Raw genomic sequence first — 288,358 nt, forward strand, 5'->3', positions numbered from 1 at the left:
TCCGGAGATCTTTGAAGTGAAGTAGAGGCTGGCAGATATGGTTGGTTTCATTATGAACACAAGTAGAGGGAAACACATTTTCTCTATTAGACATGAAAAAGGATGGGTGGACAGAGGGATGGAAGCATGGATGTAAAGGCAATATGTTTCTACATGGGCATGGAGGAATGATTATACACTTTATAGATCTACCTCCTGAGTAAATTAGGGATCATTTATTCAGAAAGAGAGGAAAAGCAATGAGTTAAAGGAATTGAGTAACTGAAGAAGTTTTGAAATGAAAATAATTGTAGATTAAATTTATTGGGAAAACACAACAACTGTCTGATAACTCTAAAGGACCAGGGGGGCTGGAAACTGGAAATTTCTGGTATTAAAAATCTATTGTGAAATCTTTCTCTGGTCAGGTGCAGCTGCCTTGGTAAAGGGGTAAAAATAGCATACATTATGGTTATCTGGACTGACAGTTATGCATATTGCAGTTGTGGGTATAGACAGAGGCTTGGCTGAAGTAATCCACATGAAGGATAGTTTAAGAAAATCAGAATATATGATAAGGTTTACAATATTGAGAGAAAGGACTAGAGTTAGAAAGTGTTTGAAAAGGTTAAAGAACATCTGCAGAGTGAATAATTGAGGAGAAGAATTGAAGGAACAGTATTATTATCAGATATTAATTTTAAGATTTCCAAATGAAATATTCACTCAAAAATATTTATAGAGCATCTCCTATATGAGAAATTATCCTTAACATTGTAGCAATTAAGATGGGGCAAATTTGCTGCTTTTATGAAACTCAGATTATAGCCAGGTGGATAATAAAATAATAAACAAATAACTTGGTTTACTAGTGTCTATTGCAGAGGTGGCCCAGAGTGAAAGAAAACACTTTTGAGCTCCCTCAGATAGGGAAGCTGTTCACAGTGCCACACAGACGGTGTCATGCCATTCATGTACTGTCCAATTGGGAAAGTCATTCATCAGCTTATAACACAGGAAGGTACTTTTATAGTTGCACAGAATGAGAGTTAATCCCTACCATCACCACAGCACTGGCAGGACACAGTATCCTGACCCTGGGCACAGAACTAAAGATTAGAAAGCTGCAGGGTCACAAAGATAGAAAGAAAAGCGCCTCTAAAGCTAACTGATAATATGTGGTTGGCTATTTCCCAGAACATGTTTTAGGCAGTCAACTTGTTGCAATTTGATTGATTAAAACTACCTTTGTAGTGAATTTTGAGGGTGTTTATTAATAAATATGAGACTATGGGTTTTATACAAGGGAGGAATATTTCTGTATACATTTGCATATGGCCAAAAAATCAAGGAATGGACGAAAGGGAAGGAATAAAACTTAGAAAAGATCTGAATATAAACAAAAGAAAGAAATTTTCTTTTGCCACACCAAATTAAGAATTTTTGCTAAGCCCTTATTAAGGAGGGGCAAAATGGAAGAGGTGAAACCTAGAAGCTGAAATCATATGATGGCTACTGATTCACTTACAAATCCAGTGGTTTTTGCTGGCTCTTGGCCAGAGGCCCCGTTTCTCTGTTTACCTGTTTACATGCTGTCTTTGGGCTTTCTCACAGCATGGTGGTTAGTTTCTGGTGGCAAATGTCCTAGGAGAGAAAAGGGGGGGAGGGGAGAGAAGAAGGAAAGCCATATCACCATTTATGACCCAGATTAGTAAATAAGAAAACACCATTTCTACATATTCATTAAGACACAAAGTTCTTTCCAGATTCAAAGAGAAGAAATAGGGCAGATACTGACTCATTTTTGGAAGGTCATTAGACTGAAAATATTTCTGTGGCCATTTTTGAAATATATATGCTGCCCCAGCAGGTAATATTAGGCAATACTCCTTAAAGACAGTTGTTTTAAAAATATTTATTTCTTTTAGATTTTGCCACTGGTTTATTCATGTTCTGCGTTCTGAGAACACAGTGTGGAAATGCATTAATTCTGTCTAATGGTACTGAATGATGTTTTATAGGGCAGGTAATAGTGGAATGGGCTATTTAAGGGAAACTTGGAGTTTATCAGGTAAAGAAAATGAATTCGTTCTATCATTGTGTGTATGAGAAAGTACATGACCTTTTCAGGGAAGGATGATTGTTCATTGTGGAGGAAGATGAGGTTGGGAAGGTCAAATACAAGGACATTCAATCACTATTCAAAAGAACAATTTATAACTTGTTCTTCTTGTTGTTTATAACTTTATTCCAGGCTTCTTGTATGCATTATTTTTTCAAAACTATTTCTTTGGAAGGTAAAGGTTATATTGAGTCAGTACTATTTGCTTTAAACAAGAGTTAATAAATGGAAAATTTTCAGGGAAGTGTAGGCCATGGAATCTTTCATAAGCATGTGAGGATTTTCTTTTTAGAAAGAGATAGTTGTTGCAAGCCAAATTTCTTTAGGACATTTATTTAATTAAGCATTGATAAAAATTCTCATGTAAAAAAGAAAAAAACAAACAGTGACCGTTTTACTGTCTTGAATGTTCCCCTGGATTTGAGTAAAAGTGTGAATAAAGAAGCACAGTAAATAAAATAAATGAAATAAAACATTTATATGTGAATCAAGCACATATGCAGATACACAGTAACCTTTCCTTCTAATTATTTTTTTTAAAATAATTTTTTATATTTAGTTTATTTTCTTTTTGTTCATTTTCTTAGCTCTGATTTTTTACTTATCAGCATAAAGCATATTTATTTATAATTAATACTTCAAATAGAATGATAGTGAACAAACTTTTGATAATTCCTGAAGACTCTGACAAATTTAATATTTTTAAAATAACATTTAATAATTTGCCTGTATATGATAAATCTTTTGGTGTGCCTTCAATGAAATATCCAGGCTTCAAATTTCTTGAAATTAATAGATCAGAGTGCTAAGCACCAGACTGCATTGACAGACTGTGAATCCTAGGTTAAAAATCTTTGTTCTAGTTCTTAGTCCAAGTTAATGATCTTTATTATTTTAGTCTTTAAAATTATAATATAATTATTAATCTCTCTAAAGGTAAAGGATACTATGTGGTATTTCCCAAATTATTTATGTAATAACAGCATTTTTGTGGAACACTAATGTTATTTAGGCTTAAGTAGGAAGTTCTATATATTGTTTCTTTCAACTATAATATTTTATGATTTCAACAACAATTTTATTAGGAAAAAGTTTGGATTAAAGACAATTTAAATTAAATTTAAACAAAAGTATTTTTTTAGAGTTATCTAAGTTTATTTTTTTTTCTGGTAATGTTATATTGATGTGATATATTGTAGAGAACTGAGAAAACATATACATGTTTTCAAAGTTAAGTAAAATTCACTCCAAAATTCCACAATGTAGAGATATATACTGTTAAAATTTTTCTCTACTTCAATATGTTTAATATTCCCATCCAATCTTTTATAAAATAGATATCATATTATAAACACATTTTATATCCTAATTTTTTAAAAAAACGTATCAATAGCATTTTTGTTTTTCTAAAAGATTGATGTTAAATACTTCATAATATTCCATCACATAATTATTTAATAAGCACCAGTTATTTTTAACATTTTCCTAGGCAGAAAAATGAGAGACGCAGAAATCACTGAGTATCATTTAAGCTAGTATTAAAATTTGCTCTTCAAAGATCCAAAGTGATCTGAGGAGTCTCTATAGGTTATGGGAATTGAGAAAAGCTGGGGTGTTAGGACTGCCCCAAAAGCTTTTACCAGATCATAGTAGATTTCATCTATTTTATGTTGGGTTTCGTGTGGCATTTTACTTGAATAAAGAATTCTAGGGCACAATTTACCAAAAAAAAAAAGGGAAAACAAATCAGTGATCTACATATGTAGGTTCATAATAAAAATTTAGTATAATATTGTTATTTTTCTTGCTGTTTATTTTTTCTATGTCTTATCCAGAATAGTATGTATTGTATAAATTGCTTAGTCATAGCTATATTTTTATATAACAGATAGTAAATTTCATAAGCCATAAACTTTATATGATGGCAGGTATATAAACTTTTATTTTTTAAAGATAACTATGTGAACAGAAGTCCACTCTAATTATTTTTTCTAAATCAGTACTTTTTATTTAAAAATGATAAATATGATTACACATAACTGTGAAGAAAATGTTGAGCTGGCCTTACAAAGATAAATATTAACTAAAGTTAAATTCTTAGCCACAACAGTAAAAACAAAGCTAAATATGTACCCAGAGGTAAGATAAAGAGGTCCACTTATTCACTATCATGACTATATTGTTGCTCTCTTTCAGAAACATTGATTCTGGAAACAAATAGAAAATTCAATTCACCAAAAACTGCAAACAAGGAACTAGTTGCCATTCCTTCTCAATCTTTCTCTCACATACCTAGAGCAGAAAATCAGAGAGGATGAATTTAAGATGAGAGAGTTCTCCAGTCTTCTATGTCACAGTTTTGAAGCCACAATCTTATATTGCTCTGCAGGACAGGGAGTAGCTTTGTAACTCTAAAACTAGACTTATGTCAATAAACTTGCTTCCCGTTGGGAAACAAAGTTGACATAACACAACTGAGGACTTTTATTAGAAAAAGACAAAAATGTAAGAAAACAAACAAATAACAAAAACAACAAACAAAAACCTCATCCAAGTTGAAGTTTAATGAGTTATGGCCTCCAAAGCCCTAGGTGATTGTATTCCTATCTACTTCTCCAAACTGATCTTGGCATCTTCTCCATCATGCTCAATCTTTTCCTTCTATATTTTTAAAATTTGTTTTTATAAATTTTTGCTTTTATATTTTTCCAAACTTATAGAAAAGTTGCAAGAATAGTACAAGAAGTTCCAATATTTCTCTGATTTCATACGTGATTTTCATTTTGCACCATTTAGTTTTCATTCTCTCTATTCGTTTCTCTATTTTTCTCTGTCCCTCTAAATATGCACAGACCCCAATATTGTAGGGGTTTTTTGTAATCACTTTAAAGAATTCTATACATCTTATGCACTGCTGACAACACCCTATCCATGACATTTTAGGGTTGAGAACTCTAAAATAATCCATTTTCCGTCAACATACATAAAGGAAAAGTCAATTCCCTTGAGTTTTTCCTTTCTATTCCTTCCCTCTTCTACTACACACTGAGGCTAATACTTCTCAGTTCATGTTAGAAAAATCTTAGAAAAAGCACAGGGCTGGAGACAAGACTGTCATTTTAAATCCCAAATGGCCCTACCTATGGCTCTATTTGCTAATTTATTTTGGTTGACAGATTGATTGATCTGAAATAGGAGTCAAAAATGTAGGAATTAGAGAGACTGGCTAATGGAATAGATTTAATGGAATATAGTGATGGTTTAGTGTGTCTGGAATTGTGATTGGTACATCTTATTAGAAATGTTAGTCAGAAGTACAATTTATTCAGATAATGTGTATAGTCCAAAAGGAGTCAAGACAGGCCAGTTAGCCCCAGATGGAATATTTGCGATGTAGCATCAAGCGACATTACTCATGAGTATACTTCTTTGAAAAGATTGTGATTAAAATTGCCTCCTTTTATTGCTTCACTTCAGATCTTCAACACTTGAAATCTTTAAGAATTGGGAGTCCTGGAAACCAGGCATGTCTTTATCCAAAAATGGCTGATATTTTTTTTGATAGATTTGGGTTCATATAGAGCTCTCACGTAGGCAATGAGAAAATGGAATCTATATTGGATAGATCTTTGGTAGGCAGAATACCAAATTATTTTTTGAATTTTTCAACTGGCATGCTTGCAGTCACTTGGAAAATAAAGTACATCTCTACAGCCCTTGTGTGAATTCTAGATCCTATAGCACAAGTACACAACTCTCATCCTATTTTAGCTAACCTACCAATCTATAATTCTAGAAACAATATCACCAATATGTTACTCATTTTTACAACATATTACTGGACCAAAAAGGATGGAATAAATGAGAGAGAGAGAGAGAAAGGAAAAGATTTAAACCAGTTTACTACTCATACAGGATATACAAGCACTGATAAGAATGAAGTTGGTCAACTATTTTTACTGATTAACATTGGATGATACCTCAGAGTATTGTCAGGAATGGGGTTGGTGGAAATAATACTAAGCATTGAATGAAGTAGTAACAACTATTATAAATATAGTAAAAATGACAAAAATACAAGGTACTTGAAGTCAAAATAATAATAAACTCCATGGAGGAGAGGGTGATAGATTTCCTAGACCATTATATGGGTAGGGGAAAAAAAGGAAGAAAAAATTGGAGACATCTGAAATGAACTACTTTTTTTTTCAAATCTGTTAGCAGTGAGAAAAGAAAACTATACCACAAGTTTTCTACTACTTCTAGTGAAGGCAATGGGATTAGCTAAATTTCTTCCTTCCTATCTCTCTCTTTTAAATTCTTGTGCATTTTGAAGGCTAGCAGCTCAGTGGAAGGTGGAGATTAAACATACTTTAAAGAGGGAACAAACCTACCAGTACTGAAAGTTGGATATTGTCTTGTGCCTTAATGCCTGCTAATTTCTGCTTCTAGTTTACTATTATGAAAGAAAAGGATTAGCGAATAATCAACAGAGATATTAAATAAGCACTGCTGTTGGCTTCATATATAGATAATGCTATTGTCCCAGAAAACTGATTTATAGTTGTTATAAAATTTTAAAGGGAGATCAATAACATCATTCCAATATTAAACTGATTTTAAGTATGTATGACAACTGATTTTCTGCAACAGCTGTGACAGTAGAGGCTCCTTTTTTTTTAGAGTGAACATTGATACAGATCCAAACAAATTAATATTCCCATATCATCAAATTTATTTTATGGGAACATGCATCTTTTAAGCTAATAATAATAATGCAAAAATATGAGAGCTAGATTAAATATAAAATAGGACAGAAAACATTTATCAGCATATGAAAAAACAAATTCATACTTTACTCTCCAAAATGACATTTCTAAAAGTTTGAAAACTGAAGTTCTGAGAATTTGAGTTTTACATAGGATACTTGAAAATATATTGTTTGTGATTATAATATATACTTAAATATAAGCAAAGTATCCCAGTGAAATTTAAACCTCTTTGGTTTTATCGTATTTACAATGTACTTGGAATATAGTAGCTTTTAATTCTTTTTCCTCTCTGTATTTTAAATTATATAATTCAGGTATTATATACCATGTCTATTTTCTTTACTTTGGTTTTGCTCTTTCATAACTCTTCCAAAATAATGGAGCACTAGAAGCTGGGACTTCTCCTGCTGTGAATAGATTGTGCTCTCTTACACACACAAATGAATGAGTAAAATGGCTGAAAGGATTCCAAGTTGGTTTTTCATTTAATCTTCTGTGTGCTTTAGCCATAAAATACAGTTCATTTAAAGGCCTCTTTGTTGTTTCACTTCATTTATTTGGCATAATAGCAATAAATGTTCTATTCCATGTGTTTTGCAATAGTGAAACAGCTCCCAGCTTTACAATAAAACTGGAGGGGTTTATTATATAAAAGTTGCTTAATGTGCCACTGAAACAAGCACTAAAGGTGGCATTGATTAATATATTAGATTTAGATAATATCAGATTACCATTTCCTACCAGCTGGAAATATTCTATAAGCTCACAATAGAGGCTTCAAGTAGTACTGTGTGTGTGTGTGTATATATATATGTGTATGTGTGTGTGTGTGTATGTATGTATTTGGTGATTTGATTTCATAACTCAACTCCTTATAATTTTCCCAGAGGTTTTGGCACTTAATTATATTATGGTTATATGTATATATTTATACAAATATTGTGAAATAGTAGCAATTTATCATTTTCAGGATTATATACCATAATATGAATAAAACACTTAGTACTGCCTGACATATACTTAGGTTCCACTTTTCTTCACCTCCTTTGTGTTTTACAATTTTATGCTTTACATATTTCATTTTTACCAATAATAATCAGGGAAATTGATGGAACAGTGGTTTATGTTCCAGTTTATAAGGATATTTAAAACATTTATTACAAAAAAGTTTTATAACATAGTAAATACTATGAAGAAAGGTATTTCCTAGTGACCAATATAATGATACATTTGCCCCATTATCTCTGTATTGTACCAATTTATTATTATTATTTTTTTACTGTTGGTCATTTAATACCTACCTGCAGTTGAGATGCATCCCAGATTTTGATAACTTTTTTAATAAAAAATGAGAATTTGAAAATATTTTATAAGTAGCTCAACTTTGAATCATCTTTGATATTCCTTTTTACATTGATTATAATAACTAGTCCACTGGTTTATAACAAAATACTTAATGACCTTTCATCATCATTAATTAGGGCCTTATATATTTCCTTTTTACCTAAATCTTTGACCTGATTCCCTGCTTGACATCTTGTGGCTCTTGACCTGTATAACTTTTCAGAGGATGAAGTTTTCTACATGTGCTCAGGTTCTATAACTGATTGCTAACTTTTTGTTATTAAAAATACAAGTGCTCACTTTTACCTACCAAACACAGTGCCATATGCATATTTAGAAAGATTAAAATTCTTCAAAAGTTTTCTCACCACTCTTCCTTTAATTTGGGCATCTTCTTTGAACATTCACCAGAATTTTTTATATTGTCTCTCCTACACTTGTAGGTGTAAAGAGTCAATGATCAGATAGACTTTCTTAGTCTACTCTATAAAAAAAACCAAGATAAAGCTATTGCATCTAATGTTGGTATTGGAGGGATTATCTTATGTTATTAAAATGTTGATAATAGTGGTTTGTGTTTAATATTAATACTCCAAATTTAAATTTAGCAATTAAAGAAATCTTTTAAACATAAACTAGATACTCTATTTTCTCACAAAGAAAAATAAAATCATTTGAATAGCTTAACTCTTATAAAGGAATAAGAGGCATCATTTGGAATATTATGGCTTTAGGAAAATAAGTGATGAGGAAACATTTGAAAAACTGGAAAAGTGAAAATCCACAGAGTATAGTGGCAAAACATTTGGTGAAACCATTATCTGGAAAATGGAAGTCACAGAGTTTGCCTTCTGGACCTAGAGCTATAGGAAGAGTTCACACACTAGAATGTAGGTAATATTGTCATTATTGGCTACATTTGGAAAGGTATTAGCAAATAAAAGTTGAGGAAAGCAATGGTAGGTTTGAAAGAAGAAATGAAATGTTAAGCCTTTCATCCCCCCACCCCCTGCCAAAAAAAAAAAAAAGATTGAGAATATATTTGAGAGACAAATGCTCAGTAAAATTTTCAACAGATAATGTTGAACTAGGACTAATATCAGGCTAAAAGTGTGATGTCTGTTAAATCTTTTAATTGAATAAAATATCTCAGGGCAAAGGTTTGATTAAGCCTTTCTCATGGAATCCCAACAGCTTAAAGTAGTCCTGTTTAAATTGAAAGAATAAAATTGCAGCAAGAAAACAAGAGAAATACAACACCCAGAGGAAATAAGACTTAAAAGGAACCGTGAATGTAGTTCCTGACAAATGAAGATATCAGGAATCAAACAGATACAAGTTGTACTATGTTTGTATGAGAGTTGCACTTCCAAGAAACTACAAGCTATTTATGGTTCTGGTAGTTAAAGACTTAGAACTTTGGACCTCCAACCTCCTTTGAGCAGAAAAGATCTTAAAAATATACAGTCTACTTAAGGAGTATATATTCCCAATGTCTCCTTCATCCTACATTTTAGAAAGTTAACTTTAAAAAAGGAACTCTCCCAGAGGAACCAAGAACAATGAACAAATAGTGCAAAGAGCAGAACTTGGGTGGAATTAAAGGTCATTCTTCTTCCACAAGGTGGTGGTCTTCACAGTATTTTTCCATAGCAGAATTTCAGAACTTCCTTATATTCTATAAATTGGAGTGTTTTTGTGTTTATCATATGGCTGTCTATTACCTTCATATAGGTTTGTAGGGTTTGGGGGCAGATTGCTCATAGGTTGCTAAACAAAGAAGACTCATATCTGGATCTGATGTAGAAATTATAGCAACATAAAAATCTCCTATTATTAAAGTTGAAAAATTCATCACATGACACTGTCCTTTTGGCTTACAACAGTAGATCATTTGATAAATTGAAAATGCTTTACCACATCATAAGTTCTATGTCTCTTTCTCCTTTCTCAATCTTACCAAAACTTTTACTACCATATTTTTCTCCAACTGAAAGAGTAAATATGGAATATTATATGTATATGAAATGTTATATGTTATATTGGTGAATATGTTCAATGGACAATTAAACTAAGATTTCTTTTTTAGATCAGAGGAAGATTTAAAATTCTGAGTAATTAGATTTTCATAGAAAACACATAGCCAAATAAAAATATTAAAATTTCAGTAGTAACAATCAGTACCCAGAATCTATAGGTTACAAATGAGATTTTAATAAGAGTTTTATTAAAACGTTTTGACTAATTAAAAGAGTGAGAAAAAATGGGGGAGAAAGTGAAATTGCCCAAGTATTACTAGAATGTTTTCCTGCTAACCTTGCTCATCTATCACTTCTTACCATAATCCTGTAAATTATGAGTTGCTGGAAGTCCTAGAAACAATTCAGAATTAAATGGACTGAAAATAGCTCTCACCAAAATCATTCTTAGATTTCTATTGTCCATGAGTAAAGGCTATTAATGACACTGTTATCCTAGAACATTGCATGCTGATATTTTAATTTTCTATATAATATTATATTTATGTAGAGTATGGAAAACCAGATAAATGAATGATTGGAGGAAAATACAAATATGTAGAGAAGAATGTTAGGAAAATACATGCTTTAAAGAAGCATGCTAAAAATTATACTGTATATTTGAAAAAGGTTTCAAATTATTCAGCTATGCATTGACAAATACTTAACGTCATTTGGTGGGTGGCTCTAAAGTAAGAGAAAAAACTTGTCTATCTCTCCAGGAATAATCTGTCTATGAGAAAAATACTCCAGGACAAGAGTAGAAGTATAACAAAAGATATATGACACAATTAATTACAGCAGCATTTCAGAAGAAAAATTTAGAATTATTATTAATGTATTTAAAAGAACACAAGATATAGAAATTATCACAGAAAAATAGGATAAAAATAGGAATGATAAAATGACTTGCTAATATGGTAATGCTATATTTAGTTTTGTAAGAAATTCCAAAATGGCTTCCAAATTGAATATATCATTTTGCATTCCCATTAGCAATGGATGAGAGTTCCTGTTGCTGGGCACCCTTGCAGCAATTGGTATTGCCAATGTTTTGAGTTTTGGCAATTTAATAGATGTGAAGAGGTATCTCATTGTTTTAATCTGTGTTTCTCTAATGACAAGTAAATAATTTTGAGCATATTTTCATAAACCTCTTTGCATTCAGTATATCTTTTTTGGTGAAGTATCTCTTCAGGTGTTTTGCCAAATTTAAATTGGGTTGGTTGTTTATTTATAGTTCAATTGTAAGTGTTCTTTAGGCCAGTGGCAGTGCTTCAGCCTGTACTCCTAGCACTCTGGGAGGCCAAGGTGGGAGGATTGCTTGAGCTCAGGAGTTTGAGACCAGCCTGACCAAGAGAGATCCTGTCTCTACAAAAAATAGAAAACTAGCCAGGCATGGTGTTGTGCACCTATAGTCCCAGCTACCAGGGAGGCTGAGGCAGGAGAATTGCTTGAGCCCAAGAGGTTGAGATTGCAATGAGTTATGATGAGGCCAGTGCACTCTAACCTCAGGTGACAGAGTGAGACCGTGACTCAAAAAAAAAAAAAAATAGTTCTTTGTATATTTTTGTCACAAGTCTTTTATCAGAAATGTATTTTGCAAATATTTTCTTGTTTTTTTTTTTTATTTTCTTACTGGTTTATTTTACAAATCATACTTTAAATAAATTCTAACTTGTATATTTGTTCTTTCATGAATTTTCCTTTTGGTATTTTGTCTACAAACAACACCAAAGCCAAATTTCTTCAGGAAATTTGCTTTTCTTTTTCATTTCTTTTAAAAAACATTTATTAAGGAAGTTTCATATACTAAAGCAGAGAGATGATAATATAATGAACTCTATTGGGCTCTAGTGTCTATCACTCAGCTTTAACAATTATCAACATTTGACATTTTACTTCCTCTACTTATTTACCCCCCTGCCAGTTTTTCCTTTCTTTTTTCTTTGTTGGGGGGGCGGGAGTGGATTGATGAAAAGGTAAGGAACTTAAATAATTTAAACCAAGAACTAGGCATCATATCTATGCATACATAAATAATTTAGTATATACTAGCTCTAACAGATAAAGCCTTTTTAAAAACATAGCAATGCCATTTTAAACATATAGCTAAAAGTTTTAACAGTAACTCTTTAATTTTTCCAATATCCTGTCTTTGTACAATTATTTTTATTTCAAGAATGGCTTTCTAGAGTTGGATTTTTGAAATTCAGAATCCAAACAAGGTAATGTATGCATTTCTCTTAGGAAAGATGTCATTGGTTTGTTGAAAAAACCTGCATATTTGTCCTGCAGAATGCCCCATATTCAGGATTTGGTGATCATTTCTTTATGGTGTAATTTAAGATATTCCATCCTTAAATTTCCAATCAAGATAGTTAGAGCTGGGAGTCAAGTTAAATGGATTCAGGTATGATTTTGTCATTTTTTTTTTCAGGAATAGCATATAATACTATATACTTACTGTTGCATCACACAATAGATAAATAATGTCCAGTTGTCTCTCTTTGTAATAATATATCAGGATTGTGTTTTCATGTTATTTAATATTCTTCTGCATCATGAATAACCACTATTCTATTCTTTGTTTCTATGTGTTTGAACTTTTTAAAAAAAAATTCTATGTATAAGAGAAATTATTAAGTATCTATCTTTCTGTGTCTGGCTTATTTCATTCAACATAATGTCCTCCAGTTTCATCTATATTGTTACAAATGGCAAGATTTTCTTCTTTTTTAATGTTAATACATTTCCATTGTAAATATACATTTTCTTTATCTTTTCATCTATTGACAGATATTTGGATTGTTTCCATATCTGGACTATTTAGAATAATGCTGGAATAAATGTGGGAGTGCAGATATCTCTCAGAAATACTGATTTTATTTCCCTTGCATATATACCCAGAGGGAAGACTGCTAGATTATAAGGTAGTTCTATTTTTAATTTTGTGAGGAAACTCCATACTGTTTTCCATTTTGCACTTCACATTAAAGTCCATGATCCATATTGAATTAATTTTTTCTGTGTGAGTAAGGTGTAAGTTATGGGTTCTCCATCTGAGTAATTTTCATTTCTGAATATGTACTTTGAATCCAAAATCCATCTGTTGAAAAATTTTTCATTCTCCATTCAATCGCCTTTGCATCTCTGCCAAAAATCAAGTAATGATTTGTGTCTATTTCTGTGCCCTTTATTTGATTATATTGATTGATGTGTCTATTCTTTTACTATTCCATGCTGTACTGATACACTATGGCTTAATAAATACTGAAATCAGATAGTGTCAGTCCTCTACCTTTGTTCTTCTTCAGTATTGTGTTGGCTATTCTGGGTTTTTTGCCTTTCCATATAAACTTTGAATCCATGTGTCAGAATCTACAAGATAGCCAGCTGGGATTTTGACTTGGAAAAATTGTCCCTTTTAAAACTATGTTCCTTTTGTTGGCAGATTGCTGGCTCCTTCATATATGAAAAGTTATGAAGGTTAATCCTTTAAATCATCTTCCCATGTTTTATGGTTTTATCTTCTTTATATATTGCTGTTATTCTAGGACAACACTGTTGGAAGTTTCTATTAAGGTCTATTTATAAGAATATAAATGTCAATATAAACTTTTGGTCTTATAATTATGTAGAAAATGTGCCATAGTAGTTAGGAATTAGGTACCAATTCATGACCCCCTTCACTCAAAGTCAGAATAGAGAAATTATACCCTTTGAAATGGAATGGAACTTCAGGAGACGTGATTTAGAGTAACTAAAAACGTCCTCCTTCAATTTGGTTTAATCAGAACAGGCTGTCTATGTTTCTTTGGATATTCCAATACAAAACAAATTATTGTAATTATGCTTGAAGTGTTCGTGAGCCAAACTAAGAAATATTAGCATAAAAACAGCAAATTGAGAATGCTACAAATAGGAATGTATGAAAAAATGTTTTGAAACATCAAGTCAGATGAAGATATTTTTGCTTCTAATTTTAAAGTATTTATTTTGAAATTTTGACATAGGACATAGTTTTTAATATCAATAACAAAATAAAGTCAAATGGATGCTTTCTATTAATTTAAATGCATTTGTTACAATTAATTGTAAATATAAATGTGAACATATGTGAATTGTTACTTATTTTGGACAGGTAATACTATTTACTTAAAGAAAATATTTGTAACTCAAGATTTAACACACTTAAAAATAATAATTTCTTAATTATCATCAAAAAATTAATTAAGGAAAAACCTCAGGTATTAGAATTGCAAATTTATACATGCTAAATATTTCAGTTGCAACTATTTAACTAAGCAATGCAGCTACCCTTAATTTTTAAAAATGGTTGTTAATTAGAATTATCAAGTCATTTGTTATAGTAGTATTTACATATTAATTTACTCCAAAAATTTTTTGAAACCACTTGCTCTCCTTTATATTTTTCCTACATTATCTGTTTATTGTTCAGTTTTATTTTTATTTCCTAGAAGTGGTAATAAATCTCTTCTAATAAAACTGCAGGCTAAAATTTCATGATATTGCCAGTGACTATCTGTTGTAGCAATTTAGAGGAAAACAGTAACAATTCAATATTGCATCTGATATTATCATTAAAACATTTGACATTTTAAACATATAAACTGTGTTAGCATCAACTTAAATATCATGATCCAGATCATTTCCATAATATTAATAAGCTAATATCTAATGTCTGGCTTATATATTTTAGATCTCTGTCATTCACGAGCTACTATACTCTATTGCCAAGCTAACTTAAAATTGTATATTAAATTCCGTCTTAGTCAATCTATTTTATGCAGTCATATTTGAAAATTCTACAATAAAATTATAAAGCAAATATCACACTGGAATGTTTTCAGGCTCAACACATGATATATCCTTGGAAAAGCATTCAGAAACTGCTGAGAGATAATGAATTTTATAGAAAGTAACTATAAAATTGGTAATAGCAGAGGTTAGAGACCATTTGGCAATCATCCTAAAAGAAAAAAGGTCAGACATTAAGCTGCATCAGGCTAGAAAATTTCACCAATAAATATTTTAAATTATATGAAGTATTTTTTAAATTTTAATTATTTTGGGTAAATAATAGTTGTATATATTTATAGGGTACATGTGATATTTTGATGCAGGCATACAACATGAATTAATCAAATCAGGGTAATTGGTGTATCCATCATCTAAGGCATTTATCATTTCTTTGTGGTAGGAATATTTCAATTCCACTCTTACAGTTATTATAAAGTATACCCTAAATTATTGTTGATTACAGTCACTTTGTTGTACTATCAAATATTGCTCATTCTATTTAACTATCTAACTGTATTTTTGCGCCCATTAACCGTCCCACTTTCATACGAAAATTCAAATCAACTCCAACTACTGCAATGGCTGAATATTCCAGTTCATATGAAATAAAAGCCCAATATAAATATCATGGACAGAATTGTGGCCCCTCAAAATTTGGACATCGAAACTCTAACCACCAATGTGACTGTATTTGGAGCCAGGGTCTTTAGAAGGTAATTAAGATTAAATGAGTTCATGGTGGTGGGAACCCAATAAAATAGAATTGGTGGCTTTAAAAGAGCACAAAAAGGGAGACATCACTCTGTACTCACACACAAAAAGGTCATGTGAACACACCATGAGAAAGTGACCACCTACAAGCCAAGAGAACAGACCTCAGAATGAAACTGACTTTGCTGGTACTTTGACCTTGTACTACTTCCCAGCTCCAGAACTGTAAGAAATAAATTTCTTTTGTATAAGCCGCCTAGTCTATAGTATTTTGTTGTGTCAGCCCAAGCAAACTAATACAATAAATTATATACTAAAACTAAGTTATATAATAAAAGTGAATAGATTACTGTATAATTTTTATTCAAAAACCCTGATTTCTGACCAGGATAAATATCCTCAGAATTTTTGTGCTACTCACTCTAAAATATTAAAGAAATGTTGCTCAATTTGTTGCATGCACTCTGAAAAATGTTTCAAATAATTGTTGCTGTTTTCATTAAAAATACAGTGTTACACCTTTTAACTATATTCAGTGGACACTCTGGAGTCATGAATCTCAACAAATAGTCAGGAATTTTTTCTCAATACAAGAAAAATGACAACAAGGTGAAGGAGCAAGAAACAAAGAAGGATTTTAGAGTTGTAGAAAAAAACTGAAAAGCATTTGTCTTAGAAATCCAGAGTGTGAGCTGAATGACATTATGAAAGAAAAAGTAAGAAGAAATAAAAACTGGTCATAAGAAAGTGCCAAATATATTTGACCCCAGTATTAAGAACTCTTTGTCTTCTGGTCACTTCTCAATTAACTGTGAATATAATAAAATTTCTGGGGTAATTATATCTTGGTATTTTCAATTTTTGTAAGTACTCTGAAGACCACATATCCTTGTAATCTTCCTATAAGCTAAGATGAGAATGTTTACAATGTTTTGAAAACCACTCAGTAACATAAGTTTCTTTGGATTTCTTGTGTATGAACTAAAGTAAAATGAGATAACTCAAAACAGTAGATGAGGCCGGGCTCACGCCTGTAATCCTAGGACTCTGGGAGGCCGAGGCAGGCAGATTGTTTGAGCTTAGGAGTTTGAGACCAGCCTGAGCAAGAGCGAGACCCCGTCTCTACTAAAAATAGAAAGAAATTATATGGACAGCTAAAATTTATATAGAAAAATTAGCCGGGCATGGTGGCACATGCCTGCAGTCCCAGCTACTTGGGAGGCTGAGGCAGAAGGATCGCTTGACCCCAGGAGTTTGAGGTTGCTGTGAGCTAGGCTGATGCCACAGCACTCTAGCCTGGGCAACAACAGAGTGAGACTCTGTCTCAAAAAAAAAAAAAAACAGTGGATGAAATCCAGAAAGAGTTATATTTTGACATTGTTTAAGCAGACAAGTAAAATGTTTTGCTCCCAAATGAATATATGGTAGCTTCAAATTAGATATTGAGTAAAGATTATAGTGCATCTTTAAAATATTTGAGAAGATAATGTTCAGAAAATATAAATAATAAAAATCATACCTAAAGAATCATGGGAGGGAGAGATATACAAAGTGATCTCAAAGTGTCCAAATTCTATAATATCCAGTCCAGAAAATGTGGGTTAATAATTTTCCTAAGACAAATTTGATGAACAATAGACATAATCCAGATTTATTACTGCTATGCTTGGCTTTAGAAGCACTAATAAATTAAAATACTATTGGTTATATCATGAACATGTTCTCAACATATCTATTCTTAAAACACATTTAATAATATATAATTCACATGGCATACATTCATGCATTTGAAGTAAAAAATTTACTATTGTATTGCTGTTGTTGTTGTTTGATGTTCATAGAGTTGTGGAACCATAAGTATAATCTAACTTGAGAATATTTTTATCACCCTCCAAAAAAATCCCAGAGTCAATTCTGCTTTCAGATTGCCATGTGAAGTGTTTTAAAGTAATCAGTCTTATCCTTAGCACAAGAAAAACCAAACAGACTGAAAATCAATGACTTTTTCTTGAACTCGTCAGATAACTAAGGTTACAGGACAAGCCACTCAGAAATTGAGAGTGGCAGACAAATCCAGAGAGGCATAACTAAGATCTACTTATCTGGATGACAAACTGCTAAAGCCATAAACTGGTAGGAATATGTAAATGGCAACTTTAATGAATTACTAGAGATAATGTGGCCCTAATATGAGAGTGAGAAGGTCTTGGGGGCCACAATCGTAGAGGGCCCTACTGCTTATGGGGGTTATACTGCCAAGAGTTCCCACCAGGTTTGTACCTGATGAAGCTCTTAGAAAGATACTTTTGTGGCTCTTGTAAGACAGTGGAGCAGAATAATCACTGTAAAATAAAAATACTGACTCTCCAGGGGAAAATACTTTGTAAAAGGTTTTTCCACATAAAGGAAGAGATTTCCTCCCATACCAGCCCCCTCTAGATTTACTATCCTCCCTACGGAAGATAGGGGAAGCTGTAACACTAGAAACACACTTGTGAAGATCACAGCGCAGAGACACAGGCCCACCAAAAGAGTGAGATTTAATCATAAGATTATACAATGATTCACATCACCTACACCTACACAGGAAGTACTGCAGTCTTACTTGAAGATAGACTTAGATAAATTAAAAAGGCAAATTACAAACTCTTTGGAAACTACTTAAATGTTTTAAAAGAAGTTTTATAGATATGCTAAATGGGCAGATATGATGAAATCACATAAAATGTTTAAGTAAAACAACAGTAGGCAAAAAAGAGAGAAAAGGACTAAAGAAAAAGGCAATGAACAGAAGTCAGTTAAAATTATGGTAGATACTAAGCTAAATATATAAAAAGTCATTTTGTGTGTCTCACAATTTTTGTTGCAAACAGAACGTTTTAAATATTGCATTGTAGCCACTCTGTATACTGACCTTCCTGGGGGTTTGTTATCATTGCTGTTTGCTTATTTACTGTTTTAATGACTTGGCTGGGATATTGTACTAAAGTCCCTTTACCCTGCCTTGTGCAGCCTCTAAAATCAATTCTCAGAAGGCACAATTTTGGTCTCTCTGACGCCTCACTTCAGCTTCCACGGACGACTGTGATTTTAACTGGATTCTTCGAGTGCCTGTTTCCCAAATCTCTCTGTAAGACTTTGGATGGTCTGGCTTTATTGGTATCATGCTCAGATGTTAGCATTCACTAATAGGTAGTTGATTGCTCTATTGTTTCACATTACGGTGGGGCATCAATTGCTCCACAAGCTGATCTAATTAAAGATAGCACTCTTTTACAGGAATGGTTTTGAGGTCAATCATTGAGACATAGAACAATTCAAGGAGGGCTCTTACGTTTCTCACTGTTTTGTTCACTCTGCTAAACTTTTTAGCCTCTTTACCATTTTACTTATTGTTATCATGGAGTGACCTCTTAATTCCTCACCATCAATATCTCTGTGGTTTTGATAAAGACTTTAGGCTTGAACTTCCTAAAGCTTTTTAAAATAATTTCATTTACCTAAGAGAATGACAGAACTCTTTGTTCCTGCAGCTTGCCTCGCCCCCGGGGCAGAATCTCTATACTACTGATTATCAGAACTGGGGTGGGAACAGTGGTCTGCTTCTCTTGGGGTGATACCTCTGTTCTACTAGTGAGGCACTGAGTGGGGGTGGTAGTCCTTACTCTTCTCAGCTTGCCTCTCCTGACATGGAACTCCCACCCCAAGTATCAGTTGGGGTGAGAACAATCAAAGCCCAATGTCCTTGGCCTGCAATGTCTAGAGTAGAGCTTCCACCCGACCCAGTGGAGGCTGGGTGGAGAAAGGAAACCCCATCTATCTCACTTGTATTTTCCTAAAATAAAGCTTCTGTAACATGGGGCTGGGGGATGTAAGAAATTCTGGTCACTTGGTCCTCCTACAAGAACCATCCCCCTAGACTAGGAGCTATGGGGAGTGGAGGCGTCATCTTCTTGGCCAGATCTGCCTGGGTAAAGCCCCATCATACTTAGCTGAGAATAGTTTAAATCAAGGGAGAAGCATGTTATATAAAATTAAGGCAGGGAAAATTAAAGTTTATTTTCACACATGAGAAAAAACCAGTATGTCTGGAGCTATGGCATCAGAGGAAAATGCACTCAAACAAATTCAGATGAGGTAGTCAGACCTGGTAGTTCAGAGAAGTGCAGATCCTGTTAAAATGTTTGGACAAAGATATAACTGATGAATTTCTGGGTACTTTTCTACCAGAAATTTATTAATAATAATAAAATTTAAAATAAATGAATATTACTATAGTGGGAGAATTATAGTTTGCTAATAGCAACTAGCAAATTATTTGAGTGAAAGAAGGGCCTTTGACCATACTAAATTAAACCACAGAGAAAATTTCTCATTGCCTAAAATTCTTGTCTAGTTTTTTTATGTAGTTAAATATAATTACCAGTTCTGTGGGTAGGAGAGAGAGATCCAGAAAAAGTTGAAGTTAAATTTTGAATCAACAGATCCAAATGGGGATTTGGATTCAGAGTATATTTTGTCTAATAGAAACTATACAGATTTATGTGTTTGGCATATATCTTGCCTCAGCATTTGATGACTGAGATACATACCACCACCTACTACTGCTACTACTACACTACCTGGCAGCCTAACTATATTGATCTTCAGAGAAAATTAATTACTTACATTTGTTCTTTGTTAATCAACTCCCTTATTTACTTTCTAATATGATACTCATTCAATAAACCTGAAAGTGTTACATAAAAATATTAGATTTCAGCCTAGTTAAAAAGAAATTCATAAATGACATATTCAGAAAATCTCATACAGATCCAATTTTAGGAGCATTGCCTGGGTACAATTACATGTCTGAAAACAGTAAATACTTTCTAAGACATTCAGAGACAGAGAAAATTAGTTAACTTGTGATGCTTTGTGCTAACAAAAATGGACATGAGTCTCTATATTTGCATTTTTATCATGTCCTTTTCACCTCAATATCATCTTGAGATAAATTAGGCATGCCACACATGTGCAAGTGTTAAGAATTATAATAAAGGTGATATAGGACAGCTAGTTTCCTTTGTAACTATGAGGTGGTGAATGTAGACCTTCAGTTGTTATGGTAACCTTCAATTAATGAAAGTATCACCAAAGTCATCTCTCTACAATATTTAATAAGTTATTTCCATTAAATATGATTGAATGTTCCTTTCTGAATTCAATGACAGAGCTGAAGCTAAAAGCCATATTAGAAAAAATGAAAATAGATATATTCTCTATTGTTTAATGGAGAAAAATCTATCAGAACCTTTTCTTACAATTAAATTTTTTGAAGACAGATGCAACTATGTTGCTAATAAAATATTAATAGCTTCTACGTAGTTAGGCCTTCATGTAGATTTATGAATCATTATGGATTTTCCCTTAGGCTTGTAGGAAAGATATGGTGATGATGATGGTGATGATGGTGATGACTGACAAAAATTTATGCTAATATTAAAAGTCTAATTGACAAATAAATACTAACATGTAATTTTTTTTCATCAAAATTATTCTCTCCAAACTCTCTTACAGATTTATGAATATAAACAAAATTTGAAAAGCCAAAGATTATTATGTCATTGGTTGTGGCTTTGAGAAGTAAAACCTGAATTTAAAATAGCTGCTACTTATAGAATGACAGTTCATGTAATACCTCTAATCCTCAACACATGAAAGTATATTTTTATTAGCCCATTTTATGGATTGGGAAAATAAGACACCAAGAGCTCAAATTAAAGTAACATTTTAAGAATAACACAATTAGTACGCTGTGAGAGAGTAAAGATTTGTGCCAAGTCTATGTAGGCCAAAGTCTGTCTTTGGTCCATCAGACCATGATCTTGCCTTTGAATTATTTTGAGGTTACAACCTAAAAATAATATAAAATTTATAAGTCTACAAACTACTTTCATAAAGTTCTAGTGTCATTTTAACTACTTATAGCATGATAAAAATGAATATCTGAGTTTATTAGCTATAAGCTAATAATGCTTCAAGTTTAATGTTCAATTCCTGAAATATCTTTGGAGCACAACTTAGGATAATGTAAAAAGTAACTGGAGAGTGATTAGAAAAGAAAATATTCTGTGATCCAGTGGCCAGAAATGTGAACCTTGGGAAGGAAGAAAGCTAAAAGCTACAACTTGGAATAATAGGATTGTTTAGTGACAAAGATGTTAATAGAGACTAAAAGGAAAGTATCTTAGATATGTGAACCCTTTTTATTTTTATTTTTTATATCCAAAGAAGCTAGCCTAAAACAAAATTGAGGCAATCTTTTCTTATAACCAAAAACAGGAGGGTTGAATCTGTTTTAATCTTTAACACTGACAGAATTGGAATTCTGAATAAATGTTCTTTCTTGTGGCAGCAGGAGTGAATGCATTAAATCAGAGACCTGAGTTGAAACCCTGGTTTCTCCAAATTTTAATTAAATTCCTTAAATTATGATACTATTTTAAAAATTAGCGTACTAATATAGCACTTACTACGTGCCAGACACACTGGCTAGATATGTTTTACCTGTGAAATTGTTACTTTTCCTGCTCCAAACTCAGTCTTAAGAAGTCCCTGTGTTCCTGTGCCTCAAGTAGGGCTTTTCCAGAACTTCTTGTTGTTCCCAGTAAATGACAACGTTTACCTCCTACTTAGCTGTGGTGGGTGAATTTCTAACATGACTCCCAATGACTTTTGATTCTTGCCTATTCCTCATCCCTTTAGTGTGAGCAGTACCTATGAATATGATGAGATATCATTCCCATGATTATGTTACCTTAAATATAGCAAAGGGAATTTTCAGATGTACTTGAGATCCCAAACTACTTGACTTTAAGATATCCTTGGTGCGCCTGATCTAAGTTTGAGAGTGCATAAATGAATAGGGCTTTTCTTGACTTGAGAAATTTCAGGCAGGAGAAGTCAGTTCAATGCACAGTCTCCCTAGGTGCCTTTGAAAATGGAGGGGGCCATGTAGAAAAAATGTGGACAGATTCTAGAAGCTGAGAGTACCCCTCCCCCATGGCTGGTAGCCAGCAGAAATCCTAGGACCTCAGTCCTACAATTGCAAGGGAATTCATTCTGCCAAAAGCAATGATCTTGGGAAAGAATCCCAAACTTCAGATGAGAACTGCAGCCCTAGCTAACATCTTAACATTAGCTCAATGAGATACTGAGAAGAAAATCCAGTCACAGTGTACTCAAACTTCTGACCTACAGAAACTGTGAAATAATAAATCTTTGCTGTTTTAAGTTGCTAAATTTGTGATTTGTTACATAATGACAGAAAGTTGAGACATTAGTGCAGTTTATAGACGGGATTTCTCCTTCTTCCCATCGTGGCAGACAAACTCCATTCCTTTTATTTGTGAGGGTCTTGGAAATGAGCAGTATACCTTCCTTTCCTAAAGTGGTATTAGAACTCTGCTTTAAATCAATGCATACTTCTTGTCAGGAGTGTTTCTTGCCTCTTTCTAGTGGTAGATGGTTTCTAACTTGCGACAGCACCGGGTGGGGGAGCAGGTTTTCTGACCCTCCAATTGCACCATCTCAACATTTCCTTGTATCAGAGCAGAAATTGCAGGCAGGGGGGTATCTTGACCTTTACCTCAGATGCAGATAGATTTGGCCTCAAGGAAGAACAGGAGCCAGTCTGAAACAAGGGTGAATTTCTTGCTTTTCGTTAAGCAGAAGGCGGCTTTCTTTCATGTCAGAGAGGCGTCTGGGCTGCAGGAGGGAAACAACTGCTGATTACCAGCTTGTCTTCACGCAGGGCCCAGAGCACTAATGGGTTTCGTCAAGTACTTCTGTTCCACCATCAAGTCCTGGCAGGCTCTGGCCATCAGCAGCACTGAGGAGAGCATTCTCAAATATGCTTCTCTGCTCACAATATTTCTCATGACTGCCTGGTGAAGGTCCAGTGAGAGCAACTGATGGCAAGTGGGGCAGACTCCTCTTTTGTCTGGCACTCCCAGAGATTCTAAGTATGGCATCAGTCCCCACTCAGCTGTTAAGAATTTTCTAAATTTTGTTATTTTCTTCTTAACCACTTTATGATAGCTGCTTCTTCTTCTTCTGATCTTTCCAAAGTGAAGCAATCTGTATGTCTCTTCTTTCCTCAGAGGGGCTTGTCATAATTTGGAATTCAACTCTCGCCTGGTGAATTTGTGACATCAGCTCTCTGATGCGCTTAAAGAATTATGATTTTGAGAGTTTTCTAGCTTTTTTATTAATTTTAGGATAAGAGTTATCTTCATTTTTAGCATTTTGAAACCTAAGCAAAAGCAAAACTATCTTCTAATGTAGTTATTTTATTATCAAGTCTCTTTGATGGAAATTAATTGTCACACATGAACTAAGGAACTACTAAAATCTACATTGTCACACTACATTTTAAGCATTTATGTTAAAGAGTATCAATCAAGAATTATTGTATCAAATAGTGGGAAAAATAATGGTTTCATCAGAGAAAACCTCAGGAAATTAGGTTTTAAGTGGATTTTTAACTTTTAGCTTATAATAAGTATGCTAAATTAGATTCCAATATCCTACCATGTAAAGATGTCAGCATGTACAGATATATTCAGTCAAAAATTAAGTGATATTTGTTGAATATTTCCTATGTGAAAGGAGCTTTTCTAACAATACTGTATGCTTTATTCTTTTTAATTTTTACTACAAATATATTATTTAGGTAATGTTATATAATACTTCTATAGATATAATAACTGAAGCATTAATAATTTAAATAATTCTACAAAACACCTAGTTAGAAAGTTGTGAAGCTATGAAAGTTGTGAAGACTTAATAGTTGAAAGTTGTGAAAGTTGTAGATGTATATGTCTATTATATATCAAATATATAGTCCCATATATCACACAGATATGATTCATATCATATATCAATATTTCTATATTATATATAATATATATCCATTAAATAATCTAGAAAGATTAATTTAAAAATTTAACACTATAAAATTCTGGTTTGTGGTATGGCTTTATTACTTTTATAATAGTAATTATTTCTCCCTATACCAATATCCTATTTTTCTGATCACAGTCTCTTATTGTTCTAACTCTCCCAATCTCTCATTTTTATTATTTCCATTCTCCATGTTCATCATTATTTCCTTTTATTTGTGTTGGGGGTAATATTTTTCTGACCCTCTAATGTGCCTAGCTTCAGTTGTATCTTAAGCATGGAATTAATCTTACCTCACTTTAACACTTTTTTTTCAGCCCCTTGCATCCCCATGGTTTTGCAAAGGTATAAAAGATTTAAGGAAGAAACAAAAGGGGAGGTAGGAACAGATAAATATGAAAAATTAAGAAAGCAAAGCTTTATCAATTTTTTAAACAATTCTATGTTTTCAAAGAAAATAATTTACTTTTGCTAGCTGTAACATTTTATTCTACAAGACATGTAGATCACTCAACTAGTTCAAGTCAGAAAGAGAATGGTTACCATAGGATTTATGTAGAACAATAATTGAAACAATCTCAGGCTAATTCAATGAGATCTTCAGTAAGCCCCAAAGTATGAGATTGAAGGGTCTTTTCTAGAATCTGAAGCAATCCTGTGACTGCAGTAATTAGGGTTTGCTGATCTTCATTCCAGCAAAACTGTTTTTAATATGATTCAGACTGTCTTTAAATCTCTCTCTACCATGTTCTTCCTGCTTCTCCTTCTGCAAGCATGTGATTTTACCTCTCTCTACTCTGTGTTTGTTTTTTATGTGATATAACTTATTCAAAAATTTTCTTAATTATGAGCTCAGTTAACGTGTGATTCTTCAGAGTCCCATAGGCCTCTTTCTCCTTTTCAAATTCAGCTCTGCTCCTACCATTAAATGTCCCATTCTTTAGGCATCTTCTGAGAATCTGATCAGCTCAATTCATTTTTACAGACTATTTCCCATCACGTCATTGATCAGCCACTTTCCATAGATTATTGGCCTTTATGAAAATGAACTATGCCCCACAGTGGAGATTCTCACATATCACAACTTCCCATATATGTGAGTTTGCTTGGGCTGCTGTAAAAAAACCACCAAAAGTTGTGGGGCTTAAGAGAACATAAATTTATTGTTTCATAGTTCTAGAGGCTGGAAGTCTGAAATCGAGGTGTCCACAGGGCCATTCTTTCTCTGAAATCTGTAGAGAAATTCTTTATTGCCTCTTCCTACCTTCTAGTGTTTTGCTGTCAATTTTGGACATTTTTTGGCCTGCAGCTCCATAACTCCACTCTCACCATTTGTCATTACGTAGCATTCTCTCTGTGTGTCTCTCTTTTTACATAGTCTTTTTCTTTTAAGAACACAGGGCATATTGGATTGGGGTCCACTCTACTCCAGCATTAACTTATCTTAATTTAATTACATCTGCAATGACCATATTTCCAAATAAGATCACTTTCCAAAATACTGGAGTTAAGGACTTCAACATATCTTATTAGGGGGCCACAATTCAACCTATAATAATGCCATAGGAGGCTGTACATTATGGCTCCCATAGAATGAACCATGGTATTGGTAGGATCAAAAAGTGAAGCATGTTTACAGTACATTATTCATAACATAAGGAAATACTGTAGATTACTGCAATATAATCTGACTTCCCATAGGCAGAAACCTTAATTTACGTAATAATCAAGTGTATTCTAAAAAGTTAATTCTGTGATTTTTACAGTTGTTTACTGATGTGGGGAATTTAATTTAATTTAATTTGCATTCTGTTGATGGATATGGGCTAAATTTTTATATACATAAATTTATCTTATCATTAAAATGAAACTAGACCTATATAGTGTTATCTTTATTTTGATATATCTGCCTGCTAAATAATTGGTAAAACATCACAATGCTGACAATGGGGCAAAATTTATACCACGTTTTTATGCTTCTATTATTCTAATATTCATGACTCCTTTTGCTGGATGAATTCTTACTTATCTTTTAAAACAAATTGTTGTGTTTTTTTTCTTTTTAATGGAGTTATTACATATATCCTATTTTCTCCCTATTTTCTAACTGTTTTTTCTAGCATAATATAATTTTTAAACAACACCAGAAAACTACACAAACATTAAAATATAATATATGCACATACACATGTACTCTCATATGTATTTGAGTACAGATACAATGGGAAAGCTACATGGAGCAGTTTATCACAGGGAGGTAGGAACAGCTAAAAATAGTAAAATATTTTTATTCAATCATTAACCAAACAGAGAGAGAGAGAAAGGGAAAAGGAGAAAGATATGAGAGAGAAAAGTGATAGTGAAGGAAGAAAAAAGGAGAGAGAGAGGGAGGGAAAGAAAGAGTAGTATAGCAAATTACTATACAGTGACAAAGAATATGGTATCCTACTTTCCTAGGTTAGACTATCCCCCTTCTAAAAGCCTAATTTTATTACTGTTAACTTGAGAAAATTAGTGCCTTTTAGTTTTAGTTTCCTGAGCTTTAAACAGAGATAATGTTACATCTATGTATTTATTATGCTGCAATGATTAAGTGAGCAAAATCATATAAAGGTCATTCCACGGTACTGTATAGATAGCAAGTATTCAAAAATATTAACACTTCTTATAATAATGTATTTTTGTTGTAGTCTGCATTTATTATTGTATATATGAGATATATGCATTATACAAATTAATCATACATCTATGATTGAAAGCAGGATTTTTAAGCAAGATGTATTATATTTGATTGATTAGACAAGCAAATTTTTAGAGTGCTTCAAAGTAAATATGAAATATTACAGACATAAAGACTATCAGAAATTTGGTTAGAGGTTACATAGTTATTGATATTTGACAAAGACTTAATTAAGTATATCCTAACCTAGCAGAAATTGCAGGTTATAGCCTGTATTCTTTTGTTAAAAATATGGCACTGGAAATATTAATAGTTCTTTATGTTATGTTTGGATAAAATTATATATATATATAGAAATTGACTTGATGTTGCATTTGATATCAATAGGATCTGTCTGAATCAGTGGCATTTAAACTTAATAAAGAATACAGTATATTTTATGAAATCAATTTATATTTCATTGATACCCTGTAATAGTGTAAGCAGATATGTTTAAGATATGTTGGACTGATCCTTAGTGGTTCTCAGCAAAATATTTCAAATATTTGCTGGTCAGGCATAAGAACATGGATTTCCTTTTGAATTGGTGGATAGGTGAGACAGCATAATGCTACCAGATGGGAGACCAGATGTGAGACCAGATGTTCAGTTTTTCTATACAAACATTCACCATTTAAATAATTTTCTTTTAGTCATAAAAAAAGCAGAACTTAATCAAGATGGCGGACGAGAAAACCCACTAGCCAGAGTGTCTCTGCAAGAATGACAGATTTTAGAAGAAAGTAAAAAAAATAAACAGGCAAACACAGATCAGGTGAGGTTCGGAAGGAAGGGTGCCTGAAACTATAGTAGACTCCATGGGAAGAAGTTATGGAGGAGAACTGGAAGGAGAAAGGCCCCCGAGAGGCATGAAGACCAGCAACAAGGGTAGGAGGAGCAGTTAACTTTCCCCTCCCTTGCATCTCAGACTGCTGGTAGGCTCCTGAGCTGTTGGAGAGACCTGTCAACAACACCAGCCCAGAGATGGCTGCCACCAGTGAGCACTGAGCCTCTTGTGGACAGGACACCAGGCTCCCAGCTCCCTTTGGGCACTTTGCAACATACAGATCCAAGCCCATCCATAGGTGCCATATTGCTTCATTCTCCCCTTCCCCTCCCCTACCCATGGCTGACTGCGGAGAGACACAATTTAGCCACCACCTAGAGGCATCTGCAGGGAACAGGACCTTTCCTTTTGGGGCCCTTCAGCAGACTGAGGGGTACTCAGACTGTGAGTTCCCTACCCACTGATGCTCCCACCCCGTGGGTGACTTGGGACCAGCACTTCTCTCCCTGGCATGGTCAGGGATTGGTCTCCAGGGCCCAGGGGACAGGCCTGCAGACAAGATCTCGTTCACCTAGGTCTCAATAGCATTGCCCTGGGGCACAGAAGGGATATTTGTGAGTGAGCCTACTGAGGTGTGTGTGCCTTCAGGGGCAGATCAGCATGCTTGAGGGGCAACCCTCCTTCTACAGGAGGGCCATACACTCAAGCTGTGATCCTGGGCAGGGACCGTCCTGGCTGGCATCACAGCCAGGGGAGATCTATTTGCTTGAGGTCCTGCCTGCTGGCAGAGGCCCGGGAGAAACCATGGAATAGGGGAGGGTGGAAAGGAGCGAGGCCTGCTCCAGACTGCAGGTCTCAGATAGCCCCACCGCCCACATGCAGATGTTTTGGCTGCATGGGGCCATTTTAGCCTCTCCCTGGCAGCTTTGCCCAGGAGCAGAGAACGGACCTTTGATCCCTGCTAAGAGCATTTGTGGAGCTTGAGGGCAGATTTTCCCAATCCAGTTCCTCCACCCAGCCTCACTCCCCCACCTGCCCCTACTGAGGTGGAGAATAGGACACACCTGGAAGTCCAAGGGCCCCACCCACCACCTCAGGCACTAGGGTGCCTCTCCAGAGGAACAAGAGCTGGTTAAAAACAACATTGCAGCTTGCTCCTCACAGCAAGCGCCACCCACTGACAGGGAGGTAATTTGCACATACTTACTGCATTTACTGACTCATTACACTAGGTGTGGTTGAATCTCACCCACATATGCCACCTACTGACTCAGAGACTAAATTGGGCATGTAATTATCTAAACAAAATCTAAAGTAAGAAGCAACACCTGATCCAGATGGGAAGGAATCAGCAAAAGAACTCTGGAAGTATGAAAAATCAAAAGGAAAGCACACCCCAAAGAACAGCAGCTCTCTAGGAATGGACATCAACCAAATTCAGAACACTAAAATAACAGAAGAAGAATTTTGAACATGGATTGTAAGAAAACTCAATGGTATGCAAGAAAAAATGAATAACCAACACAAAGAAACCACACACACACACACACACACACACACACACACACACAAAATCCAGGATTCAGAAGAAAAATCTACTAAAGAAATTGAAATATTAAAGAAAAATCAAACCAAACTTTTGGAAATGAAGAATTTATTCAAGGAATTACAAAACACAGTGCAAATCCTCAAGAACGGGGTAGATCAAACAGAAGAAAGAATCTCAGGGACTGAAGATAACACCTTTCAATTAAATAAGCCAGTCACAGAGACAGAACAGAGAAATAAGAGAAACGAGCAAAGTGTAAAAGAAATGTGGGATTATGTGAAGAGGCCTAACATGAGAATCATAGGCATCCCTGAGGGTGAAGAAGAAAATGCACAAGGGCTAGAGAAACTATTTGAGGATATAATAGAGGAAAATTTCCCAGGCCTTGCTAAAAGTCTAGATATCCAGGTACAATAAGCTCAAATAACTCCTGGGAGATTCATTGCAAACAGGAAGACACCACAACACACAGTCATCAGACTGACCAAAATAACCACCAAAGAGACCCTCCTATGATCTGTAAGGAGAAAGAGACAGGAAACCTACAAAGGAAAACCCATCAGAATAACATCAGACTTCTCAACTGAGACCTTACAAGCAAGAAGAGACTGGGGCCTCACTTTTACTCTTCTCAGAGAGAATTATGCCCAACCTAGAATCTTGTACCCCGCAAAATTAAGTTTTGTATAAGAAGGAGAAATAAAGACCTTGTCAGACAAGCAAATGCCTAAAGTGTTGTAGCTGGTTTGTTCTCTGCACGGTAACAATATATTCACTTTTAAACAACAAATGCTTTGGCCACTATTTTGATTTTCATAGGGAGTCTCCATCAATATTCTCAGAGGAAAATCTCTTCTACAACCCATGACACTGAAACCAGTAGTCTGCTACTTGATTGAACTAAACAAGTCATTATCCTCCTCTTGCATCTACCCTCAAATTATGCCTGGATTCTTCATAGCTACTGCTTGTTTATAAAATCCTCCAGAACCATTTTATCTTCTTGCCACTGGCGGGATTCAATACTTTTGTGAGTGTCTGTCTGTTGCCTGGGATCACTGGTGCAGTTGGTCTTGAATTCCACAGAAGCCAAAAAAGCTGTTCAAGAGTCGTCCCTATGTTTAATTCCTATTCTTCCTCTTCTATCCACATTTTCTTTTACTTATTTCTAGAGCAATGTTTATCAGCCTTTTTAAAATTACAGCCACCTCCCTCAGGAGCCTTTTTAAACACTGTTTTCTGAACCTTCCCTGAAAATTTAAAACTGCATGTATACTATATATCTGTTTATGTACTATGGCCTCATGGAAAAATAAGATATTATAATATAAAAATATTTTCAATTCCAAGACCTCCCAGAATCCCCTTAGGGATGTTACTGCCCTTATAGGGAATATGTATTCTACAGAATCTACTCTCAGCATAGAGACGCAGTAAATCCTTGGGTAATATGATTTAATCTGGTCCAAAATGTGATAAAGCTAAAAGAAATTCCTGACATAAACAAGGTACTCTTCCTTAGCTTTCATCCTCATACTTTCTCTTTACCTTTTCCCCTTCACATTTTATTGATGAGGTCAATAGAAATGAGATGAGTATCAAATACCTATTATGAAAATCTAAATGTTTTGTAGGTTTATCATCTTTGTTAGTGTGTGCTGAACTAGACTGATAGTATTCTCACTAAAATGAGAAATAAAAGATGTGACTTCTAGTGCACATTTAGTGGATTGTTAAATATCACATTTAAAATGTGGTAATGATTTGAAATAAATATATTTTAACATGGAAATATTTGTCTTCATTTTTTTCCTTTCTTTTAACAGAAATATGTTATATTTTTGAAATATCTTTTCAATGTTTACTATAATTTTCATATTGTCTTAAATTACTTGCTAAGTTAACATAGGATAATATAATAATACATTCATTACATAGTCTTGCATTAATTCTAAAATGTGTATTTTTAGCATAATTAAGTTTCAATTATTAGGATATATCTGATGTAGACTTTAATAGAAAACAGTAATTTATTTATTTTTTCCTTGCTCTCATAATTAATAATGTTATTAAATCAATTTTGTATCTTACAAACAATAGTTTAGTTGAATGAAGGACAGTGTTATAAAATCAGGCTTGCATTCCTTGCTTGGAAGTAATGTATTTATCCATTCAATTAATGTCTTAGCACTTTAAAAATTAGATAAGTATGGTAACTATATATTCTGTTTTTCTCAGGGCAAGCTGAATTTTATACCTATTGTTCTATCATAATCATCAATGGCACATCATTTTACTCTCAAATGTGTCACAGTTTGGTTGATAAGTTATGTGTTTACTCTATACATAAGTGAGATTAATCTTTAGCCTTTATTTAGTATTACCATAGTCAGGTGGTATCATAAACATACTTTGAACTGGTTTGGTTTCAGTTTATAGAAGATGACAAATATATTTTATTAAATATAAAACTTCCCACTCTTTTTACAATGCAGCCTGAATTATAAGATCATTATTTCTTCTGTCAAAGAAGATTAAGCTTGTCACGAATAACATTATGACAAATTTGAAAATACCACATGAAATTGGTACTTAAAATACAATCCTGGAAAGAACATTTTAGAGTACAGTCTCTTGTTAAAAAAAAAAAAAACAAACAAAAAACAACCTGTGACAAATCAGTAATTTTGAAAAGATACACTAAGCTATAACTATGTCAGAGTAATTTATTTGGACATATGTCCAAACTAGAGGATGATTTGTCTAAGAACATGACTAGTGAAGCTCTTCCTTATAAATGCATATAATCTAAAACAACAAACATGTAAATGTAGATTCACAAAGAACAGAACTCATGCACCTTTTCTAAATGTAGATTCACAAAGACAGAACTCATGTCCCTTTTCTAAGTTTTTCTCTAAAATGGATAGATTATTGCGTAGACTAAACTTTTGTGAAGTAAGAGAAACATGTCAAAGTCTTATTAGAGAAGGTGTCAAGTAGAGAAGAGTAGGGGAATGAAAAATGTAGCATTACTCAACATGCTTATTTCGGAACTCAAAAACTGCAATTAAGGCATGCCACCAGGAGGCAGATTTTTGCATCAGCACCTAAGACCTTTGGGGAAAATGGTGACGAGTGCACATGGGAGTAACACTTTGCAGAGTGGGAGGAGATAATTAATTTGTCTCTTAGGAGGGTAGCATAGAAAGAACTACCCTGAATAGGAAGCAGCCCAAACTCACATGACTCATGTTGAAATATTATTTAAGAACAAATGAGGAATGTGTGGGATAGTACATATGGATAGGCACCCTGACTGTCAGATGTCCTAGTGAAAATATTCTAGAGATATATAGTATTTTAGGGAAAATTTTCCCAGTATCCTGATAGACAAGGCTTTAAATTGAAAAGCAAGAGTACTTTCTAAAACCAAGTCTTGCTTGCTTACTGATCTGTAATCATGGAGGAAACACAATTCAGATTTGGTTACAACACCTGTAATCATTGGAGTGAAGAGCTTTCCTCAGATTCTAAGGATACTCCTGCTAGGACAGTAAGGAGTGGCAAGAAACATAGTTATGCTAGCAGAGGAAGCAAAGTTATATATCTTTATTGGCACCAATTCTGTTGTCTTCAGAAGGCAGATCAGCAGCAGTAAAGAGTCAGTGTTAGGTAGGACTCACTGTGAAGAGAGATTAGCAGGACTGGCAGGAGTAGTAGAATATTAGGGACCCAATAGGTGTAGACTTGGGATTTGATCACAAGTAATATTTTACTGGTATTTATGTGGTTGACAGGGTTCCCTATGACTAGATTATTTCATTGGTTTTGGACTATAAACTACACCTATATTAGTACTTTCAGCATTCTAAGAATTAGCCTAATTTCAAAGTTCTAATGCCTACTAATTTGAGTACTCCAATAAGATTTAAACATAGATACCAGGTAATTCATTAGCATTTTAATTTACCCACATGGAATATTTTTAAATCCAATTTTTCTTACTAATTTTTCTAACTTTAACAACTTACCCTTTAATGCACAATAGGACTATTTTAAATTTCTTTTAAATTTACCAATGTATTTTTTTTACTCTGCAATTATGTCTTAGATACTAAATTCACCTCAATTATTGCTTCTTTGAATTTTACAGACTGCTAAATTAGGATACTTAGATCTTCCAGTGAGTTATATTAATATGTCATATACTATTATCTGTCACTGTTTTTGCAGTTTTCATTTGACACTATAATGCTAATAATAGTTTTAATATTTTAATTTTAAGTAAAAATATTTTAGATTTTTAGATTATGTAGTAAAGGAAATATGTGAAATAGCTTGCCAGGAATGTGTCATATTTAATGAAATATATTTGTAATTCAACAAAATATCAATGCACATACCTATAATTAGATGTTAATTAAATTTCTAAGTTCTAATTTAGCAATTCATAAACTGAGTTTATAGGAAAGTTTATTTACATAAACAGGTAGATTTATTATTAGAAATGTCCATATGCCCAATAGGAAGCCCTTGAACAATCTGAGTTAAGTCTGATGGAACCAAGTGGTCTAAGGCACAGTAGTGTGAGCTGTAGAAGTAATACAGTTTCCCAAATCAGTGTGATGCCTCCTGCTGTCTTTTCCACTGCCACTGTTTCAGACTACACTCTTGTCTTTGAAACCATATTCAGGCTACAGTGATGTGCCTACTCTAAGACCAGATTCTTGTTTCCTTCCCTTTCTTTACCTCTTTTCCTTACATTTATCCATCTGTCAAGTTAGATGAAGGGCATGAGAAAAGTAATACTGTTACTGGTCCTTTTCCCCTCTAGCACTGTGTTTGGCACTGTCTTTGTGGGCATATTATATAGGTTTCAGAGAAAGTGAAATTGTTTTTAAAATATTTTGTATGTCTACTTCTCTTGAAGTTCTCAATGGTGATATTTAGAGTACAATATTGAATTAGTTATGAAATGCACACACAGGTACTATCTATTCACATAATGAGGAAATCTTTATTCTGATGATTCTCCCTCACCATCGAGACACACCAGCTCTCAAATGTCTGCTATTAAATAATTTTTTTCACACAAGAGTTTGGGGATTAGTTTCTTAATGAGGGCAATGTTTGATTTTTTATCAACTCATTACTTTAAATCTGTTCATCCAAATGTCCATATGTGTGTGATAGGATACAAGAGAAATCATGTAAAAAGTAGATGGGTCTTGGTTATTTAAAAAGAAAAATACAAAAAAAAAAATCTTTTTTTTCCCATTATTACAGGGGTACAAATGTTTTGGTTACATGGGTTGCTTTTGTACTTCTTGAGTCAAAGTTAATAAGTGTGTCCATTACCCAGATAGTATACATTGTACCCGTTAGGTATGATTTAACCCATCCCTCTCAACCTGCATGATTTCCCTTGAGTTTTACTTCCATCTGTATACATGAGTGCTGATAAGTTAGTTCCAATTTAATAAGGAGTAGATGTAGTGTTTGTTTTTGCATTTGTGCAATACTTCACATAGGAGGATGGTATCCAGTTCCATCAAGATTGTTGCAAATGACAAAAACAATTTTTATAAAAACTTTCAAAATATACAACCTGGAAATGTGGTACCACTGCTGAGAATTTTGCATGTAATAGAAAGTATTGTTGTATATTGTTAAGTACCTTTTAATCTAATTCTATTTCCTCTCTAACATCTTCTATATTTCTTTGATTAGTTTTTCTTTTTCCCATTCAATTTATAATTCAGCAGGTGCTTTAGAATTTTTATTTTACCTATAGATATTCTTAGAGTGATTTCATCTACTCTTTATGGCTATGGGTTAATAAGTATTTTTTACTCTTTCTTTTCTTTATCATAAAATTTGTTAAGAAATAATTTATGTTCATTGCTTCCATTTCATCCCAATTAGCATTAGTAGCTTTGTTCATGGGCCTCCTGCTAAAATTTCTCTTTTAAGTGAAACAATTACCTTTAAATTATATAATCTAATTTTTAATTGTCATTTTTCTTGAGATCCTATAGTTTTTAATATGTTGAATATTTCTTTTTCCCTTAAAACTTTTCTTAGCTTTTTCACAGTATATTAGGCTATCCCTTTCTTTTCTAATTGATGATAGCTTAATATTTTTTCCCTTGGCACCAAGTATAACTTGTTTTATTTTTTTTCCTTCCTTTCTTTTAAGGGGAAAAGTTTCTCCAGGTTCTTGACCAAGGTTTCAATCGCAACCACTGTGTGAAAATAGCCAATCTCTCTGAACTTAAGACTCACTCTTTCTGATAACTGTTTTATATTTCTGACTTCATTCTCAATCAGTGGTTAAGCTTTTTAACATGTGTAGGCTCAGGCTCAGTCTCTTTATTTCTGAGAATCAGTTATTGGCTTTTCTCTTCCTCTCTGCTTTCAGCACTTACCCTCCACACTGTTAGTTCTTAATTGGTGGTCTTGCTTTAGTTGCTCTATACTTCGTTTCTGCACAATGTTGCACTATACTTCAGTTCTATACTCTTTCTTCACTGTGATGCGAAATTACTTTTTATAGACACTAAGAATAGTAAGATTATATAATATTACAGGTCCAAAGCACATCAAAGAGAATATTGGTCAATACTGTTACTTTTTATGGAAGAAATAAAGATAACAATGAATAACTATTATAATATAAATACACATTAGTGGCCTGGCCAGTTTTAGAAGTCAGATATCATTGTTGTAAGCTACTATATTTCCACTAGTCTAAGGTAGCAAATCTATATTTCTAAAGTAATTAAGTTAAAAATTCTAAACACTGCATTATAGAGCTAAACTTCCTGAAAGGTTGACTACTAACTACACTTGGCTGCTGTGCCAGATGAAAGGTATATAAACTGAATTGAGATACACTATAAGTATAAAATCACACCTTAATTAAAATACTCAGTACAAACAAAAGGAATGTAAGATGCCTTTAACAGTTAAAAACCATCAGTTACCCATTTAAATAATAATATTTGAATATAAATATAGGTCGAATACAATATATTATTTCTTTAAATTCTGCTTATTTTGACTTTTTGAAATGATTTAAAATTTTATATTTAGCTCACATTTGTGGCTCACTATATATTTCCTTTGGATTAGAGATGTTCTTAAAAAATACATGAATTAATACTAATCTTAAAGCCCTCTCAAAAGATGTTTTTACCTTGAGCATACTATCTCAACTCTTTAACATGTAATAGCTCATGTTATTGTCATGTCTTTGCTGCTTCTGTTTCTGTCATCTGGAATATCCCTTTGGATACATTTTCTTCCATCCCTGTATACATGTATTTCTTCGATGAAACTTTGCTATTCTTCTTATCAAGAAGTGGAATCCATTTCTCCATTCTCTTGAATTAGGGTTTGTGACTTTCTTTGACCAACAAAATACAGAGGAAGTGAAGTTGTGGTAGTACTAAGTGTAGACTTTTGGAAGTCTTACAGATGCTAGTTTTACTTTCTTGGACTACTACCCAAGTCTGTCTGGGAAGATGCCCAGTCTAGCTTACTAGAGGGTGAGAAATTAAGTGATTAAGCACAGCAGAGACAAATCAGCCCAGCTGACCTCCACATATCAATTATCTGAAAGCAAGCCCCAACCATCAGACATGAGATGAAGGGCATCATAGACAATGTTATCTTTACTCAAGCCTCCAGCTGTCTTCAACCACATGAGTGACTCTGGTTGATATCAGCAGAAGAACCATCCAGCTGAACTTAACCCAAATTCCTAACTCACAGAATCATGAACAAATTAAATGATTGTTTTCCTTTAGCATGGGACTGTTTTGTTATTTAGTAACAAACATCTGGTACTGCTTTGTTTCCCTTAATATTACAAACTTAGCACTTCATTTGAAGAAACTTCAACTGATGACTTTCATGTACTTTTCAAATTACCATAGACCTCTGAATGTTTTCACTTTATTAAAGTGACATGATCTTTTGAATATGTAGTTTTTTATAACTATAATTTTAGAATTATTTCAAAAATATAATCCTTGCCTTCATAACTATGTATTTTAGCTCTTCCCTGACAGAGAATGTGACATTTGGAACATAGTGCTAGAGTTCACAGTTATGGCAGACGTTGTAGCTATGGTTTCTGTCACTTGTCAGCATTACTATATGTCAAGACATATTTTAACTCTCATAACTCTATGTCATAAAATAATTATTATACTCAAGAGGAATTAAGACATAAAGAGGTTTATAACTTATAGAAGGTCACACTGTGAGAGTCAGTAGGGCCACGGTTTGACACTAGACCAATTATCTGATGCCAGAAATCATGCTCTTAACAACTTTAGGCTAATGACCTACATAAAACTACTAGATAGCAAAGATTTTACCTAAGGGAAACAATCTATTCTAAAGAAAATAGTTGACATATTCTAACTTCCTAATCAAATTTTTTCAGTGTTTTCCCCTATTATTCTTTGTCATCTCACTGGATACTGGAAATCAAGATTCATATCTAACCCCCCCAATTTTCTTAATATTAGATTTCTAGGGGAGCTCATAATTATAGCCTTAATTTTAAACATTTGTCAAATGTATATCTTCTAATAAAGCTTCTCTCTGTCCTATCATCTTGCCAAGTAAACATTCTCAAACCCATGTCAATTTTCATTACAATCAATGAAGTAAAAGTGATCACCCTAGACCTGACTGCCTTGTCTAAAACCAACCCCTTTAATCTCTTGTCAATGCTGAACAGAGATATGTCCTTTAAAAAATATAAATATCTGATCGTGACATCATGGCACTTACCTGCTAAAACCCTTCGAAATATGTTGGAGTCTCTGCAAGTCCTGCATAGACTGGCCATTGTGTATTCCTCCAACGTCAGCTCTTCCATTTTATCCATTCTCTCTCCTCTTCTGCTCAACATCCACATTGGACTTTTGTTTCCTCAAATAAGCCATGTTCCCCACCATAGAATGACTTCAAGCAAGTTGATGGTTTTTCATTACATAAATTACCATAAAATAGATTAATAATAGAAGGCCAAAATAAAAGTGTACCTATTTTGCCTATTTACCCTTATTCTAGCTGCAAAGAGAATAGAAAGGTGACTGAAAGGTAATAGGTAAATTTGAGGAATGAACGGATTGTTCTGGGCAAGAGCAAAAACATATTATTGTACCCGCTATTGTTGAGTACTTTAAAACACAAAGACTTTCCCAAAGGGACAACAGTTGAGAGAAGGCTGTAATAAGTGTGCATGGGCTCCATCCCCTGATCTGGTCTCCCTCAGCTATACAGAAGTGAAACACTGGATAAAGATCAACAGCTCATGGTCTTCAAACTGGTGTTTAGAAGGATTTGAACAAATAATATGTTATGGTTGTAAAAGCAAGAAAGAGACTGCACCAATGATATATCTGGGGGTAAAATAAAATGGAATTAGATTAAAACATATAAATACTCTTTAAAAAATAAAAATTCTGCACAGAAATGCTGCAAAATTAAAAAGTAATATAAAGTATACAAAAAACAATCTCTCTCTCTATCCATCTATCTATTTCTTTATATATCTTTTATTTCCTCTATGTTTTGGTTACATGAGTCATTTTTTCATGTTGATGGATATCATGTGATTTAACATTCATGTTTCATCTAAAGACTGACACAGGATCCGTACTTTTCACCGTTCCTTTCAGAATCATTTGATTCATCAGCTAGGAATGGCGATTCCTCCTCCACACGAATGGAAGGCTAGGCCAAAGTAACTCCATCTTTCCAAGAGGTGTGTGGCACAACTTTTGAAATAACCGCTAGGTTGGGAACTATTTGGTATTTTTCCGTAGCACTTTTCACCATAATTGTCATAAGGTTGGTCTCTGCATCCTTAAGCATACGATAGTTTTCAGAGACAAAAGCATGCTGAGGCCCAGTAAACTTGGCATTTCCAATAGTTGGAACTAGAGACTATAAAGACAGTGTTCTTTTAAGTATTATTCCACTGTGGTTTCACCATTATTTTCAGAACAAGAGCAGGTTTCATGCATTAGCATAAGAATCCTTCCTCATAGTTGAGATTTCTGTGTGGGGTGTAAGTGCAGGGCTTCTGTCAGCCCTGTGTTTGATTTGTTTACCTCCAGAGTTGGTAAGTGCATATTTGCATGAGATGGGAACAGTGTGGAGCGTGCTTCAGATTTCATCCTGACACTTTTGAAATAACCAGTATGTTGGTAATTATTTGCCATTTCCATAGCGTTTTGCACCATAATAGTGATAAGGTTGGTCTCTGCATCCTTAAGCCTATGATGCTTTAAGCAGAGAAAACTCTACTGAGGCCCAGGTAACTTGGCATTTCCCATACCTGACACCAGAGCCTTTGAAGATACGATTGTTTTCAGTATTATTTCACCATCCTTTCACCACTGTTTAAAGAACGGGAGCCCTTTTCAACCATTAGCGTAAGAATCCTTCTTTGGAGATGGGATATTTTTCTGGGGTGGCAAGTGCAGGGCCTCTGTCAGTCCTGGGTTTGTTGGACTAGCGCCAGACATGAGAAGTGCGCCTTTGTGTGACAGGTGAATAGTGCGGATCCTTTTTCAGTATAAAGAGTGAAACAGGATCCGCACTTTTCACCGTTCCTTTCAGAATCATTTGATTCATCAGCTAGGAATGGCGATTCCTTCTCCAGACCAATGGAAGGCTAGGCCAAAGTAACTCGATCTTTCTAAGAGGTGTCTGGCACAAGATTTGAAATAACCGCTAGGTTCAGAACTATTTGGTATTTTTCCATAGCACTTGTCACCATAATTGTCCTAAGGTTGCTCTCTGCATCCTTAAGCATACGATAGCTTTCGCAGACAAAAGCATGCTGAGGCCCAGTAAACTTGGCATTTCCAATAGTTGGTACTAGAGACTATAAAGAATGTGTTCTTTTTAGTACTATTCCACTGTGGTTTCACCATTATTTTCAGAACCAGAGCAGGTTTTACGCATTAGCATAAGAATCCTTCCTCATAGTTGAGATTTCTGTGTGGGGTGTAAGTGTGGGGCTTCTGTCAGCCCTGTGTTTGATTTGTTTACCTCCAGAGTTGGTAAGTGCATATTTGCGTGAAATGGGAAAAGTGTGCATCGTGCTTCAGATTTCATCCTGACACTTTTGAAATCACCAGTATGTTGGTAATTATTTGCCATTTCCAAAGCGTTTTGCACCATAATAGTGATAAGGTTGGTCTCTGCATCCTTAAGCATATGATACTTTTCGCAGACAACACTCTAGCGAGGCCCAGGTAACTTGGTATTTCCCATACCTGGCACGCCAGCCTTTGAAGATACGATTGTTTTCAGTATTATTTCACCATCCTTTCACCACTGTTTCAAGAACGGGAGCACTTTTCAACGGTTAGCGTAAGAATCCTTCTTTGAAGATGAGATATTTTTCTGGGGTGGCAAGTGCAGGGCCTCTGTCAGTCCTGGGTTTGTTGGACTAGCGCCAGACATGAGAAGTGCGCCTTTGTGTGAGAGGTGAATAGTGCGGATCCTGTTTCAGTCTAAAGACTGAAACAGGATCTGCACTTTTCACCGTTCCTTTCAGAATCTTTTGGTTCATCAGCTTGGAATGGCGATTCCTTCTCCAGACCAATGGAAGGCTAGGCCAAAGTAAGTCGATCTTTCCAAGAGGTGTGTGGCACAAGTTTTGAAATAACCGCCAGGTTGGGAACTATTTGGTATTTTTCCATAGCAGTTTTCACCATAATTGTCCTAAGGTTGTTCCTTGCATCCTTAAGCATATGACAGTTTTCACAGACAAAAGCATGCTGAGGCCCAGTAAACTTGGCATTTCCAATAGTTGGTACTAGAAACTATAAAGACAGTGTTCTTTTAAGTATTATTCCACTGTGGTTTCATCATTATTTTCAGAACCAGAGCAGGTTTCACGCATTAGCATAAGAATCCTTCCTCTTAGTTGAGATTTCTGTGTGGGGTGTAAGTGTGGGGCTTCGGTCAGCCCTGTGTTTGATTTGTTTACCTCCAGAGTTGGTAAGTGCAAATTTTCGTGAGATGGGAAAAGTGTGGATTGTGCTTCAGATTTCATCCTGACAGTTTTGAAATAACCAGTATGTTGGTAATTATTTGCCATTTCCATAGCGTTTTGCACCGTAATAGTGATAAGGTTGGTCTCTGCATCCTTAAGCCTATGATGTTTTCACAGAGAAAACTCTACTGAGGCCCAGGTAACTTGGTATTTCCCATACCTGGCACGCCAGCCTTTGAAGATACAAGTGTTTTCAGTATTATTTCACCATCTTTTCACCACTGTTTCAAGAAAGGGAGCACTTTTCAACCTTTAGCGTAAGAATCCTTCTGTGGAGATGAGATATTTTTCTTGGGTGGCAAGTGCAGGGCCTCTGTCAGTCCTGGGTTCACGAATTCAGGTTCACATCTATTCTTCCTTGTTTTGTTTAGTATTTCTTTATTTTTAAGTTCTATGATAGTTTTATTTCAGTTTCACTATTCTTCAATTTGGGTCTTAATGTATTATATCTTTTTTATATCACGTTCCATAGGCCTCATATTATCTGATATTTGTTCTATTTTTTTTTTACAAAGAATATGGAATATTTATGATGAAAAGTCATGTCTCTTTCTGTAAAATGGAGAGAGAAATCAGAACCGAAGTAGAGGCAAGCTTTTTACTTATGTTTTTGTCTCTCTCTCTTTCTCACTTTCTTTCTTTCTGATAATGATGATGATGGGAGAAAGAAATCTGTTCATAGAAAGGAAATACAATATTTCAGGAGAAAAGCACACAGAAAATCAGCAATATCTCGTGAAGTTATAGAACTTTGAAATATTGAGAAAGAATAAATACAAGAAGGCAAGTAAAAGCATGAAGATGACATCAATAAATAAAACAGATTGATCTCAGACTTGTTTACAATTACATTTGAAGCTAAGAAATAGTAGAGCCCTGCCTATATATTTTTGAAAGGTGAAAGGTGTGCCCTAAGAAATTGATATTTAACTACCTTGTAATTCATAGGTAAATATTCTAAAACATTTAGGGCCTCAGGTAAAATAGTTAGAATTCTTAAAGATTTCTTAAAAAAAAGACTAAAAGCCTTAATAAAGATACAGCATTACATTGATTGTTTTACTAATGAAAATGATATTTTAAGATTCTAGGTGTTAGAGTTTCAGTTTGTTTGTTATGTTTTAAACAGGCCATTTGCTTTATCCTAAGTAACATTAAGATATTATCAGCACTGCTTTCAGCCTGCTATCAAATGAGAGCTTTCTGTATATCGTTGACCCCTAAACTATTAGAGCTAATTTTATTAAATGGTTTGGCAAAGGTACGTTTACCTGTAATTGATAAACAAACTCAGATGATAAGGCTGGGAACCTGATTTAAATTGAACAGTGTTTTGAGCCATTTTTATCATATATCTTGAGACAGAAACTATAGTCTCTAATATAACATACTTCTATTAATATTTGGGATGGATTTATTTGTGACATCTTATCACAACCTGGCTATCTCATTTACAAAAGTAAATGGAATGTCCTTCTCTTTCTACTTAAATATATTTATACACACATATTCATAAGAAAACGTTTGAACCAGAATTTTGACATTATCGTCATTATTTCCATTGTAGCAATGTTTGGAAGAAAGACTCATTTGTGTATTTTACTTAATATTCATAGTTTATTAATCCCATATTTTCCCAAGAAACAAAAGTAAAAATTTTTATTTGAATTGCAAGTTGTAAGGGATTTACAGGGCCATAAAGAGAAATTTGTCTGGCCAACTCTAGTAATGCTTGCAAATTCTAAGCCTAGACTGTTTTCTGAGCTCCATCCATAGATATCCAACCGCCTACTCAAAATCTCCACTTACATATCACAAAGATGCCTCAAATTGAACATGTCAAGCTGGAGTTATTATCTTATTCTAAATCTTCCTCACATCTAATGTTCAGTTTAAATAAACAGCACCATCATTTACCCGGTTGCTCAAGCTTGAAACTTCTGTGTCATCCATGATTTCTCCCACTCCATCAGCTTCAAATCTCACAAATCTGTCTACCACACTCTACTTTTATTGCCATGATAATGGTCCAGGTTCCCATCATTCTCAATTTATTTTTGTAATCTTCCAAGATCCAATTGCTACCCTGCTTTCTTTGACCCAGTGTCCACAATGCAGACAAAATAAACTTCTAAAAAAATTTGATAATGCCACTTCTCTACCAAAAACTAGGTGGCGGACTCTCATTGTCCCTAGAAAAAAAGACAATGTGTTTCATATGGCTTAGAGACCTTGCCTAAACAGAGCCCACCTTTCTTTCCAGCAGCACCTTGTGCTACTTTGTCAATGTCATCTTCATTCTAATGCTAGGATTTTACAATCCTTATATGTTTACTATTTCAATTTTGTATCTTAGCTAAAGCTATTATCTGTTCAGAATGCTCTTTTATTCTGCCTTATAGCTATTCTATTCATCTTCATGTCTCAGCTCAAACATTTCTTTCTCTTCATAAAATAGATTCTGCCTCCCATGGAGGTACACTCATTTTGAGTTCTCTGGTACCTCAAACTATTTGGTAATATTTTGGAAAATTGAACATTTTTAATCATATAAATTTTAAAAATACTTAACTTGCACCAAAGTGTAATACCTATGATAGCACAGAGTGTGACTATTTTTCAATACCACTGAATTCCTACCTCAAAACATTGAGATTTACATGATTATATTGAATTTGATTGAAAAATTTCAGTGTCTAAACATTTTTGCCTGGCCATTATATAAAAAATTATGTATTTCCTTAATTTCTAAGTCAAGACTTCACAATCTACTGGTCTCATAACACCATTTACAAAATTCATATAATACCAAATTCATAAAATATTACATGTCCTGATTATTGTATAAATTATTGACAGGCAAAACTATTTTCTGTTTTTAAAACAGTAATAATTAAATTTAAATTTAAAACAAGCAAGTTTTTAAAACAATAACAATTATTCTATTTTTCTAATGCTTATGGTAAAGAATTATCAGAGGCAGAAATGTGCACGGGGGAGCTAGAGAAAAGACCTATTGTATATGTTTCCATCTCTTAGAAATAAATACTGTTAACATTTTGCTTTACATATACTAATCACAGATTTTGTGGGTATATAAGTGCCTGTGCATTTGGATTATGCCTTTGAGTGGGAGATGATATTTTATAACCTTCTTAAAAATTGTTGTTGTTGTTTTTCATGATTATAACATAAGCATTTCCCAAGGCCATTTAGTAGTCCCCTCTAAAATACAGATACTCATGGCTGCATGGTATATTGTATGGATAAATTGTATTTAATCATTCTGCTACCATTGGATATTTAGCTTATTTTCAGTTTTCCATTGAATATATTAATATATAAGTCTTGTATTTTTTAGGCCCTTAGGATAAGATTCTAAGAATTAAATACGTGGATCAAATAGTATGATTTGATTTTTTAATGCAGCAATTAATTTATAAATAAATTTATTCTCAATAATTTCAAAGTTATTCTACACAAAGATTAAGCATTCTTAAGGAACTTTAAACACATATAGTAATACAATTTTCTACAAAAATAATATTGGTAATTCTGTGACTATATGAAGAAAAAACATTAATCATCACTATATTACTTTAATTACAGATAAGATTTTGCTTATAATTTTAATATCTCATCTGAAGGAGATATACAGTCCTTGTGGGTAAATCTTCAATAACACACATAAAGATGTGGCATTTAATTTTTATTCTGTAAAGTATCTGTGATTATCACTGTTGTCTACAATGTATAATTGCAAGTGTGACATATGATGGCAGTGCTCCAATGATTTTTGAAATGTTTTCTATATTGCATCAGTGATCTAGAGTGTATGTTTAAAATGAATCTTTTCTAAATGGGTAAGTATAAAACATGCAAATGTATGAATTTTCAAAGGAAGCAAAACGATCTCTCTTCCAATTCTTGAAATATATCCGTTGGTTTTTGCTCCAGCAACTGCAAAGTCAGGCATCTGTTACTATTTGGTGTGGTGTTAAATTTCATGGTTTGTTAATTTTGCATTTCTGTCTACAAAGCTAATAAAAGGAAAATGGACAAGCCTTTTATACTGCAAAATTTAGAATATCCCTTGGGTAATTTTTTCTTCATGGAATTCATTTCACATTTCTCTTTTAAGTGAATAAGTTTTCTGATTTTGTAAGTTATCAAAAAATTATTATGGGTTACTCAAACTTTAGACCTGTTGAAAATAATAAAACTATGGCTCCACACCATTAATTTTGAAATATTGTTACTATATACAGTGTAGGGTAATATAAAATTTTACATGAAACACATCTTTATACTTTCCTAGCCCATGTGGTTACTGACATAATATCCTTTTTATCATTTTCTAAATGTATAGCATAGTATCTGGATGAAAATAAGTTCACCTAATACTATGAACATTTAACTAATCATTTACTAGATACTGAACATTTGCTGGTACTAGGCAGAAGTTCTGCAGTACTAGGGATTGTAGATACAAAGTTAAAGGTCTCAGTATTTAAAAATTGTGACCCTGGTTAAAATAGCTCTATTTATTTTTCAAAACCCTTGTAAGCATTTGCAGGAAGTTTTATTCAAGTATACAGGAGGGATGGAAAGCACAATAGAAGCCTAAGAATGTATCCGAAGTGGTCTTTACATAGTCTGACAACTTCTAGAGTTAGACATTGTATTAGACAGGGTTCAGCCAGGAGGAGCAGAAGGTACTATATGTATTCCAAGTATACAAGGTTGTATATAAGGAGTATGAACCTTACTTACCTGTTGTAAGGATTGAGTAAAGGAATAACCAGGGAAGCCAGAAGCCATTGCCAAAAAAACCTCATTCTGTTACAAATCAAGTAGTTTTACAAGAGGTCTTTCATGGCAGCAGTTCTGAATATTAAGAACCTACTGGGAGCTCCCCCATTACCACAAGAAGCAAAAATTCTGAGGGAGCCCCTGCCGGCTATCTGAGCAGCCACAGCACTGAAGCAATTGCTTTATAGAAGCACTTCCCTGGAGCTGCTTTGAACATTCTTTAGGTCTAAAACTGCCTATGGAAAATAATGTTCTCCCCTTTTCTTCCTCCTTGTGAATATCCCACTAGTGTCTCTCATTAGGAGACTCTATCTAGGAATCACACAAGAAAGAGGTTTAGGGGGATTGTAGTTACTGAAAGCAGATGGTATTCATACTAAATTGATAACTGAAATCCACACAGATATTAATGTTCTTGGATTTGGTATTTGTTAGGATTATATATGCAATAACAAAGTTTTAATTATGTTTTCTTAGCTAAGTAGTGTGAGCAATGTAGAATCTTAATAAATGTGAGTTAAATTAATTTAAGTGAAAAAGTGTTGAGTAAAGCAATACTTGGAGCCTATGTTCAACTAAACTTCTATATGTTCAAATAAAACCAAACAAGTTAAACAAAGGTGATTGATATTTTTAATTATTTCATTTGCTCTTGACAATGAAAGCCATATTTTCATGTTCTTTTGGAGTCCCTAGGATATGCATGGGTGAGGTTTCTTCTAAATATATTTTGGTTATGCCTATTTCTCTTCCTTGTGACTATCCTAGTCTGGACTACAATCGTCTGGTCTATAGAGAACTGAATTAACCTCCTATCTGGTCTTCCCGCAACCACTTGTTCCCACCACTCTCTTTCAATTTGTTCTCCACATCAAAGCTACAGTGATATTTTCAAATTGCTAATCTGATGATGTTATATCCAGATATAGCAACTATATTCTTAAGAAGATACACATATTAGAAAAACACAGTTCAGTATTTTTATAAACATTCCTCTGACATTGTTTTAAGCTGCAGTTGCCAAATTTCTCTGAGCTTTTAACTGTACTTCTTAAAAAAAGTTACTGTCTCAAAGGTAGTAGTGAGGTTTAAAGGGTATGAGCTCTAATACACTGCCTGGCAGATATTTGTTCAATAATTGTAATATTCTTTTTAATATCTCTTCTATATGCTAAAGCATCTCTTTAAATAGTTGATGATTAATGGATACCATAAGCTGAAATAACAATACGAAGGGGTTTTTTGTCCTTGTGAAATTTTAAAATTTTTATAGCTTTAATGATGTATAACTGATGTAATAGGTTGGTGCAAAAGTAATTGCAGTTTTAGCATTGTTGACATTTGCTGTTTGATATTGGAATACATTCTTAAATAAATGTAGTTATGCTATACATTATTTTAATGCACATTTCTTGCTTTATTTTTTTGCTAATGACTTATTGCTTGCTGCTTATTTTATATTTATTTTAGACTATGGACATGATGTTAGACAAAAAGCAAATTCAAGTGATTTTCTTATTCAAGTTCAAAATGGGTCGTAAAGTAGCAGAGACAACTCACAACATCCACAACACATTTGGCCCAGGAACTGCTAATGAACATGCAGTGCAGTGGCAGTTCAAGAAATTTTGCAAAGGAGATGAGAGCCTTGAAGATGAGGAGTGCAGTGGCTGGCCATGGGAAGTTGACAACGACTGATTGAGAGCAATCATTGAAGCTGATCCTCTTACAACTACACCAGAAGTTGCTGAAGAACGCAACATCTTTAGTACTTGAAGCAAATTGGAAAGGTGAAAAAGCTCGATAAGTGGGTGCCTCATGAGCTGACCCAAAATTTAAAAAATCGTCATTTTGAAGTGTCCTCTTCCCTTCTTGTACACATCAATGAACCATTTCTCTATCAGATTGTGACGTTCAATGAAAAGTGAATTTTATGCGAAAACCAGTGATGATCAGCTCAGTGGTTGGACCGAGAAGAAACTCCAAAGTACTTCTCAAAGCCAAACTAGCACCAAAAGGTCATGGTCACTGTTTGGTGGTCCGCTGCTGTTATGACCCACTACAGCTTTCTGAATCCCAGCGAAACCATTACATCTAAGAAGTAGGCTCAGCAAATCAATGAGATACAACAAAAACTGCAACACCTGCAGCCAGCATTGCTCAACAGAAAGGGCCCAATTCTTCTCCACAACAATGCCTGACCACACATCACACAACCAATGCTTCAAAACTTGAATGAATTGGGCTACGAAGTTTTGCCTAATCTGCTGTATTCACCTGACTCTCACCAACCGACTACCACTTCTTCAAGCATCTAGACAGCTTTTTGCAGGGAAAACGCTTCCAGAAACAGCAAGATGCAGAAAATGCTTTACAAGAGTTTGTGAAATCCAGAAGCACAGGTTTTTATGCTACAGGAATAAACAAGCCTATTTCTCGTTGGCGAAAATGTGTTGATTGTAATGGTTCCTATTTTGATTAATAAAGATGTGTTTGAGCCTAGTTATGATTTAAAATTCATGGTCTGAAACTGCAATTACTTTCGCCCCAACCTAATACAACAAACTGTACATATTTAAACAATTTGATAAGCTTTAACATATGTCCCAAGAAACTGTTACCAAAATAAAAATAGCAAAAATTTCAATAATCCCCTAAGGATGCAACTTTCCCTATTTCCCTGTTGCTTTATGAAGCAATCTTTGATCTGTTTTCTGGCACTATACATTTTTAGTTTGCAATTTCTAAAATTTTATATAAATGAAGTCAGCACCACTTACTGAAAATCCTACCCCTTTCTGTTGTTATGCCTTTCCCCTATTGTCAAAACCACCTGACCCTGTTTGTGTGGGTGTATTTCTGGATTCTCTATTCTCTTGTATTAATCCTTGTGTCTATACTTTGATAATATCACACTATCTTGATTATTGTAGCATTATAGTTTATTTGATATTGATTTATGAGGGGCCACACAATTATGTTTTCTTTCTCAAAATGTTTTAGTGATTTTAGTTCCTATGCCTTTCCACAAAAATTTGAAATTAGCTTGCCAATAAATTAAAAGGAAATCTTTAGGTGATTTTTATTGTGGTTGAATTTTATTTATAGAATAAAATGCATTGAATTTATCTACTTATTTGGGGATAACTTACTTCTTCAATATATTTAGTATTCCAATCTATGTACATGATATATTTTTCTATTTATTTGGGTCTTTGATTTCTTGTTTTCAGCCCACAGTTCCTGCACATGTTTTGCTAGATTTATATCTCAACATTTTGATTTTTGACCTACTGTTGATAACATCTTTAAAATGTTTGGTTTCCAACCTTTCAATGTTAATATATAGAAATAAGATATTTTTATACATTTTTATATTGTGTACTATGACCTTACTAAACTCTTTTATTATTAATAATTCCAGGAACTTATTTTGGTAGATTATTTGGGATTTTCTAGGTAGTTATCTTGTCATCTGTGAATGAAGGCAATTTTATTTCTTTCTTTCCAATCTGCTTGCATTTATTATTTTTTTCTTTCCTTAATGCACTGCTAAAACATTCAACAAAATGTTATATATAGGTTGTGAGAGTGAACATTCTATCCTTGTAACTGATCTTAGGGTAAAACATTTAATCTATTACAACAAGGTATGATTTTGATTGTGGGTATTTTTTTGGATAACTTTTATCAGAATAAAAAAATTTCATTCTATTCCCAATTTACTGAGAATATTTAACTTGAATATATGTTGAATATTGTCAACATCCAAATTTTTTTGCATTAAATGGTATTATTATGATCATGTGGATTTTTAAAATCTTTTAAAATGTCAACTCATATTGATTAAATTTTTAAACAAACTTTTAATTTTAGAATAGTTTTAGATTTATAAAAAAGTTGCAAAGATAGTGTAGAGAGTTCCCAGATGCTCCACACTCATTTTCCGTTATCATTAACATTTTTCATTAGTACACTAAATTTGTTACTGCTGATGAATCAATACCAATACATCATTATTAATTAAAGTCCATACTTTTTCAAATGACCTTAATTCTCATCTGAGGTCCTTTTTCTGTCTCAGGATCCTATCTAGAATATCACATTACATTTAGTCATCGTGTCCCTTTGCCTGCTTTTGGCTGTAACAGTTGCTCAGACTTTTTTTGTTTTTGATGACCTTCATAGTTTTGAAGACTACTTGTCAGGTATTTTGCACAATGTCCTTCAATTAGTATTTTTATGATGTTTTCTTATGATTAAATGGGGTATGGGACTTTGGAGGGCAGGCCACAGAGATAAACTGCCATTCTCAACATGTCATATCAAGGATACATGCTATCAACATGACTTTTGATGATTGCTATTTCCCTTGATCCACTGGCTGAATGAGTATGTGTCACATTTTTCCACTGTAAAATTACTCTATCCCTTTTCCCTTTTCATATTGTAGTCTTTGGAAGGAAGTCACAATACACCATCCATATTTACACTGGGGAAAAGAATCCTCATTCAATAAATGGTGCTGGGAAAATTGGAAAGCAATTTGTAGAAGACTGAAACAGGATCCATACCTCTCACCTCTCACAAAAATCAATTTGTGTTGGATAACAGACTTAAACCTAAGGTATGAAACCATAAGAATTGTAGAAGAAAATGTTGGAAAAACCCTTATAGACATTGGCCTAGGCAAAGAATTTATAAAGTCTCCAAAAGCAATCACAATGTGACAAAAATAAATAAATGGGACCTGATCAAATTAAAAAACTTCTACACAACCAAGAAAACAATCATTAGAACAAATAGACAACCTACAGAATGTGAGAAAATATTTGTATGCTATATATCCGATAAAGGGCTGGTAACTAAAATCTATATATATGACTCAGGAAAATCAGCAAGAAAAAAATCAAATAACCCTATTAAAAAGTGGGCAAAAGACATGAACAGAAATTTTCAGAAGAAAACAGACTGATGGCCAACCAACATATGAAAAAAATGCTCAACATCTCTAATCATAAGGGAAATGCAAATCAAAACCACAATGAGATATCACTTAACTCCAGTAAGAAAGGCTTTTATCAGAAAGTCCCAAAACAACAAATGTTGGCATGGATGCGGAGAGATACGAACACACGTATACTGCTGGTGGGACTGTAAGCTAGTACAACCTCTGTGGAAAGTAATATGGAGATACCTCAAAGAGCTAAAAGTAGTAATACCATTTGATCCAGCAATCCCATTACTGGGCATCTACCTGAAGGAAAAGAACATTCTATAAAGAAGACGTCTACACATGAATGCTTGTAGCAGAAAAAATCACAATTGCAAAGATGTGGAAACAACCCAAGTGCCCATCAAATACATGAGAGGATTAATAAAATGTGGTACATGTATACCATGGAGTACTACTCAGCCACAAAAAACAATGGTGAACTAGCACCTCTTGTATTACCCTGGATGAAACTGGAGCCCATTCTACTAAGTGAAATATCACAAGAATGGAAAAACAAGTACCACATATACCCACCATCAAATTGGCACTAATTGATCAACACCTATGGGCACATATGGTAGTAACATTCATCAGGTGTCAGGCAGGTGGGAGGGGGAAGGAAAGGATGAGTATATTCACACCTAATGGGTGCGGTGCACACTGGGGATGGGCACACTTGTACCTCTGATCTGGATGGGGCAAAGGCAAAACAGGTAACCTTAACATTTGTACTCTGTAATATTCTGAAATAAAAAAATTAAAATTAAAATAAATAAAATAGTTTTTAAATGAAATAATAAAAAGGCAATGGGCCCAGACTGGTAAGACTGTATGTAGCTGGAAAAAGCACTTCAAGGATACCTCTTCTCATTGAACTTAATTGAACTTCAGATTCAATAAATAAATGAGGCTCTTATATCATCAGTGTAAATAATTCTCTGGAGCTTATAAAATCCTCAAAAAAAAAAAAAAAAAAAGAGTGGGAGATTTTGCTCCACTTCCTGGAGTGGGAGTATCTACACATATTACTTGGAATTTTTCTGCATCAATTTGTCTTTCTACATTTTATGTGTTATGTGGTCATTTTTATATCAATATGAGCTAATGGATGTTTCTTTTATAGTAATATAGTAATGTAAAGTAGTGCCATCCAATACCACATTACTTATATTACTGTTCAAATTGTTCCAGATCTGGCCATTAGTATCTCTTTCACTTGGCCCCTGTGTCCCTTTTGTGTTCCATACTCCAGCGCTAAAATAACCAATTTGTCCAAGGAGCCCTGCTTTCTTTAATTGGAGAATGGTATTAAAAACCAAAATCTTGTACTGGTTGTACTTGTCACCACCAATTAATTTTTTTAATGTTCCACCAAACCTGCATCTTTGGTATGCTCCCTATTTAAGTGTTAGGTTTTACTATATATTGCTAGATTTGATGGAGTAACTTTTTTTTTTTTTTTTATTTCAGCTCATCATGGGGGTACATAAGTTTAGGTCATATACATTGTCCATGTCCCGCCCATCCCCCCGAGTCAGAGTCCCAAGCGCGTCCATTCTCATTCTCCAGACAGTGTGCCTGGCACTCATCATGTAGTCATACCTCCATCCCCTCCCCCCCCCCCACCTCCCCGGGTCTGCACCTTCAAGCATGACCATTCCCCAGAGGGTGTGCAACGCACTCGTCATGTAGGCATACACCCATCCCCTCCCCCCAGGAGTAACTTTTTTTTTGAGAATTGTTAGTTTATGCTCATGATGGCTATTGGCCTATGTTTTTCTAATTTATTTTTTTTCTTTACTTTGAATTTGGTGTCAAGGTAATGTTGGCCTCATAAAATGAGATAGGAAATATTCCTTCGTTTCTATTTTCTGCTGAAGCTTGTATAGATTAGGTATTATATCTATGTTTAAGTGCTTTGTGTAAGTCACCAGTGAAAAATCTGGGCCTAAGCATTTTGAGGGGAAGGAAAGGATATTAACTGTGAATTAAATTTCCGCAACGATATAGGGCTTGTCAGGTTGTGAATTTCTCCTTCAGTAATTTTTTTTCTGTAATTTGTGTCTTTTAAGGGATTTGTTCATTTCATCTATATTATTAAATTTATGGGCATAAAGTTGGTTGTAGTAGTCTCTTCTTATCCTTTTAATGTCTATGCAATCAGTGGTAATGACCACTTTTTCATTACTAATATTGGTCATTTGTGTCTTTTCTCTTTTTTTCTTGTTTAGCCTGGCTAGAGGTTTATATTAATTTTATTGATCTATTGATCTTTTCAAAGAATGAGCTTTCTCTGCCTCCCTCTTCTATCCTGCTGCCTTCTGTACTTCTCATGGACAAAGATTTTAAAGTCTTAAACAAAAATCACACTTGCTGAGATTCAACACCAATTTATTTCAGTACATGTGACTTCTTGAGAAAATTACATGGCTTTTTTCCTTTGCTTATAAAATGTTACATCATGCAGACATCTGAGAAATAATCTATTGATCATAATGGATTATTCTTTTCACATGTTATATTTTTTCATAAATCACCCTTTATATATTATTTAATTTTGTTTAGGACTTTTCTATATTTACCCATGAGAGGTATAGATGTTTAATTTTGTCTTTCTTGTTGTGTCTTTGTCAGATTTTCATTTCAAGGTTATGCTGGATCATAAATAGCTTGGAAGTATCCCTTATTTTTTTTTATTACTTGGAAGTTTTGAGATAAGATTGTGTTACTTATTCCTTAAATGGTTAAGATAATTCAATGGCAAATTCACCTTGTTGGAAATTCTGTTTAAGGATAAATTTTAAGAATGGATTCAATCAACAGTGTAATAAGCAGATTTTCAATTTTTTTTTCTGTAATTTTTGCAACATTGTATTGTCATGTCATTTTTCATTTTAACTTTTTGGAGAAATTTATTGTAAAAACAGGTTCCTAATATTATCTAAGTAATTTTTACTATCTTCAGACTGTGTTATGGCTTTCTAGTATGTTCTTTATACTAAAATTATTTTTTAAATTGCTTTTATTCTAGAGTTATCTATGTAGGAATTTATCAATTTTATTAATATTTTGAAAACACAACTCATGGTTTTGTTGATAGTCTATGTCTAAATATGTAATTCTGTTTCATTAAATTATGGTTATATTTTCTTTTTTATTTTACTGTTTCTATAGTATTTCTTATTTTTCTGCTTTATCTGGTGTTTCACTAATCAATCAAGATTTATAAAAAATTGTTAGCTTTTCTTTTTTCTTGTACGTATACTTAAACCTGCATTTTAATAAATAAATATATAGTATAAAAACTCAGAAAAGTGGTACACTTGCTGAAAACAAACATATCTATCTATCTATATATCTATCAATCTATCACTCTATCTGTTTAGGTACATAGTAATTATATTTAAATTAATTAAAATTAAAATTAATTCAAGAATAGTCAATGTTATTTTTTAGAAAAAATGGATGAGGTTGGCAAGTTTTTGAAGAGAATTGTCTCTATTTTTTTTATCTTTTATATTGTCATTATGTTTCAAGGTTAATAGTACTTGACCTCCATATTATGTCTGGTCTCTGAGAACATGTCCAAGGAATTAAAAAATAAATTTTATAGTTTAGGAAGCTCATGTGTCTAAACCATACCACTGTCATATGATATATTAGAGCTCTCTGGTGATAGATAAAAAGAATTATGCCATCTGTGACCTAATGTTTTTCTATACTAATGCTAAAATCTTTATAAAAGTAGTAATCTTTTGGGCCATTTTTTTAAAGAAAACTCCAGATGTTATAGCAGGTATGACCATCAGCAGTTTGAGTATAAAAGAGTTGTATGATAAGATACTATTGAAAAAAATAATATTTCTGTGAACAAAATTTGTATACACAATTGTGCAGTATCTATCTTTACAATATCATTATTTTAGATTCTAGATAGTCTATCACACACACACAGTGTGTACATATATGTATATATATAAATATCTGTGTGTATAGATTCTTGCAATATTCTTTTACTTAAAATTAATATATGATAATTTTTCATGAGTTTTCAGATCCACTCAATTTATGCCTCTTCCTTATATATATTTTTTTTTGTAATTGACAGGAAAGATAAAGACATAGAAAATTTTACTCAGCAAAGATTCATTCATATATAGCATCTTTACATGGACTTTAGACACCAGTGTTTTTATTAAAGCTTTATAGTATTTTTAACATTTTACTATGATTTGTCTTAGATTTATTCCGTTAATAATGTATACATATTACTTCTTATTAATTACAGTATGACATGACTGTACTCACCCATCTCAACATTTTACTTTCTGTGGTAATTTAATTGTCAAACAGCAGCAAGGATTTCTATATTTACATCTAAAAAGAAGGAGGGGCATGTGCATGTGCATGCATATATAACATGTACACAGGTTTATATATTCAATTCTCAGTTAGTGAATACTTCTGTAGTGGATATCCTCTCCACACTCTACTTTTGTTCTATTTTCAACACAAGTCCAAGTATACTTGAAAATATTTTTGTTTCCAGAAACAAAAAAATTTGTGAGATTCATTTTGATTTTGACCTGTTTATGATGTCATGCCAGCATTCAATCAGAAGCTCCAATTTCAGTCAGGATGTAAAAGTGAGATGATCAAAGTGTGGGTGCTTATGGATACATTAAAATGATTGCATGGATCCCCAGTAAATATTTTCTTATGTTACTAATGGAGCATTAGCACAAGAACATTAGAATAACTAGATCATTGTTATGCTTTGATTGACATACAATGTCGTTACACACACATATGATATACTCTACAAAATTCTATATTTTGCACTATATACTATGGTAAACAATGTAATTAAATTACAACATAGAGGCCTCAAACTATTTGATTTCAAGAAATTATTATAAAGCTTTCCTAACCAAAATGGTGTGGTTTTGGCAACAGAATGGATATCAATGAGTGAAAATTCAGTCCAGAAGTAGAGACCCTGTGTAATTCATTTTATAAGGGCTGCCAAAGTAATTCAATAAAGAAAAGATGGTCTCAGTAAAGGAAAATGGCACTGGAAAAATTTGGCATCCATAGATAGAAAAATATTTCACAGTATATAAAATTTAATTCAAATATAAACTATAAAACTGTAATATTTCTAGAAGAAAACAGACAAAGGTTTCATAATAAAAAGTAAAGATTGCAAATATAGTTATATTAATTTGGAAAAAGTCTTGAAAATAGGAACATATATTTTTTTACTTTATTAAAAGGTACCTACAAAGCTTCTACAGCAAAAACTTGATAATGAAACACTAGAAGTACTACCTTTAAGATCAGGAATAAATCAAGTGTGCCCACCATTATTTCTACCGAGCAACCTGATGGTTAGGAAACTACCAAAATCATATGAAATATGAGGATTAGATATTTAAAAAATTGATAATGCAAAGGTATTCTTTACTGAACCTAAACAATTTCACAGAACACCAACATCACACAGGGTCCCTGTTTGCCCATGAGGGAGTGAATCAATAATATAATCACTCAATAATAATGTCTATGCACAGAAAAAATAAAAATACTATACAAAACACAAAAATGACCAAATCTTTCCCACTCCCAGAAAAGTGACAACTGCTTTTATTTTTAAACCAATTTCAGCATATCCACATTGCTTTCTTCCAGGAACCAAGATAAAAATTATATATTATAGGATATTTGTTCCTAGAATTACACCCATGTAATGACACTTACCAATATAGATTGAAACTACACTCCTATAAAGCCTTCTCAAAATCTTTTAATACAAACTTAGATTCTATAACAATATCTTCCTAATATCCAAATGGTTCCTTATCATGTGCAGTTTCCCTTGATGCAACATGTACCAATAAATAAAAACTTGTTCAAATACAGGTGTATTCTTGGTCATTGTCTCTTGGGTATTGATGAAAGAAAGAAAACTATCTTAATTACATATGAGACAATTGTCAACATAGAGAACCCAAAATAATCTAACAAGTGGAATTAATGAAAGTTTCATAACATACACTACTATAATCAAGCAATAAAAAGAGACAAAATATAAATCAAAAACAGTGCCACTTCTAATTTTATAGCAAATATAAATAAAAAATCCAATAAAAATGTATGAGATACTAATAAAAGATCATCAAAACAAAAAAATCTAAAAAATAGGCATAATGGTCATAAATGAGAATTTTTAATATTATAAAAGGCAGAGATTTCTAAAAAAAAAATCCTATAAATTCAATGAAATTCCAATCAAATTCCTAACAGTTTCTAACTCACATTTTCTAGATGGAACTTGATAAGCTATATCTAAAGTTTATATTGAAGAGCAAATGTTTAAGGAACAGTAAAGTTTCATTTTAGGTCACAAAATTTGGTGACTAGTTCTATCATATGACATTATAAATGTATAATATATAAAAGGGCATCTATTGTGCAAATGAGCAAATAAATATAATATCAAGCCCAGGGAAAAATACATACATATGGGCATTTGCTATGTTACAGAGGGTGTTGGAGACTTTTAAATAAGTGATGGCTAGCCATGTGGAAGCATAAAGTAAAAAAGAGGCCCTACCTCCCACATTCACAGCAAATACATTTTCTGAATATTAAATGACTAATAACTAAATATAAAAAATATACAAAAGTTTAGGAGACAATTTCTTTATCATCTTACTGTATGAAATGATTTTGTAAATAAGATAAAAAAGTGAAAGTCATATAGAAAGTATTTATTGGTTTGACAATATTAAATTAAGAAAATTTGTTAATCAAAAGTTAGTGAAAATACAAATTCAATCTGAAAAAATATTTGTAATACAAATAACTAACAAATGATTAATATCTATAATGTATAAAAATTTAAAAAAGGATCAAGAAAAATATTATTCAGGTTCACATTATCACATATAGTTGGATATCCTTTATTTAAGGCTGTTATTGCATTGTGTATGTATATATTTTGAGATATCTATATCTATATAGATATAGATATAGATATCTTATCTCAAAATTTCTTTGTCCAGTAAACTGTCAACAGACATCTAGGTTGTTTTGATATCTTGGCTATTGTGAATAATTTTACAATGACCATCAAAGTGCAGATATCTCTTGAAGAACATGATTTCAATTATTGTAGGTATATTCCCAGAAGGGATTTCTGGATCATATGGTAGTACCATTTTTAATATTCCAAGGAACCTCCCTATTGTTTTCCATAACAGTTATACCATTTTGTTACATTTCCCCAATAGTGTCCAAGTGTTTCTATTTTTCCACATCCTAAACAGCACTTGTTAACTTATGAGGGTTTTTTTGATAATAGCCATCCTCACAAATGTGAAGTGATATTGAATTGTGTGGTTTTGATTTATATTTCCCTGATGATTAGTGACACTGAGCATCTTTTCAATTACCTGTTGGCTATTTGTGTATTCGGTTATTAAGTATGAAATGTCCTATTTCCTTAAGTACTAAGTATGACAGTTGATATCTCTGACATTTCAATTCGACATGACTTGTTTTATTTTTATTGTTAAAGTACATACTCATTCTTTCAAATGCATGGTTTGGCTTGTGATATTTTTTTTTATTTCAGCATATTATGGGGGTACAAATGTTTAGGTTACATATATTGCCTTTGTCCCACTCGAGTCAGAGCTTCAAGCATGTCCATCCCCCAGAGGGTGTGCTGTGCATTCTTCCCCTCCACCCCCTCCCACCTGCCTGACACCCAGTGAATGTTACTACTATATGTGCACTTAAGTGTTGGTCAGCTAAATCGGTTAATACCAATTTGATGGAGAGTACATATGGTGCTTGTTTTTTCATTCTTGTGACACTTCACTTAGTAGAATGGGCTCCAGCTCTATCCAGGATAATACAAGAGGTGCTAGATCACCATTGTTTTTTGTGGCTGGGTAGAACTCCATGGTATACATATACCACATTTTATTAGCGATTATCTTTCAAAAACATTTTTATAGCAATTTTTGTAAAACCATGGATAAGTCCAAAATTCAAGTTATTTTAGAATATGAGTTCCGTCATGGAACAAATGCAGGACAGACAGCTCAAAATATCAACAAAGTATTTGGGAAGGATGTGACTAATGAACACACAGTATGTTGATAGTTTGAGAAGTTCTGTTCTGGTGATTTTAATTTTGAAAATGAGCTACCTGGGCGACCTGAGACCAAGGTGCATAATTATGAACTGAAAGCTGCAGTGGAAGCGAATCCATCTCAACCTACACATGAATTAGCAGCAAGGTTTGTCTTTACTAATTCAACAATATTGGACCATTTGAAACAAATGGGCAAAGTAAACAAGCTGGATAGATAGGTTCTGCATAAATTAAACAAGTGTCAGAAGAGGAGTGATCTGAAAGCTCGCCTTTCCTTGCTGTCAGCACATAAAGGCAAACCATTTCTACACCGTATCAATATGTATGATGAAAAATGGATTCTTTTTGACATTTGCAAGCATTTGGCACAACGGTTGGATAAAGATGAAATACTGAAACACAGTCCAAACCTGAATATTCATCAAAAAAAGCTAATGGTGTCTGTTTGGTGGTCCAGCGCTGGTATTATCTACTACATCTTCATGAAACCTGGTCAATTGGTTACAGCAGGTGTCTACTGCAATTGGATGAAATGATGAGGATGCTTGCAATTAAGCAGCTGAGATTGATCAATAGAGACAGGCCAATCCACTTGCAAGACAACACTCTACCACATGTTACACAAATAATGCAGCTCAAACTACAGAGGCTGAACTTGGAAACTCTGTCATCCACAGTATTCACCAGACCTTGCACCAACTGACTACCACTACTTCCAGACTTTGGATCACTTCTTGCAAGGAAAAATATTCACTTCTCAACAAGCTATGGAAATCACCTTTGGTGATTTCATTGCCACTCGTTCTCCAGGCTTCCTCGCTGCTGGCATAAACAAGCTACCATTAAGGTGGCAAAACTGTGTTGATAGTTTTGGTGCATACTTTGATTAATTGTACTGCTTCTTGCTTAACATATAATAGATTACACTTTTGATTCAAAATTGAACATTTCATATTTAATTACCTAATATCTTCTAAGTGAAATTACCCCTTACAGAAAGACAAACACTGCATAATTCCACTTTATTAGGTACCTCACAATAATGGTAGTCAAACTCACAAAAATGGACAGTAAAGCGATGGCTGTCGAAGCCTAGGAGAAAGGAAAAATAAGTTGCTGTACAACCTATATATAAAGGTTCAATAACACAAAATAAATAAGTGCTGACTCTGTTAATTTTTCATCTGTGCAGTAAACCCTTCATATTTTCTTGTCACGGCAGGTGCACTGTCTGTACATACACTCACTAAATTTACCAAATTCAGTCCACCTTCATGTCATTTATCTTGAAATTTGTTGAAAATATCTATTCCCTGTGTTTTGTTCACAAGAATGCCCAAAGTGAGTAACTCTTCATAGCAAAGAAAATCTTCTGTTATGACCCGAATGAAGTATAAATCCTGTGCCAAGTCAGTAGTATCTGTTGATTCATCCAAAGCAATTGAATAACATATATTTTCTTTTTGAAGTAGTGCATGAAGTTGTTCTCTTAAGTTGAAGCCTAATTCATGCTGCCAATCAGTTATAGTTTTCCTTGAAAGAAGCAGTTGTTTGTACTTTGAAACATTATTGAGTTCTAAGCATCATACTAAATCATACTAAAAGAATACTAGCAATTATTTTTCTAAAGACACAATATGTGTGAATAATAATGTATTTAGTTATATTAATATTCACAAAATTCACCTTACACATACACATTGTTATTTTCAGACATTTTGAGTATGTATTCAAAGTCCTTTAGATAAAGACAAAGTTAAAATCTTTGATTTGTTTTCCAACAGCTCTTCAATTTTTTTGCATGTAATAACGTAACATTCTGTAGTAATAGTACTGTCACCCTGAAATAAAACATAAATTTATTTATATAAAGCAATGCCTTCCCCTCCCACATACTCACTCACATACAAAAATATGCATTCAAAATCACCAAATGTAAAATCAGGTTATTTTGATTGAGATATTTAGGTAAGAAAATCCCAGAGGTAAAAAATATATTTTTTGTTGTTAAAAATGCTTTCCACTATTTTCCCCTTTTATTTTAAATTTAAAATAATGCTAATAAACCTCTTAAAATTATTTATTTGAGGCTATTTTTAAAAAGGGGAGACAGTTGTCTAGTCTGCTGTTCTTTATACCTTGTGCCATAGTGTTACATTCTAAAGAGATGTAAAAGTGTTTACCTAAATAGTAAAAAATATCTGTTCTATGTTTACCATTTCTAGCTGTTTGATTTCCAGCTCTACAGATCAATAAATTCTGCTTTTAAAATGAAAAAAAAAAAGTATCCTTTCCTATAAGGCAGGGATATTACTCTTGAAATATAAAACCAACAATAAAAATAACAATACTAACTGCAGCAGCAGCAGCAAATCTCAAAAGTCAAGAAATCATGTGTGAAATGCAAAATGGAATTATCACAAAAGGAAAAATCATGATATATAAGAAAATAAATTAAGTATACTTAATATTAAAACTTTGATATAATTATTTAAAGTCAATTTTCTACAGTAAAATAATCTTCTGATTATAATAATTATATTAGTGTGTGTAAATTTTTACTGTTGAAACCATAGCTCCATTTTAGCCCAGGGAGGAAACTGAGAAATTACAAATGTATACAAACATAGCTGAGAAAAGCATTCAGATTCTAAGCAGGAGACACATAAACCAAGCACATGCACAAAAACTCATAATTTTAACAATGGGATTTTCTGTTTCCAATTAAACAGTGCCAATCATTCATCTAGAGATGACTTCCCTGAATTACAATTATATTTTTAATTCTTCAATCTCTTAATACTAGATTTTATGAAGAAAATTACAGATTATTTTCAAAGTTAGGACTTATCTAAGATAAACATATTTTTCCCTCAAGGCAAAAAATAAAATAAAATGAATTGCACATAGTGTCAAGCAGATTTCTTTAGAATCAAGAAAAAATTATATATTTCTTGCAGCTAGTGCAGGTATCATGTTAGAGCAATTTTTTGTCTTTTTTTGCTCATGTGTTTTCTTCTTTTCCTTATTTATTTATTTATTTTTGGCTAACTCCACCAGAAAGGTCAGTGAATCATTCCCTTCTCTAATACACTTCCCTCTCTTTTGCCCTTGATCTTTTTGATCCAGGATTGGCAGATGTGAGGCCCTGAGGCAAAGTCATTGACTTGGAGAATCCAACAGAGCTTAAGACTCATACATTCTATTTTTGGAATGTTACTTTCACCAACTAGAGCAATTACTTTGTGACTGAGACCAGGGGCACAAAGAGGTTTTCTGGCATAATGTGAAAGAGATTTTCTATTCGATTTTCAAGGAGTCCTGATTGTCCTGCTTGGGGGTTGGCTTTTCTCTGTTTACTTGAAACACTCAGTACCTGCTGTAACCACTTTCTAGGAACCACAAGTACTTTGCTTTTTTCTGTGTCTGGAATAGTATCTATCTATTACAAAATTTTCTGAGTTCATTTTCATCAGTAGTTTCTTATACCAGTATGATTTGTTTTTAAGTGAAATGTATGATCCCTAATGGGTGTATTCTTTGCCTAAACATACCTAAACAGACCTTCCTTTCAGAGAACTCTCTCACTATTTCCCCCCAAGTCTCCCTAATTGCCTACATATTTTTCTCCAGTGGGGGAAGTATATTATTTATTCTGGTCATCTCCATTTTAGTCCTTACTTCTTGTCCTCATTTCTGTAAATTTTAATTTTTCAAATAACTATGCCATAAGCAAGGCTAACTCATTTAGCAGTCTCAGGCCACTTCACATTGGTTTTCTCGCTCTCTATATTCTGACATTTTCTCTGGGAAAAATTCCTTTCTACCATGTGTAAGTTTTCTTCTTAGTTATTACTGACAAAGTAATAGATATAGAATATATTTTAGAGAAAGTCTATTGTGCATTAATGATTTGCTGCAAAAGTAATATTCTCCAGAATGATGTCAAAGAAACACAGTTACTCACAGCTCAAAAAAATATATAGTATATATTTTTCAAGGTTCAGTTGAATTCCTCAAATTCCTGCTCACAGAAACAAAATATTAGATGCTCTTTTCACTATTTCTGTGTTAATTTCTGCTCAATCAGTTTCAATCACACACCATTTTTGCTCAATGCAACCACCTAGAGCAGCTTAAGTTTGGATCACAGCACACACCTCTGAGGATCACACTAACAAGCCTCATAAACCTTCAAGTATTGCCAAGTTCCTAGTATTCTTTATTTCCATACATCCTTAGCCAGCTCACTCCAAAAACCTAAAAGACTATACCAATATTCTGTATCCTCCAAATATTAAATACAGAAAGTCTACTTAAATATTCTTCTTGACTTTATCTGTATGACAGGGACTTGGATCCATCCCATCTAGGGTATAATCTTCCAGGCATATTAGCTCGAGAACTGGAAACTTGTTTTAAAACTCATGTTTTATTTTATTATCTTTTTTTCTGAGATGCTCCCTCCAAAAGGTTATTATAAACCAATCCTCCCTTTCTGTACTTTACTATTAGGCGGTTGTGGCATGATGTGAGACAGACATATAACTTATGGAGGTTTAGACCATGATGCAGTTACTCAAAGTTAAGGACTATCTGCTTGGCCAGATTTCTCTAGCAGTATGTAAAATGTTTCTATATATTAATTATTAGAAACCCAAAATTTGAGGGAAACTTTGAACATATTCAGTTTCATGTGGTAAAGGTTGGTATGCAACTTGAGGATCCATGCTCATGCTTTGTTTACTTAGAGACAGAGATGGCCTTTGCTTATTGTTTCTTAGATGTTTATATTAATACAACAAATATTTATTGAACTCATTTCAAGTGCAAGGTACTGTAGATGATAGGTGACATCAATTTGTATGTGATGTGGACTCTATATTTATGAGCATGCAATCTAATAGAAGTCAAATTGGTACATTATTGTCACAGGAGGTAAAATAACAAAGAGCTGCAAGTATAGTACTGTGGGATTTCAAGCAAGGCAGGAATTCCTTCTAGTATCATTAATATCAATACAATCTCAATTCTTAGGTTCTTAGATGGAAACCACTAATTTGTATACTAGCTGGCTAAATTACAATACTCAGTGTAATTTTGCTTTCCAGAATGTTGAAAAACAAAAAACAAAAATTAGTGAGTTCTGATATCAACAGAAATTTTATATGAATTTTACCTTGAACATTTCAGCTTTCTTCTCAAATAATGAAATCCAATTCCTAAATAAGAACTTATGAATCGAGCAATTGTAGGGTTTACTAAAATAATGTATTTGCCTGTGTGTGTCTGTGTGCGTGTACATAGTTTTGTTCATTATTTTTGTTTTCTTTTTTGAGAATATACAACAACCAAGATAGTCGATGACAAAATTATAAGACTATAGAAAAATCAAAGATTACAGAAAACAAAATATACTATTGTTGCAAGACATGTAATTTCAACATCTTACTGGAATTTAACTCAAGTTTTTCTCCCTTTGTTAGAGAAGGATGAGGGTATACAGGTGGCACAGACCAATGAGGATAAAAGAGTAGAAACCAAACAGTAGTAAATGATGGTTTAGGGACTTTCCCTCTGCCAGGGCATAAGCGGAGGAATGAAGAACGTGTCCACAGGTAAACTTTCCCTATTAGCATAGTAAAAATCATACCCCCTAGCACCATGACAGTTCCAGAGCCAGCCATACAAGGACAGAAAATGAGAGGGTATATGATTCTGGGAATCTCTACTCACTTCCCTGAAAATACATGAATATTCCACTCCCAGCTTAACATATTATTAGGGTTTAGCATAAAAGACAGATCCTAACCCTGGGATGATGCTGTTCCTTATTGGAATAGTCTAGTCTCTACTGACTTTGAGAGTGTACTATAATCTGTCTTTAAACTTAGGGTCTTCCCCACTCATGAGGACAGACCTGTTCCTCTATCTCCAGAACATACTTTCACTTTATAATAAAAGCTGCTTGTGTGGAAGTGTTTTGTTTCTGTCATCACTCCCTGGCACGGGCCCTACTTATGATTCTCCCAAGCAAGGAGCCAACCAGGACAACAACTATCTTACCACCGTGACACCTTTAACAATTTCAAAGGCTTTTATATGTTTCTTAAACTTATAATTTGATTGGCAACCACTAAGTGAGATGGTTTCAGACCGGTGCTGTTATACTTATTGCAGAAAATACAGTGTGGAATGTTATGCTAAAACTCTGATTGTCTTCCTTTTCTTTATGGTGAGGAGTTAGTGTGTTTTTCTGTCATCTAGATTTCCTAAATGCTCATTCGCATAGATGAGGAAGGTGACAATGGAAACCACATATATGAATTTCAGAAGTGCTGTCACTTTTTTAGTCCATAAAGAAAAGCTGAAAAATAGTCAAGGTCAAAAAATGAATGTATTGATAGAAATTGCTCCATAGCAGAAGGGAATTCCTACGTATGATACGCTCAGTTTAAAGAGAAGAGATGATGACTGGCAAGTATATAGAAATGTTTTTTTTGTGTGTGTGTGGATGATATCCTCAGGCTTCCAAAGCATTTATAAAATAGATGAGCCCCAAATCAAATGGTGTGTTACAAATGCTTCCCTCATCTAAGAGCATTTGATCAAAGAAAATGAAAAGTAATCAAAGATAGAGAGATTAATTAAGAACATGTTTATGGTCAGTCCATAGATGTTAGAAGTAAAAGCCAGTAGCTGGTTTTTAGAATTGCTCAGAAATGAAAACCACAGGCTTTTTAGGTGCCTGCCCTAATGATAAGATAAAAGTAGTTAGAGGAGGTCTGGTATAGGAAGAGTAGACAATAAAAAATGAATTTATGATAAAAATGTGGTTATCTATTGGAATATCTGTCTCAATGGACTACTGACTTGTCAGCAAAACAAAAAAGTATATTTAAACATATTTTCAAAATTTCATTGTTTTTTAAGAGCTGCAGGGTTTTGGCAAGGCTATTAGCCTCCTGCAGTGAGCCAATCAGAAAGCTTGGACCTGAGGAAAGTTAAAAGGCTTTGATGATTCATTGTATTGGATTTTAGAAACTATGAGGAAGTGTTGAACTAAAAGTGTAGTCTGAAAATTCAGCCTCAGGTGACACAGGTATGCAAGTTCTACACATTTAAGAAAATGTTTATTTCTTACATTCTTACTAAGTTATTTTCACTAATAAAGGTCCCCCAGTTCAAACAAGGGGAGATGGTGGTGACTTTCCCATTGAGAAATAAACAATAAAATATGTATGCTTACATAATATAGACAGGTCTCTACTATAAGTGCTGATGATAGTCTAAATGAAATCATTATTATTATTATTATTATAGACAATGTCTCACTCTGTTGCCCATGCTGGAGTCCGATGGCATGATCGTTGCTCACTGTAATCTTGAACTCCTGGGCTCAAGTGATTGTTCTACTTTGGCCTCTTGAGTAGCTGGGACTACAGCTGCACCACTATGCCTGGCTATTTTGTTTTTTGATTTTAGAAATGTGGTGTCACTATATTGCCCAGGCTGGTCTTGAAATCCTGGCCTCTAGAAATCCTCCCTCCTTGGATTCCCAAAGCACTGGGATTATACAGGCAGAGCCACTGTGCCTGGGGCTAAAACAGGTTAATAATGCTGGTACAAAGGGAGGATGGTAAAACTGATAAAGAAACAAAAAGATGATAAAGCAGAGTCCCTTAAAGCTCTGGCTAGGGTGGGGGATGCCCTAAATATGAGTGTGTGGCCCTTTTAGCAGCTCTATGCTAGTACTGGGCATAGATGACACTAGGTGTTAACATCATTTAACAGCTGCTGCTTTGCCTCCAAGTTCACTAAGAAGTCTTCTAACTAGAATTTGACTTCCTATGTAGATACATCCATAAGGAGAAAATAAGCAAATTAGTAATTATGAATATCCAGTCCACTTGCTTATCGTGTTTAACTACATTTAAATTCATTGTCATTATAATTTTTATCAGTCTCATTGAGTTTTGTCAGTGTCAATGAAAACCCCACTTCAAATTGTGATCATCTTTTAAGGTAATAATAATAGAAAACCTGAGAGTGCAGAAGTGAGGGCCAGCTGGGAGAATGTAATAACTCTATTTAGCACTAAGGTATTGTCACAGTGCTAAGTTACAGCATGCGGATGGTCTGCTTCGTGTAAGTGTTGCTTTCCTGTTTTGGTTGAGCATGATATTGAAAGAAAATTGAAGCTCTAAAACTCAGTACAAAAAGGTTCAGTCAGCCAAAAATTCATGTGATAAGCAATTGTAAAAATGCCCGAATTCAAGAAGGAAAAGATCCCAGAGGTTCACAAAAAGTGAGAATTAGTCCTGGAGATGGAGTCAAGAGCTCAACATAGCTAGACTGCATTTGACTAATTCTATTAGTCATTCTCTCTTTCTATTAATAAATGTCAATTATGCTTTAATTGATGTCAATATAATTATTTAATTTCCGCTTAAAGAATTATTTAATGATATTTAAATAAAAATATGGTGATTTATCAAGCAATAATTAGTTGCCAGACTCAGGTGATTTGGGAATTTAGTACAGTTAATAGAAGTTGACTTATACCTATAGAAATATTTATGTAAGTATAAACTGTATATACAAGTGTACGGGAAAGAATATGCAGAAGGTGTGCAGAAGGATGGATAATAAGCTTTCTTAAGAAATTGTTTGGATGACCCTATAGGAAATATTTAAGCTCTCTGAGATTACATATATACCTGTAAAATAGCATGCAAACTTAGTGTTTTAAAAGTAAAGTGCTAGACTAAATCATAATGTAAATTTCTTTGTAACTAAATGATAAAACTTTATGGAAGTATACTGGAAATTCAAGTTCAATGTTGAGAAGATTCAGGAAAATAAAACATTTCCATTATAAACCAGGTTATTCAACACCATGATTTAATTGAAATGTTTCTAATTCTAAATTGTCTAGTTGTCTTAGATTTTTATTTTACCTGTATTTGGTAAACCTAGACAGATGGTAGAACCCTTAAATTTTCCTACTCCTCAGGAACAAATATGATTATTTAATTCTCATATTTAACCATATCACTCTCAAACATTAATCTACTCACATTAATAAACATTTTTTAATGTTGTCACTAAGAATAGGCAATACATAAGCCTGAAGTTTCTTCACAGAAAAAACAATAGGCTCAAATCTAAAAAACAAAACCAAAAACAAGATAAAAGCAAGATAAGGACATAACAAAGTATTAGTAATAAAATCTGTTTAAACATTGTATACAATGGCTAAGCACATCACAGGGGAAGTTAACACTACCCAAAAGAAATAATATTAATAAAAGAAAATAACAATACCAATAAATTAAAACAAGCAAAACCAGACTAATAATGAAAAGTCAAAATTTTTAGAAGTCGTAGTAATCACAAGGGTTAAAAGCTAGACTAGGAGACAAAAGTATGAAAGAGATGGGTAGCAAAGAATAAAGAAAAGTGAATAATCTAGAGTATAGTAAATCAGGAGCCAGAAGATGCACCTTATCCAAAGAGTGGGACAAAAAACTGGTTTGTAACTGAGATAAGACATTTGGGAAGAACACTGATTAAGAAATAATTTTCTTAAGCTGACTGTGGATATTTTAATGTTTCATATAAAGGAAGGTCCCTTTAATATCCTCTGTAATTCTAAGGACTCAGGATACTGAGTTTGGCCTCAATTTCATTTAACTAGTATCTGCCCAGACATACACAAAGGTAAGAATATGACCATGATTTTAATTTAATTTTGATATGTACTTGAAAAAAATCTTAAAATATATGTAAACCTGAAATGGTGCTCACCTCTTCATCTCTTTTTAATATACAGATATTTGGTGTGGGTCATTATTTCAGTCTTTGAAGAAAAAAATATATCCCATGATACTTAAACCTGGTTGTCATTCAGATCATCTGGCATGCATGTCCTCAGGCCCATCTGCTAGGTTGTCATGGTGCCATACTGGGGAAGTGGCAAGCTAGTTTCAAGTAGACATAAATGCCAACCAAAGATTAATTTAGCAGGATAGCTTGTTGTGTGCAAAAAGTGACATCTCCTATAAGAGGAAACTCTTGACTAGCAATGCCAAATTGGGGCCTTGTGCTTCATTACATGAGTGCATCTGTTGCCACTTGTAGACCTAATGTCATAAAAGAGAATGACTTTCACTGTGAAAATTTCTTTGGAAAAAAATGGAAGCATAGGTAATTGTATAGTTTGTGGGGGACAGAACTTACTGCTGCATATTTAGTCAAGTAGCTGAGATGGACACTTCTGGAAAGTTGTTGAAACAAATGAGTATATAATATTTCTCTAGAGTTTAAAATATTTGATCAAGACTGCAATGGCAGTGTCAAAGAAGAAGAAAATATAAAGAGGAACATGTAATTATTAATGGCATATTAAAGAAATGGGCAATATATGGAATGAGTTTTAGTAATACAGTTTGTGCATCAACACCATGCATAAAGGGGATAAGGATAAAAGAAAAAAGGATGACTTCCAGCATCACAATCTGTGAAACTTTTATAATTTGGAAACTGATATAAATAATTTGAGATTATTAATCAACAAAGAAAGAAGGGTCAATTGGAAAATTACAGCCAGGAAATATAACGACATAATAGATATGAATTTTATTTTGTAAAATACAAGAGTATTAAACTATTTAGAATGAAATTAAATTAACAGATACAAATTTGAAATATCTTAAATTTTATGAATGTGTAGTGTTCAAAAAAATCATCTCTTCAATTACTGATAATCATGGAGTTATTTACAAATATTTAGTAAGCATCTGGCATGTGCCAAACTCAGTGATTGAGTTGCTTTGATGACTGATCTGAAATTAATCTTAATTAAAGGACTTTTTTCATTTCTAGAGGACAAATTTCCTTTAACTTAAACTTTTGAAAATGCACAATTATGAGTGGCTGTTTTAAATAACAAAAGTCATGAAATGGTTACCAAATGGAAAATAATAAACATTTTTTCTTTTGTTTCTATGAACTGTTGCTTTATATTATTTATGTATTTATTTTTATTTTAATTTTTGAGACAGAATCTTGCTCTGTCACCTGGGCTAGAGTGCAGTGACCCCATTATAGCTCACTGCAACCTCAAACTCATGAGCTCAAATGATCTTCCTGCCTCAGCCTCCAGAGTGGCTGGGACTATAGGTGTGCACCACCACACATGGCTAATTTCTCTACTTTTTGTAGAGACGGGGCCTAGCTCCCGCTCAAGCTGGTCTCAAACTCCTGAATGAACTGTTGCTTTAAAGATTTGTGTTTTACATTATGTTTCTCTTAAAATCATCTTAACTATGTCTTTGATGTGAAATCTCATATGGATAATTAGAGAGGTCTATTGGTTCCATATCACCATACTACTATATTAAAACACATAATTCATATTATAGTTTTCTAGTAACAGCATACTTTCCAAACTTGGGCATCAAGTTCTCAAAAATGCTTTCTTTAGAAAGTGGTCATTTGGAAATTTACATAGAAGTTGAAGCTTTTTCATGTTGCATAAAATACGTAAACTATCTTAATCATTTTGAGCTCTGATTCCAAAATTTTCCAACCAAGAGTTCTGATTCCAAAATTTTAAAAGCCATAAGCATCTTGATAATTCTTTAACACCGGAAAGCTTCACCCCATGTCTTTAAAGGTAAGAATTCTGTGTCTTCGTATTATGATGATAAGGGCAGAATTATACTCTTTCGTAACATAGCAACTCTCCACCAGACTGGCTGATTAAAATAGGTTGTGTTTCTCTGAAATCAAGTGATTCTACATAATGGATTAATTTGAAATTGTCCTGATCTTTGGAGAATTGCTTCCACTTCTTAAAAACCTTATGTTGATTCAAGTAGCTCTTTTTCTAATTTTGATTTTAAGATCTGATCATTTTATTATATTGATAAAATAACTGGACCTTTTAATTTTCACAATATTGAATATCAAGTATTCCAGAAATAGTGAGATCTAAGTATCTGAAATAAGATAACTCATGTATTCTTACCAGTTAAGCCATGATACAGATACTATTATTTTCCCCCCAATTATAGGGGAAGAAACTGAGGATCATGTAAGTTATGTAATTTGTTCAGGGTCTAAGTAGCCCAGGTAAGATTCAAACCTAGGCAGTCTGTATTCATACTCTTATGCTACATTAAGTCTTAAATGATGTAGCTGCAGAAGCTGTGAGAACAAATTGGATGAAATACAAGAGTCATATTTTGAATGTACTACTGAGATCAAATTTATAGGGGAAATGAAAGGCCAAAAGCACAGTGAAAACACAAATCTGGGGAAATGAATTAGTAAAGGATCTGGCTGTTGTCCTGAGGACATTCCCTAATTTCTGGTTACTATCATAGAGCATTGCTTTCAAGGCCATGTGTTTGGCAGCGGAGCAGGAGACAAGCCTAGAACCAACACAGGGTGAGCTTGGTTCAGAGATTCCTAAACCGTAATTTACCTTCAGTTAGTAAGTTCAGCACAAAACAAAAAAGCAAATACACAAAAATCCCTTCTTTACTGAGAGAGATACTTGTGTCATACTGTGCTCTATGTGAAAGTGGAAAAAAAATAAAAGTCTATCCTTATAATTTCTAAGAAAAGTCCACTCTGACAAGGATTTAGGACCAGAATACACAATACCCTATAGCTCTAAAATAAACAGGCTTACAAACTCAAAACCTGACAAAAGCAGAAGAAAAAATAAAAAAAGAAAAAGAAAAAAAAGGGAAAAAAAAGAAAAAAAAGTAAAATAAACATCCCGATGATTAAAATAGTCATGGGTTTTTAGTTCCTTTCAGGAACCAGGCAGAAGCAAAACCAAATCCTCTTTGCAGTAATGTAGCTTGTAGCCAGGTCTCAAGAAACACAAACTGCTAAAATTGCAAGTACTGTAAGCTCATGATAAAAGAACCATGAGAAAGCAAGCCACTATAAATGATGGCGGCTTAGAATTATACCAGTGAAGACTATGGTCACTAGAATTATCCACTACACAATATTAAGTATAATTGATATACTTAAATACCCTTAAAATATTAAGCAGAAAGATACCATCAAAATTAATTAAACAAATATGTAAAAGTACAATAAATTTTATACAGATTAAAATATAAAATAAATTATAAATTAAAGAAACATCATAAAACATAGATTAGAAATATCAAAAAAGAGAGTTATTGAACCAAAAGATAGATTGTAATAAAGTACAGATAATTTAGTACAGATTGGAAAAGACAAGAAATATGCGAAAAAGAGCTAACGGATATGGAGGAGAAAATGAGATGGCCTAACACATATCTAATCACATTTTTTTTTTTTTTTTTTTTGAGACAGAGTCTCACTTTGTTGCCCTGGCTAGAGTGAGTGCCATGGCATCAGCCTAGCTCACAGCAACCTCAAACTCCTGGGTTTAAGCGATCCTACTGCCTCAGCCTATCGAGTAGCTGGGACTACAGGCATGTGCCACCATGCCTGGCTAATTTTTTCTATATATATTTTTAGTTGTCCAGATAATTTTTATTTCTATTTTTAGTAGAGACAGGGTCTCGCTCAGGCTGGTCTCGAACTCCTGACCTCCAGCGATCCACCCGCCTCGGCCTCCCAGAGTGCTAGGATTACAGGCGTGAGCCACCGCACCCGGCCTCTAATCACATTTTGATAAGATAAGGAGATGATGGAGAACAGTGGAGAATCCATACCTTAATGCAAATGAAAATCTGAATACCAAAAACAAAGAGACGAAGAAAAAAATCAGCCAGAGAAAATAATGGACTTCCTAGAGATAAGTTGTAATCAGACTGGTAATTAAATTCTCAATACCAATATGGAAGCTTTTTAGCAACTTTCACAAAAACTATTTAAGGGGGTTATGATAGATATAGTTGCTATTTTTATTGCCCTCACTTTTTAGTTGTGATAAATCTTGAAGATTAAATGATTTTCCCAATGCCACAGAGTTCTTTAAAGTGTCAGATCAAAACCTAAAATCCAGGTTTTCTCATTGCATATTCTCTGGCATTTTAGCCAGACTGCCAGAAAAATGACTTGGGCATGGCTTTCCAGTTTTTAATTCTTCTTGTGACAAGACTCTTTTTCAACTGCAAGAGATGGGGAGGTAGGCACCCCAACCCCTGCATTGTTCATGGGTTAACTTTGTTAAGTACATCTTATTTATTACCAAGCACATAAGTACATTAAGTGTAAAATGCAAATCTTAAGTGTGCCTTTACATAAAGTTTGGAATATTCATTTGTCTATATAACCCACATCCTTAATAAAATTTAGATCATTTTACCAACACAAAATGTTCCCTCATGCCCTTCCCTGTCAACTCATGCTCCTACTCCTCACAAGCATACCATATGGAATCTTCTGGTGGCAGCTTCTTTAACTCAGCATAAATTTTTTAATATTTATCTATGTTATGGAGTGTATCAAGAGTTTATGTTTTTTTATTGAAGGAAAATAGTCCATTGTTTCAATACACAGTGCATTTTCATCTCTTCTCATACTGGATAATTTCACCTGATCTTGGCCAAAAGGCCAAGAAGCAATCATACTGGATAATTTGATACTTATTTGGTTAAGTTACATTTAAAGACATATTTTGAGCTCAGAATAACATTTTACTTTTAATAAATCCCCAAGTAAACACCTCGAATGAACAAGGCTAAGCTGTGCAAAGATTCTCTTAAAAGAATAGTAATAGATAAACAGCAAAATGGTAGTTCTACTTTTAACTCTTTGAGGTATTTCCATATTATTTCCATAGATGTACTAGTTTGCAGTCCCACCAGCAGTGTATGAGTTTCCTATCTCTCCACACCCATGCCAACATTTATGGTTTGGGGACTCTGATAAAACCCATTCTCACTGGAATTAAGTGATATCTCATTATGGTTTTGATTTGCATCCCCTGATGATTAGAGATGTTGAGCATTTTTTCATATGTTTGTTGGCTATTAGTCTGTCCAGCAATCCCATTACTAGGCATCTACCCCAAAGAAAAAAAGATATTCTGTAAAAAAGACAACTGCATTTGAATGTTTATAGCAGCAAAATTCACAATTGCAAAGATGTGGAAACAACCCAAGTGCCCATCAATACATAAGCAGATTAATAAAATGTGGTATATGTATACCATGGAGTTCTACTCAGCCACAAAATTCAATGGTGATTTAGCACCACTTGTATTATCCTGGATAGAGCTGGAGCCCATTGTACTAAGTGGAGTATCATAAGAATGGAAAAACTAGCACCATATGTACTCACCATTAAATTGGTATTAACTGATCAACACTTATGTGCACATATAGTAGCAATATTCATCAGGTGTTGGGCAGGTGGGAAGGGGGAGGAGGAGTTGGGTATATTCACACCTAATGGGTTCAGTACACACCATCTGGTGGACTGACATGCTTGAAGCTCTGACTTGGGGGGGGGCAAAGGCAATATATGTAACCTAAACATTTGTACCCCCATAATATGCTGAAATTATATATATATATAATTATATATAGGAAATCATAATTATATATATATATATATGGGATACTGAGGATACTGAAAGCAATAGATTAATTGATACATTAAAAAAATAAGCTCCTGTACTTGATATGGTATTCTTTAATGTTATATTTTATTCACAATGTGACTTAGGATCAAGAATTTCTCTTCTCAAATTAGTAAGGAAATTAATATATGTTAACACTAAAATGCATCATACACACACATATTATTTTGTTAAAGGGAAATTCACTACCATTAAAGACCAAAGCAGGAGAACTATCCCATGATTGACATGTTTTTCAACTAATTAGGTCATTAATTGGGTCACTCAGAACCTCTCCCTATCACACTTACCTGTATACTTCTATAAAGGGACCTGAGGAATTTCCTATTGGGAGTAGTTTGGCTAGTTTTATCAGAATAATTTTTTTTTAAATGTACCCTCTTATTTGTTTACTATTTCCACTCATTTGCTTATCAGTTCCCAGCAGATTGCCTGACACAATTTGATGCAAAATTGCAAAGCGGTAAGTTGTGCTCCTCTGTCTTTTAAAGTCTACTTAAATCCTTTTAAAGTGATTTGGTTACCATCTTCACTGAATTATTTCTGCTAAAATCATACTTTCAGCTTGCTAAATAGGACTTTTTCTACCTGTGTGTATCTGTGTGTGTGTTTTATGTGTGTGTTTAGGCTAAACACCCTCACTAATTTATATTTACTCTTTCTAATATACTTTCACATCTAGTTCCTTTTTTAATTCTTCCTACCAAGATAATAAACTCAATTAATGAGTTGTGACCATTTAAGCACCAGAAGTTCCATTCTCTATCAAAACTCTCTAATTCCACATTTCACTTCTGCTTTCTTCTTAAGATGACTGGATGATTTTAAATTATGACCTTCTTACTAATTATTCAGATAATTAACAATATTATTATCTGTTTATCTGAAATCTTGTGGGTATCTGGTAGCTATATATATTATTTGATTGAATATTTTATTTTAATTTTGGAACACTTACATTGAGGTAGGATGGACATAAAAAAACGTTGTACTTATTCAATGTGTACAACTTGATGAGTCTGGAGATAAGTATAAACCCTTGAAATTATCATCACAGTCTATGCCATCAACATATCCATCATTTCTTCCCACCCTCTTTTTTATTGTTATTGTTATTTTTGTGTGCTAAGAACACAACATAAGTCCACCCTTCTACCAAATTTTTGCAACATAATATTGTTAACTATGGGCTCTATGCTGTACAGTAGATCTCTAGGACAAATTCATATTGCATAACTAAACTTTGTATGCTTTAAATAATACCTTTCTATTTGATTCTTCTCCTACCTCCTGGCAACCAACATCCTGCTTTCTGTTCTATGTGTTTGACAATTTCAGATTCATCATATAAATGGTATTATGTAGTATGTGTTCTTCTATGACTGGCTTATTTCACTTTGTGTAATGTCCTCAGGTTTACCCATAGTGTCACAAATAGAAGGATTTCCTGATTTTTTAAAGCTGAATAACATTCCACTGTATGTATATACCACAGTTTCTGTATTTATTCTTCTGCCCATGAACAAGTAGGCCATTTCCATATACTGGCTATGTGAATACCACTGCCAGGAACAGGGGAGTGCATATATCTCTTCTGGTTTCACATTAGTTGTATATATACCCAGAAGTGGGATTGTTGGATCATATGGTATTTTCATTTTTAATTTTTTGAAGAACCTCCATATTGTTTTCTTTTGCAGTATCATCATTTTACTTTCCCACAACAGTGTAAAGGGTTTCAATTTCTCTAAACCTTCACCAACACTTGTTTTCTCTTTTTTTGATGATAGTCATCCTAACAGGTGTGAGCTGGTATCTAATTGTGGTTTTGATTTGCATTTGTTTGTAGTTCTATTGAAATATGTGAAATGCCAGAGGAACAGTTGCAATTAAGTGTTGAGGATTGATGGTGATGTTCACAAAGAGGGATGGGAGAAGTGTTCAGTGAATATAATGGAAGGAGTGTTTTTACTATTAGAAAGTCATGTTTATTTTTTTTGAAATCTAATTTTAAAATATTAGAGTGTCTTGCTCTTTTTCCTACTGTTTCAGTTTCTTTTGATGTCTTGAACCAATTCAAGTGTACACATTTTACAGTCTTTTACAAATTGCTTATCATCCAGCCATGCCAGATTTCTCTTTCTTTTGTTTTGCTGCTAATATTCAGAGGATCATCTTCTATAAGTTTCCATGAAGAAACATTATAGAACAGGCATAGTGAAATGTTTATATAGAATGTTTTTGGCATTCCTAGAGTTATGAAAGTCTTGATACCTATTTTATATTCACTAAGATTGCCTTAAACTTCTGCACAGTTTAACTAAATTTTAGACAGGTTTCTGATAATGCCCTGACCTCCATTTTCCCAGAATGTCTACTTTAGACACTTTACACTCACACATTCTGCCTCTTTGAGATGCAAATGCAAGTATGATAACCCACGAATGTGTTTCTGGAGAACTTGGGAGCCATCCATTTAAAATGTAATAATCAAGAAAGATAGTGCCCCTTTCTCCCAGTTTCTGTGGCAGGGTAGGAGCCTACCTTTAGGAAGTGCCAATTAGCAAACACCGAAGACTGATCATATTAACCAACCTCCCTACTAATGCCCTCCAGTACTTTGGCACTAGCTTATCTCAATACTTAAAATATCTTTTGCAGAGCTGATTTCAGTCTTTCTTTTCTATTACAATCATCTTGGATAGAGATTTTTTCTTGACTATGTGACTTGTCCAGTGCATTTTTTTCTTTGACAGTGTTGACTTGAGTTGATGGTACATGAACAATAAGTTATAAAAGTTTGGGCATACCCCTGCTTAAGCCATAGGCAGAGGCTTTTGAATTCTGGAGAGAGACTTTGCACACACACACACAGCCTGTTTCCAATGAAAGACTTTGCTTATTTACCTTTTCGCTGCACATCTTGAGGATATTGGCTTTATTCAAATACACCATAACACAAAACTGTATGGTTTTTCTATCTCTACTGTCACTGTATGTCACTTCTGACTGCTCTCAGCAAGTTTCCCATTTTCTTTCTCACCTGCTTTTGCATTCAAATATATTTCAAATCTATAGCTAATTCTATATAAAAATCTGCTAATATCTATATGTATGCTTGAGGCTGGCTTCTTTAGAGTAAATTGTTACAAATATCTCTAACTTAGAAAAATTATCAAAACTGCATATCTCTTCATCTACTCAGAAAAATTTACAAATGTAATTTTTTAATATTAGATTTATTAATATATAATTTACATGCAATTAAAACTCACCTTTTTTTAGGTACACAATTATCTGAGTCATGATAAGTGAGTGTTTATAGTCATGTACCCATCTGGAACCATCAAGAATTAGAATAGTTCTATCATAGTAAAAACTTTCACTTCTGCACCTTTATAGTCAATTTGTTTCTCCCATACCAGCCTGTGGCATCCACTGTTGTTTCTTGTCCCTATAACTTTTCCTTTTTCAAAATTTCATACAGATAGAACATAAAGTAGGGAGACTTTGCACCTAGTTTTTGAGTCTGGCTTGAATATAAGATTCATCTATATTGCTGACTCTGGCAGTAGTCAGCTCCTTTTTGTTTCTGAGTAGTACTATGCTGTATGAATGTACCACAATGTATTGACCCATTCACTAGTTGATGGATGTTTGGGTTGTTTTTATTTTTGGTGACTACACATAAAATTATTCTAAACATTCACACAGTGCTCTTTGTATTGAACAAATAATAATACAAAGAATAATTTCAATTAAACGTGCTCTATTTTCTGGTGTTAAAAATATAATGAACAGTCTTAAGTATAAGGCCAAAACCTACATCTGTCACGTTCAAGTTGAACAGATTTAGTTAATTACCTATATTTTGAGCCTCCATCTTCTGATTGTTCTAACTAGCTTAAAGCTATTTATTTCAAAGTAATGTTGAAAAAATCAAATGAGATAATGTTTATAAATATACTTTGTAAATTTGTTGTTCAGGCAACTTTAATATTTTCCAAGTGAGAAGTCACTGTCATGTTCAAGTCCACAGTATAATAATCTGGAAAGTTTTTACAGAAAAGTTTATCTCAGATTTTAGGCAGATAAACACTTAAAACATTGCGTATATTTTAAAATCCTTTTCAATGTTTTGGTGATAGTTCTTAATGAACATCTTGCTTAGATTATAGGACTGAATCCCTAGTTTGTTCTGGTAAAACTACAATAATATATAATATACCGCAATAATGTAAGATTTCAATGGAACCACGTCATTTTAGTGACTAGTAGAGTAAGTTGCAAGCAGTTTCATTTATTAAATGTTGAACTAGGTTATCATGTCTTATAAAACTCAGCTTTTATATTTTCTAAATTGTAGATTGAACTTAAGCCCATGACCTCATGATGTTAATGTTAGTTGTCCACATTATAAATGCTTTGTTTTTAAGGTTACTTTTGACTTTGCTATATCATTTCAGACTAGATAGCAGGAGAAAAAAACTACTTTCCCAAATAGTAATTCTTGGGCCATAAATATAAGCTATTTCATTTTTTTAGTTTTATTTTTAAGTGATACACCATAGTTGTATATATTTATGGTTACAATGTGATATTTTGATACATGTATATAATATTTAATGATCAAATTAAGGTAGTTAGCATGTCCATCACCTCAAACATTTATCATTTCTTTGTGGTGAGAACATTCAAAATCTTCTCTCCTAGCTATTTGAAATATATAATATATTTTTGTTAACTAGAGTTAACCTAATGTGCAATGGAACACTAGAACTTATTCCTTCTATTACTTTGTGCCCATTGACCAAACTTTCCCTATTTCCTTTTGTGCCCTATTCTTCTCAGCCTCTGGTAATCATTATTCTATTCTCTACTTCTACGAGATCAACATTTTTAGATTTCACGTATGAGTGAGATCATGCAGCAATATGTCTTTCTCTGCCTGACTTATTTCACTTCACAGAAGCTATCTTTTCAACAACCAGATATTAAGTCAAGACAGCCTGACATAAGGTCATTCATATTTCTGGCACAACTTGTTTTGGTCAATTAGTTTAAACATACTTCTATGAAGAAAAAGTTCTATGTAAGTGAGCAGAAAATAAAGTTCTAACTAAATAGCAATCAACCTGAAAGTATAACCAGTAGCCAGACTGAATCTTTCTCTACAAATTTTCTAAAGCTGGTAAGATTCTGGGAAAACATCAAAAGAAAAAATGGTACATGTGGTTAAAATAATGGATGGATTAGAATTTAATCAACTGTTGCTAAATGGACTCTTTAAAAATGGTTTTTATTTTGCTTCCTGAAAATTGCAATTCAAATATCACATTCAGATTCCTTTTACATTTGTTCATGCTGTGATAAAGACTGTGAAAATAGCATTAAGTGACCATTCAATTGAGAGAAAACTTGGTTTCTGGGAAGTTGTGTGATGGTCTTAATCATACTTATCATAGATTTTCAAGAACATATTGAGCATTTGGATCTTCATCTTTTGACTACAGTAAGACCTTCTGTGCCATGTAGTCTTCTGCCAGTCATAACATAGCAAAATCAGTAGACACTAATTGGGATCTCAATTTTGATCTATCAAAAACCTTTTTAATGGCCAATGTGTTTAAATGGAATATCAATTTTGGATGTTGCAATAAGCCTACTGATAGATATATGGATATTTTATCTAAACATTTATATATCTGGGAATAAAAGATGTATGCAAATTAACTTATTTATTTTCACTCCTACCGATTTGATAGATCTAATTAATGTGGGCAAGTTCTTTCTTGCTGAGTTATTGATAATTGCCCTTTTATTGCCATCTGGTATTTGTTTGCTTTTTTAGTCTATTGTTCCTACATAATATAATTAGTTAGCTTTGCTCCAGATTGCCCATGGGTGACACTGGTTTTCAAAGTAAGTTTTTATTAGTAATCCAATGAAATACATTGTGTAGTTAATTTTTTCTTCTTCTATGACACAGCACAAATTTAAGGCAGCATTTTTTTTAAAGAAAACATGTATCAAATCTTTTAAAAAATTCCTAAAAAACAGGACTTTAGCAGGTGGGAATGGTGGTAGGTTTTGAATATTATTTCTATTTTTATTGGGTATTAGTCAAATTACATTTTCCATTTCTTCTTTGACTTTACATTTTACATTTTTCAAGCCATTATTTTGCATTACTGTTATATTTTGAAACTTAATGACATGGAATTTTATAATATTATTTAAAACACCTTTTGTCTAAAATTATTCTTTATTTTGAATTTTGTTTGTCATATTTTGTTCATTTATAAAGCTTACAAAGAACCAATGTTTTCCAATAATCAGTGTTTTACTGATATACTCATATATCTGATATACTCATACTCATATTAATATGAGTATATCATAATGTATGCAAAATTTAGACATGAATATAAAACCAAAGATAATGTGGAATTATTTGTGATAAAACTGTACACTGTGAACAAAAATAAAACTGTAAATATGAAAAGAAAGGGGAATAAAAGTTAATATATTGTGATTTTAGTGTATTTAAATAGTATTTATTATACTATGCCACCAGTTTTATACTGAAATCACCCAAATTTTTAATAACAATATTTTAATAGGGACTCAATTTTGAAAGTATATATAGTTAGATATTTTATGTCTGATATCCAGTTATTATCATTGATTTACTTTTTTAAATTTACTTTTATGGCTCTCCTAGGTTAATTCTTCTATTTCTTGAATCTCAAGTCTTTTTCTTTCTTGAATAATATTTTCATTATGCGAAAAGATCAAAAGTGTATGTTCATGTAATTCCTTGACCCACATAATTGGCTGATATTTTGGCTGAGCACTTTCTAATGTGAATATTACAATCTATTTCAGATTTGACTCAAGCATTTATTGCATTTGGGATGAAAAGTTTGAAAGTTAAATTAGCATCTTTGTTAGCATAGATTGTTGTCAGTCTTAAATTCTCATATTAAAACTTCTGCAATGTGTGAATGTTCAATTTCCAGAAAGATGAATTAGACATACTTTCTTCTATCCTTTCATATGTACAAAAACAAAACAAATCAACCAACCAACAATAAAACCTGGGCAATATACATAGAGCTAACATAAGAAGATTCTGAAAGGTGAAGAAGGAAGGCCTGCTGGATAGGGACATAGGGGGCTGAGGGACAAAATGGTGATGATTTTCTGGGTTTTGTTTATTTATTTATTGATTTATTTATTTTTGGTTTTGTGTCACTTATCCCAGACTTGGAGCTGAAAAATCTGGCAATCTGGAAACATCAACAAATGCAGAAAAACATGCCCCATCCCACCCCTAAAAGCCTGTTCTATCTAATAAAAGGACCAGAATAAAGGATCAACCTGGGGCCGAGGGGCGGAATTAGACCTAACCACTCTATCTAGACAACACAGAAAAAAATGTGGTTCCCCCACCTCTGACCACCCCCACACACCCAAAGACTAAGTAGAGAGCCTGGAATTTGACACTGGTGAGGCTCTATAAAGGTATCTCAACACCCTTGCCTGAGTGGTATCAGAAAAAGCCAAGCAGAGAGCTCAGATTTCATATACGCTGGATGGAGAATACTACTGAACTATAGTTCCCATTAAAATCCCAACAAGAATTTTTGTAGAAATAGACAAAATTATTCTAAAATATATAAGAGTAGAGAAAGAAATGTTAATAGCCAACAGTTTTGGGGGAAAAAGAGAGACTGAATTGAAAAAGATCAGTTTACCTATTTTTAGGCACATTTTATCTGATAAGTTTTTTGTAGTTTATTATATAAAATAAATAGGTGCTTTTTACTGGCAGGTATAAAAATATATATACACACTATATATGTGTGTGTTTATATATATATATAGACACACACACACACACACACACACACATATATATATAGTGATTAGTGATTAGTGATTAGTGGAACAGAATAGAGAACCAGGAAACAGACCTGTGCACATATAGCAATATACCTAACTGGTTTTTGACAAAGGTGCAAAAGAAGCTCAATGGAGTAATGACAGTATTTTCAACAAGTATAATTGGAGTAATTGAACATTTATCAACTCAAAATAGGCCACATACTAAATGAAAAATGTAAAAGGAGAAAACTTTTTGAAAACATTAGGAGAAAAATTTTAAGGATCCAGACAAAGAGTTCTTAGGCTTGCTATTAAAAGCACAACCAATAAAAAGAAAAAATGAAGAAATGGACTTCATCAAAATATAAAAGTATTGCTCTGTGAAAGATTCTGTTAAAAGGATGAAAGGACAAGCAAGCTACAGACTTGGAGAAAATATCTGACATATATCCAACAAGGCAATAGTGTAGAGAATATATAAAGAACTCCCAAAACTCTACAATAAAGACAAAAAATACAAGTAGATAATGGGGGAAAAAAGATACAAAAAGACATTCAACAAAGAAAAACTGTTTATAATGTAGCTTTTATTACTACTCAGGTATGGTGGGGCCAACAGATCAGGAAATGATTTTCACTGAAACAACATTTTGCTACTCACAGTGCCTAAGAGGAGGAAGCCCACCATACCACGCAGGGCCACATAGGCAGTGGGGTTGGTCAGGAGGCAGAAGGAGTGGGAGGAAAACTTGGTAAGAGTCTTTCCTGTGGTCTCCATAAGAAGGAATGTGCAAGGCAAAGTAAGCTGGTAAATTGGCTAGTCTCAACAATTTTAGTGGGCTCTGGGGTATAGGAATGGTTTCTAGTTGTCCAATACCTGGCCATAGGGTGATTGGAGCAGGAAAATAGTTGTCTAGAGTTTAAGAGCATAACAGAAGAAGTGTGTATTTGGGACTGGCCCTACATTGCTTAATTTGTATATAAAAAGACATTTTCAGGTGAGTTCTTTACTATCTCTAGGAATTAAGTAGCCCTAAGAAGGACAGTGACTCCAGAGTCAGCAAGGGCCAGATGTCGAAGCATAAAAAAAAATCACAATTAATATAAATATACAGATGGCAAATAAACACATAAAAATATGCTCAACTTCTATTTGTCATTAGGAAAATGCAGGTTATAATCACAATGAAATACCACTACACACATATCAGAATAGCTAAAATAAAAAATAATTGAGAATGTCAAATCCTGATAAGGATGAAGAGTGACTGGATCATTTATGCATTTCTGGAGAAAATGTAAACTTGTATAGTCACTCTGGAAAACAATTTGGACTTATCTTTAAACTAGAAATGCAACTAACATTGTACCCAGAGATTGTACTCCTGGGCATTTGTCCCAGAGAAATGAACACTTATGCTAACATAAAAATCTGTATAAGAACGTTCACAATGTCCTTATTTATAATATCCCCAAACTGGAAACAACCCAGATATCCTTCAATAAGCGACTGGGAAAACAAACTGCGGTACATCAATGTGATGGAAAACAGTAATAAAAATGAAGGGATTATTGATGTAAACCACAATTTAGATCAATCTTCAGAGAATTATACGGTGTGAAAAAGCCAAGGAACAGAGGTTATGTACTTATATAAGTTCCATTATAAAACATTATTTAAATGACAAGACCATAGAAAGGAAGAACATACTGATGGTTGCCAGTGATGGAGGAGAAATCCTTGTAATGATTGAATTTTTCAGTATCTTCATTGTATTAATGTTAGTATCTTGGTTGTAGTATTTTATTATAGTTTTACAAGATTTCACCATCTGGGGAAGCTGAGTAAAGGGTAGATGGAATTTCTCTTTGTTATTTCTTACAAATGCAAGTGAATCTACACTTAAAAGAATAAAAACACTTTAATTCTTAAATATGTACTTATACCCTTTTTTATTTGGTGAAGAACAAACCATTTTTAAGTCTCAAGTTAAATATCAGTCCCTCTCTAAAGCTTTCTCCAATTAGCCATCAGCAAAATCGACCTGACCCAAGGTTAACATCTTGTGAATAATCACGGCCAGGCCTGCTTCAGGCCTAAAGACATGCGAAAAAATGGAACCCTGCAGTGTATAACTAGGGGCAGGTGAAGATTTTTTTGTGTGGTAGTGGATAGACCTTGAGTACTCATGTGACACCCTCCTCAGCCAGTGGGGGAAAAGGCAGTGAGAACATCACTATGTCCTCTTCCATGAGACTAGGAATCTTACTTTGCACAGTAGCTCTCCTCACTTAACAGAAGGTCTATCTGCATGAGCAATTGGTGAGAAACCCAAAGCCATGTCAGTCACTTGCATCTACTGGACTTCTAGTTTGCAAATTTGACCCTATACCACAGTAGAAACAACCTCATCTTAGTCAGATTCAGCATTCTTTGTGCTTTTGAAATAAAATTATATTTTTGTCTAGCCTGCTTCAGTTTATGCATATTTCTGTCACACCAGCAAGGAATCTTTATTGCTTTTTAATTTTGAAATGTTGATATTCAGTCATGCATAGCTTAACGACAGTAATGCACTGTAAGAAATGCATCGTTAGGCAATTTAGTCATTGTGCAAACATCATAGAGTGTACTTACACAAACCTAGATGGTGTAGCCTACTGCACACCTATGCTAGATGGCATAGCTTATTGCTCCTAAGCTGCAAACCTGTACAGCATGATACTGCAATAAATACTGTAGACAATTATAACACAATGGTAAGTATTTGTGTATCTAAACATATCTAAACCTTGAAAAGGTATAGAAAAAATACAGTATTACAATCTTATGGGACCACCATCATATATGTGGTCCATCCTTGACTGAAATGCTGTTATGTGGCACATAACTATATATTTCTTACTATACCTTTCTTTCAATTCTCTAAGAACACATAGCTGATGTAGCTATATTGTGACAACCACAGGGCATAGATTCCAAAAGTGCTAATAAAATTTAGAGATTTGGGCAACCAGTTTTTTTCCCTGTGAGCCCTATGATTTTATTTTTTCCAGTGATGAGAATATTTAAAAATGTTGTACCTTTTTTATTCTTTTTTAATCTTCCTTTGTGTAAATGAATATGTATACACACACACACATATATATATATACACATGCACACATATAAACACACATACTCTTTTTACCCCCTACTTTATTCCAACATAAGAAGTAGGGTGGAACAGATATTTTTTACTTAATATTTATTAGAAATCATTGCAAATAAGAGCTTCCTCCTCTTTTTTAAACCCAAAAAGTACGTCATTGTTTGATGTATCACAGTTTTTTCAACAAATTTCCTATGATTGGACATTTGGTCTGTTTCCAATGTTTTGCAACTAAAAGCAATGTTGTAATGAATAATGAGGTGCATAGGCATTTTTGTTTTGTTACCCTTTGAGGGCAAACTCCCAAAAGTGAGATGGCTTAGTGAAAAAGTAAATGCATAGGTAATTTGGTTAGATGTTGCCAACTTTCTTTCTGAAACAGTTGGATTAGTTTGCATTCTCCTTAGCAATGCATGAGTGTCTTTTTCTTAAAGCCTTACCAAAGGAATGAGTTATCATAATTTTTAATTTTTGCCAATCAGTTAAGGGACACCTGATATCTCACTGTAGTACTAATTTTTATTTTTCCAATTATAAGTGAGATTGAACGTCTTTCATGTTTAAGAAATAGTTAAATAATTTTTGTATAATTTAAATGAGGTTTTTGAGTAATTGTCAATTTATATACACCATATATATATGACATTTATATATATTCATGAATATATACAATATATATATATAGCAAATACTTTATTACAGTTTTCTTGGTGTTCACATATAGGAATTTAGCTTTGGGTTGCATAGTATGGATTTTTTTACTTTTATATAATCAATTCTATTGAAAAACTTTAATTGCAGTGTTAGAAAACACTTCTCTACATCCAGGTTATAGGGGGTTACATCCATCTTGCCTTCTGATATCGTATGGTTTCATATTTTTGCCTTTAAATCTGTAATACATTTGGAGTTTTTTCTATTACTGTTTATGTGGTACCAATCCTATTTTTTTCTTTTTCTTTTGTAAAAATTTATAAAACTCAGGTTTGAAAAATAAAGCATAAAAAATTTATAATCATATCTCCCATATAAATCATTTAATATTTTACAATATCTCCATTAAGATATTTTATTATATGTGTCTATATCCCTTGTTCATGTTTTATTTTTATTTCTTGATTTACTTCCAGTTTTTCTGTGAATACTTATTTATGCTGGAATATTTTTTCTGAAACAAAATGTTTTAATATATGAAAAACATCCAATCACAACTGTCTCCTAATTTTTATACCTATTTTCATAATTTAGAAGAGTACATTGATCATTTTTATTACTAGAAAAATATTTTGCAAATTCCATATTTATATGGAAATTTTTAAGTATATATGCAATCTCAACTATGTAACAAGAATAATTAACCCTTAATTATATGAGAAAAAAATAATAACAAGAGAACATCTTTTTTAGAAAATGTATCTTAAATGAGAAATATTACATTTATTGACATGGGGTGATTATTTAGAAGCAAAATGTTTAACAAGAGACAGTATTAAATTTCTTATGCAGACAATTGACAAGGAAAACAGGAGAAATAGCCTACCACATACTTTTGTTTGGGAAAGATTACCTTCTTCAGTCAAGTTTTAAATGGGTTGAAATGGACATCTACTACTCACCACATTCCAATGTTAGCCAATTATCTTTCTTGAGTTCATATAATCAGGCATTTAGAAATCAGAAGAAAGTAGGCAGAGAAATTATTACATAAACAAGTATAAATCTACAAGGTAAAAATAAAAGAGGGACTGAGAAATATTAGACAAAAAATACTAAAATAAAATGAAGAATATGAAAAAATAGATATGCTGTATTTGGTAGTTACATTAGTAAATGCACAGACTTTTTTTTATAAGTCACTCTCCATCAATGTCTTAACTTTCCGGTACACTGACAGTTGTGTAACAATACCATAGATTTTTAAAATGCATGGATGCCATTATTTTTGACTGGAATGTATGAATAAATGCTCATTGAATTCAGGTTTCTCAATTCTGATTTATTTCTAAGTTTAGCGAGTAGTAGTCTGAGTGTAGGACATTAATGTAAAATATTTATTACTTATTTCACTTAGTAATTGCTGAATGTAACAAATTTAGGTATAACCCTAAGAGATATTTTATATATGACATACCAGTAATGATGTGAATTAAAAAATCAGAATATTCTGTTATAAGAAATCCTCAGAGAGACATTTATAACTATGTTAGAGTGAAACATTATTTTTTTCCTTGGATATTTTCCTGTTCTTAAATTTTTCATCTCTGATTTTTAAGCTTTTTTGATTTGTCTAGCTGATTTTGAAATCATAGAATAAGAAGAAAGGAATGAACCAACAAAGTGTAGGAAAATTTTAAACTAATCCCCTGTCTTAAGCTGCACTTCCCATTGTTTTCTTGCTTTTCATACTCTTGGTACCTATCTCATAGGGCAGTCGTCTGGATTAAGTTAATTAAAATATTAAAGAAAATAAACCTATACATTATAAGCATTGAATAAGTGTCGGCTCTTGTTTTGATAGTGTTTCCTAGTAATTTTGACAACGCAAAATCATCCTAAACAGAATTTAACTCCTATTTGAGGGTCACTTTATCACACTCAAAAGCAGAATCTGCCAGTCAACAAGTTCAACCTACTTGCATGATGTTTACAGCAGTATTTCTATTGCCTCATCATTAAATATGTTTAGGCAATCAAGAATCATTAGACGTTTGAGGCAATCCCACAATGTGAAAGAGAAAGATCAAAATACAAGAATACAAGGACAAAAATAGTTATCATAAGGGGAAAATATATGTGTGTGTGTGTGTATACACACACACCCTCTCTCATATGTAAAGGAAATTCTTCCAGCAGTACAAACAATAAAATTGAGGTAGATAATGCTAATTCAAGATGAATACAGAAAATCTGAGAAAACTTCTAAAAATTTTAAAAGAGTTTTATTGCCATACAGGAGAATTGCATAATGAAAATGAGCAATTTAAAAAGGTAAATAACAGGGGAAAATGAATGAAAAGCAATTAGAAGTTAAATAGTGAAATGATAATCTTAAATTCTAAACTTATTGCTAATGACATTGAAGAAAATGGACTGAACAGTATAATTAAAATTTAAAGATTTTAGTGGTGGAGAGGTAAAGTGGGGATGGTTAAGAAAAAAAAAATTAAGATTCTCAGAACAGACAGAATCAACTAAATACTGCCTAAAAGGAATTCTTGCATAAACACAAATATGGAAACTGATTTAAATTAAAATGGAAAATAATATAAAGATACTAATTATAAGAAAAGTGAAATCTTTAAAATGCATCATGTAAGAAATAGAAACAGGACTGGGAAGAGGTAGGACGTGTTCTATTCCTTTCTCAAAAGTCTTTCCTACTCTGCTTATTTCTGATTATGTACATGTATTACATTAATAAAAATAAATAAAAATGTATAGAGTATATGAGAAAAAACTTCCAGCACAAGCATAATATTTAGAGATATGAAGGCAACCCTCTGATGAAACAGTTTAGTTAAAGTTAGAATATTAACGAGAGGGGATTTTGGTTTTATTTGTATAAGCCTTTGTGTAATATCTCATTTTTAAAATATACATTTTATGAATAATTAAAGTTCATCATAATGTATTGTATTTTTGAAAATTGCTAAGAAAGTAGATTTTAAGAGTTCTCACTGCAAAAAAATAGTTAAGTATGTAAGATAATGCATATTTTAAGTAGCTAGATTTAACCATTCCACAATGTATATATATTTTAAAACATGTTGTACTCAATAAACACATATTTTTTATTTGTCAAATAAAAAGTAAATACATTTTTGAAAATGTTTAACATTATTTTATGATAGAAGTATGCTGAAAAACTGCTGGAAAGCACAACAAAATTTCCACTGCAAAATCTGTCATTTTCTATAGAGATTCATGAATTAATCATTGGGTCATGAAACTCTCTGAATGTTTTTCTATTAAGAGAGTTTTTATAAATTTACAATTTGATTGAAATATTGCTAATATTGGCTTGCCTGTAATCAAATCTATAATGTATAGATTTTTTTTGAAAGGGAAACAACCTTTAGAGTATGATCCATGATTTAACACAATGTCTTTCTCAATAGCTTTTAACAAAGACTTGTTGGATTAATAAGTGACTAGAAATGCAATAAGTCAATCATGTTACTATGTGCATTCAGAGATAGTCTTTTGTATTTCTTCAAATTATTAAAATTTATTTTGCATTATTTATTATATCTTTTGAGAAAAAAACAGAATAAGTACTGCAGGAATATTTCCAGATTTCTTGTTTTTAGATTTGTAGGTGAATTGAATAGTTGTCATCTCTTCTACATGTAAATGTTTCTGGTGGGTCTTCTATTTCACCTTCCCACGAGTAAGTCTGAGATGAACTAACTAGAGCCAATTTGCTCAGTCCAGTAATAATTTGATCCATAAACTCTCAAAATTTATTTTGGATTTTATCTGCTACAGAAAACAAATGGTATGATAAAGTCCCAATAAAACAATCAAGCAAATAAAAAATATTATCATGTGAAATTTTTAGAGAATTTTTCATTATCAAATGACAAATATATCAAATCAAATGATAGGAAATTTCATTAACTATCTATTAATTGGCTTTATTTTCATATGAATCATGAGATAATCTCTCAGAAAGAGGTGCTTACATATTTTCTTCTAGAGATATCTTGGGATAATTAAAAAGAAAATCTTCAGAAATCTTTTCCAGAATTGATTTCAGCTTGATAAACAATTTTACTTTTAATTTTCAAATTATTTCTTTCCTATGTTAATTAAAACTAATAGCTAATTTTATCATTTTTTCTTACATGAGTTGGGATGATATTTTATGAATATATTTCTTGTATTAGTTCCCACAAAAATTGAAAGCCCTTATTACTTTTATTTATTTATTTTTAATGATTCCAGCAAAAATAACTGGTACTTCTCTTTAACTATTTTTTCTCCTTCTTTAGTCATACTCTATATTTTTTCCTCTATGGCTAAAATTGGAGACCAATACAAGCTGGCTTCATGAGTACTTTCTTTATCTCTCTAAATCCAGCATATACACTACATTGCTTTACTTGAACATTGTAAGACAGTAGCTGGCTTTGAACTTGTCCTTAGCTTCTTCTGCCTGGGAAAAACTCATGCTTTGGCAGCTAACATTACACCAGGGGATAGGCAGGGGACTGTAATGAAACAATCACACACTGTGCACCAACTGTAAATGGAGCAAGTATGCAACCTTTCCAACCCATATGAGCTATAATTTAGATTGATCATAATCCCAAGGGTGTTACACACTTAACACTGACATAGGATTAAAATGGAGGATACAGGCAGTATCCCTAGGGCTAATGTCTCCAAGAACACTTCACTTGAGAAGTTAGCACTTAAGGGGTTTCTTTCTACACTCAATCTTTAACATTGTAATATGTTCAGAGAATTGGTGAGACTGGCCCTTGCTTTGAGCCTGTTACTGTGTTTTTATCATTTACATTGCTCTGGTAATACAGCATAACAGCACTCCTGCGAATCAGCAAACATCTTCCACTGGCAGGAAAAAGCAATGTGGAGGTATTTGGAGGTTTTTTTGTTTGTTTGTTTGTTTTTCCTATAATTATCAAATTGCAAAGGGGAAAAAAAAATCCCTCTTAAAAACTTAACAGCTTTCCTGAAGGCTTTGTCTCGATTTGCAGTCAAATAATTTGAATCGTACTATAGAAAGGCTTGTGAAAATAAGCATTCCAATACAGTCATATATACACACTAACAGTAATCAGTTGATTCCAGGTGATGTTATGTTTGTTTGTTTCCTTTAACTGGCATAAAAAGGTAATCTGTCCACATAACCATGGTGGTGGAATTGTTGATCACTAGCCAAGTTAAAACTTTTAGGGTCAGTCAGAAAATTTTTATGTTAGTACAAATGAAAAATAAAGCACCTCATAATTTGAATGGATTAACTATTGGGTAGTTGCATGAGAAAATTGACAAAAAACTTACTGAAATATCTGTAGTTTGATTATCTATTGAATAAGGAAGTTTTTTATTAATGTTCTTGTTAATTCTATTGATTTCCCTAAACCCTGATATGTAAAATATTGAACAAAACTGAGAGAGGAAAGAATCATCAAGAATGCCTACAAACTGACAATGTCTCTTCTATCTACTTCTCCGTCTTTCATATCTGAATGCATATGTTCATGAATTTTTTGTCATATTTCCTTTCTTCCCTGGAAGTGTGGTGCCCAAATTCATGCAGGTGGTAGTCTCTTTCTCAGAACTTCTTTCTCTTGCTCCCAGGCATAATTAGGAGCTGCCCATTTACAGTGATGAGAAGATATTTCTAGACCCACAGCAGTAAAACCTCCATCCTCTTCTCTAAAAATGATTGCATTTCTTTTAATGAGGTAACACTATTTAAAGGCAGAAAAATGGTTTACAAATACAAGACATCTCTTCTCTCTTTCCTCCCTACCCTTTTCCTTCTTCAAACCATCATCACCTTCCTTCCTTTGGCAACTGGAACCAGATTCATCAGTTACCCCAAATGTATCATACCTACTTTACCAATTCTCCTTGCCTAATATGCTCAATGCTACTTTTCTAAAATGCAATGTGGTATATGTTTCTTTACAGTTTAAAAAATTACCTGGTTTTCCAATTTCCTATACAGCAAAGGCCAAGCTCCTTGATTTAGTATAGGAGACCTTTCAAAGATGGGTTCTCACCTATTTGTTCATATTCACTAAATAGTTTTCCTCTTTCAGAATATGTATTTATAACAACCACATCCAGAAACTCAATGGTCTCCAGGCTGTCCAGCCTAAATCACAGCTCTGTCCTTTTGAACAAATTGCTTATTTTGTTAGAATAATTTTTCCTTTCAGTTTTGTTTGGTGGATTATTACATTATTATACTTTTAAAACTCTGTTCAAATAAAAGCTCCTTTGTGAAGCAAATTTGCTTTCTGTAGAAAAATGGTCTGTTCTCTGGGCCTTCACAGGCCCTCCATATGTGAATCCTTTATACACACTTATCCAGAGACATTACAATTATTTTTAAACCTTATTTTTCCTGTGAAACTTTGAAGTCTTCATGAGCAGAAACTTTTCCTTATTCTTCTTTGTATATCTAACACCTAACATATTCTGTGATATGTGAAAGATTCTCATTGTAGCGTGTGGTACATTTTGTGCTCTTGTATATGTATGCATCTTGGCACAGCCTTAAAGCATTTTGAAACATATGATATCAGATTTTTTATGATAAGGAGAACATAAAGCCATTGGAATCTAAATGGTGACTATGTAGGTTTAGAAAGGAGGAGAGTGGGAAGAGGTAGCATATTAGAGGCACTCAAAATAAAAAGTTTTCTTTTTCTTGTTGAGAGTTTTCTAGTTTTCACTACATTTAGCAGGAATATGAGTAGTGAAATTCACAGGGGATAGAGAATTACTTGCGGAGTGTTTTGAGAGAGAATGAGGTAAAAAATATGAAATTTCTCATTCTTCTCTGTATGGCATTGTTTTCCAATTTCTTTTTATTTTGTAAAACACACAAAATATAAAATTAACCATTTTTAATTGTACTGTTAGTGGCATTAAGTATATCTATATTGTTGGGCAAGCATCACCACCCTCCATCTCCAGAACTCTTTTCATCTTGCAAAACTGAAACTCTACACCCATTAAAAAACAATTCCCCATTACTTCCTACTCCCAGCCCCTGGAAACTACCATTCTACTTTCTGTCTCTATTGTCTTGACTACTCTAAGGATCTCACATAAGTGAAATTAAGCAGTACTTGTCTTTTTATGACTAGCTTAATTCACTTAGAAAAATGTCTTCAAGATTCATCCATGTCATAGCATATTTAAGACTTTCCTTCCTTTTCAAGGCTGAATAAAATTTCATTGTATGCATATGTCAAATTTTGCTAATCCATTCACCCGTTGGTGGACACTTGGGTTACTTTCACATTTTAGCTATTGTAAATAATGCTATTATGATCATGGATGTATAATAGAAATATTTCTTCTAGACTATGCTTTTCAATTCCTTTGGATACATACCCAGAATTATGAATATTGGATCCTATGGTAGTTCTATTTTTAATTTTTTGAAGAACTTCTATACTGTTTTCCACAGTGTTTGCACCAATTTACATTCCCACAAACAATGTATAAGGGTTCCAATTTCACCACATCCTTGTCAACATTTAACTATTTTTTTTAATAGTAGCATCCAAATAGGTGTGAGATGATACCTCGTGGTTTTGATTTGCATTTCCCTGATGATTAGTGATGTCGGGCTTGCCTTCATATATGTGTTGGTTATTTTTATGTCTTCCTTGGAGAAATACCTGTTCAGTTCCTTTTACCATTTGTTTTCTGTTATTGATTTTTAGGATTTCTTCTATATTGTGGATATTAATCCTTTACCACATATAGGATTTGTAAATATTCTTCTCCCATTCTTTATATTGTATTTATAATGTCTTTATAAGGCACATCTATGTGTGCATCCATAATGCACATGTTTAAATTTGCATAAAGTTTGGAATGTCTGTTCTTTCTTTTGTTGTATGAAATATTGGTGTCATATCCAAGAAGTCATTGTCAAATCCAATGTTTTGAGGACTTTTACTTGTGTTCTCTCCTAAGAGTTTTAAAGTTTTAACTGTTGAATTTAGGTTTCTAATCCATTTTGAGTTAATTTTTTTGTATGGTGTTAGTTAAAGGTCCATTTTATATTCTGCCCTTTAATTTTATTAAAGTATATTGTGATTTTTAGACATCAACATATTTATCTTTTCAATCTTAAATATTATATGCTGACACATACATTTTCAGTCTTAAATGATAATCTTTTAACTTCAGCTATAAATGAAAAGGAATTCAACATACATACTCTAAACTTCATTTACCATTTACCGCTCAATTTCCTTTTTTTACATTATTTTTTATCTTTTTTATCCAAAATATTAATTAAGGGGGTACAAATGGTTTTGCTACATGGATATCTCATATAATGCTTAAGTTGGGGGCTTTGGTGTACCCATCACCAGAATAGTGTTCATTGTACCCAATAGGTAAATTTTTATCCAATACCTAGTCTCCCCTTTCTTAGTGTCTCCTGTCCTTTGTTTCACTTTGTGCACATGTGTATCCATCTATTAGCTCCCACTTAACAGTGAGAACACATGGTGTTTGGTTTTCCATTCATGAGACACTTTGCTTAGAATTATGGTCTCCAGTTTCATCAAAGTTGCTGAAAATGACATTACTTTGTTCCTTTTCATACTATTCAATTTCTTTTAATCATTTCATTTCTACATATTCAGAGACTATAGATATGTATTCTGTTTTAGCTGCTTAGTATACTGAGAAGGAATTATTAGAGCAATACAGTATTTTTTTTTAGTTCCAGTGTATTAAAAATAATTTTCTGTCCCCTTCATATTTAAGGGATATTTAACTGTATAAAATCCTTGTATCATGCTCCCTTTCTTAGAAATGTTATAGGCATTACTCAGTGTCATGTGGTACTAAATATTGTTGTGGACAGTTTGAGACTATACTGTGTTTTCCTCTTATAAATTATTGGCTCTTGCCTAGATTCCCAAAAGATTCTTTATTTACATTAGAGTTCATTGACTTTACTGCATTATAGCCAAAGTTAATGATTTGGGGCCAATTTTTTCTTGGACTCTATTTCTTTTTCAATATGCACCAGAAGGCTTTTTTTTTTAAGCGTTTTATCTTATTTTTTCCCTTGAAGACTTCAAGTATAAATATTTTGTATCTTCTTTAATTTTCCTCTGTATCATTTTCTCTGATCACTTTTTAAAATAACAAATCCTGTTTTACTTTTATCATTAAAAAATAAATAACCATAATAGGGGCTATAGATATGAAATTTTTTAAACCACTACCAAGAAGATCTCTGGTATATTTTACAAGCAACAGTCAAAACATTGTCAATTGACGTCGAGTTTCCCTTCTTTGAGCATAAGAACTTTCTACTAAAAATTGGGAGATAAGTTTCCTTTTTTGATCATTTTTATTTCAAAATATTAGGGGGTACAGCATTCTTGTTACATGGATGGATTTTATAATGCTGAAGTCAGGGCTTTCAGTGTGACTGTCACCAGAATACTGTACATTTTACCTGACTGTCAAGTTTTATTCTTCACCCCTCTTCCATGCTCCCCCTTCTTAGTTTCCATTGTCCTTTACACCACTCTATGACCATGTATACCCATTGTTTAGCTCCCACTTATTAGTGAGAGCATATGGTGTTTGTTTTTCCATTCCTGAGATACTTCACTTTTAGCTCTTTATGTGCCTTTCACTGTGCTTGATTGTTTTGTTTCTAACCTTTATGAACTTTATTTTTTTATGAGTGGTGATTTCCCTTTCTCTTCTTCCATCTTTTCTTGCTGCCTTGCTTTCAATTCCCTGAGGTTTTGCATCTTGTAAAAACCCCACTTCGTAGAGGTGATTACTTGATTAAGTCTTTTGTTTCTTGTATCTATTTTTGTTTTTAATGTTTTTGGTGAAATATTTTTATCTGCTTTATAGCAACAGTTTTCTAGTATATGTTCTCTTTCTGCCATGTAGGTTCTTTGATTCTTTTTTTATTATTATGGAATCTTTTGTAGATTTTATACTTATCAGAGCCACACTTCATACAGGGAATCTTCTGCCTGCTTCATTCCTTACTTTAGTCTGTATTTAACTGTTCCCACTGTTGCAACTTGTGTGTGTTGCACACACACACGGTTTAGTGCCTTAGGTTGTGCCTGCCACGTTTGGCAAGTATAATGTATGGTTTTGCTGTCTATTTCTGAACCTTGAAGCAAAGTACCTCCTGTGTGTTGATACTTCTTTCAGTTTCCTCCCAAAGGAACACTGCTCAATGATTTGCACTGTGTTTTGTGAGCTTTCAACCTAAGTCATGGTATTGGGTTTTAGCTGTTTTCTTGTTTCCCTGAAAATGAAGTTAAGGCTTTTGTGTCTTATATTTTCTTATAGCTTTGGGATTATTTCCAAGAAAATTAGTCTGGAATTTTCATTTTCTGGTATCATCTCTAACTGAAAGGCTTTGCTTTGATTTTAGATTGTCTTCTTATAAAGTAAAATGAAGTAACTTTTTATTTGAAAATAGTGTTTTCATCATGTGTACATGTATATTACAAATCCAATAGAAAATGACAACTTTGAAGAGCACTAAGTTTTGATTCGATCAAAATATTTGACCCAATTATCTTGAAGTTTACTCTAAAGAATAATGAAATTGAAAGTTAGATTAGAAAATGAATTTCATATTACCTGAATGAGTGAAATGGTGAAAATAGCCATTAATATTTAAACAAAACAAAATTAAACAAAAACTATGTTGTAGAGATGTTAGTCCTTCTATTTTATGCTACTTAAGAACAGAGCTTGTGTAGAAGCAAGCCAAATTTATTTACAAGAAAGTGTACTATTAAACAAATAAAGTTAGTTTGAGGTTGTCAGGGATATGTATCTCTGTTAAGTGGCCAGCTAGGTTCACACTAGTAAGCTATTGTTTCAGTTATAACAGAGTATCTCAAATGAGACTGGAGCTAAACCATGATCAACAATAAAAAATGCTGCAAGAGGAAAATCATGTATTCTAGGTTAGCGGTTGAATATAGAGCAGTACTCCCTGGGAAACAGGCAAACTTTGGTACAAACCCAAGCAAGGATAGAGTAAATAGTCTCTTCAGATTGAAATGAGATACTATACATGAAAATGTAATGGTCATAATACATTCAAGTATACAAATTTATTAAAGTAATTATATGTGTAGCAGTTATACTTAACTCTCTCTTTCATGTATTTTCACCATTTATTTATCACTTAAGGAAAGCTTAACTTAAAAAATCAACAAAATATGACAACTTGAATCTGCTTAACTTATTTCAAATGTGAAGTCTTTACTCTGTTTGGTATTTTAATTAACAATAGCAAGGAATTATTTGTGACATGGTTTATAATCATAACACATGCACATCTTTATAAGCTGTAGGAAAAAGTTATTAGGATTCTTTATATTCTGGGCACCAGAATATTAATTTTAATAGTAATAAGAGTCCTCAGTCCAAAAAGTTATCTGCGTCAGTACCTGAAATTATTATAAAGATGACAGAAAATTAAAGAATTTTGGAATTTCTACTGAGGTCTGTGCACACAGTATTTAACCAAAGTAAAATTTACTCAAATATAAATACATATGATAAATATCATTTAGTACACACACTCACACATACATACACACACGTAAATGGACGCCATAGAATTGGTTAATACTATAAGATCCCGTTTTCTTTCCACTCTTAAATGGTGAAAACCCCAAAGCCGTATGACTAAAATAATATTTTCTGTTTGGATACAGTCTATTTTTATTTTACAAATCTCCATCTGTATGTTTTATTCCTTTTCCATATCTTATGGTGGGGATCTTATTAGTCTAGTGAGATAGTTCTGACTGATCCTAAATTACCATTAGTTATCAACTTGCCAGGATCTATTTGCAAGACTGATTTACATGTGATGAAGAAATCTTAGAGGAAAAACTTTAGTGCATATGTGCCTAGGATGAAAGGCAAGAAAGAAAAGACTACACAGAGATTATTCTGACATCTGGTCTTTGGCACGTTCTTACAAGTTTTGAGCTCATTGCAGAGAAGAATTTAACATATTTGTGTTGAACCTAGGGTAGCTCCAGTGTTGTGAGTACTAAAAGGAATGCAGCACTAGTTTTAGCCCTTTAAATCTTTTGCAAGTGATTCCTGCCAAGAGGCACTCTAGGCAGTATTGCTCCTTTACAAAGAAGTAATGACAAAGTAGCAATGGAAACCTTGGTGTCCGGGATATGGCAGCAAAACAGCAGTGGCCACCTGTTTCTGATTTAGGATATAAATACTAATATGAAATCTTTACCACCCACAGACTCTTAATGATGAGGACATTTGAGTTACACTATTATTTTTTTAATTCATTCCATATTTTCACTTGCTTTAAATTCACATTAAATATCATTTTTGTTGCCAATTCTTCATAAACAAGGATTTTAGGTTTGTTGATTTTCTTCCATTACACTACTCAAAATATTTGCTACTAATTATACACTTGTAGAAAAGACATCATTTAGTAATTAAGCACATATGCGTAAGAATACATATGTGCTTAATTACTCTCTAATGTTAGTATTATAAAAAAGCAATAATATGTCCACTTGTAGAAAAGAGTTAGACACTAAACTCTCTCTCTCTTTTCTCTTTCTTGTATATTGGATAAAGGGTACATACCTACCTTTCCTTACTGAGCCACCTATGTCTATATCTATATCTACATGTGTTTATATCCGTATCTATCCATATGTCTATATACAGATACCTGTCCATATATCTGTATGTCGTAGGATTACTTCTAGACAAGATAAGGTGCAGAAGTGAGTCACACCAACTTCAGGACTAGCTTCTCAGATCATCTGTTATGTTCTAGTTTACCACTTTTTCATCAATGTAGCTGAAAGAAACAATCTGAGATGCCAGAGCTACAAGAGGAAAGGAGCCAAGACATCTAAGGCAGAAGTTGGAATAAAAATCCTTAGAGGAGGCACCTGGCTTTATTATTTTTATGTTGTATGGGTAAGAAATAAAATTTTATTTCATACTTATCATTGTCAATGAGAAAAACTAGTACAAGTATAAATGTGCAAAAATAATGAATTACTTACACCTTATGATAATGTGCACTAGTTAAAATGATAATAGATATTTAATTTGACATGAAAATATGTCCCTTTTAAGCTGTTAACAAAATAAAACTAGTCAAAAAGTATAAATATGCCTGTATATATGTATGTATGTATGCATGTATATTAAAAGAAGCTTTGAAGATTATATAACAATATTTGATCCTGTGTTTTATTTTAATTTAGCTAGTATATAACTCTTAACTTTTTCATGTCTTTCTATGTGTGCGTGTGTATTTACAATGAATGCCTTCTTTCAGGTAGTATCTAGACTGATCCAAATGATAACTTTTTTAGTTGTAAATTTTTATACAGCAAAATATACAGTTCTTTATAAAATTAGATAACTTTTGAGAAACATATACACCTATGTGTATATGTTTATATACACTCTGATGAATACATAGAACAATTCCATCACCTAAGGAAGTTCTCTTATGTCTCCTTCTGGTCAATTTCTACTCCCATAGTATTAATATTATCCCCACCACTACCACCACCACAGGTAGCCTCTCTTCCAGTATCTATAACCATAGATTAGTTTTGACTATTCTTGAATTTCATTTAATGAAATTCTACAATCCATACTTTTCTATACCAACATGCTATTGGGTTTTATGCTTTTGCATGTATCTGTAGTCTACCCCATTTTGTTATTGCATAGTAATCAACTGTTTGAATACAGTGCAATTTGGTTATACACATACCTGTTTTAGGATATTGCTTTCTTCCCTAATTTTTAGATATTATGTATAAAACTACTATGAATATTCGTTTAAAAGTTTTTGTGTGGGGTTTATATTTTAAGAGTGAAATTGATGGATAATACAGTTGGCTAATGTTTAATTTTTTTAAGGATCTGCCAGATTGTTTTCTATAGTTGTCATACCATTTTACCCAGTGAAGTACAATGTTTCGTAATTGCATTTGCTTCACATCCTTGACAACAATTGATGTTGTTGGTATTTATTTTGTTTTGTTTTAATTTTAGCTGTTCTAGTAGGTATATTTCTCAATGTGATTTTAACTTGAATTTTCTTAATAACTAATATTGTTAGTTGTTTTACATGCTTATTAGGCCTCTGTACATCTTCATTTGTGAAATGTTAATTAATTATATTTGTGAAATATTAATTGTTAATTAATCTATCTATAAACTTTTAATTTTTTATACATATATATTTTTACATAGACATAAATGAGATGCTGGATTTTTCTTCATTATAAATCATGATAATAATATTAAGAGTACAAACTATAAGAGTTTGTAGTTTGTACCCAAATAGCAAGAGTATTTTATAGTTTACTGTAATAAAATACTGCCTCTGAATGTTTTGTTATTTTCCAATTTAAAAAAATGGAAATTGTGCTGTTTCTGAGACTTATCAATTTTCTGGGTTCGGTTGGGTCTGTGCTGACCAACAGATGGATCAGCAAATAGCAGATGGTTTTATGAGCAGCTCTGTCATCTTAGCATCTGAAAGGCTTTGCATGCCAAGGCTGTAGAAGTTTAACCTCTGCTCTTCTGCAATGAGCCTGCTGTTAGCCTCGTTCACTGACTGAATTTCTTACCAAATTTTAGTTCCCCGGCTTTCTCAGAACATTTTGGCCAGCATGTCTATCTTCCCTCTGCATTTACATATTTCCAGAATGCTTTCTTGAGCAAAGAAAAAAGTTTTCTTAATGCAACTCCTTGCTAGTCAATTATGCAAATTAAATTTTTGTGCACTATTTTATGGAGTGCTTTTAATCACTTTAGTCTTTACACTTGTGCCAGTTTTTGGACTAAAATGCTACTTTTTCTTTTCAATTTAGTTTAAATTAAATTTAAGTTAAATTTAATGCCACTTTTAAAAATTTAGTTTAAATTAAATTTAAATTAAATTTATTGCCACTTTTAAAAATTTAATTTAAATTTAAACCCAGATGGTATTCTTATAATTTTAAGAGTAATAATTCCTCATTGTAAATACACACACACACACACACACACACACACACACACACACACACACGGATATAAAAAAGTTAGAGTTATATACCAGCTAAATTAAAATAAAACACAGGATCAAATATTGTTATATAATCTTCTGAACTTCTTTTATACATACATACATGCATACATACATACACATATACAGGCATATTTTTATAATAATAGAAAACTTTATAATGATAATTTTCGACTCATTTCATTTTGTTAAGAGCTTAAATGGGACATATTTTCATGTCAAACTAAATAAATATCTGTTATGACTTTAGTGCACATTATTGTAGTATATACATGTATGATATAAGCCCATTATTTTAGCACATTTATATTTGTACTAGTTTTCTCACTGACAATGATAAGCATCTTTGGACATATGCCTGTGTATGCTTCATTAAAGAAATACTTACTATATGCCAAACCCTGTGCTGACTGCTTAAATGAATTAACATATGGATTTCTCCCAACAAGTCTATGAAATAAGTACTATCATTATTTCTTGATTATTGACAAGGAAACTGATTCTTACAGGGGTAAAGACATAATTCAGTTAATTAGAATATAAACTGTTAAAAGTGGAGAAACTAAATGATTGGAGCTACATTATTAGCAGTTAAAGTTTCCATCAACTTGAGATTACTGGCCAAGGTTAGTATTATGTTGGCAAATACGTAGCTGGGTATTTTCTCCTCAAAGAGTTTAAGATGTTTTATTAGTTTGCCATGGGCTACCATTTTGTCTCAATTTTTATGTTTAAGAAATGTTTATTTACATTAATGTAGTTAATTGAGGAAAACTTTCCTGGTCTTCCTTGAAGCCTTCTTAGTAAACCAAAGAACATCTCAGAATGATACATACATTGGCCTCCATTCATTATTATATTGGTTAAAGTGACCCCAGAGTTGGTTTTAAACTTCCAAATTGTTCATATGTTAGTGCTGAATGGGTTCCCCCAGGCTCCTCACTTTTCTTTCTGAAAGAAGTACAAGAGGAAGAAGCAAGAGTTGCGTGATTATAGTCCAAATGCAAAGAAATGTTGGTTTGCTTTGAAGCTAATTCAAGCTGCAAGAGTGACAGGAGTAGGAAGTGGGATTGAAAGTATTTGAAAAGGGCTACAAGAGCCATTCAATGCAATCTCTTGTATCTTCATGGTTACTTAAGGTAAGACTGCCAAATCAAGGATATTAGCCATAATGTAGATTATATTATTTAGGTTAGTTGAGCAAAATCATTTAATGCAAATGTTAAAACTTGTTCTATTATTGGATTTACATGGAAAATTATTATGTAAATGCCCATTTATATTATTTTGAAGCATTATAATCTTTTATTTTTTTCTGCCCATGGGGCAATTTCTAGCATCTTTTATCAGCCACTTTCCATCACAGCTTTCTAGTTGAAATTCTATGAATGTTCTATTTAGGGTGCAATACATTCATTTTAACACTTTTAACTACAATGAGACAGCTCCCTTTGTAACTCTGTCCTAGACTTAACTTAGAATCTAATTCAATATTACAATTAAATTTAAATGTTTCAGTTTTGCTTAATATCTTACACAGGGGTTGCCAAGGAAATGTCTACCCTTGTAGCCAATTTATAGCTTACATTTGAGCATTTTTCAGTCTCACCAGAAGTACAAGTTTATAGTGGGTGATCTTTCATCCTGAAATATGAATCCAGCTGTGTTGCCAGTAAGACTTGGTGGTGTGCAGTCTGTTAAATAGCATGCAATTCAACTAAATCCTGATCACAATGTGCAAAACAATGAGATTATATAACTATGTAAAACATGGTAAAATTACAGGATACATTTATTGGAAACAGATTTTGTGCCTTTTTTAAAGCAAAGTTTTCTCTTTTATGAGATTGTTTATCAAAATTGAAATTTGTTTAAAGAAAACCATAAGTCATTTTAGTAGAGATATCTCCCATCTTGAAAAATTAAGTGGGTCTTGGAGAAACATTGTCTGTGACCGTTGGGTTCATTTTTAAGTAAGAAATTTTAAAACAAATATATGACTTTGGAGTAATATTAACTCTAGTTTAGATTAAATGCATACATAACTCTATACAATAATATAGAGTTAATACCATATTTGAGTTTTTTAAATCTTGCATAAATACCTTGGTGCTGAGTTAGCCCTCACTTCTAAACACACAACTACACAGATCTAAATAAGTTAATGTTAATGTTCAATCATGTCCACACGGAGGGTCAAATGAGATATGTCAATGTCATAACACATAGCAACCAACAGAATAAGCTGCACTCCTCATACTCTTTATGTCAGCTATACTTGTAAAGCACCTAAGTCTTATACAGAATTGGGTACTATTAAGAAAATGTTGGCAGCAGTATGGAAGTGGAACAATTTGGCAGCTTGTTCATATAATATATTCACATCATGATTATGGGAATAAAATCCATATTTTTATTTTTATTTTTTTATTCTTATTTCAGCATATTGTAGGGGTACAAAAGTTTAGGTTATGTATATTGCCCTTGCCTCCCCAACCGCCCACCCCCAAATCAGAGCTTCAAACGTGTCTATCCCCTAGACAGTGCACATCACACACATTATGTATGTATACACTCATCCCCTCCCCCACCCACATCTGCCCGACACCCGATCAATGTTATTCCTAAATGTGCTCTTAGGTGATGATCAGTGAAACCAATTTGATGGTGAGTACATGTGTTGCTTATTTTTCCATTCTTGGGATACTTCACTTAGTAGAATGGGTTCCAACTCTATCCAGGAAAATACAAGAGGTGCTATATCACCATTGTTTCTTATAGCTGAATAGTACTCCATAGTATACATATACCACATTTTATTAATCCACTCATGTATTGATGGGCACTTGGGTTGTTTCCACATCTTTGCAATTGTGAATTGTGCTGCTATAAACATTTGGGTGCAGATATCTTTGTTATAGAATGTCTTTTGTTCTTTTAGGTAGATGCCCAATAATGGGATTGCTGGATCAAATGGTAAGTCTACTTGTATCTGTTTAAGAGTAAATTAATTTTGTTATATGACATTTAATTAATTGAAACTCTACAAACAAAATCTCTATATCTCTATTATAATTAGAATTACATTACCTGATATTTATTATGATAGTCCTGAAGTAATCTGAAATGAAGAAATCTGAATTGTGAAATTTGTGTTAAGATTAATAATAATTTATCAAATATCAAATAAAGATCAATTTTATTTACTAATCTAATCAATGCCTTATAGGTACACTATTTTCATTTCCTTAATGTGGGAAAATATGATTGTCACAAATACAGACCTACACAAACTTGTGTGGTGTCAGAGTAAGTTCTTGAAATCAAATCTTCTTGGTTCCACATCCTGTCCTATTATGAAAAGTAACCCCTGGAAAATTATAAAAAGTAACTATTTTTTTTTTGTAAACATAATAAAAGAGATTGAAGAATTGCTAAGGAGAATAATAAAACTGGATTATAATACAATAGGAGTAATATCTAGGAGAGATAAAAGATTAAGAATTAGAGTATGAGAAGTGTTTTCTCATATATAGAGTAGTCCCCCCAGGAGGGATACATTCCAAGGCACTTAGTGGATACCTGAAACCACAGATACTGCCAAACCCTAAATATATTGTTATTTCCTATACATACATACCTATGATAAAGTGTAATTTGTAAATTAGCTATAATAAGAGATTAACAACTATAACTAATAATAAAGCAGAACAATTACAGCGATACTGAGAATGTCACACAATTAAAACTTATGAGTGTTTTATTTCATGGGTAACTGAAACTGTGGAAAGCAATACCACTGATAAAAGGGGACTACTGTGTGTGCATGTATCATTATATCATTTACATATATATAATCATGTATATATCATTATTTATATATCATAAGAACCAAAATTATACTTTTTGATTATTTTTACATTTTTAAGTACCCAAGCATACACAACACAATAATTAGTGACATACAAAGTTCCTCTGTGCTAAAGATTTGTGCTAAGGAGTGGATTTAGCAAAGGGATAATAGGATAGAACACATGGAAATATTAAAAATTGGATCTCTTAATCCTGTGGTGTGGAGACCCAAATGGAAAGAGGTGTTATAGGAGAATTTACCAAAAAATAAGAAAAATAACAAATAAAACTACAAAACTTAATCTTATTTCAGGGAAAAAAACAGGAATTATTAGTGAAATTGTGAGATAAATTTATGTATGGCGTTGAAGAACTGATGCATTTAGTATGTATCATGCAAACAAGTAAGTCTCCCTCCGGCCTTGAAAAAAAAATGTTAATTTTGGTAAAAATTTTGCCTTGGGTATTTTTAAAGAGGACTAATTTATAATAATTAGGCTAATACTATTCTAAAGTACAAAATAACATGATAACTCTGTGCTTAAAAACAGTAGCCTGCATTTTGGGTGGGATGGCAGAAAATATTTCAGAACAAGTCCTTCTTGAAACTAAGGAGAGATAGGAGAGGGGCCTGATGTCCTAGGCCCACTTTTATCCACTTATTACCAGGAAATAACAACTCATTAACTAATTCTATTAAATATTTGCATTTTAGGTATGCAAATTTTAAAAAGGAAGAAAATAAAAAGAACCCCCTAGCTATCATTGAAGATCCCCTGGGCTTTCCCTCCAAACTGATAGGATTCTGTAAAATGTCATTAGTGAATAAATAGCAATCTGGAGCTAACATAAAAGCTTCTGGGGCTCATGAGAAAATTATAAGATAATATTCATTTGGTTGTAATCATCTACTAAAATGATGCCCCAGGGATAGCTGAAAAAATAATATATTCCAAATTGTTTACCTATTTTATTGAAATGATTCCTTTATGCATCATCCAATTCAGTCTAAGCCCCTTGAAAGAGACTTATATCCTCACCTTGCACCAATTCTTCAGAAATTTTGCTAGAAGTAGAGTTTGTGAAAACAGATAACTCTTTTAGGCAAGTTTGATGTGATAATGATTTCTAGTAAATATTCCAATTAGAATCCTTTTTTTCTAGTTCTGTTTAAGTCCTAGGGTTTTCTTTTTGTATGTATACAAATTGGAATGTTTCTTTCAAAAAAGTGAAACAAATGAACAGCAGGAGGTTGTCGTTTTGTTTTAGTTGTTCTGGTTCACCTGTTTGGCTAGTATTTGTTTACAAGTTAAACAAATGTAATATTCTGATTTGCTTCTGATTTTTGTGTCCAAAAAACCCAGCCCCCTTCATTTTTACATGAAAAAAAGCCTCATCCGGAAGGACCAGAGACTTTTAACAAGGCTATCTTCATCTCTAAACAATGCTCTCAAATAAGACAGCCATTAATGTCTATGTCACTAAGTCTAACGGGTAGACTTCATTCTCCAATCTACTTGACCCCAAATCAGCATTTAGCACAGATGGCCACTCATCCTTAAACACATTCTTCTCTAGTCTAGAGGAATGATACGTGCTCCTTCTGGCATCCTCTTACTTCCCCTGATGCTCCTTCTATTAATATATCTTTCTTGCCAGCTTTTCTTCTTCAAGTCTGAAGAAGCAGATCTCAATTTTGTTTTCCTGGCCATACTTTTCTTATCAACCTACATTTCTCTAGATATTGATTTTATCCCCAGGGTGTTGATTAGAAATCATGTGTTTACATACAATCCTATATCTGCTAACGTTCACCTCTCTTCTGAGTTTTAGATTGGCATAGCTAAGTACATACTCAAAATCTCCATTTGGATAAATCCATTGATCTCAAAATATTATGTTCAAAACTGATGTCAAATCATTAAATAATGCCTCTTCCCCAACTTACCCTTTCCAATGTTCCCTATTTCAGCAAATATCATCATATTCACTTATTTGCTTGGATCAGAAACCTGAAAAACTGTATTAACAATTCCATTTACCTTTTCCCCAACTAGTATCCAGTTGTATCACCTCCCCTCAACATCGCTTATATTTGTCCAATTCTTACTATGTTGCCAAAATGTAGTTTTTTAGAGAAGTATTCCCTGTTTGATATACTGTACCACTTTAGCCATTTAATTGACAGCTACACATCTACTATATTTCCTATTCACTTCTTCATATAGCAGTTTAAGCAATATAAAAAAACAAAAATTCAGTCAGGTAATGCTTGAAGTTTAGGGTGATAAAATGAGTGGTTCCTCTCTGACTGAGGTAAGACATCTAAAATCCTTAGCACACTTGTGACATATTATCTCATCCTTATCTCTTCTGCATGATTTAGTGCCAACCTTTCTGGCCACCAACAACATTTCAGACATACCTCTACTCAAATTCTTCATACATGTGATACTTCCTACCTGGAGGACTTTTTAACTCATATTTGTTATCACGAACTGATATTTTCTCTATGTGTCTGCTAAAATCTCAATGGATCATCTGGGAAAGTAAAAGTTGCTCACCTCCTCACACCCAGAAATTTCACATTCGGTACACATGTTTAACAGCAGAATAATTAAAGCAGCATTTTAAAGCAATCTAACTGTAGATCCTGTAAATGATCATCATCAATACCATAAATTTTAATTAAAATGTCATACTGGCCTTGTCAAAGATTAGTTGGCCATACATACATGGGTTTGTTTCTGGTCTATTCTATTCCATTGGTCTATGTGTGTTTTTTTATGGCAGTGCCACACTGGTTTATTACTATAGCTTTGTAATATAGTTTGAAATCAGGGAATGTGATATGTACAGTTTTGTTCTTGTTTCTCAAAATTGCTTTGGCTATTTGGGTTTTTTGGTAGTGCCATATGAATTTTAGGGACTTTTTTCTATTTCTGTGAAAAACATCATTGGAATTTTGATAGAAATTGCATTAAATCTGTAGACAACTTTGAGTATGGACATAGTAACCATATTAATTCTTCTAATCCATGAACATATCTTTCCATTTATGTCTTCTTCAATTACTTTCATCAATGCCTCATAGTTTTCAGTGTAAAGATCTTACACCCTCTTGGGTAAATGTTCCTAATATTTCATTTTTTGTTGTTATTGTAACGGGATTGTTTTCTTAAATTCTTTTTCCTATAACTCATTGTTAGTGTACAGAACCATAACAACATTGATAGTGTACAGAACTATCCATTCACTGGGTGGCTTAACAACATACTTTTATTTCTCACAGCTCTGGAGGCTGGAAAGTCCAAGGTCAAGGTATCAGCAGATATGGCATATGGTGAGTGTCCTCCTCCTGATTTTACGATGATTTCCTTCTTCTAGTGTCTTCACAGGGTGAAAAGCAGAGGGAGAGAAAAAGCAAACACTCTCAAGCCTCTTTATAAGTGCACTAATCCCATTCAGGAGGGCTTCACCTCATGACCTAATTACCTCCCAAACACCCATCTACCAATATAATCACATTGAAGGGTTAGGATTTCAATATACTAATTTGTGGGAGAACACAAACATTCAGTCCATTGACGATAATAAATATTATTTTTTCCTTAAGTCAATTTTAGTTTATTCAGATGAAAATTTCAACACGCTAGTACAGTTAATTGTAACTTTAAAATGACAAATATTGTAATTATATTATCTAATTATATATTCATATATTTTGTTTATCCTAATACATATATACAAATTTATATTAAGATTAAGTTTAAATATAATCAAATTTGAAGGTATATCATTAAAGATGAACTTTTGAATAAAAGTAACATTTGCTGCCTATGTTAATAGTGCATACAAATAATTAATTTACTAAAAAATACTGAGATATGTTACATGGATATGATGATATCTCTCATAAAGAATATTAACTGAATTATTAAAATATTTAACTAAATTATTTTTGCTTGACAAATGTTTACAAAGAAGACAATAAAATTTGTTTTTTTTTCCCTTAAAATGAAAAAGTTATTTTACTCTAAGCTAATGGAAGTTCTTCATTATTACTAAACTATTCTGCTAAATCTCTGTAATTGTGAAACACTTATTCATCATTTTGATAAAAATGATCTACTTCTAAGATAAAAAATTAAATTCTTAATAATCACTGTTATAACTGCTTTTTAAAATATATTGCCAATAATTATATTTGTAAACATTTACAACTAATATTCACAATTCTTTATAATTTTTATTCCTAAAATTCAGGCTTCAAACTAAGAAAAAAAGGAAAGTGTTAATTTTTTGTTGTTGTTGTTCCTAAGCTATATTTAGGTTTTATCCACCAAACAACATAGAGATTTTCTCCCTCTCCTTATTAAAGAAGTGATATGAATAATTGTTTATTTGCAATTCTCCAAATTTTATTTTACTTAAAACTATTGGTTCAATGATTTAATGATTGCTTCCTTGTCAGGTTAAAATAAAAATTTTCACGCTAAAGGACAAAGGCTTTTGTAATAATGGTTTCTTGCTTTCAATATTTAATCAATCATGAACATTTATGGACTACTTGATAATATAAATTTTAAAAGCCCTGAAGGTTCTTCAGTGTCCTCTATGTTCATAAAAATGTTCTTACTCCCAGAATAACTGTTAACTATATACCTATAATTAATTGTATGTATACCTCAAGAGCAAATTTCACTTTCTTCCATTTTGATAGTGATGATTAATATTATATAATAAGAAGGATGATTTAATTTTATTATCATGGCAAGATAAATTGGCCAATATTAAATCAACATTGGTAGGGCAACTTGACCCATATTTCTGAGGATATTTCTGGCATGTGTTCTCTGTTCATATCATAATCCTGGCAAAACTCTAAAAGTGGGATATGGATGAGAAATGACTCTCAAGATCTGCTTACAAACTAACAAATACATTTTACTCCAATGCTACAGCCTGAATTTTGACTATGCATTGGGTACTATATACTTGTGTTTTGGATAAATGAAATCTTTCTTATGAAGGATTAAAATTCCCTAACCATAGCAAAATATTCCAATTTTTTTTCACAAGTTGGAGTAGTTCAACTTATTTTTCAAGGATAGGGAGATTAATTTTATAACTTTCATTTAAAAAATTATTACCATTGACTCAAAAGCTCCTTGTTACTACCATATAACCCTATGGATAAAGTGAGAGTTGATGTCATCATCAAATAAAAAATGGCCGCATTATCTAAGGACAAGTTTCTCAGGCCAAAATCCTTCTTTTGTGTCTCATGGCTATGTATTTGTCACCTTTAATTAAACAGCTATAATTAGTTATAGATCAACAAATGCCCTTAGGAGTGTGCCCTAGATACAACTTTATTATGAGCGGTATGGATAAATATTATAAAGGACTAATAACATACCAAAACACATTACCATCAAAATTTTCCAAGAGTCCTCTTCTGGACCTTCAAGCAAATGATGTTATATATTAGAAAAGATACCAGAGAAAAGATACCCCATAATCATGATGGAGACTGCAAATGCCATGCCTTGACAAGAATTCTGAGTGGTGTAGGTTTGGATGTGATCAATAAGGGAAGGATTAATTGATGAATGTGTGAAGGGACAGAGAAGAATATGAATCTTTCTTCAATTTGTATGAAACAAATAGCTGCAGATCTCAAACCAAATGTAGCCATTTTTCTTGCTCAAAACCATGAGGTTTTCACTCTCAGACATATTCACCTTTAGCCCATCTACTTATAATAATTAAGAACTAATTTTAGCAACATATCAGCTGCCTTTTTTCCCACTCCCCACTTCATATTCCTATATCTTATTTCCCCTTTTAGTTACCACTTAAATGCTTTCAATATATAAAAACTATACTAACTGAAGGCACTCTATGACTGTCTCTTTTGTTGCAAATGAAAAATAAATCTTTTTCTTTACCAAATTGGGTGAAATAGACTTACTTGAGGACACTTCACTCTAAGGAATAGCATTTCCAAGGAAATCACTTTAAGAAAAAGTAATTTACATTTGGAAGCATGATTTACTGTCTTTGGAATTTTTGCATTAACATCTGGCATAGTTTCTATCACATAGTGGATTCCAAAAATGAGGTAGAAAGGAAAAGCCATTTGCCATCACATATTGATACACTAGACTTTAAAATGCTTTCTTTATGCTATATCCTAAAATTAGTCTGAAGTACACAGGGAAAATATGCAGCCTTCATAAAAGGGTAAATTATTTTTAAATGGGTAAAAAAAATTTAAGGCAGTACATCATTATGGTTACTTTAAAAATCTGCCTCTAAAAAGCATAATAATGTAAACATGTTGTCAAACAAAATATATTATAGGAATAGCTAGAATAATTTAAAAGAGCAATATTGAATTTTTTATGATATGACTAGACTTTTTGAGGGTGATATACACTAATTCTGTTTTTAGATAGTGAATATTTGATCATGAGCAAATCTGTATGATTGTTGTCTATAAGTGACTTTAAGCCATGTACAATTCTAGTTTGTTAAAGATATGTTTTACTTGTTCATTTATTTATATTTCATTTCAATTTTTATAACAACATGGTCTTAAAATTTAAGCCAACTATTTCATCTAGTCCTCAACTGTAAAGTAGTTATTATCCTTTGTCAGATCCATATTCATCTCCAAAGGGGCATATTACTATGGAATGTTAATACTAAGTTGTCTAAACTCATTTTCTTTGCATAGAATATAATCCACAAGTAATATGAAATCCCACCATGCTTTTTGTTATTGTTTGTTTGTAATCACTCTTGCTTATTTAAAAGTTAGTAATTACTTGTTAATGATACCCTCAAGATTGGTTGAAAAGTATGAAGAATATATTTTATTTCTGCATCTCTGCTGTCATCCCCTTTTCTACCTTTTTACCTATTCTCAGTGATATTGAGATTTTTAGTGGTGTGCTTCCATCAAATAGGAAGTTACTATATTCTGAGCAAAAATATGAAGGAAGTGAAATAAACAGCAAGCAAATGGACATGAACGTATTGTGTATTTCCTTTAAGTGTAAGAACCTCCTATACCTAATCATTAGTGAATTGTTAGATACATTTGTAGAACATGTATTGGCAAAAGAATGAAAACAGTATCTTATTTTTTTTAGCAAATTGAAAATCTGACACTATTGATAAAATTAATTTTCTGTCTATCATTGAAGAACATGGAAATATGATTTTAATTTTGGAAGGTTTTGTTATATAAAGCTATCACATCATATTTAACCTGTCAGAAAAAGGGCAATGCTGTTTTGTATACTAAAACTGCCAATCCCTATTTAGAATATCTTTCATGCATCTATGCATCTTGTGCTGTGAAATCATGGTGATAGTACATGATTAGAACTGTCAAAGTTTTATGTGTTCTTTTGAATTTATAATTTACCCCTTTTTAACTTGACAGGTGATGAATCTTTTCCATATCTTTAAGACACTAATGAAAATATTTATGTATTAACAAAATCTCACATTTCCCCACACTTTCTACAAATGATGAGTACACAAAAGTGACACTGTGTTTGAAGTCACACATCATAGCTTTTGATTCATCTTTTTTCAGTCCTTAGCCTTGACAGGTGTTGATGATTTGCTTCCTATCTTAGTAACTGCTGCAAGCTGTCACATCTACTTCCAATTAATACATATCTGTTACAGTCCAGCAGCTCTAACAAATGCAAAAACTACAAAATATTTCTTCAACTTTCACTAACCAGGTGTTGCCATGGTATCTGGTTTAGCAGGCAAAGTCATATGGCCTGTTTCTGACAAGTACATTGTCAATCATTAGACCTACATATTTTACTCATTGACAAGAGCCTTCCATGTAATAATAGAACCTTGACTTGCAATGTAACTCATTGAAAAAATACAGAAAAAAATTCAGTAAACATTTCATATGACTCCATTCTGATTGATATTAATGCATGTTGACTTTTTTGTGACTCCTTCCAGTTTCTGTTTGAAATTTGGATATCAGTAATAAATTCCAAATGATATGCTATTAATACTTCATCTTTATGTTAAGAACATTGAAACACTGAAGTTATTGAACTTCTACTAGCATGTATTAAATTCCAACTAAAATTATTAAAAAAATCACTCTAGAGAAGAATATTTTATTAATTCGTCAAGAGATTTTAATGTAATATTTCAGGAAAGACTCCATATCTACATCTATATATATTTCTGTATCTCTACCTGTTTATCTATCTTGGATATTTTTTTAATGAGCAGATTAATTTTTATAAAAGTTCTTAAATAATTTCAAATGATGGTCTATTCTATTCATATCCAGTTAAAGAAATACCACTTAAGCTTCTTAAAATTTTAATGAAGTTTAAGAAAAAAGTTAAATTAAATAAAAATGACATTCTTCATATTGATGTGAAAAGAATCACTTATTGTACGTTATATTGAAATGGCTCTAGGATCCAGAGTAGACTGTCTTCTTAGCACATGAGTTTATATAAGCAAAAGAGAGATGTATATTTTTATGCTTATAAACATGAACTAATGATTTATTATTGTATCTGAGAACTGTTAAAAGATCAGGATGAAAATGTAATATAGGGCAAACCATTAAAACTATAAGGAAGGCATCTCCAGAGAATTGTATAGTAATAAAGCTCACAAGGCTTAGTATTCAAATAAACTGTGCAAGGAGATAAGCTGAAGTATCATCTCCAGTTATTAAGGCAGAGTATCAAGGAAATTCTCTAATGACATTCTGGATAAATGGTAAGCATAACCTGATAATTTCCTATTTCTAAATAAATGTCATGTCTTTCAGAAGTCAGAAAAATAATATAATTTCAAGTTACAACTATCTTTATAAGAAATACCGGTTCTGAAACCTTAAAAACATCCATATGTCAATGACTCCTAAAGTTGTATTTCTAGTCCAGACCTTTGTCCCAAACTCCAACATCGAACTGTCTACATACTTTAACTCTCATTTGAATATCTAAGAGACATCATAAATTCAACATGTCCAAAATCGAACACCAGGTGTTTCCACCCAGATCTGCTTTACCCACAGGCCTCCTCATCTCAATTCACAGTAATTTCACTCATATTTAGTCAAAGACCTTGAAGTTATCTTTGACTCTTCTGTTTCCCTCATAACCCACGCCCAATCTGTAAGTAAATCCTGTTGGTTCTCTCTTCACAATAAATCCAGAGTCACACCACATCTCCCCATATCCCTGCGTGCTATTTTCATCTCACCTAAATTACTGGGCTTACTTCCTATTTCTACTGTTGGCCCTGCCCATAGTTTGTTATTAATGTAGAAACCAAAGTGATTCTTCCTTTTATATTTTTTTTTTAACCTAACTCCAGTGAGAATGGCTTTTATCAAAAAGTCCCAAAAGAACAGATGCTAGTGTAGATGAAGAGAGACAGGAACACTTATACACTGCTGGTGGGACTGCAAACTAGTACAACCTCTGTGGAAAGTAGTATGGAGATACCTCAAAGAACTAAAAATAGAACTACCATTTGATCCAGCAATCCCACTACTGAGTATTTACCCAAAGGAAAAAAAGATATTTTATAAAAAATGCACTTGCACTCAAATGTTTATAGCAGCACAATTCACAATTGCCCAGATGTGGAAACAACCAAGTGTCCATCAATTCATAATGCATCAATAAAATGTGGTATATGTATATCATGGAGTATTATTCAGCCATAAAAAATGGTAAACTAATACCTTTTGTAACGACCTGGATGGAACTGGAGACCATCTTTTTAAGTGAAGTATAACAAGAATGGAAGAATAAAAACCACATGTACTCCCTACTAATTTGAAACTTATAGATCAACACTCATGTGTACAAATGGTAGTAAAATTCAACAGAAATCAAGCAGGTGGGGGAGGAGGAGGGGATGGGTAAATTCACACCTAATGGGTAGAGTGCACACCTTATGGGTGATGGACAGACACTTGACTTTGACTCAAATGGTACAAAAGCAATTCCTGTAACCAAAATATGTGTACCCCCATAATATTCTGGAATAAAAAAGAGAAGAGTATTAATATAATTATTTAGTTCTTCTTAGAACAAGAGAACCTCAGTTTGATAGGTAGTATAGCAATATTAATTAAAATTTTCCTTCCATCGTGTCAGAATCAGAAGATAAGCATAAGTGGTTCTATAAGAGAATGGAATCTGAACAAGTTGATAGCTGTTACTGTGCTTAGGAATGTGAGATTTGACAAGATAATGTTGGTCTGAGTGTCTGTATCATTTCGTAATTGATTCTCTACAGTTAAACACAGGAAATGGATTGAAGAAAAAAATGAACACTAACAGAGTGAAGACAGAGGGTGAAAAGATGATAGGAATTAGAATATGAATATGGATTGTTTAACTGAATCAGAAAAAAAGGGGATACTAAATTTTGTGATGCCAGAAATCTATAGATTGTATAGCTAAGTGTTTTTACTCAAGTGGCTGCAGTTTAGAATCCTCAAACAATTCATTATACATACTCACTCATTTTTTTTTCATAAATACTTCAAGACACTCCTATATTCCAAACCTTGTATTCAATACTGGCTGAATAGTGGCAGCATAATATAAATAATAACTCTATTCATTCACTCAGCAGTATTTACTGACTTCTGTTCCAAGCATTTTAGATATATCAGCGAATAAAATTTTCAAAAATCTTGGTACTCATTCAGATATATATATGTGTGTGTGTGTACATATATATGTGTGATGTGTGTGTGTGTGTGTGTGTGTATATATGTCTAGCATGGAGATGTAAAGATTAAACATCATTAATAAATAAGCAGATAATATAGGATATAATCTGGTAATGCATACTATGGTGATAAAAGGATGAGAAGCAGTCAGATTCAAGGGAGTACATGTAGGAATTTCTGCTGCATTCATTGTAAGGTATGAAATAGAGCCATGGAGCAAGAGAGCAAGAGAGAGATGCCTTAAGGATGAGTCCAAGGTTTTTGAACCAAACTCCTAGGGAGATGCTGCATCCATCAGCTAAAATGGAAGCGTCTGCAAATACAGATGGTTTGAAGTAACCAGCAGGAGTTAAATTTTAGATGTGTTGAAATTGGCATATGTAAATATATATACACATATATATGTATATGCATAAATATATACATATATTCATACATACAAGTGGAGATATTCTGTAGGCAATAGGGTATATGAGACTAGAATTTAGAAAGAGATCTTTAGAGATCAAAATTTAGGATTACCAGCATATAAGTGCTATTTAGAATCATAAGACTTGGTGAGTTCACTAAGTGTAGACAGAACAAAGGAAAGGACCAAAGGTAAAACTCATATAATGAATTCATATTATGAAGATAATACATGCTTAGAAAGAGAGAGAGAGAGAGAGGGAGAGAGGGAAGGAGAATATAGTTATATCATGTATACAACATTGAGTAGGGTTTATAATAACAAGACACTACCATGTCAGTAAGTTCCTCTTAAACCAATCATAGAATTTTTTTAACTAATATCATCTTTCATTAGTCATCGTAAGATAACAGAATCCTGAAAATTTGTGTTTTTACATTTATCATTTATTTTTTTAAAGGTACTTTAAAAGCCAGTCCATTTTTCTAAATCAGTATATGCTAATCTTTAGCACTGTCACATGCCCATGTCTCTTGAAAGGATTGTATTTATTGTTTCTTTATGTTTTTATATTAAGACTACTATGCATTATACAGTATAAGAAAATACTTCTTTTTCAAATTAGAAATTGTTTAAAAATAGACAAATTGAATGTATAATTTTAGGTATTTGTATAGTACTTAATATCTATTTGCAATATTTAATAAACTAATATTTTACATATAATCATATATGAAATAACATAACACTTAGAAGTAACATTACTTCTTTTTTATGAAACATGGTAAGACTGAAAAGGCATTTTCAACCTTGTCTACAACAACATTTCAGCTATTTTCTGAGTGCTCTAACAGTGTCCTCAAGATCTTACTTTAGGAAACTGGAAAAATCTGACGCTTGAGAATCTCGTATTCTCTGTTTACAGTCAAAAAGATTTTCAAGAAAAAATCTTTTCAGTTGTATTTATTATGAGCAGAAATATGGTCCTATGGGACAGCATTCTGCACTTGAGAAGTTTGCTTAATATAACACTAACAGATGTGGATGGATGTCATTATTGACACAGTATTGGTGATAGCAATAGGAATAAATATTATTGTGTTACACACATTATATGGTTGTTAATATAGATAGAGTGAAAATAGACAAACATTTCCAAAATTTTGGGTGGTTCGAGCAAATAAAGTTACTACATCATATATTCCTTCTTTTTTTTTTTTTTTTGCCTAAGCCAATTGAAGTTGTATAATTTCTAATTCATGTTAGTAGGTTGGGAACTAATTATATTGGGAATTAATTATAAAGCAATAATTTTTGTTTCATAAGAAACCACTATTTTAGAGAGATAAAAACACACAAAAAATAAACAAAATGCTCAATGATCAAAATATTTTTGCAAATTGTTTTTCATTATTCCTTGGCTTTTCCCTATATAAAAGGTATTGATAAATGGCTAATGGCTATTGATTATCAGTCTTTATGGTAAAGTTAAATCAACTTTATAGTTTGCTAGATAAAATACATGAAGTGAAACCAAAAATTGCAAAGTGTCATAAATTTCTTGGAAGTAATATGAATGTGAAAAACAAATATTGAGGGAGTGGGTAAAAAAAGTCCAGAATATTTTTTTTTTAAATGAGTCTACCATGAGGATTTTCTCTGGAAAAACTTTAGATGTCAATGCTTTCCTAAACGAAACAGATGCTGTTTTTTCATAATGGCATATGGCATATACATGATAACCAGCATGTGGGTAGCATTTTATAGCATATAGGGAATTTTCTTATACATCATGTAAACTATACATCATGTAAACTATCATATACTATCTGAAAAAACTAAATGAAAATATAAACTAGAGTTTAACTTTAATTTCTGCTGTGAAGACATTGATAAATTAATAAGAACTAGCCCTTGCACAAATAAATGCATAGTTCATTTTTTAATATTAGTATAATTATTTACTAATTATTCTGGATTAGTTTTAGGATTATTGTTTTCAGGATTTTCACACATTTTCTTATACATTTTGTAAATTAAATACAATTGAAAGTGTTTTTTTACACAGCATACATTACTTTCACACATTTACAAATGACCACGTTACTTTCATTTGTAATTTTGGTCATTTGTAAATAAATTTGCAGACCTATGGAACTATCAATATGAAAGAGGCAAGAATGATTAACTTGAAATATTCTAAACAATTTTTTATCTTTATCATTTATTTATTTTTCTTACAGTGACATGGAATTTTATTTAATTGGTATGTAATCACACGTTTCTAAAATATTTAATTAAATTGCTAAATTTTCTTTTACGTTGTTAGCTTTATGGTATCGAATATATCTGATGGCATTTTTTTGCCTGTCATAATTTACCTGACCAGCATTTAGGTATATTGAAACAACCTAGAGATATAAAGACACTTGTCTGTTTCATTCTGATATATGTCTGTGTGAAAGTTCTTTACACATGGTACTCAGCTTCAGAAACTTTGCCATAGAGAAAGTATTACTCACCTAATTGTGTTCAATGAATGGACTTTAAACTATTTCTTAAGGTATTAAGTAATATAAAAATGCTAGACATTATCATTCATCAGTTAAAATTATTCTATGCTTTCACAACTATAAGAAAAATAGCTTAGAGTTGTTATTTCACAGAATTTTGTGTATTTTGTCATTTGTTATTTTAAGAATCATGCTGTATTTTAAGAATCATGAGTTACAATGGACAGGCAATTTGTTAAAGTGGAAATATCATGGGTTTTGCGTAAAATTGACTTACATTTTAGTCTTGGCTTTATTTAATACAAATATGAGCTTTGGCATATTTCTTACTATTTTTGATTATTGTTCTAATTTGGAGAATGAAGAAAATGATGTCTATTTTATAAAGTAATTGTAAAACTAGTTCTAAGAAATCGTTAAAACTCAAGCTATTTAAACGTTGTGAAACATACTAGTGCTAACATAAATAAAAATCAAATCTGATTAGTGTATACATACATATACATATATGTGGAATGAAGTTAATTTATAAAATAATATAAGGTTAATTTATCATGCTATGTTGTCACTTTCTTTCATGACCCTAACATCCTTTTTTACTATCTGACCCAGCTTAAATTATATCATCAAACATTTGTGTACATCTTTTGTTCTCTTGGTCCTCTTTTACATTCACAAACTAATTAGAATTAGAATTAGAATTAAAATAAATTTTATGTGTATTCTACCTCTATGAAGTTGATTGAGGCTAGAGAAATAAATATATCATGTATGTTCTCATTTTAAATTCATGACTATGAACATCAAGAAGACACTTAAGGTGGCCAGAAAATCACACTGTTTCCCTAGTCCACTTTTCCATTTTTCTACAAGAGTATTTTATATAATCTTTTTCTTTTAACCCCCAACATCATATTCTCTATCCTCAGTCTCAGAAAGTGATCTTTCTTCATAGTGCACTGAGAAAATTAAAGTAATTGAAGAGTCCTTCCCCAAATTCCCCTTTATAATATCTATTTCTTTTTTCACTGCTACCTGTCCTATTATTGAGGATAAACTGTGCACTGGTCTACAATATCCCCTCCCTTTATGCATTATTTCCTACCCTCTCTCACTCAAAGACCTCACTAGAATATTCTCTTTTTTATCCAAGATCTTCAGTACTTCCCTGTTGAAAGATTATTTCCATCAATGTACAAATATGCTGTTACTGCTCCCATTAAAAAAAAATTCTTCTTTGACCCATTTACTCTCTAGCTATTGCCCCATATCTTTGTTGCACTTCACAGCAAATTTCCTGAAAATAATTTTCCATCTTTAAATACTTTCAATTCCTTTTTTTCCTTTCTCTCTTAAACTGACTCTAGTCAACAGTTTGCTTCCTTCACCTTACTGAAATCATTGTTGTCACAGTCATCAAGGACCTATGTTAAATCTAGTGGTCAAATTTTAGTTTTTATCTTATTTTAACTATCAGTAGCATTTGTCGTAGTTTACACTCCCACTTGAAAGTGATTTCTTCAGCTGGCTATAGTCTCCTCACCTGGCTTCTAAGATCCCATGCTCTGTTAGTCTTCCTTTTACTGAATGTGCTGCTTCTTCTCAGTCTCCATTGCTTGTTTCTCTCCTTTACCACAAACTCTCCAACCTTGACGTGCCTGAAGACTCAACTGTTGAACCTATACTTATTGATTTAGAGAACTCATTCTTTATTATTTAAAGTCTCATGGAGGTAAACAACAGTTCTTTACTAACAACTTCCAAATTTATATTTCCTGCCTGAATTACAGCTTCTCCCCTGTTCCAGACACATATATCTAATTTCACACATTTCCTGCTTTATATCTTCAAATGATGTTCTAATGGAACATATGCCAAAGAAAATTTCTAAACTCCCTTTCCAAATCTTTTCCACTCACAGTATTTCCCATCTCAATGGAAAATTCACACTTCCATTTATTCGGGTCCCAATTCTTGAACTCATTCTTTTCCTCTTATTCTCTCATACTCTGTAATCAACCCATCAAAAATCCCATTGACTCTACTTCAAGAAGATGATCACGACTCATCAGCATTGCTGCTTTTACTCAATTTTAAGCCACTTCTTACATAAAGTATTTCATATCTACCCTAGTACCTAGTATATTCTTAGCCCATGGCCTGGGTCATCTTATTAACTGTAAGTCAAATTATATCATGCTTTGTTCAAAAGCATGTAACTTTCTATTTCTTCACTAGTCTCTATTTCTCAGAGAATAGAAGTCAAATATTTAAAAATGGCTAATAAATCTCTAAAGAGTCTGGCACCTCATCCAACTTCCTTTTCTCTTAGTACTCTCTCACTCTGTCTGTTCCAACTACACTACCTATTGGATCTCATTCAAACACGTCAGGCATGTTCTTTCTGACTGGAGAATTGCTGATATCAGCATAGGTCACTCCCTTATATCTTTCCAGTCTTGAAGAAAATTTCATATTCCCAATAAAACCTACCTGAATTATACTGACAAAATTGCAAACCTTTCTCCACTCCCTAGAGCACTCCCAAAGCTCTTTAGATTATCATTTCTAATATATATAATTTAATTGTTTACTATATTTATTGTTTGTTGTCAATATTTATTCTCCCATGAGAATGTTGGTTACATGTGCAGATTTTTTGGTTGTTTATTTTGTTCACTGACACCTAGAACAGTATATAATAAGTATTTAATAAATGTTAATATTTGTTTAATGGATGCATCACTGATGAGACTGTTATTACAATTCAGAAAACCTACACAGAAAAGGAATTAACTTACCCATGATGATGCCAAGAGTATGTAACAAATATGTGGTTGTGATTATGGGCAATTATGTTACTGTATCTTATGCCTTTAACTACTTTATTATAAGTTAAGTTCAAATGTTTATAAATGAAATATTTATTATTTATAAGAAATAACGAGTTCCATCATATATATTTCTGCTCTACAAAATTATCATCTAATACTGTTACACTAATCAATTTTCTTTATCTGCTTCAAATAATAAAATCTGCAAGAGTATGTTTGGGATTGGATATAAGTTAGTGACACATTCCTTCAATAGTATTAATAACACTGTTAGATAAGCACGTAGATAACATCTCAACTGGCAGCTTGTATCTATAATCAAGATTAGCCATGAGTATGAAGAATTTATGTTCTGAGAATCTATTTTCTGAGTCCTTGAATTCTTATTGTACTTTATCAAAATATGTTTAATGTAAGAATAGATCATTTATACTATAAAGTGAAATTCCACATGTCTTGTAGGAACATCCTAAATGCCAATATTTTTAAGTCTTTCCCGTTTGTCCCAACTGGAAATAGTTACTGTCATCACTGAAGCCCAAAACACTTTTACTCTTTTGTATTGAAAGGATCACATTTTCATTTGTACCAAATTTATTTTTAAAAATTTGTCATGTATTCCCAAGCATATTATCTATTATTTAATAGCAGATGTTTATTTTTGTGCCCCACAGCACCTAATAGTACATTTTATCCAAACTAGAACTTTAGTGAGTATCTATTGAAATAAATGCATTTAAAAATGGAACAAAATAAACTCCAATTATGTGGTAAAGTAAGAAAAATAAACTGGTTTATTTTTAAAACAATGATCATCACCATCTGTTCTCTGCCTTATCCCACTCAACCAATGGAAAAAGCAAGCCTATGTAACTGAGCAATTCTTCATGGTCCAAGCACTGGATCTAATCAAATACTTGAAGGAAGATTTTTGTCCTGCTTGTTACAAGAAGAGAATCATAAATGAGCTGTATAATGCCCTGGACTTTATTTCTGAATTTCAGTGTTTGTTTGGTTGTTTCAGAAAAGCTTGAAAAATCTCTTCCTTGGTCAGAAATCTTTAAAATCCCATGTACTTTTGGAGTTTTTACACTATGGATAAGGTAGGATTTTCAGGGACAAATAACATTTTAAATTCATTATGCTCAAAAGTAGTTGAATTTTTCTTTTTAAAATTACTAAAGTACTGTAAGTTAAAATATAAAGCTCATTTGTAAACTTTGGAACTTTGGCAGTTAGTCAAAGAAAATCCTGAAGCTTTAAAATTCATATGGTTTTATTTGCCAGATGATTAGCCTTATGATTTGTGTCTGTATGTGTGTATGTGTGTAAAAGATTCTGTTCTTCATGCCTACATTAGAAAATTCTACTTAGACTATTAATTTCTATTGCTCAATTACATTACATTCCTTTTAGGAATGTAATGGAATGATTACTATGAATTTGGATATATATTTTAAACTACAAAGGTGATACATTATCATTTTAACCAAAATTTCTCATAACCATTCATATGACAACTATAGTGAGCATTTTCCTTTGTCTGATATTCTCGAACATGAATGTTACAAATATATAAGTGGTGCATATTTTCTGTACTTTCTTTTATCTTGAGGTCACATGCCATCAAAATTCTGAAACATTCCCTAAGTGAACAAAAGATAATTATGAAATTGAGAATTAAATGCAAGAGAAATGTAAACTGTTGGTCTCAATGCTAAGGTTCTGCAAATTCTAAAGACGTGTTGGGTTTAAAAACTATTTCCATCACTCACTTCCTATTCCAAATTTTAAATGTCACTTCATCTCTGCATGTTATCTTCTAAGCAGCTTTTGGCTTCCCTATTTCTTTGAGTTAGAATTACATATTTTCAAAACATAAAGGCTTTTTAGAACTGAAAATGCAATGCCAATTTAAAATTTTTACCAGAACTGAATAAAAACAAAGAGACTAAAATCTTCATGATAGAGTTAATTTTCAAGCATTGTATATGCTACTGACAAGTATGAAGATATAATAGGACATTATGCCTAATGTATCACTAGCTTTATCTTTTATTAATGGACCTCTCCTAAAAGTGACATATTTTCGTCTGTGAAAAAAATCCATTCTTTGCCATATGATCATTGATTATATGTGATGTATGAGTAAGTCACTATCAGTGATTGTGGGCTGTATTTAAAATAAAATGGAAGAGAAATGATAGAATAAGTTAGCCTTAAAATTTAACAAAATAGCTGTGCTTATTTTCTTCTACTATAATCAACAGATTAGGGTATCATTGTTTCTCCTCTCATTTAGCCTCCTTGTTGAGTAAATAAGTAGAATCTCCAAATTATAATGTCATTTCAAACTCTGCACAAATTCCATGCTACAAGTATTGGACTTTGTGCCTGTATAAATAAACTGCTGAAGTTGTATCCAGCTATGGAGATCCAGTTAAAATTATTTCATGACCTCAATTTCATAAATTAAGGTGTTCCTATGTTTCATTGAGTTTTATTAACATTTCTTATGTCTTCTGGTTCCTTCTACTTTAGACTGTAGCTTTGTTCTACATTACGGCAATATCTATGTGATTCTCAGTCTCAATTTAGCATCTACAACAACAATCCTTCTCAGCATGCATTTGTATCTTCAAAAATTGTGTACAATTTTTGCTGGAAGATGGGAAAGAAGTTTATATCACAGTAACAAAACCTATAGTAATGGGCACTCTCAGCATCATATTTCTTTAAATGTCTTTGGCCTGATACCATAAGTATTTATGAATGTTTAAAATTTTAAAGCAATATTAATTCACTGTTAGAAATAATTTTTTAGAGATTTGGGGGTCAATTATATATACAGGAAATATTCTGCATCACCCTAAGGGGCACTTATGCAAGTATTGCAGGGTTGTTTGGAACTTAGTGCAGGTACCACAACAGCTTCCCAGTGTTAAAAAATAAAAGTTATTTTCCAAAGTTTGTTTACATTCAAACAGAGAACTTCAAGAGAGAACATTAATGACTATTATGTACATAGGTATTTCAATTAAAAAATATTATAACTTCAAACACAAAAAAAGACACCATATTTGAAACAATGGCTTTTTGGGACAGTGGACATCAGGTACCAGAGAACAATGGTGCCCAAGACAAGAGATACACTTAATGTGAGCCCTATAATAACCCAGATTATGGCCTTTAAAAGTCAGAGTACAGAAAGAGGAAATTCAGGTGGAGTCCAGTAGATTCCACTAATTGAGGAGACATAGCTGAGAATCCAGAGAAATATAAATGCAGCTAGGTAAAGTACCAAAAAGGAGAAATCAGAGACAGACTTAAGATAGAGAACTCTAGAGCTCTAAAGAAGGTTACTCATAAGTAATGAGAAGATTGCTGAATTGTACAAACACATGAGAAAACAGTTCAGAGCCAGGGAAAGAAAAAGCACAAAAGGACTAGAGACTTGGACTCACACAAGACTGAGAATGGTGCCTATTCCTACCACACAAGTGAGAAACAGCCCTGGAATGAACATTAATCAGGACTCTTCTGACAAATCCTAAAGAGTAAGACCTGAGAGTTTCAAGTTGCTTCCAAATAGGTTAACTATATAAAGAAAAAAGTGCTAGCCTCTTTATAAAAATACAAATATATCCAGCACCGAATAACATAAAATTTACAATGTCAGACATTCAATCAAATGTTACCAGAAATCCAATGAAGTAGGAAAACACAAGTCATAATGGGAGAATAATCACTCAATAGAAACTGGCAAGGCTAATATTATAATTAGCAAACAAGAATATAAAAACCATAATTATTGCTGTACTCTTCCATGTGTACAATATGTTCAGAAGAGACACAGAAGATACAAAAAAGACCCATATCAACATGGAGAAATTAAAATTACAATGCATGAGATTAAAAAATATATGGGATTAATAGTAGATTAGACACTATAGATTATTGAACTTGAAGACATAGCAATAAAAATTATTGAACATAAAAGAGAGAAAATTAAATTTAAAAAGATAAAAGTGGCATCATTTAAATGTGGAAGAACTTTATGTGGACTAATATATGTGTAAACAGAATACCAGAAGTATTCAAGAGAAAGAAAAAATGTTTAAAGAAATAATGGCTGAAGTTTTTCCAATTTTGAGAAACACTAAAAACTCAGAGATTTAAAAACCTCATCAAATCCCAAGCCCAAGAAATAAGAAGAAAACTGCACCAAGGCATTTTCTAATCCAAATTGTTATAAAACAATGATAAAGAGAATATCTCTCTGTAAGAGAAATAATATATATTAAGTAAATGTAAACAAAAGGAAGGATGACAAAAGATTCTTTGTAGGAAAAAATGCAAATGATGGAAGATGGTGGAGAAAATATTTAAAGTTCTGAAAGGAAAAATAAAAGTAAAAGAAATGTTTTCCTAGAATTTTATACCAAGCAAAAAAAAAAAATTCCAAAAAACAAATAAACCCAGATAACCCTGAAATCGTTCATCAAAGATCAGAAATGTTAAAGGGAGTCCTTCATGCTGAAGATGAAAATATGGATCTACATAAAGAAATTTAGAGCCAGGAAATGCCAACTACATGGACAAACACATAAGAGGTTCTTATTATTTGATCTCTTCAAATGATATTGACTATTTAAACAAAAATAATAATACTGTATTAATATAGGTATATGTAAAAGATATAAAATAGCATAAACTCTGGAAGGAAATAATTTAAAGCATACTATTAATATTTTAAGTTCTTTATTCTTTATGTTAAGTGGCATAATATCACTTTAAGATACACTGTAAGTTAAAAATATATGAGCCATAAAGCAGCACAGGAGGTAAAGTAATGTGATATTAGCAGAATACAACCCACTATGGTTAACTTTGCAGTTGGAGAAAGAGGTCCAGATGCCAAGGAATGTAAGCAGCCACTACAAAGTGGAAAAGGAAAGGAAACATATACTTCCCTAGAGCCTCCAAAAAGAAACACAGTCCTACTGACACCTTGATTTTAGCCTAGTGAGACCCCATGTCAGACTTCTGATCTATAGAAATGTTGAAATAATATTTTGTATTGTTTAGGCCCTTAAATTTGTGGGAATATGTTACACCCTAATAGAAAACTAATACATATCATTAATAAGAAAGTAAACAAATTAAAATCATAAAAAATTAATTAATCCAAAAGGTGGCATAAAATGAAAAAAGGGGAACCAAAAACAAGAATAAATAGAAAAAAAGAACTAGAAAAGGGAATAGGCCTAAAATTAAGTATACCAATAATTACATTAAATGTGAATGGTCTCATGAGATACTACATGAGAAGCTAGAAAAATAATATGCTTCCTACAATAAACACACTTTAAACACAATAATGTAAACATTACAATTAAATGGATGGAAAAAAGGCATATTATGCTAACACTGTAGATAATTTCTTAATAAAAAAGAGGTGAATTAATCAAGGAGGCATCAGAGTACCAAAAGTGTATCCTCTTAATAATGGAGAGTCAAAAGATATAAAAGGAAAACTAATATAACTACAAGGAGAAATAGAGGAATCCATAATTATATTGGAGATTTCAGTAATCCTCTCCCAATAATTGACAGAGCCAGTAGACAGAAAGTCAGAAAGAATATACAATAGTCCTTCCTTATCTATGAGGAATGTGTTCCAAGACCCCTAGTGAATGCCTGAAACTGCTAATAGTACCAAGCACTGGATATACTATGTTTTCTCTTACACATATACACTTATAATACAGTTTAATTTATTAATTAGACACAGTAAGAGATTAACAATAATAACTAATAATAAAATAGAACAATTGTAACAATATGTCAGCATCACTACTCTCATACTTTGGGACCATTATTAACAAAAATAAGGGTTACTTGAATATAAGCATTAAGGTACTGCAATAGTCAATCTGCTAACTGGGACAGCTAAGTGACTAAAGGACAAGTAGCATATACAATGTATTAATAGATAAGCTGGAAAAAGGGATGATTCATGTCCAGAACAGGATGGAGCACAATGCAGCAGAACAGGACAGGGAAGCATGAGATTTCATCACACTATTCAGAATGATATGTGATTTAAAACTTTTGAATTCTTTATGTCTGGAATTTTTCATTTAATATGTTTGGACCACTATTGACCATGAATAACTGAAACTTGAAAAGCAAAATTATGGATAAAGGGAGACTGCTGTAATCTATTTGAACAATACTATCAGCCAACTTTGCCTAAATGATATTTATAAAACACTACCTAACAAGAGCAGAATAGAACTTCTTTTCAAGGTATATGGAACATTTACCAATTTAGATCATATTCTGGGCCTTAAGACTCAGAAAATATTCGGCTCATACAAAATATGTTCTCTGACCATGAATTAGCTATTTATTGCTGCATAATAAACCACACCAAACTTAGTAGTTTATCTAACAACATTTATTATCTCATAGCTTTTGTAGTCAGTATTTTAGAATCTCTCACAGATGGTGATCAAGGTTTCAGATAGCACTACAGTCATTACAAAAATAGATTGGGGAAGGATCTACTTCCTAACTTGATCACAAGGTCATTAGCAGTATTTTCAGTTTCTTTGGAAATTGCAAATTAGTATAGAGTTAAAAAAAAATACCTAGAAGAGAAAATAAATAAATAAATAGCAAGTTAGAGTAACACTGCTTGATTTACAGATTTATTATAAAGCTATGTTAATAAAATCAGTGTGATATTGGAATTAAGATAAACATATACATTAGTGGAAAAGAATACAGAGCCAGAAATTGACCCCACACATCGATTTTTTTTAGAAAAGTGCAAAGGCAATTTACTAGAGAAGCTTTAATCTTTTCAACAAATAGTGGTAGAATAACTGGGTATATATATTCAAAAACTATGAAACACTAAATTAAATTCAGGAATAATGCTAAAAAACTGAGGACATGAATTTGCAAACTCTTTCATGCTTTGCTTTTATGAACCTGAGCCATCTGCAGATTAACTGTTCCATTAAATTATCAGAATGCCTTTGGGTTTCTATTCATGTTTTGATGTTCTCCAATTCTAAAGTTTTCTAGTTTCCTACTCCATTTATACCTGAGAGGTCTTTTCGCAGTTTATAAAAGGCTGACTATAGCAATCACTATATTAATATTTTCTAAATAATTTGGGTTTTTTTTGAGACAGAGTCTCACTCCGGTGCCCTCTACTCACAGGGTAGAGTGCTGTGGCATCAGCCTAGCTCACAGCAACCTCGAACTCCTGGGCTCAAGCAATCCTTCCGCCTCAGCCTCCCAAGTACCTGGGACTACAGGCATGTGCCACCATGCCCAGTGAATTTTTCTGTGTATATTTTAGCCGTCCATATAATTTCTTTCTATTTTTTAGTAGAGATGGGTCTCACGCTTACTCAGGCTGGTCTCGAACTCCTGAGCTCAAACAATCCACCTGCCTCAGCCTCCCAGAGTGCTAGGATTACAGGCGTGAGCCACCACTCTCGGCCTCTAAATAATTTGTATCGATAGTTATATGCTTGTTTTATTGTCATATTGAATTTAAGTCCATTTATAGCATAAGCAATCACCAAACGTAAAAAGAATCCTACAACTTTGGGCCATCTTCTTGTGATAATACCCATTATTTTAAAAAAATAATAAGAAAATAAACTCTTAGATATTATGAGGCATTAGGTAATTTCATGGGAGTTATTCTCTTAATTTAAATCATACAATTGAGAATTTTTATAATTAAAAATGAGAACAGAATTTTAACTAATTTCTAACATTAGGGAAATCTTTCTTGGCAATTTTCAAAGCCATTGAATTTTTTGCCTTTCATAATATTGTAAGGAAAATTCTTTTTTAAAAAAAATAGATGGTATTTTTAAAATACCTGTGGCTTAGATATGATAGTAGTCATCATTTTGCTCTGCAAAAATATCCCAAATAAAAGTTGGTCTGTATAGCTCTATGCTATTTATGCTAAATTTTTTTAATTTAAAGGCCAAATAGATCATTATTGCAACAAATGGTCTAGTCCTATTACTTGGATGTAAACATCTGTTTTGGCTTTAATGTCATAAATATACTGAGTTAGTAAGAAATAAAAATAGTTTGCTTTGAGAATAAAGAATGGTAATGGAAAGAGAATTTAGTCATTTCAAATGCAAATTTACATGCATGTAATCCTCATTTGCATGCATGCAATTCCGAAATAGCTTTATGTATTTGATGAGAATGTCTAAGAATCATTTGGTACAGAAAGGCATCTGCTGCACATACATAAGAATATTATTCAACTTGAACAAAAATTTACTACATGCATCAAATTGACATTATAGAGGCTGTAAAACAACAAATAATGAAATATTATCAAATGAACTGCATTTGTTTAAGGACACTTACAATGATAAATGTAGCTGTGTAAAAAACATTTCACTCATATATTTTGATCTAAACATGCACATATCCCACACAGTTTATGTTTCTTTTCATATTCCACGATTTTAAAAACTAGAAATGGCAAGAAAATCAGGCTTTTATGTTGTTTTTGGTAAAATTATGTTTTGTATTTTTGATATGTCCTTTATTTCTTAACTCTTCAGTCTTTAAATCTATATATCCTACTATCTGCAGTCACGTGTCCTGTAAAAAATGTTTGATTTTTAACAAGCAAATGGCAATGTCAACTTGTTCAAATCCAAAATAAAATGTGACATATAAAGAAAAGTAGAAATAAAGTTAAGAAAAAAAGCAAACAAATAAAAAACTATGATACCTGGGAAACAAAAGTTGTTAGTTTTGAGTAGTGACGTTATTACTTTAAAAATATTTTAAAATTATTCCCAAAATTATTGAAAATGAACATATGTTAATTTTATCACAGACAGAAAAATATGTCTGCTTTTAAATTTATTCTGCCTCGGTTATTTATAATTTAGCATGGATGATTTGTGCAAACACTGTAATAGGCAACCTGTGAGCACACAGTTAAACATTAGGCCTTTGAAATGCACACAGTTGGAATACACACACACAAATACACACACACCCTAAACTCAGTGAGTGGAACCGTATTTACCATAAACATTTATGAAAAGAAGGTATCACTGGGTACAGTATTGTTTTAAGCAAAAAGTCACACACAAAAAAAAGAAGCCCACTTTTTAACTAGTTCTCAATTGCAAGAAAATATTACTGTGTTCTTCTATCTGGAACAATATGGTAAAACAGAGGATTGGCCTGAGAGGGAGTATTTTATTTTTATAATAACTCTACCCTATTATGTGGATGTAAGTGTGGTGCACGACCCAGATTCCTCTTCAGAGAAGGACTTGTCACTCCAAGTAATTTCTCTAGTAGGGTTTGACTCAGGAGCAGAGAGCCACCTAACCCAAGGCCATGCTTTTGTTGAATGGCCTATACTCAATGACAAATACCCCAATATGAGACAATGTTGACAGTATATAGTCATGCCAGAGGTCCTCATGGGGTCAACCAAGGTTTGTCTGCCCTGTATGGATTTGACCTCTTCCTCTGCCCCAGGCTGTTTCTTGCCTCACCCTTCCACAGGTGTTGATCTCTAATTAATACTCAGCACAACACACTGATTCAGCTTCTGCTTCCTCAGAACAAACTAGTAGCAGTAATTCCCAGGACTGGTGCAAGAAAAAAAGGTGATAATACAGAGAGAATGGGCCTAAAATTAAGCACACCAATAATTACATTAAATGTGAATGGTCTCATGAGATACTATGTGAGAAAGACAGATACTGCATGAGAAGCTAGAAAAACAATATGCTTCTTACAATAAACACACTTTAAACACAATAATGTAAACATTACAATTACCCTGTTGTCTTTGTTTTTAAAATCATATCAGTGACATTTTATTAATAACTAAAAGAGTAGAATTGGAATATTCCTAATACAGAGAGGTGATAAATGCCTAAGGTGATGGATACCCCAACTACGCTGATTTGATCAATTCACGCTGTATGCCTGTATCAAAAAATCACATTTACCCTCTAAAGATATACAACTATTATGTACCCAAAATAATTAAAATTTTTTAAAAAGAGGAAAAAAAAGAAAGGCAAGTGCTATTATACTGTGTGTGTGTGTGTGTGTAAGCTAACAAAGATGGCTTTGTCAATATTAGCTCATACTATACCCATCTAATGTTGAGAAGCCCTAGAGTTTTTATAAAAGGTGTACAAGCAAGAGTAAACCAAATGAAACTAGTGCATATTTAATGTTTTGTTGAAAAGCAGTGATTCTGTGTTTGAATTTGGAGGTGGGAGAGGTAAGAGATGTGAGAAGCAGCTAGGGTGGCAAGAAAAATGTATTGATTAAAAGCAACAATTGCATATGTAATATTTAGAATATACTAGGATGTGTTTAAAATCTGTGCTTTTGGATTCTATATATGTAGATATCTGCCTAAATTGTGAAATTAGTGAACATCTTTAAATTTGGAAAGCATAGAGGGGCTCATTCTCTCTTAATTTGAAATGTACATAATTTCAGTTTCTTAGAAAATAGCAAGTAGACTTACCAATGGTGGTTTTCATTAAAAACCCTATAGATTTGGATTCCCAAATAACTAAAGGTATATTAAATAGAAAGGGAACTGAAGTCAAAATATATCATCACTGTACCCCTGATTTAGCTTAGATTTTTAGTTTAGCTTTGTTTTAAGTTTGTTTGCATGTTTGTCTTTTAAGAAAAAGGTGCTTTTTAGGGAGAGGGGATAAGGTATTTTGGAATTTAATTATCTCTTTTTCCTCTGATCCCTTCAACTGGTAAATATTAAAGTGAATCATTCTTTTTAAATTGATTTAAAATCATTCAAAGCATTGATTTAAAATTTTTCTATCGGTCCCTGTCATCTTAGCTATATTAATTTGAAATGTGTCAAATCTATATATTCAAAGCCAAAAGCATTGCCTTCACAATAAAAAGAAATTGGTATATTGATGTATTTTTTTTAATATGCTGTAATCACAAACTCTGTTTGACTGAGCCAGAGATTCTATATAAAGCTCATGTCTAGCTATGGTTTTACATTTTTTGAGTAATGATTCTATATATTTTCCTCTGGGATTTCACATATTGCACATGACTAGTGAAAACTGTCAATCATCTAAGAGGTTATTTGTTTATTATATAATTTTCTTATTTTATTTATTTGTTCATGTTTTAATTATTGTATTATTTACTATTTGACTTCTACATGTTCAAATAAAAGTATAAGTAAAAAATCATTATAATTGGACTAATACTGGGAGATAAAATAAAACTAATACTGTGATTTTTTTCTAGAGAAATAAATATTGCATATCTATGAATAACAACCACAATTATTAATACATCAAAACATTAAAAGTAGATAATGTTTGTAAATCTTTAGAAAAATTGTGTATTATCATAACCTAAGTCAAAGTAAGGACCCAATTTGATCTGTCAAGTGTTCTTAGGTATGTCCCTAATTATAGTATTTGTAAAATAAATATACATGGTTTTAATTTCACCATTATTTTGAGTTTATATATTTTCATCATGGCTCTTTGTTAAGGCTTGATCTCTCATCACCAACAGTTCTCTTTATGGCACTTTGGTATTAGTTGGCCATATTCATCCATAGGTGAAAATGTTAAGAATTAAATTGAAATATAATTTAGTGATAAAAAGTATGGTATAGATGAGATCTGTATTTTATTTCAAGACATTTTATAAAGTTATAAGATGTTGTATTTCTTTAAATATTAATTTTAGACACACACCTATTCTCGCTCCATACTCTGCCTCAGTGATTTTGTGCACATCTGGGCTTCACAAACCATCTGTACAAAGATTTCGAACATATTTAAGTCTTTGATCCATATCCTTTTACTCAAAAGCACCTAGGAAACTACATGATTGAACCAAAAAAAAAAAAAAATGTGTGAGCTCAAAATGCATTTAACAAAAAAAACTGTTTACTTAAAATCATCAAAATAGAAATAACATTTAGATAATTATACAATTGTTGTTTGTTTGTATAAGCTTACTTTCTAGATATCCCAAGTTCCTTATAATGAGAGATAAGCAATATGTCAAATGTGATGTTTTCTGAACAATATTGAAGAACCAAGAATATTGTTTACTTGAGATCTATAGGAAGGAAAGATTAGCTTTAATATTTCCAAAAAGGGAAGTATGTTTTCAGACTCTACAAGAATATGTCATTTGCAGTGTGTAAATCATTTTCAAATATTTTCTGAGCAAGCAATAAAGTAAATAAAAGAGAAGTGAGTAGCTAATATATACATATAAAAAGTTTAAAATATTTTCTTTATTTATTATTGAATAAGAAAATATAATTCCAGGTAATAAAATGCTGTATCATGGAACTTCCAATAAAACAAAGCAAGTGTTTGAACACATATGCAAAAACTGAAAAATATTAACTGGCTGAAAACATCTTTCTAGTTTATTTTTTATCTCCAACTATAAGCAGTTGTCATTTCTTGAAAGATTTCAGAAGAAGTGATTTTAATGAACTAGTCTATTAGTTTTTAAATATGTCAAGGATAAGTTCATATGACAGACAAGAGTTTTACACAAAAATTTAGAGAGTTATAAGGAGCTTTTATTTTATTCATTAATATTGTCTTTTTTAACACAAAATATATTGACATTTGTAAGAAATATGTTTATATTAGCTCCAAAATGAATCATTTTGATATTCTTTCTTCAATCTATAATTCTCTGTTTATTTGTAATTCTAAATTTCTCTCTTAACCTTTGAGAATGTATTTTCTTCTTGATTTTGACAGTCTTAAAAACTGTATCAGATGTTTTAAATTCAAATAATTTCATCATAAATTAGTAAATTGTGACAAATTGAGTGTTTCTATTTTATATTAGTATTTAATCATCTGACTGTTTATGTCACAGGGTTTTTTTTTGTATTTTAATTCTGAAAATAAGTAGGAAGACAAGAAAAAATGACCCACATTTGCATGAGTCATATAACCCATGTTTGCATATAAGTAAATGATATGCAACATGTGTATTGTAAGAACAATATTCAAATATGACAGAATTATGGAAAATATCTTAACAAGTAAATCTCCCTCCCCTACTTTTCCAAAAATATACCTTCTGTAAACAAAGTGTCTTAGGTATATTTCTAAAGTAAAATGAATAAACTACTTTATCAATTTATTTTCATAAAAAGAATATGCTTTGTTGATTGATTTGCTCAGTGTTTATGTGTTTAATAATATAGCTTAGAGATAATTTATATAGGAACTTAAGCATTTACCTCACAGCTTTAAATACAGATGGGTATTTACTCTCTTTTTTATCACTCATGAGACAAATAAATTTATATACATTTTTATCATAATTTTATGAGTGAAACTATAGGCTTATTTCCTAAGTCAAAATTATTAGAATTTGTATTTTGATGACTATTGCTAAGTTCAGTTGATTATGTATCATTGTTCTAAATATTCGTGCTTGTTCCCAGAAATCTTGTACTAATCCCTGACTATAGATGAGAGTCAATATGAGAGATATGGAACTCATTTTTTTAGTAAACTTTTAAGGAAGATGAGTTAAAAGTGGAAAGTAAGGAGTACTGTGGCAGCTTATAAGGGACTGAGGGGTCTTACCTAGTTCTAGGGTCAGAGAAGTTTCTGTTATGTTGTGGTGTTTAGGCTGAGTCCAAAGGATAAGAGAGAGTAAGATATGAAATAGCCAAATTCATGTCACTCTCATGCATAGTGATTGTAGAATCGACTTTTATATTTACACAACCACAAATAATGAAATAACTATGAATGTGATTAACATTACTTATAAAGTTTTCTAAGCAAATAATATTTTCACAGGCTTGTCTTTTATTTCATCTACTGTTCAATATGTATTAAATCAAGATTTCTAATTTTAAAATATATTTTGTAAAAAAAAAATGTAAACCATTTCACATTCCTCAACTAGCACAGAAAGCTATAAATAAGAATAAGTTTTCTATGTTGTAAGAGAAAGACACAAAATTTGGGTCAAGATCTACCTAGTCTTTGCTATGTTTAAAGTTCATCTTGTAAACCAGATGAAAAATGTTCAATTTGTGTTTGAAAAGAAAGGGAATAAAAATGTAATCCTTGAGTTTGGGGAATTATAAAACATAAAACTTTTAGAGAAAACTGGTCCTATAACTAAGATTCATACACCTAGGTTGACTTGGCAGTTTGTATAATAAAATGAAAATACTTTCTCAAAAATTATGTTTACATTATGCAAGGAAGGTAAACACTTTGAAATGACTGAGTTCATTTTCTGCCAACTTAAAATACAGCTGTTATAATGCTTACCTAGAGCTCATTTGAAAGTTTTCTTTGGAGGAGCTAGAGCATATATATGATTTACCAGAAACAGGCCGAGGTTCTTCTTCCTTTAATTTATATAATGCCTTTTTATTAAATGCTTACTATACTTCAGATACTTGGCTACCTAGTGAGATATATGAAATTTAACATATTTTTTCTACTCTAAGGTTTATTAGAAAAACAAAGCTCAACTTTTTAAAAGGGAAAGTTTGGAAGCAGAGATGTAATAATAAATATCCCCGTCTTTTGGTGAAATTATAGAAAGTAGGAAGAGAGCTCTCATTAACTTGATGATCAAGCACTGTTTTCTCAATTAGAATATACAAGGTGGGTTTTAATTTTGGCAATATTTTAGATTAGATGGTTCAAAATCTAACTAATTAGAATATAACAATTCACACTTGAAAGATTGCTTGGCATTCGAAAATTAGTTTATTTAAGTCTAGCTGCAAAATAGACAAGGAAATAATTTAGTAATTTTTTTCAGACAACTATGTCCCTTCTACAGGGATCCAACAATACTACACAATTGCCAACTATCTATATTAAGATGAAATATACTGATATATTTCTCTCACATATTAGATTTTCTGAAACCATCTCTTTAACATGTTAGTGTGCTTGTGATAGTCAGAATTAAACCTTACTACTACCCTAATACTCAGGTATGACTTTCACAAAATTTCCCATTTTATCAATCAGCAATATCATAAACAGTTTCACTTTTTACAGCCTACTTATGGTATATTAGTGTGAATATTGTTCAGACATTTCAACATAAACTTTTAATCTAGTAGAGTTCAATTTATTATCTAAATTTCAAAAACTAAGTTGATACTGCCCGGAAGGTTTGTTTGAGACCTACTATTTAAGCCTATATTATTTTAATAGTTTTTAAAACAATGATTATATAAACAACTTCTAGGAAGAAAATGATACAAATATGAATGAGACTCAAGATAGATTGTAAAAATTACAGAAACACAGAAGGAAATTTGGAACACAATTGGTGCAATATTTTATCAAAAGAATGCATCTCCTTCACCAAATCTTAAATAGGGCAATTTCAGTATATCCATAGTCATTTATAAAAGTTTAAAACTTTATTGAATATTCTTTTATCTTAGAAATATTCGGAGGCTTCCAAAAGAATAACTTCATATTTAGGATGTGTACTTATTAAGTATAAATAAACCCCTTTGATTATTTTTGATTAAATACAATGTCACTAAAAAAAAACAAAAACAAAAAAAAAAACACCTCCTGATACATTATGGATCACCTATACTAAGGAGACATGTGATAATAAGAAGGTAATGTTAGAAGATATTTAATATATATGAGAAAATGTGTGAGTAGTTACAGACTAAAGAATTGAAGAAATATCTTTTTATTGATTCTTTAAGAAACATCTTTTTTTTTGAATCTTTAAGAAACTAGGAAATTCTAAAAAAAAACCTAAAATTTATTTATTTATAGAAAAGCAATATTACTTTAATAATTAAATATGTAAGTATATTAAGAAATAGTAGACTGATAGGTAAGAAATTGGAACATCAGGGAAAACCAATGCATGGTATCTAATCATAAAAATCAGGACTTTAAAAAAAGATTTTAATTGAGGAGTAAAGAAAGAGTATCTGTATAGAGATACAGGGCAAGACAGTTAATAGGGCCTTGAGGGAGAGATTTAAAAGATATTAAAGTTAATGCTCAAGTTTCATGCTGGTGAAATTGAGAGAGGCATGGAGTTAGGAAGAGTGTTAGAGTGCTTAGCAGAAAATTTCAAGACTCTGACCTTGTCACATAAGTTTTAGATGACAACAGAACATACCAGAAAATGTCACAGGTAGAGGTATAGATAGGGAATTGAATAAAGCAGAACATCTTGTGTGTGGAGAAACCCACGGTATTGGAATTGATTGTATGATAACTGAAGATATGGGAAAGGACAAAGATTAGTGGAAAGGGAATGGAAGAGAACATGAAAAGTTACTAACAGTAAATATATTTTGTAAATGAGTGAAACTTAGAATCACTGGGGAAGTTGTTGATATTATAACTGGAAAGAGAAAGGGAATTATTTTATTGTGAATAGATATCTGACAGAGATATTATTGAAATGGAGTGAAAAGATATATTGGGTTTTCTGGTGAGAAGAATATGAAGACTTGATGAAAATCACAAAATAGTGACAATTAGGTTGATCATAAGCAGGTAGACGTAAGAGGATAGAGAGCTTGGGAATATATAGAAAACACTGGCCAGTTAATTCCATAAGGCACTACCTTATGAAAGTGGTCTTAAATGAGAATACAGGGCCAATTCCTACAATAGATTGTAAGAGATCAAGTTGAGAATTGGGTGACTGAAAGCCTAGGTGCTTTTGCAAATTGCCTCTGTAAAAATCATAGATATAAAAAAAGATAATAGGGATTAGAGAGAAATGGAATACTTTGCAGCTGCAAAATCAAAGCAAGACAAGGGGGATTGGCTATCCCATGGTCTATCATTTGAGTGACACAGCCTGTAGTATCTTAAACACCCTTGACTCTCTAAATTTTGGTTACATTTGTCTAGCAAAATTTCATCTTTTGATAAATTCAAATATTTGCTTTCTCTATGATTCATCTACAGACCCAAGAATAACAGAGAAAAGTCACAAGAAACGTTCAGATTATCACCAATTTTGAATATGCTCTCACAGTATTGCCCAGAAATGCCACAAATTCTGTATGTTTAATTTGCTCTACCATTGCCCACAGTGACTATTTCACATCTTCTTCAGACTCATCAAACATTTGATTCCCTCCTATATTTGTTAAAATGCGTTCTGTTTGTGTTTTCTATTTTCCAGTTGCTGGACATGTACTTTCTTTTTTTGGATATTATTAATAAAGTTGCTATCATTATTTTACAATTCTTATTGTAAACATAGATATTCAGTTTCTCTTGAGTATAGTTAGTAGGGAAATAGCTGGATCAAAGGTTCCATTAAACTTACATAAAACAACCAAACACTTTCCAAAATGGATGTACAGTTACACTCCCACCAAAAGTGTGTCAGATTTCCCGTTGCTACATATTCCTACCAAAATACTTTAGCCACTCTAGTGCATGTGAACTGGTATCTCATTGTTTAAATATGTATTGCCTTGATGAATAAAATTAAATCTTAACTACAATTTTCATTCTGTAGGGGAGAAAATGAGTACGACAAGTAAAAGAACTAAAGCCAGAATATTATATTTCTTCCCTTAACTTAATAGAAGTTTGTTTAAACAATCTTAGAAATAGGTCCATGTTAAATCTTTTTAACAAGTTCATTTTATTCCTTTTTGACGAACTTTCAAATTGTTTTTCCATAATTCCATATCCTTATTTATATGGCCTAAGGAAAAATTTATAGTATTTTTAAAGGTTGTGACATTGAATACATTGACAAAACCCTACATGACATGAATTTTCAGCTTAGACTTAATCTTTACTGATTAAATCAATATTTTAAAGTAGCATTTGTGGGAATAAAAGTTTAGGTTTTCATTATTTTTTTCCTGTATTTTTCAAATAGGTAAAAAGTTCATATTGTTATTGTTTTTTCCATTGTAGAATCTTCAGCTACTACCCTAACATCTCAAAAGGACACCTATAGACAGAGCAAGTTGTTTAAAAGTTATACATTTCTTGAATTTCACATTAAAATTGAGTCATATACTGATATAAATAACATATATAATTATACATATATCTCTATATATGGTTTCAACATTATAATTATTATTATATATATATTTTTTGAGACAGAGTGTCGCACTGTCACCCTGGCTAGAGTGCAGTGGCATGATTGTAGATCACTGCAACCTCAAACTCCTGGGCTGAAGCGATCCTCTTGCCTCAGCCTCCCGAGTAGCTGGGAACACCTGTGCCTGCCATGACGCCAGCTAATGTTTTTATTTTTAGTAGAGACAGGGTTTTACTCTTGCTCAGGATGGTCTTGAACTCCTGAGCTCAAGCAACCCTCCCGCCTCAGCCTCCCAGAGTTCTAGGATTACCAGCCTGAGCCACCATACAATTATTTTCTTAAAGTGTGTACGTGTGTGTATGTATGTGTGTGTGTATATATACACACATATATATACATAAACATGAACATATGCATATGTAAAGTATATGTGGGTTTCATATATATATGTGTGTGTGTGTTGGTAGTCATCCGTACATATACACACACATACACGTTAGGATATATATACATTTGTTTCTTAAATTCTCAAACTTCATCCTTTATTTGCGAATATACCCATCCCCTCCTCCCCCGACCCACCTGCCCCACAGGCCATGAATGCTACTACTATATGTGCACATTAGTGTTGATCGATTAATACCAATTTAGTGTTTCTATTTATAGTGTTTTATTTCCTTTTTTTAATTATTCAGGATATTATGGAGGTACAAACATTTTGGTTACATATTATAACTTTGCCACACCCAAACCATGATTTGAGGTGTGCCCTTTCCCCCCAACGCTCACCACGTCCATTAGTTGTGAGTTTACCAACCCCCAAAGAATATTACTACAGTGTGAGCACCTTATGTTGATCAGTTAGTGCCAATTTGATGGCGAGTACTTGTGATGCCTATTCTTCCATTCTTGTGATACCTCACTTGGGAGGAGGGGCTCAAGCTGTATCCAAAAAAATACATAAGAGGTGCTAGAACACTGTCATTTTTTGTAATTGAGTAGTATTCCATTATATACATAAACCATATTTTATTAATCCACTCATGGATTGACAGGCACTTGAGTTGTTTACACATCCTTGCAATAGTGAATTGTGCTGCCATAAACATTCAAATGCAAATGTATTTATTATAGAATGCCTTTTGTGCCTTTGGGTAGATGCCTAACAGTGCTATTGCTGGATTGAATGGTATTTCTATTTTTACCTCTTTGAGGTATGTCCAAATTATTTTCCACAGAGGTTGCACTAGTTTGCAGTCCCACCAGCAGTGTAAGAATGTTCCAATCTCAACACATCCTCGCCAGCATTTGTTGTTTTGGTATTTCTTGATAAAGGCCAATCTCACTGGGATTAGGTGATATCTCATTGTGGTTTTGATTTGCATTTCCCTAATGATTAGAGATGTTGAGCACATTTTTATATATGTTTGCTGGCCATTATTCTGTCTTCTTTTGAAAAGTTTCTGTTTATGTCCTTTGCCCATTTATTGACGGGGTTGTTTGATTTTTTCTTGTTGATTTTCTTAAGTTCTATAAAGATTCTTGTTATCAGCCCTTTATCGGATGTGTAGAAAGCAAATATTGTCTCCCATTTGTAGGTTGTCTATTAGCTCTAAGGACAGTTTTATTGGCTATGCAGAAGCTTTTTAATTTGATCAGGTCCCATTTATTTATTTTTGTTAATGCTGTGATTGAGTTAGGGGTCTTCATAAATTCTTTACCTAGGCCGATCTCTAAAACAGCCTTCCCCACATTTTCTTCCAGAATTCTTAAGGTTTCATGCATTAGATTTAAGTCTGTTATCCAACGTGAGTTGATTTTTGTGAGCTGAGAGGTAGGGATCCAGTTTCAATCTTCTGCATGTGCATATTATCCACTTTTCCCAGCACCATTTATTGAATACAGATTCTTTTCCCCAATGTATACTTTTGTCTGTTTTGTCAAAGATTAAATGACAATATGAGGATGGTTTCATATCTGGGATCTGTCTCCTATTCCAAAGGTCTATATCTCTGTTCTTGTGCCGGTACCATGCTGTTTTGGTAACTATAGACTTATAGTAAAGATTGAAATCTTTCAAATTTTTTCTTTTTGCTTAAGATTGCTTTGGCTATAAGCGGTCTTCTCTGATTCCAGATGAAGCATAGAATTATTTTTTCTAAATCTGTAAAGAATTATGGTGGAATTTTGATAAGGATTGCATTAATTCTGTAAATCACTTTAGGTAGAATGGACATTTTAGCAATATCGATTCTACCAATCTATGAGCATGATAGGGATTTCCATCTGTGCACATCATCTATAATTTCTTTTCTCAGTGATTCGTAGTTCTTCCTATAAATATCTCTCAGCTTCTTCATTAAATATATTCCTAAATATTTAAATTTCATTGATGCTATTGTGAAAGGTGTTGCATCTTTGATTTGATTTTTGGCTTGACTGTTATTGGCATATATGAATGCCACTGATTTGTGTGCATTAATTTTGTATCCTGAGACTTTACTGAGTTCATTTATCAATTCCAGGAGTCTCTTGGCTGCATCCTTGGGATTTTCTAGGTATAATAGCATATCATCAGCAAAGAGTGAGAGTTTGACCTCTTCTGCCCCCATCTGAACATGCTTTAATCCCTTCTCATTTGATTGCTCTGGCAAGGACTTCCAGCACTATGTTGAATAGAGGTGGGGACACTGCGCAGCCTTGTCTGGTTCCAGTTCTCAGTGGGAATGCTTTCAATTTTTTCCCATTCAATATGATATTGGCTGTGGGTTTGTCATATATAGCCTCAATAATTTTAAGAAATGTCCCATCTATGCCTATTTTGTTGAGGATTTTAATTATAAAAGTGTGCTGGATTTTATCAAATGTTTTTTTTTGCATCTATTGATAGAATCATATGTTCTTTGTTCTTCCTTTTATTTATGTGGTGAATTGAATTTATAGATTTGTGTATGTTGAACCAGCCTTACATCCCTGGGATAAACCCCAGCTGGTCATGGTGAATTATTATTTTTTTTTTTGATGTGTTGTTGGATTTTGTTTGCTAAAATTTTGTTGAGAATTTTTGCATCTACATTCATGAGGGAAATTGGTTTGTAGTTTTCTTTTTTTGATACATCCTTTCCTGGCTTTGGTATCAAGGTGATATTGGCTTCATAGAATGAGTTTGGGAGGATACCATCCTTCTCAATATTTTGGAATAATTTCTTCAGTATAGGTGTGAGTTCTTCTTTGTATGTTTGGTAAAATTTGGGAGTGAACCCATCTGGTCCAGGAATTTTTTTTTTTTTGGAAGATTTTTTTATTGCTGCTCCAATTTCTACACTTGATATTGGTCTGTTCAGGAGTTCTATTTCCTCCTGATTGAGCTTAGGGCATTTCCAAGAATTTGTCCATTTCCTCCATGTTTTGTACCTTTTGGCCATATAGATTTTTATAGTATTCAAAGATAACATTTTGTATTTCCATGATGTCTGTAGTAGTGACTTCTCCTTTTTCATTTCTGATTGAGTTTATTAAAGTCTTTTCCTTTCTATTTCTTGTGAATCTAGTAAGAGGGCTATCAATTTTTTTTATCTTTTCAAAAAACCAGCTTTTGGCTTTATTGATCTTCTGTATAGTTCTTTTATTCTCAATTTCATTTAGTTCTGCTTAAATCTCAGTTATTTCCTTTCTTTTGCTAGATTTACAGTTAATTTGATATTCCTTTTCCAGTTCCTTGAGATGGTTTATTAGTTTGTTGCTTTGTGAGCTTTCTGTCTTTTGGATGTCAGCATTTAATGCTATTAGTTTTCCTCTCAGGTATGCTTTTGCTATATCCCACAGGTTTTTGATAGCTTGTGTCCTCATTATCATTTAACTCAAAGAATTTTTTGATCTCCATCTGAATCTCTTCCTTCACCCAGCAGTCATTTAGCAATAGACAGTTTAATTTTCATGACTTTGTGAAGGAGTGAGCATTTCTGTTGGAATTGATCTCTAGTTTCATACCACTATGATCTGAGAAGATACGTGGTACAATTTCTATGTTTTTAAATTTGTTTAGGTCTGATTTGTGGCCTCAGATGTGGTCAATTTTGGAGAAAGTTCCAGGAGCTGATGAGAAAATGTATGTTTGGCTTTATTTGGGTGTGATATCCTGTAGATATGTGTTAGACACGTTTGTTCTAGAGCTTTGTTTAAGTTCATTATTTCTTTGCTTATTTTTTGATTGGAGGATCTGTCTATTTCAGACAGTGGGGTATTGAAACCCCCCACTACTATGGCATTACTATTTATCATGCTATTTAGTTCATAGAGGTTTTGCTTTATATATCTGGGTGCTCCTGTGTTGGATGCATAAATATTAAGAATTGTTAAGTCTTCTTGTTGGATTTTTCCTTTCACCATTATATAGTGACCATCTTTGTCTTTACTTTTGCTATTTTAAAATTTATGCTGTCTGAAATCAGAATCACTACCGCCAGCTCTCTTTTGGTTTCCATTTTCTTGAAAGTTTGTTTTCCAAACCTTGATCTTGAGTCTGAAAGCATCTTTGTGGGTTTGATGCATTTCCTGGAGACAGCAGGTACTTATAATGTTTTATCTGCTCAGCCACTCTATGTCTCTTCAAAGGACAAATCAAGCCATTCACATTTATTGAGAGGATTGATATTTGTGGTAGATTTCTGTTCATATTGTTGAGTAAGTTCTAATTGTTTTGTTTTACCTCTCAAGTGGAATCAGGTTCTGGGCTTTAATGTATGTATGTATGTTTTGTTTTACCTCTCATTGTGGAATCAGGTTCTGGGCTTTAAGTGTTGAGTGTTTTTAATTTGGTGGGTGTCTATTATGCTGTTCACTGTGTGATGCAGGTCTGAGTACTTTGTGCAGAGCAGGTCTGGTCTTCACAAATTCCATCAGTGATTGCTTGTCTGGGAAAGTCTTCATTTCTCCCTCATAGATGGAGCTTAGTTTTGCTAGATAAAAAATTCTAAGTTGGCCATTATTCTGTTTTACAAGATTGAAGATGGGTCCCCAGTCCCTTCTGGCTTGTAGGGTTTCATTCAAGAAGTCTGTCATTAGTCTGATAGGTTTTCCTTTGTAGGTTATCTGTTGTTTTCATCTTATTGCTCGAAGGATTGCCTCTTTCATGTTTACTTTGGACAGTCTGATAATTATGTGACATGGTGTTTGCCTCTTCACACTGAGTCTCGCAGGAGTTCTATGTGCTTCTTGTATCTGGATATCTAGGTTTCTGGCAACACCAGGCATATTTTCCTTCAGTATTCCAAGCAATAGATTTTCCAGCCCTTGTGCATTTTCTTCTTTTCCCTCCGGGATGCCTATAATTCATATATTTGGTTTCTTTACATAATCCCACATTTCTTGTATGTTCTGCTCTTTTCTCTTGCTTCTGTGTTCTTTTTCTTCATCTGATTTGTTTAGCACATAGGCATTATCTTCAGGCTCTGAAACTCTCTCCTCTGCTTGATGCATTCTATTTTTAAGGCTTTCCACTGTGTTTTGAAGTTCCTTGAATGCCTCCTTCATTTCCAAGATTTCTGTTTGTTTTTTTTCATAATATTTCAATTTCTTTAGAGAAATTTTCATTCGTTTTCTGTATTGGTCTCATGGTTTCTTTGTGTTTGGTTTCTATTTTCTCTTCAATTCCATTGAGTTTCCTTACAATCCATACTCAGAATTCTTCCTCTGTCCATTTAATCATCGCATTTAGATTAGTATCTGATTTTGAGGGTCTCATGATTTCTTTTGGGGGGTAACTTTTCTCTCTGCTCTTTCATATTCCCTGTGTTATTTTTCTGGTTCTTTTTCATCAGGGTAATTTATTGAGAACTGAGAATGCTAGGACTGGTTTGTGCCCTTAACTTCAAGCCCCCAAGGGACGTTCCTTAATAGTGGTGGGAGGAGGCAGCTGGTCTTGTATTGGCTTAGAGGGATTTTGGCAAGTCAGATTCCCTCTGACCTATTGTCTTCACCTCTTGCCAGTGGAGATTAGTGAGTTTGTCCCCCAGCTTAAGCTCCCATGTGGGGAATCACACCTGTGTGTATAACTCTGCTGCCCTCTAGAAGCTTGAGATGGAGGGCACTGTGCTGACCTGTGGGGTTACTCTCTTTGTCATTGGTTGTAGATGGTGCGAAGGAACCAGTTATTGAGATAATCTGATGCTTCTGTGTTGGCTTCTAGTCTCTGGGTGATGAATACTAATGCCCCAATCTTTAGGAAGGATCTTGCAGCTCTCGATGGGTATTTGGACCGTAATCCCCCTTAAAGTGGTGGTAGTAGGGAGGCAGATTACAGCTGCTGCCTACCAGCCTGGATGTGTGTGCTTCTGTGGTTGCTTCATCTGCCGCTAGGGGGAGCTACGAATATGTTATTCGGGGTTCTTCCACCACACTTGGGAGGCTACTCCTGATGGGAGGGGTTACTTGGTGCACCTGCTGTGGCCTCTGGTCAGGATTTTCCTTCCCTGACCATGAACCCCACTGTTGGCAGCCACCCATATGTGGAGATCAGGACCCAGCATTATGATCCTACTGTATTACCTAAGCCAGTCTGAAAGGCCAAGTCACTGGGCTGTCAACCCTTGATCTGTGCCAAGGCCCTGCAGATTTGTGCCAGTCACACAGAAAAAGTGGCTTTTCTTGCCTCTCCCTACCTCCAGGGGTGGAGCCTACCACTTTTGGTGTGAAAATCACAGGGCTAGGGGGAGGAGTGATGCCTGAGTCTGCCCAGTGGCCCAGCGCCAGTGAATCCAGCAGGTGCTAGCCTCCCACGACTGGGGAAGCTCTCAAAATTTACCCATGAAAATGGCCCAGCTAGTTGACAACAGGTTGCAGAAGGGTGGAGCCTGTCAAGAGTGTCCCCAGGCTGGAGAAGGGTGCTGCCCAAAACCATAGTGCACCACAGCGTCAGGTTGTGGACCCCCAAAAATGATGGCCACCCACCCACATAGCCCGAGCACTGGGGGCAACTGTTCAGGAGTTGGTGGATGCCAGATTGGGGAGCTGAGTCAACAGGAAGCCCGCTGTCTCTTGTGTGTTGCCCTCCCACAATCTTGGGCCTTTCTGGCAGGAGGTCTTGCACTTTTTGATGTGTCCTGAGCTGGCTTAATTGCCAGCAGTTTTTTCCACGGTAGAGTCCCCTTTTCGGTGTTCACCTCTGTTGTTCTGGTCCCACTGACCACCAGAGGTGAGGTGCCTGTCTCCTTATTCCCTACAGTGGTAGCTCAGACCAGTCCCTCCCCTGCCCAATGCAGTCCTAGCACAGAGCTCTGGGGAGTTCAAAATGCTTCCCACTATTGTCTCCTCTCCACGGAGCCCAACATCTCCTGCCGGGATTTTGCACCAACTTCAGGCAGGTCCCTGTCTGACTGGGTGTGGAGGTCAGCAGGGAAGCAGGACATTTTCCTGTGGGTCTGGTCCTACTCCACTCGCTGGCCAAGTGGGCACAGCTGTCCCATGCTGTATTCTCTATTGTTTATCTCGCATTCTCCAGACTTGGATCCTATCTGCCATTCACCGTTTGTTTGTTTGTCTGTTTTTCCTGTGTTGTGTGTCCCACACTATTTCTCTGCAGTTTCACAATGCTGTTCTTGTGGGGGAGTGATCCACTCATGTGTAGTAAACCAAGTTCTTCACCTCTTCGGGAGCAAGGAGCCCAGGTGTCACCCTTACTCTGCCATTTTTCTCTACCCCATGTATATGATCATCTACCTTGTCAAAATCAGTTGGCAATATGTGGATGGTTTTATATATGGGTTCTCTGTTCTATTCCATTGGTTACATCTCTATTTTTGTGCCAATACCATGCTATTTTGGTTACTTACTATAGCCTTGTAGTATAGTTTGAAGTCTGGTGATGTGATTGCCTGCAGATTTGTCCTCTTTGCTTTAGATTGTTTTGGCTATTTAGGCTCTTTTCTGATTCCAAACAAAGCATAGGATTATTTTTTCTAGATCTGTTAAATATGACATTGGTATTTTGATAGAGATTGCATAGAATGTATAAATCACTGGGTAGTATGGACATTGTAGCAATGTTTATTCTACCAATTCATGAGCATGATATGTTTTTCCATTTTTTTGTGTCCTCTGTGATTTCTTTCTTCAGTGTTTCATAGTTCTCTTTGTAGAGATCTTTCACCTCCTGGTTAAGTATATTCCTAGGTATTTTAAATTCTTTGTAGCTATTGTGAAAGCTATTGAGTCTTTGATTTGACTCGCAGCTTGACTGTTACTGTTGTATAAGAATGCAACTGCTTTGTGCACACTGATTTTGAAACCTGAGACTTTGCTCAACTTGCTTTTCAATTCCAAGAATGTCTTGATGGAGTCTTTGGAGTTTTCTAGATAAAAGATCTTATCATCATCAAAAAGCAATAGTTTCATTTCCTCTTTCCCAATTTGAAAGACCCTTTATTTATTTTTCTTGCCTGCTTGATATGTAGAACTTGCAGCATTATGTTGAATAGAAGTAGTGACAGTGAGCACCCTTGTCTTGTTCCAGTTCTTAGTAGGAACGCTTTCAACATTCCCCCATTTACTATGATGTTGACTGTGGGTTTGTCATAGACAGCCTTTATAATCTTGAGACATGTTCCTTCTATGCCTAGTTTGTTGAGGGTTTTTTTTTTATTAAAGTGTGCTAAATTTTGTCAAATGCTTTTTCTTCATCTATAGAGATATCACATGGTCTTTGTTTTTTGCTTCTTGTGGTTCACTTTGTGCTTTGTTTTGTGTTTCACTTCTGCGTGTTGAACTATCACTGGCATGAACCCCACTTGGTCATGGTGGATTATTTTGTGGATGTGCTGTTGAATTTGGTTTGCTAGTATTTTAATGAGGATTTTTGCATCTATATTCACAACAGATATTTGTCCGTAGCTTTCTTTCATTTTTGTGTCCTTTTTGGCTTTGACATCAAGGTGATATTGGCTTCATAGAATGAGTTGGGGAAGATTCATTCCTTCTAGGTATTATGGAATAATTTCTGCAGTATGTGTACCAGCTCTTCTTTGTAGGTCTGGTAAAATTTGGCTATGAATCCATCTGGTCTGGGGCTTCATTTTGTTGGAAGATTTTTTTATTATTGCTTCAGGTGGGTGCGGTGGTTCAATCCTGTGATGCTATTACTCTGGGAGGCTGAGGATCACTTGAGCTCAGGATTCCAAGACCAGGCTGAGCAAGAGTGAGACCCCATCTGTACTAAGAATAGAAAAATTAGTTGGGCATTGTGGTATGCACCTGTAGTCCCAGCTACTTGGGACACTGAGGCAGGAAGATTGCTTGAGGCCAAGAGTTTGAGGTACTGTAATATGAGTGGTGGGAGAATTTTAGAATAGGCCATTAAGAATCAACATGTGTGAAAAGGTCTGGCGTATTATTAATGTGAAATCTCTACACTTTTCATCTGGGTTGTTGGAAAGAGAAATGCATAATCCAGTTGAAATGGAATTGTGCCATGTATCAAAGATGGCTTGGGAGAGCATAGTATAAAGTGAAAATTGTCTCACTCATGGTGAGAAAGACATTGGGCATAAAGAGTAATAATAGAGAAATTATTTCCATTTTTTTAATATTATAGCATTGTCTATAAAACCAGCCATACAAAAGGTTGATAAGAACCCAGACTCTATGGTAAAATTGATTAATGCCCCGATTTTAGAAGAATCCTCCATAAAAACATGAATACCTAATACCTATTTTATACAACTTTAATTTTGTCTGCTTTTTTAATCACGTTAGTCTGGTTTGAAAGTTAATAGGGGTAACCATACTAAGCTAGTTTTCAATAAATGAAATATAGATTGAAATATTTTCATATATTCCTCTAATAAATCTGAAAATTAAATTTTATTACACATATCAGTGAGTCAACAAAACATTCACTTTGATGAAGTATTTTGATCCATTAAAATAAAGGACATAGTTGCATGGAGTGGTGTATGGTGTTCAGTTGCTGGAATCCAATTAATGAGTTTTCCTCTAGTTTGTGCTATATTTTCAGTGCTCATAACTTTTGATTTTTTTAAATATCTCAGTTTTTGAACTTCTTGAGAATATTCTAAACAATAATTGAAACTTTGACATACTTTTAAAAATTGTTTTATTTAAATGGCTACTGATAGATTCAGAATCATCCTATTATTTTCTGAACCATTTAGATTCAGAATCATCCTATTATTTTCTGAACCATCCATTTTTTCCTACATTATTACCATAATTTTCCTTGGGACACCTTGCAATATGTTTTTTATTTTTTAATCAACAACACTGCTGAATTTCTTATTCCCAAAGGTAAGATTAAATTGTGTCTTATCATGCATCAATTAGACCACAATGGATAATGACTATACAGTTTGTAGCTTTGAAAAGTTAGAATCTACAACATTATACAGTGAGCAGTGATGGAATAGAAAATAGAACTAGTGTTTGACTTCGTTTGTAGTATAAAAAACTATAGAAACATTTGAAGCATTGTGAAGACTTTTCTGTGATATCCTTTAAAAGCAATTTTCCCCATGCTTGTTTTTCTTGTCTTTTTTAATATCTCCAGACCACTTCAATACTAAGGCTGCTAATTAACTGTCAACGTAACAAACACTCTTTCCTCTCCTTGTAGTAAGAACACAGTGTGACAGCTGAATCCTCAGATTTAATGACCAAACATGTTAAAATGCAATTGAAAAGGGGTTTCCAGGAAAAGCTTTACATTACTGTGATGTTCCTATTTTTCATAAAATCTTTAATATCAGATAAAATGTCAGAATATTTGAAGCCAAGGATATTTAAACTAAGATTTGAGTTGATATTTAAGGTCATGGGTATAAGAATAATTGAAACAATAATTTGTGTTAATTATTTCATTTTTAAAAATTTGAATCAATTTTCTTCAGCAGTGTTATAAGTGATCAAATATTGTAGAATTATATGAATCATTTAGTGTCTTTCTACTATTTCCAATTTTCACTGCAATATTATTCTGATTTAATGCACTATTAATGCCCAAGTAAAATCACAATTCTAGCCATATTCATTTTAAACCCTATTTATTTCTACATAAAGCATAAGCTTTATTGATGATTTATACCTTATAGTACCTTGAAAACACAATATATATGCAAAAATACATGCAGAGATAAAAAAATAAAATTTTCCTTATCAATATAACAGTTTTCTTTCCTCATCCTGAATAAATTTTATTGCTATATGCTGAGAAAACAATATTGAAGGAATACTAGATTTGGAAGATAAGTAATGAACTCATTTAAGCATTGAATTTGAGGTCCTAATAAAAACCCAAGTACAGAGGACAACTGGTTGGTTGGGTTAAATTGGGTAGGACTCAATATGGGGTCTAGACTGAAAGAACAAATTTGGGGGTATGAGTATAAAATAGTGAAACAAAATGGCACATAAAATTGCCTGCTGATGGCGTACTGAGAAAGAGAAATGGGTCAAAAACAGATCCTTGAGAGATATTCATTTTTAGGAATAGACTAAGGAAAAGAAACAAACTACAGAAACTAAGAAACAGAATTATCTATGCTCTTTCCACTTCTTTAGCCACACATAAAATCAGCCATCAGATAGTGTAGCTTTTTCTCCCTAATGTCCTTCATATATTGTTTCTTCTTTCAGGCACTATTAATATCTGTAGCTTCACATACGTTGTCTAAACACAAGGTCTCTCCATCAGTTGAGGTTACCTCCTTTACTCCCGTTCAATCCAAAACTCCACCTCATGTTTATACTCTGCCTTCACTTGAGGAACTCATATTGTTGCTATGCCCTATACACTCTACTATTTATAATTTCCACCATGTAAAGGGGAATTTGTGGTCAGCACCAAAAAGAGAAATTGAAAGCAATTAAAAAAACAGATTACTTGCTAGTTTTATTAAATGTGATACTGAACTCACCTTGTTTTACCAAATGCAACCTTTCATATAAAAAGAAAGCATACATCCTTGCGAATCAAAATAGGCAAAAGAAATGTAGAAGAATAGATTTTAGGTGTCAGGCAAAAATCAATGAAGTCACTAGTTCAGAGACATAAGGACATGGCCCCTTTCAGTTGTATAATTTCAGAGCAAAATGTTCAAATCAATACCTGATTTCACTCGGAGTTAGTGTAATCTATTTTAAGGCAGAGTATATACTGATGTTTTTGGAATATATGGAAAGCAGTATTGATCAAACATTAGTTTAAATATTACATACATTAGAAGCCTCCAAAATATTTAATGGAGATAATTTAATTAGAAAGGCATATTGAAATAAATATGTGTATTAATTTATCTGAGAAAAAATTATTAAACTCATTCCTGTCAGCAGTCACTAAAAATTAAAAAAAATTGAATTCATAACTCTTTTCATCATATAGCTTTGGCAAAAATACAAAACCATTTTTTCTGTAATGAAAAAATAATCACTTTCTCAATAGACAGTGTTAAAAAACTGATCATAGGGTATGTATATTTAAAAATAAACTTTGATCTAATCTTCACAACATATGTAAAAATTAACTTAAAATGGACCATCAATATAAATTTATAAAGCTATAACTTTTGAGAATAAAATATAGGAAAAAGTTATCATGATTGTGTCCAAAGAGATACCAAAGTCACAATCTATGAAGGAAAAATAATGAATAAATTAAAGTTCCTTTACATTATAAACTTTTGATCTGCTACAGACAATGTTAAGAAAAGAAAAAGTGAAGATACAAATAGATTTTTTTTTGCAAAGGATCAGAATATATTAAGAATCCTCAAATGTTAACAAGAAAAAAAAATGTTTTAAAGAGTAAAAGAGTAACATCAGTGAAAATGGCAGAATAGTGATTTACAAAAAATTCTTCTCCTCTGTGGCAGTAAGAAAACTGACAAATACTGTCAGAATGAACCTTTTCAGAACTCTGGAAATTAAAAAAAGGCTTGCAGCAATTTAAAGAGTGCTTATGGAAAAGGATATGTATATTTTTTAATCATAAAGCAGTAAAATATACATTAATGATCTTGCCATCTGTCTGAACCACAAATGTATGTTTTCAAATAACTGTTTCTAACAAGAAATGAAAATAATAGATAAGGTTAAAGTAATAAAAGTATATAATTTATGTAGCAAAATTCACAAGAAGTATCTAAAATTAAATTCAATGAGTAATTATTGAAACAGAATAAAACAAACATTAAATATATAATAACTAACCAAAAATAGTAAAAAAATCTTATGAAAAGCAAGACAAAAAAAAGATAAACAGAAAGAAATGTATTGCTATAAAGAATAAAAAGAAATTGAAATATTTAAACATTACTTCTCCCTTCCTTCCAAATAAAATTAAGTAATAAATTTAAGAAATTTATAATAATAAAAATTATAAAGGTGATTTAGTAAAAATTATGGAGGTAATTTTAAATTTAAAAATATATAATTCACAATTATATTCTAATAAAAACTGTCTGAAATTACTTACATGATTATAAATACAAATTTAAAATGGAAATAAAATATAAATAGCCATCCTAATATAAATACAACTGAGCATGGAATAATTGTTCAAGAACAATCTCCTCAAATCTCTTAGTCCATTTGTTTCCTTAGATGAATTGTTCCATGTATTTAAAGATGAGCTTTAGATAACACAAAGACTTTTAAAGTCTCTACACTAATCATATGGAATTTTTAAAACATTGATATGAAAGGTTGTTATTTCATTTACAAAAAAGGAGTTTTACAATAGCTATCTTCTTCCAAACTAATGATAATCATTTTTGGAGCATTTATTCTGCACTGTACATTGTGTTAAGGCCTTTATTCATATTAACTTTAGTCTTCATAATGGCCCTCTGAAACTGATGTTATTCTTTATCCTCATTTTACAGATGAAGTATCTAAATCAATATATAATTGTGTAATTATTAATATAGCATATTAATTATGTATCATTATATAATTATATACTATATAAATATATTTATATATAACATACGTATTATATATAATTGTAAGTCATAATATATAATTGTATAAGATATATATACACAATAAAAGAGTATTTTTGTGTGTGTTCATATATGTGTATATATATTATATATATCCTGTTGGTTGATTGTTTCACTAGAGAAAACTGACTAATACATCATGACAATATATACCCTCTAGTAATAAAATACTTTGTAAATGTAAATAAGTTGAATAAATGGTAAAGCAGTACTGCTTACCATACCAAAATTGGCATGAAATTAGAAATGAAAGTTTTAGTCTTAAGAAATTCACATAGCCAAATTTTGTACAAGTGCCTGCATTACACAAGGCACTCTACTAAAAACAACAAAAGACTTTATAAATTTTCATAAATTGTATAAATATAAATAATTTTAAGTAATTTGAAAAAAGCAATGTATAATATATAAATTAATAAATTTTTCTATGATATCAATGCAAAATATAATTATAGAAACATTTTACTCTCTCAACAGATGGCTAAACACATTTCAGTTTTAATAAGTTTCTCAAATACTTTAAAAAAATCTTTCTAGAAATTCTAGTAATGACAATAATAATGGTCACAATTAATTGATTAATAGCTCCTTACCAGTCTTCTAAGCATTTTAGGAATACTTATTACTAATACATTAAATTATCTCATAAACCTACAAGATTAGTACATTTTATAAATCTGTGTAACTTTCATTTGAACTAAAATTAGTCTGACTACAAAACCCATGATGATAATCAGTTTTCTACCTAAAAATATAATGAGTCTTCTTTAATTTAAGAGAAGATAAATTACATGATCACAGTTTTAGTCAGCATAACCCAGAAAGGACAAATTCTAAATACTTTCTCATACAAATAAAAAATATCCAGTATACTGCTTCTTTAATTCATTTAATTCATCTAATAGATCATATTTATCCACACTCTATCAGGCAGTGGATTATGTACCTGGGATAGAAAGATGAATCAGACTTTGTGTAGTCTCTGCTATCAAGTTACATACATTCTGTGTTAAAGACAATTATTTCCTTACCAGAGCAAATGTTCTGATGGATATATCACCAAGTATTGGATTATTCTAATCAAATAAGAAAAATAAATTTAAAAAAAAAAGCCATGTTTGTGTCTTTTATCTATCTGCAGCCACTATCTCTCCTTAGATTTTGGGATAATTGATTGCCCTATGAACTAATCTCTCTGAAATGTTAGTAAAAATCATGACTTGAATGTTCTACTACTTTTTTGGAAGAGTGTTCACAATACTGATTCTAGCTCTCTATAATAACAATGGAAGATGAAAGTCTAGATACACCTTTTAATTAGATTGTGTATCAACATTGAGACATTGACATAGCTGTGTATAACTGGATTCAATGAACTTTGCCTATTATATTAGAACACTTTTTTTCCCATTTGTTTTTTTAAATGTAATTTATTTCATGAACTTCACTTACATAGCATATTATAGTTTACAAAATGGGCAATCTAATTTTACAATATTCCTATACCAAAAGAGTACTTTAATTTTTTAGATGAAATCTGAAGCTCAAGGAGGATAATTTTTGACGATGTTGACCAGAAATATATGCACTGAAGTTTGTAAATCAATTAAATTCTACTGTTTTCAAAATTCACATATTGTTACATATTCTGTGCTTTATGTAAAAGTGCATTATAAATATAATAAAGGTAAAGATTGAATGTATAACAATATGTTTATAAAATTGATTAATATAAAATTAACTATCAGACTTTATGTCTGTGTTATGAGTCATTTGGGCATATATAGTTCTTTATAAATAGGAAATGTTCCAATTTGGATATTTGAACACCATTCTATGTGTTATGAATATTGGCCTCAAGCATGGTATATTCCTTTGACTCTATCAATGTGAACTACTTTATCCTTAGCAAATGATGAGCTATATAGAGAACCAATATTTAGGAAACAAAGATGTATTTTTTTTAATTCCTTGCCTTTTTACTAGGAAAAAAACTGAAGTAAACTCTAATAGTAAAGTTCTTATTGATTAATAGATTTACTACTAAAACAAAGAAAAGAAAATATTCATCTAGAATTTTATTCTGAATCCTTTTCCAAATTGAAAATGACTAGTAGTAATCTTTCCACAATTTATATCAAGACATCACATTGTACTCCCTAAATATGTACAATTTTATTAACAATTAAAGTTAAAAAAGGAAATATAATACTAGTATAGACATTAAGCCAAGTCCCTATGAAGTCACTTAAAAATTGATCGTTTCAAATTTCAGTGACTAGTGTTTTGTATAATTACTTTAAATCATAGCAGGATATTTGAAATGAAATGATTTTAACTTATCTCAAGAATTAACCAACAGCTGAGCATTTTACCTGTAATCTGACTCAATGTGATTTTAATGAACAAAGGTCATGATGAGAAAATGCCATCACAATTAAAATGATTCTTTTAAGTTTGTTATTTCTTGTGGAGACCCACTCAAGAAAGATCTTACCAGAAGCTACAAAGAATATTTTAAACCTAAAATTCTCAGAAAAACTCTAAATATGTGGCATCTTTCTGAACTTTTAGTTTATCATATTCCCTATTTTAATACAAAACAATCAACTAAATACTATGTACATGCTTCAATACATGTTATAGGCCAAATGTTAAATTGCTTTTACCTTTAAGAAAATTATTTGTACTACAACATTTTATCTGCTCCATAATGTACAGAATTTTACACCAGGAACTGTGAAAGAAATCCTGGCCTCATGAGAGCTCAAGGCAGTAATTGGAAAAGATTATGAGCTTCAGCTGTGTAGCTAAGACAGCCTGGCTAACAGGCTACACCAGGTGTAAATCATCAGTAAACAAACCAACCCTAATGGCATGTATTTAGGGGAATTTTAGACTTTTTTTAAGGTGAACATTATAAATCCCACAGCCCTTATCTTGGCCAAGAGTCAAAGCCAAAATTTGGGGATAGCCAGAGAAAAGAATAAGGCTTTCCCAGACCAGCTGGAATTCGGTTCTTTCCAGATATAAACTGAATTCCAAGTCATTGTTAAACCAATATTAAGCATTTAAGAGAGACCTCTTAGCCCTGGCCCAAGGCTTATATTAGGGATAAATTGAAGTAGTAATAGCAGATCACAGGAATTTGAATTCTCTAAACGTTTATTTTGTTTTGGCTTTTCATCAGTTTATTGCCGCCCCTCCAACACACACCTTTTACATGTACAAAAAATTCATAATTTTACAATTTTCATTATGTTTAGTCATTTGTATTAAATTTAGCTTATACTGAGCATTTGGTTGCCAGATCCTTAGATGAAGTTTATTTTCTTTGAAATATCACTTATCATCTTTGAAATCTTATGTTTATTTGCTATCTTACTGGGTAAAACAAAAAGGAAATAGATGAGGAAATTAACCATTACCAATTTTAAGGGTATTTCTACCAAATAGAGTGAGGTATTTAGATGAAATAGCAGTGTTTGTCAGGTAATATTAATAACACATTTAGGAAGTTAAAATGCTGACACCCAACTCTCTGCATGTCAGCCTCCTGTGTGTTAAAAATCCACATAAAACTTTAGATTCCCCCCAAATTTAATGACTAATAGACTACCTTTGACCAGAAGCCTTGCTGATAACATAAACTTTCTATTGACATGTTTTTGTTATATGTATTATTTACTGTATGCAATAAAGTAAGATGGAAAAAAAGAAAAAGTTGTCAACAAAATCATAAGGAAATATATTTACTATTTATTACATGGAAGTGGATCATTATAAAGGTCTTCATCCTTTTCATTTTCAATTGAGTTGGCTGAGGGGGAGGAAGAAAATGAGGGGTTGGTCTTGCGGTCTCAGGATTAGCAGAGTCAGAAGAGGTGGAATAAGTTGAAGGAGACAGCAGAGGCAGGCACACTCACATAGTTTTAATTGAAAAAGATCCCTGTATAAGTGGTCTCACACAGTTCAAACTCGTGTTGTTCGAGGGTCAACTGTAAAGCTTTGAGAATTTCCATACTGTTTGTAATATCTGATTTCCAATTTCATATACATAAAACACTCTGAAAAATATCTTTATATTATTCTTTATATCATCAAAAGTCATTAATGAAGAAAAATTAGAAAATATACAATATTCTAATTTTGAAAGTAAAATAAAAGAGTTAAGAAAATAATTACACATAGTACACAGAGCATTGCAATTAGGATTGCCTGTCTCAAAAAAGTACACAGGCTTATCATAGAAACAAGATGTGCACATACTAACCTATTTCAATACTAAATATATCATACTCTCACATATCAATTCAATTCATTCTATGTGTAGTGATAACAATTATATATACTTAGAGAAAATTATATAAAGCTATTTCTATTTTTGCATGAGCTGATTTGTTAGACTTTGAAATAAAACGTCCTAACATTTAGATATGTCCTCTTGTGTATTTGTGGTGTATGTGCACATACAGGCAATTCTGAATGGATTGAATCAATTCACTTAAAGTAACTATTTAGGCACAACCTCTATTACTCTATTTTAGCCACAGAATATTTTCCTGTCTCATCAGTTAAAATTGTGCTAAAATATAATTCATCTAACTCAAATCAAATTCACCTAACAAAAGCTCCAAGGATATTAAACTAAGAAATTCTGGCACTTACTGACACTCTAGGAAGAATCCATTTATTTTAATAAAAGGCAGATCTTAAAGAACTGCTACCTTAAATATATGGCTTATCGATTCTCCTGAGAATGAGAGAAGTGAGAGGAGTTGCCCCTAATATCATTGCCCTGGTTTTAAATTCCTCCATACTGTTGCTCTGTTTGGCATTCCAAGTTTATTTCTTGCTTCTCCCCCAAATTACCCTTTCATTATACGTGGGTCAGTTTTTTCACTTTTCTACTAGTACACTATGGTTATTTCTGTCCCAGTCCCTCATCTCCAAAAGTCACTATGTGCATGAGGGTTTCTTGGTCTGTTTTTCATTTCTTACTGACTCCTGGTCTCACTAGCAATTTTCAGTATTTTTTTCTCTAGGTGCAATCTATGCAGTTGTATTAAATTTTCTTATGTGGAGCAAATGCCTCCATTGAAACAGAAATATTATAGGCATAGTGATCAATTGTGTATTTCAGAGTCATTCAAAGTTACAGAAAATAATTTAATACCATAAAATCTTGCTTTCTGAAAGTATGGCTCACCAATGTTTTTTTGTAGCCCAAGGGTACCCTTTTTACTGAATAAAAACTTCCAATACCATGGCAGCAAGGTCTCTAGCTAACTGATCATTCCTCTAAAACAGGACTACATTTCAGATTGCTGTTTTAACAGATGGTTAAGATAAAGGGAAAATGGGAATAAAAGTTTCATGTGTAGCAATTCGTTTTTCAACTACTTTACTTGCTAAACTTGCCTTCCAAAGATTGTAGGCCTCCAGGGCAAGAGCTTGTCCTCTTTATGACTTTTGCATGGCTACAACAAATGATAAATAATAATAAGTTTCACACATTACAGCAGCACAGCACATTTCTAAATACAGGCAAAGGTTTTCTCTTCTATAGACTTGATTTTACCCAGAATATACTCCCTGTTAATTTTTTTTTCTGCATTTTGTAAAAAAATCTATAGTGATAAAATAGAGTGAACTTTCTTTTGGAAGACCCTGATTTGAAACAACAACATGGGAAAACAGAAGTACTTCCTCTTCATAATTCCATTAGAAGAATTGATTATAAGAAAAAATGCATTAATCCTAAATTAAGAACATATTTTCTTTTGATTCATCATTTAATTTCAATTAAACATTATTGTCCAATAAATTATGTGATCCTTCTTAAGTTCCTGCTTCAAAAATAATCCTGATTTTCCAAATTATATAAATAAACTTATAATTTACATGACATACTTGAGAGAATTTCAAAATTTTACCATAAATTAATTTATGATGTGGTAGATTGGGAATATGATCAGCACTGTTTAGGCAATTGGTATATGTTTAAGTTTTATATTAGCAGATATTCTTAACTATTGACTCATTATGCCTTTTCTACCATAAGTGTTTCTAACTGATTAGATGAATATAAAGAGAAACTTCAAGAGCAAAATCATGTGGCTATCAGGTGCTCAAAGAACAACCACTTCTGGCATGGGACAAGTTAATTACAACATATATTAATGAATTTAAGAATCTTAGTAAAATAAAGAAAGGGAGGAAATAGTCAATCCAATCTTATGTTGTCTTGAAGCTTCTTAGCTATAGTAGGTATAAATCAATAAATACATACATAATTCAAAACAAAAAATCAACAAAAATTTTAATACTATATGCATTACATTATTGTCATTTGATTCCCATTTTATGATTTGTTCTCCTAAAAATGCTATCTAATGATTTATCTACCTATTTATCATCTAATTATCTCTCTATGAGACTAAATATTGAGCAACAGAGAGCAATCTGTGCTCAGATAAATTAGGCAGGCCAGGAATGCTGTCCAGCATGACTAAAATTCTCTTGTATATTTATATGGTGACTGTATCTCTGCATATATCCAAATAATGAGAATAATGAAATGATTAGAGACCTTGGAACACAGATTTAAAGCATACCTTTTACGCAACGCAGCTAGAGAAAGATCATCAATGTCTATTTCCTACATTCAAAAACTACCCTATATTAAAATTCATTGCATAGATTATAGTTATTAAGACCTATTAAACTAAAGTCTCAAGGAAACATTTCCTGTTCTGAGAAGACCATGTTACTCATTATTGAATGATGTATGAGGATGTTTCTGTCAACTTTGCTTGCAATTGGCATTATTCTCATTTGCAATCAATAACTTGACTGGCAGACAACTCCCAGAGAGAGAGAGACAAAGAGTGAGGAAATTTAGCCTCTTGGTTTGCCATGCCACATTTAACTTCATCTTTCAAGACTCTTTAACATGACACAGCAAGAAAATGGCACAGAATAGTGATTCATAATTAGCTTCCTTTGTGCTTTTGATATTTTTGTTTTTATGAGGGGTGGTATATCTTGTTACACTATGTCATTCTCATATCTTGTGATCTGTTTAAGATTTGTTTTCCTTTCTACTTTAAAGGAGGAGGGAAGGCAAGGCACATTTTCAACATAATTAGCAATCCTTAGATTCCAAAAAAAAAATCTCCTGTAATTGCCAAATGACAGGTCATAATATTTATTACTTTAGACATTCATTCAAGTCATGGCATTGTTAGCAAAAGACTTTTTACATATTTTACATATTATTAAATGCAATAAGTACCATTATGTTTTGCTTGTTACAGCCATAACCCTGAACTCAATGCTTATAAATTCATTTTTAAAATAGATTTATGGGGTACAAGTACAGTTTTGTTACACAGGGATATTGCACAGTGGTGAAGTTCAGGCTTTTAGTGTACTCATCACTCAAAACAGCATACACTCTACATGGTCAATAGGTAATTCATTATTCCTTACTCCCTCCCATCCTCTCACATTTTGGAGTCTCAAGTGACTCTTGTTCTATACTGTATGTCCATATTTACTCATTGTTTAGCTCCCACTTATAAGCAAGAACATGCAATATTTGACTTTTTGTTGCTGACTTAATTTGCTGAGGATAATGGCTTTCAGTTCTGTCCAAGTTGCTACAAAAGACATTTCATTCTTTATTATGTCTCAGTAGAATTTCATGGTGTGTGTGTGTGTGTGTGTGTGTGTGTGTGTATGTGTGTCTATTTATATGTTCATTCCATGACTTAGCTATTATGAGCATGCTGCGATAAACACACGAATGGAGGTGTCTTTCTTACATAATGATTTCTTTTCCTTTGGGTAGATACGCAGAATAGGAATTGCTGGCCACATGGTAGTTCTATTTTTAGTTCTTTGAGAAATCTCCATACTGTTTTCCATAAGGGCTGTACTAATTTACATTCCTGCCAATTGTTTATGACCATTCCTGTTTCTTTTCATCCTTGCCAACATCTATTGTTTATTGACTTTTTAATAACTATTCTGATTGGTATAAGATGGCATCTCATGTGGTTTTAATTTGCATTTCAAAAGAAGCTATACAAATGGCAAATATCAACATTTCTCTGAATATTAGTGATGTTGAGAATTTTTTCATATGCTTCTTGGCCACTTGTATGTCTTCTTTTGAAAAATGTCTATTCCTGTCCTTTGCCTATGTTTTAATGTGTTTTTTTTTTCTTGTTGAATTGTTTGAATTATTTGTAGATTCTGAATATTAGCCCTTTTGCGGATACCTAGTTTGCAAATATTTTCTCCCATTTTGTAGGTTGTGAGATGATTATTTCTTTTGCTATGAAGAAGCTTTTTAGTTTAATTAACCCACATTTGTCAGGGGAAAAAGAATGAAGCTGGAGGCATCACATATCCTGACTTCAAATTATACTACAAGGCTATAATAACCAAAACAGCATGGTTTGGGTATAAAAATAGGCACACAAACCAATGGAACAGAAAAGAGAACCCAGAAATAATGCCACATACCTACAATAAAATAATTTTTACCAAGTTGACAAAAATATATACACTAGGAAAAGGACATCCTATTCAATAAATGGTGTTGAGAAAATTGAATAGCCATATGTAGAAGAATGAAACCAGACCCATATCTCTCACCATACACAATAATTAACTCAAGATGAATTAAAGAATTAAATGTAAGACTTTAAACCATAAAAAATCCTACAAGAAAACCTAGGAAATGCTCTTTTAGACATTGGCCTAGGCAAAGAATTCATGACTAAATCTTCAAAAACAAGTTCAATAAGATCCTGTTTTGAAAGTCAAATTATTTTCCCTCAGGAATTTGAAATCAAAAGAAAAACATATAGCTATCCAAAATCACTCCTTATAAGTCTGGGTTGATCACAGTTAGTGAAGGTTTGGATTTCCATTAGAGGAATATGTTATAAATCACACTACTGTAAATTATGTATATTTTTGTTAAATGGATGCAACTATGGGAAAATTCTAATATATTTATTACTGAAATTTGAAGAAATTCAGACATACAGAGTAATCGTGCTTCAAACTGGTAAACGCAAAGCGATAAATAAATATACACTCTGAATACCACTACAACCCTACTCTGAACTACCACCCATGTTCATCTGCAAGACAATGACATCCTCCCTGTGTCCTGTCTCAGGCCACCTACAGACCACCTTACATCAGTATCCAATTTTTAAATATGTACATTAAATTCATCATATCACTTCTTTCTTGGAACCTACCAATGGCTTTCCATTACAAGTTAAGTAATATCTTCTCTTGTTATCATTGCCTGCAAGGCCATACATAAGTTGGTCCTGATTTCCATCCTCCATCCTCTGCCTACTCATAAATTACATCCACTTTGGTCTTCTTTCTGATCTTGTTTCATAACATTTGAACTTGCTCTTCTTTCTGCATGGCTTTTTGCTGAGACTTTAGCATATTTTCTTCAGTTTAATATTTTGTGTCTCAATGCATATGATCCTGCCATGAAACTGTGCAATGGCTAATAAACACTGTTGCAGCAAAACTGACCTTGTTTGCTGCCAACATCATCTGGTAACTTGAAGATAATCACCTCTGCCTTTCTTCTGCTCATCGAATCTCATGTGAGTGAAATTAACTGACAGAACTTAAATTATATGCAGAATCCTATCAGCAAAGCATTCTGGAGGTCATTCTAGCTTTACAACATCTTCCACTACAAAGAGAGGGAAATAGAAATAGGGAAAGACAATCCAAGTTATAGATAAGATACATATTAATAATAGATTGATAGATACATAGATATTGTGGAGTGCTACAGTAAACACACGATAGTTGGCTGCACACAAGGCTCTTAGATTAACACCAGGCCTGTGGGTATTTTGTAAACATATTCAGAACAGTTCCTAGTTATTAGGGCTAGAAAAAAGACGACTGATTGCTTTTCTGCACAACAAACTGTGTATCTGTTTTCATTTTTGGGTGTATTCAATGAGGACAAACCCCAGCCTCTTGATGCTGGACAAACGATATTCAGTTTACTGGGATGCCTCTCCCATCATTTCACTAAGAGTTCCTAAACATACTTTGGAGTATTCTTGAGATTCTTTTCCTCTGTGAAGCTTGTGCCATACTCATAAAACCCCTATGCAAAGCTTTATATGTTTATATAGTATTAACATATTAGAAATGCTGCAAGGATATAGAACATTTTAGTTGTTCATTTAATCATTTTCATTTATCAAATATTTACTGAGTGTCTGCCTTGACCTAGACACTGTGTTGGGAACTGGGCACAATCTATCAGAAGAACACAAAAGTGAGCTAACATTACTGCTTTCTGTGTGCTTGATGCCATTCTCAATATTTGCAGAAGCAAAGTGAGAAAACCACATTGAATGAGGAACAAGAGATCTGGTCAGGGAAAGGAGATAGTTAACCTATCTCTAAGGCCCTGAAATTTACCTAGGAAGAATTAATATGAGGTAGAATCTTTATAACTTCAGTTGCTATTACAGTTATTAATACACATTTGCTTATGTATTTGAATCAATGCACTGTGTATAGATGTGTGGGATGATTATGTTTATATGGGTTCACGGAAAGACAAAAGCTATTAAGTTTTCCTAAGTTAATGTTCATAAGTGGTCTTGGTAAACATATGATCCACAATGGTTCTTAACTCTGATGTGGTCTCTTTAAACTCACACAAAGGTATACTCTCCAACTATCTATTTCTGATTGGTTTGTCAGTCTCTCTCATCATTTGTGTAACCAATTCCTGCATTAAATTTCCTGTCTTCTAAACACTCAGAATAGTTTATGTTTCAATAGTTGGATCTTGACTGACATAGGCTCCAAAGCATTTCTACAAACTTTCTGTTTATGTATGTTGCCAGAGTTAAGTGATTTATCTCTGAGAAAATACAGCTGACCACAATGCATAATAACCTAGCCCAAATTACTATCAGATGCAAATTTTGAAGGCTTTGACATAGAACCCCTCTTTATACTACAAAACATCTGTGTGTTTATTGATTCCACCTGTGAAGAAGGCATTGCAACTCTGGCTGTACGTGATCAGATGTGGACAAACATTATGCAACTTGAGCATTGGCTGATACACCAAATCTGCAAATATTTCAACATGACAGACAGCAATATGGCACGTAAGATCATCAGGACCCTAAATTATACCTTAGTAAATGAGAAAACTACTAGGAAAGCCTGTGGAGGCTCCATTGCAGGCCTGGCAGAGCTGGAAGGCAACACAGCAGAGGCCTTGGTTCTGCCACGGTTTCATCGAGAGAGTAAACAGAATTGATAAGCTTAATATTTATTTTGTGTAGACACTTCTGTATACCAGAAGTTATGCTATCTACTTATAAATATGGATATATTTTATATAGGCCACAGGGTTTACTTTTCTGCTGTCATATCATCAAAAATTTGGGTTTCATATTCCATAACAAAGCCACACCAAACGTTGACCTGTTAGGTAAACTCCTTGTCCTGTCTTAGAACCTCAGACTACTGAGGATCTCTGGCACCCATACAGACATTTAGTAGTATTCAAATTGTTGTACCCCTTCAAATTTGGCTTTCATAAACCAATTGCTTGTTAATACACTTTCTTCATGAACTTCAGTTTCACAGCATATCCTATCCCTCTGCACTTTGGACCCTCGTTCCATGACCAGCTTTTCATTTGCCACCATTGTTCCTAGTGTCCATCCACTGTAAACATGGATGTGGAATAACCAACTCCAGCGTACAATTTTATAATACAAGTACACTTATCTCTTTACTTGGAATAGAAAAAAAAAAAAACCACAGAAATGTATTACTTACGATAAAGAACAGACTTTTTTAAAATTTCCACTAACGTGAAACCTCTCTTTCAAGGTTAGCTGTAACCTTGTTACAGACTATGGAGATTTATAGCATATTATTTAAAGAAACAAAGCATTTTATACTCAAGCGTTTTGTCCCCTAAAATTTTTATTAATTAGTGCTGGTTCTTTTCTTCAGGAAGGCTTGTTGATAATTTTTCTTTCTTAATCTGTAGTCCTATTGTTTGGCAAAATTTATTCTGTTCAACTGCACTTGTACAACCCAGAGAGCACACCGTGTCTGACCACAGCAGTGTGTTGAATAACACTGGCATCTGTCTCTCCAACTGTGGAGAGCATGCAGTGGCCCATCTCTCATCCACTTTCAACTTTTTATCCCTGGTCATGAGCCATTTAATTGGACTCTGTGGAGGAAAATAGGACTTTGGTTTAGTGCAAAACAATATCAAAGGTACTACACAGTCATTGAAGTTTTCTATATTCTATCTTTCCTCAGCCAGTTTCCTGAAGCATTTCTGTATTTATCCACTCCTTCAAATATATAAAAATGTGTGAAAAGGGACAATAAGTCAATAGAAATATATGCATGAGGCATAATAAGGACTAGACAAATTAAGAAAAATAATAAAATAAACACAAAAAGAAAAATGTTAATACATATTACCTGTTAAATTAATAAATGTTAAATAGTAATTATAATGGCCAATCATAGACAAATTATTGATAGGCTTGTAATTTTTAAAAGAATTATTCTTCCTTAAAACTTTTCAAAAATCTGCATAAAATATTTTAAAATAGTCAAGTCTTTATATTCACTACAATCTTATTAAAATATTTTAAGGCATATTCAGCAATATGTCATCAAATATGTTGGCAACAGCAAAACTATGAACCTACTTACATGTTCAAATTAATGAAATGCCAAAGTAAATAAGGGCAGAGATACCCAAAGTGGGGTCCTCAGACAGTTGGAATCAGTATAAAAAGAGAATGTTTCATTTTGCCAATTATTGGTCTCTGCACCAGAACCACTGAATCAGAATCTTAAGAGAGGGGCCCAGGAATCTGTCTTTTAATAAACTTTCTGAGATAATCTTAGGCATGTAAGGTTTGAGAATCATTGAACCAGATTACATCTTAAAAAAATTACTTATCAAAGATAAGCAAATTAATATGTATTAAATAAAAATATCTATGCCATACTTGCTGCCAAATGATATGATCTTGATTTTGTAAAAATACACATGTGCGCATAAAGTATGATTGGACAAGACGACATTTCAAACACATGTAGAAAAAAGAAATACTTAAATAAAAAAGAAAAAGTCAGAATTATTTTATAAAACAAGTTACAAAGAAGTTTTCTAATAATCAGAGTTAATGTAAATGAACAAAAAAATAGTAAAACCTTGAAGAAATTCACTTGTTATAAATTTGCCTTTGCACACACATACACGCATTTGCTCACGCACAAAGGATTCTTATTTTTCACAATAATAGATCCTGAAAAATATGATTGATCCAAAATCAAGTTCGTGCCATTCCATTCTGAAAACTTAAAAAAATAATACTATAGGTAAGAAGGAAAAGGAAAGAAGGTGACTGTGGAAAAGAGATATAAAATAATTGAAACGCCTTACAGCTAATTAAGCCCTTACTGAACATAGCATACTGCAGATAATAACTATAAAATCTAGACACTACGTGACAAAAAAACAGGTCTACTGGAAGGTTATGACTAGGGATTATCTCTATTCCATGGAGTGTGGCTAAGAATTCAATAAAAAGGGCAATTTTCCTGGTTTTAAGAGCCATGCATGAGAATTTGAAGAAAGCAGAGGCACTAAAACAGGATGCGGTAAACCCAGAAAGGAAGGCACTGCAGGTAGATCCCAAATCATGTCCATGGAAACTAATTCAATGTCACTAGTTAAGCCCAGAATCCTATATACAGCAAAAATATCCATCAAAAATGAAGGCAAAGTTTCCCTACAGATAAACAAAACTAAGAATTTGTCACTAACAAATGTACACTATAAGAAATGTTAAAGAAAATTCTTTAGGCTCAGGAAAATGATACAACATAGAAAATCTAATCTTCCAAAAACAATAAGAATGGTTTGTAATGGCAAACATCATTAATAAATTCTATCAATCATTTATGGAATAAATAATACCAATTTTACCCAAACGTTTTAAGAAAATGTAGGAAAAAGGATATTTTTCAATTTATTATATGAAGCTAATATAACTCTAAGTAGCAAAATCTGACAGAATTATACCAAATATAAATAAAACAATATTACCAATGAATGTGTTTCATAAACTTACACACAATATACTTAGTAACATTAGCAAATCAAATCTCTATATAGTAGGGATATAAGTCTTTTCTCAGAGATGCAAAGTTGGTTTAAGATAAAAAAAATTATAATTTACTAAATTAACCCAATAAAGGAGGAAAAACTATATGATTATTTTCATAGATAAACAAAAAGTATTTTTTGACAAAATTTCATATCCATTTATAATAAAAACTTCAACTTGATGAAGGGAATATACTAAATCCTGAAAGGTGTATCAAACTTAATGACAAAATACCAAAAGCTCGTCCCCTAAAATGAGAAGACAAGGATGCCACTTCTACTCAACTTTGTATTAGAGCTCCAAGACCATCGCAATAAGTCAATAAAAAGAAACGGAAGGCATAAATATTAAAAAAAAAAAAAGAAAAATAGCTTAATTAGGAGATTACATTATTGTTTATACATAAAATCTTAAACAACATATAAAATTACTAGAACTAATACCTAAATTTTACAAAATTGCAAGATGTAAGGCTAGATTAAAAAAAAAATTTATACAGTCATACCTTGGTTTCCATGGGGGATCAGTTCCAGGACAGTCAACAGATACCAAAATCCATGAATACTGAAGTCCTACAGTCAGCCCTGTGGAACATGAGCATAAAAAGGGTCAGCCCTCAGTAAAATGCATTTTGCATCCCACAGATACTCTATTTTGGATCCACATTTCATTGTGGATGCAGAAGCCACCAATAAGGAGGGCTAGCTACTTATTGAAAAAAAGAAGGAAAAATCTACATATAAGTGGACCTGCGGAGTTCAAACCGTATTGTCCAAGGGTCAATTATGTATACTAGCAGTAAAAAATTGAAAATTAAAATAAGTATAATAACTTCAAACAACAAAATAAAAATAAATTTAACCTAACACGTTCAGGAGCTCTGTGCTGAAAACTACAAAACATTGCTGAGAGAAATATTGGATAAAACCTATACATAAATGAGACAATCATATTAATAGATCAGAAAGTTTATTATTGTTAAGATGTCAATTCTCAAACAGGACTGAAAACCCAGATATAAAACCATCTTCATACAGCCATCTGATCTTTGACAAAGCAGACAAAAACATTCATTGGAGAAAAGAATCCCTCTTCAATAAATGGTGCTGGGAAAATTGGGTAGCAACATGAAGAAGACTGAAACAGGATCCATACGTCTCACCTCTCACAAAAATCAATTAGCAATGGATAACAGACTTAAACCTAAGGCATGAAACTATAAGAATTCAAGAAGAAAATGTTGGAAAAACCCACATAGACATCGGCCTAGGAAGAGAAATTATGATGAAGACTCTAAAGGCAATCACAGTAGCAACAGAAATAAATAAATGGGACCTGTTCAAATTAAAAAGCTTCTGCATAGCCAAGGAAACAGTTATTAGAGCAAATAGACAACCTATAGAACATGAAAAAATATTTGCATGCTATGCATCCGATAAAGGGCTGATAACTAGAATCTATATAGAACTCAGGAAAATCAGCAAGAAAAAAAATCAAACAACCTCATTAAAAAGTGGGCAAAGGACATGAACAGAAACTTTGCAAGAGAAGATAGACTAATGGCCAACAAACATATGAAAAAATGTTCAGCATCTCTAATCATCAGGGAAATGCAAATCAAAACCACAATAATATGTCCCTTAACTCCAGTGAGAATGGCTTTTATCAGAAAGTTTCAAAACAACAAATGTTGGCATGGATATGGAGAGATAGGAACACTCATACATTGCTGGTGGGACTGCAAACTATTACAACCTCTATGGAAAGAAATATGGAGATACCTCAAAGACCTAAAAGTAGAACTACCATTTGGTCCAGCAATCCCACTACTGGGTATCTACCCAAAGGAAAAAAAAAAAAAAGACATTCTATAAAAAAAATCTGCACTTGAATGTTTACAACAGTACAATTCACAATTGCAAAGATGTGGAAACAACCCGAGTGCCCATCAATACATGAGTGAATTAATAAAATGTGGTATATGTATACCATAGAGTACTACTTAGCCATAAAAAATGGTGAACTACCTATTGTATTATCCTGAATGGAGCTGGAGCCCATTCTTGTAAGTGAAATATCACAAGAATGGAAAAACAAACACCACATGTACTCACCATTAAATTGGTACCAATCAATAAACACTAATGTGCACATAACATTCATAGGGTATTGGGGCAGGTGGGAGCAGGGAGGATGGGATGGGTAAATTCACACATAATGGGTGCAGTGCATACTCTCTGGGGGATGGGCATGCTTATAGCTCTGAATCAGGTGTTGCAAAGGCAATTTATGTAACCAAAGCGTTTGTACCCCTGTAATACTCTGGAAAAAAATGAAGAAAACCTCATGTTGAATAAAAATCCCAATTGACTCATGTGACAAAAAAAATATATAGTAGACTGTTTAACCTGCTGATTTAGGATAATCTTCAAGATATATTGTTAAGAGGTAAAGTAGGTATATAAAAAATTATTATTACATTTCAGGTATAGAATGATTCTGTTTGTGATGTCAGCTTGCCTTGTCCTATACTGTTGAACTGGAATTTCACTATAAGAAACTTATTTTCATCCCCATTCTTTACACTGAAAAATTGTAACTTTTAAGAAAAAATACTAAATTGCTTTTATAATTAAAAAATAAAACAAACAATATTTTAAAAATTGATTTAAAGATTGACTCAATGTATTCCCAAAATCTCAAGATGTTTTTTTTTTTTTTAAGAAACTGGTATGTTGAGCCTAAACTTTACATGGAAGTGCAAAGAAAGTAGAAAAACAACACTATGAAATAGGAAACAAAGTTGGATAAATTTACTATGTATTTTCAAGACTTGCCATAAAGCTACAGTCATCAAGACGTGATGCTGGCATAAGGAATGACAAATAGATCAATGGAACAGAATGGAGAGGTCAGAAATAGACCCGTACTTACACAGTTATTTGATTTTTATCAGAAGCATTAAAACAATCCACATACACAAGGTGGGGGCAGAGAGAGAGAGAGAGATCTTATTTTTATTCACTTAGCTCAAATTTGGAAAAATATTTAAAAATTGACAATATCCAATGTTGCAGGCATATGGGAAAATAGTTTCTACAATACCCTGATGACAGATAGAAATAGCATAGTTAATTTGGATAACAATTGTTATTAGAATAGAACTATCATCTTCAATATACTATAAGCACATGACAGTATATCTTCTAAGGGTAAAGAGGGAAAAGGCACCTGTCAGCAGTGGAGGAAATGCTCTATGGGGACTTACTTTATCTATAGTATACAACTGTTTGTAAGGAAAATGCATGTGTACATTAGAATATTTAAAACCTATGTATGGTAGAGAGAGACCAGAAATAAATGTTGAGTTGTTCATTTTATTAAGGAAATATGTGTATTTGTTGACTTGATACTTTTCTATATTTTATATTTTAAATATCACACCACCATCAAGACCTGCAATGCTGCAGCCAACCCTCAGAAAGAATACCTTCCATCTTGTTCATGGCTGACTTACTCAGGTCCCACTTTATTTCTCAGGTGCAGGAGCTTTGCCCAAGCCTCAACTGTCAATACTTAATTCTCAGATCTTTCACTCCATTGTAAACATTCTAATCCTATTACAAAAATGGACTTACTTTAATCCTGCTGTTATCAGGTATTCAATAACCTATGCTGTTCCTCCATAGGAGTTTTTCCCTGCAAAGGGCTTGCTCTATAGCCAGCCATTGTTCAAGCTCATGTATCTTCTCCTTTTATTTTATTCTACGCAACAGCTCAAGAGTGGGATCCTTTCATCCCTCCATGATGGCAAATGATTTATCATTCTCTGTGTCACTCTAATCCTGTGATAACTAACTCTATTGTGTTTTACCCAAACTAGACAGAATCCACAGTAGGATCAGTTTGCCTCTAAAAACTGCAGCCCTCACTCACCCTCTGACTACATTCTGAGCTTTAAGGCACCTGCTTGTATTACTAACTTGATTTCACAGCTTGCCCTGATTGCTTGTTGCAAGCATTTGGGATAGTCCCCCTGTGGGTGGGACCAGGTTTCATATTTGACTGGACACTTCCTCCATCTTTATCATCTCACAAATGGATATTTCTATGTGTTTTATGATCAGTTCTTTTTACTACCCCAAGAGTTTGTGATTTTCCTAACCCACACAATAAAATAAACTGCAATTTATTACATCATTAAAAATAATTTCAATGCTATGTCATAGCTTATAATTACACACATTACAGACGAGCTTAAGGAAAATGGCTCTGTCCCCTCAGTCATGGTGCTACATCACCCACCAGTCTTTGTCTGTGCCTTCTGCTGTCTCCATCACACCCTGTTCTGTGGCAGAATCATCACTCTCCATGTGGCAGAGATTCTGTAATGACTGCAGAGACTTCTCAGCTGCTCTGACTGCAAATGGTCGGTGTTCACACTTCCACGCTCCTCTCTTTGAAGGTATTTTTATACATAAAAAATAATATTTTTGCTAACAGACACTGAATCTCTATGCATTACTGGGACATAAAAAGACTCGCTATCTTTCTAATGATTTTCAAAAATGCCTGCCCCCTATTATTCCAGGAACAATTTCTCCTCTGTGCTCTCTGTTGCAGGGTTCTGATAATTCTCCTTTTTCTCGGAGTTCTGCTATGGACTATAAAGGTTATTCATAAACTCGTTTTATTTGGGTTAAAAAAAAAGTATTTCCACATTTAGAAATGTCAGTGTTGCCACTGCTCTATGAAATGTCATTGATTATATGATACTACCTTTTATTTCAGAATTAAGTATACTTTGCCTGGCTTAAGCAGCCTGCAGTTTTATAGTTTAACATGATTTGTTAAGTGTAACATGTTCTGTTAAACAAATCCTACCAAAGTCCTACTACTTATTGAAATTCTAAACATCCTTCCATTTACAAGTTTAAATTATACTCCATGGACCTTTTCTTCATCCCTGTTAGGAATTAATTGGCTTGTCCTCTGTATTTCCATAAAATGTTACTATTTCTGTACATATGGAATTACCAGTTTGTTGTTTGTGTGGTTTTATTAAATGTCTAAAGCCCCTCCCAATTATGAGCTGCATTTATTCTAGGAACTTCCATGTCATCTCTCTGATAACATAACACATTTAACATATTTGATACACAAATTATTTTTACATAATACATCACATTGTTATACTTTAAATAAAACATAAGTATAAAATAAATTTTATACATTTTAAGTGTACACTTAATTTTTCAATTATAATTGAGATAAGGAATAATATCAGCACCACAGAAAATTATCTTTTCATCTTGTCATTTTTTTACATATATAAATAAAATCATAAAGTATGTTCCTTTTTGGGTCTGGATGCTTTCATTCACTGTATTTTCTGTGAAATATATAATTCTTATTGCATATAATTCATATTATTTCCTTGATTGAAGTATAGTGCTTCATTGCTTGAATACTTCATATTATATTCATTACAAAGCAGGTTCGCTGTGTACTTGTTACCACTTCAGCCCACTGCATCTTGCACTGCAGTTTTATTACTTTCCTGAATCCAGTGAGACCCAATAGTCACACACATGACAGGTTACATGAGTCAGGCTTTTTACCTACAGATAAAAAAACAAGGGAGAACAGAAAGCTAAACTTATGATGAGCTGTTCCCTCAAAATTCAGGAAAGCTGCTAGGGCAGATGTAGTCTCGTCCGCACATGCCCCACTTGTACCACAGGTGAGGGAGTTTGGAAAGCAGCCCCTCAGCTCCTCGTGGGTTTTGTACCCTGGGGGCACCATGGCAGGCTGGGCTAAAGCTTTGACAGGCATCCTGTTTCTAGGGGGACTGGAAAAGAGTCGGCGCTGTTCCACTCAGCCCCTGCTTATCTTAGGATGTTGTATTCCCAGAATGTTCTGCAGTTATTCTTGAGAACTATGAATGAGAAGTGGGGGAACACTGGTTTGGTCCAAGGGTACCCAGAGAACAGTCCTACATTTGTCACTTCTGCTATTGGTGAATATTTGACTTATATCATTTCTGTGGTTGTTATGGACAATACATGTATTTTGTATAATAGATACTCAGGTTAATTGAATGCCTGTATAGGAATTGGTATGCATGTACATAAGAAAATATTGTCTTTAGAAAATATTGTCAGTTTCTCAAACTGAATTTACATTCTCATTCAAATTAGATGGAGTATCCAGTTATTCCACATTGTTATTGGCATTTTTAGATTAGAGATTTATTTTTATCTTTTCATTTTTTAGCTGTTCTCAGTGATATATGTTAATATCTCATTGTGTAAATGCCACTTGCTTGACGATAAGCAAATGCATATTGTGCATTCATATAACCTCTGTGAGAATTCCTGGAATAATGCCTATTTATAGTAATGTATATCATTTTTATATGTTACTTGAATTAATTTTCTAATATCTAGTTTAAAAATTTTGCATCTGTATGCATAAGAAATTGGTCTATACCATCTTTTACTGTAATGTCACTTTGTTCCAAAATTTTGAGGGCCTCAGAAAAAAGTTAGGACTTTTTTTGTTTGTTTCCCCTTTAGTTAGTCAGATGTTATTATTATTAAATTTCTCTCCCTCTATTAATTCTTCATTCTTTATTAATCCTTTCTTCTTTGATATATTAGAGTTTACTTTAATTGGTACTTTTATTACTTCCTGGACAATGTGAGGACAAAAAAAGTTTTAATTCCATTTCCCTCCATATTACTCTTTCTACTATCATTTTCAGTTATTTTAATTCTACTTTCTTATTGTTTTTTTGGGGGGGGCATAATATTTTTTTATTTAAAAACATTACAGAGATACAAATGTTTTTGATTACAAGGATAGCTTTGGTAATGCTTGAGTCAGGGTTATAAGTGTGCCCATCATCCAGATAGTGTTCATTGTACCTGTTAGGTAGGTTTGCACCCATCTTCTCCTCCCCCTTCCTCCCAATTGATTTTGATTGAGTTATACTTCCTTCTATGCACATGTGTGCTCATCAGTGAGTTCCAATTTAAGAGTGAGTGTGGTGTTTGTTTTCCCATTCTTTAGATACTTCACTTAGGATGATGGTCTCCAATTCCATACATCCATTCATGGATGAGTAGTATTCCATGGTATATACCACATTTTGTTAATCCACTCATGAATTCAGGTGCATTGGGTTGATTCCACATCTTTGCAATTGTAAATTATGCCACAATAAACATTCGAGTGCAGGTGTCTTTTTGACAAAATGACTTTTTTTCTTTTGGGTAAATACCCAGTAGTGGGATTGCTGGATCAAATGGTAGTTATACTTTTATTTCTTTAAGGAATCTCCAACCCACAGGCACCATTGTACTGAACAGGGTAAAACTGAAAGCATTACCACTAAGACCTGGAACAAGACAATGATGCCCACCCACTATCACCACTTCTATTCAGCATAGTTCTAGAAGTCCTAACCAGTTTAATCAGGCAAAAGAAAGAAATTAAGCGTATCTAAATAGGAAAAGAGGTGGTCAAACTATCACTTTTTGCTGCCAATGTGATCTTTTATCTAGAAAACCCCAGAGATTCAACCAACAGACTCTTGGAATTGATAAATAAATTCAGCAAAGTCTCAGGTTACAAAATCAATGTGCACAAAACTCAGCTGAATGACTGGGATATATATATTGTCTTCTCCAACTTAGTAATATTTAAAGAACATGGAACTAGTGAAATCTTTGCTCCATCTGTTAGTTTTCTGCTTAGTCTCTTAGTTTCTTCACCAATGTTTAGGGGACTTAAGAACTGACCAATTATTGGGAGGGGATTATAGGCAGAAATTTGGCCTACTTTTCTGAAGTTCCATTTCTCCTAAAACCTTGCCTTTTCAATTTCAGCTTGCTTTGAAAACTCCAAAATCCAACTTTTGTCTCCCCTGCCCTGTGATACTTTCACATGCCCCCAAATGCTACTTTACACTTTATATTTAATAATTGGTCTCAACCAGTGGAGATGGATATTGGCAAATGTCTTGAAATTGACACTTAGACTAAATAGGGCAATTCAACTCAACTATAAGAAGCCAGCCTGATAACAAGATAACTTAGTATACAGGAAAGGAAACCCAGAATTTCAGCTGAATTGCATTAGGAATACCTTTTATGTTGGAATCCAAACGAAAGTTTTATGTGAGAGAATGAGGCCTCATGGGAGGGTATATGAGATACTCATCTAGAAAATAGTCTCTTTTACAATAGTTCTCTGAGCATAGCTTTACGGACTTAGCAAGGGGAACCCCTAGGTACAAGTCATAGTGTGCTATGGAAGTCCAAAACTATGACTCCCCAGTAGTTATATATAATTGGCTGATAGTATTCCAAAGCAAAATAGTTTACCAATTAGAAGTCAGTTCTATCATAGGCATTTTTGTTTAGTTGCATAATTGATATTTTCTCTTTATTAAGTTTACAGCAAAAGAAATATAAAATATTAATACAAATACAATTTTCCACAGGGGAGATATTTGCAATCCTTTATTCACATAAACTGATGGAAAATTAGAAGCTTTTTTGGGTTTTGCCTCAATGTGCCACTCTTATCTCTTAGACCCCACAGGTCTTGATGTCATGGTTGTTTTCAATGTCTTCAAACACTTGGCTTATATATTTTAGCCAATGGTTGATGTATTTAGTTAAAGTGTTAGTATGGTAGAAATTACCCCACCACTGGGAGAGGTGAAAATAAGTCAAAATAATTAAAGTTGTATATAGTTATTTTTTATCATTTTTCTTTTTTGGCTTCAAGTGGATTTATAGAAGTAATTGATCATGAAAGAGTGGCTATTAATTATTTACATTTGGGTGAATTTCTAGACATGTGAGTTATTAAAAATTTTGTCTATATGAATGTGAGGATATTTTACTATTAGTCATAAACGGATTGGTGGTGCTCAGGTTTCTAAACAGAAAATTCTTAATGCTTCTCACTTGTCTGTAGAGGCCACTCTACATGAAAAACTGCCACCACTCATCTATATATTCTACTAAAATCAAATTATTTGTGTGCTGTATATGTTTGCAAAAGGATCACAGAAGAAAATTAGAAAGTCAATCATTATAGCATATAGCTTATTTTTACATATATTTTATATGTCCAAGGAAAGAGACATACAACCAAACATAAAAACTCAAATGGGGAGTAAAATTTACAAATCATTTTGTCAACAAGTTTATAATATTTTGAAACATCCTGCATGAGAAGTAGCATATAATATTATACAATTTCATGCTAAACTTCATAAATTAAGAACTAGTGGTGATTTAAGAGCAGAAATTTACCTTTATTAGTCTACAGCAAAGTATTGCTTAAGAATTCATAGCATAACTCATTTTAGATTGTTAATACTTCTTGTAGAAATAATACTTTCATATGATTTAAATGAAAACTTTATTTAAAAGTAACAGATACTTCCTGATTCACTAATTCCTGAAAAATAATGCTTCTATGAGTTATGTAAAAATCTATTAAAACATTGGAAAATATGAGTGAGGCATACATTGTGAGTGTTAGTGCCAGAGATCTGACAAAAATAAATCTATCATTTTCCTCTAAAACAATGGAAAGAGGAATAAATAAATAGTGTATATTTTATTTCACATATTAAAAATCATATTGTGACTGAAATATTACTACTCTATTGTATATAAATTATCATTTACTCATTGCATATGTTATTTGACTTCATCTCTCTCTCTCTCACACACACACACACACACACACACACACACACACACACACACGCATCTATTTTTTTTTTTTAAATTCTATTCATGTTCTTCCTATGTGGGAGGCCATAACCATAACTGGAAAAATAAACAGAGATTCTATGCATATTGACAACTTCTTTTTCTCCGGTGTTACTGCTTTTTCCTTTTTATTCATCTTATTTCACAAGAAGCTCTACCTTCTGTGATGTTTATATTTTTTGGTTGTGTTTATAGATTATTTTTAGAATCTGCACATCTTGGTTATGATTGCTAATCTGGTATAATTCTGATGTTTCAGTAAAATGATCCAAATGTCAACTTCTTTCATCTTTGTTCCCTAAAGGCCACTAAATGATCTTAATTCAGACTTTTACTGAATCGAGTTTATCATCATTATCATTTTCTTCTGGTTTTACACATTTCTATTAACTTATTTAAAATATCTCTCATGCTCTCTCTTTAACACACTCATAGACATATTCCCTTTCCTTTCACTTACCACATATTTTAATTATATATTTTTATAATTATTTACAAAATATCTCTCAATTAGAGTACATGTTCTAAGACTACAGGGAGGCTGGCTGTTTTGCTGATGATTGTCTTTGGAGAGTTCAGTGCAGAGTCTAGCATATAGCATGTACTGAATAATTATTGGTTCATTGGAGAACCAAACGCACATGTTCTTGAACTGGCCATGAATGAACATGCACCCACATATACACAGTCAGGATGTAGAATATTTATTGCAACAATTCTTTTTTTTTATTTTTATATTTAAAGTGTACAACATAGTGTTTTGATATACATACACAAAGTGAAATGATTAGTATGGCCAAGTCAATTTACATATCTCTTATCCTCACATAGGTATTTTTTTTGTAAGAATAGCTAACATCCACACTTTTAAAAAATTTTGAGTACAGACAATATAATATTACTAACTACAGTCCTCATGTTGTACCTTAGTTGTCTAGACATTCAACTGATTATAGTTGTCTTGGCTATGACCTAGAGACTACTGAGATTACAATGCTCTTTAAAAATAAGAAGTGTATTCCAGAAAACAATCTGAACAATAGCCACAAAAAAGCTGATTAAATTTTTATAATAAATAGCTATGAAAGAAAGAAAATATGCATTGAGAAGAATTTAAAGTACATGAACTTATGTGAAATCATTTAATACATTTTATATTTTGGTTAACTTGTTTGCATTTTATTCATTTTGGTAACACAGTACCCAAAGGAATAGATATATTAGGTGTAATATTTTTATGAAATTAATAATCATTTATGCTGCAAGATAATTAAAATGTCACAGAAAAACTAAGTAGAAAGAGTTGAGAAGAGAACTCAATAGCTAAATTATCTTTTTCCCAGTCAGTAATGATATCTTTTTATAGGAAATTAAAGAAAATTTTCTCTTCAAGTAGGCTTCCTTAAAGACAAAAAAAAAAAAAAATAGCTACTTTCACAACTTTCTAAAAAATGATTGTCATAAAAGCTGCTAAAATAAAAAAGATATATATTCATGGAAAATGTAGGCACATATGGACCTATATTCTAAATAGTTTATTTTAGGTAAGCAAAAATAAATTCAGCTTCTCTGCACGTAAAAACAAGTGAATGTAATAAACTTATTAACAGTGAATGGTTGAGAATGAGATTACTTTGTGAACCCAAAATGAGATTTTTAAATTGTTTCAAAAATGATTGTCATAGTGACATACATATCATTTTAAAGTTGAGCTAGTGATATCTATAAAAGTATAAATTGAACCAGTAAAGAATTATTGACACATTAATGTCCATGTATCATATATATCAGGAGAAAACCATTTTATCGTAATACTGTTTCAAATGTTTAACATGAAACATAGTTATGGTGACTTTCTCATGATGTCTGTAAGGCTTTTTAAATTCCTCCAAGAAAAATAGCTTTAGGTGAAAGATGAATAACAGAATGATGTGTGTCACTATGCCTTACACATAAAAAATTCCTGACATATTAATTGAGGAATAAGACATTTTTCCTTTACTAAACAATCATTATTCAAATCAATTAAATTTAATGACCAAAATACATGATGTATGGATATTTTTCTTATATGCATAACATTGTTTATACTTCAATTTTTGCTTTCACATTTATCATCATATTTTAATTTCTAAATACTGTTGCATTTGGACATATATTATTTATCCACATTTTATATCTGGAGAGACAAAAGCACCAAATTTAATTAACTTGTCTTAGGAGAAAAGGCAACAACAGATCTACGTCTCTTTTTTCTGGAATACAGAACAAAATAATTCCTATGTTATTTGCTTTTAACTAATCTTACTAGATAACTTTTTTCCAGATGTGCATATATGTATTTGGTAACTAATCAATTTGCAAAATAAATCATAATATATAATAAAAATAAATGTGAAAATCAATTGTAATTGATTTGTCAGCTCCTGCAATATATTTCCACCTATGAAGTCATTTTGTTTGGCATATTTTACATGAAAAACAAAAGTCTCTTTGTGGCTTCATTGAAAGACTTCAGTGGTTTTCCACATCAACAACTTATACTTCTACATGATCATGACAATCACAGCTGTTAAAATAGTCATAGTGTTTCCTGTCAAGTTTGGAGCCAGGGTTGCCAGATTACATGCAGGATGCCCAGTGAAATGTTAATTTTAGTTAAGCAATGATTTTTTAATAAGTATGCCCCTGCATATATTCTGGACATACTTATACTAACAATTATTTGTCTTTATTTAAAATTGAAATTTAGCTTGGGATCCTATATTTTGTTTTCTAAATCTGGCAACTTCAGTTACATTTCATTGACCACTATGTAAAAATAGTTCAGGCTACACTTAGAAGATCAAAGCAATTTCTTATTTCCTTAACTGCCAAAGTCTCCTGGAGTTAAATTGAGAGAAAAATAAGAAATATGAATTGTCTTATCATATAAGACTTAATTAAACTATATAATACATGTATCAGGGCGTGTTGAATTAAAAATAACAAAATAATATCTGTGAAGAATTTTAATATATAAAGGGAATCCATTAAGTGTGTTTTGAAAAAATTCTTAAATTGTTAACACAAAATCTGGCATTTCTCGTATTTTTCAATTGCAATTTAGATTTCTTTTTATGAAACATAATCTTAAATAAATACAATGACAAATATCTACAAATAAAAAGATTATTCATTGATTCTTTGAATCTTTCCCATTTGCCTCCTGAAAGCAAAAATAATTAAAATTCATGACAGTGAGACAATTATAAATATAAAATATATTTAGTAATATTGGTATCTTCTATTTTAATTTCATGAGGAACATCCATACCACAAAAATGATAACTATATCTAGCTAATTAACGTATGCATTAGCTAGATATAGTGAATCTACACTGTACATTTACTTCAAAATATATTGTACATGTTAATAACATATAATTTCATCTGTCAGTTAAAAAAATAAAAAAGAAAATCAAATGAAACCAAACAAAAGCATATACGCATCTTCTGGTTTTGGAATATTCCAGAGATATAAAGGGAACATTCATTCTTTTGTTTAAAAGGGGAAGAGAAGATGAGTTCAGAGAAACCTGGGATGTACCACAAATAATTAAAAGCCATTTGTGGGTTATTCATAAAATATTAAAAGTATGCTTATTTCTCTTACCCAAGCATTGTAAATTTTTTTGCATGGACTCCTTTGCTTCACTGTCATCAAGAGAAACATACTCAGAAAAAAAATCTGCTGATTTTGCAAATAAAAAACAGAGACAACTGAACACTAAACCTAAGATATATTTGCATTGTTATAGTTCTGTTTTTTTTCTGTAACATGGAAACTTGAGAATAGATTTCTCACATAGAACTCTCCTTGGATTCAGGTTTTGTTTGTTCATTCATTGTTTTATTATAAAATCTATTTATTTCACTTTTTACTTTGAAAGAAAGGAAAATAACACGTTGGATTATGTTTTACCCATTAAATGGCTTATTAGTCACATTAATAATTATAAATATACCTGTTACACAGGTGTAAAAAGTATAGAATTCTTAGAATTTGTCCTTGGAATCCTACAGCAATGCATGAAATCCAAAGTACAAAAGATAAAATTGTAATGTATTCATCTATATAGATTACAGCTTTGTCTCTGCATGTAAATATTATCTAATGTTATAATAAAAATACATACATATTACCCTAAGACTTTGTTTTGTAAATAGCAATAAAAAAACATCTCTCCATAGAGAGTATTATTTTTGTGACCCCATTTTTTTCTATTTTGATTGAGTTTATATACATATTATATATATGTGTATGTGTATGTGTGTGTTTCTGTGTGTGTATAAACGTGTGTGTTATGTCTTACATATTTTTTTTTTCATAGAAACTTAAGGGAATGCTAATTATACCAGCAAGGTTAACCTGTTATCTAATCCAGTGGTCTGGACTTTGCCCAACTCAGGTCTCCAGGTCTTGTAGACTTTGATGATCTGATGAGTGTATGGCCAAGATGTTTCTGAATATATTGCTTACTTTTGCCCCAGTATAACTTTTAGGAGTGAAATATATATTGCTAAACTTTTTAACATCATAGATACAGAAAATGCCATCAGGCACTTCATAACTCTGAGTAAATTCATTATATTTAATCCCAAATCTGCTCTATTTCATCTTATTTATTTATTTTACTGAAACCCATATAAGGTCTAATGTCTAGGATTGCTATAAAAATATCAATATGGTCCTCTCCCATGATTTGCCACCTCAAAAGCTAAACACTTACTGCATTAATATTCAAGAGTGGTATAAGTCTTAGTGAATCTTTCAATCCACATCATTATTTCATTCATAGCCACACTCTTGAAATGGACTTGATAGATAAGGCTAAGAACTACAAAAGAATAGGGTTGTTTATGTAGAGATTATTTTAAGCTTCCTGGAAGCAGCAGAAAAATCCCAGGGGAGGAAATATGAAACAGACAAGCAATCTGCATGCCTCTCCCCTTCCACTGGTTCCTAGAGGTTACATATAAGAAGATTAGGAAGCAAAACAGAATTACAATTTTAAAGCTTTCCAATGAAAACAAATTTACCATGTTTGATTGCTTATACCTGTCATCACTTTTTGACAACAGCATACTATAGAACGACGATTCAACACAGTAGAATTATTTACTACACAAACAAATTGGGACAGTTTGGTTACTGAGACATAGCTAACATTTCCACCATAGTTTTAAATGACGATTTTAATGCTCATATGTAACTTAAAAAAAGAAGAAAGAAAAGAAATAGAAATAGACATTGCTCCTAATAAAGATGGAATATTGTTAGTTATTTAATTTTCTATGAATATTTGATGTAAAATAATGCAGTGCCTAACATTATATATGCTTAGATGTTAATAATTGGCTTTTCCTGCTTACCTACATAAAGGCTGCACAATAATGTTTCTAAAAATATTTCTTATTTCCATTTAAATGATAATACAGATAAATATGTGGGGAATCAATAAGTATATGAAGAGTGAGTGCAAAGAAATTACTAGCAATGTCTATTATTTTTAGGTACAGTGGGACTCAGAGTTATATTTGTTTACTCTAGTGTGCTAGATTTCATTGTCAATTTAGTAAATCTAGGAACCCCCTTTCCTATGTAGTACCAGAGTAAAGGTGGCCAGAGAATAACTCACATGAAATTTGGGAGATAGAAGGAAACCAGTGCCCATAAATCTCTGCTGGGGTCAGAAATGGTGATGAGAGATACAGTGGTGGGTTGCAGCTTTCCTCTTACTCTTCCGCTGCATCTCCAGACCTTTTCCCAACTACGGACTATGGGTCATCTCTGCTGCACAACAGCGGCCCCAGGCCTGTCAGCAAATACTAGGCAGTGGTAACTATACAGAGGCAACAGTTTCCCATAAACCAATCCACAAGTCCCTGCTTTGTAGTCTGACTTTGACAACTGCATATGCTTGGCTTCCAGCATGCCCCTATCTTTTCACCCCTGCAGATGCTTCACAAGGAAGGTCGATAACTTGTTTGATTCCCCAACCCTGCCTCCCCGTAGCACTTCCTGGCCTTCACTTCCTGAGCTCTATCTATATTGGGATAAGGCCACTTTTGTAAATACTTTTCCCCATAATGTCAGATAGTTTGTGCTTCTCTAACTGGAAACATAACTGATGAATCATCCTTCAGTGTTTTATATTCTGTTGCTGTGCTATGACTGGCACTATTGGTACTGTGACAGCATGTGATTGAGAAGAAAATTCAATGATTTTTTTATTTAAAAAGATACATTAAGGAGGAGCCAATGAGGTTTTGAGTAGTCATAGAAGGCTGAAGAAAGAATGTGATATTTTTGTTGGGTATTTAATGATAGATGGAGAGTGGAAGAATAGAGAGTCAAAAGAGAACATTATAAAAATAGAAGACATGAAGAAAAATACGAAAGGAGTAATAAACAGAAAATATACCTAAGAAGGCAAAGAGAGATAGGATTAAACTTTGTGTCATATTTGGAAAGAATACAAAAAGAGTTTAAATAGGAACAATAGACAAGCTTAAGGATGGCTCTGAAATTAGGAAAATTGCTGAGGGGATTTTTGAGGGTTCTTATATGTGGAGAAGGGCCATGGTGTTGTTTTGGTATAGATGGAAGGAAACATACTGCTTCCTGAACATTTGGATCATAACTGTGAACCCCTCCTCTGCCTCTGCTAGATAAACCCACTCCATCAGCTTGTTTACTGAGGCTCCTGTTGTGACAAATAAAAGATACAATATTTACACCTCAGGGTAGAACTCACTTTTTAAAAGTTTTGTTCTTGCTGCTGGTTTCTAAGAGGTCTGCTCTCCCTGAGCCTTCCTTGGTCTCATATTTCTCTTTATTCTGCTCTCCACCTTCATCTTCATTGGCTTCTGCCTGATCTCCATTGTTTATGGTATTTTACACACATTTTGGAATCTAGATTGCACCTGTTTTGTAGTTTGACCAGGTATGAGGCATGTTTGGAAATAAATAGATACATACTTACATAAATGATAGATACAGATAGAGATACACATGTGTATTTAGTTATTAAAAGCACTTTTGAATTATTTTCATCGAAACATAACATTCCTGATATATTTAGCCACATTCAAATGGAAATAATAATGTAATTTTCAATTGATTTCCTTCTTATATGTTTGGTTTCCTGAAATCCAAGTAATATGTTATTCAGACTTGACTTCTTCAGTGTTACACAGTCCATTATTTAGACCATTGTTAGATATTGAGCACATACAGATGCATTAATGGATACTTCAGTGTGCTTTTTCAGTTACCAATGGTAATGATTAGTAAAATCTAAGATTTTTTCCTTTTATAATAAGATAGATTGAGCCTATAACTTTAGTATTTCTCTTAGGACACTTAGTGAATCCATTATCTTGTAATACATTATTAAATCAGCTTTCTATTTGATCTATATGTGTAACCAATAGTAATAACTATTTGTGAAATTTTCAAAACTAATGGGAATACTTACTCTTCCCATTTACCATTCCCCACTAACAAAAGAGTATACTATATATCCACATTATATAATCTACTATGCACTTAAGAGCTGTATTAGTAAAATATTATTATATATTAACATCCTTTCATCAATATTTAGTTTAAAAATCAACAAGTTGTGAAATTCATTTCTTTTCTATATTAACAGCTATCTCTTTGTAACTGTTTCTACAATTTCCACTAAATGTTCTCTTCTCAAGTTTGATTAAGGACGTGATTTTTACCATACTTAATTTTTGACAATTATTTGTAATTATTATTCTCATTTCAATGCTCACATTTTCCCCATTTGGTCAATTAAATATCTGTAAAATAGCTCAATTTTTATTTTAGCACTACCTGGATATTTTTTTTATTTCAACATATTACAGGGGTACAAATATTTAGGTTACATACATTGTCTTTTCCCCACCCGAGTCAGAGCTTCAAGCATGTCCATCCCCCAGATGGTGTGCACTGCACCCATTAGGTGTGTATATACCCATCCACTGTTACTACTATATGTGCACATAGGTGTTGATAAGTTAATACCAATTTGATGGTGAGTACATGTGATGCTTGTTTTTCCATTCCTGTGATACTTCACTTAGTCGAATGGGCCCACGCTCTATCCAGGAAAACACAAGAGGCGCTAGATCATCATTGTTTTTGTGGCTGAGTAGAACTCCATGGTATACATATACCACATTTTATTTATCAACTCATGGATTTGTGGACACTTGGGGCGTTTCAATCCATGATTGAATCTCACATTTATTATTTAGGGATTCTAGGCAATTCCCAACATTTTCATATTCAATTAATAACTGTGTAAATAAAAACCTTAAATTGATTTATCCAAACTCAGAATTCAGACAATAACTTCTTTATTCATTTATGATGGGTTCTACTTCTGTGTCATAATGTGCAATAGTTTCTAGAGACAATATTTTTATTAAATCATGGAATCTTCTTATGGAATATACAGGACTTGGGGCAAGACGTATTTCAAACAAACTTCACTCAAATTAACACATAGTTATGAGTGGATTATTTTCTATGAAAGTGAATCATATAACTGTTAAAGATATAATCTTGATAGCTATAAAATAAAGAAGGATTAGAAAACTTCCCAAGGATTTAAATAAAAGAGATTATGTGACCATCTATCTCTGAAACAGCTAATAGCAATTCAATATGAGCTTGTTCTAAGATGACAAGAAAAAATTTAAGTACCATGGCATAATTTTTAGCAATGCAAAGGTGATATCTAATGATTACCAGTCATAGTGGAAAAATCAACGATATGATCCATTCATTCATTTAGTAAACCATTACTGAGAATTTACAGTATGCCAGGCAGCATGCAAAAACTAGGGATACTGGACAGAAAGGTCTTGACTCTGTACATCCATGATCTTACCACTTATAGACAGAGTGATACATAGTGGATGAATGCAAGGCAGTGCAATAGTAACAGGACACTAGTGAAAGAAATTGCATCACCATCTTACTCAAGAGAATTCATTTATTTGATTTTGTTTATTTGTCTTCTGGAAAGACAGAAGAAAATAGGTTCTGCTGAGCTTCTTAGAATCAATGAGGTTGGACCTTAAAGATAATACATGAAAACTTAAGATAAAGAGGCACAGCATTAATCAAGGTATGCATATTTGAGATTATATAACAGAGACAGGGATTCAGAATGGTTTGATATATCGAGCACTTGGCACTTGAGGGTAGGAGGGAGCTGGAGCCTGGTTGAGTAGAATGTCTGTCTTTAAGTGATATTACAGGTTGGTTAATCATGTTGTCACTGAAGTTAGATTTAAAGCAAGTATCAGCACTTCTTATTACATGGTAATCCCAGGGAAATCACTTGAACACTTAAACAATAGTTTCTCGTATGTAAAATGGGATAATGATTATTTTTTCATATGATTGTTAGAAAATTAAATGAGCTAATGGATTAGACCTGCCCTGCAGGAAATACTCAGAACTGAGTTATACCTGGATCGGCACAAGAGTCACCCATCAGTGTAAAACCACCCAAAAGCTAAAGCTCAGAGCTCGTATGAAGCAATAGTACAAGAAGTAAAACACAGCAGTAGGGCACTACCCAACGGGATGAACAGAACAGCATCCCACATATCAAATCTATCAATCAGCGTGCATGGTTTGAATTCCCAATTCAAGAGACATAAGCTGGCTGAATGTATAAAAAAATACAAACCAAGTATCTGCTGTCTCCAGGAAACACATCTAACCCACAAGGATTCATACAGACTCAAAGTGAAAGGATGGAAAAAAAATATTCCATGCAAATGGAAAGCAAACAAACAAAAAATAGGTGTAGCCATTCTCATATCAGGTAAAATTGACCTTAAATCAAAAATAGTAAAGAAAGACAAAGATAGTCATTATATTAATATAATAGTAAAAGGAGCGATTCAACAAGGAAACATAACAATCTTAAATACTGATGCACTCAACACAGGAGCACTTCATAAACCAAACCCTACTAGATCTAAGCAAACAGATAAATGTAATTGCCGGGGACTTCAACACCACACTGACATATCCGGATAGATTAGCCAAGCAGAAAATAAATAAAGAAACATTGGACTTAAATGGGACTCAAGATAATAGATTTAATAAATTTAGCACAGTGCCTGACAGTGTCTGTGCTATAACTAGTGCTTGTTATTAATATTAGTATTTGTATATACTATAAATTCTGTTCATTTGAAACCCAATCTGAGATAATAAGGGATTGTGAATTTTTGGATTTAATATTTTGGACTATGTTCACACATTCAGACTAATTTTAAAATTTCTCAATTCAGTAAAATAATTACACACAAATACAGGATTAAATAATAAAATATTTGGCTGACTTAAATTTTCTTTTTATAGAGTATATGAGCACAGCTATATTTTAATAAAGTCACTGGTTTAAAGTGAAGCAAGATTCACAATCATTTTAACATATATGTGATTTTTATTCTTTTGAAGATTTGACAAGCATGTGTAATGCACAGAAATAGAGCCACACAGGTATTTATTTACCAAGTTGCCTATATTTTTGACTCTTTTTTTCCTCTTTTTGACATCAACTTCTCAGCAAGATGGTTACAGTAGCTATGGTGCCTGTATAAACTCACTCCAGTGCAACAATCTCAATACACAAATTCATGTCCATAGGCAGAAATTCAAAGGTAACCACTGTGTCACAGCATGTGAAACATTCTTTTACAACACAGTGATACACATCAATCTTTTTTTAAATAGACAACAATAACCACTAAAAACAGCATGTACTCATTCTCTGAAATTCTCTTTGGACACAAAAGTGCCTTGGTTTCCACTAACCTGTACTTCCTCATTACATTCTAGTACTGTAGGTTATGCACCAACACATTTAATTTCTTTTTTGATTTTTGAATCAGGTAACCATGGTCTAATTCACTAATGATTCCTGAATGCTTTTTTTATTTATGGTTTGGGGCTATTTGCATGGTAGTCATTTAGCAAATTAATGTAGATGAAAAGCAATAATTTTACAGATGTTTGTTGCAATCACGCTGTCATCCCATATTTAAAATGCTAGTCCATTGACATCTATTCATTAGAGATGAGCTCTACTTATAGCATTAGTATTTTATAACCTGGGGTGTTTTGAGTAGGCTGAAAGAGTTTTAACCATCCCACTCAGAATGTATTTTTAAATGGTAAATGCATTTTATTCTTTATTACTTTAAAACTGTTCCTTCCCATGCTGACATTATACAATCTTTGATAGAACCTTTGCATTAATATGAACATTAGTACAGACTAGATGCTTGTGTTGATTTTGTGTTCCAAATAGCAGAAGTCTGGGTATCTGGCTTCAGAAAAATGGTCCCTCCATTGACAGACAAAATCCTCAGAGAGCTCAATAGTCAAATTAAGTGAAGGGCAGACATGTAGCAGGGCACAGAAAAAGACAAAGACTAAGATTGAATGTCGCCAGGATTTCTCTGTCCCTGGTTGGAATTCTCTATATAAGTCAGGTTTATTCTCCCTGGGATTTTTGCTGTTGTCAAGGGACTCAACACTCCCTTGACAAGAAGTGACTCATCAGTCTAGGCTAGATCCAATGCAAACCCCTGGACTCACCAACTGGCACAAGAGGGCAGGATAACATAAAAATACTGCAGCTCACTCTGGAGCCCTGAAAAATGGGGTGGGAATGGGGGAACAGGTAGGGACACACTTCCCAGAAAGCCTTTTCTGCCAGAAAGTCTGCAAAACTCAGTAAACATGAGGCACTAAATGTATGAATATCTTCATTTTCACATACGATGTTTGAAATACAAAGTTCTCGGAATAATGAAGTCTTTTTATTTTCAAAATGAATCCATGATATTATCAAAGTGTATCATCTGTTTATTTTCTGTAAGATCTCATCATATACAACTAAATGTGCATACATACATACACATACACGTAATTTAGAATATGTATTATATACGTAGTAAAATTAAATATGTATAAAGTAAGAGAATAAATACATTTAAACCAGCACACCTTCAGTGCTTTGGAAAGTTACTTAAATTTATGTACTTGACTTAAAATATGTAGTATATTCATATTATTTTATTAATTTGTTTTGCCTTTGCATTCTTAAGTCTAGGCATCTTGAGTAAGGCTAACTGAGGAATAGGAAGGTTAACATGGCAGAAGATGTTAAAGATGATCAATTTAGCAGTCAGATAAATTGATGTGAATACTTTAATTTTTTAAATTTTTTATGTTTAATTATTAATTTTTGTGTTAGACAAAAATTTCCCTCCATTAACATTTTTGATCATTTGAATATCATCATGTGCCTAACCTTTACTTATTTCTTTCTTTTTTGGATAGGCATATGGACAAATACCTACACTAACACAAAACTATTATAATTGGTTTCTCCACATTCTTTTTTTTCTAACTAAATTTCCTGAAGTCCTAGTTTATATATATTACCCTATCCCAACCCTCACTGCTTTAGCAATTCTAAGTTAAGTTGAAGTTAAAAACTATAACTTATCAGCTTGACTTTGTATAACCTATGCAAACTTGTTCCTTATCTATATTTTCAACTATATTATCCATTACTGCTTAAAATAACCACAGTCTCTGGCAAAAGAAAACTTTTTCTTCAAATGCGCAAGGCACAGTATTGATTTATAAAAGGCAATAATGCCTAGTGGTTAAAATTCTGTCTCTTGTGTTGGACAGTCCAGGGTTCAAGTTGGTCTTGAGCACTTATTAACTGCGAGAATTTTGACAACTGATTTGAACTCTCTATGCTCTTTTCTCCTATATCTGTAATAAAAATGGAAATACAATTACCTATTTAATAAGGTTGGAAGAATTAAGTGGAACGATCAGGCAAAATGATGAGCACAGGGCTGTCACCTTGCTCATTTCTACCTCTCCTCTTCTTCCTCCTCCTTCTCCTCCCTATCTACTTCTCCTCTTCCTTCACTTTCTCCTTCTTTTTCTATTTTGCTTCCCATTACATGCCTGATGATCTCTGCTAGGGAAAATCATACAAGACAGTGAATTAGTACCTCTCCAAAGTCATCATAAGAAATCTCGATTTGGTACTCAACACTCCATTCCCTTTTCCTTTTTTATTTTTAGTGTCTTCATTACACTTTCCCTGAAATTGCAATTACATGCTTTCTCATATACGCTTCAAAATTTCTACATCCCTTTTGATTCCTTAACTCCTTTAATGTTTCTAAAATGACCTATTGAGAATACAGAATCTTCTAAATATTAGATCCCCCAAATAAGACAAAGAATCAAGCAAACAAAAGCTTTATCTACACATGTACTCTTTACCTGTTTAAACTGAGGAAGTTTTCCTCTTCCTGTCTATCTCTCACCCATTCTTCAGATCCCACCCCACCATCCAAACCTTTACCAGAAGCATAAAATGTTGAATGCCCCCTCCTTTTTTTCAGTTTCTACAAACTCTCGTAATGTACTGTCTTATCATCATTACAAAACTAGCTTTAGTTTTTCTCTTTTAATCAAAGCAAAAAAACATAAAATCCTCATAAACAAATCATATAGTGTTCTAAGAACCCTACACCCTAAGGAGATCACCTTAATTTTCCCTCACAGGATAATACTGGAAATATTTTTCAACAGTTTCTGAATACATTGATATTTTTTCGGTTTTTCCTCAAACCATTTTGATCTGGCTTCTGCCTACACTACCGTACTGAAATAATTCTAAGTAAGTTAATAATTACTATGTTTTTACATTATGTAGATAGTTTTTGTCCTCATCTTAAGTGCCAACATCAATCAGTACAGATGAGCATTTCTTCCTTGATATAACTCATTTCCGTGATGTCACACTCTCCTAGGTTTCTACCCACTCTCTGTCATCCTAGCTTGGTCTTCATTTTGTACTTTTCTAAACTATTTAAAAGGTATTGTACTTTCAAGATATGATCTATTTCATTTGTTGGCAACTATTCTTATGGTTTTATATGTATTATACTATGCTGATAGCTCCATTATCTATTTCCATAGTGTCATACCCCTACATACATTCGTAATCAATATCTTCTCTTGGAAGCCACATAGGAGTCTCAATTGTGAATACCGTGAAAAAACTGAAGTCTCAAATGACCACCCCTACATCCCCTATCAAGAAAAAGAAAAGTAAAAGAATATGGAGAAAGAATGAAAGAAGGGAAGGAAGGAAGGAAGGAAGGAAGGAAGGAAGGAAGGAAGGAAGGAAGGAAGGAAGGAAGGAAGGAAGGAAGGAAGGAAGGAAGGAAGGAAGGAAGGAAGGAAGGAAGGAAGGAAGGAAGGAAGGAAGGAAGGAAGGAAGGAAGGAAGGAAGGAAGGAAGGAAGGAAGGACCTGTGTGACTTTCTCCACTGTTTTCTATTTTTGGAAAAAGTACTCATCTCCTCATGCCAGGAAACTGTTATTTAAGTGGATAACACCATTCTTCACATTCAGATTCTTCCAATCACCAAAAGTTCTTATCCTAAGAATCCTACAATTTGTTGTCTGAATAACTGAAAGTTTTGTCTTTTGTCTCACTTACTTTTGTCTCATCCTTTAATTGTTTCCTATAGCATAAAAAAAGCACACTCAAATGCCTTGCTTGAAATGGTTTAGATACCACCACCACCACCACCACCTCATTGCTTTTCAGGTAGAGGACAAAATCTTTAAAATTGCCTGCACTGGCTCATAGAAACTGGTTCCAATATGTCTCCCCAGAAACATCACCTACCTCCATAAGAATGTCATACTCTTTCTTTGGATCCATATTTCTTTCCAATTCTGGATGTTTTTATCTATTTGTGTTCTCTTTCTGGAATACTCGTATACACTTACAAATGTGTGTGTGTTATGTGTGTATATACAGACAGTTCATCTCCTCAGTTTTCTCCAGAGACACAGTTTCTTTCTTCAGTAAGTTACTGTCATACATCACTTATCCTTTCAAAATAAGGGCTTTTACATTTACTAGTGGAAAATTACTAAAGAATACTAAAGAAAGTATGAGTTAGATATTCTCCTACCCAGAAAAAAACAAATATCCAAATAAAAGTGTTTTAAACTTCATGTACATGTATTCTTTTTTCAACAAGCAATTTGGAAGTAGGTAGTTCCAGAGATGGTCCAATAGTTCAACTCAGGCAACTTCAGTCTTCCTTTCTGCCATTCTCAGCACTTGTGTGATGTCGCCTCTGTGATTATAAGCTAGAAGTACCTAAGGCAGAATCACTCACAAATGTTTCTACAGAATCTTTCTCCCCTCTTTAATAACAAAGATTGCATATGAATTCTTTCGTAGGACTTTAAAATTTTGTTATATGCATTGTTGACAAAAATTGGTGGTAGAGAGAAATTGAAACAGAGTAAGAGTCAAAATTTAAACTACCCAATCTTCTTACATGAAAAAAAAATCCCATGTACTTATTAATACAAATTAGAAAACTATAAAGTATGAAATACAATGTGTTTACATTTAATTGCATTTTAAATTGATACAACTTTTGTCACCATAGCTAAAGGCCTTTATGAATAATAAAGAGCTCATCATTGTGATTCTCTTTCAATCCTTAATGAATATGAATGAGTTAATTTATTTTTAACTGATTTGCCCTTTGTTTCAATTAATAATAAAAACATATGGAAGATGATACCCTTTCATTATATCTAAGTTTTTTGCTTTCCTTTTTCTCATTTCAAAATAATTAGAATATGACAATGAGAGAAGCTAACAGGTAAATCTGAGCTGGGAATTTTACTTAAAAAAACATACAATTTGAAAACCAAAGCTTCTTTATATTTAAAACATCACATATTAAATTATACTGAATTTTAAAAAGTACTAATTATTGTCATAATTCTCCAATAGTTGAGGCAATAAGAATTGATAACAGAACCAAAACAAATTGGAATAACTTGGATATCATATAGTAAGTAGGTACAAACTCATATGAATACTAATTACTAGCTTATAAAACATGCTCTCCAGCTATTGCTTTATTTAATTCTTACAGTGATCTGAAAACAAAGCAGTTATAATTACATAGTTCAATTTACAATGAAGGAAATTGACCTAGTTTAAATAACTGAGTGAGGCCTTAAGTATAGGCATTCTGACTCTGAAATCCTTTCGCATTTTATTCTCAGGAATCTAATAAAGTCAGTATTAATAGTGTTTGGAGTCAAAATGCTTGTTTAAATCCTGGCTCCAGCTTTCTTTGAGTTATTTGAGGCAAGTTTCTTCACCTACAAAATGAGGATTAAATATAGTGCCGAGGTAGGGAGTTGTGTGAAAATTGAGTTAAAAATGTGAAGAAAGTTGATTCTTACCTAGCACATAGTAAGTAGTTATTACATGTTATTTATTTCTAGCTCTCTTCTCCTCTTCACCATCAGTATTTTCTTCACTATTAAATTTCTGATATATAATGATTAAGGGTAAATGTGGAAAAAAGAAAGCGCTAAAGGATAAAAATATTTAAAAATATATGAATAAATTCAAAATATTTTAAGGACATATAATAGAAAGCTGAAAGGTGATAATATTTATAAAACATATTTTCATGTATTTGGAAAAAAAGCATCATTCCTTTAAATTATAATGGGATTTTAGAAGGTGCAATTGTATGTTCCACTCTTTTAGAGTTGTTATATGGCATTGTTCTTATTTTTTTTAAATATTGCATTTAAGATTGTATAATGTCAGCATGGGGAGCAATATTCTATACCATCAAATTATAAAAAAAATTTTATTTTAAAAAATTTATAAAATTAATATTTGTCACTATGTTTTTAATGTCAATTATTTACCTTATATTAAGATTATGTTGCATCTAATCATACAAAGAAGAATATTTAATGCATACCCAATTTAAATTTAAAATACATTAAATATAAAGAATTTGGTATGGTTTTGTGGTAACAGTTATATATTATAAACTTTCAATATTCAATATCATCTTATATATGTCATTTAAAAATAGTAACCTATTTTTATTAGGATTACTTTACTAGATGTCAGAAAAATTCAAACTAGCTTAAATAAATGAGAAATGGATTTCAAGAAAAATACAATGGCTTATGAAAGTAAGATTAGTAACAAATTGAATCAGAGATTCAAATATTATCAGAATATTTACCCTACCTCTCATTTATGTTCCTCTCTCTACATCTATTTCTTTCCTTTATCTTTCTCTGAAGAACAGAATTCTCCAATTTCTATAATATACAGAGGTAAAATGTAGTTTCTGCTAAATTTCAGATATGAAGTCTTACTGCTGCATCTACCAGCAATAGAAAACCTGTTCTCTACATACCAAATCCAAAAGTTTTAGGACAAGAACTCACTTAGCTCAATTCTGAATGAATCAATTTCTCCAGGGAATGGATATCTTTTAGGAAAATGATAGTTTATACCAGAAAGCTTGCAAGACAAAGCAATAGGATATAATCCAATGTATTATGATTCTTTCTTTTAAATCCTCAGATATTCATATGACATTGATAACCACTAATAAGTAAATCATTTCTAAATATTATGTCTTTATAAATTTTAAATAATTTGTTGCTCTAAAATCAGAACTCTAATGGATTCAAAAGAGGATGATTCACCATTTCCTTTTCTCCTGTTTATATCAGGAAAAAAGGGACTAGAAAACATATGACTGATATAATTTCATTTAACACAGAGAAATGATAACAATTGGTTAATTCATCTTAATGAATTGGATTAAGAAAAATATTGCTTTCAGTGGGCACAAATAGGCCTTACAGTGCAAAAAGAAATATAGAAATAGAGTGAGGCTACATTTGCCTATACCTGTGTAAAATGTCTATTAAAGTAATGGCAACAATAGACCACATAGAATTATGGAAAAAAAGAAAAATAACTTTTGAGAGAATAGATATTCTATGCTTTTAAAGCGCATTGTTAGCCATGCAACTTGCAGATATTCCTGGATTTTGAAATCAGCTTTCAGTCCATTTGCAAACATTTGGGAAGGGGTTGGGGAAAGGGGGCTGACCATAGAAATTACCCAGAAAGGAACAGCGACATTAGTAATTTTATTTTAAATAATTAAAAACAATAAATGAGTAAAAGATATCTTGATCTTTAAAGATTTTCATCACATCCAAATTCATTAGTTTTTCTATAGTGCTAGTGTTGGGTTTGTGGTCAGTTTCCGGTCTTTGGTGTGTTCTGGGCTGAAGAATGGCCAGACACACCAATAGTAATGCAAGCAAGAGGCAAAAATTATTGAGTAAAAGCAAGATAAATTTGCCACAGATAGAAAACAGGCCGCTGTTGCTACAGGAGGCCCTGACTATTAACTAAAGTTTTATTTTATATTGCCTGGGCTGGATGGTTCATGGCAGGCGTGGCTCATGTGTCACCTTGATAGACAGCTGTTACTTACATAACCTGAGTCTTACTGTACATGCGGATTTCCCATGAGCCTCTCTGAAAGCCCACTGGGGGTGGGGCAAAACCGCAATGCAGATTTATGCTAACAACATGATAATTGGCCCAAGGTTACTTTGGGCCATCTTCCAGATCCTACTGCACGTGCGCTGATTGTCTTTCTGGGAATTTCTTTTTCCAGGAATCCCCGGCAGCTTAAACAGTTAGTGTGCTGAATTCTGATTGGCAGTGCCCTCCTTTTCCCTCTGTGAGGTTATCTGAAGAGGGACACCTGCGCCCCCCTCATCCCCAGGAAAGCCGGAGGCTCTCGCTATTGCCTAACACCAGTACTCTAATATCGCGTACTCGAGCAGTGTCTTAGTGAGCACAGGGAGAAAAATATACTTAAAATCTATACATTGTATATCAATGTATGTCATCATTTTTCTTTCATTGGTGAAACTTTTTAAGTTATGAATGAGCACAAATGAGATATAAATTAGAAGAATTACGTGGAAAACACTGATGGTGTACTTTGGGACAAGCTAACAACCCAATGATCTGCATACAGAATTTTATGCTATGTGCTCTTTGTTCTTACAGAACTTACCATCAGGTTTTGACTGAAAACCAGGTTATCCATACAACATATTATACATCGATATAATGTAAAATAAAGTAATATGGCATAAATTTCAAAAATCAATATCATGTGCATTTCAATCAAATAGCTTTGATATTAAGTTACATAGTCATCCAGAAAAGGAAAATCACAATAGGCAGATGAGTTTAAAGTGACTGAGTTGAATTGCTGGGATTTAATAAGGAGAAAGGGTGAATAAGGCTGGAGGCCAAGCAGGAAAGAAGAGTTTAAAGACAGAACATCAAATCATTGCTTTGCAAACTAATTTCTCCACTGTTAATGATATCCCTACTTCATAAAATAAGGATTTGTTAGTATGCGTGATAGAGACTTGTTTCTTTTATTTAAATTATAAATATTATTTAATACCTTTGCATTTTTGTAAAACAGGATGATTTCCCATTGAAACTAGAGAATTATTCCTCAGCTCTGACTCCCATCAAAAGCATAATAATTAATTTAGTTAAATGCGAGGAATTTTTAAATAGTCACAAAGACATCTAACCATTCATATAGTTGATTATGATGTGTTTACCAAATTGCTTTATCCAAAGATTTCTTATAGTATTAGTAAAAGAAAATAATAGCTCTTCGATAACAATTTTTTAGCTTAATAATAACTCCATTTTCCATCAGCAGAAAATAATAAAAATATATTTGGGGATATGAATTTACTACATTCTGTCTCATACTCTAGGTTACATAAGATTAATACAATCTAGCCATCTAAAAATCAGGAAACACAATGTATTAAATGCTAGAAAAAAGAAAAAAAAAAGACTAAAATGTAACTCATTGGGGAGATTATGGCAGGGATTCCAGTAACTGGGAGCAACATGAACATAGAGAATTATGAGAAATCAAAGCACTTTCAAGGGATAAAAAGATTACTCAAGACACCTGAGGCATACTATATATAAGAATCAAGTAACCAGATATACACCTAAATTTTGGGGAAAGTGTATGTGTGTATGTTCGCACATTTTCTAAAAAATTTGTAATAACTTTGCCAAGCAATAGATAAATGTTGAAGAATTTTACAAAAATAAATTGTTATTTTCACCTTGTAGCTAAATAGAGTACATAGAATATACTTATGGCAATTTTAGGTGCAATTTGAAGAAGGTGAGAATCCAGATATGATAACCAGCTAAAAGAATTAATTTTATAGTTTAGACAAGAGGTCATAAGTGTTAGAGGGAATGGAAGGTTTAGGTAAACTAAATGAAGGGGATAGAGAGGTTAAGAATCTTATTTCTAGCTTTAGATGTTGGATAGTTGTGATACATATTAAAAATTAATAAACGTTTATTTAAAAAAACTTTTGAGAAAGAGATATTAAGTACTATTTTGTGCATGTTGAAATCTATTTTAGCCACATGTAGTAAAAGTTTTTGTGGAATGTCCTGCAGCAATCTATCTTAAATAAATGACTGTACATCCAGGCAGATTACTGGTTTGAAGATGTAGAGTTAGTATTCATTAGCATATTGATAAGAGCTCAAAACTGAAGCATGGAAATGAATAAAAAATGAATATGTAAAAAATATAAAGTGAAGAAAGATGAATATACAACCTTGGAACACGAGCATTCAAATGAAAAAGGAAGAATAGGGGGCACACAAGAAAACACAGATAATGTTTAATAAAAGAAGGCAGGAAAATAGTTATTGAATATTTTGATCTATTTTGCCATAATATTACCTGACTCTGTGCAGTATGATTTTCTTCATCATTTTACCCACTGGGGTGAGGATGTTTTTTCTGGCCCTGCCTAGGTCTAGTATACTATGTTAAATGTGGAACATATATTTAAATAATTCAAATTCTGATGAACAAACTGGAAATTAGTGCAAAATTTATACAAATTAACAGATTTCCACTTATATTACCTGTCAAATGGTTTCTCCACATGTGTTTTATCTGTACATGGGCCTGGGTTCTGGTGATTGTTTTGTTTTGTTTTGTCCTTTGCCATGTGTTGTGTTTTCACAATTTCTTGTTGAGTTCCAGAAATCATGTGTAGAACACTAGATACTGAGATATTTTGTATGTCTGGAAATGGGCACATCTTTCTTGTCACTAGGACTGTAGGGCTAAGACAATCTTGTCTGAAGTTGCACTGGCTTTGCATTTGTTGTTTCAGTGGTTACTTTCAGCATACCACAAGCTTCAAATACATCAAGTAAAACCTGAAATTTGGGGTGGAGGCTGGTTACCATAGGAGTTTTTTCAATTCCAGTTCCACCATCTGATAAAAGTGTCCCCTTTATGTAGCTCTTATAACTCTCCGTGGGATATTTCCACATACTTATTCCCTGCATGTTAGCCTGGTTGTGAGTGGGAGTACAGGAGGATTCTATGTTGTACTGGTTAAGACTCAGTCTTAGGCAGGCACCATGTCCTTGGGTTTTAGAGGTGAATTCTTCTTGCTCCTGCCATAGCTGTAGTTCTGTGTTCAGCACATATTCTTGGCTTTTTAATTTTATGTTCCTTTCCCACAGCTGCCTTTGTTGTGCACTCTTGCCCTAGGGTGATAGCATACGCAGCCCTACACCTCTTCTTCACACTTTATAAACAATCCACCATAGACACAAGACATTCTAAAGTCAAAATAAGTAACCATTGGTACATCTAATAAGTTAAATCAACATAAAATAATTGGAAAGTTTTTCAATAGGAAATTATCTTAATTCAATTTTAATTACCTATAGTATAATAAATATGTGGATATATTCTTGGGTAACTTGGAATTCTCTTGCTTCATCAGTTTATGTGTATGTATTACATTTGTGAATAATAAAACAAACATTGTTTTCACATGCATATTAAGGTCTTCCATCTTCCTTTAATGATCATAAGAAATATTTCTGAGACTCTCACGAGTCTCACCTGTGCTTACAAGTAAGTCTGCTGCCATCTTCCTTTCTGTATTCTCCTGAGCATATTTCTAGTACAAAATTCTATTAAGAACATGCAGTTTTCTCTCAAGTTGTGTGATCTCTCCAGTGCCTGGGGACTGCTTCTCTGGTGTTCCTAGAGAAGAAAGCTATTTCCCTGCTGAGAGAGAGTTGAGAGTAACCTAGCTTGCAAAACCTTGGAAGTATCAACTATGACTCATTTCCATTTAGTCTCCACTTGAGCTGAGCCATGCTATGTTCTAAACTAAAACTGGAAAAAAAAAGTCTCAACTATGTATCTCACATTTTCATCTAGACCAAAAAAAAAAAATGTTATTGTTTCACCTTATCTGCCGTATATATGCCCTACATATTTTCTGGATGAAACAAAGTTATTTGCTTAAGCTTCCCTTTTTTGAGCTCTTTTATTAGTTAAGGGGCCAGTATAAGGACCACATTTCATGGTATTCTTTCTATTTCCACTTCTTTCACATTCTTGCTCCCATATATTTCTGCACAAAACTTACTTGTTTCCATAAAATTTAAAATTTCCTGCTGCTAAGCCTTCTACCTCTTAAGAAAGATTTAAACAGGACCCTAACTGCATGTGAAACACTCACTCTAGTTATTATGAATTTGATTATTACAAGACAGAACTTTAAATATTTAAGTAAATACTATTTGCTTAGCCAATTTGTTTATTTAAATAATGCATCATTCTTTGCTCAACACTCCTACCTTTATAATAAATAGTTACTAGGGGATTTTTCTATGCTATCACATCACACTTTATACTGTAAAATAATTCTGAATTAATATGTGTCATACGTTGATGGTCCACCATAATTTATTCCACAGCATTTTTTCTTAGTGATGTTTAAAATAAGGGAACATCTTAAAATTAATGGTAATTTAGATTTGACAAATTATGAAACTGTTTCATCAAGTGGTTTTTATAAATCATAAATACAGTGATTATGAACAAAATAATGGGAAAAAGAAAATAGACTTGGATATGGTTAGGAAAAGTAAATTATTATTAAACACTTAAAGATTATTTTAAGCTCATAAATATTACTATGTGTTGAGGTTATTAGCATAGAGGTTACCGGAGAATGAGAGTAGGCAAGATATAAACATAATATGACAAAGTTCCAAAGATTAATAAGATAGTGTGGGTAAGGGAAAAATATAAATGTTTTCTACTATTAGAGATATTAATTATGTAGTTTCATCTTTCTTTATTACCACTGATGCTACCACATTTTAAATGTAATATTTTATGACACATTACTGGGGTTAGAAAATGCAGCAGGTTACTGCAAATATTAGAGAAACTAATATTTAATAATTACCCTATATTTATTCTATAATTACAAGGCATTACATAGGCAACATATAGCTTTTATAGGATATATACTATATGTAACCTTATTTTGTATCAATAACATATGATGAAATTGTAATATAAAATTTTAGTTAGTGAATTGTACTATGAAGAAAAATGATACATCGTACAGGCATAGGTAGCAATAGGAGTGTAAAATTACATAGTATGTTTAGAAACTGTCTTTGGAGTAGAGAATAATTAAACAGAGTTAGACATCTAGATATATAGAGGAAAAGTGTCTAGCAAAATGACATAGTAAGTGCAGATCTCCTGTGGTGGAACAGTATTTGGTGTAAGTGACAGGATCAGCAAAAAGTTCAGTGTGATTAGAAGGCAGTGAACCAGGAAGAAATTAGCTAGGGGTCAGCCGATATGGATCCTGTGTGTGTCAAAATAAATACTTTGGATTTTGTTCTAAGTATAATGAAAAGATGTGGAGGCTTTTGTACACGGTAACATGATTAACATGGTCAAATATATATATGTGTACATACATATATATTTGATTTATTTAAAGAATCATCATAGCTGCTAAGTGGAACATTTCCTGTAGGTGTTCAAGGGTGGAAAAAATGAGATCATTTGAAAACACACTAGAATAGACCAGAATGCATATGAAGGTGGATTGTGCTAGAGTGGTTGAGGTATTGGTGACAATGATTTGATTTGAGATGTGCATGTTATTAATATAGTGTGTAGAATAATTTACAGATATATTAGGTTTAGAGTGTGAGAATAAAAAATAAATATGGGATATGTCTAAGAATATGCCATAAACAACTGGGTAAAGAGCATTGTGGCTTACTGAGTTGGGAACATTGAAGGAGGAGTAGCAGTGAAGTAGGAAAGGAACCAAATTTGAGTTTTACATAAATTAGTTTTGATTCATCTATTAAATATCCCAGTAGAAATGTCAAGGAGACACTTGGATAGGTAAGCCTAGAGTTCAAAGCCATGTTTGGGGTTAGACACAAAATTTGGGAATAGCAAGTGTATAGCGCTATTTAAAGTCACTAGGCTAGATGATATTATTCATCAGTTATTTAGATGCCTGTTAACAACTCTACTGCTGAGGATTGGGGAACACGAAAAACCTCTGGCAAAGTAGTCTGAGAAAGAGCTGTAAATTATACCAGATCAAAAGAGGATCTACTTGAATCTGTTTAAGGCTATCTCCATAATGCTTTCCACAGGGGTTGCATTAGTTTGCAGTCCCACCAGCAGTGTATGAGTGTTCCTGTCTCTCCACATCCACGCCAACATGTGTTGTTTTGGGACTTTTTGATAAAGGCCATTCTCACTGGAGTTAAATGATATCTCACTGTGGTTTTGATTTGCATTTTCCTGATGATTAGGGATGTTGAGCATTTTTTCATATGTTTGTTAGCCACCAAATGCCCATCAATTCACAAATGGATTAGTTAATTGTGGTATATGTATACCATGGAGTATTACTCAGCTATAAGAAATAATGGTGATATGACATCTTTTTGGTTCTCCTGGAGAGAGTTGGAACCCATTATGTTAAGTGAAGTATCCCAAGAATGGAAAAACAAGCATCACATGTACTCACCAGAAAATTGGTTTCCCTGATCATCACCTAAATGCACATTGGGGAATGATACCAATTGGATATCAGACTGAGGCAGGGAGTGGGGGGAGGGGATGGGTGTATGCTTACATAATGAGTGCGTTGCGCACCATCTGGGGAATGGTCATGCTTGAAGGTGCTGACTCGGGGAGGGGGGGTAGGGGTAGGAGGTGGAGGTATGACTACATGGTGAGTGCATTGTGCACTGTCTGGGGAATGGACACGCTTGAAGCTCTGACTCGGGGGGATGGGTGGGACATGGGCAATATATATAACCTGAATTTTTGTACCCCCATAATAAGCTGAAATAAAAAAAAAAAAAGAGGATCCAGAATAGATTACTGGTGAAAAAGATGACTCAGACTTGGTTTACTGTTGCTTTCACTTCAGTTTACTCTCAAACCAACAAACATTGGAACAGAGTAAATACAAAATAAGAATGCAAATCAATAAATGCAGAAGCTCACCAGTAACTCTAAAATTCTTCATAATGAAACACATATATTTCAATGGCCAGGACACACTCTCAAGGGAATGAGAAACTTTACAGGATGAAGGAGCAAAGGAACCAGGAGCTATGGATTTTATAGCCTTAGGTGAGGGAGCAGTGTTATGTTAGTGCTTAAGAATGTAACTCATTACAAGAAAGGGGGTTACTCTGAGCTGCACAGTTACATATTCTATATTTCTGTGATCTTTTTCACACTGAGCTATTGGATTTCCTGTCAAGGGATGGTATTAGTGGCCACCACACACACACACACACACACACACACACACACACACACACACAATCAAGAATATTGTGTCCAGAAGACAAATAAGAATATTATTTTTTTAAAAAAAGGTAAGATTGAATTTCCCAAGGAAAACGGGGTTAACACTTTACCTTTTCAGTTGAGAAAGTGGAGGAAAAAATTGAGGATCTTCTGAATTCACAATACTTTTATCACTTGATAGAAAAGTATTCATTTTTAAAAGGCTAATATTAAGTCTACATCACATATCTTGCATGCATGCACAGGTGGGCACATCACAAACAGACACGATTTGAAACTCTGGTGCAATTAATTAATTTCCCAAAGAAATCAGGTAGAAAATGACATAGATAAAGTAATTTGGATACAATTAAAATGTCCAAAGTTATTAAAAATAGATAATTATTTTTTAAAAAGCTAATTGTATTTAGGTAAATTTTTAGCCATTAATTATCAAAGATAAAACCAACGCTTAATTACAAATAATGATTTTGGAGAAAAGGAAGCATAAAGTAGTAAGTCCAAAAACACATTTTAAATATTAAGATGTAAACTGTGAATGCATATATATTACATATACATTTTGTTTGAACTAATATAAAAATAACAAATTTACCTGTAGAACCTATTCTAACAACAGACTGATCAACCTATAAATAAACCACTAATTATGGTATGGTTTGTAGTAGAATAAAATGAATGTTTTAATTGTGTATCATTAATTTGCTTTAATAAGCCAAAAAAATATTTTAATTAAACAACCTTAAGTAACATGATGAAACTGAACCCAATAAAACTTAATTACAAAAATAATGTGATAAAATTGTGCTATATTAAATTAGAAAATTTCCAAAGGAGATATATGGCCTTGTAGTTCCAAAGCAAAATTGATGTTGTAATGGCATTATTGCCTTTTCAAAATCTAGGAATCTTTAAAGACAAAAAAATAAAGTCTTACAAGAGCCAAATGAGCAATAAATATCTAAGATACCTTTTAAACTACAGTAAGCAGTTACATAGAGTCTCTTATAAAAGTGAAAGAGATTTGTACCTAAGTGAAGTATCTCAAGAATGGAAAAACAAATACCATGTGCACTCCCTAATAATTTGGAAGTAATTGATGGGTATATGGGCACAGAAAGAAGTAAAAATCACTGGAAATAAAAAAGGGTGGTGAGAGGAGGAGGGCAGGGGTAAAAACCTATCTAACAGGTACAATGAACACAATTCAGGTGATGGGCACACTTATAGCCCTGATGAAAGCATTTTAAAGCTATCCATGGAACCAAAACATTTGTACCTCCTTAATATTTTAAAATTAAAAAAAATAATAAAAAGAATTTGAGAGTAAACTCTCAAAAATGGTAGGCATTTCTATTAGTTTTTGTCACTTATGTATAATATCTCAAGTGTTAGAATAGTTCCTGGCACATAATAGTAGTATTTGATAAATAAATATGGAATAAAAAATAAATGTTTCAAACACTCAAGAGACATAAAAAAAAAATAAAACTTTAACACTCCCTAATAATTCTTATTGATTTATTTGTGTATCTTTTAAAGAGTTGGTCTATCAGTTTAAAGCTTTAGGATAATTGATAATAAATGTATTTCAAGGAATACTATTCCAAAAAGTTAAATATATTCAATTTGTTGCCTCAAAGTTTTCGAAGGTTTATAACTTTATGAAGAGTTTCCAGCAATCAAACAAACTGTACCCAAAATGTAGCAATGAAATCTTGGGGGGAAAAAACTTTCAATGAAATACTTTAAAATTAGTAATAGATATGTATATAGTAACATATCTCTGTGAATATGTGACACATATTTTGATTTGGGTTTATGTTGAAGAAAGAGTCAGTATTATATGACACTGAATAAACCAGTTTATCTATGAGAGAAAGAAACTTGGAAAAATATTTGTGTATTTTTTACATATTTACAATAGTTTAATATGGCTGTTCTGTGAGAATCATGTAGATAGCTCCATGTTACATTAGTTTATAGAAATATTGTCTGAAGACACTAAGAGTTTAACATTAGTTCCTAAAGAAAATGATTACAACTTATATTGAAAATAAAATTAAGAACCTCTGTGTTACTATGAGTTTTACTCTATGTCAAAAATATATATATGAGGTTAATTTCATTTTGAAAAAATTTTTAAATATAAATCTATATTAAATATATGGCAATGTAAACAATTATATTTATATTGTAATAATTGCATATTATGTATTTATATTACATATTAATATTTTAATATATTTATTTATTATTATATTTTTAATGATTATTTGGCTCATTTATATCACTTCATCTTTAAATAAATAGCACTGCGGGAAGGGGCCAAGATGACAGACTAGAAGCAGCCTGCACTCGCTGCTCTGAAGGAGAGGATCAAATGTTGTGGGTAGAGGTTCATCCATGGATGGATCATCTCAGAAAGGGCACTGTGAATCTTCAGAAAAGTGACTGGAGTTACCCACAGTCAAGATGAGAGAGGCGTGGTGATCTGCTCTGCAGATCAGAAGGTACCTGGAGGAAGCATCCACACATGGGGAAGCGTTAGGGGAGAGACACCCAGGGCTCCAAACTCCCCCAGTGGACATTGGAATCTGAGCTGTGAGTGGGCTCCCCCACCACAGCAGGCCTCTGAATTGATTAGGAAGCTGCTTGGAGACTGCAGCAGCATTGCACTAGAGAGCAGCAACAGTGAGTCCACTCCAACTTCTGATTCTAGGTTGCAGCAACAAGCACCAATCTGTGCTCTCAACCCCAGAGCACACAGTCTACAGAGGGGTTGGTTCCATTGCAGCTGCCTCCTCAGTACCCCTTGCCAAGTCAGAGAGGGAGCGGGGAGTGTGGACATTCTTATGTGCACTGTGACTGTGTGCCACAAACTCCCCCAACCCCACCCCTACCACTGGGCTCCTCCTGGGGATTCGAGCAGAGCAGGTGCCCTCTGGCCCTCACTATCCGCAACTGCCATCTTGCCATTTTGATAGCACTGCCACTGCCCCCTGAGTAGGACTGCAACAGCTGCCACAGTCAGTTCTGGGTGGAGGGAGAGCTATAGCCACTGTGACTCTCTGGTGGGGCACTGTGTATTACGCTGGCCTTGTTAGCTATGGGTGGCCCAGCTGTTGCAGCCTGAGGAGCCACCCCACAGCCAGCTGTAGTCCTGCAACCCACCCAGGCACTGGCCAAGACCCCAAATCTGTCTAGGTGCCCACCCACCAAAGCCCTATAACCCACCTCACCACTGACTGGACAAGGTTCCATATCACTCCCAGGCACCTGCCAAGGTCCTGCAATCTGCTCGAGTACTGGCCAAGATCCTGCAATGTTCCCAGGCATCTGCCAGTGAACTGCAACCCACTCCACTGCCAGCTGAGGTCCCATAACACAACCAGGTGCCCACCAAAGTCCCACAATGTGCTCAGGTGGCAGCCAGGTCACACCTCCTGCCTCTGTGAGGAGGGACTTGCCCAGCCCCTTGTCCAAGCTTTCAACAGTGGCTTGGGGGAAAACCTACCAACCTGAACAAATATCCCCCAGCACTGGCTTAGACTGTGACAACCACATGGGAATGACATGATGCAGGAGAACAGCTGCATTACAGGGTATCAATGCATCTGCCCCCTCCCCCCAGGTCAATCCTCTGGAGTAGGACACAAAAGTGCTATTCAGGGATGTCTTCTTCTCACTAGGTAAGAGAGTTCCCAGCAAAAAAGAACAGGTGCACCACAAACCTATCAGCACTGAGCTGACAAAAGCTTTCAGATGAGAAGAAACCAGCGAAAGAACTCTGTCAACATGAAAAAAACAGGTTAGTTCAACACCCCCAAAGGAGCACAATAGATCAATGTCAGAAATGTCAGAAATGTAATTCAGAATATGGATGGCACACAAGATGAATAGAATTGAAGAGAAAGTTGAAAACCAAAACAAAGAAATCAAAAAAATATTTCAGGACATGAGTGAAAAATATGAAAAACTCACTAAAGACATAGACAACATAAGAAAGGATATAATAGAACTTAAAGAAATAAAAGAGTTATTTAAGAAATTACAAAATACAGTGGAAAGCTTCAACAGCAGACTCATTAGATCAATCAGAATAAAGAATTGCAGATCTTGAAGAAAAGAATTTCAAATTAACCCAGCCAAAGATGCAGGAAAAAGAATAAAGAAGAATGAACAATCACTCAAAGAAATATGGAACTATGGGAAATGAGCCAATATATGAATTATAGGTACCCTGGAGGGAGAAGAAGAAAAAACAAAAAGCATGGAAATCCTATTTGAGGAGAACTTCCCTGGTATACCAGAGATTCAGATAACAAGATACAAGATGGTCATCAAACACTGGAAAGATTCATATCACATAGAACATCTCCAAGACACATAATCATCAACCTGGCCAATGGCAAAATGAAGGAGAAAACTCTGTAAGCTGCAAGCTGCCACAGCAACTAACCTACAAAGGAAAACCATCAGGTTAACAGCAGACTTCTCAGCAGAGACCTTCTTAGCCAGCAGGAATTGGAGCTTCATTTTTAGTCTTCTTAAACAGAACAATTGCAAGCCAAGAATCCTATAATCTGTAAAACTAAGTTTTATAAATGATGGAGAAATAAAGACTTTTGCAGACAAGCAAATGCTGAGAGAAGTTGTCATCACTATATCTGCCCTACAGAAAATGTTCAAAAGTGATACATGGAATAGGACAATATAAACAAACCAGTATAAACATACCCCAAATTAAAGCGCACTGCTCTTATAAAACAATAGTATAAGAGGGAAAAACAAAACAATAAGATATCATCAAACATGCTGAACAGCATGACATCCCATATATCAATACTAACACTCAATCTGAATGGTCCTAATGTCCCACTTCAAAGACATAGACTATCTGAATGGATGAAAATACACAACCTAAGTATCTGCTGTCTCCAGGAAACACATCTAACCCAGAAAGATGCACACATACTCAAGGTAAAAGGATGTAAAAAAATATTCCTTGCAAATGGAAGCCAAAAGCTAACAGGTGTAGCCATTGTTATATCAGATAAAATAGACATTAAATCAACAATCATAAAAAAGATAATTCTGGTCATTATATACTGGTAAAGAGAGCAATTCAACAAGAATATGTAACAATCCTAAATATATTTGTACCTAACACAGGAGCTCCCAGATTCATAAAGCAAAATTGGCAAAATATAAGCAAAGAAATAAACAGTAGCATCTTAATAGCTGGGGACTTCAACAACCCAATGACAGAACTTGACAGATCATCAAAGCAGAAATTGAATGAAGAAATTGAATGATGAAATAATGGTCAAAGACTCAATAACATTCACAATAGGTATAAAGAAGGTATAAAATACCTAGGAATACACTTAACCAAGGAGGTGAAAGATCTCTACAAGTAGAAAACACTGATGCATAAAATTGTAGACCACATAAACAAATTGAAAAACATCCTTCACTCATGGATTGGCAGAATCAACATTGTTAAAATGTTCACACTGCCCAAAGTGATTTACAGATTCATTGCAATTCCCATCAAAATACCAATGTCTTATTTCACAGATCTAGAAAATAAAATCTTAAACTTCATTTGGCATCAAAAAAGACCTCAAATAGCCAATCAATTCTATGCAAAAAGACCAAACCTGAAAGCATCAGATTATCTGATTTCAAATTATACTACAAGATGCCATAGTGAGCAAAACAAAATACTGGTATAAAAGTACAGATATAGACCAATGGAACAGAATAGAGAACCCAGGAATAAAAACATATAGCTATGACCACCTGATCTTTGACAAAGCAGTCAACAACATATACTGGAGAAAGGAAGCTCTATTCCATACATGTTGCTCGGAAAATTGGATAACCCTATGCAGAAGAATGAACAGGACCTAAATCTCTTGCCATGTACAAAAATTAATTAAAGATGTATAAAAGACTTAAAAGTAAGCCATGAAAATATAAAAATCATGGAAGAAAATGTAGGAAAAATGCTTTTAGACATTGACTTAGGCAATGAATTTATGACTAGAACCCCAAAGGTAAATACAGCAATAACAAAAAATAAATAAATAGAACTTAATTAAATTAAAAAAGCTTATGCAAACAAAGGAAATAATCAACAGAATGAATATACTTCCTACAGCATGGGAGAAAATGTTTGCAAACTATACATCCAACCATCCAACAAAGGACTAATGTCCAGAATCTACAAAGAACTCGAGCAAATCAGCAAAAAAAAAAAAAAAAAGAAAGAAGAAAGAAAGAGAAAGAAAAAAAACACCATCAAAAAGTGGGCAAAAGATATGAACAGAAGTTTTTCAAGAGAAGATAGAGAAATGGCTTACAACCTTATGACAAAATGCTCAACATCACTAATCATCAGGGAAATGCAAATTAAAACTACATTGAAATACCACCTTATCCTGTCAGAATGGACTTTATTAAAAAATCAAAAAACAATAGATGTTGGTGTGGGTGGAGAGAGATAGGAAATTTATACATTGTTGTAGGACTGCAAATTATTAATAGTGTAATCTCTATGGAAAATGGCATGGAGATTCCTCATAGAAATAAATGTAGACCTACCATCTGATCCAGCAATCCCATTATTGGGTATCTACCCAAAAGAAAAGAAGCCATCTTATCAAAAGACACCTGCACCCAATGTTTATCACAGCACAATTCACAATTGCAAAGATGTGGAACCAACCTAATGTCCATCAATTCACAAGTGGATAAAGAAAATATGGTGTCCATGGATCACTACTCAGCCATGAAAAGGAATGAAATAATGTTGGTTGCAGCAACTTGGATGGAACTGGAGACCATTATCCCAAGTGAAGTATATTAGGAATGGAAAACAAACACCACATGTTCTCACCAATAAGTGGGAGCTAAATGATGGGTACACACAGGCTCAAAGGCACATACAGGACAATGGGAACCAAAAGGAGGGTGGGAGGTGAGGTGTTGGGTAAAAAACTTACCTATTTTTTATAATGAACACTATTCTGGTGATAGACACATCAAAAGTCCTGACTTAAGCATTATACAATGTATCTATGTAACAAAAACATTTGTACCCCCTTAATATTTTGAAATGTTTTAAAAAATAGTATTGCATAATAAACAGTGTATTAAACACAAAGTTACTCTCATGGATATCTGCAAGAATCTTATCCCCAAATCCACAATCCTAACAAAATGTGAAACCTCAGAAGAAAAAGACATAAGAAATAGCAATTCTGATTTTTTCCATTGTATTTATGTTACTTTGTTCACCTGAAAAATTCTTATTTGTAATTGAAATTTCAAGAGTACTGAATTTTATCACTGTACTGGGAACTTTTACTTTACGGTGAAATGTTTTTACAAATGATATTTTCTTATTCATATAATTTATACACTTAAGTTCTGTTGGAAGCAACACAAAACTCTCTGTTTATAACTCAAGGGTTAAATTAAAATTTAGGCATACTAGATCTCTACTTCACACGTGAGTGTACTTAGGAGATGAGAGAACTGATATTGGAGCTATTAATTATATTAATATGTCACATCAGTAACTATATAGTTATGTCAATATATATATTATACCAAAATATACAAAATATAGTCTCACCAGAAATAAAAATTGTAACTCCACAAATTTTCACTTTAATGTTGCAGTTGAAACACTTAAGATCTTAAATCTTCTTTTCTCCTGATACATCTACCTGGCTTTAATATTGATGATTCTAACTCTTTTTCAATTTATTCATCCTCCACATAGTGTCAGAGAGATTTGTAGATTTGAGAGATTTGTAGATTTCTTTTTTAGAAATCCTTCAAAGTCACTGTTTGCATTCCTTTCAAATTCATTAGCATGAGATTTATAGCCCATTATTTATTCTCATTTTCTCTCCTGTGTTATTCTGTTTTACCCCAGATGCACCCTTCATTGGCACCATATCAACATACTTATACTTTTCCATAACTTAGGATTTTGAATCTCCTTCATTTTAACAATGCCATCTCTCTAAATAAACATAACACTTTCTTCAGTTAGGTAAAAGTTAATGACTTTTTTCTTTTCAAAATTTAGGACTAATGTCACCTCTTCCTGAAAACACAATTTGATTTTCCAAGATGACATAAGGTATTGATTTTTCTATTTGTCTAGAAATTACTATACAGAGCCTTTATATATGTTGTTACATTTTTATGTTAATAGTATTTCAATAAATCTTTTTATGTTTTTTCTCCATGATATCTAGTATGTTGATGTATCAATAGCCCACAAAATATTTGCTGCTGTTGAACAGAAGAGTAAAAGTCACAGTCTATAGGAGAAAACTGCCTCTAAGGTAAGGAAGATCTACAACAAAATAATAAATGGGGCTTGGATAAAAATAGACCATATATTTTGAATAAAAATTAACATCATTCTGAATTTTAAAAACAAATCTTAAAATATCAACAATTCTCTAATCATTGACAGATGCAAAATCCAGATTATCGGCACATTTTTCTGATTGAGTCCTGCAACGTAGCTGTGTACACTAGGTCGTAATAAGGAAATAGTGTGTGCATCTTATTTTTCATTCATTTCTCTCCTTTCAGAGATCCTCTAATATATTTTCTGCTGAAGTAAATAAAACACTTTGCTTTTAATTATGCCCCATGAGGGAAAACATCTCTTCTAATTAAGCTTATAGAACCAGGTAATCTCATTGAGCTAGGAGGTATAGCAGCTATGCATAAAGCTTGACTGTAGTGGTGTAACCAACACTTTTATCAAGTGACATTAAACTTGGAATGTAAATGTATGTGTTGATGGGAAGGTGGATTAAGATAAAATTTCAATATTAACGTAAGGAAGAAATGCTTATCTGTATTTTGAATGTCTTTTCAAAAGTTAAGTGTTTGCAGTTGTGATAATTTAATTATGGGTGTTTTGGCTTCCTTACACAAATCATGAATACTCTTCCAGAAAACAAGCCAATTCTATAGACGTGTGAATTCCCACAAGTCCTAGAGTGCAATTAACTGTACTTCTAACCACGCTGTGGCACCTGCAGACAATGAAGAAATCTGTTACAAGAACTATTTCCATTGCATGAATATGCAAGCACCAGAATTAGTGTAATTTATTCAGCTGCAGATTATCTAGGCTCTAGCCACAATACGTTTTATTGCCATATGTCAGTTCACTGACAGCTTCATAAATCCTGGTCAATAAACATTAAGTGTTTACTTTCATTGTCTAGCAAATAGAGAAGCCTGGGGAAAGTTTTCTAGGATAGAGCAATATAGTTTTGCATTCATATAACAATTGGAACTATTCTTATCTGAAGCTGGAGGTACTCTGTAGGTATATATTTTCAATGCTTGACAGGTGTTATCTGGTACAACAAACTTGTGGCTGGATATAAACTGATTTTGTAGACAAAAAAGTAGTAGTATTTATTTTTATCTTATTATTTATTTTTATCATTATTTTTCCCCTAAAATATGAGTTTGAGCTCTGGATTGCTGATATAATGCTGATGTTATAACAGATAAAAGAGATGAAAATGGTACTCATTAGCATATTTGACTTGAAGATTAGCTAACCATGGTTCAATTTTAGCTCAGTGTGTTAAAATTATGTCTCATTGAAAATCACTACTTTTTTCATAGTGGTTTAATTGAATAAATATTTTAAATAAATATATTGAATATTGGTGTGAATAGATGTTTTTTTGTTCACAAATACCTCAAAATCAAACGTATCTAGTTTTCTCCTTTTATTTCTTCCAAGACATTGCCAGCTTTAGTTGTGAGGCAGCTACACAAACACTGGCTCTTTCATAGATTTATAGTCTTTGTTTCTTGCAGGGCTCAGTCTGCATATATAGGAACACTTACTGAGTGAGGCCTTTTCTCTTTTTTTTTCTTTCAGATTTCAGCTTGCATTTTACACAACGTTTCCGGCATTTCATTCACCCAGAACTCAACCCACTCTGTGAGTATATGCAGGATGAGTTAAGTCTTACTTGTCCATCCCACTCTCAGGAAAAGCCTTTAAGTTGCAAAACTGAATGGGGGCTGGGGAATAAACTCTTCTATTGGTCCCCTGAAGCTCCCACTTCACTACATTGTCTCTCTCCTGGCTCATTTTCCAAAACAAAGCAGCACTTTCCTGACTCATTGGTTCTCCCACTTTAAGACAAGGAAAAATCAACAGTCTAACTTAGCAGGAACCGTTGTGAGGAGGGAGTTGTGATTAGGAGTAGATGAACATGTCTCCCTTTCCAGAGGAAGTTTAATGTTTCATGCTCAGAGTTGATTTTCCCTCCTTTCCCTCATGTACAACTTGGGACAATCAGGGTGGAAGGAAAGAGTTCTGGAAAGTGGATGTAAGATTTTTAATGCCAGTTCTGCTGAAGTGGCCCTTATCTGAACCCCCATGAGAACTTGAATTTGCTGAGCTGATAATGTCAGTTAACTAGCACAATAAACTTCAGTTTTTAATCTAATGGATTCTAGTGGTCATTCCTAGGAAAAAAACCTTGCAAGCTCCCTCTATAATCAGTAACTCACGTTAGTACAGGTATATTAAAGCAGTGAACCTAGGGGATGCTTTCACAGGTAGCATAACGCCAATCAAACTTCTAGTTTAAGATTATATATATATAGATACACACACACACACACATATATATATAAAGATATACACAAATATAACTTCATTTTTTATACTTACAGATCAAGTTATATGTATTTACAGTTTACAACATGTTGTGAAGTATATATACATTGTGGAATGACTAAATCAGGCTAATTAACATATGCCTTACCTCACATAGTCACCATTTTTGTGGTGATTTGATAGGAGTATTTTAATATCAATTGATGAAAATAAGAGAAACATTATCAGCTGGAGGTTCTTTAAAGTAAAGTAACGATACTGGTTGCTTACACAAAATGGAAAATAATTATAAGGATATGAATAAACTCAGGATAAGAGATAGCAGGGCCATTGGATTCACAATGAATATGTGTAGTGTATAATACATAAGAGGTAGGCCAACAAAAGAAAACTGAGGTATAGTTGTAATATTAATGAGGTAGGAAAGAGAGACAAACCAAACAGATTTGCTTCATAGGGAACAAAAAAATTTCACAAAAACACTTCACTGGAAAATACCAGTCCTGATGACTTTTGAAGCTCTAAAGCATGAGTAGATATAAATCAGATGAAACAGAACTAATAACATCGTGGGAGTCTTTCCAAAGATTTTACCATTTAGAAGTACACTGCAGTCAAGTTAGATAATATAAATTTAAAAACAATCATGAGAAGAAACATAAGAAAATGTATTTAAAGTTCTGCTGGACTGAAAATTTAAAAATAAAGAATATACTGAAGTATTATGGAGAACTCAGATGATTAAAATAAGACATTTCTAAAATGACAAACAATGTTTAGGCAGAAAGACTGAAAAAATAAAAACACATTTTTAAAAATGTGAATGGAAAAAATCCCATGATGTTAGGTCTTTTGGAGGGTAAACAAGTAGCAAGGAAGTGGCTAAGGGCGGCAAGTGGGAACCAAATTGTAGCTAGGAACCAAACTGGCTAGGAACTGTTCCCTGATGGGAACATATTAATACATAGCAAAAAGTTCCTAGTAACTTTTAACTAACCTAGAGCTTATTACCATCTAATTAGCATAACATGGGCAGATCTTCATAAAGGATTCTGGGGAATCTGTCATGTAAACTGTTATATAACCTGCTATATAACCACAATCTGTCAATCACCCCAAAAGGTGGGAAATGACAACCAATCCTGCTAGGAGAAAGGCAGGACAAACTAGTGGGCTTATAAAAGGCAACATGTGCTCACACTTGAGGGTCTTTCTTTACTTCTGGAGACTGACCCTTTCCACTCTCTCTGGAATGTATTTTCTCTTTGCGTAGCTTCCTTCTTTGCTTTCATTCTTTCTTTTATGTGATAAACTGTTTGTATAAAATTGCTCTGTATTCATGATCAGTCCGTCAGGGGCTCCACTCTATACCAGTACTCATTCTTGACACTGAGACCAGGGGACCAGGCAACAACCGCATAGATGAACAGAACATGGAACAAACTTGTAAATTATTTTTAACAAATGTATTGCACAAAAAAGTAATTATTACAAATAAAAATGTCTGAATATGTATAATAAAAATAATAAAATGTGGTATATGTATGCCATGGAGTACTACTCAGCTATAAGGAACAGTGGTGATATAGCACCTCTTATATTTTCCTGGATAGAGCTGGAACCCATTCTACTAGGTGAAGTATCCCAAGAATGGAAAAATAAGCACCACATGTACTCACCATCAAATTGGTTTCACTGATCATCACCTAAGAGCACATTCAGGAATAACATCAATCGGGTGTCGGGCGGATGTGGGGAGGGGGACGGGATGGGTGCATACCTACATAATGAGTGTGATGTGCACCGTCTAGGGGATGGACATGCTTGAAGCTCTGATTGAGGGAGCAAGAGCAATATACGTAACCTAAGCTTTTGTACCCCCATAATATGCTGAAATAAAAACAAACAAAAAATAACTCAAAACCAGACAAGTTTTATGACAGAAGGAGTTCATAGGAGAAGACAGACAAATAAGCAATAAGCTCATGAAAAGTTATTTACCCTCACTAATAATTAAACACATAGGGGCTGAAACAAAAATGTGATGAATCCTTTTGCTTATCAGACTGGCAAAGAGGAACATAATTGATTATAAGACATGAGAGTTCAAATAATGACATTGTAAATCAACATATAGATTTTAGATATAAAATGCTTATCATATGTTTTGAGTCATCAATTCTGCTCCTAAAAGTTTATTCTAAAACAACATGTATGTGTTTGTGCATATATCAAACATTTAGAAATACTACGCTGTGTAGTGTCATTATTTTCAAAAACTGAGTTTGGAGGCTTTTTAATCTCTTCTGGAAATATTTGCTTTAAAAACTATTACTTTTGGATTAAAATTCTCTATAATTAAAGAATAATCTGTTCTATATTCTCAATAGATTTTAAAGTACATGCGTAAAGTACACATGACAATAAGGTAGAGAGATAAATGGCTGAAATGAAAAGATATATGGCTGGAAAGCATAAAAAAATAAAAAATTAAAATTTAAGATTTTCCCTAAATGAGAAGAACTAAAAATAATAATATGGAGTCAATCGATATTGTCCATAGATATCACTTAGAGTTTTAGAGTTTAAACATCAGAAGAAATAAAACTAGAAATATTTGCAGGTGATTTTCTTGGGGAAATGACCTCAGAGGTGAGGAGGTATGCAGCAGGAGACTGTTTGTTTGGATCACAAGGTTTGAATATATATTACTTTGATACTATTTTAATAAAAATAAAAATTACCTGATGCTATTGAGAAGACTGCCTTGACTCCTGCCTTTCTAAGATTTATTTACTTCCTCTTGTATTTCTATGCACTTCCCTTATCTATTAGAGTACTAATCATTGTCTTGGAACCATGTGCTTTCATATATGTATATATATGTAGATTATTATGTAAATATAGACATCATATTTTTAGAAGAAAGAAATAAACATCAGTTGTCTATTGAAAAACAGAATGGAAAAATTACATTTGACTTATAAACCACTTATTTTTAAATTTTTATCCTTATTGCCTTCTAAATTTGCTTATTTAAAAATTAATTGGCCAGGCATTGTGACTCACACCTGAAATCCTAGCACTCTGGGAGGCTGAGGTGGGAGCATCACTTGAGCTCAGGAGTTTGAGAGCAGCCTGAGCAAGAGTGAGACCCTGTCTCTACTAAAAATAGAAAAAATTAGCCAGGCGTGATGGCTCATGACTGTAGTCCCAGCTACTGGGAAGGCTGAGGCAGGAGGATCGCTTGAGCCCAGGAGCTCAGGTTGCTGTGAACTAGGCTGATACCACAGCACTCTAGCCGTGGTGACAGAGTGAGACTCTGTCTCAAAAAATTAAATAATTAAAAAAAATTAAAACAATAAAATTAAGTGAAAGAATAAACATAACATAGCCTTATTTAGTATTTTGGTATCATATTGCTCTAACATTTATTATCTTTTTATTTGATGTATGATCTTCAAATAACACAATGTAAATTTTAAAACTTCCAATTTTAAACTCATTTTCCTGAAAGCACATAGTAGCTTTATAAAGGAAAAGGATAAATATATGGTTTTCCAGTCGTTTGTTCTTTAATCACACAACGTAACCTCAGGCATAAAGCATAAATAATACATGTGTGAGAATATTTCAAATCTGCATTTAAGAATAAAATAACAGGGAAATTGACATGAATATCATGGAAATGGGGATATGTAAAAATTTTCGTTTACTTCAAGCTTTGAGTTTATTAGAAGAGAGAAAATCCATTAGCCCAGTATAAAGCATGATCCTCCCTTCTTCATTTGACAGTTGAAAAAACTGCTTATCAAAAGTACACAGACATTCAATACTTCATTCTCAGTGCTTTTATATGTGATACCTACCCTTAATTAGACCAAGTATCTTTCTTAGCAAATCTCATTCTAAACTTCATAGGATTTCAAAACATCAATCATTAAAACACATTATTTACACTTACCTCTAAGTCTTTGAGGAAGCCTGAAAAGCCAAGGAAGTTTCAAAAGATGCTGAGAGGCATGGAGGTGAGGATTCTTATAAAATCTCCTTTGAAAGTATAAGTGACACATAAAATGGCATTCAATAATGAATAGAAGTTCTCATCCATTATTTTGTTTGTGAGATATATTAGAGCATTGTATATTTTCTACTATATCAGTGTATAAATCCTCGTATTGTTTCATATTTCATATACTTAATTTTTATTATATGTATCTTGTTATATCTGTAATGTCTTCTAATTGGTTATATTAGGTTGGTGCAAAAGTAATTGCAGTTTTAGCATTGCTGACATTTGCCATTTGATATTGGAATACATTCTTAAATAAATGTGGTTATGTTATACATCATTTTAATGTGCATTTTGTGCTTTATGCTTTTGGCTAATGATGTATTGCTTGCTGTTTCTTTTATATTTATTTTAGACTATGGAAATGATGCTAGAAAAAAATCAAATTCAAGTAATTTTCTTATTTGAGTTCAAAATGGATCATAAAACAGCAGAGAAAACTCATAACATCAACAGTGCATTTGTCCCAGGAACTGCTAACAAACGTCCAGTGCAGTGGTTGTTCAGGAAATTTTGCACAGGAAAGGAGAGCCTTGAAGATGAGGAGCACAGTGGCTGGCCATCGGAAGTTGACAACCACCAACTGAGATCAACCAGCAAAGCTGATCCTCTTACAACTACACGAGAAGTTGCTGAAGAACTCAATGTTGACTATTCTATGGTTGTTTGGCATTTGAAGCATATTGGAAAGGTGAATAAGCTCAATAAGTGGGTGCCTCATGAGCTGACTGAAAATAAAAAAAATCATCATTTTGAAGTGTTGTCTTCTCTTATTGTATACAACAACAATGAACCATTTCACCATTGGCTTGAGATGTGTGAAGAAAAGTGTATTTTATATGACAAGGCAACTGGTAACAACCAGCTCAGTGGCTGGACTGAGAAGCAGCTCCAAAGCACTTCCCAAAGCCAAACTTGCACCAAAAAAGGTCATGGTCACTGTTTGGTGGTCTGCTGCCCATCTGGTCCACTACAGCTTTCTGAATCCCAGTGAAACCATTACGTCTGAGAAGTATGCTCAGCAAATCAGTGAGATGCACCAAAACTGCAATACCTGCAGCTGGCATTGGTCAACAGAAAGGGCCCAATTCTTCTCCACAGCAATGCACATTGCACAACCAATGCTTCAAAAATTGAATGCATTGGGCTACAAAGTTTTGCTTCATCTGCCATATTCACCTGACCTCTCGCCAACCAACTACCACTTCTTTAAGCATCTCAACAACTTTTTGCAGGGAAAACACTTCCACAACCAGCAAGACTCAGAAAATGCTTTCCAAGAGTTCACTGAATCCTGAAGCATGGATTTTTATGCTACAGGAATAAACAAACTTATTTCGTTGTCACAAAAATGTGTTGATTGTAATGGTTTCTATTTAGATCAATAAAGATGTGTTTGAGCCTAGTTATAATAACTTAAAATTCATGGTCTGAAACCATAATTACTTTTGCAACAACCTAATATTCCAGGTCCTAATTTGTGCCTGTTCACATAGCAGGGAATAGTATAAATTTCTTTTTGTGAATACTGATTTTCTCTGAACCATATTATGTTGATTTGAATTGCTAAGATAATTTTTTTAAATTTGGAAGATAGATTCTTTCAATTTTTTTTAAAGTTGATAGATACAAGGAATGTAGAAACAGTGAAACAATGTTATATAAGGAATAACCAAGGACCTATTATATAATCAAAAGCAAAACAAAGCAAAACCAAACCAAAAAAAACCCCAAATAAACAAAAAACTAAAAAAAATGAATAAAAATACTCTGGTGGATGCTATGGTGTACTGCCAGGAATCCCCCGTCAGGAATTAGCCATTTATTCACCCACTATCACTACCACTCCTCTGCTAAGCCCACCCCACCCGCTGCTGACTGCACACACCCAGAGAAATGATTAGTTGATTTGGAAGTACAGAGGCCAAGTCCCTTTGCTTCATTTTGACACAACTGCAACTATAATCAATGGAACTGATTATTAGGTATCCACAATAAGTGGAATAATGCCTATGTACTCTTGTTTGCTTGGCTTATTTTACACAACAAAATGACTTTTAGATTTATCCAAACTGTTGTGTGTATCAGTAGTGTGCTCTTTTTATTGCTGAGAAGTATTCCATTATATGGATATACCATAGTTTATAAACCCCATTTAGATGTTAAAGAGTTATTATCAATTACCAGTTTTTATCAATTACCCATAATTAGCTTTTTTTATGGTGTGTGTGTGTGTGTTCATGTAGAGTTCTAGGATGTCAGATATTTTTCTTCCAGTACTTTAAAGATGCCATGCCAATGTCTTCTGGCGTGTATATGTTCTTGATGAGAAATTATCTATCCTTATTTTGTTCTACTGAATTTAATGAACTCAAATAGCTTAGTAGTGTACGTGCAGCTCAGAATTTAGTCAAAGACTCATGGGAACTCCTGTGTAGATTTCTGAAGCTCTTTCTTTTCAACTCTGTGAGAGTACTCTGCCCTACTTCGGGGTCGCCCTTTCTCTTCTCCAAGGCTGGTAAACAGCTCTTGGTAGACAGGAATGGGACTCCTTTTATTTCACTTTCCTCAGGGCTGATAGCCATGACTGCCTGTTATTAAATGTCTGAAAATCTTATTTCATATATTTTATCCAGATTTATTAGTTGTTTCTGGAGGAAGGACTAGTCCAATCTTGTGTAGGGTGATGAAAATCTATTTTAATCAATTTTAAATATGCATTCCTGTGGTTATTAATGAAGTTGAATATATTTTCATATGTTTCCTCTTGTGTAATATTTGCTGTTTCTCTTTTCCTTGGCTATGTTTTGTCAATTTAAATTTATTTAGAACTCTTTATAGATTTAGATGAAAATTTTTTGTTTTTATATGCGTTACAAATACTTCTTTAATTTTGAGTGTCTTTTTACTCCATTTTGCAAAGCAAAATGTCATATTTCTAATCTTCTCCACTCTGTCTTCAAAATATCTTCAGTACCTGACTACTCATTAATACAATTACTGCTACTCTTGTTCAAGCTATACGCATCATTACCATAACACTATAAGTGCTTTTCCTGCTTACATGTTGACTCCATAATTACGGAGTCCATCTTTCTTGACTTGATGGGGCCCATTATCAGTGCTTATTATTGATTATGAAGTACTTTTATTTGTGTTTTTTTTTTAATTTTTTTATTTCAGCATATTACAGGATACAAATGTTAAGGTTACATATATTGTCCTTGCCCCACCCAAGTCAGAGCTTCAAGCATGTCCATCCCCCAGACAGTGCACACCGCACCCATCAGGTGTGTGTATACCCATCCCCTCCTGCCCCTACCATCTGCCAAGACCCAGTGAATTTTATTACTATATATGTACTTAAGTGTTGATCAGTTAACACCAATTTGATGGTGAGTACATGTGGTGCTTATTTTTCCATTCTTGTGATACTTCACTTAGTAGAATGGCTTCCAGCTCTATCCAGGAAAATACAAGAGGTGCTATATCACCATTGTTTTTTGTGGCTGAGTAATATTCCATGTTATACATATACCACATTTTATTAATCCACTCATGTATTGATGGGTACTTGGGTTGTTTCCACATCTTTGCAATTGTGAACTGTGCTACTATAAACATTTGAGTACAGATGTCTTTTTTATAGAATGTCTTTTTTCCCTTTGGGTAGATGCCCAGTAATGGGATTGCTGGATGAAATGGTAGTTCTACTTGTAGCTCTTTGTGGTATCTCCATATTACTTTCCACAGGGTTGTACTAGTCCTAGCCAGAGCAATCAGACAAGAGAAGGAAAACTATTGCTCTTTGCTGACTATATGATCTTATATCTGGAAAACCCCAAAGATTCTACCATGAAACTTCTGACATTGATAAACAAATTCAGCAAAGTCTCAGGTTACAAAAAAATGTACGGAAATCAGTAGCATTCCTATATGCCAACAACAGTCAAACTCTGAACCAAATCAAAGACTCAATACGCTTCACAATAGCAACAAAGAAAATAAAATATCTAGGGATGTATTTAACTAAGGTGGTACTTTTGAACTGTTTTTTAACTTAGGGAAGCAAAATTAAGCAAGCCAAGAAAGAAACTGGTAATTTTACAGAAAAGGAGAGTAAATATAAGGGAAGATATCGCTGTGCCACAACATTTTGACACATACAGTGATTGTTGGTGACTCCCCAAGCAGAGTGCTCCAGTAGCAATAGGTAGTTGGTACTTTTGCTTTAACAATCACTAGGTACAGTTATGTTGTGGAGTTTGGTTTACAAGTCTGTGGCCAGAGCCACATTTTTCCTGACAACTGAGTAACTGAGCTGTCACCAGGGTCTTCCTTCTTCACTCTGTCCTCACACAGCTCACAGGCTCTTCTGACATTATGAAGGGACATCATAATATCAGCCTGCTTTGTCACCTTGCTACCTTAGTAAGCTTCTACTCTTTCTAGAATGCCCACCCTATGTACTCCTTTCTTTAGAATTACCTTTGGTTCTATATTAAGTCAGTTATTTCATATTGTGTGCCTTTCACATGAACTATACCCATCTGAACTATATTGGCTCATGTTCATGTTTTTCCTTTAGTCCAAATCTGTCCCTGGACACTACACTACTTCTTCATCTCATCTAAATTCATTTAAGAACCTCCTCCATGAAGATTTTCCTGAAAGACAATTATGCTATTTTTAACTTAATCTTGATAATTCAGAGTTTACCTAGAATATTCTGCATTGTTTCAGTTGCTAGTATCGCAGATGCAAAGAAACTTTTAAATTAGCAATGGATTGATGTCAGGTGTAAATCCTTGAATCTAGATTATGTGAACTCTGAAAATTCACTTTTACTTCATTATCAGAATAAGCTGATTAAAGTTAATATACACCTCAGTAAACAATAGGAATATTGACAAAATATATAACTTTCAATACAATTAAATACAAACCTTCAAATGTTAGGCAGAGGTATTAATCACACACTCTACAGTCTTTGATCCTATTTTTCTAAGTAACTGTATGTTTCTGCTTATCTATCTTTTAAAGATATAAATGATAGAAACTCACTTATACAATATTAAGCAAAACAGAGGGATTTGTGCTTAATCACCTGAGGTGACTGTTAAAGTAGAGAGCTAACCAGAGCATTTTTGGTCTCTCTCCCTCTTTCCCTCTTTCTATGTATCTTCTCTCCTTTTGTTTTCCTCTGTCCTCCATTACAGTTTATTTCTTTTTTCTTTTTTTTTTTTTTGAGACAGAGTCTCACTTTGTTACCCGGGCTAGAGTGAGTGCCGTGGCATCAGCCTAGCTCACAGCAACCTCAAACTCCTGGGCTTAAGCGATCCTACTGCCTCAGCCTCCCGAGTAGCTGGGACTACAGGCATGAGCCACCATGCCCGGCTAATTTTTTTGTATATATATTTTTAGTTGGCCAGATAATTTCTTTCTATTTTTAGTAGAGACGGGGTCTCACTCTTGCTCAGGCTGGTCTCGAACTCCTGACCTCGAGCGATCCACCCGCCTCGGCCTCCCAGAGCTAGGATTACAGGCGTGAGCCACTGCGCCCGGCCCAGTTTATTTCTTTTTAGCTTTATTCCCAACTACTAAATGTAGATTTTCTTCATATAGAAAATAGCAATTTAAGTAAGATTTTCCTATATTTGACCCCCATATCACTCTAAAATGATAAAGTCAAGAAAAGGAATTAAAATGGCACGGCCTAGGTCACACTTCTTGTGAACTGCTGGAACAAAGTGGCCAGGGTTTTATTACCACAGCCTTACCAGAATTATGTGATTAGAATTGAAAAAAAAAATTATTCCTAAGGCAAATACAAATGCCATTTAGACCTAAATAATGTATAATGCCTACTATGCATAAACTTTTATTTGTTGGATATTCCAAAGTTAAGGTATATGTAGAGTATTTCAAAATTGAGATACTAGGGGAATTGTGGGTTTTGATTATTGTAACAAAGTCTCTATATAAATAATGGCATTTAAATTAAATTTACAAGCTCTATTCAGCCACATAACACAATATACATTCTATAGTTTTGCCAGGAGGACATAGATAAAAGAGAAATTCCTAATATAGATTATGTTTATACTTCCTCCTTTGACCCATCTTTCCAACAATATATTAACTTCAAATCCAGTATAGTGTCTTGTTTTTTTTAATGACAATTTCTTCAGCATATTGAATTTCCATGACCATATTGAAATCCTTCACTGGAGTTTGAGCATTATAAGGAAGATGTGAAATCATAGTTTTATTAAAGGAAAATAGTAATTGCAAAAGTATATGTATTATGTTCTTTAAAAATGTATTGTTATCTACCTGTGTTACTCTTTTGTTATACTATTCCATTTCAGTTGCAAGTGTGGTGGATAGGAAAGAAAATAACAACTCTGTAATTACATAGCTATAACTATAGTTCACTGTGAACGCCAGGCAGAAATTGTTTATTCCATACATCACCTGTGCAGCTTGCGTTAGTTATTCTACAAAACAGGCATATTTTATTAACATAAAAAGCAAACAAGAAAGAGGAAGTTTACTTGATTACAAGTTAGAGATACTTTTTTGAATTTCTTTTCAGTTATTCTAAACATCATAAGCTCTACTGATGGACAAGCTATTTTTCACTGGCATAAAATATATAAGATATGGTGGCATAGTGGTATACTATTTAAATTTGTAGAAATATTTTTTGATGTTTTTTTCTTCTCTTGCCTTGTTCTCTTGGCATGTGCACAATTGATTCTTTTTCCTCATCTGTTGAAACTGAGTTGTAAACCTCCCTAATACTTACTGCCAACATTTTATTTTTTAGAGATAAAATATGGAGTTTCTTGTTGGGAAAGATTTCTGGGTCTTGGGAGACATAAGGTATGAAATCTATTTTTAGGACTAGAATAAAACACAATCTCTGATTTCTATTGATGATATGTATTTATGGTTTAAAAATTAATCTTATCCAAACAAGTGAAACATTTCTTTGGATGATCCAAAACAAAATGGAATTTTATGGTCCAATTCATGTAACTGAAAAGAATAAATCTATTTAATCACCTACTCTGTGAACATACAGTGCACATGTCACAAAGATGTGCTAAAGAATTCATTGCTTATAATCATCCAAATGAATCAAATTGCCCTTAGAAGAAATGCTGTAGCTTTTACTATGATCTACTGTAATGAGGAGTATAGCACAGAGAACAATTGTGCATTATGTCTGTTCTTACTCTATTCTATAGCAGAAATTGCTAATCAATTACAATCCAGATTTGCTATGAGCCAGGACACTCTCTCAGCTTCCTTATCAGAAACACACATTTTTAGAACAATATACAATGAATTGAAGATACCATATGAGGTAAAAACTTGCTTGTCATTTCTGGTAAATAGTATTTAATCTTAATCATAATCCATGGTTGTGAGTTTTTAATTTCATTTACTTATTCTACAAAATATTGACACTATAAACATTGTATAATGAATAAATTTTCTACATATTTAAATTGTAATACTTGTATATTTACAATAATATTCAGCCATGAACAAAAAGGAAATCCTGACATTTGCAACAATGTGGATGAACCTGGAGAACATTGTGGTTAGTTAAATAAACCAGATATAGAAACACAAATATTGTATGATCTTACTTATATGTGGACTATAAAGTGTTGAACTCATAGAAGCAGAGAGTAGAACAGTAGTTGCCAGGGGTTGTTAGAGTGAGGGAAATGGAAACTTATTGGCCAAAGTGTACAAACTTTCTCTATGAAATGAGTAAGTTCTGAGGATATAATATATAGCATAGTGACTCTAGTTAATGTTTCATTGTTCACTTGAAATTTGATAAGAGATTAGGTTTCAAGTGTCCTTACCACACACAAAAAATGGTAACTATGAGTGATGATGGATGTATTAATTAATTTGATTGTAGTAATCATTACACAATGTATACATATACCAAATCACCATGCTGACCCATAGAATATTCAATTTTATTTTTTAATTATACCTCAATAAAGCTTTAAAAACTAAATAATAATAGTGTACCTGTATGTCCAACACTGAAGATTTGAGCAAAATAAGCTGAAGAGAGTAAATATAATTACATTAATAAAATCATTGAGAAAAGGAAAGCAACTGGTAACCAACAGTTCTGGACAGAAATTAGAATATAACTGTTATCTGTCAAAACAGATGACTTAGTCTTTACCAAAAAAACCCCTAATATTTGTGAGAAATCTTTAGGAATTGTTAGTGGGTACAGAAATATAGTTAGATAGAATGAATAAGAGCTAGTAGCACAATCAACTGGCTATGGTTCACAATAATTTTGGGGGTATTTTAAAATAACTAAAAAAATGGAATTGGAATGTTCCTAATACAAAGAAATAATAAATACTTGAGGTGATGAATACCTCAATTAATCTGATTTGATCATTACACACTGTATGCCTGCATCAATACATCACATGTACCCCATAAATATGTACAACTACTATGTATCCATAATAATTAAAAGTTAAAAAATAACAACACAATAAAAATAATACAGAGAAAAATATATCATATAAAACTAATATATTTACATAGCATTTACATTGTATTAAGTATTATAATTAATCCAGAGGTTATTTAAAATATACTAGAGTATGTTCATCAGTTGCATGCAAATACTATGCCATTTTATATAAGGGACTTGAGCATCTAAGGATTTTTGTATGAGGTGGGGTCTTAGAACCAATCCCTCATGGATACCAAGTGAATACTAGATTCTGGAATTCTGAAACTACACAAAGAGTGCTCCTCGTGCTGAGCACTCCGGAGACTGTTTCAAATTGGAAACAGGTGTTGGTCAGTTCGGGGAAATTCTCTGATTAGTTTTTGTTGTTTATTAACAGTTCAAATTAGAAATTCACTTATTTTTTCATTCTATCATGTCCATTTGAAAAATAAAATTATTCAAAACCCCATAAAAGGACTTACTCTAAGAGAGTTTTTATAATTTGAGAGTCTAAAGGTGAAACAATCCTTTACTGCTCTGGTCATGATGTGAGAAGTACCAATAAAATAATATGATATATAAGAGAAGCAGAATTCAACTCATAAAATGAAGAAATGAAATTAAAGATACCTTAAAATTTCAAGCATAAATTAGCTAATAAATATTATACAACCATAAGAGTGAGAACTCTCACTTTGTTTAATATTAACACTATGTATCTGCACTGTTCTCTTCCAGGTATAGAACTAAAAGAGATGCTTAGGAAAATGTGGGGAGACGTTTGCTTGTTTATCATTTTTTTAAATTTCCTCAAAGTGTGTAGCACATTGACAATTTACAGTCATTTTACAGTATCAGAGTTAAATATTAAGTTCTTCATCATTAAGTAGAATACTTTTCACCAACCTAAAGGAACATATCCCTGATACATGCAACAGCGTGGCTCAATTTCAAAAGCACTATGCTAAATAAAAGAAGAAAGAACGGCTATTTTTTTGTGTTTATAGAAGCAGTTTTGCAAAGGCATTTACTTTGAAGTTCATCTATTTTGAATTCAAAAAGTTACAAATATAATTTCAATTTTAAGATTCAGATCACATATTCATTTACTTATTGATTCCTTTGTAAATATTTATTAAGCTACAATGCTAGGGGATAAGAACACAGTTTGAATAGGGCAAGTTCTCTGATCTCAGGGTGCTCACAGTCTATGGGCAGCGACATATAAAATTAGAATTTACCCTAGAATAAAAATACAAGATGATTGATTACCTCAAATAACATATATTGCTACGGTAGCAATAAAGATAGAATATACTATGATTCAATGTGACAGAACAACTCATAAGTACAACAGTGAGGAATTTTCAGTAATAACTTCTAAGCATGAATGAGAAAACTAAACTAAGATTTTGTAGGTTGTTAATCATAAATACTGGTATGGGACATAGAAGTGTTGAATGAAAAGACAAAATGTGTTGGAAGCACATATTAACATCCTTAACTATTCCAGACAAAAACGTAAGGAGAAAAGAGATATAGTTTACTGTATATTCAATATAAAGTGATGAGATCAGTTTTCAGAATTCAATAGAAAACTAATACTACTGTGGGAGACACTCTCCATTTTGAAGCACTTCCTAGAGTTGCTCATGTTGTGATATAATTATCCCATTGCTTATGTGCTTTCCATTTGGCTCTGCTGATGCCAACTGTCTCAGCCAGTGCTTTCAATTTCAAACAACCAGCGTGATCAGCAGAAAATGCCAAAGTGAATCAGTGGGAACTCTATTTTGTTTCTAAACAAAACACTTTGGTAACTGATTTGAAAGACCTATCTTATTTACTATAGTTCCACTCGACCTATTCTTCACTTTAAGTCTTTTTAGGCATTTACACATTTTTATTTTACATTTCCCTTTGTACTAGCAAATATTGTGTGAAATCCAAACAGTACATATACATTACAGGAATGCCAATAACAAGATGAAATAGTACTAAATTTCCTTTTTAATCTCAGAACCTACTCAGAAAGAATTATCTTAATGAATTCTAACTGCCTTTTCCCAACTGCTCTCTCCAAAAACCTGCCTATTGAATCCCACATTCTTTCAGAGAATCTTGTTGGCTCTATCTTCAAAACATATGACAAATATGACTGCTTCTTAGCATCTACACTTCTGCTATGCTCATTTAAGCCACTGTTATCTTTCACCTGAACTGTTTAATGAGGCTTTTACTTGGTTTCTTATTTCCTATCTTGCTTCCTACAGTCTGTTCTCCACAAAGCAGCAGTGTGATTCTTTTAAATTTTAAGTCAAAAGGATTGTATTCCTTTCTTAAAATCACCTAATAGCTTCTCATCTCTTTCAGAAAATCCAAAGGCCCTAAATGACCTGCCTCCCCCACTACATCTCTGATCTCACTTCTTACCACTGTCCTATTTAGTTTCCTCTGCTCCAGCCATGCTGGCCACCTTTTTGCTCCTTGAGGCCTCCGTGTTTGCCGCTAGTCACAGCTTTCCTGTGTCTTCTTTCTTCTGCATGCAAAGCTTTCCCTTGATGGTGTTCACTGTGCACTCCCTGGCTTTACTCCAATCTGTGCTCTCATTTCATCTCCAAGATTGTTCCTTGCTTTATTTCACTTCATAACAACACCACCTAACATGGTATATATTGATTTGTTTACTGTCTTCCTCTCCCCTCCCTTCAACCATTAAGCATAAGCTCCAAGAGAATTAAGACTTTTTTCTGTTCTATTTATAGATGTTTTATCTTCAACAATGTCTAGCATATACTAGATATTCAATGAGTGTTTCATGAATGAACGAATAAACAAAATAAATAAATTATGTATGGGTATATTTGTTCAGAAGAACTATTTTAGGAGCATTTGTTATGTATTAGCATGCATTTAGTCTAGGAAATGGTGAGTGTTCATAATTTTCCTTAACTGACCAATGAGTGTCAAAGTCTACCTCCTATTAGGAAAGGGCCCACTGTGGAAAGGACTGATAGTCAGAAAAAAAAAGAATTTGACAAGCTCTAGATTGGATGTTTCTGTGAGGGCTCAAAAAGACCAAATCTATGTAGATAACTCTACATTTATAAAAAAGTTAAAATAAAGCTAGACATTTTAAGTTAAATAAAAACATTATTTTAAACTAATGAGTCATCTATAAAAATGATCTAATTATTTTGGGGACTTTTGTGCATTAAAAGTAAGATGTTTTCAGTGTTGAAGATGTTAAAAACTAGCTCTAATAAGACTTGAGCTAATTATTCATAGACAATTTAATAAAAGTATGCTAGAATAAGATTCCTGGATTAGATTCAAAATTGAGTTAATGTCCTGGAGGGCAATAAACTATACCTTCTAGGTTTAACTTTTCCTAAAGAAAGAAAATTTTTGCATATTTCTTATTAAAAATCTCTGCAAATATTTAGCACTCCAGAGTTGTAAAATCATTCAATTAAAAATCCAACCAAAGTTGCAAGCCCAACACTGCACTGAGAGAAAATCTAGTAAGCACATTTTCTATTTCCATGTGTTGGATAATTTTTCTGAAATCTTGGATTTGATGACTTGTGGGGCGAAAAAAGAGACAAGTTAACTGCCCCTATACACTGGCAAAATGCTAAGTGAGGAACAATAAAACTGCTTTAGACACATCCAATTATAAAGAAGGAACATGTTACCGACAATTCTGACACTTTTTGACAGAGTCCTTAATTAGGGACCAATTCTGATCTCTAGGAGTGGTTCTCATGGTTTTGGGCTCAGGCCTGTGGGCTCTTAACTCCACACTGAATTGTTCTTCACATTCACAAGAAACAGTCTATGTTTCCACCTAATGTCTTTCTCAACCCATTTGCTGCCTATAGAAATTTGAGAGGTCAAGTCCTTTCTGGCTTGTTCATACAAAGCTGGTATTTTAAAAAGTTTTTAGATTTTTGACTATCAATTTACAATCACCTCTATCAGATAAATGGCACTCTCACTTTTTTTTTCAAGTCAAGAACATTTCTACCATGTGTGTCACACCTAAAGTCAATCATTTCTAAAGTATTATGAACACAGTTGGCTATTTGAACTGATCCCGGTTCCACACCCTTAGGATTCTTAAAAATGTTCTAGCCTAGATAATAAGGTCAATGAGATAACATCCTAAATCTTCCTGAGCTCTTAACAGTAAGTCTGAAATTTTACTATGAGATGTTATTTTCCTAGCAGTGCCCTAGATTTTAGCTCTATCCTAAGGCCAATTTTTTTCATTGAGAATATTTTGCCATCTGGAAAGCCTAGGAACAAGGAAATAGTTCATCTTTCTTTATATTTTACCTAGATTCTCCCTGAAAACGTTTTACTACATACAAATAAACGAAGCCCTTTGATATTTTCTAAAGTCTAAACTTTAGACTTGGAAATCCATTTAGCACAATCCACAAGTTTTCTAAGTACTCTTTCTATCTCACACATTACCTCTGGTGACAACTTCTCTAATTGTCCTGCTAGTACATAACAGCTCCAGCTCCAATAGCAATTTCTTCATTATCCTTCAAATGTGCACAAATAGTATCTTTCAGCCTCTCCTGGTTCTAGTTGACACTTAGACTTTGACCCAATACAACAGTGTTTTCCGTATTTCTTATAAACAGCACTACATTCTAGGTGTAAAATTGTGTTTTCATGGTCTATTGCACCATAAAAAATTATCACAAAATTAGTGGCCAAAAACTATTATTACATATATCTCACAATTCCAAAGATTGGTTGAGCAGACTTGGATGGTTTCTCTAATGGCCTCACTTTAAATTTCTTTGAAGACTTCTTAGTGTCTGGACTGGGATGTTACTTCCTTCACATTCAGTTAGCCAAAATAGTCAGAGGTTCAGCCCTTGAGAGGAGGGGCCATAGGTCCATTTCTTGATGTGAAAAGGATCATGTACTTATACGGAGAAGCATAGCTGTTAGAGGTTATATTTGGAAACTAGCCAGAGAGGTCAGCCTTGAATTTTAACCTTTATTTGGAAGTCTCTGATGATTACAATACAATAGTGGAAGCTGACTGATAATTTTGAGTCAAATGAATGATAAACTGAGAAGCTCAGAAGAATGTTCAACTCACTTAAAGACTAATGTGCAAAATTTGTATTTAAGGCCCGATGGTAGAGGCATGTTAGAAATCTCAGATTTTGCATCTTGACCACAGAAATAATTGTGAACTGCAGACTGATCTTCACATGAGCTGAAGCTCAGTGTAGAGTTGCCTCATTTTCTTTAGAATTAAGGAAATACTACTAAGCCCATTTGCCTTGTAGGAACTTACATAGCTAATCCCTGAAGGAATAGCATTATCAAGAGTTTAAAATTATCTCCATAATTTTTATATTTAAAATATGACATTCAATTAAATAATAACCAAGTATTAATATATACAGAGATATGACAATGTGACTGAAAGGAGTGAAAAAAGACCGTATAAATAGAGCCACTGGTAGAAATAATGGAGTTATCCTACAAGAAATATAAAGGAGTCATGCTATAAATATGTTCAAATAAATCAAAAATAAACAAATTGAATAATTTTGGCAAAGAGTAAACTAGAACAAAATGAAAATGGAAAATGCAGAAGGGAAATTAAGAACTCAATGGATGGATTTAATAAGAGAATAGACAAACACTATGAACTAATCATATATTGGAAGATAATTGTAAAAAATATCCAATAGATGCAAAGAGAAAAAAATAACTAAAGTGCATTATACACGGAGGATGCAAGGGAAAGGTCTGAGATACCTATACATAAAGATCTAAAAATAGTAAAAGAAAAAATATTAAGAGAATATAGCTGAGAATATCTTTAACTGATAAAGAACATCAAAATATATATTACAAAAGAGAACAATACCAACGCAGGATAAACAGAAGTATCACATGCAGACATATATTGATAATAAAACTGTTGAAAAACAAAAACAAATAGAAATCTTTAAAATAATCAGAGAAAAAGGTATATTACTATTAAAAGCAAAATTAAGTCTCAAAATTTACTTCTTAACCTGTCAAATAATAAAAAGTAAAAGGTATAGGCATAGAATAATTTTATAAAAATACTGGAAAAAATATGCTTGACCCCAAATGCTGCAGCCGGACAAAAATAAACTTTAGGAATCAAAATGAGATGGATATTTTTGGTCCAAAAAACACAAATAAACAAACAAAAAAAAAACCAAAAAGATCAACTGACTCGATATATAAACAATGAATCCACATTCAAGAATAAACTAATTTTCTTTTTGGTGGAAAAGAAGGCAGTGCAGAAACTCATGATTTCAGATGGAAACTCAAAGGTAGAATAAAAATTATAGACAAGCAATAAAAGGTAAAAATGGGCCGGGCGCGGTGGCTCACGTCTGTAATCCTAGCACTCTGGGAGGCCGAGACGGGTGGATCGCTCGAGGTCAGGAGTTCGAGACCAGTCTGAGAAAGAGTGAGACCCTGTCTCTACCAAAAATAGAAAGAAATGATTTGGACAGCTAAAAATCTATATAGAAAAAATTAGCTGGGCATGGTGGCCCATGCCTGTAGTCCCAGCTACTGGGGAGGCTGAGGCAGGAGGATCGCTTAAGCCCAGGAGTTTGAGGTTGATGTGAGCTAGGCTGATGCCATGGCACTCACTCTAGCCCGGGCAACAAAGCGAGACTCTGTCTCAAAAAAAAAAAAAAAAAAAAAGGTAAAAATGTGTGTAAATATAAATAAATATTGACTATATAATAATTATAAAAATGTAATTTTGAGTTTATAATTATTAGATATATTTTTAGATTATACAATGCCATCATGACATTCAGGAAGAAGGGAAAAAAAGTTAAAATGTTCTAACATAATTGTACTCTCCTTGAAGAGGCTAAAGTAATAATTTATATTCCACTTTGAGTATTTAAAGATACATGTTTTCATCTCCAGGGTAATTATTATAATAAGAATAAAACATGTAAAACTGTTATCCTAATATACAAGGAATGTAATGGTAAGATATAAAATGTCCAATGTAAGAAAAATTAAGTTATGAAGGGAAATTATAAACCAGTGTATGATAATAATATGATAATTTAAGAGAAGTAGATGAATCTCTATAAAAATAACACTTCCCATCTAGAGAAAAGGAATAAAAAGAATAAATTACTAGATTTATAACTATTAAAGAAATTCCACACATAAATAAAATCTTTTTCATAATTAAGCGTGCACATAAGATAGCACCAAGCAATTGCAATCCTGGGCATTTATCCCAGAAAAATTAATAATGTTTTTCACACAAACACTTGTACATGAATGTTCAAAACATCATTATTTCTAATCAAAGAAACTGAAAGCTATCAAAATGGGCCTTATACATATAAGTAGTTAAGTTGTGATACATCACTGCTATAGATACTATTCAGCAATACAAAAATAATGAACTATTCATACTCAAAACAACTTAAATGTATCTCAAGGGAATTATTCTCAGTGAAGAAATGCAAATCTGAGTTGCTTACATACTGCTCAATTTTATTTATATAATGTTCTTGAAATGACAAAATTATATAAATAGAAGAAAATCAATAATTGCCAGGAGGACCGAACTTGGGAATATGACTATACAGAAGTTCTTTTGTGGCAATGGCACAGTTCTGAGTGTTAATTATAATAGTAGCTATACAACTGTATAGCATGAACATGAACTATATATACACATTAATTACAGTAAAAAATTGGTGAAATATTAATAAGATCTATACTTTAGTTAATGTTTTTGTACCAATATAAGATGTAGTTACACAACTCTATACATGTGACAAAAATTATATAAACTACACATACATACATTAATTATAATAAAAAATTTGAAAAATATGAATAAGGTTTGTACTTTGGTCAATATTTTTGTACCAATAAATTATGTTACCAAAAAGGAAAGCTGAATGAAGGATATATTGGAACTCTTTGCATTACTTCTGCAAATTCCTCTAATTCTATCATGATTTCAAAATGAAATGTTAAAAAATAAAAATAATAAAAATAAAATAAAATATAACAAATTCAAAAATTCCCAGAAGTCAAAAATCTCAGAAGTTTTTTGTTAGTTTTTAATAAGTTGTGCTATATGATAATAAAAATTTTAAAGAATTGTAAAGGTCAAAATAGTCAAGGAAATATAGACTCTAAGAACAAAATTGAACAAGTCATACTATTTGAAAATCTGCTATAAAGTTATATTAATTTAGACAGTGTAGTACTGGCAAAAGGATAGGCAGACGGACCCAAGCAAAAAAAAAAAAAAAAGAGTCCAAATTCAGATACACATATGTATAGTCAACCAATTTATAACAAATGGACACTTCCAGTGACAAATAGACAACATTTCAAATAAATAGAGATAAGTCAATGTGATAACGGATTTTGAGTGAGTCACCCCATGCCATGCGTGGTATCACTCCCTATGAGTTGTTGGCATGTCCTGTAAAACATGCCCTGTAAACTGTCAGAGTTGCTTCTGAGATGCCTAGCCATGGCCCTGAACCATATGGCCAAACTGTGTTCCTGAGAACACCAACAGACTTAATTAGTGGCAATGGCTACATGGAACTAAAATTGAGCTGGAAGGTACCTCCATATTGAAATGGCTTTATGGTGCTGGAGGGTGCCATGAAGGTGGCCAAAGGTGAGGTGACCCCAAAAAAGCTCCTTAGTGGAGGTTCTAGCATCTTGCAATACCATCATGTGAAGACAATAATACTAGCTGGAGCCATTATAGTGTGAATGGCATGGGCAAGGCCACAAATTTATCAATTGGTTATTGTGCCCACTCCTTGGGAGGGAAGATATATGTGGTATTATAAACCAGCCTCAAAACATGTATCAGCCTCCCTAATAGGGCCTATGGAAGAAAATACATCACTAATAATGTTCCAGGGAATAGATTTGCCCTTGACGGTTTCTTCTAAACATCTGTTTTTGCCCATAGGCTGTTGATGCTGCTATTCGTGCAAAATGGCAATGTCTTTTCAGATTGGACTGCAACAATGAAAGTGGTCAACAGTCTGACTGTTGGGTTTGGGTATATCCATCTCTGTCCAGTGGGAGCAGGATGTCATGGAATGTGCTGCCCCTAATATCACAGAATTGGAGTGACTGGATGAGCTCCCTGGGGAGCAGCAGCTCTACCCATGTTGGCAACATCAATTCCCCCATTCATCATTGGTAGCTACCTATACCCCTGAATGCTTCCCTCCTACCAACAGTGAAAAAAAACTAAAAGACATGGGCCGGGCATGGTGGCTCATGCCTGTAATCCTAGCCCTCTGGGAGGCCGAGGCGGGTGGATCGCTCGAGGTCAGGAGTTCGAGACCAGCCTGAGCGAGACCCCGTCTCTACTAAAAAAAAATAGAAATAAAAATTATCTGGACAACTAAAAATATGTATAGAAAAAATTAGCCGGGCATGGTGGCGCATGCCTGTAGTCCCAGCTACTGGGGAGGCTGAGGCAGTAGGATCGTTTAAGGCCAGGAGTTTGAGGTTGCTGTGAGCAAGGCTGATGCCACGGCACTCACTGTAGCCCAGGCAACAAAGCGAGACTCTGTCTCAAAAAAAAAAAAAAAAAAAGATGTCTTTGCATTGGTAAGACAGCACTTAAATGTTACACCAGCAAACACACATCAGTTTGGGATGGATTGAGATGGATAATAGCTAAACATGGGATGTTATACCAAAAGGTCCCCCATGCATAGAAAGGCATAATCATACTGTAAATTCCTCCACTGATCCTACCTGATGGGATGGCTATGTCCTTCAGCATGTACCCACACCATTCGAGTATGGGAATCCAACTGGACAGGGAAGCAAAACTGCTTCATAAGAGCTGGAGTATATATTGCAACTTTGGCGGCTGGGCAGTTGTGCAGTGCACGCTTGTGGCCATACCGCCCACCCATACTTGGACTGGGAAATGTACCAGGGGGTGGCCTTTCCTGGTAGGGATTATACATAAAACTCTGCCCATAGTGCCTAATGATATAAATACTCTGAGAGCCCGTTTCCCCAGGTCTTTGGCTTAGTAGGAATGACCCCTAAGTATTCTAGTCCCTAGGGCAGGAGCATTACATGCTTTTATCCAGATCATTGCTCTGGCCCAATACACAGCTAAAGCACTGAACTGCACAAAATACGCTCTGTACCTCTTAAGCCAAGAAACTACCCAAATGAGGAAAGTGGTCTTACACAACAGAATGACCCTGGACTGCTCAGGGTGGAACCTGTTTCTTAGTAGGAACCGCCTATTGTGCAGATGAAGAAGATAGTGTTACTGACGCTTTAAATCATTCAGGTGCCCAGATCAATAACACAAAAAAGTTAAGAGTCTTTGATTCTTTTTCTGAGTGGCTACATTCTTTACCTATGCATTGGAGTCATGTTTTATTAATTGGTATAATGATTATATTTAGTATTAATATTTGCTTTTGTTGTTACATATATTGTGGATGTGGGTTAAATACACAAGATACTGCCATGAGATACAAGTCATTGTAAAAATAAAGATATTGTGTCCCTTCATTTCCCACTCAGGGATCATTGTGGAAGATGGAGAGAATGATTGTAAGAGCTGGGGAAGGGGGTGGATGAGGGGAAAATGCAAGTTCCTCAGCACACAAAGAAACATTGTGCTGTGTTAACTTGGAGCACTTAAAAAAATTGATACAAAATAGATTAAGCAAATGCCAAGAGATAGTTTCTAGGCACAGGAGATGTGCCTCAGCACTTTCTTGCTGCAGAGGCAATAGGTGTAAACCAGCCCTGACTGCTTTAGAACTGCTTTAGCTGACCTATAATGCCCTTTGGCTAATTGCAATGATAAAATTCCCAACTGATGGAGAATTATAATATCATTAAGATAATATGCGTGGTATGACAGCAAATGAGATTGTACTGGGCACGCTTGATTTGTTTCAACTTGAACATACAATGACAAAAAATGAGAGCTCTGCATCACTCACTGGGAAGGGATTTAAGGCAACACCATCAGTGGGCACATTCAGATTTTGGTAGCAAGAAAGCTCCCGTGGAAGGAGGTTTCTATGCCATCCGGGAGCAAATGCCCTTATAAGCAACCTCTAATAAATCCATTTAACTCGCCAAGCTGGACTTGTCTGTCATTCTCTAGTCTCTCATCTCCATCCCAGTTTGAGGGAAGGTTTTTCTATACTGTCCTGGGATTTTTCCAAAACAAACTGACAGGTACTCAAATCCCTCCCAGGCACTATTTCAACTCCAGACAGAAATTATGACATAAATGCATAATCTTTATAGGAATAAAATGAGTGGGATAAATGTGTGTGTTTGTATATGCATGTGTGTGTAGCAATAAAATGGAAAAACTAAACTGTAGGATCCACATGAAAAAGCCTATACATTTTTAACTAAATGATTTAAAAGATACACCACGTTAATCAATAGCCACACAACCACTTATCTCCAAATTTTTTTCAGAGAAATGGACTATTGACATTTTGGGCTTCCTATAAGTCTTTCCCATAAGCACTCTGAGTATCCCCATCTTTCTCGATCTTACTTTAATTTTGCTCTCTCTTTATAACAGGTATGTTTACTCCAGTGGCAATCTAATTCATATCACTTTGTTAGTTGTCCCCTGCAATTTACAAATTATCATAACCAATATCATGGATTATTAAACATTCTTCTGAAATATATGTTTAGTGTAAATTTCCAAGTGCTATTCTATGGATTTATTTAATCAATATTTTATTATTGATCAAATAGAATCTGGACTTTTCAATATTATTTTTTAAATAGTTCAAACAAATAATTGTACCTTTTTTTCAGGTACCTTTTTATAAGTAGAATCATTTGATCAAAGGCTTTGATATATGATTTCAATTTTCTCATTTATATAGATATGCACCACAAAGATTAATTTATTATATTTGTATATAAACTTTTTCCAAAATATTTATCCAGCTCAAATATTCTATTTTGTGCTAAGTGCTGTGCTTGACTCTGGAAATTCAAAGATAAAGATAGAAGACTTGAAAAACTCTGTTAAGTCTTCTTCTTTCTTCAAATACTGTCCTCATTTTTTTTTCTTTGTCTTCTTTTAAAACTCTTATTTCCATACATATTTCAAAGGGGTGTTACGTGAATTGAAAAGAGAAGCAATGCATTTTATTGAAAAACAATTATTTCCTAAGCTCTGGGCTCAATATAGTACATATTAGCTTATTTGATTCATATGATTTTTTTATGAGCTACATATAAGTATACCAATTGTGAAGGTTAAAAAAATATAGGAAGGATAGCTTAGTGACAGCTCCAGGTCACAGAATTAATAGCTTAATAGTCTAATCATTTTTTTTCAATTTTAGTTTTTATTAACTGTATACTTTTTACTGTCATCAATTTGTCAAAGACTCTTATCAAGGTTATATTCTTATCGTTTAAATGACAACATGAATATGCCCCTGAAAAGCATTATAAACTAATTTCCTCATTTAATTGTAGTTTTTATTTGTTGCAGTTGTACTTTCCTGGAAGTCCTAAGTCCTGTTGCATCTCACCAGCTAGGTTGGTGGACCTCCTTTCTGATACAGCAGCCCCAAATGTACGTACCAACCAATGTTATATCAACTATTTCCCAGTATAATATGAAATCTGTGACAATGGGATAATGTCTTATTTATCCATGATCCCTAGATATATAACCACAGTATAACACATAGTAGAATCACAATAAATGTTTAATGAATATATATGACTGATAAACATTAATATAACCTTCTCTGTTTCACTAATTGATTATTTTACTTTTCCTGCTTTCATGGCCCTATGTCTTTCTGATCTCAGCTTGTAAGTCTGGACTTCTTTGCATTGTGTTCTCTGTGCTGTGGCTACTGCCCATGACAGAGTTTGTTCTTTACATTCAATAATCAAATATTTTGCACTATATTCTTTCCCAAAGGAATCACATTTGTTTTGGAGGGAAAGGGCAAGTATTTTAAAGTAGCTCACAGAAAAACCAAACTCAAAGGAATATAGCAAGATCTCTATTCTGGATAGTTCATTATTTCTTTTTTCAAATGTCCTATATAATCAAAAGTCCATTAACTCTAAGGTCTCTGGGTGTAGTAAAAATGTGTTAAACTGTAACAATTTTTCACAAATGTATTCAAACATTTTATCTGATAGAAAATTATACAGCCTTTAAAGAAAAATAATTTATTTACATTTATTATTCATTTTCTAATTATTAATTGAATATTATGACACATTTAAAGTTATTCTAGCCTCCAATTTGGATACAGTACAAATCTAAGAAAAAATGATGTATTTTTAGAAAGTAAAAATTAGGGAGATATGGCCGGGTACAATGGCTCATGTCTATAATTCTAGCACTTTGGGAGGCCAAGGCTGGAGGATTGTTTGAGGCCGGGAGTTCAAGACCAGCCTGAGCAACATAGTGAGACCTTGTCTCTACAAAAAACAGAAATCTAGCTCGGTGTGGTGGTATGCACCTGTAGTTCTAGCTACTTGGGAGGCTGAGTCAGGAAGATCACCTGAGCCAAGGCATTGGAGGTTGCAGTGACATCATGATGCCACTGCACTCTAGCCTGGGCAAGAGTGAGACCCCCATCTCAAAAAAAATTAATGAGATAGTAATATATCTAAATAAAGTGAGTATATTTTTAAGGCTATAATGACAAATGCCAAAATAGGTGAGAGAGATTTAAGTGCTCATGATATTTTCAAAATGGGCAAGAACACATGATTTATGATCTGTAATTTGAGGAAAGGGAGGGATTTAGGAAAAAGAGAGGTTTAGTGTCTTCCATTAGCTGTGAAAATACAGATTGACTTTAAAAACGTTTATTAGTTAACGTAGATGTCATTCTGAAATACCTATTTAGTGTTGCTTTGATTTATATATAAAAGATAACACTCAAGTGATTTTTCTCATTCTTAGACACTCTCATCAGGTTATGTAAGATATAAAACATTTAAAAGTACATAATTTCTTTTGTAGAGACAGGATTTCAACTTTGTTGCCCAGGCTGAAGTGTAGTGGGACAATCATAGCTCACTGTAAAGCTAAAGCAATCCTTCCACCTCAGCCTCCCAAGTAGCTGGGACCACAGGCACTTGGGACCACAGGCACTTGCCACCACACTTGGCCATTCTTTTTTTTTTTTTTTTTGGTAGAGATGGGGTCTCACTATATTGCCCATGTTGGTCTTGAACTCTTGGCCTCAAGTAATCCTCCCACCTTGGTCTCCCAAAGTGCTGAGTTTATAGGCATGAGCCACTGTACCCAGCCTGAAAATACATAATTTTAAAAAGTCTTTTTTCCTTTTGTGACTTTCTGAGAAGCAAAAAGACAAATGTATAAATTTTTACTTTGTAAAGTCACTGTTTTTCTATAACCTTCTCTTCTTGCTATGGAGAAATAATCATTTCAATAGTTCATTTTATTCTTTAAGCATTTTCAAAATATTCAAAATAAATTTTTTAACAGAAAATTATTTGGGGAAACTTTCTGGTATAGTATAAGAGAAATGTATATACACTTTACCATATTTGAACTGTATCATTTAGAAAATTGCAAAAGATATTCTAGTATAGCATATATTTAACATTTCTGTACATGACATTTGTAGCAATGGATGAAGATAGACTTTCACATGTCTTTCAATATTAAGAAATATTATACTAAGGTCCAGCTATGGTTTGAATGTTTATACCATATTTCATGTGTTGGAAACTTAATTTTTAAATTCATATGTTGATGCCATTTGGAGATGGAGCCTTTGGGAGGTAATTAGGACTGGATAAGGTCATCAGGGTGGGGCCCCCATGATGGGACTGGTTGCCTTATAAGAAGAGAGAGAGAAAGACCTGAGCTGGCTTTGTCTTTTCCTCTCACCGTGTGATGACCTCCACCGTGTTATCACACAATAAGATGGCTCTCACCAGATGCAGCCCCTCAACGTGGAAGATTTCCCATCCTCCAGACTATAAGAAATAAATTTCTTTTCTTTATAATTTACCCAATCTGTGGTATTCTAACAACAGAAAACAGACTAAGACACAGCTATACTACCAAACCCCAATAATTTAACATCTTGAATGTATTAATTAAAAACTCTCATTTCAAATTTAAAATTGCTGCGTTTCATGCAGACAATGATTTTCAAAGATTTAATCAATTTGAGTGACATTAAAACATGGATATTCCAACTGTTTTATCACTATTATATATTCTCTCCAATTATGTTTTTTCATTTGGAAAATTTCCATCAGATAATAATACGAGTAATTTGAGTCATGTTCATTTATATAATTTATGTATTCATAATTTATGGTATTAAGTTGCTTATGATAGTAAGATCATTTTGTATTTTCCTTTAAAACATCTATCATATATATGAAAAATGATGTTCTTACTCATAAATGAAAATGTGACTAGGAATTCAATTATTTGCATTTAATTCAAGATACTTCTCACATAGAGTACTATATTTTACAATATTTTATAAACATTGCTCCTCAAGCTTCAAATGTACATAAGGAGAAATAAAATCTAACATAACCTAACAGCATGAGTCTATACTTTAGAGTCTCTAAGATATACATTAAACTCGATAAAGAGTTTAAAGTTGTCCTACTTCACAACTATTATGAGATCTCATCATTGTTTGAATCCTAAATAGATTGCAGTCAGCCATTATGTAGCATATGGGATTGCTATGGAAGTCCATATGCTTTGTAACAGTTGGTGTTCAAATGAAAATGTGTGAAGTCAAATAAGAATGTGGCCCAGACAACAAAACCTAATTACCACCAGCAGCATCATCAAACTGCAGGCTTTCTTTCAAACTCCCTATATCACTTTGGTACCACTTTCCAGAAATTTCCTCTGAAATGTAATTTTTTTCCACAAACCTGTAGATTATAATAAAACTCTCTTCTTTGAGGAAGTAAAATATGAGATTAAAAATACAGCTTCCATTCTAGTTTTAAACTTCAAAATAAAGGGATGGTTTCCCTCTTCTCTAAAACCACCTAAAAGCAACAAGGTAAATAGAAAAAGGAAAACACACAGTCATCATCCATGAGATTAGGAGACATATCTCTTATTCCAAAACTCACACATACATACACACACATATCCACACGTTTGTACATGTATGTGTACCTATATGTGTATGTGTGGAACATTTATTTTTGCAGGAACAAACCCAGAGAGGAAGCTCATAGATAAATATGTAAAGTCAGGCCAAAAATATTGTCCTTTAAAGTAAGTAGCCTAGTCTAAAATTAAAATCTAATAATCACTCTTTAGAAACATGAAAACATATATTCAGACTAGCTGGGTGTATTTACTGAACCAAGTTTTGTGTTAATTCTCGAGAAGCAGGAAATTCATGGTTGAAAAAGTAATCTTTTAAACAAAGCATTTGTAGAAAGCTTCCGATTGAAAAGAGATAAGGATGAAGGGACACATTGTGAGCAGCCTTTGTGGGTAATATTTATTGACTGGGAAGACATAAAAGTTGAAAGAGCTCACACTACATAGTAGGTTACAAGAAAACATTTTATTCTGGAAGACGTCTTTATGTCTGCCCTGACATGAATATTCAGAAAATGGCTTTTTCAGAAAACATTAAAATCATGGCAATCAAATAGGCATTAGCAGAAGAGCATAAGTTAATGTGCCACAGTAAAGATAAATATTTTGACTAAATATATTGGCACTAATTAAAAAATCTTTTTAAAACAATCTCATATAAAATAAGGGTATAAAACAAGTATAAAATAGCCTTGGCTGTGTGTGTGTGTGTGTGTGTGTGTGTGTGTGTGTGTATGTATGTATGAGAGAGAGAGAGAGAAAGAGATTGTGAGAAGGCAGAGTTAAAATATATGTGCCTAAGAAGGATGAAACCAAAATTGAAAGCACCACAAACAAGTAATACTACAAAAACATAGTAATGACTTGCAGGACAGTGGTGAAGGAATAAAGAAAGAAGAGAATAGAGAGAAAAGGGCAAGTATTAAACTCACAGGGCTTATAAGAAAGTAACACAATGGAGAATACAAAGCAACTGGGTAACAGTCAACATGATGACTGGAGCAGTATCTCAACATCAATATCAAATTTGAGTGTAAATAATCCAAATGTTGCTCTTAAAAGCTATAGATTGGCAGAATGGGAAACAAAACAAACAGCCCCGCCCCCCCCCAATCCAAACATCTGCCACCTCAGATGATGCACTTAACTCAGAGATTCTTACAAATTCAAAGTAAAAGGGTAGAAAAAATATGCCATGCAAATAAAGAACAAAAACAAGCAGAGTAGCTTTTCTTATATCAGATAAAACAGACTTTATACCAACGACAGTAAAACAGACAAAAAATCTCATCATATAGTAATAAAGACGTCAATACAACAAGAAGATATAACAATCCTAAATATATCTGCACCGAAGTCTAGAGCTCCAAGGTGCATAAAACAAATATGATTGGACCTAAGAAAAGAGATAGAAAACAATGGGATAGTGGGGAACTGCAACACTCTACTGACAGCACTAGACAGATGATTGGGGCAGAAAATTAACAAAGAAACACTGCACTTCAGGTGGACTGTAATTGCAGAACATACATTCTTGTCATCAGCACCTGGAACATATTCCAAGACAGACCACATGTTAGGCCACAAAACAAGCTTCAGTAAATTTCATAACACTGAAGAATAAAACTGGAAATTAATTCCAAGAGGAACTCTCAAAACTATACAAATACATAGAAATGAAACAACCTGCTCATTAGGTCAATGATAAAATCAGATGGAAATTTTAAAAAATTTCAAAATGAATAATAGTGACATAGTTTGTCATAATCTCTGGGATACAGCACAGATTTTGATAACCTGTGTTATCAAGAATGATGCAGCAAAAGCATTGCTAAGATGAAAGTTTTTAGTGCTAAATGCCTACATCGAAAAGACAGAAAGATCACAAATTAACAACCTAACATCACACCTCAATGGACTAATAAAACAAGAATAAACCAAATCCAAAGCTAGCAGAATAAATAAAATAACAACAATCAGAATAGAACTAAATTAAATTTAAACAAAAAAATACAAAGGATCAATGAAATGAAGAGCTGATTCTTTGAGAAGATAAACAAAATTGATACACCACTAGCCAGATTAACCAAGAAAAGAAGAAAGATGATTCAAATAAGCTAAATCAGAAATGAAAAATGAGACATTATAACTGATATCATAGATATACAAAGGATCATCCAAAAATACTAAGAACACCTCTATGCACACAAATTAGAAAATCTAGAGAAAACAGATAAATTCTTAAAAACATATCACCCCCAAGTTTGAATCAAGAAAAAATAAAAATCCTGACTTGACAAAAAAAAAAAAAAAAAAAAAAAAAAAGAGTATTGAGATTGAATTAGTAATAAAATATCTGCACCAAAAAAAACCCCAGGACCAGCCAGACATATATCTGAATTCTACCATATGTACAAAGAAGAAATATTTGTATTCTTATCGAAACTGTTCCAAAAGATCGAGAAGGATGGAATCCTACCTATTTTATTCTATGAAGCCAGTATCACACTGATACCAAAGCCAAGAAAGGACACAACAGAAAAAGAAAACTACACAGTAATAGTTCTGATGAAGATAGATTCAAAAAATCCTCAAGAAAATATTAGTAAACTGCCTCAATAGCACATCAAAAAGATAATTCACGTGATCAAGTGAGTTTCATCCCAGGGATGCAAGGTTGGTTCAACATATATGTCAATAAATATGACTCACCACATAAACAAAATTAAAAACAGAACCATATGATAATCTTAATAGATACAGAAACAGCATTCAATAAAATCCACCATAACTTTATGATAAAAACCCTGAACAAACTAGGCATAGAAGAAACATACATCAAAATAGTAATAGCCATATGTGACAAACCCACAGCCAACATCATACTTAATGGAGTAATGTTGAAAGCATTCCTCATAAGAGCTAGAATGGGACAAAGATGCCCACTTTTGCCACTTCTATTAAACATAGTACTGGAAGTCTTAGCCAGGACAACCAGGCAAGAGAAAAGAAAAAAGGGCATCCAAGCTGGAAAGAGAGAGAGTCAAATTATCTCCATTTGCTGATTATATGATTTTATACGTAGAAAAATGTAAAGACTCCTCCAAAAGACTCCTAGATTTGATCAATGAATTCAGTAAACTCTCATGTTATAAAAATCAATGTATTCAAATTAGTAGCATTTCTATAGGCCAATAACAACCATGCTGAGAAGCAAATAAAGAACTCAATTCTATTTGCTATAGCTGCAGAAAAAAAAAAAAAACAGTAAAATACCTAGGAATATACTTAACCTATACTTAACCAAAGATGTGAAATATCTCTACAAGGAGAACCATAAAACACTGATGAAAGAAATCACAGACAACGCAAACAAATGGAAAAATATCCCATGCTCATGGATTGGAAGAACGAATGTTGTTAAAATGACCATACTGCCCAAAACAATCTATAGATTCATTGCAATTTCTGTCCATTTACTGATTATCATTTTTCACAGAACCAGAAAAAAAAAATCCTAAAATTTATGTGGAATGAAAAATGATCTAAAATAGCCAAAGCTACTAAGCAAAAATAACAAATCTGGATGCATCACATTACCTGACTTCAAGTTATACTACAAAGCTATAGTAACCAACATAGCATGGTACTGGTATAAATGTAGACACATACATCAATGGAACAGAACAGAATCAAGAACTTAGAAAAAAAGCCATACACCTGTAACCAATGGATCTTTGATATAGCAGACAAAAACATATATTGGTGAAAGGACACCCTATTCAATCAATGGTGCTGGCAAAATCTAGTAGCCACATGCAGAAGAATGAAACTAGATCCCTATCACTCAGCATATATAAAAAATAAATCAAGATGGATTTGTAAGATCAGAAACTCAAATAATTCTAGAAGAAAACCTAGGGCAAGATTTCTGGACGTTGGCCTATGAAAAGAGTTTATGACTAAGACCCTAAAAGCAAATGCAACAGAAACAACAACAAACAAATGGGACTTAATTAAACTAAAAGTCTTCTACACAGCAAAAGAAGTGATTAACAAAGTAATTAGATAACCTATAGAATGGGAGAAAATATTCACAAACTACATATTTAACAAAGGGATAATTTCCAGAATCTACAAGAACTCAAGCAAATCATCAAGAAAAAAACTAAATGACACCATTAAAAAGTGGGCAAAAGACATAAAAAGACAATTTTTCAAAAGAAGACATACAAATGGCAAAAAAATATATGAAAAAAAATGCTCAAAATCACTAATCATCAGGGAAATGCAAATTAAAAGCACAATAAGATACCACCTAACCCCAGTCAGAATGGCCATTAAGAAAAAGTCAAAAAACAAAAAATGTTGGAGTAGATGTGGTGAAAAGGTGACATTTATACACTGTTGGTGGGAATGTAAATTAGTAAAACATCTGTAGAAAACAGTGTGGAGATTTCTCAAAGTACTAAAAGTAGATCTACAACCATATCCAACAACACCACTACTGGGTATCTACCTGAAGAAAAAGAAGTCATTATATCAAAAGGACACCTGCACTCAAATGTTTAATGCAGCATAATTCACAATTGCAAAGACGTGGAATCAACCTAAGCGCCTATCACCTGATGAATGGGTAAAGAATATGATGGTCTGTATGTACACCATGGAATACCACTTAGCCATAAAAAAGAATGAAATAATCTCTTTTGCAGCAACTTGAAAGTAACTGAAGGCCATTATCCTAAGTGAAGTAACTCAAGGATAGAAAACCAAAAATAACACATTCTGACTTGTAATTGGGAGCTAAGCTATGCATATGCATGGTTTACAGACCTATATACTAGACATTGGAGACCCAGAGAGGAGAGGTTTGGTGGAGGGCGAGGGATGAAAAATTACCTATTGGGTACAATGTTCACTATTTGGGTGAATGGTACACTGAAAGCCCAGATTCAGAACTATACGATACATCCATGTAACAAAAAAAAACAGTTGTACCCCCTAAAATTAATTAAATTAAAAAATAGAATGAGTAAGCAAAGAATTTCAACAGTTGAAAATTTAAAGAGATCAAACTTACTGTGAGTTCTTCACCCATCAATTATTTGTGAGTGTATTTTCCCATGTGAATATTATTTTATGTTTAGATGGGAAAATAGTAGCTAAATATTTGCCTCTAGTCTACAAAAAAAGCACAGTTCTATTGCTTGCCTTGCTTATAGTCATTAAATCATTACTTTTGCCTATATTGCTGTTACTTCTACCTTCTTCAAATATCAATAAAATAATTTTTATGAAACTGCACTATATATTTTTTATTTTGATCTATATTTGTACAGTTACATTGTAAATGTAATTTATAATTATAGATGTAAAATCAAGTTTTATTTTAATCTTAAAAATCCAGTAAAAACACATTCATTTAGAAAATAGCTAAAAAAAAACACTAACGAAAAATTTGATGTAAAAAGCAAAAAGAAATCTTAAAAGAGATATTCAAGAGATACAGAAAAGGTAAGTGCCCTGAGAGAATCATATAATAGAATAATACAAAAGGAAACTTTACCAAAATTTGTAAATATTAAAAATTGAATTTTAAAGTTTCTGTAATATCCCAGGAAAATTGATATCAAACCTTCAAAACATACATATACCATTTTAAGGCATAAAATGTTTAATAGTTATCTCTTTAAAAAAGCAAACTTGGATATAAATCCCAAGCAAACTGATAGTCCAGGGTATAGGACAGACATATATGAAATGGATAAGTAGCCTAGGAATGTTTTAAAGTCTGCATCAACTATGATTTGGCAGTTTAATGATATCAGAGAATGTGGCCTAGGGATATGTAAATATATCCATGTGTCACTTTTCTACAAGCTTGCAGACTTCATGTTAGTGACAGCAGTAGGCAGCTAGGCTTGTTGATAGCTTTCGGACAAAAATAAAACATGGCAAGTACACATTTCTTCTGTTTCTGCTCTGTCAAAGTCCAGTGTCATATGGCAGAGGAAAGATGCTGCATGGTTTTGGATTATCTTTAAAACTAAGAGCCTACAAGTGTCATGAATATAGTACTGCAGTGAAAACCAATGGAAATAACATCACACACATGCTTATTTTCCTCTGCATAATAGTAGAATATTAACTGCTTCATCATGAGTTAAATTTCACCGAATGTCCTCTTTTAGTAGAAAAATATGCCAAAGGGATCATTAGTGCCCTTTACTATATAAGGCAGTGGCCTAGTCCAGCAGATTTGGTTTTATTTCCCAACTGTGCACTATGTAGTTGTGAGCCATTTTAAAAATTACTGAAACTCTCTAATCCTCAATAGTCTCTGTGAAATAAGGATAATTATATGTACCTCATGTTGTGGTAATAAATGATATAATATACATAATCCACTTAACAGTGTAGCTGGCACATTGTTAGTTTTCAAGAAATGACAGGTATGTAGATAAAAGAATGTACTCTACCCTCAGACTGGCTGAGTTCAAACCATTGCTTCACAAGTCATTAGTTGTGTCACCATGATCTGGTCGGTTAACATTTCTCTCAGCCAGATTACTTTTCTGTATTATAGGCCCAAGAAGAGCATATGTCTTCTAGGACAGTAGAAATATTTAAATGATGTTATGATATACACACACAAATATACACACAGAGTGATTAAAGTATGATCTGACACACAGTAAATGCTGCCAATTATTATAACTATAAAGTAAAACATTAAGTTCTGAACTAATGTTTCATTCAATGTAAATTTGATTCAAACTTTTGACTCTTCAAATCCATAACAAGCACTCAATTATTTAGTTTTTCAGTTATTGCCAAAATTTAAAAATAGTTTTTCAATTATTGCTAAAACTTAAGAACAAAAATAAATTTAATACAAAGTAAAGGTAAAAATATTAAAGACTTGTAGAAGATAGAAAGTTAATTTCTCAAAGAAATTGGCATTACCAATGTCATTACCAATGTTATCATTGTTATTATTCAAATTTTTACCTCAGAAGTACAAGTAAAGAACACCTTTCCAACCTTTGGTTTGAAAGGGAAATGAAAACAGTCTTACAAACATTTCATAACTTTTTCTATAATAATTTATAAATAGCCATTTTCTCAACAATAAAAATGATGATATGTTGGTTTCTTCCTGTTGGTGCCATATTCTTATCAAACAACAAATTTTATAATATGATTATGGTAAAATTTCATGTTGTGCATAAATAAAATGCTTTGCATTTTTTGTTTTTTATAACAAAGGAAAGTTATCTATTTCCAGAGAAACTATCTAAAGTTATTTTTCTTTAATTTAAAAAGAAATAATTGCATTGAAAAATTCCCCAAATAGATTTGCAACAGAATATGTTGTGCTACTTATATATTATTTTTAGATTTTAAAATAATATAGAAATGTAAACCTTATTCACAACAAAGCCCTTAGCCAATCACAAAGAGAGAGATTAAGCTGTGACTTCCAGAGTTATCCCAGACTGAGAAAGGGGAACAGGCCCTTCAATACCACATCTCATATTTACTAGGCATTAAGCATGGGTTTCCCCTTGGTTATTTTAGGTAACCTTGAGTAAAGCAGCTCCATTTGGACAAGGTCAGTTGCTAGGGAGGGACTCAGCCAATGACACAGCTGACAGCTGAGAGAATGAGTGTTCAAGCATGAACCTGGAGATGTACAAACAACATCCACAGCATGGAATTTATCTGATGAGCAGATGGACTCTAACTCTGATAGACATTGGTACCCAAAATGGTGTGCTGCCAAAACAATTCTACTGGAGGTGGCATCAGTTTTGAGATTGGGCAGCAGGTGGTGAGAAAGCCATTAGAGGCTATATATTGATATAATTTAATGCTAAAACATATGGCAAGATTTCATCCACTCTAATTTAGAAAGCAGACCATGGTGGTTGTAGCTCTCGAGGAAGATGTTTGGAAACAGTAAAGCAATAGTAGATGTTTCTATTATTGGATAAAATTGAGAATATACAAGAAATACATGAAATGAGGTAAGGACTGTCCAGTTAGTAAGAGAAAATAAAAGATAATAGAGATAATCTAGAATTTGGGGTCCTTAAAAGATCGAGGAATATGAGTAATTCTATATCTTACACTCTAAGGATGGATTTACAGAAATAAAACAAGAGTCTTGTAGTCTACTTAAGCAGGAGACAAGCTGCTAAACTATGCTGCCCTTCAGGAATGGCCTAATTTTCAAGCTCCAATAATACATATTGGATAGAGAATTTTTATTTCAAATTTTAATAATAGGAAAATAATGGAAACAAACTGATTAAATAAAATGTAGCATATGTTTAAAAGTTAAATGGTACAAGGTGGTTGAAAAATGAAGAATTTCTTTAAGAAAGGACAGACAAAACTTACCCAAATAAATTTTGCAATTAAAAAATGTCAAGATTATATGCTTGTATGCTACAGATAATTCTTTGATTTCTTTCTTCTGTAATCTGCTCTTGAAAACATGTTGGAAAGCAAATTTTCAAATAACAGAAACCTACTATCCATGTCTTAAATAAGAAAATAATAATAAAGTACTGTATTTTCAAAAATTACATTAGTGTATTTATTATTTTTGAAATCAATTTTATTTAATACTTCATTATTTTATTTATACAAGTATAACATTAAATGGTACATCTTTAGCACATTTTATAAACTGTTCATCTTTAAGAACAATGATATAAACTCAAAATATCATTTAATAAACCAAAATAGAGTTAATGGTTCAGTTTCAGTATTTGAATGAGGCCAACTTGACTAAGTCTCACTTTATTCTTCACAGCCTATTACTTTCATGGGTTTATAAAAATAAGCTTTTAGCTTGAGGCAGGTTATTAAACAATCCAAAATAGAAATATAGCTAAACAGAGATTAGAATTACATACCACCAATAATGGTTTTTTATGCCAGGGATATAACCTTATTCCAAAGTACACACCAAGTTGCTCAAACTAAGTAAAATGTTGAAAAATCTTATGAGGATCATGATTATGGGACTGTTTCTCTGATTCACCTAGCTAAGGGTCAGTTTTTATCATTGTGCCAATAAACCTGTTTCCCGTTATCACTGAGCCACAACTAGACTAATTTCCTGCCTTGCTTTAAGAAACGCAGGTATATGTCAGAATTCTAGGTGATGCAGTATAAGCAGAAACCATGTGTGCCACTTCATAAAATTCTCCTATGTGTGATCTTCCTGCTCCTTCCTTTCCACCATCATTTTTATTATTGACAAAGAGTACAATCATCAATTATTTTCATTAAAATAACCATTCATTTTCAAGGGAATTATTGCCTAATATCCAATTCTGAACCATTATAGTTTGTCTGTCTGTGATTCTTTTGAATAAAAATAATATGCCATGAGAAAGACTCCTAGTTCAGCTCTCAACTAAAGCAATCACACTAGTGCTTTTCCTCAGAACACCATGGTATTTTGGCATGACAGAAGTTCTATACATAAACTTTTCATTACATCAAACAGAATATTTAAATGATTGTATCATGTTTGCATCAAAAACCTTCCTAATTCCTGGATCCAATAAATTACAAGTCAATAATTTTAATTATTTTCTCTTGTAGGATACTTTGTTAAAATAATAATCCCAAGAATGTATATTTAAAAATAAGGTGGTTTTTCAAGGGAATAAAGTGATACAATTTGAAGTTGATACTTTTTTGGTAGTGTTACTCAACATAAAAATAGACTTTAACAGAACTGAGGAATGAACTGATTATAATTAATCAATTATGAGTTCTAATTAATTATGAGTTCTAATTATGATTCAATATAATTGAACAATAACTCATAATTTTGTAATTATGAATTATTTTAGTGTAATTTTTGAAATGGCATAGTATATGGTAAGATATTTTATTTTCACATGAAAGTGAATGAATCTTGCTAAAATGTGTTTCTTGTGGAATAGATGTGTGTAGAAGAGACAAGAAAAATAAACTGTAGTTGTAAATATGTATTATACTATGTCAAATTAGACCATGTGTATGAAAAATTCATTACTCCATTTTTATATAATATATGCAGTTATAGTATAATCATATATACTTGAAGTCTTTAAAGAACTATAGGTGTTCTTATGTTGGGAATATTAGGATTCATATTTCCCAGGAAAATACTGAAATCCAGACTAAAAAAAATGATATCAAAAACAAATGAATGTGTAACACAAATAAAGGTGTAAAATGTATAATATTTTAATAGTTTCCATTATAAATTTTGCTATTGTCAAATTCCAATGTTGAACTTTATCTTCCCTATTGTATTTTAAATCTTTCAATATAAATTTTTTTCATCTTACTTTAAGCATATACTTAATTTTTCATAAATATAGAAGCAAGAACATGTAATTTAGTAAGAAGATAAAGATCCAAAGCCTTACACAATCATTTCAAAAGTCATCAAAAGGATTGTATCTTCTTCTGGATATTGTAGGCCAATGCTTTTAGTGAGCACTGGAAATAGCAGAATAAATTATCCAATCCTATATTTAAGTCTATCAGAAAATTGTGAAAAATGTACTAACATTTTAGAGAAGAAAGTGGTGTTAGGAGATGAAGTGATAATAGACATTGTTTTTTGTTTTCTTTTGTTTTGAGGGACTATTTGCCAGTTCTTCCCATGGGCTGAAAAGAGAGGCTTGGCCAGCCAAGAGACTGCTGGTTTGGGGAAATAAAAATATCAAACCTAATAAAGGTTGTATAAACCTAGAATGACAAAAATATGAATTGAAGGGTCTCAAGTAAGAATTCATGCCAGAGGGAGAAGAAGAAAATGCACAAGGGCTGGAAAACCTATTTGAGGGTATAACTGTGGAAAACTTCCTTGGTCTTGCTGGAGATTTAGACATCCAGGTACGAGAAGCTCAACAAACACCTGTGAGAGTCATCACAAAGAGACAATCACCAAGACATATAGTCATCAAACTGGTCAAAGTCAACATGAAGGAGGAACTCCTGTGAACTATAAGATGAAAAAACTAAGTAAGTTACAAAGGAAAACTCATCAGGCTAAGTGCAGACTTCTCAACCGAGACCTTACAGGCCAGGAGAAATAAAGACTTTTCCAAACAAACAAACACTGAGGGAATTTGTCAAGACCAGACCTGCCCTCCAAGAAATACTCAGAATTGCATTATACTTGGATCAGCACGATGATCACTCTCCATTGTAAAACCACCCAAAAGCTAACGCTCAGACCTCAAATACAGCAATGATACAGGAGGTAAAACCAAGCAATAAGCCACTAATGAACAGGATGAACACAACTATACTTCCCGTACCACTTCTATCAATAAATGTAAATGGTTTGATTTCCCCACTTAAGAGACAGAGGCTGTCTGAATGGATAGAAAATACTACCAACTATCTGCTGTCTCTACACAACATATCTAACCCACAAGGACTCATTCAGACTCAAGGTGTAGGGATGAAAAAAAAAATATTCCATGCAAATGTAAACCAAAAGAAAGGATGTACAGCCATTCTCATATCAGATAAAATTGACTTTAAATCAATAACTGTAAAGAAATACAACGATGGTCATTATATAATGGCAAAGGGGGCAATTCAACAAAATGTTGTAACAATCCTAAATATTTATGCACCCAACACAGGTGTTCCCGCATTCATAAAGCAAACCCTACTAGGTCTAAGTAGAAAGATAAATAGCAACAGTGTAATTGACAGGGACTTCAACACCCCACTGATGGAACTGGACAGATCATCCAAGCAGAAAAAAAAGAAAGAAACACTGGACCTGCATGAGACTATAGAACAACTGGGCCTAACAGAAATCTACAGAACATTTTATCCAAAAACCACTGAATATACATTCTACTCATCAGCACATGGAAGATTCTCCAAGATTCATCATTTTAGGCCACAAAACATGGCTCAATTAAAAGGGTATCTGAGTCAGGAAAGAGGAGGTCAAACTATCCCTTTTTGCATATGACATGATCTTATACCTAGACAACCCCAAATATTCCATCAAGATACTCCCAGAATTAATAAATAAATTCAGCAAAATCTCAGGTTACAAAACCAAGGAACGTAAATCAGTAACATTCCAATACACCAATAACAGTCAAGCTGAGAGTCAAATCAAAAATCAAAGACTCATGTGGAAACAACCCAAGTGCCCATCAATACATGAGTGGATTAATAAAGTATGGTATATGTATACCATAGAGTTCTACTCAGCCACAAAAAAACAATGGTGACCTAGTACCTCTTATATTATCGTGGATAGAGCTGGAACCCATTCTACTAAGTGAAGTACCACAAGAATGGAAAAACAAGCCCCACATGTACTCACCACCAAATTTGTATTAACTGATCAATACTTAGGTGCATATATAGTAGTAACATTCATCAGGTATCGGGCAGGTGGGAGGGGGGAGGAGGCGATGGGTATATTAATACCTAATGGATGTGGTGCACACCATCTGGGGGATGCACATGCTTGATGCTCTGTCTCTGGTGGGGCAAAAGCAATATATGTAACCTAAATATTTGTACTCCTGTAATGTGCTGAAATGAAAAAAAATAAAAATTTAAATAAATAAATAATAAAGAATTAAAAAAAAATCAAAGACTCAGTATCATTCACAATTGCTACAAAGAAAATAAAATGCCTAGAAATATACTTAACAAAGGAGGTGAAATATCTCTGCAAACAGAACTACAAAACACTGAGGAAAGAAATCACAGATGATACAAACAAGTGGAAAAAACATATCATGCTCATGGATTGGCAGGATAAATATTGTTAAAATGTCCGTACTGCCCAAGGTGATTTACAGATTCAATGTAATAATTATCAAAATACCAACCTCATATTTCACAGTTTGAGAAAAAATAATTTTATTCATCATGTGAAATCAGAAAGAGCTTGAATGGCCAAAGCAATCTTAAGCAAAAGGAACAAATCAGGAGGCATCACATTATCAGACTTCAAACTATACTAGAAGGCTATAGTAACTAAATCAGTATGGTTAGCACAAAAGTAGAGACAAAGACCAATGGAACAGAACAGAGAATCCAGATATAAAACCATTCACTTATAGACATCTGATCTCTGACAAAACAGACAACAACCTACACCGAGGAAAAGAAGTCCTATTTAATAAATGGTGCTGAGAAAATTGGATAGCCACATGTAGAAGAATGAAACAAGATCCATATCTATTACCACTTACTGAAATTATTTCAAGATGGATAAAGGACTTAAATGTAAGGCAAGAAACCATAAGAATTCTAGAAGAAAATGTTGGAAAACTGTTTTTAGATATCATCCAGGGCAAAGAATTTATGACAAAGACCACAATGTCAATCACATCAACAACAAAAATAAATAAATAAATGTGACTTGATTAAATTAAAAAGCTTCTGCACAGCCAAGGAAATAATGAACAGAGCAAATAGACTACCTACAGAACAGGAGAAAATACTTTCAAGCTATGTGTCTGATAAAGGACTAATAAAAATAATCTACAAAGAACTGAAGCAAATCAACAAGAAAAAATCAAACTGCCCCATTAAAAATTTGGCAAAAACCATTAACAGAAGCTTTTCAAAAGAAGACAGACAAATGGCCAATAAAGATATGATAAATTGCTCAACATCACTAATTGTCAGGGAAATGCAAATTAAAACTACAATGAGATTTCACCACCCCAGTTGGAATACTCTTCATCAAAAAGTCCAAAAACAATAGATGCTGGTGTGGATGCAGAGAGAAAGGAACACTTAAACACTATTGGTGCAACTTTAAATTAGTACTACCTACTGGAAAACAGTATGGATCTTCCTCAAAGAACTAAAAGTCAACCCACCATTTGATCCAGCAATCCCAGTACCCAAAGGAAAAGAAGGAATTTTATCAAAAAGATACCTGCACTCAAATGTTTATTGCAGCACAATTCACAATTTCAAAGATGTGGAATCAAACCAAATGCCCATCTATTCATGAGTGTATTAACAAAGTGTGGTATATGTATACCCTGGATTACAACTCAGCCTTGAGAAAGGATGACTTCATTCCTTTTGCAACAATTTGAATGAAACTGGTGACTATTATCATAAGTGAAGTATTGAAAGAATGGAACAAACACTAAATGTACTCACTATTAAACTAGGACTAATAGATGAGCATACTTGGGCATAGAGGGAAGTAAAACTTAATGGAAATCAATCAGTTGAGAGGGTGGAGGAGGGGATGGATGAAATCCTACCTGCTGGGTAGCATGAGCACTGTCTGTGTGATGGCCACACTGATAACCTTGCCTCAAGCATTATAAAATCAACCCATATAACCAAAAATTATGTACCCCCATAATATTTTGAAATGAAAAATTATAAACATGTACACATAGACAAAACCTTATCTATTATTACAATGATAACATGTCAAGTGATTTTCTTAAAATTTCTCTGTAGTGAGACAAAATCTTTATCATCAGTTATATAATAATTAACATTTAAGTAAAAGTCTTTCCTAAAAGTGCAAGAAGGCAAGGGAAATAAATGAAAGATACGATATTGGAAAGTATAGCACAAAGTTGCCATTTAAAAACAGCATATTTGTTTTGATAGAAATCTGCTAGTACCTACAGATGTCCTACTACAATTAATAAGTGAATTTGTCATGATCACTGGATACACAGCAAATGTAAAAATTAATTTTATGTATACAACATAAATACATAAAATATTTTAATTAATATAATTTATAATAGTATAAGAAATCTAATGCCAAGGAATAAATCTAAAAATTATCCCCAAGAAGTCTATTCTGAAGACTACAAATATTATTAAGAAAAATTAAGGAATTTCTAAATAAACTAAGTATTATAATATGTTCATGGATTGTAAGAATCAATAATATAAATATATTATTTTTCCATAAATAATTTGTATGGTGCAGTCTGATATGAAATCTTAGAAGGTTGTTGTGCAGAAATTGCCAATCTCATTTTACAATTTTTATGGAAATGCAAAGGTCAAGGACAGCCAAGATAATAATGAAGAAGAAAAATAAAACCAGGATTTAAAATAGCAGGAATCAAGGCCTGTTTGTAAAATTCAGTAATAAAAATGGTGTTTTGGTAGAAGTATAACGAAATTCACAAATTCATCATGATATGTAGGTGAGAAATACCTCTCCCAACCCATCATCCTACCTTCACTTACACAGGACCAAGTGATTTATTATTGCAAAGATGTCAGCGCAGTGTAGTTGGAAAAAAAATGGTCCTTTCAATAAAAGGGATTGGGCCAATTGTAAAAAAAATAAAGCTTAGCTTGTGTTAATACAGGCATATATTGTTTGCAGTTTACAAAAATAAGATAATTAAACTGCAATCACTGAAGACCAATGCCTCTATCATGCTTCCCTTATGAAGGTTGATGTCAAATAGCCATAGGCATTTTTGGTATCCAACTTAAGGAAGAGCTACGAATACAAAACGAATAGTTTGGTGGCATACATTTTTTTTTTTTTTTTTGAGACAGAGTGCCACGGCATCAGCCTAGCTCACAGCCTCCTCAGACTCCCAGGCTCAAGCAATCCTCCTGCCTCAGCCTCCCAAGAAGCTGGGACTACAGGCACATGCCACCACACTCAGCTAATTTTTCTATTTTTAGTAGAGAGGGGGGTCTCAGTCTTGCTCAGGCTGGTCTTGAATTCCTGACCTCAAGTGATCCTCTCTCCTTAGCCTCCCAGAGTGCTTCCCAGAGTGCCAGGATTACAGGTGTGAGCCACCATGCTTGGCCTGGTGGCATACTTTTTGATGAGGAAAAATAATAGATCTTGTCACTTGCAACGGGGAATCTGGCAGATGCTTCTGAACAGAAAAGACAGCAAAGCAAAAGTCAAAAGAAAAAAAAGTACTTTTTGCCCAAAAGTAGAGAAACATGAAAGCACCACTTGTCTATGGCTCCTGATAGCTTTTGGCATTTCTATAGGATTCCTTCACCCATTTCTACATCAGCCCCCAGGAATCAGGGCCAGGGTTCCAGACAGGGTCTGCCTCAGTCACCAGAAAGCCATCTTTGCAAGAGCAGGAGTCTCAGGTGGATATGTATCTCATCTAAGGAGTCTCTCCAGGCTGAGCTTCCAGCTGCCTCTTTTCAGCAGGGACTGGAAGGACTGTGTCTTATATGAATTGGAAACCACACAGCAAGCCATAACAAAAATCACATTTTTAGGGCCTACATTGTGCTGCAGGAAGACAGAAACTCATCATCCAAGTCTGCTCTGTCCAATAGGAGTGCCATTTAAATGTAACTTAATTCAAACTAAATAAAATGAAAACTCTAGTGCCTCATTTGTTTTTGCTACATTTCATGGTCTCAGTAGCCACATTTGGCTTTGGGCTACTGCAGTGGACAGCACAGTTTTGGACCTTTCACATTATCAGCTTCTATAATCCAAAGACACTGCAACGTCTAGCCAGCCTGTACTGGCAGGAGCTGGGGAGTACACGTGAGATTGTATTCTAAGGATGTTTGATCAAGGATGTAATACTGACTAGGGGAAATTTTATTGATTTGAGAGCATTCCCCCCCCCAAAAAAAAATAATATTAAACATTAACTCCACAGTAAATTTGCTTCTCTTAGTTATTTACTTAACATATTATTATTGTTTACAAATAAAAGAGCTTGTATTTCACTAAAATTTACAATAAGAATATGAGTAACATTTAAAAACTATGTACACCAATAAACATTAAATAGTATTAAAATAAATAACACTAGTCATCAAAAAACACAAATTGGTATAATTACCGCATATTATTTTAAATTTTAAAATTAAAAATATTGAAGCACAGTGATATAAGAGTTTGTCAACAGTTGAGGATTAGTAAACACATTATGATAACAGAAATGTACACTCTTTTTTTACAACATAACATTTTGAAATATCATTGACATGGGTAGAGATTTACTTATAAAAGTGTAAAACTGGCCAGGCGCAGTGGCTCACGCCTGTAATCCTAACACTCTGGGAGGCCGAGGCGGGTGGATTGTTTGAGCTCAGGAGTTTGAGACCAGCCTGAGCAAGAGTGAGACCCCGTCTCCACTAAAAATAGAAAGAAATTATATGGACAGCTAAAATATATATAGAAAAATTAGCCAGGCATGGTGGCACATGCCTGTAGTCCCAGCTACTCGGGAGGCTGAGGCAGAAGGATTGCTTGAGCCCAGAAGTTTGAAGTTGCTGTGAGCTAGGCTGACTCCACGGCACTCTAGCCTGGGCAACAGAGTGAGACTCTGTCTTAAAAAAAAGAAAAAAAAAGTGTAAAATTGGGAAACATTCTATATAAGGATAAAAAAATAAAAGAAAGAGGAAAAAAAGAAGTATAATATCTATGTATACAATCTACAAATCATGAATAAATTGTGGGATATTCTTATTGCATATGCATAAAATTAAATTCTACAAAATTATTTACAAATAAAAATTACTAAAATTGATTATCTTCCCTTTTTAAAAATTTTAGTCTTTTCCTCTGTTTTCTGACACTATTTCCTTTCCATATCCTATCATTCTTATGTTCTCTAGATCAGATGAGATTTCTATGCCTTTGGTTTTAAAAAAATCGTTTGTACTTAAACTATTGTCTTTTTCATGAGTTTTCAAAAGTTTATTTTCAAAGTCAAATATACCATTAGGAGAATTTGTCATCTGTGTAGTACAGTGACAACCTTTCTTGAGGCACATAGTGTAGAATTTCCTACTCATACTGAGGAGGACTCTAAGTCAGAAAACACACAAAAAATGTAGCCTATTACCTCAAAATATTATCTATTATATTGTTTGCAACAAAATCCAAGTCATAAGACTCTAATATGACAATAAATTACGAACTGTGATTGCCAACATCCAAGATGAAATTATTTCACAATCGTTTATACATTTATAAAGAAATAGTTTCTTAATTAACATGTTTTAGAAATTTTTTGGTGCTCCTAAGAAATAATAGATAATGGAACAGCTGGATAACCATTTAAAGCAACAAGTAGACTTATAACATTTACACTTTTCCATAAAAATGACATTCCAGAAAAAATAAAAATTTTAATTTAATTAGACAGCAATTTATATGTAAAAGTCATAAGAAAAATAAAAGAGAATAATTTTATATATTTGTGGCGAGAAAGGTTTTAAAGGCTCAAATCTAGAAACCATTAAAGGAGATATTAATAGATTGATCTATATTTTTAAAAATAAATTTTTTATCAAAGAAAATCACACAGAGCAAGTTCCAACTTTACAAAAATGAAATATTTTCATAGAGCTGAGCCAAGTAAGAAACATAAATCACTTAATTGCCTTTTAGGTAATAATGGTAAAACATTTAGTATTACTTCTATTATTGACATTTATTAAATGCCACTATTCTGCCAAGCTTTATTCTATGTAGCTTATATATATTCATTTATTCTTGATAATAGCTATTTTGAAAGAGCAACATTTATAGACGAGAAAAGTGAGGCCCAGAGAGTTTAATTTTTTAATTCTAAAATTTTACAATATTTATTTGGATATTAATAGACATAAATTCAAAATTGAATTCTTTGGCAACCTCAAAGAATATATATGCTGTGTTTTGGATCAAATGTGCCAGAACTAACATTCTCCAGTGGGATTTTTATCAGATTCTTTTCCAGGTATAATGCACCTTTTCTATGTAGACAGGTAGTCATTCAGTTACATTTGTTGTGTATGCTTTGAGAAAAAAAGAACTAAATTTAATATGTCTTTAGTCATCGTAAATTCATATTTAGTCTTTTACTTATTCTGTATTTTCTTTTAACTTTTCTTAGGAAAATTATATAAATTAGCTCAAATAATTTGCTTATAAAAACAGAATGTATTTTTTGTGACATTGGTGAATTCTTATCATCACACTGTTTTACTAATAGGTCAGACATTAATCTACCTTTCTGTTTATCATTTTTCTCAAAAAGAAAATGACTACTAGGTTGGTGAAAGAGTTCATAGAAATGTAAAAGTTGGTGCTTAAAACAATTCACATTAAATTTGAAAAATCCTATTTCATGAAAATATCCATTTGTTTCTAAAAAGAGATGTAAAAATATGTTAGATTTGCATTTAAAGCATATATAATAATAGCATTTTACATAGCATCACTGAAAAGTGAATCTCAGAGTAGAATATTTAAAGCAGTCAATGTTAAATAATGTTAAATAAACCATAAACCATGGATTAATTAATTGAAAACCATAAAATAATTTGAAAAATATTTATTTTGTAGGAGGTTGCTTAAAAAATAATAACGAAATGACTACATTCTTATCAGAAATTCTGCAAACTTTAAGAAATGTTAAATAAAATAAAGGTTTTCATAAGGAATGTTTATTATAAAAACAATGTGATAACAATTAAGTTTAGTAGCAAATTAGAAATTATATTTTATTCATTTTAAAAGTACATATTTCACTGTCAATTTTGAAACACAATTTTGCTGAATGTCAATTTCTAATTTGACAACTCTTTGTTTATTTTGTCTACTTATAACATCTTGAAAAATGACATTGTATCACCTCCAATTGTGCATAATTTCTGTCTAGAAAATTATAATATTGTCCTTATTGGTTTTGGTCTATATATTAACTTGCACCACATGGCTACTTTTCACATGCTCCTTCTTTTGCTATTTTTAGACTAATCCATTGGTATATTTATGGCTTTCATTATATTTGGAAAAAATTAACTTATTTCTTCAAATATATATATGTTTTACTCTACCCCTTTTCTCGGCTTAGTACTCCAATTGTACAAATGTTAGACCACTTGATAATTTGCCCATGGTAACTGAGGCTATGGTCATTTATTTTCATCTTTTCTTCCCATTTGCTCTGATTTGTATAGTTTGTATTGCTACATATTACAATTCATTGGTCTTTATTTCTGCAATGTCTGTTCTCCCAATAATCATATCCATCAAATGAAATATTTGCAGAAATGTGAAAAACTGTTTAAATGTACTAAGATAACTATAATTTAGAACTGAAGTGAGATGAACTTTTTTACTTTTTCCACACAGTTTAAAAATCAGTATTTATTATGACAATAAAGATACGGACAAAAAAATAAACTTCATAGATTATTTTGACCTAGTGTAAAATAGGTCAACCTTTTAGAAAGCAGTTGACAATACATACAGAAATATCTTTTAAATGTATATACTTTTCCCCAGAAGTCCTACATCTACAAATACTCCCTACTGAAAGTGGCAGACAGTAAATATGTTAGTAAGGTTCTTAGAAGTTAGATAAAGATGGAGTTAGGAGAAGATAAATAAGTTTACTTTTGATAAAGGGAGTTAAAGTTGTTCCTTTGAGCCCTGGGTGGGGGAAGAGAAGATGAGTAGATATGTATATGTATTGACAGTGACAAATCGAGCATATGAGAAATTTGAGATATCTTTCTTTGGATTCCTTTCCTCTTGTACTTTTCAGAAAATAATGGTATGAAAATTCTGCATTCAGGATAATGTTATCTACTTTCAACATTTGTGTGTATATGTGTCTGTGTGTTTTTGAATGTGTTCTGGAAAGTCCCAGAAACTATAATAAAATATAATGCATTATTACTTTTGTAAAAATCTCTTGCATCTACTGTTCCTTGTTTCAAGGAAAGAAAACTCCTGTGATGATGAGCACTTAGACTTACACTCTGCAGGGAGTGTGTCTGTGCCATGCCTGAATGAAGGGGTAGAGACAAAGCCATTCATCTCTGCTGCCCTCCTAGATAAAAAGGAGAGACTAATATTCACTATGATATTCATCTTTACCCATGAAGCTTCCTTGAGAACACACGCCAACAGTGAGGAATGTAATCCTCTATATTAACAACTTTTTATATTGCACTACTTCAGGGCCATAGTAATCATCAGTAAATGATCAAAATCTTCCAGCTGTAGCAGAGTACAAATCCATTAGATAACTTTTATGAAAGAATTACAGCTGGTTCTCTCTTCTGTAAAATTATTAATCACAATTCTTTCATTTTTGAACTGTTTTGATTTGTTCAATAAATATACAGCAATATTTGGATATATAGACCATTCTACATCTATATTAATTAGAACTTTAAATTACATAAAATTTATATTTTGTCTTTGGACTACTTTTTCATGTAATACCATTAATTAAACCTAAAGAAGTTTGCAATTCGTCACATTAAAGAACACCCTATATTCTTTTTGATATATATTCTATTTTCTGTATATCAAAAATGTAAATGAAAGTAAAGCATAAAAAATGTAACAGTTTTTTTTTTCCTTTACTTTTGCTAAATTTCACCTCAGATTTCATGGAATGATGAACTACCAAGGATCCAAGTAAAATAATGGTTTGGAGAGTCATATATTTATGCAAGCACACCATTTTTCACTTTGTCTTTGAACACCCAACTCCTTTATTCTTAATGAACCAGTCAAATAAATCCATTATATATTATGTATGTTATATTATCAGATCACACAATTAATCCATTGTCTTCTTCCCTTGAGAGTATGTGTGAAGACACATTCTTCCTTTAACGTCTATTCTGATCATTCCTGATCTGAATCACAGCTTCAACCACGACCATCTTTTTTTTCCACTCCCTAGACTTTGCTATGCACTACAATCATATATGTTTTTGATATCCTATATTATCTAGAAGAAAAACTAAAATTATAGTTCTTACATAAGAATTAATTTTCATATGCAAAATTGCCTGAATTTAGAGAATCCAATGTATAATATAACAACGATGTCTGCATCACCGTTTATCATTTCTTCCTTTGTGGTATTATTTCCCCACACAGAGTTAGCTGAAATAGAATAGATAGTAAATGTAGGAATCTGGAAATAAAACCACAGAGTTTGGTAAAATAAGAGTATCCAACAGGCACAAACATATCTAAGGTAATAAATGTGTAATGAAATATGTGAGCATAATGTTAGTTGCTGCCAATATTTGAATCATTGTAATGTGAGTATGTTTAGATTATTGTGATAAGGTAAATACAAATCAAAGAAGTGTTTGTTATCTTTAGGACTTTTGAAATGTAATCAGAAACAATTATCTCAATTCTCTTTCTGCTTAGCATTTATACCTATACTTATTTCTTACGTTGAATTTACTTCTTTCTTTTGAATGCTCCTGTTTATCCATACCATATCATGTAGTGTACATGTATGTGTATTGCTGTTTGTGTATTTTCATATGCTTATGCTACAATTGATAGGCATTGTTTTAATCATTGTAACCTACTCTGCCCACCCTTGTTCTAATGTAGTATTCAGATACCTGAGTATCCAATATATCCAGTATCTAGATATCTGAGCTTTCTAATATAGAATGAGCCAATGTTTCTTATTTCCTGAAAATTTTATCATCAATTGCACTTTCCTGTTTTTATAGTATTCTCAAGCTGATCAGAATGTAAGTTTTAAAGTAGATACAGTCATCCCTTGGTGTCTGTGGTGGATTGGTTTCAAGAACTCTCGAGTATACCAAAGTCCGTGGATGCTCAAGTCCCTGCGATAAAGTGGTGTAGTATTTACATATAACCAATGCATATCTTCCTACATACTTTAAATCATTTCTATATTATTAATAACACCTAATAATATGTAAATGCTATATAAATAGTTGTTATACTGTATTGTTTAGGGAATAATGACAAGAAAAAAGCCTGCTCAGAAAAAAACATAATTTTTTAAAAATAATATTTTAGATCTGTGATTGGTTGAGCACATGGATGTTGAACTTGCAGATACAGAGGGCTGACTGTATTCGTTTTTATTTTATTTTTCAAAGTATGTGCAAGTTATTCTGTATTAAAATAACCCACTCCTCTCACTGTATCTCTATGTTATATTATATATTTACTTAACACTTCATACACAATTGTGCACTCTGAAGTGAGTCCTTGAAGAGAAGGGCTCTGCCTTCCTAGATTACCATATATGTAAGAGAATCTACTAGCTTCCAGTAATGATTAACAACAAACAATTAAAAGCAAGGAAACCACAACCTGTTCCAGGGACTCTGGGGTTCATAAACATTGGGTAATATCAACATAGCGTTGGTTTATAAACAACAGAATATGTCAAATATAGCAATAAATCCAAAGGTGAATGAGCAGTAAATTAGGATTCATGATATTATACCAAGAAATATATCAAAGGAATATAAAAGAATCATTTTTTATTAGAATTCCAATAAAATTTGAAGCCTTCAGGGTTTTTGCATAGTGCTTTGTAGAGATAAGTGCTTAATTTTTTCTGTTGATTGAGCAATTGCATTCCTCATAAATGCCTTCTGATCTTTTGATAACTGTCCTCATATAAAGGATGATTTCACTAATCACACATTTCATCATTTGAATTGCTCCTTATTTGCATTTTATAACTGACTTTTCATGACCATGTATTTATATTTAATTACTTCATATAACCACTATTTCATACTTGATAAGGAATTTTGCACAATAAATAAATAAATACTTCAACATACAAACATCAACATACAAAACGTTTGCTTATATCAAACAGACTCCAAAGGAGAGATCACAGATTCAAAGTTTTTCTTCCCAGATTTAACCAGGCTCTTTTTCAGATTTTACCTGCTTAGTGATGCCCAAAATGCCCTGCCAACATGCAATTATTTTTCTTACCTGACTAGTAATAACAGTAGGTATGCCAACTACTAGAAATTGTGAAGAAAAGCCGGAATATTTGAGAAAATGTTGACTTAACCAATTCTAGCATAAGCACTAACAATGTTTGCCTACTGTTCTGAAACTTAAGCAGATCTGTTTCCAATTAAACTCTCTGAATTAAACATTAGCATTCTATTCAGTCAGTTCTAACAAAAATGTACCTGAATAATTTGACTAACATTTGATTTTTCTAAGTTGTTCTGTTTCTATTAATAGTTCCTGAACTGGATAACAAGAGGTGAAAGTTTTTTTAATCCTACTTTTGGTCTTACATAACTATTAGTTTTCTATTGTTACCATAGACAATTATGGAAAATTTAACAGTTTAAAAATAACACTCATTTATTATCTCACAGTACTGTAGATCAGAAGTCCAGCACACATCTCACAGGGCTAAAATCAAGATATTGGCAGCACTGTGTCTTATTGGAGGCTCTGGGATGAACTTAATCCCAAATTCATCCAGATCATTAGCAGAATCCAGCTCCTTATGGTTGGAGGGTGGAGGTCTCGGTTTCCTTTACTAGCTGTCAGCTGAGGACCCCTCTTCCCCCTTGAGGCCTCCCTCTGTTCTTTGCACATGGACTCCTGCATCTAAGGGCCAACAATGGCACTCTGAGTTCTTCTCACACTTGGAATCTCTCTGACTTTGCCTTCTGCAGCATCTCCCTGACCTCCCTCTTTTGCCACATCTCTCTGCTTTTAAAGGGCCAGGTAACTATATCAAATCCACCTTAATATTCCAGTTTAAGCTTCCTATACATGGTCTGTACCCTTAAGGACAGCTGCAAAGTCCATTTTGCCATGTATTATTACATATTTACAAGTCCTGGGGATTAAGACATGGACATCTTTTGATGGATCATTCTGACTACCACAGTTACATATTGTGTTAGCATACATTACAATATTACTCTGTAGTGTGGGGAAATAAAAGATAAACAATTGGGACATATAAATTATAAAATTAAATTTATGTATTTATTACTCCAGTCCAGTTTTATTAACATGCAGTTACAGATGGATTTTTTCCTTATCTAAAAGTTATATATTTTTGGAATGAATGTAAATCATCCTAAAGGCTTCCCTTATTACCCAGATGTTGTTTTCTTAAAGTTAAAATACAGAAATTCAAAGGAAAGATAAAATGGAAGAAACAAAATTGCAGAAAGATTTGGTGTAATGGGAAGAGAAAAAGGAAAAGAAAAGCATACTACAGTAAGAAAAACATTATACCATTAAATTAATCAAGTCAGGACTATGGCAAGTGATGATGATTATTTACAATTTTGATAAACCACTGAACAAATGTATATTTTAAGAATTATTCAGATTATACTTTCTATCTTTAGCAGTTTATTGATTCATTCAACCATTACATACTGTATATTTTATGCCTAGATTATGTCTGGTACAGTGATAGGCTTTGAGGAAACACACCAGAAAAAAATAACCTTCCCCCTGTTCCTGTGGAATATACATTCTTGTGAGGGACTGTTAGGGGACATGTACTCATAGATATCAGAAGATATTTGAGATAAGAGATTTTATGTAACCAAAGTTATTGAGTGCACAGTAATAAAAGAATAGCACTATGGATAAAATATTGCTTAAAAAAATACCCTATTTAAACGCTACCCATAAGAAAGGAATGCTAAAGAGAACAGCTAGAGAAACAGATAAGTATGAAGAAAATCACAGAACAGTTAGTATTGTGGAAGCCAAGTTTGGAAAGCATTTTACAAAGTAGTGGTGAGCATCAGATTTTTTTTCCTTAACATCAGATTCAATAAATGAAAATATTTTTAAATTGAAATATCAGAAAGGAAATAGTTAAGTACAGCAGTATCCAACATTTTTGGCACCAGGGACCGGTTTCATAGAAGACAATTTTTCCACGGACAGGGGGCTGGGGGCTGGGGTGGGGTGGGGTGGAGAGTGAGTAACAGGATGTGCATGGCCAGAAATGGGGAACCACTGTAAATACAGATGAAGCTGCTTTGCTCCCTGGCCCGCCACTCACCGCTCGCCTCCTCCTGTGTGGCCTAGTTGCTAACAAGCCCTGGACTGGTAAGAGAAATACCACATATCACCAGCCCACAAAAAGATCAAAATTCAAAGTACAGTTTCTATTGAATGTATTCCTTTCCCACCATCATAAAGTCAAAATCATTAAGATGAACCATGGTTAAGTCCAGCACCATCTACACTAGAGTTGTATTATAAATGATATAATTGTAAGTAATACAACTTAAAATTTATAACAATTGATTCTAAAAGGCCTATTTCAAAGAGAGATAGCTTAATTTCTTCTATGACTAAAGATACAGAGAGCCAAAGCTAGTATAGTTTGTTTTTTTTTTTTTTTTTTTGGAACTCCATGAATAATCAATTTAATTACCAGGGTCCCACTACAGTCACACATTCTGTATGTCTAAAGTACATTTCACTCAGATCAGATAAACTCTGCTTTCATTGCTTAGTCATTAACAATTCAGGGATGAACATTATTAAATTCTAAATTTAAAGAAAATTTAAATGATAACATGTAAGCAGATTGTTATATACCATAAGTCATTGATAATACTTATATCCAGAAGCATATTTGCATGTTAACAGCCTTTTCAGACAGTACCTTGAGCCAGTCATTCCAAAAATATATTGAAAAAATAATTCCCAAAATATTGGAGAGAGGGTTCTGAAAAGCTAGTATAGTTTGAATAAATCATGACACTTTTGGAATTCCTGAAAAGTGGCTTTAAATTGAATTATTGATGCTCATAGTTTTGTTAATTTTATAGAAGTGTCTCTAGTTTTTTCTAATACTTATATTGTAAATCAGTTTATCAATGAAAAATACAGACTTACCTCAATTTAACTGCATAATTAAGTGGACACTTTCCATATAAACTTTGCTTTGTGGAACATTAGAGGTGGAACTTATTAAGCCATAAAAGTTCCAATTTAAAATACCAGAATGGATTTATATTTTTTTCAGGTATATAAATAGTTTTGTGTATATATACACATATATACACACATATACACATATATAAAATATATAAATTATATGTTTGAAGAAGTCCTATATTTTTGAGGTACATAAATCCTTATAGATGAGATCTTATTATGTCTGTGGTTGTGTAAGGGAAATTCATTTGTATAGGCAATAGCTTTCTTAGGCCAACTGAAGTAATTCCCAGCGTGTCTTCCACTGGCCTTCCAGGAAGGCATGAGTTAGCACTGTTATGTAACCAAGGTGTTATCTCCCTCTTGCCACGGCTGCATCCCCTGACAGTCAAGAACATGTCTCATCTGCCCGCTGCAGCCCGTCTATTCTTTCAACTCTGGAAGCCTGCTCCGATGCACTTGCTAGTCCCAGAGCCCACTCCCCACAGGCTGGCATAGATAAAAGGGAGGGGTCAGGACTTTTTCTCATCTAAAGGTTTAAATATGGACATGGCTTTAACTTTGATGCTCCGAAATTTCACATAATGTTTATTCATTATTCATTCTGCAGACATATATTGGAGCCTGCTAACACTACCTAGATATGCATCTTTTGGATTTCCCTGAGACAGTGCTTGTATGCTTATCATCTTGGCTTTAAAAACCCTTTGATTCACTCTAATAATGTTCCTGTTAGATTTAATAAATTAATGGTCACCTTTATATATAAAATAATTCTTGCTGTGGTTCAGTTGAGTACTTACATATTCTGTGTTTTGGTATTTGTCTGACCTATGGCAGACCGGGCCATGTACCTGGCCAGGTACATTTCCTAATAGTTGTTCCTATTCGTGTGTATGTATACTTATGCATGTATGTTTAATACAGATGTTAATATTGATTATCCACATAAGTATGATTTTAGGCTATTTTTTGCTTTGTAATTTTCTGTAATAAGCCTAATTTATGAATAAAGGGAGCTGCTGAGTTGACAATTTTTCAGTTAAACTACTTTGTTTGCATTGTGTAAATTATAGAATATTTTAAAATAAAAAAGTTCACAAGAAATTTTTTAAATGTGCTGAATGAATTAAACTTTTTTGTTAAAGCATTTATGGATAGAAACTTTTTTCAGTAAATATGTCAAATTATTACTTTAGATTTAAAAAAGAATCACATAAGTAAATCTCTATAATAAGTTGATACAGCTTTGCAAATATAATCATAATTCAATTAGCACAATCAGGACTTAAAATGCTACTATAATTTTATGGTTTTATGAATATGCCAAATTTTATTGCTTTGTATGTATAAGCATTTTGTACATTTATGTTGTAAAAAAAAACCTTAGCAGAGTTTATGCTTTCCCCTTTTCTATGAGGCTCTTATTTTTGTTCACTTCAAGGTAATCATTTCCTGTGGGTCTACATTATATGATTCTTACATATCAAATTCAGTCCATTCAGAGCCAATTCCCATTTTTTTCAGATCAGCATAGTAATTCCGTAATAAAATTTAATGCATCTTCATTGGATCAATTATCAGAATGTTTTCTCTGAAATGATTTATGGCATATTTTTTTCTTTTCTGGCTAATCCTTCACTAGATAAAAACAATTTATATTTTAATCACATTTCTCAATACCTGAATTATGTTCTCTGATTAAATAGTATTTTCCATGAAAATCCCTATATTATTTGCTGGTAAGTATTATTATAGTTGTTGAACATTTTCAAATTGGTTGCAAGTTCTATGTTTAACAGAAACTTAAAATCAAGAGGATTTTGAGCATCACTTGTCATTTTGAAAGTTCTAATCATATGCATTTCACTCACATCTCATCCTATCATTGAAAAGGATTGAAAATTACAGGATACATTATGTATTATATGTTATAAAATATATTGTTTTGTAAATATCTCAAAGTCTCTTTTACCGGTATGCTTGGGCTACCAAACAGTACATATGTTAATCCCAGATTATTAAACAGTGCTCCCTTAGTATTCATGAGGGATAGTGCCAAGACCTCTCATGGATACCAAAATCCATTGCAAGTCCCTGATACAAAATGTAGCAGTATTTGCATATAATCTATGCACATCCTCCCATATACTTTAAATCATCTGTGTTACTTATAATACCTAATACAATATAAATGTTAAGTAAGTAGCCATTATACCGTATTGTTTAAGGAAAAATGACAAGAAAAAATGTCTGGACATATTTAGTGCAGACACAATTATTTAATATTTTCAATTTGAAGTTGACTGAATCTGTGGAATGCAGTATCTACAGATACAAAGTCCTGACTGTACTTTTTCTTAATATGTGGAAATATCGCTTGATTAAATTCTTAGAATATATGCAATTACTAAAATTCTCAATAAAATTAAATGTTTATAACCCCAATATAGCAAAAGAGAACAATAAAAATTCCTCAATCCTAATTTTAAAACAATTTTTATAAATATTTAAGGAGAATGTGTAACCTTTTAACATAATTGTATTTTCATAATCATCTTGAATAGTATTACTAATATTATAATGTAAATGTAAGATATTTAATATATTGGCTTATTCATATTGAATAGAAATATTTATTTCTGAATGATTCTCTAATACATGCTCATTTATCCTCTCATCTTTTTCTGTAAATTGAGTGCACAAGAATATTAGTTTATGGGGATTATTTTAATTTTTAGAAATTTTCTACGTATAACAAACAATAAAAATGAGAAATGCATTATCACCATAAAAATGCATATTTTTCTCTCCTATATACATGCAAGTGGACAAAAATATTTATATCTTCCTATACATTTAATCTTTTGTAACAATTCCAATACACATTTATGACTCCTTCATAGAGAAGCATAATAAAACATGCTAAATAAATAAAAACACTTTGTAATTGTTATTTTTAACTATCTCAAGTATTATACTTAATAGGCATTTTATTGGCTGACTGTCCTTTTGCATCCAACAGACAAACACAACAATGACATCTCTCACCACTTATATTAAACAATGTAGCCATTGCTATAAAATACAAAAGAGAATTCAGTTCAAATTGAAAAGGAAGACATAAACCTTTTATCCATAGCTGGTACTATCAGATACTTATTTAAAAAATCCTAAGGGGAAAAATGCTACTGTACTAAGTAAGACTAGTAAGATGCAGACACAGACACAAGCATGTGCCCACACATGCAGAGTCAAAACTGTCTGTTATTAATCCACATTCAAATGCATACAGTTTTGAATTTGTTTTTTCACTTAGTTGGGGAGAGAATAATTTGTGTAGTATAAAAAAATTGTGGGCAAGAAGTACAGTTGAGGAGGACTGATAATGTGGAATATATGCTGTCCTCAGTTTGGCTCTGAGTCCTGGGTGTGTTCCCTACTGTTAGGGGGTTTAGAAAGGGCAAAGCCTTAAGATTTCTTCCATAGACATGGTATGATACATGAAACACAAGCAAAACATAGGTTACTGGTGCTGTCTTGCTCAGGATCCTTATCTTTTTTGTATCCTAAATAGAATAATAGAAATTATTCTTAGACCTATGTTTAATCAAAAACTGTTGCATTAACTAGAATTTATGCATCAGAAGGGATATCATCCATTCTTTAATTTTTCTCTTAATCTAAATCTTTATTTACTAGCACTATTATTTGCAAGCATAACTTTCTCTCTCTCTCCCTGTATAAATGTATACATGCACATACACATAAAAATTTATATATATTTGTATTTAAATATGTAAATATATATTATAAATTTATTTTATATATATATGTGTGTGTGTGTGAGAGTGTGAGAGTGTGTGTGTGTGTGTGTGTGTGTGTGTGTGTGTGTGCGCGCGCGCGCGTAGCAGCAGGTTTCTCCAGAGAGAAAGTGGAAGCTGCCAGGTCTCTCACCATCTAGGCCTATATGCACCACAGCATCACTTCTGCCACATTTTAGATTTTATGACTTGCAGGATTTTACTGAAATCCCATGAATATATAACAACAGTGCAATTTTCAAAATCATTAAAGAGAACATTGTTACAGTACTTTTTATTTAAATCAACTGTACATATTCAAATATCGGTTGCTCCATTAGTGTACTTTATTCACTATGTTTGTTTTCCTAATGTGAGGTCCAATTCAAACCATGCTTTCCACTTATTTGTCATGTTTCTTTACTATCTTTTAATCTGTAAGAGTTTCTTAGCCTTTCCTTGGCTTTTATGACCTCGACATTTGACATTTTTTTAAAATTACAGACTACGTATTTTGTAGAATGTTCCTCACTTTGGTTTTGACTTCTGCTTGCTAATGATTCAATTCAAATGATGCATTTTTGACAGCAATATCATAGACATGATGCTGTGTCCTTCTCAGTGCATCAATAGGGAAGAACATGCTGTTGGTTTGTCCCCTTATTGCTGATGTTAACTTTGATGATTTATTTAAGGTGATAGCTGCTAGGCTAATCCACTGTAAAATTACTAATCTCTCTCTCTCTCCAGTTTGGAGGGAGTTACTTTGAGAATATGTAAATACCTTGATCCTCATTAAACTTTTACTAGCTAATTAATCTCCCAGTCTAGATTTCTGTCTGATTCAATTATTATCATAGTTGCCAAATGGTGTTGTTTCTAATTCCATCATTCCTTCTATCTCTTAGTACTTGTATAAATTATTTGCAGCTGAACTAGAACAACTCAATGCTTATCTACAGGGATGTCTGGAAGTTTGGAACTGACACTTGGCCAAGAGAAGAGTGACAGGGCTAACTAATAATGTATAATGTACCATTTAAAATTTGAAATTTTCCTGGTGTCATCAGGACAGTTTGCATATTGATGGCTTATATCTGGTGTGACTGGTTACACAGCTTAGTTTGGCTATGTGACTAGAAAGGCATCGAAGTTCCCACTGAGAACTTTTAGGAAGCTCTTCCAAAACCAAGATGCCTTACACAAATCATAGTGATTACAGAGATGAAGCACAACCTTGTTTAATATTCCCGACACAAAAGAAATGATAAATATTTAAGGTGATAGATATCCCAAATACACAGATTTGATCATGACATTGTGTATGTGTATATGATAGTATCAAACTATCACATTTACACCATAAATACGTCCAGCTATTATGTATCCATAAAAACTAAATTAAAAAAAAAATTCTGGGGAACTGTACTTGGAAGTCTCTCAGGGTAATGATGCTTATCTGCACTTTCTTTTGCTATGTTACATATTTTGCCTTTATTGAACTCATGCTGGTTTTGAGCCCAGGGCCTCATGAAGTATATGTAACCCACACATCTCTTCACCTTGGGAGCTGTGAGAACTATTTTTCAAGTTGCATATAACTCACTTACAGAAAACAATAAAAAAATAACAAATTTTTCATTAAATTAGAAAAGATTATTTTGTTTTCAAAATTTTTATTCTATTTTTGTAATAAAATACTGTGGCTCCAAGGAAAAAAAATTTTTTTCTAGTGTGGCAGTCATTGTGTTAATATCTCATTGCAATACACTTTATTTTTACTCTTTTCTAATATTTCAACACTCTTCTAACAGTGAGAAACCAGGTTCCTATTATTCTCAATATATGTATTCATTTTCTGTATATTTAAATATGTAGAAGGTATTAATAGTTTCCTGATTGCTCTCCCATACCACTATGAAAATAAACTTTTAACTAGACCTCTATATTTGCTTATACTCATTTTTCATCTTTAGCCTTAGCATATATAAAAAAAATATTGCAATTAAAACTTTGATTAGGTATTTTTCCCATTTAGAGTGCTTATTTTATTTGTTTTTGTTGGTACTCTTTGTCACTATTTTCTTATCTTACTTTATTTATTTATTCCTAAGATAAATAATAATGTGGTTCTAAAAGCCAAAACTATATATTAAGATATACTGAGAGAAGTGCTACTTCTTCATCAATTTCTTCCATATTGTTGACACACACTCCTATAAGTTTTGTACCATTTTGAATTCCCAGTAGCCTATTTTCCCATAACCTTGATGACAAAATTTATTGTCAACTTTTACAATTTTTGCTGATATAATAGTTGATAAATGGTAGTTCTTTGTAGTTCTACTTTTCATTTCTCATATTCTTAGTAAAGTTGAACATTTTTAAGTAATCAGTGTAATTCTGTGCATTGTCTATTATTGTTTGGCTACTATATTTTCTCAGGTTTTTTGTCTTTTCGTTCAAATTTTTAAGTTCTTTATATGTTAAAGATATCATGTTTGCCAAGTGTGGTGGTTAACTCCTATAATCCTATCACTTTTGGAAGTCAAGGTGGGAGGGTCACTTAGGGCCAGGACATTGAGACCAGCCTGGGCAAAATAGTGGGGTGTGGTGGCCTATAGTCCTAACTACTCTGGAGGCTGAGCCAGGAGGATCACTTGAGCCCAAGAGTTTGAGGTTACAGTGAGCTATGATGATCTAGCCACTCTACTCCAGCATGGGTGACAGGCTGGAGAGAGAGAGAGAGAGAGAGAGAGAGAGAGAGGGAAGGAGAGATATCATATTTTACCTGTAATTTTTTGTTGCAAATTAGTTCTACAATTTTCAGTTGTCTTTAGAATTATCTCAGATGTTTAAATGTTTCTTTTTGTTATATAAAATGTTTAAATGTATTTGAATATATTGATTTATTTATTCCTCTGGATTTTGAGTCAGTTAGAAAGGGTTTCCCTACACCTAGAATATATAAAACTTCACCAATGTTTTCTTCTTCTACCTGTGTTTGTTTTGTTAGATCTCTCAAACATTTGGAGTTCATTGTTGTGAATTATAATGCATGCTATCTTTTCTTAACTGGCTAAGAAGTTGTCAATATCATTTGTTAAGAGGTCCATTGATCTATTTCTCTGTTTATCCACCATTATCATTCTATTTTGAATAGAATGGCTTTTGAAAATGTTTAATATTGGGTAAGTCTTGCCACTTGTGAGGTCAGTTATCCCAGTTACTCTTACCAAATTGTAATCAGCTTGTCTAGGTCCATAAAAATTTATATGCATTATTGTATAATTATCTTGATATTCTGATAAATTTATAAAATTACCTCAGAAGAAGAGTCACATTTATGACTCTATCGTTCACAAATCTAAGTGGATATCATACTGAGGCGGGGAGGGGGGGGGGAGGGGATGGGTCTATGCCTACATGATGAGTGCGTTGCGCACCATCTGGGGAATGGTCATGTTTGAAGGTGCTGACTCGGGGAGGTGGGGGGTGGGGGGAGGGGATGGAGGAAAAATAAAGAAAAAACAAAACAAATCAAAACAAAAAAAAAGAGAGAGACTTTGTCTTTCAATTTGTTAACTTCACAATGAAATGTACTCAGGTAAAAAAAAAAAACAAATCTATCATTTTATAGACTAAGGTATTTTTTCCATGTGTTCAAGCTTAATTTATATTTTTCGGAATCATTTTAAAGTTTTCTTCATAAATTGTTTATGTTTACCATTATGTCTTGTAATTAGCTGTTGTTTTTGTGTGAGAAGGCTCTTGATTTCTGTATATCAATTTTATTCTGCTACTTTAGTGAATTATTTTATTTTTGAGTCAAATTCGTTATTAATCCTTGAGCATTCCAAGTATACTATTCTGTCATGTGCAAATGGAAATGATTGTACTTCTCATTTTCCAATTTGAGCCAATAATTTGTTTATTGTTTCTAATTGTCCCAGATAGATATCTCTGGTACAGTTGTAAATAGTACAGGTTTTAGTCATCATCTTCATTTTTATCTGGAGTTAGTGAAACTACCACTGTTTCCCCAGTGAGTAAAATACTAGCTTTAAATATAAATTATTTGATTTTGGCATGTTAAGGAAGAATCCATCAATTTATCTTCTTTGCTATATTTTTACAAGGAGCAGATGTTTAATTTTTCCAAGGAGATCTTCATCAACTTTGGAGACAAGTATATGATTTTTTCTCATTCAATAAATTAATGGTACATTATAAAATATGTCAATAGATTACCTAATATTAAACCAAGCTTATATTCATTGAATAAATGCAAAATGGTCATGGTGCATTATTTTCTTAAAGTGCTCTTGAACACTGTTTGATACAATTTCCTTTAGGCTTTTAATTAATATTAAATAATTTATGATAATTTTTGTGATTATTTTTGGTAATTGAGGAAGATATTATGTGAACTCTGGTACTTTTGCTTTTATTTATTTATTGATTTGCCTATTTGCCTTCTTTTTCTTGCAGAATCCTAAATTTCCCACTTTTGGTTCCTATTCCCATCATTAATGAATATTAAACAAATGTCTCTCCTTTTCTTTTATCTTTTCTTCCCTACCAATAATGCTTCTCAAAGCTTACTACCAAGAACTGTGTCTCCTTTTAATTTCTTTCCCTCCTTTCAGTCCTCCTCACAGCCATGTTTCTTTAATTTCACATTCAGGGAAGAATTTTTCTTGCTGGCAGTGACTTTAGGTGTCTTGTGTTTGTTTTTCTCTCTTCTTTTCTGAGAAGTTTCCCTGGATGGCACCGCTTTCCACAGAGGTAGACCACAGAGTGAGAAATAGTTGCAGATTTGGCTTATTCTTTCTTTTTTAGTTAGATATAATTTGATTACCTGTACTTTTTCTATCTTCTAGATTTTCTAAGTGTGATGGCTGTGTGTAATTGTATGAGTTCTTAGAGAGGATCTGCATTATTTTCTGAGAAAGTATAGAGAGATGCAGCTATTGGTGGCCACCAGCATCTTTTTCCTGAGTATTTTTGTATGAGTATTTTTTAATAAATGTTGAAAAACACACAAAAGATAGATATTGACATATATAATTTTCTTAGAATGCCTAACAATAGAATTATGTATGGCAAAAAACAAAACTCGTAATATACATTGTGAAAATCATAACATTGAACCATGTAAGCTTCTTATTTGTTTATTGATTTAATTTGTAGGAATAGAAGCCTCAAAAAATCCAACATGGGAACAGTAGCAAAAAATAAAAACAATAAAAGAGAAAGAGAGAGAATTATTTTCACTTTGCCTATAGCCATTCCAGCTAATTTGTTCTCATGAACACTCACTTTTTACTATATAACCTAAAGGAATCCCAAAACATAGGTTCTGAGAATGATTATAGTAATCTTAAAGGGTGAACATTTTTACTGTAATATTGAAACAAAGGGCAGAAAATTAAATTACCAAAACATCATTTTTAGTTCTTAGGAAAAAAATTCCAAAGCACATTCATTGAGATTGCCTCTGGGACTTCTTTCAGATGTGCACTAAAATGGTATGTACAGAGGAAACATGTTACATGAAATCACTCCTCCCTCTAAACTTCCCTGTTTTGTTAAGATGACAGTAACATTGAATATAGACATCAAATTATTTGAGCTTTGAACATTTATTCATTTTTATTTCTGATTTGAACCACTCTTCTGCCTCATCTACCTACTTATTCATATATGGCCCCTAAATGTTGAGAGCAATGACAACTATATTCATGAACTCCATCTATGTATAAATGTATAAATAACCATTTAACCTTTAAATATCGAGATAATCACTCAGCAAGCCAAAGGCATAGATGTCACCAGTTTTAATGCACACACTGATTTGCTCTTGGATTTTATCACTTAGAACCATTAAGAATTGAAAGGATAATTTATCTTGAAGGTTGAAGCATGTGTCTTTTAACTAAGTGTTATCTAGGGACAAAAAAAGGAACCATAAACAGATGGATTAGTTCTCCGTGCACTAAATCTAAAGGGTACTGAGCTGCATGTTATGTTCTCTTTTGTTTTTGTCTCTAGCTCAAGGTCACAGGTGGAAAATAGGAATTCCTCTCTGGAAGCCTCATACCCTAGGAAGGTAAATTTTATTATGACTATGCTATCTTTATATTAATTGTTTTGTTATTATACAATTATATAGAATGTCATATTAATTATTTTTTATTAGTTTATTGCTTTTCCCATGCTGTATGTATTTTAAAGGGTTCTTTATTAATATAATATCCAATAAAGCAGTGGCATACATTATAAAGCAAAAGGAAATCATATTTATTGAGAACATATATTAAAAGATATTCACTTTTTAAAAGCTAGTCATTTAACATCTTACCTTTATAATTTAAATAATTTATGTCAATTTTATATAAGGAAATGGAGGCTACCATCCTCCATATAACTTTTACAAAGTCATAGTTTTTTTGTTAAGCAGAATAGCCCAGATTAAACACCAGGTTTATGTGGCATTTTCTACAGTTTGAAATAGCAGTTCAAATAGAATATGCAGGGATCTATAAAAAATCTATACATAATCCAAGTATTTCTAAAATATATTTATCATGCATTGTGAACTGTTATGAGTGTGGTATTGGCAAAGGGATAGATACAATGAAACAAAATAGAGACTACATAAATAGACACACATATATATGGTTAATAGATTCTTGACAAAGAAGTAAAAGCAATTCAATAGATAAGGGATATCTTTTTAACAATCAATGTTGGAATAGTTAAATATCCATAAGCCAATAATGAAACTCAAACTAAACCTCACATCTTCTACAATAAATCAAAAGAGATCATAACTTTAAATGTAAAATCATAAAACATTGGAGGAAAAATAGGAGAAAAATTTGTGTGACCTGATGTTAGAGTTCTTAAGTGTGACAGTAAGCTACAGATTGGGAAACAATATTTGCAAATTACATATCTGACAAAATACATCTATCCAGATATATAAAGAAGTCTCAAAACTTGACAAAAAGAAAACAAATACCTCAATTTTAAAAAATGGGTACAAGACTTGAAAAGATACTTCATCAAAAGGATATGTGGAAGTTAAGAACATAAAAAAGATGTTCAATATTGCTGGTGAGTAGGAAAATGAAAATAAAACCATAATGAGATGTCACTATAACACTTTTTAAGATGGACAACTTCAAGTGATAGTAAGGATGCAGGGTGACTGGAACTTTCATGCATTGACAATCATTATGAAAAATGGTACAACTACTATGAAAAGAGTCCGGCAGTTTCTTATAAAGATAAATGCGTACTTACTATAGGGTCCAGTAATCACACACCTATGTGTCACACACCACCCAAAAAATAAAACACTTATTTTCAAATAAAAAAGTGTACAAGTATTTGTATAATCCTTAGTTTCACAAAACTGAAAACAACTAAAACAACTCAAACATTCTTCAACTTGAATGAATCTCCAAAGCGTTATATGAGCGAAAGAAGTCAGTCTCAAAAGTTCACATACTGTATGATTCTATTTGTATGATATACTCAAGAAGACAAATCTGTAGTGACACAGAAGAAATCAATAGTTTCCAGAGACCAGAGGTAGGAGGATTTTGTGACTGAAAAAAGGAAATCATGCCGTAGTGTTTTGGAGTAATGGATCTGTTGTGCTCTCTGACTGTTGTACAGTTGCACATGATCTATAAATGTATTAACATTCATAGCACTGTACACCAAAAAATATATTATCAAAAAAATTTTGCAGGTCTCAGAAAAGACTTACTACTCTTTGGTTTCAAAGTTATAAAACATAAAATGCAATTTTGAATAATATTGCAAGTTATTATTATATAAAAAATAATTTTATATAGAAAAAATACCATCATCTGAAACATTCCAGTGTTAAGGCATTCAGGACACATAAACCTAAGAAACCAATTAAGTATGTAAGCATAAACCAAGAGTAATGGTTCTGTTTTTGTTAATTTTTAATATTTAGAGAATCAAAATAAAGAATATTTCAATTTTGCTCTAATGAATTGTATTTTCAAGGAAGTTTATTTTTAAAAATAATTTTAAATATACAACAAGCTTTTTAATAAGTTTAAGTCATCATAAAACCAAATTTGTTGGATGATAAATAAACAATTTAAAAATAATATGTCATTTTAAGTTCTCAGCACCTCCTTTCACTTTCAAATGAATCTCGGTTTGGACAGCCTATTATTTGTTTTTCCTGGGATTAAAGAAATTAATAGTAGTCTCATTTTCTTATTATGACCCAGAACATTAATTCATCTTTTCACTCCTCATGCAATGTTTCCTTTTTCCCCCCACATAGCTGAAGATCTTTCTTCATTTAGAAGTTATCCATCTCCACCTTCTACTATACTTCCTTTTTTGCTGCTCTGATATACTATATACCTTGTTTGTATGTACTTATTAGCAATGATCAACTGTTGCTTAATATTATTGTTTCTTCTTATCATTTTTCTTATGACAAAATTTTAAAGATTCTTCAAAGTGAGAAAGACCATTTTTTATTTCTTTTGCATAGAGGAACAGAATGTACCTAGCATATTGCTATAGTTTACACAACATTTGATGAACTTATGATGATTTACCAATTAATTATAGGATAATAATATTAACTTTCTTTCATCAAATGGCACTTAACAAATTAGAAGAAAAAGTAAGTTGTAGAGAAAATGCTACTATACTGATACTCAAAATGTGTATTTCTCTTCCAAAATATGTTGTGATATTTAAAAGAAACAAGTGAGTTTAGAAAATTAAGCTGCTTGAGAGCTGACAGCTGCCCTGTCTTATTATAGAGAGATTTTCTCAATTTGCAAGAAAATCATCCCTGAGAATCAGCCGACTGACTTGCTGTTGGCACATAGCAATTGAGTAAGCTCCAAGTTAGAGGATGTGTGTCAAATTACAAGGGTAAGCCCAAAGCACCCACGTGTCAAGTTTCCTATTGTTGGATGACAAAATACCATGGCAATGAATGAGGAGTGGACCATTTCTATACATGTATTTGATACAAATAAAAAAGAGAGTCTTTGATGGGGGAGATTTGTGTTTTCATATATAGATAAGAAATCCCATAAATCCATAAAATTTAATTTAAATAAATATACTCTAGAATAAGGGATATATATATATATATATATATATATATATATAAGAGAGAGAGATAAGGGAGATATATGTGTATATATATCTCCCTTCTATCAGCCGACTTAGCAGTAGAGTTTACTGAGGAGAAGGAGGAAAGATTTCCAGATATTTGACATTATCATATAATATTACTTCTTTGAAAAGTTCTAAGCTCCTTGATAGTGATAATTATTTATCATTAAGTCTTCCAATATCTTACAACATTATTTGAAGAGTATATAATAAATTTTTATTGAATGTATGTTTCATATATAAAGTGTAATTTCTAGGAAATGAATATTAAGATGGGAAACATATTAAATATATAAGTAAATTTTAACTCTTGCTGTTCATACCAAAGTGTAAGAATATCCCAAGTTATCTACTACTCTAAGGTGGATCTTTAAAGATGGAAGACTCATTGGGATTAGGCAGAGTTTACAATGTAATATCTTTTCATAAGTAGATACCATAAAATAACAATTTTGGAGGGAAATTTGAAGAGTAAGCTGTAGACTTTGGAAATGTGCATTTTGGCTTATTTATACTCATATTTTCCAGTTACAGCTATTTCTTGGAGCAAGTAGTTACTTTTGTCTAGAATCTGATTATTCAATACAGAGACCATGCCTGGTCACAGAATTGTTTAACCCAGGGACGGGGAAATGTGTTAGCTCCCAGTATTGGTTCAGATAGAAAGAGGCGATTAGGCTGGTTTCAGTTTTTATTATTATTTTTGTGTCATTGTTACTTATTCCTCTGCTCTGCACTCATTTTTGTATCTCCATTACACTTCTATTGAATTTTTTCTACCCATTCCCCCATGTTCTAACCTTTCACTTATCGTCTTCTTCTTTGACTCTTATTTGTGTTCTGAAAGGAATTCTAAGGCTAATATTCTCAATCAGTACATCCATTTTCTACAGAATTGAATTTGTTATTTACTCTCTCTATAATATTTTTAACCCCTGTAATCATGTTTTTGTTTTTAAAGCAACATTTTCTTAGTTCAGAGATTCTAACATTTTTTTATGAGAGGATAATTTAATCAGAAAAACTGTATACTTTCCTGTTATGCATGTCTTCTGAAGATAATGATGTTGATATAAAATCATATCTGAATTTATAAGTAAATAATAAATTTAGATTTTATTAAATAAAATGTTCCATTTTATATAATTTGCAGTGCTATTTTTCAAAATCAGAGTTGTAAAATGAAGAGTTTATTTTTTCCAAATTTAGTTATGTCTATCTAAATGAAAATTTGAAGGCAGTCTCTTTTTTTTCTATGAAAATGTTTATATTTTTTTCCCAGGCAAAGAGCTGGAAAAAAATACAGACACATGGTAGAGAATAAATCACTTATCCTAAATGTTTCCCAAATAGAAAAATAAGATGGTATTTTGAGTTTAATATTAAATATACAAATATTATATTGAAAATATGCTAAGATATTGAAATATTTTATTAACTAAGCTAATAGTATTGTATAGAATATTTACATTTTGCTTGTGTTTCAGACGTTCCTTCCCAACATCACTGATTTGAATTTCCTAATGTGCTCTTCTTTTAGTACTGAAGGAAAACAAATATGCATTGCTCAATCTGGCACCATTACATTTCCACTGTACTGCATTGTACTGTTTTCCAGCTTTATTTTGTCCCACTAGAGCATTTCGTTTTATGGCAGGTGAAACCTATGTCACTATTTCTTTCTGCCCCTGAAGCTGACTAGCTTTGTAATGCAACATGTTCATACTCAGGGGAAAGAGGACATGCTTTAATTGCTTTACTGCTAGGAAAAGCAAACAAGATCTGCTTATTGAACTTAATTGTTTGTAAAAACAAATCAAAGGCAACAATCTTTTGAATTATAACATCATATTCTCAGAATTATCAGATTAAATGTGCAACTTTATGAAACTGGAAAGTTTCTGAAATAAAACAATAGCTATAAATTGATTTCCTATTGTAAAATCTACAAATATGCACCTATTTAAATAAAATCTGTTAGCAGTGATTAGACACATCTAAAGCACAGGTTAAGTATTCCTCATCTGAAATGCTTGGGACCAGAAGTGCTTTGGATTTCAGAATTTATCAGATTTTAGAATATTTGCCTTATACCTGATTCAGCATCTCTAACCCAAAAATCCAAAATTTGAAATGTTCCAGTGAGCATTTCCTTTGAGCATCAAGCTGGCACTCAAAAAGTTTTGGATTTTGGTTTTTGAGTTTTTGGATTAGGAGAATTTAACTTGTAAAAACTTCAAAACTAGATATCCAATGCATTGAAATAAGGAAGGAATTAAGCACAGAAGAAGAAGTAAACAAAATTGAAATAAATGGTCCCTTTGACAACATGAACAGATAAAGATGCGGCAAGTGTAGAAGCAAGAATAGAATCTTTTGTGGTAACTATTACAAAATATGGTAAAGGCATGCACTAAGATATGAATTAACAAGAGAGGGACTGGATTGTATTTTAAGACATACAAAAACTTTAGAATCACTAGGACTCATAGTAGTTTTGTTTGAAAGATAGAAAAAGGTAAGACAAAGAGGTAAAAGACAACTCTCAGTGTTATAAATTGAAGAACTAGTGTTACTCTCAAAGATGGAGAATAGATAAGCAGATGGAAGATAGTATATATTAAAACTGAGGTCTCTGTGGTCTATATAAAAATGGTATTATTTAGTAGCCATATGGTTTGGATGGCTACCCCTCCAAACCTCACGTTGAAATCTGATTCCTAGTGTTAGAGTTGGGGCCTGGTGGGAAGTGTGTAGGTCATGGGGCAGATCCCTTGTGAATGGCTTGGTGCCCAAAGGAAAGGGGTGAGTTCTTCCTTTATTAGGTCACTCCAGAGCTGGTTATTTAAAAGAGGCTGGCACCACCTCTTCCATCTCTTGCTCCTTCTCTCATCAAGTGACACACCTGCCCCCCGCCTTCGCCTTCTGCCTTAATTGGAAGCTCCCCGAAGCCCTCTTCAGAAGGAGATGCTGCTGTCATGCTTCTTGTACAGTCTGCAGAACGAGGGGCCAAATAAGCCTCTTCTCTTTATAAATCACCCAGCCTCAGGTTATTTCCCTTATAGCAACACAAAACAGACTAACACAAGTAGATAGCTGAATATATGGGTCTTTAGAAAGCTGAAATTACATTAGATAAGTTCTACTTTCCTAATATAGAAAAATTTTCCTTGACCACTGAACAGATGGCATCTGAGCATAAAATTTAAAAGAGATAATTAGAATATCCACTACCGCAAATAGGTCATTATGTGTTTCATACTTCAATAAAAAGATTATAAATTATCTTTGCTACCACCATAGTTCTGTAGCTAAATAAGTGGATTTGAAATGGATGCTTAAAATTATAGCATGGTTTCATAGCTAAATATATGGATAAGTAGATTTTAAATGATTGTCAATTACTATGGTTATAATTATGTTTTGGAAGAAAATTTAGAGGTTATCTATCCATTTGGCAGAAGTTAACTTTTGTGTTATTTATAATTATATGGAGATGGCAAAACATATGGTTAAAAAGATATGCTCTGGAACCAAACTATTAGGGTCTAGCTTTTACCTTGAGCAAGTTAAATAATGCTTTGATTCTCATGTCCTCATTTAAAAAAATGCAACTAATATGGTGCTTTTGATAGCTTATCTCTAAGATGGTCACCTGATGCCTTCTTTCTCAATATCTGCATTCTATCCTCCCAACTGAGAGGTGGGGTATGTTTTTCTACCTCCTTGAAACTGAGCTGGTTTGTGACTACTTTGACTACAAAATTACAAACAGTTGAGGTTATGGGCCTTTTCATAACCACGAAGTTATGTTATTTCTAATCTTGAAGGGGCCTGGCAGTTTCTACCTGATGCTCTTGGAACTTATTCTGCAGAAAGGTAGTTGCAATGTAAGAATTTGAACTATTAAGACTGCCTGCTGGGAGAAAGTCTAAAGTAGCCATGTGGAGAGGCCACAATATTGCTTTTCATTTTTCTGTATTCCCATTTTTAAATAACCTTATCTTCAAAAGTCACAGAATCTTATGTCTTTGGTCCCATTTGTACTAACCAACTTTAACCCTATCCTATCAGTCCAACACTCATCATTTTACCTCTTACTTTTATACATTTTCAGAAATTTGCTAAAGTAGCAAATATTTCAGTTTTCATAGGAAGGTGATTAAATTCAGTACATATGGAGTTCAGAGGGGATGGATGTTCACAATGAAGAGCCAGTTCCTCTGTTCTATAGGTTTTAAATCTCATACTTCAGGAAAGTAGTTCAACATTTCCCATCTTTGAATTTCCAGTAAGTTTACCTTTTTTCCATCAAAACTTTCATCAAAACTTTCTTGTTGCAGAAGCCCAACCTAAGAAGACATCCTTCCCTATAATTGCTGGACAGTGAATGTCATACAATGGCAAAAGCAGTTTATTAAAAGCTAAAATTCAAAGAATTATTTCATCTAAAAGATGTCAA

At 32.8% G+C, this 288,358-nt stretch overlaps 2 long non-coding RNA genes across 2 annotated transcripts; both read left to right on the forward strand.

The window, feature by feature from the left end:
• Positions 1-109,479: 109,479 nt before the first annotated feature.
• Positions 109,480-213,000, forward strand: LOC123632206. Its single transcript, XR_006733295.1, has 3 exons — positions 109,480-109,519; positions 212,809-212,862; positions 212,981-213,000. It is a non-coding gene; the product is annotated as an uncharacterized LOC123632206 (long non-coding RNA).
• A 12-nt stretch (positions 213,001-213,012) lies between these two features.
• Positions 213,013-240,633, forward strand: LOC123632207. The gene is made up of 3 exons (XR_006733296.1): positions 213,013-213,070; positions 214,648-214,710; positions 240,565-240,633. It is a non-coding gene; the product is annotated as an uncharacterized LOC123632207 (long non-coding RNA).
• Positions 240,634-288,358: the final 47,725 nt, after the last annotated feature.

This window comes from Lemur catta, chromosome 2 (assembly GCF_020740605.2).
Source record: "Lemur catta isolate mLemCat1 chromosome 2, mLemCat1.pri, whole genome shotgun sequence".
NCBI classification, from domain to species: Eukaryota; Metazoa; Chordata; class Mammalia; order Primates; family Lemuridae; genus Lemur; species Lemur catta.